This window comes from Cyprinodon tularosa, unplaced genomic scaffold (assembly GCF_016077235.1).
Source record: "Cyprinodon tularosa strain WSP-4 unplaced genomic scaffold, ASM1607723v1 ctg433, whole genome shotgun sequence".
In the NCBI taxonomy this organism is placed as follows: domain Eukaryota; kingdom Metazoa; phylum Chordata; class Actinopteri; order Cyprinodontiformes; family Cyprinodontidae; genus Cyprinodon; species Cyprinodon tularosa.
The window spans coordinates 1-288,358 of NW_024039156.1; the positions used below are offsets into that span (position 1 = coordinate 1).

The window sequence follows — 288,358 nt, forward strand, 5'->3', positions numbered from 1 at the left end:
TAAAATGTCCTCCGAAGAAACGACTGCTGAGCAAAAACCGTATGAGTTATTCAAAAAATTCTTTCACCGTGAGCGTCAGCCATCCTTCAACTCCAACTATGCCAACTTTGGTGTATGTGTGTCTTTCAGAAAAATATTTATGACGAGTTGAAAACACATAATGTCATTCGTTTTTCTCCCCACTGCTGCTCCAAAACCAATGAAAAACGGCTCTGATTTTGATCGACTTTAGGTCGGTCTGGAGGCTTTTTAAGGAAAAGTATTAATCCTACCGTAATTCCGAAGACATTGTGTGGGTCCAGAGATTTCAGTCTACAAACTGACCAAAAATGGTGACTCTAGCTATAAATATGTGGCCGTGAGGGCGAGTTTAAAATGTTTTTTGGTCTTAAAAAAACGGCTGCCTCACACTCTAGCTTTTCAGTCTCTCCACTCTAGAAGGGTGGATTTTGCTAAAACTTTGTGGCGCTTGAGGTCTGATTATACAAAAACCGTAGCAGTTATCAACATGCCGTCTTCAGTTTTAAATAGACGAAGGATTTATCTACAAACTGAGCTTTAAACTGTTTTTCTAGGTGAATGTATGCCGACACAGTGAAGTGCTGTTTTTTATGCTTTCTTTTCCCTCTCCCCATTCATTTCCTATGGGACGTTTTTGCGACGTTTTCGCTAATAATTCGCAAACCCTCGGACTAATGAGAAAGTTATATACAAGCACGCATCGCCCCATTGGTCCCGACGCGTGTGCCAACTTTGGGCCCGATCCGCCAAACCGTGCGGGACTAGTTACGCGCCGAAGTTTTGGGTATACGGGAGAATTATAATAAGTAGGTGGGCCATGCCTTCGGCATGTGGCCCCCCTAATAATACGCGGAATAAATATGTGCAATAGTAGTAGGTGGGCCATGCCTTCGGCATGTGGCCCCCCTAATAATACGCGGAATAAATATGTGCAATAGTAGTAGGTGGGCCATGCCTTCGGCATGTGGCCCCCCTAATAAATATGTGCAATAGTAGTAGGTGGGCCATGCCTTCGGCATGTGGCCCCCCAATAATTACTGGCATTTTGTTGTTAACTAGACAGAAATCTCTCACACCAAGTATGCATGCAGCGACAGAAGAGAGAAAAAACCTCCCTTTTAACAGAAGGCCTTCTGCCAAGGCTGTCTTGGGGTTCTAAGAAACATAGTAGACAAACAAAACAAAGTAGAAGCACTGATCTATAAATGCTTTCTGTTTTAGAGAAGATGATGATAAACATCTTCAAATGTGGCTCTTTCTAGGAAAGAAACAGTGAAGCCTGTAAGCTCTGGGCTGGTTTTAATGTCAAAGGGATGAAAGAGAGCACATACAGTTTGAGGTTGAACTAACCAATACTGCAGAATAAGAAAATATAGATAGAATGAAACAGACTGATGAAAAGTGGTCCCTATGTCCTCCAGCAGACTAAGCCCATAGCAGCAGCTATATAGAGATAGCTGACACTAACCTGAGCCACTGTAAGCTTTATAAAAAGGAACATCTAAAGTTTTATATGTGAAAAGGAGGATTTTAAATTTGAGTTTAGGTTGAACAGGAAGTCAATAAAGAGAAGCTAAAATACAAGAAATATGATCTCTTTTACATTTTGAGAATAGGAGTAACAAATGTATGGACTAGTTTCTCAACATCTCCCTTGGACACAATATTGTATTTCAATGCCTAAGCCTTTCTCCATATCTGAAAAGTGTGGCAGTAATTTACTTAAACACAGTCATGGCCGATAGAAATAAAAAAACACTTCATTCTTTAATCTCTTTATTACCTTTCTCTCTTGCAGATCGATGTCGTACACTAATGAAGTTACTTATTGTCGTATGTAGTATGCGTTCTAGGACTGCTAAAATCAGATTGTGTAGGAAGATCTTTGGCGAGAGACGTATATTTATATAGCACAAGTGTTTTACATCATGGAAATCAAACAGGCAGAAGTACATTGCAAGAGGAAAAGAACAAGAAAAAAAATAAAATTATTGATAACAAAATGAAATAATCAAATTTAAAATGTAATCTAAATCAGTTCTACTTGTATAAAACATTTGGACTGGAACTGATATTGATGTACTGACTTAGTGTGGCCAGCCAGACTCACCAATCGGGGCATGAAATGCCATTTATACAGCTAAAATCAGTCTGGCTGGCCAGGTCAGCACTGACTGCCCCTCTAGTCGTTTGATTTTTTTTTCCAGTAAAGAGCGTCTTGCTTATTTGTGTCAGAACTGGTAGAGTGGAGTTCAGATACTGCGGTCAGTGAAGGGTTTTTAACCTGTTGATGGTGGCAAATAAGGCACAAGCATTATCTAAATTAATTCCTCTTTCAAATAGGCTGATACCTCTAAAAAGATCTAGTGCAACCAGCTGTGTTCAGGAGTTACCTTTATAGTTAATATTTTGCACCTGTGTCCAGTTTGTAGTCAGTATGAATATAGCAGTTATTCAAGCCTCATATCATCATTATTCATTAAACGGACAGATCTAGAAGAGGTGCATCTCTAGAAGAGGTACAAAGAAAAAGATAACCATTAGCCCTATACTCCACAGATATGTCCTTTATAAAAGAATGGCAGATGAAATGTGTCACCATAAAGCTAGAAGAAGCATAGACCTGTAACTGCACTGAACAGATTCTACAACATGCTGCTGACTCATAAAGCCAAATACACATACATAACTCGCTTTTCATAATAAATTTCTGAAGATCTTAAGAGCCATGCAGGATTTTGTTCCACTATACAATTATTTGTTGGTCTGTTGCATAAAACCCAACAAAGTATGTTGAAAGTTAAAGGAGCATGTAGCTATACAATAAGGATGTTTTTTTTTTTTAAGAGGAACTTTAAGGATAATCTGTACCAGTCTGCTGTGCATTTAGGCTTCTTCCATGTGGGAGAACCAGAGAGAGAAGAAGGTCGAAACCCGTAGAATATTTCTATAGGTTTACTGTTAGTGTAAAGCTGCTGCAGCGGCCACTTTGCCCAAAACAGTTTTTCCACACTGTTGGAATCACAAGGAATGATTTCTATGTGAAAGGACCCTGGCGCATTTTATCAATAAAATAATTTATTTGGAATTGCAGCAAACAACCACTAGATGGTGCTAAAGAATATAGTGTCTAACCTTATTGTTATTTTGATCAGGTTATACTGAGAACACTAAACTCTAGAATTAGCCCATACTCCACTGCCCACCCAGGATGGAGATAGTTAAAGTAGGTTTTAAGTTCAAATTGAAGTTAAAAAGTCAATATGTGATGTAAAAGTAGGTAATCGACTAATCATTTTTTCTTGCATTTTATTAGTGCCCATCACAGCAAGTATTCCAACCCTGGGAAGTTATTCAGCTTGTGTTACAGTGACTACCAGGGCCGTGCAGAGACCACTAAAGGGGCAGGTGCTCAAAAAAAAAAAAGGGCACATCTTATCGCATTTTAGGACAGAATATTAACAAAGTCACATAGCTTTCAGAGTTTAATGAACAATGATAAATTACAAAATTGTGAGACATACAATCAAAGCTAAGGGAAATCTCTACATAGAACATAGAACTATGCATATGTAAAATATTTTATTAGTAATTTCTTTCTGCAGGTCTATTTTGTTATAGGAAAGTATTACAATATTCAAACCTGCAATTTAGCCAAAGATGTAAATCAGAGCTGGACCACCAGACATATTTTGTCTTTACAGAATTAAACTGTTAAAAATGCATACAAGGGCACAATGCAACCTTTTAGTGTACTGTAATCTATAAAAAAGAATGTCTGCCTGGTTTGCTGTACTGACAGTGGAGATGGAGACGGTCCATTCAGAAAAGCAGAGCTGCTGCATCAAACTTTAACGTGGAACTGCAGAAAAAAAAGAACAAAACAAACATTTCATTAATGCATGTCACCATGAGAAAAGCCTACTCTGTTTGTGTCTTAGTGTATTTTGTAAGTACCTATATACATTTTCTTCAGTCTTTCCTCTTCGTTTTTTCTTGTCAGTTTCTCTTTTCTTTTTTTCCCTCATTGTCTCATCTTTTCTGTGTTGAGTGAAGGTCAATGTCTTATTTATTTCAGTCTCTTGCCTTTCTTTTTCCCCCAAACTAAATCCAAGATTATGATCCAAAAACTTATTTTCCGTCATGGTGATTTAACTGTTTAAAAACAAATTTCCAACTTTTAAGCATTTTTGCTATTTTTGTTCTCTTTTGTTCACTGCAGCAGTTTTCTGTTAGCCATGTCTTTAAAAATGTTAATGACCTCACTGTGAATGATTGGCACATCCTTCTCGATTGCCAACAAAAGAAGGTCTAACAACCGATCCTCCTTGCATAAGCTGCGCAGTTTTGTTTTCACCAGCTTCATACATTATATCTATCATATATCTATCATGGTAGTTCTGGATGAGTTCTCCTTCAAGATACATTTACCTAACGCTAGAATAAATGCAATGTACATCATGCAGCAAAGGAAATTAGAAAATCAGACATATGTTCATTATGGAGATGATAGGTTTTTGACGGGCGATGTGCCCCTATTGCATAAGTAATACTGAAGAATGTCCTACTATCATTAACGACACAGGGAAGCTTTTTAGTTATCTTGCTTTGCTAGCAAAGTCATTAGCTAGCAGCTAGCTCATAGCACAAGAACAACAGCCAGTCTGTATGATAAAAATACTGAATCGATAGATAAAAACAGCTTTTCCTCACCTGGCTGTCTCCTCCCGCTCAGTAGTTCTTCAGAGAAAGGCGCGCCGCGTCCTATACTTTCCTCCGTTTAAACCGCTACTCTTTGCTAAAGTAGAGAAATTATACAACGTTCAAAGTTTTCCGTTGTCTGACAAGTAGCAAGCCTACTCCAGTATTTTCACCAAAAATTATGTTTTTTAATTCACAAAAAAACATAATTTTCAATGTAAAAGACTAAAAGCACAGAGTAAACAGTGTTTTAGGTCAAACAATACTGCATCATCCATGGGGCTCATTTGGTTTCACTTACATCTCTATTCAGGTTGACATTGGAGAGGCGGTGCAGACTGAAGACATAGCCATCCGTCAGATCATGGTTGATCTTGCTTAGGGCCAAATGAGCAGCGGCCACAGTGTAATGTGGAATGTTCGCTACCTTTAGCTCCTCAGTTAGCCGCCTTATCTGACTGTGCGAGAGGCAAGTGCGTCGTCACCGGCAAAAGGTCAAAGGTAACAATGTGACCTGAGGGCTTATTGTATTGTTTTTCTTGCCAAAAAAAGATAATAATAATAATTTCAGTACATGTGTCAAAAAAAAAAGGGGCCAAAAGGGCACATTGGGATCATGGAGCAAAAGGGGCAGGTGCTCAAGCCCCCTTAGCCCCCCCCCTCTGCACGTGCCTGGTGACTACAACCTTTTATATAGGCAGATCCTGCATTTATTGCTTTGTACTCTTTGCTTAATGAGTTTATAGTCTTGCCATATTTTCAATTTATGCCTGGGTTATTATATCCATGAGTATAACCCGTTGAATTTCAACTAGGTGGACTCTTGTTCTTGGTTGTATGACTTCTAATTGCAAGTTTGGCTGTGACTCCATCCTGGAGAGAAATATCAGCTGTGCTGCTGCCATCAACACCTTTGTTTATAGACATTAGAGATTGGCCTGTTTTTCCAGTGTAGTCCTGTTTCTCTGACTGTGACTGGCTGGATGTGCTCTCTTCATCTTCTGACATGGGAGCTCGCCCCAGAGCTCGTCTGCCTAGCTGTGTGTTTCCTGGATGAGGCCGCCTTTTACAGTTGCTTTCTGTGTCTCTGCTTCTGTCTTCTTGAACCCCAGTGGGCCTCAGCAGATGGCGGTGCACACTGAGCCTGGTTCTGCTGGAGGTTTCTTCCTGTTCAAAGGGAATTTTCCCTCTCCACTGTCACTACAAGCATGCTTAGTGTGAGGGATTGCTGAAGAGTCAATGAGTCGATGCAATCAGCTGGTTTTCCTTAGATAGAAAACTTTGAATCAATCTGACTGGATGATCTGGTTGAACTGTAAAGTGCCTTGAGATGACATTTGTTGTGAGTTGGTGCTATAGAAATAAACTGAATTGAATTGAAGTAAATACCTTAGGCATCCATCTGTGACTCAACAAGGGGCCCCGCCATTAAGGTGGCCCTGCAGGTTGCCACCCCCTCTAACATCTACCTTGGGATACTTGAGCAAGTTTGGAAGAAGATATTTACAATTTCCGGTCAAAACATTCACAAACGATTGTGACTCAATATGTCACCATTCTGCAGAAATAAAATAAAGAACAAATAAAAAAAGAAAAATAAGAAAAAAATGCATTGAATGATACCAAACTTGGTTAAAACCATGCAAGTTTTCTGAATACAGCCCCAGTTTTATGAAAGAATAGCAGATGTCTGTTAAAAACGGGGTTCCAGTGGAGTGCATGACTCATTTCAGAGCAGCCGCAGTGCAAAGAGTTGGAGTCTGGTGTGTCTTTGCATCCAGGAACAGGAAGTGGTGGGTTAAATAGGATGATTGTGTCAAACTGAACAGGCTAAGTCGGAATGGAAAAATAGTAAATTAGAACTAACCATCTTTCCACCAAACATGTTAAACAAAACAAATTTGAGAAAGATCATATTCACATACCGTAACCAATGTTGATCAACTGTTTAGAAAGTTCTAATCATAGATAAAATAATTGTGTTCTGTTTGACTAAGATAAAACAAATTTACTTCATATCTTTGTGATTATCTGAGTTATAAAAAAAACTGTTGCTCATTAGAATGAGCAAAAATTCATATTAAGGGTTTTTCTTAATATCTCCTTTGGCAAAATGCGTTTCTGATCATCAGTTCAAAAATTCCATTGTCATTTGAACGAGTCTCATGCAGGCTAGAAAGGAGATATGCTGGCAGACAGAGGCAGGTATAAATAGGCACAATAACAGCTGTGAGGATGGAGGATAAGTGAGTAATGACGGGTGCATCTGCTCGCTCTAAAGCCTCTTTCCCACTAAAATTAGCAGGTTAACATGGATTTTTCAAAACTGGGTCAAACCTTTAACAATCTGCATTTTGCTCCTTTCCCATTGGCAAAGAAAGATGGATCTGACCCCCACTGACAAGCTGTGAAACCTCTGTCCTCCTACCGCAGTTTTTTATAGTCATGTCATCACACTATATTAGCTTTGATGATGTCACCATTGTGACAGAGATCAGGAAGGTAAGTAAACAATGGAGGCTGTGTCTGAATATACAGCCCTATATAAAGCGCCATATAGGGCTTACACCATTTTATATGAGTGTCCGAATGTCTAGTGGATAAAAAGTTGGTGGACTCAAAATTTTCTACTATGCACCTTGAAAAATGACTTACTATTCCAAGCTCTATGCCCTAACCACTAGGCCACCAATCCCGCTAAAAGTTCCCATACCGGGAGTCAAACCAGAGCCGCCTAGGTGAAAACCAGGAATCCTAACCACTAGACCATATGGGATCCTATGAGTCAGTGAGCTGCTCCCAGTGCCTTTAGTGATAAACCAAACTGCAAATCTTGGCAATCCCAACATTGCAGCAATTTTCTGTGCTTGTTCCCCTGCTTAAGAATGGCTGGTTTCACTCGTGTGAAAAGCTACTTTGAATGCATGCTGTCTGTTCTCAGCAAAGTGTTCTGAATGGCTGGCTGTGTGCTTTGTGGACGGGGCCGCCTTTTGCAGTTGCTTTTTGTATCTTTGCTTCGGTCTCCTTGAACCCCAGTCGGCCTCAGCAGATGGCTGCTAACACTGAGCCTGGTTCTGCTGGAGGTTTCTTCCTGTTAAAAGGGAATTTTCCCTCTCCACTGACACTAAAAGCATGCTTAGTGTGAGGGATTGCTGAAGAGTCAATGAGTCAATGCAATCAACTGGTTTTCCTTAGATAGAAAACTTTGTATCAATCTGACTGGATGATCTGGTTAAACTGTAAAGTGCCTTGAGATGACATGATGTGAATTGGCACTATAGAAATAAAACTGAATTGAATTGAATGCAAACACTATCCTTCTTATCAATTCAGCTTTCTTACCCCCCTAACTGATAAAGACATAACAAAGGAACATCCAGCATGAAATATGACTTCCGGTTGTCATGGTTGGGTGGAGATTTCTGAGGACCCAAATCCAGAGACCAGGAGGCAGAGGTGAATCTTGAAGATTCAATGAAGAACAAAGGCAGACAGTCAAAAATCCAAAATACTAATAACCAAAAAACCAGGAAGCTTTAGGGAAAATTCACAAGGGAAGCCAGAGAGGAGGGAACAACAAAACAACAAGGAACCAGCACTGAATGGCTCCAGAGGTGGTGTATATAAGGGGAACAGAACAAAGGATGGGCTAATGAGCTGAATATGGAGCAGGTGTGAGGGGAACTAACTAGAATAAAGCCAAGGGGAAAGGAAACCAGCACAAGGGGAAAACAGAGAGTAACTGAAGATTGCTTAAATATAATAGAAAATAAACCGAAGATCAATAAAACAGAACAACTGAAAACTAAAAAGCATGAGTCCCAAAAGGGGACCATAACACTGGTCCCGTTACAAAGAGGGTGGCTCACAGTACTGAGCTGAAACTCCTAAACCAGCATCAGGATTTAGTGTGGATTAAGGAATAAACACTGAGTCTCTATATCCTGCCTGTTATATAAACACAACTGCTATGTGTTTCAGTTAAAGGTAAGATAACAAAATTCTGTGTCCAAATCTTTTAACATTATTTTTGTTTTAGACCAGAATACCTTTGAAATCAGCCATATGTTTGATAATAATAATAACCTTATTGATCTCATATTGGAGAAATTAAACTCTGCATTTAACCCATTCCCTTGGGAAGTAGGGGCTGCCACCATGCGGTGCCCGGGCAGCAGTGTGAGGTTAAGGGTCTTGCTCAGAGACCCTCAGTGGCAGTCTGTGGCAGTGGGGCTAAAACTCAGAACCTCAGGATTCCAAGCTCTATGACCCAACCACTAGGCCGCAATTCCCAAAACCAAACGATCAAAGCATTGCCAGTGGATGCAGAAGGAGGGTTTGTAGATCCATGGATCTGCCTGCTCTTCTTTCAAACACCTGTTTTTTTATTTGGATATAAACTACAGACAGGTTACAGGCTAAAATGCATTTTTCCTATTTTTTAAATGAGTTAATTAGCTCTCTCAGGCTGTGAGATAAAGTTCTCACTGTGCACAAACAGATTAAACTCCTGCTGTAATGATGATTAGTGCCAGTGACTAGACACTTTTAAGAGTCATAGGTCAAAAACTCTTTTGGAGTGTCATCTCTATACTGGACTGGGTCGGTTTTCTGCTCCTTGACATGCCTGAGTTCACATGGCAGACTGAATTTTCTGCTGAGCTGGTAGGTACTAGAAAATTTTTCTCAACATTTGCTGGATTTTTCTTTACCAAACCCAATAATGTTTATTTCAATTTAGCAGGTACATTTTTATTGTTTCTTCACTTTAGTTTTTGCTTTTTTTTATCTAAACACTTTTGTGTCAAGAATGTGATCAACAATTTGTTGTTCATTTGTTGGTTATTTTTTCTCTAGTCATTCATTAAAACTTTAACCAAAAACTCCATTAGCAGCTACAGAACAGTTTTGTTGGATATGACATGTTTCTTTAAACTCTATTGTGTTTAACTCAATCTGTTTCCCTATGCGAATGTTCAGGATGATGTGCCTCTTCCTCTACGTTTCCTGTGGCTCCTTCAATACTTTTGGAAAACTGAAAATAAGCAATTTTATGCTCTGATATTGCTTGGATTAAAATACAGTATTATTAGGCCTAATTTGCTCTGGTTAAATTGCAACCAGAAAACAACTGATCCATAACTTATTTCCATAAACCAATGTGTTGTCAGCCTTTTGGACCTCACTGACAAAATGCTTACAGCTCTTTTTTTCTTCCTTTGGTCAACGACAGCAGATCAACCTAAATCATTTTTTATATTGTTTCTTTCTTAAGCTTATTCCAAACATTTTCCTTAGCTGTTATAAGGTTCTACATTTTGTACTGTTTTACATTTCCAAAACTGAAAACCAAGTTCTCAATATGTCTGTCCCTGATAAACAAATAAAAAAATCATGTAAATGAAACTCAAAAATGTTTGAATATTGAATTTAGTTTATATCTGTTCTGCCAATTCACAACACATGTCATCTGAAGGCACTTTACAAAGACTATTCAACCAGATCATCCAGCCGGATAGGTTCAAAGTTTATATCTTAGGAAAACCAGCTGATTGCATTGATTCATTTACTTGAAAGCAATCCCTCACACCAAACATGCTTGTAGCGACAGTGGAGAGGAAAACTACCTTTTCACAGGAAGAAACCTCCAGCAGAACCAGGCTCAGTGTGAGCGGCCATCTGCCGAGGCCGACTGGAGTTTCCCAAAGCTTGAAAGAACACTGGACAAGAATGACTGAGAAGGTGGAAATAAGTTACTGATAAAGCTATAGAGTATTCTGCATAATACTATTTAACATTTGGTCCTTTATTGATTTATTGTTTTATTTATTAGGCTTACTAAGCTGGATACGACTGCGTGTTGGCTCTCAAAACCAGGGAAAGAATTTGGTCATAAGGCTGCTCTACCTTTTTAAAAAATAACTGCTGAAGACGTTCATAAACCAGGGTTGTGGCTTTGCAAGTGTTTGAACACACTGAACAAAAAAGTTACATTGAATTACTGTTCCTAGAAACAAACAACATGATGCTCATATTCAGAGCACCTGTCCAGATTTATTTTTTTTATCAGTGAAAAATCCAGAAAGGGAAAACGAGAAGCAGAAGAATTATGTTTGGAAGACCAAACTCTGCCGTTAATTATATTTCAACGGTCAAATGAAAATTTATCTGAAAACATCAGCGAGATAAATGTATAAATTGGCACCATATAGAGGGATTTATAGGCTTAGTTATAACCTGTACTTAGCTGCATATGATTTCAAATAACAGTGTTACAAAACCACTCAGATACATTTTACTATTACTCCAGTTCGGACCAGAATTATTGTTCTGTTGCTCCAGTAACCCCATCACTTTATCACTGACACAGGAAAAGCCTACAGTATCATATAAGATCATGCAACTGATTCTGCCAATCTCCTCATTTCAAGCCCACATTATACTCAGGAAGTTTTAACTACACCACAGTGATTTTTTTGTGCTTTGTCTCTTCAAACAAATCCGAATCCTTATTTGAAAGGAAGGCAAAGTGTATAGCTACAAGTTGAAGTCCTCCCAGCCAATAAGGGGCGCACTCGCCCACTATCGTTCTCTACTTTTTGGAAGCCAGTTGCGAGGTTCACTGTTGCTCAAGCTAAGCAAGCCAAACATTTCACATGCCAGTTCAGAACTAGAGTGGCATCCTCGTGCGTTCTGAGGCCTTTGTTTCCTAAATAAACACCAACTCAGAAAAGATTGACCAATTATCTCACAGTTTTGCCTCTTTTTCGTTTTTGGCTTAAATCTGAGAAATTGTTTTCATTTCAACATGAAGCTACTAGGATCTGGCATCCTACTCTTCCTACTGGTGCAGAATTATTTAATGGCATCGCAACCAGAAGTAAATAATTATACATTTAATGTCCATTAAAAATGCATACTCTGTTTTATCTGTAAAATAAGGCACTTTTATTTTGAACCACTCTACATGTTATGTATTATTTTTGAAACATGTATAGTTTGATTAAAATGTTGTAACTATGATCTTTTAAAATGCGTAAACCAACATATGCAGTGGAATCTTGTTGTTCTTCATTTGGAGCAGACACTATGAAAAAAAAAACAAGTCAGAAATGCTGCTTGTTATAAGAAATTATTCAGTAAATTATCATTTTTTTCTTGTATTGCAAATGATGGACTTTAGTCTATGAGTTCTAGTAACAGCAGATGCATTAAATAAAAGTAAAAAAGCCTGTGGACAGCATTGATTTAAAAAACAAACAGACAACTGATAAGCGAGGAAGTGAGGAACCCAATAAATAAAGGGAAACTGGAGCAAAAACAAAAAGTACCTCAAGAAAACTTTGGTAAAATCTTGAATTCTACAGAAATTACAGAAGATGAAAAATAATTCACTAGATATTCACTAAAGGTTCACCAGTTATTGATGCCTTTATCCTGTTAAAGATTTTTTAATGCAATGTAATATATATCAATTCCTTTCAAAACCTGAAAGCCTATATTTCATTTCAATTGTAGACTGAAATATTAATATTAATCTGATGTGTTTTTTTTCTTGGTCTAACATTAACAGGTCATCTGACATGGATGGGTGGGTTTCCATGACAACGCAGACTCTTCCGTAGATGATGTAATAAATGTGTGAGCCACTGCTTCATAAAACCAAAACACACATAATTAAGAACTAATCAAGGATCATTTCACAGCTTTATTATGTAGAAACTTATTTCTGTTACAAATCACAGTCATTTACTAACTTCTGATTAAACACCATTGTTTGACTTTTTGGTTGAAAATGGCTTTTTTTTTACACATTCTCCTGAGGTTTTCATTTATTTTCTCTATTAAGTGAAACAAAATTTGTGCAGCAGGTTTTGTTTGCAGCATTTGCAGTATTTTCCAGCGTTAATAAGACTGATCAACAGGTGATGTAAACGGCCTCAGTGTTAGACCTCTTATTGTTATCAGACACTACAGCAACTTCTCCGGCAACCCTGGCTTTTTTACTACACGACCTTGCATGAAATCTCATGTAACTGTTCATTCACTCTACCACACAACTTAGATAAAAAAACAAAAACATTAATTTTCCTATTTGGCATAAGAACTTGTAAAAAATACTGGTCGGTTCATTAAATTTAAGGCACAACTCCATCCATTGATAATAATAGTTTAGTGAGAGCCCGTCACATAAGTAACTGCATCCACGACCTTTGACTCTATAGCTCTATTTATTGATCTGTTCTCTGATTTGTGTGTTTTTTAGCTCAATAACAAGCTGTAACCTCATCCCCTTCTCTAGTGTCTTCTCCCTGACTCATCTGCTTTTTGTCCTCTGTGCAGCCGAATGCACTGTGACTTATTTTGTTTGCTTTCTGCTCTCCACGCTCTTCCTTGTAGCCAGGGTTTATTTCATGTTCAATTGCAGAGTGTTTTAGGCCTGTCTTTCTGCAGGGTAATCCTCTTTTAGCAGGTCCAACCAATCCCAGGAACACAGCACCCAGTCCCATGCCCACTGCGCAGGAGTAGAAGGCCGCTCCATAGTTCTGGGTGACGTCCACCAGCCCACCTGTAGTGAAATAAAACAGACCAAATGGAACAATTTTAGTGACCTATAAATCTAGCGAGTGATGGAATCAAAGGCTGTGTCATGCTTGACAAAATGCTTTTGTTCATGCTTAGAGGAAATTAAGAAAAGACCACCCGGATATGTCCACACAATTTCTAAACTTGTGCTTTTTCTAAGTATCCGAGTGTTGTTGGAGCAGCAAAAATGAAATTCATGAGCCTGAAGTATTTTTGAAGTTTTTGAGAAACTTGTTAATCCAGTTTTTTAGCACTTCCATGATTCCTTTCCCTTTCCAAACTTTCACCTCTATTAGTACTTATTCTGTCCCACTTGCTCCAAACTCTGCTGTCTTTGATCTGTTTGTTCCACTACCATACTCTTCATATAGTGAAAAAGCTAGAGCCTACAAACTATCTAAATAATTACACCCCGCCAATTCTGCAGAAGACATCACCGCCACTGCCTCTACGTCAGGTTGGGGTCTTACTCAAGTCTCCTCTACATTTAGGCATGCTTCAGTGCAAAAAGTATTTGCATTTGAAGACTGATTTCTTATTGTTGTTTTTCAAGTAGGTGCAGTCTCATCTGCTAACCTAAGATATGTGTGAAATGTGCTGAAATGACTATTCCGCGTAAAAAAACAAAGCCAAACAAATATGGGGTTCATTGTGAAGAACTTAAAATTTAGTTGAGCAGAAGAGGACAGGAATCTTTGTGTTTCACCTTTCCTTTGGGAAACGATGTGCTTCTCTTGGTATCTTTAACCTCTTTACACCTACTGTAGCCAAAATACAAACCATTTGTATCACTGAAACAGCCTAGCTGGTGTGTGCATTCTCCCAATGCCATATTTTACACATTCACTGCTTACCTAGAAACGAGTTTTCTCGTAGGATTGGTCCCTGCAGGCACATTTGCTGATGGCATGAGAACAAAAATCCAAAACTTTTAGACCTAATGTTGCAAATTTGCTACATTCCTCGTACCTAAATACTATATATATTTTGGTGCAATAGTAAAAGTAAAAATGTGAACTTATTTTGACATCTACCTAAAGCCAAATGCACACTATTTGATATTTTTTCTACATGTAGTTATACAGGTGCTGGTCATAAAATTAGAATATCATGAAAAAGTAGATTGATTTCAGTAATTCCATTTAAAAAGTGAAACTTGTATATTATATTCATACATTACATACAAACTCATATATTTCAGATGTTTATTTTGTTTAATTTTGATGATTACAAATGACAACAAATGAAAATCTCAAATTCATCATATCAGAAAATTAGAATATTACTGAAGACCAATAAAAACAAAGGATTTATAGAAATGTTGGCCAACTGAAAAGTATGAACATGAAAAGTATAAGCATGTACAGCACTCAGTATTTAGTTGGGCCTCCTTTGGCCTGTATTACTGCAGCAATGCGGCGTGGCATGGAGTCGATCAGTCTGTGGCACTGCTCAGGTGTTATGATAGCCCAGGTTGCTCTAATAGTGGCTTTTAGCTCTTCTGAATTGTTGGGTCTGGTGTATTGCATCTTCTTCTTCACAATACCCCATAGATTTTCTATGGGGTTAAGGTCAGGAGAGTTTGCTGGCCAATTAAGAACAGGGATACCATGGTCCTTCAACCAGGTACTGGTAGCTTTGGCACTGTGTGCAGGTGCCAAGTCCTGTTGGAAAATGAAATCTGCATCTCCAAAAAGTTGGTCAGCTGCAGGAAGCATGAAGTGCTCTACAACTTCCTGGTATGTGGCTGCGTTGACCCTGGACCTCAGAAAACACAATGGACAAACACCAGCAGATGACATGGCACCCCAAACCATCACTGACTGTGGAAACTTTACACTGGACTTCAAGCAACGTGGATGAAGTGCCTCTCTTCTTTTCCTCCAGACTCTGGGACCTTGATTTCCAAAGGAAATGCAAAATTTACTTTCATCAGAGAACATGACTTTGGACCACTCACCAGCAGTCCAGTCCTGTTTCTCTTTAGCCCAGGCAAGACGCTTCTGACGCTGTCTGTGGTTCAAGAGTGGCTTGACACAAGGAATGCGACAGCAGAAACCCATGTCTTTCATACGTCTGTGTGTGGTGGTTCTTGAAGCACTCACTCCAGCTGCAGTCCACTCTTTGTGAATATCCCCCACATTTTTGAATGGGTTTTGTTTCACAATCCTCTCCAGGGTGCGGTTATCTCTCTTGCTTGTACACTTTTTTCGACCACATCTTTTCCTTCCCTTCGCCTCTCTATTAATGTGCTTGGACACTGAGCTCTGTGAACAGCCAGCCTCTTTAGCGATGACCTTTTGTGTCTTGCCCTCCTTGTGCAAGGTGTCGATGGTCGTCTTTTGGACAACTGTCAAGTCAGCAGTCTTCCCCATGATTGTGTAGCCTATAGAACTAGACTGAAAGACCATTTAAAGGCTTTTGCAGGTGGTTTGAGTTAATTAGCTGATTAGAGTGTGGCACCAGGGGCCATCAATTTTGAACCTTTTCACAATATTCTAATTTTCTGATATGATGAATTTGAGATTTTCATTTGTTGTCATTTGTAATCATCAAAATTAAACAAAATAAACATCTGAAATATATGAGTTTGTATGTAATGTATGAATATAATATACAAGTTTCACTTTTTAAATGGAATTACTGAAATCAATCTACTTTTTCATGATATTCTAATTTTATGACCAGCACCTGTAGTTTGCTGTGAGCTCAGGTGTAGCTCTGAATGACTTTTGTCTGCAAAGCAAAAGCTCTGCCATGCATAGAAAGGCTTGGAATAGAAGTTGAACCAGTAAAGGTGGTTGATCTCCTCTCCTTGAATGTTTAGAGCCCATCCCACCAGGAGGACAACCCACAGCAGAGGCTGTGATGTTGCTGAAATGGTGTAACATCCCTTCTAGCCCTAGAACACCTGTGTAGATTCTTTAGAAGAAATTGGAGAGTATCTCTAGAAATAGGAATGTTTTAAACTCCTGGAATGCATAACTCGGGTTTTAGATAAGTACAGTAGGATGAACAGATGGAAGGAGTGTGAAAGCAGAGCTTTAACTCTTGTGAATTCAATACCTAACTTTAGAGATTTTGATAGACAAAAGACAAGAAATATGGTTGCTGTTACAAAAGCACTTGAAAAGTTTAGTCTAAACAAAACATTATATTAATTTGGGAAAACTGGAAACTCTCTTAACCATTAGAAACTCATTAGGCTGGGCTTTGTTTTAGTAAAGTTAACCACAATTTGATAATAGAAACGTTGCAGTAGTTAGTTTGTAGATTTCTACCAATGCATAATCTGTTTCTCTAAGCCTGAATAAACAGCATCAATGATATAAAAACTATAGCACTTTCCTATAAAATAGATATTTCCTACCTCCAAGTGGTGGTCCACCTAGTCCAGCAAAGCTCTGGATAAACACATAGACGCCAGCAGCAGAAGACATCCTCTCCGCACCCACTACCTCATCCTCTGCCAGCATGGGGATGTGGGTACATGCCAGGGTTCCCATGAAAAATCCATACACACCAGAACACACAGCCAGACCATAAAACTCTGTCACCAAAGTAAATCCCACCAAATCCACAGTCATCATGATCACGCAAACCAGGAGCACCAGGAGCTTCCTTGTCCTGAACACCACCAAAGACAGGACCCATCCGATGGAGAATCGGCCCAGGATCTCAGCCACAGCCATGGTGGAGAGCATGTAGGCAGCTTTCTCCCGCTCCATGCCGCGGCTCACACTCAGCTCAATGACGTACAGTGAGGGGGCGAAAAAGCCCAGAGTGGCAAACAGTCCAAACAGTGAATAGAGGATAAAGCTGCGCTCTCTGAGGATGGAAAAGTCTAAGAGCTTAGAAGTAGCTGCAGAAAGTTTCATATCTCCTGGTTTAGTTTCTTCTTCTTTGTTCGCTGATTTCTCTGCATCTTTGTCTTGTTTTTCTGAATCTTTACTTTTTTCTAAAGAGTTCAGACCTGTCTCAAACTTTGCGTCTTTGTGCAGTAAGATGTTCTCCTCTGGTGAGGAGTATTTAAGTGACTGGACCCCTGAGTCACTGCCGGTGCTCACAGATCCTCCAGTTAACTCATTATTCTCTACCTCAGAATTCTGCAGAACCAAGTTGTCTATATTCTCTTGAGTCTTGAGTGCTTCCAGCTCCTTTGGAGAAAAATGTTCATTTTCCGTATTTTGGGTGGCTCTGGGTGTAATAATGATTGGCCGAAGCAGAGCACCACAGATGATGATGATGCTTTGCAGAGCTCCAATCACTGCCATGGTGTGTCGCCAGCCAATTTTGTCTCTTAATGCAGAAAAAGCTAAAAAGCAAAGAAAATGCAGTTAAGGGAAGTGAAAAGGATGATTTGTCAGTTTACAAAAAAAAACACACAGGGGGTAAATAGATTTTCCACATTAAGTGGAAAAACACCCAAAAACTTCAGTATATTTTATTAGAGCACCATATTACAGACCAACATCCAGGGCTCATAATTGGAAAGTGGAACGAAAAGGATGTTTTTTACGATACTTTAGGCAATCGATGCATTTATAATCAGCTCATTTACGTAATGTTAAAATATAGGAAAACCAAATGCTTCCAGAAGGCATCTATTTGGTTGTTCTCCATCTGAGTGTAAATTAAATCAACCCCAGCCTTAAAGAGTTTAGTAGAGAGCATAAATGATCAACATCATGAAAACAAAGAAAAACATCAGAGAAAAAATACTACTGTCCAACTGGACTGATGGTTCAGGCAGGAGCGAATTCATCAGAGAAGCAGTCAAAACTATTACTTTGGAGGAGCTGCAGAGATTGGCAGCCTGGGTAACTAGTGGATATACTCTTAAAAAATCTGGTCTTTATGGATAAGTAGCAGGCAGAAAGTTAGTGGAAAAACAAAATAAGTAAAAAAAAAAAACTAAACATTTTAGTCTACATGCTAAATACTGTGTTTGGTGCAAAACCAACAGTAAAAAAAACCCTGAACATAGTGGTGGTAACGTTTGGTTTGGGGTTTTTTCTCGCTTTGAAGCTGGTAAGAGATGATTAAAAAAATGCATGGATCTTAAAAACAAGCTGGAAGAAACTCACTTATAGGATTCAAAAGACAACAGCTTTCAACATAAAGAAACACGCTGGAATGAAATATGGTTAGCTAAAAGCTTGCGTCGGTGTTAGAATGGTCCGTTTGAAATTCAGAACAAAAATGACTATGAACAGACTTAAAGCTGTAATCACGGTCGGCTAAATCCAAATCATACTTTTTGTTTTTAGTTTCAGACAATTAAAGTCACGTCTCATTCTTTCACCCAATGGTTACCTATCATCTGGTTCACTATACAATATAGGTCCTAATGGAATATACCAAAGATCTTAGCAATGGCAAGATGATATGACTTTCAAAGAGCATAAATATTTTGGCATTCCAGGTGTTAATGTATAACAAGTATCCACAGAAGCTCTTGCTCTCTTACCTGGTGCCAGAGCAAACATTGCAAAGGACTCCCCAGTAGAAGCCAAAGCGGTGACCAGAGAGCGCCGGCGGCTGAAGTACTTTGCAAGGATGGTCACAGTGGGCAGGAAAGTCAGACAGTAGCCTAGACCTGCACAGTTGAACACACATATGTATAATTAACCAAAAGATATTCCTACACAACAACTTCAAAAACGACACATTCATCATTTAACATCTAGAAGTGTAAAAGAATTAGGATAAATACCTGTAACTAATCCATAGGTAATGTATATTTGATTGAGGGAACTAGTGAAGCTGGTTGCGATAGTGCCAGTGGATATAAGCAAACCTCCAATCATTACAACAAAGCGGAAGCCAAATCGGTTAGTCATCACCGAGGAAAGAGGACCTGCAGATTGCATAGAAATCATTTAATTAGTTGACTGTGATGAAATTGGACTTCCTGGACTAGGTACTGTTTTTCAGTTTTCCGATGAACCTGCGACCTACCATTGAAGGTCATGGTGAACACACAGATGGAGACGATCCATGACACTCGAATGTTGGTCTCCCCAAACTCTTCCTTCATGTCCTGGAGGAAGATCCCAAAGCTTTTGATGATACCATATGTGAAAGTCTCCACTATAAAGAAGGCAACAGAGATCACCCAACCCCAGCCTCCATCAGGAGCCTCTGAGTACACCAGGGCCCCCAGGAATCGGGTTATCTGAGCTCCACACGGTGCCATGTCCTGGAAGAGCAACGTAAGCTTTAATACACTCAAAATGTTAATAATTAAGAAGAAGAATTAGGAAGTTCTTCACAAATATCTTGGGTTCAGATAGTTTATTATTCATTACAACTTAATGAGCTAAACATTTTATAAAATGTTCTTTTCATTTTGATAATCTAATTTAAAAAGTAGAGTCTATATAGTCAGATTTGACTAACAGGTGTGATATGATCGAATGTTTAAAGAAACAGGATTTCCTTAAACATTAGATTATATCAATACTTTAAATATATCACTGTGTGAATGTCTGACATCTACCCTACTCTTATTAAGAGGCATCTGCAAGCAAAGACATGCATTTACTTTAAATCTATACCAGAATCTATGATATTCATATGAAGAACCGATTCAAACATTTTAAGCTTCAGATAAACAACAATATTTTTCATAAATCTTTCATTAAAAGAACAAAAATCCATTTAGAAGAAATCTCATTAAAATACAAGCCCTTTTAGTGTAACTTATTATATAATTTTTTTTACACAGGGCCCAACAGATTTAGCTTTCCTAAGTGGAGCAGTACGGCTATTGCCATTGTGTTTCACTTGATTTATACATGTACCGTAAATAGCTTTATTATAATAATGCAGGGAGTATTACAGATTATATGGACCCTATAATGTAAGAACAGGAAAGTAAAAACAGGAATATTTATTTATATATAATATTTTATTAATGTCTAAAAGCAAAGCATAAAATTATCAGTAATAGGCACTTTTCTCATATTTTGAATGCTTTAAAAAAATGTTCTAATAATTTTTTTTTCTCATTCTTAAACAATAAAATCTTCGTAACTATTTGATTACGGTATTTAAAAACTGTAATTTATTGATAAGTCCATCTGTGGACTATTCTTGTGACTAAAAACACAAAACTTGGGACACATTTGAACTGTAGGCCTACGGAGGAAACAGCGCCTCCTACAGTCACAGTATGGACTGGTCACAAAATCAGGAACCAAACTACAAATTTATAAAGAATTTTATCCATTAAAGTATATCAAATTATAGTTTGTTTGTCGGTCTTTATATATTTTTAAATAAGAGGATAAAACTAACTGAACTCTTGTCCAGTCTTTTTGATATCATATAACGTTTATGCTTTTATGTCTGTTTTAAAATATATATTTTTTTATGTATTATTGAGAAAATCTTCCAAGCAAACATGCCCGGACCTTTGACCGCGCTCCGTCCGCAGTGTGGAGCCGCTCCTTGGCCACCTGCCCCGGTCCAGACTAGAGTCCAAATCCCTGCTGGCGCTCGGCTGGGACGGCTTGGATTCTGCAGAGGGGTCGAAATCTGACAAGCGGAACCAGCCCTCAGTGGATGAACAGCTGCCAAGAAGAGTCAGAGAACCTCTGAAACCTTCTGATCTTCTCTTCTCATGACGAACAGGTTAGATTAAAGCTGCGCTTTACCTGTTTTACAGTTTTAGTGCTGCAGATGTTCCTCCGTCTGTTTGCTGCGCATCCTTTCCAGATATGTTTAAGGTACAAACAGTGCCAGAGCGGAGCCCAGAGATATCAAGAGAAAAAAAACAGTAGCTGAAGTTCAGCCTCTTTTTGCAAAGTTGGAACTAATTAATTATTAATGCATTTAAAGGTGAGGGGAGGGGGAGCTGGTGAAATCCAGATGTTAGCACCATTGCTTTACTTCCACATGTTGACTGACTCTAATGCTTTGCAATATAAATTACTTATGAATGAACTTTGCATTAAACTGCCATAATCCTATGAGTTTACTGAAAACTTGTTTACTATTAAAAAAATGCACTAAAGGGATTATAATCGCTATAAATCTCCTATGATGAAGGTATCAAGATGATGGAAAGAAATAGAAATAAAAGCATCTTTATATCAGAAACTTCCCAGCATTGTTTATTAAACTCCTCCCCTTAAGAGAAACACTGCAAAAAATTTAAACATCTCATTAAGGCAATTTTTTTTTAATTGAGATAAGTGATAAACATTCCCAATGGAACAAGACAATTTACATTTAAAATATGAAATAAAACAATTACATTGTCTTATTTCAAGTTCATATTAATTAATGATCGAATTTTAAGAGTAAAAATATTAATTTAATTTCCAAATCGTCTTATTTACTTGCTCAAATTAAGGGTAAATACACTTAATTTAAGACATTTTTAATTATTTCTAGATTGTTTTTATAGTGAATGTATAGTTCAAATATTCTATATGAAGCTTATGTAATTTTCCTCCTTAGGTTTTATTCAGTTTCGCAACAAGACAGCTTTCATAACAACTGCTGGAATGTTAATGGTGCATGGCAGTAGATCCATCATTATCAGTATTCAGACTTGCAGATCTTTCTAAATCGGATGAAAAGTTTAATTGAAGAGAGTTACTTCGTGTTGTGGGATGTCATTGCATAACACTTTATTGACAAACCAAATAAACATGAATGGTAACCCTTAGTTGCTGTTACTACATGCACATACAGCACATACAGAGACAGTGCTGACAAAGCTGGAATGCAGAAATGTTGAAACGACTCAGATAAAAGCTCCAAAATTAAACACTGTAAAACCAAATCACAATAAAGCAAATGTTGCAGATTCAAATCAAAAGGCGTGCAGTTAACAGGCAACATTTGATAAATAAATAAGTATATCTAAAAGGAATGTTTTATGGTTTTCCACATTTTGTCACTTTACATCACAAACTTCAAGGCATTTTATTGGAATTTAATGTGATGTACCGACACAAAGTCTCACATGTTTGTGAAGTTGAAGGAAAATAATCTAAATTTCGTTAAAAATAAAAATCTGGAACTGTGGTAGGAATATGTATTTGCTCTAGGCCTATTCTCCAGACCAGGCTGAAGTTCAACTTCCAACAGAAAAACAACTCTGAGCACACAGCCAGAAATGTAACAGTCTAAGAATTAAAACTGGAAATCTTCCTCCAATTTGAACAGTTGAACCTAAACTTGCTACGCAAAATAAACCCTCCTGCAAATACTTACACCATAATAACTGTAAACAGGGTTACTGCAAAGTTTTGATTCAGGATTAACCAAAAACAAATTCACACCTCACTTTCCAGATTTGTACTTATTTAAAAGAAAAACTTGAAATCAGACCATCATGCAGGAAAAAGAGAAATCACTTTCCAGTTCAAAACAGAGAGAGAGAGTTTGTCAGTCACATACAAACTCAATGAATCAGTGTAGCATGCAAAGGATGTCTGAACTCTACATGTTTACCAGAAAAGGTTTGGGAGGGGATCATCAGAGCAGATGTTAGAGGCTGAACGAGTTAAAAGGATGGAAAAACACAGGAGATGTGTTAACACTTTTTTTCCAGTGCAATTTCTTTAAACCTCTTTCCCCTTTTTTTGTTTGGATCAGATATGTTTGTATTATTTTCTGTTGTTAGATTTTAACTCAAACTCTAAATTCTTCGTTTTTCTGTCTTTAATAATTTTAAAAGTAAAGATTTTGATTTGTCCTTCTGATTAATTTTGACCAGTGGGTGGGGGTGGAGGGGGGCGCAGACTTCGGGCTGGAGGTACGGTCCGTCCTCGTGCGAATGACGCAATGTCCTGGTTCCAGCGGCAGCTTGTTGTCGTGTGGCTGTTTGCTGTTTAATGACAGCTCGCTCACTCTAAGTAGCCTGGCTCTATGTCGCCTTTTTAAGTTAGCTCAGCTGTTTCCACTCATGTAATAAAAAGAAATCCAACACAATCAAAGCAGTTATGGCAGTTTGTTAAATTTTTTTTTTTTAAGAATTATTTTCTGACCTTTGGGTTGCTCATTTCAGCCGAAATCAATCCCTTCTTCGTCAGGAGTAAGTTTCTTCCGCAGGGTAGACTATAGATCTACTGTAAACGCGCCACATGTTCTCTCTGGTTAGTCTGCAGACACGCATGAACCCCAAAGTACAGGCATGCAGTGTGTGTCACAAGCTCACAGTCATTCAGAGGAGGGTGACGGTTTAGAGAGATCTGGTTGCAGCCTGTTTAGTAGTAACCGTCCACAGACGCACATTTCCAACATGGAGCGCTCTACTGATTACATTTTTCAGGTCTTTCAGGTTTTCAAAAAATGTTGGAACAGTTGGACATCTGCCAAATGTACATTACGTTCTTTTAGATTATCAGCTTAAAATAACAAACTGAGTGAAGAAATTCCGATTTCAAATTTACCAAAAGAGGTAATTTATACAAATCAAGTATTTTCTCTTAAAGCTTCATAATCTTATAGCTGAACAACATCTTTTGGTTTTGGGATCACATTGACCCTCTCTGCAGAATTCTTTATCTGAAGCCACATTGGAGTGTTTTAGGGTATTAAGATTTTGATCAAAGTCCAATCACAGGATCTCGTTAGATTTAAAAAAATAATAATGCTTAAAGTATCTCCCATTTTAGATGTAAATTTGTTTGGCTGCACACTACAGATGAAAAAAAAGTTGATCTGGAATACCAGTTTATCAGGATATACCTATAATGGCAAGGAAAGACAGTGTGTCCTGATAAATGGGTCCTGATAAATGGGACAAAAAGTGACCTTTAACTTTTCCTCCAGTTCAAACAAATATGGCTGCACTGTTGTTAACCTAATAATTCAATTACTGTGTCCCTCATTACAAGATGTTAAACATTGTTGCCATATGTATTTTCAAGGACTCAATTTGCATGTTTAAAGCTACAGTGTGTAATTTTCAGCGACATCTAGCGGTCAGACTACAGACCGCAGCAACATGAACATCTCCCCCCCACCGCTTCTCCCCCCCAACAGTACGGCGAGCGTTACGGGACAAAATTTCTTCTACGACGTCCACATCACCTACCCTCTCAAGTGATGAGGTTTGTTTACATAGATAATTTTACAGATAGTATTTCATTAGTCTGTGTAGGGTATAGATTTCATGTAGACTTAAGATAATAAATATACCCGTTATTTTTTCTACATCGTTGTGACGTCTTGGTGAGCTGCTTTGCATGGTGATATAAACAGACGAAGTAATTGTAGTCATTAGTTTAACAGCGAGATTGTGTTCGCTGGAAGAATATATATCCCCCGTTTACAGAGTCCAAGTCATTTTGGTGGCACGGGGGTTACAACGCGAGGGAGAGGGAGAGGACGAGGGCGAAGGCAGGGAGGCCGTGCAGCTAGGGCCAGGCGAGAGAGGGGAGCCAGCGGGGTGAGAGCAGAGGAGGAAAGGCTTGAAGATCTCCAAAGGAGCCGGAGAGAAGTAACCGAGGTATATATCCAGAAAATTATTTTACAGAAAATTACTGAATCATTACCTGTGAAACGTCAGGGACGTTGCTGAATAAGTATACTGGAGAGGAACAGCATCATCACGCAGCATGTTATTGTTTTAGACAGTACATTATATTATGAATTAAGCGGTCGGTTGGTCTTTTTCTCAAGCGCGACATAATTGTTCATTTTTAAGGTTTCCACTCACTCAGCTATTCTGCAAGCTTTATTTAATCATTTTGGCGAGTACAATAAAATAAAATGAAATAAATTAATAATAAAAACATAACTGTGCAATAGGAATAATTGTAGAAACAAACTCTGGTAAAAATCAGTGCACACCGTCGTTAAACCTCTGTGGTCCTCATCATGAGTACGACAGACGTCCAGTTAATCCTTGGTGAGACGGAGAACCTGTGTGAATGAAAGGAAAACAATATTCAATGTAAATAGTTTTGAGCTTTATGGTAAAGAAAGTTTCAACAATAATAGAAAACTTTAAAGGAAGAGGCCCAACTAAACTCAAAATTCCAGGTAGTTTCAAACCATTGAAAATTAAAAACAGGGCTTTTAATGTGCGCCTATTTTTATTACCATTAATGTTGTTGTGTATTAGCCAAGCACAGAGTCAAACCTGTGTTCCGTTTTACAGTTTTAACCCATGATGGCCGAGCCAACATATCAGCTGCTCCTCTCTGGGACTTTGCTGTTTGGGTTGGTGATCTTCACAGCTTCCCAAAGACGAGCTGAAGAACAGTTCAGAACGAAGCCCAACTTCATCATCATATTGGCAGATGATATAGGATGGGGCGACCTGGATGCTAACCAACCAGAGAAACACACAAATAATACGCCAAACCTTAACCAGATGGCCCAGCAAGGGCTCAGGTAAATCACTTATTGATGATATATTGGATGCCTCTGAAAATCAGCGCATCAAATTAATATGGGGTTATTCTCTTGGGAGCGCCCCTCAGATAGTAAACTGTTTAAAAAATGTTGTTTTTCAGATTAACAGACTTCCATTCCCCTGCTTCTACCTGCTCTCCATCACGTGCTGCTATCCTTACAGGCCGTTATGGCCTCAGAAATGGAGTCACTCATAACTTCGGTGTAAATTCTGTGGCTGGACTCCCTCTTTCTGAAGTCACGTTGCCCCAGCTCCTGCAGCAGGCTGGTTATTACACCGCTCTCATTGGGAAATGGCACCTGGGACACAACGGACCCTACAGTCCAAACAGCAGAGGTAGGTCTAGGCTGTTGGCTGCTGCTCTCTTTATCTTTATTCTGCCCGACTAACTGACAGTTTTTGCTTGCGTTCAGGTAGATTGGACCTGTACACTTATATTTCATTCTAAACCCTTCTTCTTCAAACTGTCACCCTTTTTATGTGAGCAGCTAACCTTATCTTCTGAGGTTTATGTGCCACTTGCAGCACTACTTCCTAAATAGTTCTTTGTTCCTTCCTTATTAGCTCTCTATAGTGTTGTCTTCAGGCAACACATCCCTACTTTAGCCCACATAGCATCATTTTGAAACTTTTTAAATGAGAAATCATTGTAAAGGTCTGAGGAAAAGTCTTAGACCAATAAATTAGTGTTTAAAGAACATGTGACTTTTTTCTGGGGATAAAACCGGTTGTGAAATGTGAGATAATTTACTCTTTTCTGGATGTTTAAATATAAACGACTTTGTGAAAATGGGCATAAATATCTGCAGATGCAAAGTTTATTAAGTAAATGCACTTTTACTATTCATTCCATACAGAAATTGTGTGTTTTTTATTCATTTACTCATGGCAACACTGTGCACAGGTAAATAGAGATGCAAGTTATGCAAAACCTAGAAAGGATATCAGCTCCAAATCATACAGCTAATTAGCTGGATTAGATCTTAGATCCATGATGCTGATGCAGCCATCGGAAGCACTTTTTTTTTCAGTTACTTCCATTCACAGCAATTCAGATATATATAAATCTAAAGTGAGTGTTAGCTATCTGTCATATTTTATACTACATTTCAAAATATCTGTTTGCAGTTCATTTTAAATTGAAGCGTTTTTTATTTACTCTTTTTTTTACTGTTAATGTAGACTTTTTTGTTAATGTAAGATATGATGTATGTTTATATCTGTGTAAATTTGTTGCCTTTTTTTACATTGTTCATTTTAAGCCTAAAGCCTTTACACACATGTCGAGCTATGCGGTTTATTCTTTTAAAAGTAGCATCAGATCGGCATCAAAAAATGTCTGCCCGGGTATTTTTATCGGACTAGATTGGAAAACTGGAATGATGCATCTCTATCAGTAGTATAAATATGAATGCAGTTTAGCAGGAATGCATAACTTTCAACTTGAAATATATTTTAGTTTTATTATCTATTATTAACAGTGGAAAATAAATGCAAAAATATTCTACACTGTAAAGAACTGTTAGTGTCTTTATTAGAGGGTTAAAAGGAGGTATATTACCTACTGTAACTGTATGCTTCTGATCATAATGAATGATGTGGAAAAAAAGGAGGGGGGGTTTCAAAAAGTTTCCTAAATTTTCGGTATTTGAGTTTTAGTGTCTTTCATGTTTTACATGTGTCTCTACTCCAACACACGAGTCAATTAATCAGGACCATTAATGAGGACTCGACTGCACATTGAAGGGGGTAATTCAGTCATTTGAAGTGTAGAATCAGAGACACATCTGGTGCAGCATAATGCATTTCAAGGACTGTAATTGATGAACACTGCCTCAGAGGGTTAGCATTATTTGTATTGTATCAGCTATATGTTAAAGAACAGCTAAACTCCATGTAGTGGAGGAAGGGCTGGTTTTGACTGTTGTAGATTTATGTTTGTTGTTGCAGCTAGCCTAACTGTTAGATGCTGTAACACAAGGTAATGACATCATGAGTGTATATAGACCCAAAGCTAGTTCATGATTTTCCCCTCTTGCCTTGTGGCGTGGAATAAAATAGCGCAGATTACGCTTCAATATTGAGTATAAATAAATAAAAATTCTGCGTCATACCTGCAACAAGCTCACTGCGACACACTGTTGCAGGAGTATAACCAGCCCTTGAGACTGCCTGTTCCCATCTGAACAGTTTGCCTGAACTGTTTTTTAGACTCTTGAACATCTGAAGCTTCCCATTCATGTTCTGATCTGTTTACCTGCAGTTCAGGTTTTACATCCATGTGAATCACCTTCATAGACTCAAATATTACTGAGCTGGTGTCAGTTTCTCTAGAATGAATAAATTGCCAATTGAGGTGAAATGTCTAGAACAGGGGTCTCAAACTGGTCCCAGAAAGGGCCGTGTGGCTGCAGGTTTTCCTTCCAACCAAGCAATCGCAGACCAGACTTCAGTCACCTCATCAACTGAGTGCAATCTGAACATGATGACTTGATGAGATGAATGGAGTCTGGTGAGCGATTGCTTGATGGGAAAGAAACCCTGCAGCCACACGGCCCTTTCTGGAACCGGTTTGAGACTCTTGGTCTAGAAGAAACATCATAGGCGTGCAAATGTTTTATTCAGAAAATTGAAGATTGAAATTATTCTAGAGTATTAAAAAATGAGTGAAAGGGTAACACGAGACTATTTGCACTTGTTGCACAATTCTGTATCTTTCCATTTCTATGATATGATAAGTCGGTCTGGCTTTCTAAGCACCTCCAACCTTGCAGGGCTATGTCTTCACTGCAGGAAACATACAAAACAAGGTCATTGTCCACAAAACACACTCCAGCTGTGTTCTTTTAGTCAACACTTATTGCTGATTCTTCTTCATCAGCTGATTCATCCCCCTCCCCCCACTTACTTCTTATCGAGGAACTCTTTCAAATTAGCTTATGTGTATTTAACTGATTCACAAAAGGTTTTTCACTCAGTGCATTTTACACATAATATCAAAAACTAACTTTTATTTTAAATGCAAAAAAATATTATATATGAATTTAGATCCAAACATGCAAATAGATTTTTAATCAGTTAAATTGCAGAGGCTCTTGTCAAAAACACAAATTTTCTTCTTGTCTGAATTCAAAAGCAATTAGTTGCGGAAGATTTTATGTCCCCAAAACACTCTTGCAGTTTATCAATATATTGGAAGGATTCATCAGGAATTATAGAAAAAATATACCAGACCACTACCAGCATAACTGTGTAAATGTATCTCATGCTGTCTGTTAATTTTACTAAGTTCAGAATTGATATAATAAAGGCAGTTGAACTAATTCAAATCTGTCGGGCATGATCTACAAAGCATATAGCCTTTCCAGGTGAATATTGAGATTGACTGTGTCCAACACATGTAACTGAGATCTAACAGGACAAAGAACAATGTCTAGTAATTATTTTACAAATGGTCAAAAAAGAAAAATGACCTCGATATTTGAAATTAAAAACAGTTTTTGCCTCATTTGATGGCCTTACTCAGTTTAAAGCTAACTTGACACTTTTCTGTTTTTGGGGGCTGCTTGAGAGGCTGAACGCCATGTGGTGTGTAAGATAGCTTAGACTGACAGGAGAGAAAAGAGTGAGCGGAGCAAGAGACAGCAGATACAGAAGGAAAGAAAATAGTTGTCTTCTTCCTCTTATAAGGGACCGGTTCACAGGGGCAGCAGTCTCAGTAGAGACTCCCAGACTTTCCTCTCCCCAGACACCTCTGCCAGGCCTAAAGATTCAAGGGCCACCCTGAAGACATAGTCCCTCCAACATGTCCTGGGTCATGCTCTAGGCCTCCCCCGGGTGAGACATGCCTGGAAGGCCTCCTGAGGGAGCGTTCAGGGGGCATGTGGAACAGATGTCTGTACCACTTCAGCTGACTCTTCTCCATGTGGAGAAGAAAACAGCTCTACTAACAGCCTCTTCTGGATGGCTCACCCCATATCTCTAGGGAAGTGTCCCGGCCAGCATCCATCCAGATTTCATGACCGTAGGTGAGGGAAGGAACGTGGAGCCAGAGGTAAATTGAAAGCTTTGCCTTCTGGCTCAGCTCCCTCTTTACCAAAACAGGATGGTAAAGCATCTGCATGCACTGATCCGTCTATCAACCTCCCGTTACATTCTACCATCATTAGTGAACAGGACTATATTAGCCTTATCCCTGCCTTGAAGCACCATCTTAACGTAGTGGAAGGGTTTAAGTGCTCAAATGATGCCAGAGACTAGGTTATTGGGCTTGAATTCCCCTGGTAGGGTTTCCTAAGGTAAATAAGCTCTTGGTGACAGGTCAGAAAAAGGGCAGTTTAAGAAGCTCTTATGACAACAATGCAAAGGAGGCATGTGACCTCGCCCAGTACAGCTGAACCCATGAGCTAGGCCTGGGGTTGGGATTTGTCTTTATTTCTGCTCTTGTTGTGTTTAAAGTGTGAGTTTGCTTTTCCAGGGAAAGAGAGAGAGACCATTTGATGAAGTTAGATCATTAATTCACTTAAAGAATATGAATGTTTAATCTCCAGCCCTTTGAGAAACACTTTTAAGAAGATAAAATACATGTTCATTTAGATCTTTATGAGTAGAAAATCCTTTTATTGCATTTTCCCTTCATCTTTTCATTCATGTAGTCATTCAGATTAAAATCTAAATTTTAAGATTGATCCTTTGAATAAATATTATTATATGTTTTGATAACATATATACATCATCCCTTCAAAAGAGTTTAGAATATGCTTTCTGAAAAAGAGAGTTTATTCTTTAGACAGACAGATTTAAAGGACTTGAAACTAATACTTTTTTGTTTATAGGGACTGATACTGCCCACGCCTTGGTTGGACCTTGGTTAGAGAGACATTAAAGTATTAATTTAAATTTGTAACAGGTAAAAAAGCCAAGCAAAGGAATACCAAGTTATTCAGTATTCACATTTGAGCACAGCTTTTGTTGTTCAGTTATGTCAGCTGAATAAATTCAATTCAGCTTATTTATATACATGTAGCTCCAATTACAACACATATCATCTCAAGGCACTTTACAGAAACAGTTCATCTAGATCATACAGTCAGCCTGGTCCAAAGTTTTTGAATTTGGAAACCTTTTCTGTCATAGAATGTATCAATAAACTCACCTGTGCTGATTGTATGGTATTTACCGGCTTTTCCAACACACTCAGCTTTCTTTGAGAAATTTAAGCCAGTTTCTCTGACGTTACCAATGGAGGTTGTACAACACATGAAACCTATCAACTTTCCCTTAAACATTGTCCCTGCCAGAATAGCATGGAGGTTTTGAATACCATTGGGGCGAGTCTTCTTACTATTTTTGGTTCCTGTCTCTCTTTAGGATTTGTCCCAGCTGCCTTTAAACATGATGTGGTCAGGCCCCTACTTAAGAAGCCTAATGTTTACCCCACAGTGCTGTCCAATTATAGTCTCTTGTCTGTCTTTTCTTTCAAAGGTTTTGTTTTTGTACAGTTATAAGTTTTTAACTCAACTACATTTGAAGAATGTGCACAGCTGAGGGTGCATAATAATAGTGCCTTGTCTGTAGATGCTGGGAATCATACTGTTCTAGTCCTTTTTGACTTCAAAGCGGCATTTGACACAGTGGACCATGCTGTCCTCCTCTCACCCCTTGAGAATTGGGGAGGCATCAGAGGCTTGGCACTCAAATGACCCTGCTCCTATCTGTCAAAAAGGGGCTTTTCTGTTATGATTGGTGACCTCTCATCATCAATTGCTCCTCTCAGTTGTGGGGTACCACAGGGATCCATTGTTGGCCATATTCTGTTTTCTTTATTTATGATGCCTTACGGACGATCATAGGGAAGCACAACCTGTCATCTATATATATATCTATATATACATAAAAAAAACAAAAAACTTTTACCTGGAATCTGCTGTAGCCATTCTCCCAGTTTGGGGGTCACAGCCCCCAGTGCTCCAATTACCACTGGCACCACTGCTGCTCTTACTTTCCACATCTTTTCTAGATCCTCTTTTAGCCCTTGGTATTTCTCAAGCTTCTCGTGTTCTTTCTTCTTGATGTTGCTGTCGCTTGGGATTGCCACATCTATCACTACTGCCTTCTTCTGCTGTTTGTCGATCAACGCGATGTCTGGTTGGTTAGCCATCACCTGTTTGTCAGTCTGGATCTTGAAGTCCCATAGGATCTTAGCTCGGTCATTCTCAACTACCTTAGGAGGTGTCTTCCATTTTGACCTTGGGACTTCCAGCCCATACTCATGGCAGATGTTCCTGTACACTATGACAGCTACCTGGTTGTGGCGTTCCATGTATGCACTTCCTGCCTGCATTTTACACCCTGCTGTTATGTGCTGTATTGTTTCAGAGGCATCTTTGCACAGTCTGCACCGGAGGTCCTGCCTGGTTTGGTAGACCCCAGCCTCTATTGATCTTGTACTGAGTGCCTGTTCTTGTGCTGCCATGATTAGTGCCTCTGTGCTGTCCTTCAGTCCAGCCTTTTCCAGCCACTGGTAGGATTTTTTAATATCAGCCACTTCTTCTATTTGTCTGTGGTACATGCCATGTAGCGGCTTGTCCCTCCATGATGGTTCTCCTTCATCTTTCTTGTCCTCACTTTCAGTTTTCTCCTACCTGAGTTATTCGCCAAGCCATTTGTCTTTGGGGGCCATCTTCCTGATGTACTCCTGGATCTTAGTTGTTTCATCCTGGACAGTGGTCTTGACACTCACTAGCCCTCCGCCTCCCACGCTACTCTTGGTATACAGTCTCAAGGTGCTGGATTTGGGGTGAAATCCTCCATGCATTGTGGGGAGATATATATATATATATATATATATATATATATATATATATATATATATATATATATATATATATATACACTATATTGCCAAAAGTATTTGCTCACCCATCCAAATTATTGGAATCAGGTGTTCCAATCACTTCCATGGCCACAGGTGTATAAATTCAAGCACCTAGGCATGCAGACTGTTTTTACAAACATTTGTGAAAGAATGGGTCGCTCTCAGGAGCTCAGTGAATTCCAGCGTGGAACTGTGATAGGATGCCACCTGTGCAACAAATCCAGTCGTGAAATTTCCTCGCTCCTAAATATTCCACAGTCAACTGTCAGCTGTATTATAAGAAAATGGAAGTGTTTGGGAACGACAGCAACTCAGCCACGAAGAGGTAGGCCACGTAAACTGACGGAGCGGGGTCAGCGGATGCTGACGCGCATAGTGCGAAGAGGTCGCCAACTTTCTGCAGAGTCAATCACTACAGACCTCCAAACTTCATGTGGCCTTCAGATTAGCTCAAGAACAGTGCGCAGAGAGCTTCATGGAATGGGTTTCCATGGTCGAGCAGCTGCATCCAAGCCATACATCACCAAGTGCAATGCAAAGCGTCGGATGCGGTGGTGTAAAGCACGCCGCCACTGGACTCTAGAGCAGTGGAGACGCGTTCTCTGGAGTGACGAATCGCGCTTCTCCATCTGGCAATCTGATGGACGGGTCTGGGTTTGGCGGTTGCCAGGAGAACGGTACTTGTCTGACTGCATTGTGCCAAGTGTAAAGTTTGGTGGAGGGGGGATTATGGTGTGAGGTTGTTTTTCAGGAGCTGGGCTTGGCCCCTTAGTTCCAGTGAAAGGAACTCTGAATGCTTCAGCATACCAAGACATTTTGGACAATTCCATGCTCCCAACTTTGTGGGAACAGTTTGGAGCTGGCCCCTTCCTCTTCCAACATGACTGTGCACCAGTGCACAAAGCAAGGTCCATAAAGACATGGATGACAGAGTCTGGTGTGGATGAACTTGACTGGCCTGCACAGAGTCCTGACCTCAACCCGATAGAACACCTTTGGGATGAATTAGAGCGGAGACTGAGAGCCAGGCCTTCTCGTCCAACATCAGTGTGCGACCTCACAAATGCGCTTCTGGAAGAATGGTCAAAAATTCCCATAAACACACTCCTAAACCTTGTGGACAGCCTTCCCAGAAGAGTTGAAGCTGTTCTAGCTGCAAAGGGTGGACCGACGTCATATTGAACCCTATGGATTAGGAACGGGATGTCACTTAAGCTCATATGTGAGTCAAGGCAGGTGAGCAAATACTTTTGGCAATATAGTGTATATGTATACATTATACATATATACATTAGCAATGTATAGAGTGTATATCGTTAAAGTTAAGACTAGTTTAAAGTTATCTTCATTAAAAAATAAAGACATTACAATGTGACCCCAAACCTTTGAACGGTAGTGTCTATATACACACTACCGTAGATAACTTTAAACTAGTCTTAACTTTAAAGAAATACACTCTATCCATTGCTAATGTGGTAAATGACTATTCTAGCTGCAAATGTCTGGTTTTTGGTGCAATATCTACACTAAAGGTGTATAGAGGCCCATTTCCAGCAACTATCACTCCAGTGTTCTAATGGAACAATGTGTTTGCTCATTGGCTCAGAAGGCTAATTGATGATTAGAAAACCCTTGTGCATCCTGTTCACACATCTGAAAACAGTTTAGCTCGTTACAGAAGCTACAAAACTGACCTTCCTTTGAGCAGATTGATTTTCTGGATCATCACATTTGTGGGGTCAATTAAACACTCAAAATGGCCAAAAGAGAACTTTCATCTGAAACTCGACAGTCTATTCTTGTTCTTAGAAATGAAGGCTATTCCATGTGAGAAATTGCTAAGAAATTGAAGATATCCTACAACGGTGTGTACTACTCCCTTCAGAGGACAGCACAAACAGGCTCTAACCAGAGTAGAAAAAGAAGTGGGAGGCCGCGTTGCACAACTGAGCAAGAAGATAAGTACATTAGAATCTCTAGTTTCAGAAACAGACGCCTCACAGGTCCCCAGCTGGCATCTTCATTAAATAGTACCCGCAAAACACCAGTGTCAACATCTAAAGTGAAGAGGCAGCTGCTGGATTCTGCGCTTTAGGGCAGAGTGGCAAAGAAAACGCCATATCTGAGACTGGCTAATAAAAGAAAAAGATTAAGATGGGCAAAAGAACACAGACATTGGACAGAGGAAGACTGGAAAAAAGTGTTGTGAATAGATGAATCCAAGTTTGAAGTGTTTGGATCACAAAGAAGCACGTTTGTGAGACACAGAACAAATGAAAAGATGCTGGAAGAATGCCTGACGCCATCTGTTAAGCATGGTGGAGGTAATGTGATGGTCTGGGGTTGCTTTGGTGCTGGCAAGGTGGGAGATTTGTACAGGGTAAAAGGGATTCTGAATAAGGAAGGCTATCACTTCATTTTTCAACGCCATGCCATACCCAGTGGACAGTGCTTGATTGGAACCAATTTCATCCAACAACAGGACTATGACTCTAAACACACCTCCAAATTGTGCAAGAACTATTTAGAGCAGAAGCAGGCAGCTGGTATTCTATGGGTAATGGAGTGGCCAGCGCAGTCACCAGATCTGAACCCCATTGATCTGTTGTGGGAGCAATTTGACCGTATGGTACGCAAGAAGTGCCAATCCAACCAATCCAACTTGTGGGAGCTGCTTCTGGAAGCGTGGGGTGCAATTTCTCCAGATTACCTCAACAAATTAACAGCTAGAATGCCAAAGGTCTGCATTGCTGGAATTGCTGCAAATGGAGGATTCTTTGACGAAAGCAAAGTTTGATGTAAAAAAAAAAAAATCTTATTCAAATACAAATCATTATTTCTAACCTTATCAGTGTCTTGACTCTATTTTCTATTCATTTCACAATTAGCACCTAAATACATCACAGACTTGCTATCAGTGTATCAACCCTCCAGACCACTCAGGTCTTCTGGCTCCAGCCTGCTCTGCATACCTAGAACCAGAACTAAACATGGAGAAGCAGCATTTAGTTCCTATGCTCCACTTATCTGGAACAAACTTCCAGAAAACTGTAAAAGTGCGGAAAACCTGAGTTCCTTTAAATCAAGACTAAAAACACATTTGTTTAGGATTGCCTTCCACTGTTCTAGTTAAACAGTTCAACTGAAACATATTTTCTTTAATCGAACTGTTTTTAATATTCTTTTTTTGTTTCTGCGTTTTTTATTTTATTTTATTTTTATTTATTTATTAATTTATTTTTTTTCCTACTTGCTTTGATTCCGTTTTATCTTCCCGTATTTTAATCATGTAAAGCACTTTGCATTGTCTTATAGTCATATATATATATACACTATATTGCCAAAAGTATTTGCTCACCTGCCTTGACTCACATATGAGCTTAAGTGACATCCCGTTCCTAATCCATAGGGTTCAATATGACGTCGGTCCACCCTTTGCAGCTAGAACAGCTTCAACTCTTCTGGGAAGGCTGTCCACAAGGTTTAGGAGTGTGTTTATGGGAATTTTTGACCATTCTTCCAGAAGCGCATTTGTGAGGTCGCACACTGATGTTGGACGAGAAGGCCTGGCTCTCAGTCTCCGCTCTAATTCATCCCAAAGGTGTTCTATCGGGTTGAGGTCAGGACTCTGTGCAGGCCAGTCAAGTTCATCCACACCAGACTCTGTCATCCATGTCTTTATGGACCTTGCTTTGTGCACTGGTGCACAGTCATGTTGGAAGAGGAAGGGGCCAGCTCCAAACTGTTCCCACAAAGTTGGGAGCATGGAATTGTCCAAAATGTCTTGGTATGCTGAAGCATTCAGAGTTCCTTTCACTGGAACTAAGGGGCCAAGCCCAGCTCCTGAAAAACAACCTCACACCATAATCCCCCCTCCACCAAACTTTACACTTGGCACAATGCAGTCAGACAAGTACCGTTCTCCTGGCAACCGCCAAACCCAGACCCGTCCATCAGATTGCCAGATGGAGAAGCGCGATTCGTCACTCCAGAGAACGCGTCTCCACTGCTCTAGAGTCCAGTGGCGGCGTGCTTTACACCACCGCATCCGACGCTTTGCATTGCACTTGGTGATGTATGGCTTGGATGCAGCTGCTCGACCATGGAAACCCATTCCATGAAGCTCTCTGCGCACTGTTCTTGAGCTAATCTGAAGGCCACATGAAGTTTGGAGGTCTGTAGTGATTGACTCTGCAGAAAGTTGGCGACCTCTTCGCACTATGCGCGTCAGCATCCGCTGACCCCGCTCCGTCAGTTTACGTGGCCTACCACTTCGTGGCTGAGTTGCTGTCGTTCCCAAACACTTCCATTTTCTTATAATACAGCTGACAGTTGACTGTGGAATATTTAGGAGCGAGGAAATTTCACGACTGGATTTGTTGCACAGGTGGCATCCTATCACAGTTCCACGCTGGAATTCACTGAGCTCCTGAGAGCGACCCATTCTTTCACAAATGTTTGTAAAAACAGTCTGCATGCCTAGGTGCTTGAATTTATACACCTGTGGCCATGGAAGTGATTGGAACACCTGATTCCAATAATTTGGATGGGTGAGCAAATACTTTTGGCAATATAGTGTATATATATATGTGTGTGTGTGGGTGTGTGTATGTATGTATAGGGTGTTATTAAAAGTGTTATTTAAGGAGTAGACATCATGCGTAAATGTTTGACCAGAATCTAAAATATTGTGAGAATTTCATACAAAGCATTGTACTGCAAAATTGTTTGATGTACTAAATAAGTGCCGCATGTTTCCTGTTTTTTATGAAAAGGGTTCGATTACTACTTAGGTATTCCTTACAGTAATGACATGGGCTGCACTGACAAACCAGGATACGATCGACCCCCGTGTTTACCTTGTGTTTCATCAGAACCTCAAGTAATCAGGTATGGTCCTTTTTTCTACTTAGCGTCAATATGTGTATTTCATTCTTATGTTAAGTAGAAGCATTAGTCATTTTACAGCGTATTGGTTTAAATGCACACTAATATTAAAAGGTTTTTGTGTTTTGTTTAGTTTTTGTGAAGAAAAAAAACATTGTAACCATAGAGATTTGGGACACGTCATCTTTAATCTGTTAACTTCAATTTCCTATCATGTCACAGTGCTGAATTTGCAAACCCTCACAGTTCGCTGTGTTTTCATGTCCTAGACAGAGAAGGAGTGGGCATGGTGGCTGTTATTCCAAGGTGGCCCTTCCTCTGGTTGAAAACGGCTCTATTTTGGAGCAGCCGCTTGACCTTTGGGCGCTCACAGAGAAGTACAAATCTGCTGCACTCAGGATAATACGCAGTGCAAGGTACAACACAGCTGTGAACGGTTAACTCATAGATCAAGCTGTTAATCTCAGTTAGGCAAAATTTTGAATAATGGATCACATCCATTTTCTCTTTTTGTGTGGGACATTGTTATTGACCAAAACAGATAAACTCTAAACAAAACTGATTAAAATTGTTTTGCTTTATAGTTTATATATCCTCGAGGGAGGCCATATTTCCCCTTTGTTTTTTATTAGAGCACATCAATCATGTTTTTTCCCACAGTGGGCCAAGGTAGGTTCTGTAACTTTGAAAGAGAACTTAGGTTGTACTTTTCCAAAGGTGAAACATAATTCTTCTTGCAAGCTGTAAAGTAAGAACCCAAAGGAGCTGTATTTTTCCTAGATTTATTACATTAATCAGAGCATGAGCCTTTAGGGAAAACCAAGGCTTATGTTCTAACTGTATCCCGGATATAATTTTGTAAATCTTGTATAATCCCAGCCAAGCCAGATTAACTTTTTTACATTCAAATAATAAGAATAAGAAAAATGGGTTATATTCACTTCAATTCTCCTATGCAAAAATTATTTCTCATCAAATTATTTAACCTCAGTATAATGTAAAATGTTTTTCTATTTGTTGGTGTGAAAATGTTTTTACCAACCATTTTGTGGAAATACAGTTAGTTCACATGATCCAATAGCATGTCTTGTATGTGTTTCTCTTATTCATAAAGCATGCATCTGCTGAGACCAGGGCTGTTTTATGTATACTTTGAGTGAAGAAAGTTTCTTCATGAGACCAAAGGAACTTCAGACAGTTTTTGACAAACAACAATTTAAGACAATAAATGAATCAACAAAATTCACACAAAAAGACCAGTTAACACCAAACCAAACAACAAATTTCAAACTAATTAAATTCAACTGAATATAAATAAAAAACTAAACCCTCCACCAATTAAACCTGTTGGTATATACATACAGAGAAGGGACATTCATCAATAGATATTGTCTGCAAAGGGGTATGAGGAAGTAAAACTTATTTTTCATACCGCCCCTCCCTCTAATTGAATTTAAATTAGCTTAAAGTCAAGTAACCTTGTTAAACTTGCTTTTTTTCTAATATTTTTTTTACATATATATGTATATTTATACATCTGCATACATACATGTAAACAAACATTTACATACCTACACAAACACATCAGGCCAAAATCCACATTTAAACCCTTGTACATCGGCACTCTAGTACATCAGTACTGCAATCCCCCGCCCCCCCAAAACCTCCAGTCACCAGTTCCACAGCCCAACACAACAGTCCCTCCACCCGCTCCCCCCACCGGTCCCAACTTGCAACCCATATCGACATTCACCTCCCCTAAAAAGATATCAGATGTTAACGGACTGCAGATGTATGAATATGGAGTGAATATTTAGGTCCTCTGACTTCAGGACAACAGCGCAATATATTCTGAGCCAGATTGCTGAGGCCAGATGTTTAACTTTAGGCCATATAACTTAGATTTAAGCTCAAATTGAAAATCTTTTCAGAATTATTAAATTTCAAGGCTCGATTTTATACAGCAGATTGTAACCCCCAGCTCCTGTTTCTTCACCTTTCATGGGGTCAACAATAAGAGCTCTTGGTATGAAAGGAAGTTTGGACTGCGGTGTTGAGTGTGGACAGCTTTTAGCCTTCTTGACGTCATTACATGGTAGAAAAGCTCATGGATGAGGCTAGTCAAAATAAAACAAAGTTGCATCCCTTTGCAAATGTCACAGTAACACACTGTACCTGTGAAGCAATAAAGCATTTTTGTTCATTTCTGTATGCTGGGCTTTTCTCATACTTCATGTCGTGCAAAAGATTGTGGGATCACTAAAAGCTCCATAGGGCCAGATGGGAACATTGTGAGGGACCCATGCTGAAGGAACTATGATAGGAAGCATTTAGGCTTCTTTTCCTACCGCTTTTCTTACTGGTGGCACTTTTCATGGCCACCACTGACTCATATAGACTTTTGCTAAAGAAAACTCTTTATAATATTAACTTTTTCTGAAAAAGTTTGAGAAATGAAAACAACAAATTTGCTGGACATCACTTAATTGTTTCTTAAACAGTTTAAATGTAAAGAAGACATGGGCAGGATTCTCATATGTTGATAAAAATTGAGTACAACTAACACAGCTGTCTTGTATGCATACACAATTTAAAAATAATTAACATGATCCAGATTAACTTATTTAAAGTGCCAACTGTGTCATATAAAACATGTATAATATTTTCAGTTTGGTGTACTGTTATGAAAAGCTTCTGAGAACCTGATAATTAGACAGAAGAGGTATTAGGCTTAAAATGTTTATTTTGAGGTTTGTGATAGTGAAACAATAGGTGAGCAGAATGATAGAAGGTTGGAAAAGGCAGATCATGATTGAACCAGTTACAGGCTGAACAGGCTGATAGTAGGTTTAATAAGGTGGATGATAGCTGAACAGACGGATGGCCAGCTTTTAGCAAAAGGATGATTAAATTTTGTTTATATATTTTTAAAGTTATTTATTTAATGCCAATCCACATCGAATACAATCTCAAGGCACTTGCCAGAAACTATTCAGATCATACATTTAAATTGAAAATAAGTTTCTATCTACGGAAAACCAACAGATAGCAACAAGTCATTGACTTCCAGGACACGGATGAGTAGTGGCAACAGAAGATTTTCCCGTTCATTTTATTGTTGACTCTACAGCAATCCCTCACACCAAGCATGCATGTGTTACAGGTCCAAGGATTGGTACCATAGCAAAAAGAAAAAAGATTACTCTGTAAAACAGAGGTAAGTGTTAGCAGCAAGCAAGACACTGTCTGCTTCGTTTGTCTTCCAGATTGCGTCTGAAAAGGGCCCCTGACAAAACAACCTGGAACTCAGCCGCGTCTGTTTTAAAAAATGATTAAACAACATCTCTTAAGTTGTTGGACCATTCAAATTACCATTAAGTAAAAAAAAAAAGAAAATGCATATAAAAAAGCACAATTATGTAGATGACGACAAAAAAAATGGCTCCCGACACTTGCTATTTGTAACTTTATCATCCATTAGGAGTAGGCAGGAAAATGGGTGCTGTTTAGAAAGAACAGAAGTATGGCAGTGGGTACTGGCAGTGATAAACCATGGGTTGGGTCTCTACTGCGTTCACATTGATAATAAGTTGGTTGGCCAGGTGAGGTGTACTGTAAGTAAGCATCTGATCGGGGCCTCTGTCTCTTTTAGATCTCCTCAGTACAGGTCAGGTGTTGAGTTCCTCTACTTTCCTGTCTGTATTGTCCGCCTGAAACACCACTGCCTCATAAGTCTGAGCTTCTTCATATTCTGTTACATTTTCATTTTATTCTTCCCCTCTCAGTTGAAAGTTTTATTGGAGTTTTGTCTCTACAGGATATCCCCATTGGTTCAAAATGGGTTTCTGTTTCACAGGCAATTCATTGCTGAAGTGGTGCCAAATAAGTTCATGGGGTTTCTCTTGGGATAATCAGATAATCTATTCTCCCACTCTGCAGAAGTTGTTAATTCAATCTCTAACGTTATGCTCACTCTGCTTTTTCTCAGATGAAGGGGCTCTCCCTGCCCCTGTTTGGCTGTGTGAGAATTATCAGCTGTGCTGCTGCCATCAACACCTTTGTTTATAGATGTTTGAGCTCAGCCTAATTTTCAGTGTAGTCCTGTTTCTCTGACTGTGACTAACTAGATGTGGTCTTTTCGTCCACTGATGTGGGTGCCGGCTGGGAGCTCGTGTGACTGGCTTTGTCTTTCCTGAACGGAGCCGCCTGTGGAGCTGGTTGACAAGAACCTTTAGTATCTCTGCTTATATCTGTATCTCTGCTTCTGTCTCCTTGAACCCCAGTCGGCCTCAGCAGATGGCCGCTCACGCTGAGCCTGGTTCTGCTGGAGGTTTCTTCCTGTTAAAAGGGTGTTTTTCCTCTCTACTATCGCTACAAGCATGGTTGGTGTCAGAGATTGCCTTGGAGTCAATGATTTGATGCAATCAACTGGTTTTCCTTAAATAGAAAACTTTGAATAAATTTGACTTTATGATCCCGTTGAATTGTATCTGTAAAAGGCCTTCAGATGACGTGTTGTGAATTTGCGCTATATACAGTAAGTAATCTGAATTTAACTGATTTGAATTGAATACGAAGCCAATACAGCAGTTTTCTATCCTGCTCCACCGAGTCACTTTCAGAATAATCTTGTGTCTGTTCAGTTGTATTTGATGACTTTGTTGTTATCCAGTTTCCCCTTTGTGACTAGGCAGGGGAAATTTATTGTGACTCAACAGGTGAAGCAACAGTTTTCTAGTCCTTGGCTTAACCATGCGGTGCTGTAGGGCTTGTAGGATTCATCGGATCACATCAACATGCTCTTAAAACAATCTGGAGAAACAGATGACATCATCTAGATAAGAAATACAACACTCACCCCTAAGTGTGTCAAGCATTTCAGCCCAAAGGGTATTCGGCAGTCAATGCAAAGACCCATCCTTCTTTCTCACACAGATAATGGATGCAGCATATGGAGACTGGCATTTTGCTAAACACCCCTTCAGTAATGACTCTTGGATATACTTCTTTACTTCCTTGTACAGCGGACTGGGGATGGAAGCATAAGCCTTCTGAACAGGGAAATCATTGCTGACTCTGACTGACATCTGCAGAGATAGAATACACTCAATGTCACTGTTATTTGCTTGTCATAACAGTGACATTGGGTCACAGGTCAATGAATATTACAAAGAAATAAGATTAGATAAAGAATGCATTAGGATTCGGATTTGGCACTTGACTTTGTTCTTCGGTTATGAAAAAAAAAACCTCTTAGCACCTCTGGTTTGAGAAAAGACATTTTCAATTGCAATTGACCAAAATTTGTTAATGTAGGTCATCAGTTTTGAAAAAACCTTTTGAAATCTTTTCACAACAAATAAGATTGAAGTTTGAATATGATCCATTATGGTAGTAATAACCTGTAGTAGTAGTAGTGTAACCTGAGATGTCTATTCTTTATTAAGTATATTTTCTTAGATTTGATAATCAAACAGCTACATTTACCAACACATTACACAGTAGTTGAACGGAGTACATACTCTTGGTGTGTGTGTGCATGTTTGAAGTCTAGGAAGAAAAGGTCAATGAACCCTGCTGCTTACAGCTGTTAGTTAAAAGGCAACATGCCCCCACGCTATACCTGGAGGTCATGTGAACGAGTGCTGTAGTTTTAAGTTTTTGCTTTTTAGCACTCAACAGCATCTAAGATTACATTAGATTCCAGTTTGAGTAGTTGGGAGGGCTGCATTCTATCAAAGAAAAGAAAAAAACTTTGCAACATTTTGGAAGGAAACAAACCCCCTCACATATGGAGGACCAATCCTGCCAATCCTAAAATTACATATAGAAATAAATGAAGGACTTAATAATATAAAATTGCTTGAAAATGTAGCTAATAGTATGAATTTGTGTGCCATTAAATGTGACAAAAATAATAAGAATTGTCATGATTTTATTCAAAGATCTGACCCACATGCAGAAAACCAAACAGAGAGACCAGGGGAAGGTTTAACAGGTTTATTGAGAACTGGTAGAGATGGGACCAATGTGGCTCTGAACAGTGGTGAACCAGGACTGAAAAATGAAGGGGAAGTTCCATTGTGGTTAGTTCAGGCTCAGTGGGAAATTTGAGCTTCGATTTGCAAGGGGAATAAAGTCAACAGGACTCACTTTTCCAAAAAAGGTGTCTTTCTCCGAATCCAGTCGGTGTGGGTTGTTCCAGTAATTGAGTTGCTGGTTGGAGGGCGGACAGGGTTTAACCAGGTTGAAGTGTTTCCTTGAGGAACGGCGGAGCTGACTGTCACTTAGATTTCCAAGGGTACTTGAACGGTTTCTTGTGAAGATGAATCCCCAGCTCAGTTGGAAGCTCAAACGAACCTTCCAGGGAGAGAAAGTCCAAAAGAACCAGTTTGCAGAATGACCTTCTGAGAGGCAAAGACAAAAAACAACAAGTTTAAATTCAGGTGACAAAAACTCAGTTTGACTCAGCAAAACTCAGCTTGGCTAGAGTACCCAAACCTGGCAAACACTCTGGCGTCGAGGTAGTGGCAGTCAGCAGCTTAAGAGTCCTCCGGTAATGAGGCAACCATCCGCAGGTGTGTGAGGAGGCCAACGAGAACCAGGCGCCACCTGGTGGTTGAGGGAAAACTAACAAAAACACAACCCACTCAAACTGGATTCCTAACAAGAATAAAATATCACTTCAACAATTGATTAATTATTCATCTAAAACATCTTTTTTAACTTCCACTTTTATTTTTACTTTTCTTATTGCATTTACACTGATTTATTTTTAACCCACTTATTTTCCGTTATACATTTTCTTTGTGTTTGTGTATCTATTGCAAGTGGGTTTTTTTGTTCTTTATTTCCACTGCAACCTTTTTTATTGTTTCATATTTATTCCTGCCGACATTTTTAAAAGATTATTTTATTTTTGTTTCATACTGATTTACACCACAACATTTTTAAAGCATGTTTTTACTCCACCATATTTATTTTCATTTTATTTTAACATCCTTCTATTGCTCAAACAATGATTTATTTCTGCCTCTAACTTGCTCTTTTTAAGGAAAAAACAGGGCAGCCGAAAAATTCTTTGGATAACAAAGGATTTTTTGGCTGCCCTGTTTTTCTCCTTAACCCCTTTTTCTACTTCGTCTATTTCCACTTTGTCATTCCAAAGGCATCGCACAATCAACTGGTTCACTTTTTAATTTTTTTATATTTGGAAGCTGGAATTGTCTAATTTAAAAAAAAAATTCTGGACATTAACGAATGGAGAGCATTTATGAACATCAGTTTTAAGCTTTGTTATTGTGTGTGTGTGTATGTATGTGTGTAAAAGAGCTTTTTACCCTTATTTGGATCTTTCTTGTAAAATAAAGGTTAAATAAAAAATAGTACTAAAATAAAACTGTAACCTTGCCTACATACTAATTGTCATTTGTTTCCAGAGAGCGAGTACAGCCATATCTTCTTCTACTGGCATCAGCTCACATGCATGTCCCACTCGCGCCCACGGTGCCTGACTCTTCAGGTGACTTGGTGTATGCTGCCAGCCTGCAAGAACTCGACAGTCTGGTTGGGGCATTGAAGGCTGCTGCTGCTGAAAAGGATAAAGAAAATACTTTAATCTGGTTCACTGGTAAGACATTTGGATTCATATCTACCCTCAAGTGATTCATTTGTTGATAGACACATACCTGTGTCTGTGCTACAGGTGACAATGGCCCATGGGAACAAAAATGCCAGTTTGCAGGAAGCGCCGGGCCTTTCATTGGAAAGTGGCAGACAAATAGAGGTAATAAAACTTAAAGAAAGATTAATGGTCAGCTGTATCCATAAAGTTGGAGCTGATATATATGTAATTGCTTGACTCCTTATGTGGTCTTCTATTTGCATGTTAGGTGGGGGTTCAGCTAAGACGACCACCTGGGAGGGCGGTCACAGGGTGCCCGCTGTGGTATATTGGCCAGGCAGGATCCCTGCAAACACCAGCAGCTCAGCTCTACTCAGGCAAGCTCAGTTCTACTCAGGCAAGCACACTTTCACAAAACTCACCAAGTCTTCAACAGTCACATTAATTTTTCACCTTTAGGATAACACACCATAACCAGGCATGCCCTACAAAATCTAAAAGAATGCTACATAACAAATGTATAAAAAACTACTCTCTCAACCACTGCTCGTACTACTTCTTCATCTCAAGCTCGCTCCTCTACCAGAGATCTCGGAGATTAAGGATTCCTCGCAGTATCTTAGCTGTCCCTAGAACTACGTATTTCTCGACTCGGATGTCTGATGGTTCTCAAGGTATCTGCTGGAGCCACATCTCCAGAGTGGGAGTTAATGCCCCCAGTGCTACGATGATCACAGGCACTACAGTTGGCTTTACCTTCCAGGCTCTTTCCAGTACTTCCCTTGATACCTGGAGGAATATAAGACATCTCATATGTCCTATAAAGTAGACAGTCAGTGTTTGGTTGGGCCTCCTTTTACATTAATTATCACTTACTGTAATGTAACATGGAGGTGATTAGCTTATGGCTAATCATCTCTTTGCAACATGTCATATCAATTCATCTGTGCATCATTGCACATCTGTCAAAGTGCAATGAAGGCACAGCTCACAGCTTTCAGGTCATTCGCATTGTTGCCTCAGGTATCTTGTCTTTCTTCTGAATCTAAGGAGTTTAGGGCAGGCCAATATTGGTACTGATGACATCGTGTGCAGGCATCAGGCCCTGCTAGAAACAAAACCAGCATCTCCATAATACACCAAGCTTGGCTAGGTTGTTGCAAATGTTCTGAGTATACAGTGCCCCACACAAACACATGTTATATCCCGGTATACTTACAGGGACTTTGCATTGACTTTCATTCATTTTGCATTCATTTGTATGACATTAGCCAGACCCTTACTCTAACCCAGTGCTTCTCAATTATTTTCTGTTACGCCCCCCCCCCCAAGAAGAAACACAAGAAGAAGAAACTATTCAGTGACTATCCATCTCTTCATAACATTTTATGCTTATTAACATTAAAGAAAAGAAAAAAAAAGAAATATGGTCAAACTAACAAACTTTATCAAATCGTGTTTTAAGTCTGCAACAGAAAAGATTTTAAGAGCATCATTGCCTGAAATTAAAAATAAATAAATCCTTGTTGACTGTTGGCGATATTGAGCACATTTTCGCTGAAAAAACTCTAGCGGCTTATCGGCGTTGTTGGGAATGTAACGTATTTAAGTGATGCGCTAATTTATTTGGCTTCATGCTGTCCGCTGTGAGCATTTTTAGCCTCGCCAAACACACCAGTCTTTCCTCTTCTCCAACTGTAGTCACAGTGAAGCCAAGCGGTAAATACGCTTCGTCGTATTTCCTTGTCTTAGCTTTCGGGTGACTTTCTTTTGTCTTATTATCTTTGTCTCTCTCAGCTTTTCTTATCAGCCCTGTTAAAAACGTTTTCATGTTGGGGGTTGTTATGTTGAATAACGGAGGCTATAGACAGAATGCAGTCGCAGCTTTCTGTTGACTCAACACTGCTAACCAAGGCAAACCTGTTGTCTTGTAAGTCGTAAAATGTTGCACTGTCGCAAACGTGACAGAAGTAACAATGAGAGCGCCACTGTAGTGGATGCGCAACACTTTATACTAGTACAGCCAAAAAAAAAGCCTGTTCCCCAGGGTCACACGCACCCCCCCCCCCAGGTAAAGGGAGTGCGCCCCACTATTTGAGAAGCACTGCTCTAACCTAACTTTAACTCAATTCACACCTTATTACTAAACTTAACCGCCAACTCAAAAAGATTTTTTTTTCTGATAGGACCAGTTAACTAGGTCTTCACAAAGTAGAATATTCTTGGATAATTGAATTTAAGAAATACAGGACTGCACATCAAACACACACACGCATTCTCAACCTGCAACACGAAATGAGAACCCTTTGTTGATTCCCATTGACTTTTGCTAACCTTTGATCATTTTCAAAGTGTTATATGACCTAACAATAACCAAGACCAAACCATTATCAGCACACACCTAACCCTAACCTAAACTAATTTTAAAACTTAATTTTATCAAAATAGGAACTGAGGACCAACAAAATATTCTTGTTTGCTACAAATGGTCCTTAAACTGATCATTAAAGTATGGTTCTGTCTGTGTTTAAGAATAAATAAACTGAATTTTGTTCTTATTCTTTAATACATGTTTCTTGCACTTTTCCCATAATGCAGTGGTATGGACATCTTTCCAACTGTTCTGTCCATGGCAGGGGTAGTGCCCCCTTCAGACAGGCATTATGATGGCATTGATGCAACAAATATCTTCCTTCACAAGGAAAACTCTGGTCATGAGGTACAAACAAAACCCTAATGACTGTTTTTTTCCCCCTACATTTAAATGTGTTGTGAAATGGGACTGTACTTTCTTCTCGTGTTGTAGTTTCTCTTCCACCCTAGTAGTGGTGCTGCTGGAAAGTTTGGAGACTTGCAAACAGTTCGAGTTGGAAAACATAAAGCCTTCTACATCACAGGTACTTGTCAATTTCAGATCGAGTCAAGTGTGCCATGATGCTTGTTTTGCCACTATGGCAAAGTGTATACATAATGTCATCATTGTGACATTAAACTGCTGCAGCTCTGTACTAAGTTGTGTTTTAGAATAACAAGACATGCATGCCTTTCTGGTTAAGACGATTTATTTTATAGCCACCATTTAGCTTCAGTACTCACATGGACATTTAGCACATTTCCCTCTATTTTTACAGCCCCACAGAAAGCTGAAATATGGTCTTTATCAGTATGAATGTCAATAATGAAGCTGTTTTATTGGTGCATCTGAGCTGTCCTTTGTTTCAGAGCAGAAGTTTCATGTATTTATATTTGAGGACTGATGTCATCTTGAGGACTGATTTCATCTTCTCCATGTCAGTAGTATATTTTGGCAGTTCTTGGTCCTAAACCTTATATCTACCTTTCCCCACCAAGAGGAGAACCTTTCCTCATCAGGACCAATCCTTGGTCCCCACAATTACCTATAAGTCCCCAAAATATGGCATGTTCCTTGAAAATATCCCCACAAGGTAATGAAAACATGGCCATACACACACAATTGGGGGAGGGGTGGGCGTGGAAATTGTATTGTAATCCAAAGGGGGGCCCAGAAAATCTTTGGGAACCACTGGGTTAGACTAAGTTAATACCCAGTAGTACTACAATTTGTTCTTTTTTTAATGAGCTTTTATATCCAGCAAAACCAGGATCTAGTCAAACATTAGCCTACAAAATAGGGCTTTACAAATGTCAGCATAGAGCACACCTGCTTACCGGTGTGCAGCTGAAAGATGTGCAGGTTACAGTTACAGTTTTATTGTCATCACCATCCGATCCTCCCTCATTGAATGTCCTGTATTCTATGATTTTCCTTTTTTTAATTTCTAACTGGCACATTTAAATTTTTGCTTGTGTGTCTCTAACCCTGTACTGTCAATGTAATTCTTAATGTGGCATAGCAGAGCCACAAACTGGGTCACAGATAGACAGAAGTACAGCTAAAAGCTACTGTCATCCAGACATACCCTCTGGGGGAGTCGGGGGTATTCCCCATATTGGTTCCATCTCTTGGTATCTGGTTAAACAGAAACGCCAAAAGCTTTGTTCAGCTTTCAAAAGTAAAAAACATTGCCAGTCACTTTTTAAATTCATGTCCACCATGATGAGGTGAAACGAAAGACAAGCAGAATCCATGATTTGCTCAGCTTTTCGCCCACTGAGCAAATTCGCCTGCCGTGTAAAATTTCAAGGCGATCCATAGCAGATGAAACTGGCGGAAGTTTTGCAGGTTTCATGTACTATAAATTAGTGCAGAGTAATTAGGAAACTCAAGGAGAAATTGTGAATTAACAGTGAACATAATTGGATAATACCTACAAGCAAGTCCAGTGGGTTTTAAAGTCGGTGCATAGCAATTGCATTGCCTTGTTGATTCTCAGCTATTTTAAGCATCCTTAAGAGTTTTTCTTTATCTGAGGGCAACATTTCGGGTTTGAAATGTCTATTTCTAAAATAAACCTGATCAGAACCAGGATATAAGAAACCAATTTCAATCCCAAACACACACTAACAGACACATTTCAAGTCAAGAATCAACACAGGTTGCATGTTCATGCTCTTTTTGTTGTGAGCTAAGTGCTAACTGCACTACAGCCATCTGTCTCTACAACACACCAATGGATATCTGACTATATATACATGGTGAGGTATTGCATATTTAACATTTTCTGTATAGAATGTTGTTTATGTGTGAATTCATGAAAATCAACAAATGTTGCCCCCCAACTTTGGGGTTTTGAAACTCCAGTCCAGTAGTTTTAGATTGGAAAGGTTATAAAAACAGGAAAGTTCAAAATTATACAACTTTCATGCCTGTGATTCAAGTATTTAAAGGTATTGCTGGAATAACATAATACTAGGATTTGAAAATTAAAATGTTTTCTTTTCTTCCAACAGGGGGAGCAGAAGCTTGCACCGGTGGAACCGGACCGGAGCAGCTCCATGACCCGCCTCTGATATTTGACTTGGAGCATGATGAGACAGAGGAAACACCCTTGCAGTTTGATACACCTGAGTACAAAGCTATTGCACAGAGGGTTGCACTCAAGAGAGAGGAACTCTTATGGGATATTGCCACCGACAGTTCAGTTTCCACCGCAGACTACGATCAAGATGAGTTAGCAGCACCATGCTGTGATCACAGACAGGCTGTCTGTCGATGTCCCACTTTGTGCTGAGGCTAGAAGGAAACATGAAAAAATAGCAAAGCGATGCCATGAAGTACGCAAACCTAAATGGGGATGGCTATCTTATCTGCACATATACAGTAGCTGGTGCTTTGAAAGTGTTGATTAAACGGTTTAATGTTTAGATTCAGCGGATGTGCAAACGGATGAACTTTGCTCGTTTAATCAAATAGTCGCTGTCTAATTTTCTTTCAGATTGAGTACTTTGACAGATGATTACTATTTCAGATGTCATCAGACATGGTAGTCTTTAATCATTTTTACTGAACTGTCAACAAAGTGTAGTTGATGCAAGGTGGAGAGGTTTTTTTCAGGCCTGTTGCAGGACTTACTTTGTAAAACCATTCTGCTGAAGCGTGGTTGAAGAGCCATGATTGACTTTCATTTGTTAATTTTCTTAGAATTTAAATTTGTCTTTATTTTTGTAAGAGTCACGTTTTTTTCAGTTACCGATGTGTTTCTTTCTTTTATCTAATTAGGGGTAACAACTGTTTTGTCTACATGTGTAACTGTTACATAAAATAAATAGATGTAACAGTTTTAATTTCTTTGTTTAATATTTGCTATAGATGTGAAATATACCATTAAATTGTAAAATGTGCAATTATATGTTTTGTAATGTCTAATAATTGTTTAATAATAAAAAAAAAAAAAAGGTTAATGAATAGTTAAATGTAGTTTTCAATGCAATTCATTTATATTGTGCCAATTTTAAGCACATTTCCTCTAAAGGCACTTTACAGAGACAACTATATCTGCTCATACAGTCAGATTGGTAAAAACATTGTCAACCAGAGGAAAACCAGCGGATTGCATCGAGTCACTGACTTGCAGGACACGGTCCTACAGATGAGAAAGTAGTCACAGTAGATATTTTGCTTGTTGCTGACCCTCTCACATCGAGCATGCATGCAGCAACAGTAACAGTAGGGAAAATCTCCCTTTAACATGGAAAAACCTCCAGCAGAACATCTCTGTGTGAGTGGCCTTCTGCCAAGGTGGACCCGGAGTTCAAGGAGAAACATAGAAGACATAGATCCATAAACACTTTCTGTTAGATAAGGTAACTGTAAACTAGGTCTATATAGCCCTCTGTCTAGGAAATAAACATTTAAACAGATTAGCATGGAGCCAGCTTTCATGTTAAAAGGATGAAAAAAGCATATGGAGTTAATCACACTAAAAGCAGAGCCCGTAGACAGGTCTAGGAGAAAGAGAACTGAACACTAAAAGGCCAACTTTATCATCTACAATCGAAGGTGTTGATGACAGCAGCCCAACTGATGAAGCAGGAACAGATCAGATGTAGCTACTATAATGAGAAAAGCAGAGAGACAAAGTTAGGGGTTGAAGTAACAAATACTGCAGAATAGGTGAATAGAGATAAAATGAGGCTGCAAAGTGGCACAGCTTATAGCACGGTTGCCTCGAGGAAGAAGGTCCCGGGTTCCATTCATGTCCCACAGTCTTCTTGCATGGAGTTTGTATGTTCTCCCAGTGCCTTTGTGGTTTCTCTCTGGGTTCTCCGGCTTCCTCCCATAGTCCACAAAATGACTGTTAGACTCTTAGTTGACCTGCAATTGACTGGTGACCTGCCCAGGGTACACCCCCACCTTTTGCCCATAAACTGCTGCAGATAGTCACCAGCCCCCCTGCAACCCTGATGGTTTAAATGGGAGAAGATGGGCGGATAGAGGAGGAAGCAGAATGTTGTAAAGTGGTCCTTAGGTCCTCTAGCAGTCTAAGCCTATAGCAGCGGGACTCTAGAGATAGCTCAGCAAAACCTGAGCAATTCGAAACTATAATCTTTGTGAAAAGTAAAGTTTTAAGCCTAGTCTTAAAAATAGAGTGTCTTCACAGGACTAAAACTAGAAAAAAAAGGTTCTGAATTGTCTGTATTAAAAAGCATAAAGTCTAAATTCATCCACTTTATTTAAGTCTTCAGCCATGCCTGTAGTCTATGTAATGAGTTAGCTTAATCAGGATTTAGGAATAAATATAGCTGATTATCAGAAAATGAATCCTATGCTGTCTAATAATTCTAATTGGGAGCAAATTTATATGGAAGAGAATTGGCCCTAGCACTGATCTTTCCGCGGCTGTGGATAAATCGTCCTCAAAGAGGTTTTATCACTGAAATGGAGAAACTGAAATCAGTCAGATAAATAAGATGAAACCAGCCATGTGCTGTTCTCTTTATTCTAACAGAATGTTCAAATGCCACCAGTTTTATATTAGTGCTTTGATGAGCTTTAAAACATGATTGTAATTCTTCAGAAATGGTGTAAATGCTCACTCACTTGTTGCACAACTCTCAAAGAATTTTAGGTAAGAAAGTAAGATTAAATTTAGAATCAAGAGAAGGTTTGCATGTGACTGCAGTGCATACAGTCGCAGCTATTCAAAATGGCCCTTCCCAGTCAAACACCAGCCGAATGGCAGCCCACTTCCCTGCGACTCCCAGCAGAATCTTCCAGCCACTGGAGAGACGCCCTCCTTCTCCTGGGTGTGCATAGTTTTTTACTTTGACTCCAACCTTTCACAAAATTACAGGGTCTAACTTCAAAGTGCTTCCTGTAGGCATGTAGAGCATTTTTTTCTTTTCTGTTTCCTAGAATTATGCTACAAAGTATGCAGCTCTTATTTAAACCAGGCTCATAATAGGAGTCAGGCTCCTATTACTTAATTCCTTCATTTTTTTTCTTTTTCTTTTTTTTTAACAGTGTCCTGTCTAGCAATGTGGCAATAGGAATAATTGTCTTGATGCCAAAAAGAGCCCAACAGATTTTACTGTCACGAGAGGAGCAGTACGGCTATCGGCATGGTGTTTCGCCTGATTTATGCATATAAATAGCTTTATTATAATTCATTAAGGGACTATTACAGATTATATGGACACTGCAATTTAAGTAGAACAGGAAAGGAAAAACTGAAAAAGGGTAGAAAAGATGAAAGAAAGAGGAGATAAAAGGGAATTTTTTTTAATTTATTATGCTTTACATTTTTCTTGTTTTGAGGGACTTTATTTTGAAACTACGTGTTAGTTAGTGGCTACCGCGACATACAGAGAAGAAGAGACCGAAATACAGAAGAAGCAACTAAGATTGACATGTAGTAAAAGAAAGATAGTTAAAAAAATAATAAGCTTTATTTGAATGACCTGCACCCTCCGAAGTGGCACAATGTTAGTGCTTATGTGATAAAACATATTTAATGTGTGTTAATGTGTTTTAAGGTGATTTTCAGCGGGTGAGGAACTTTTTTCTGTATGTGTTAAGTCTCCATAGCTTATGTATAAGGTGCTAATATTACGTAGTATTGGCTAGTAACATAATACCTTTTTTTCTCCTGTGCTCTGCCTAGCCGTTATGGTGGTGGATTTAAAGCTACAGTGTGTAATAATTACAGGGATATACAGTCAGAAATGTAATATATTATACATAACTATGTTATTTATCATCATCTAAGAGCTCAGCCTCTTAACCTTAATATGTGCGTTGCCTTAGAATTCGTTATTTATAATTACATAGGAGCGGGTCTCGCAGTCATGGAGGCAGACATCTTTGCGCTACGGCAGCGCAGAGCCAACAAACTAGCGATTGCGAGATCGCCCATTACGCTCGAAAGTAACTACGGCAAGTTGAGAGAGATGAACTGAGACGGTACTGAACAATAGATGGCAGTATACCATACACAGACTAATGAAATACTATCTGTAAAATTATCTATGTAAACAAACCTCATCACTTGAGAAGGTAGGTGATGCGGACGTCGTGGAAGACATTTTGTGAGAAGCGGTGGGGGGGAGATGTTCATATTGCTGCGGTCTGCAGTCTGACCGCTAGATGTCGCTGAAAATTACACACTGTAAAGGATTGTTGTTGGCAACGCTAAGATTCCAATAAACAAGAAAACCATCAGTCAAGTGTTGACCATCTTTCAGGGGAGATGCTACATATGCTAACATAATCCTCTTGTTGCAGCCAAGTTTCTGTGAGACAATATAAATCAATCTGATTATCACGAATCAAGTCATTGACAAAAAACAAAAACATTTGAAGAGAGATCTTATGTGAAATACACCACACTTGATTAACTTTTCTCTCAATTGCAGGCATTTTGGATTTAATTACATTGTAGGGATTTCCCCCTTTAGGTTTTTTTTTTTTTCTTATTTATTCTATTTTGGCCATAACCAATACACTGTCTGGATGGGGTAATGGAAGGGCAAAGCTGCAGAGAGGTGTGTTAAACTAAGACTCTGCATCCTGGGCTGTCAGTTTTTTTTGAAGGACTAATACATTTGGTCAGATTCCTAGAAAGAAGAGCTGCACCATCCAAATTGGGATGGATGCCATCTCTGAATCAGACCAAACTTTCCCCAAAAGGTTTTCCAAATATATCATCACTGGTCAGATAAGGTAGGTGGCCATATAAAATTAAGGAGAACCATGTTATTTTAGCAAACTTGTATACCAAAGCAAGAGTAGTTTTAGTGACCTCTGATCAGTATTTAGCTTTATCCCATCCACAGGTAGGATTTGGTGTCACCCTTTTTTGGCCCTTGGCAAACATTTGATTACAGTCCCTGTTGTCTCTAATGTCACATTTCTGACTGTGGAGCAGCCAATTACCACAGTCGGCTTCTCAGCAGATGCCTTACTGAGTGGGAAAAGTTTCAGTTACAAATGGGTTGGTGGTGACTGGTTGGCAAGGATCTAGGATACGTTTATAGGTACCATCACCCAACCAGTTTCCTGTTGTTCAAGAACAAACTTGATTATCTTTTTGTATAAAAATAAATGCTTTTTATGAATAAATAAATAAATATAGAGTGAAGTCAAATATGTGTCTTTATGGTGTGCCGTGCGGTTACATTGTTATTTTTTAAATCTTTTTTAAATCTTTCTGGAACCACTGCTCTATAGATGACATACATATCAGAGGTCAAATGTTCAGCATAAACAGACAAAGCCAGGTTCACAGGTTCAGTCACTTTCAGCTTTAATGGGTCACTGGGTAAAATGTCCAGAACTGAACAGCTCAGAGAGTCTCCTAACAACGCCATCTTTTGGCAAGTCACGTTATTACCTGGTTACCTAGTACACTTGTACTATATAGAAATTTAATATATACATGCTATACAGTAAAAAGTCTTAACACACATTAGGTATGGTAAGTCTACGTGGTGATGTGTAACAAAGCTTTTCCAAAAGAATATATTTAACACATCAATGTAAAAATAACTAAGAGTAACAGTTCAAACATCACGTTTTTATTAAAAAAGGTTTTAATTATATAATTAAAAGTCAAAGACCTGCAGCTTTACCAAGTGCAGCCTGTCAACAACTTCTCAACATTTCTGCTGACTGCATCCTCTCTAAAAGTCATCTCCAAAAATATCAGGAAGTTACACACCTGCCAAATTCTGTTGCTACCATGATTAGCAACATTTGCAAGTACAAATACATGATTCTTACAGAGACAAATAATACTCTAAGATTTAGGAGCTTTTGATCGTTTATCCTTATTTTAGGTGTAAATTCAAGAAATCCTAAATAAAATTACCTTGTTGCATGAATTGATCATTTCACCTGTGTTCACTTTTTTTCTTGATGAGATGAGAGAAATTATTAGCATTTAGCAGTTCAAATGCTACCAGTGGCGAGATTATCCAGGCCAATACTTAGAGAAAATAACCAAAAACATATGGATTCAAGTGAAACTAATGCTTTTATGACTTCAGTTTTTTAAAGCTGTAAAGTTCCTAGATATTTTTTGTTATGCTGGGGCTGCATAAAAGGCATTAATATCAAATGTAAACTTCTAGGTTCTATTCAGTCGAACACATGAAATATGGACCATATATAACAGAGTCATGAAGAAAGTGCAACACGTTTGTAGAACACATTGAAATGATGTAGGAAAAACTCAAAGGGGTTAATTAACCTCATGAAACACTGTCTGCTTTGTTCGACAGCATTTATCTACAACAATGTCCATTTTCTGCCAGGGTTTCTTACTGTGTCATATTACTACACATTTCTAACTATTGGTGTGGCATTATATTAGGTATTCTTTTCTTTTTAAATTGGTAGATGTATTCCTAATGAGAGATGTACCAACTATATTTTTTCCATATATCCTACAGAATGGGAGGAACACAGAACACAAGAACAAGCAGAGAGTAACACCCTTTAACACCGTATCCAAGGTAAACATTAATTTCTGTTGAAGGTCCAGGGATTCAACGTTTATCGTCATCAGTACTAGTTTTTATAATTCTTCCTGTTTGAAATCAGTACTGTCGATCTGATTATTATTATAAAGGGGGGGGGGTCTTGCAGAACTGCTGATTAATTACTCAGGTTGCCAACTGGAGGGAACTCGTTCTCATCATCCAGACAAACGGGGCCCTCTGCAAATTCATGCTCTGGGATGACTTCACCCCTCTGCGCTCCACCATCTTCAGAGTAGCCTGGGAGGGAATGAGGGGAGATGGACACGTTTTAATACTTTTGAATTTGAAGTCTTACTTATATATATATATATATATATATATATATATATATATATATATATATATATATATATATATATATATATATATATATATATATATATATATATATATATATATATATTAGTGCTGTCAATCGATTACATTTTTTTAATCGCGATTAATCGCATCAATGCCTGAGTTAACTCGCGATTAATCGCATTTTAATCGCAAATTTTTTTTCTGATTGAAAATCATTTAAATACTCTCGATGACATACAAAAAATACATACAGGCTAGGTTTGTGCCAATGTTCTTTTTTTTAATGAAAACAGGTCACAGACACTGATTTATGCCATAGAAACATATGGCAAGAAGATGGGGAGGCATGTAGCAAAAAATAACAAATATGTAGCCAAAAAAAAGGCCCTGAAAACAGGCTGATGTAAAAGACAGTCTTTACAGTTAATACAGTCTTTTGAACAAAGACAAGCATTTTACCCTACTGCTATAAAATTTAGTAGAGTTAACATTAGATGTTAATTAACCAAGATAATAATTAACAATTTTCAATCAATACATCAAAATCAATAGACCGACATCACTAGATGGAGGTAGTCTATGCTCTAGAAAGTTACTTTTCAGCCTCTTAACAAAAATGAGAACACACACCCACCCACCCACACACAGACACACACAGACACACCCACCCACACACACAAACACCCACCCACACACAGACACACACACCCACACACACACACACAGGATACCGACCTGTGGCGAACACAGACAGCAAGAGTGCCGTAGAAGATTCCATTTCACCTCAGTAATCTGTTTTCTCAGCGTATTTCAGGTTGCTACTAGTTACCAGACACTCAACTTGTTTGTTGGTGGTGGGGCTTAAAGAAAAGGCACTAGCGTCACCCAGTGTATGAGCGTCTGTTTCCCTTGAGGAGCTCCGCTCTCGAAGCCTATGGAAAATGCATAGACTGGGGGAAAATAGCCCCGCCTTCCCGCAGGCTGCAGCGGGATGTACTTGGAAAATTTTACCATAAAACCACATAGCGTTAATCTCACGTTAAAAAAATTATCGCCGTTAAAATGGCCTCGCGTTAACGCGATAATAACGCGATAATTTTGACAGCACTAATATATATATATATATATATATATATATATATATATATATATATATATATATATATAAAATGTAAAATCAAAGGACTGCATAAAAATATGTTTTAAAGGTTTAAGGTAAGACAATTAGAATTAGCCTCTTGCAAAAACATTGATTTGCCTTCCATTTTCTACCCATCACAATCTCATTATTTTTTTATGGATTCACACCATGATACAAGAGACTTCTGCTTCGACCACTTTGACTTTTTAGGGAGCTTTAACAAAACATTAGAATATATATATATATAAAACAGTGTTATATAATGAGTAGGTAAAACAATGTATCTATAATATTTAACACCCTGGGTATTTTAGTGTTTAACAAGCTTTTTCATTGATGATAAAGATAAAGATTATTAGTCCCAGTCTTTCTTTACCCATGAGTGTTGTGGATGAGGGTGGCATTGAAGGTAGAGCCACAGTGGCAGCATAGGATTGGCCCGCTGGTTGCTGCTGGGGGCCATCTTCCTGGTTCTCCTCTTCCTTCTCCTCCTCCTGCTCCTCACCTGAGTCAAAGAGCCTGAAGGAGTGGAGCAGAAAGGACGACACAAAAAAATGAAGGCCAGCATTGTATCAGAGACACTTAAAATATGTTATATTTTCTTTGTTAAACAAAGTTGCACTCTGATAGTAATAAAGGAAAATGCTGCTTTAAAAAAAATGATGTTCATGTAAAAATTATGTTAGATTTTAATATTAGACGGTAGCATATTTCATGTTTTTCATGATTTCAATTCATTTTACACTGCAGATATTTCTGCAAACATGCCCACACCTGTGCTTTTGAACAAGGACGCATTCGCCTCCATCCTGCGGATCTACATTGTAGATATAGAGGAATCCCTCTGAGGATGCAACTAGCAGACGTGGAAGTTTCTGAATCCTAAAAACAGACCAGATATAAGTAGACTGATAGCTTAATGAGCTGTATGCCAAAATCATCCATATTAAGACAATAAAAGATCTGAAATATTTCAGTTAGTGTGCAGTATATCTAAAAGATATGAATGTTCAAGTTTTATCATTACATTATGGAAAATAATGAACTTTATCACAAGGCGCTAATGTTTTGAGAAGGACCTGTAGTGCTGCACTTACGTAGTTAGGGCACAGATGTTCTTCAAGCCAAACATGTTTAGCCGTACAGTGGCGAAGGCCCGATCCTGATGCATCATGTCAGAAACATGGGTGGGCAAGTAGGTACTGGCAGCTGTGAACATTTTTCCTACATATGCTGACCAGGTTGGAGATTCTTCATCTTGACTGGAAAGAAAAAACATGCATTACAGGTACACGTTTAGCCAGTTCATTCCACTGTAACACCAGCAGGGGGCGATAACATCAGCAATTCACCTGAAAGTGGATCTCAATGCTGCAAAACAGGGTTCTACATTTGCTGTTGTCTGGACATCATAGCTTCTTGTAACCTCTGATTATGGGGTCTTATTGCTGGCTGTCTTTAATAGGAACTAGATGTTTAAAATGTTTAAAAGGTTTTCACCGTTTCAGCCAATACATGTTTTTAATTTACAGAATAAAAGGTATAAGGATGAGGGATTTAGAATCTGTTTTTCTAAATTTAAAACTCAGCTATAATAGAAAATTGAATTAATAAAATATGTTTAAAAAAAGTGAAAAAGTGATAAAATAAAATATAAGAGGAGATCAAGAGGAAACACTTCCTTGTTTGTCCATGGTCTAGTTTTCCAATTATTTTTTTCTGCCTCTCCAGTGGGATTTTAAACAATCAACCATGAGCTCAGCCTGCATCTTCCCAGGAAGGTTCTGAGTCAACATGTTGGGATTTGTTTCCTATGAAATCTCAGGGTAAATAAACAGGAAAAATGATCTCCTCGGACGGACAGAACTCATGCATCCATTCAGTTTCAGACTGCAGTTTGGTTTAAGATCGATCTCCAGGGCTTAAAGATAAAGATATAACATCATGGAACTTCCAGTTCTATTTTTGAATCAAGCTGTTTGTTTTAAGTTTTCATGTGTCCAATGTGTCTAATAATAAATTATTCAGTTTCCAGAGATGGAGGTTGAAGCAGCTGCAGTCGCTCTTTAGCAATGGTTTAAAAATATATATTTTATCTTAAACTAAATCTTTAACTTATGGAAAGACTTTCTGAATCTCACTTAGAAGTTATGAACATATGAATATTTGGCACTTGCAGTACATCAAATATGTGAAATATATAAAATTGTTAGTTGGGACTTGATAAGTTTTGTTTTTTATTGCTCAAAGAGCCAGTTTCTGCTCCCTGTCTCTAAACCTCCCATTCTTTAAGAACTTCCTGTCAGTCAGACTGTGATGTTAGAAACGTCTGTCTCTTTAAGGCCTGTTCACTGAAAAGGCCTGTTTGGGCTGATTATCAACATGATTAAACCACAGACATCTTTATAGGATGTGCTAAATGACTTACAGGAGGAAGTTGTTAGACAATGGAGAGACAGCTTGGAGGGCAAGTACTCCAGCATTGTGTGGGACATTTATAATGGTGAAAACTGCAGCATATCATATGGTGGTCTGCAAAAGTATTCAATCTTATATTCATGTTGTGTTGCCTCACAAACTGGAGTTGAAATAAATCATTTGGGGGTCTGAACAATCCATCCATTCATCCATCCATCCATCCATCCATCCATCCATCCATCCATCCATCCATCCATCCATCCATCCATCCATCCATCCATCCATCCATCCATCCATCCATCCATCCATCCATCCATCCATCCATCCATTTTCTGACACGCTTTATCCCTGCTTGGGTCAAGAAGGGAGCTGGTGTCTATCTCCAGCTGTCTACAGGTGAGAGGCGTGGTCCACCCTGGACAGGTCACCAGTCTGTCACAGGGCAACACAGAGACAAACAGGACAAACAATAATTCACACACACTCACACCTAAGGAGAACTAAGAGAAGCCAATTAACCTAACAGTCATGTTTTTGCACTGTGGAGTACCCGGAGAGAACCCACGCATGCTCAGGGAGAACATGCAAACTCCATGCAGAACCTTCTTGCTGCAATGCAGCAGTGCTACCCACTGAGCAGCCCGGGTCTGGACCATTTCATTGTAACAGGCTTCTCCAGACCTTTTCACCTTTTTCACATCAGCAGCTCCTATCTGTGAAAAGAACAGAGCCCCAGTGCTGAACCTGGCAATTCTTTTTCTCTGGCAACTGCCAATTGAGCTCCATGCTGCAGGTGTTCTGTCAGACCAGCATACCGATAGTCAATATGCATGAGCAAGATGTCAGATTTTCCCTTTAGTTTTGTATGAAAAATAGACTTTAAACTACCTTGATGGGTGTTTATCCCTTTAGTCATGTACAAAAAAAGTAAGTAATTAAATTATTTTTTGTACATGACTTAAGGTATATACTCAGAAGAGAGAAACAAGACCAGAGTGTTTATGGGAGATTCTTTCACTCGATGGCGTAGACTGAAAGAACAGGTCAGGCTTCCCCCTGATGCTTGGTTGCAAAGGGAAAGTTTGGCATGCTATTTGGAGAAATCCATTTCACATCACTGCTGGTAAAAGTTATCTACCTCTAAATTGTAGCTTTTCAGGGAAGGTAAGTTTATCTAGTCTGTAATTTACACCGTTAGTAGTTATATGGTGGCCACAGATCCTTATTTATCTCCCAAACATCCAAATTTCCACTGAAGCACACACACACATTCAAGCATGTCATGATTTTTTTAAGGAAACTCGCAAATAAAACAGAAAATATGGGTGAGATGAGATCCATCCGAGCGACCGTCTTTTCATTACGTCCCTGCACTTTTTTGAGGAAAAAATGACTCATGCATGCTCTTGCATGTTTTTAATAGGCGTTCCCTCTCTGGAGTGACCACAGGGTTGTGTGTGTGTATTTTTTTTAAAAGTGGAAATGGTGGGTCTTTTCAAAAATTCACAAAAATCCTCCACAATACCTGTGTACATAGTAGATACTAGCACTAAACTGGCTGCTTGTCTTACTTGCATTAACCATCCTGTGATTTGAAGGTAAAGGGAAACAATGAACAACAATGTTCACCTTGGGCTGTGCTGTTCCAGTTTGAAGATATGAACAGTTTCCGTGTTACTGGAGGCACACAGGAACTGAGCGTCTGCACTGAAGGCCAAGGAGCTGATGCTGACGTATCTGAAGGACCAAACATTAATGAGAGCGAATTAAGCTTAATTTTTTTTTTAACAAAAAGGATATGCATGACTAAGATGACATATGGTAAAGTCTAGTAGGAAAACATGCAAAAAAAGAAAACAATTGGTTTGACAGTATATCTCTAAGGATAACCTCTAGAGCTGCAGTGACGTTAATTTCCTGACACTAGCTTAAAAATTCAAAATGGCCTCTATGCTTAGTTCTGACCATTTATAAATCTTTGGTACAAACACTTTATGGAGCTGTAATAAGATGCAGAATCACAGCTTCTCCTGTTCTTTAACCAGACCACATTGATTTTAAGTATGAAACACTTGATTGCTGGGAGTTGTTTTACATGGCCTTTCAGCATCCTCAATGAGACAGCTTGACACAATATCAGTGAAATGAGTAGTGATTTCTTTACTTCCTTCTTTTTTAAGCATTGTCTTATTTATTTTTCACTACAAAGAGGAGTCTAATGATGGCAGTCTTCATGCACAGTTATAGAAAAGATTCAAAACACCTGTAAGAACAAACCTTTTCATCCCTCGCCGAAACTCAAACAACTTTTGACCCTCTGGAACGCTGAAAACTCTGATTACAGTACCCTACACAAAAGAAGAGAAAGTTCACACCTGATGTAATGGAAACCAACATAAAGGCAAAAAAATACGCCCATACCTTCTCAGATGCACTGGCCAGCTTTGTGCCAGAGGCGTTGAACGTCAGGGCCGCCAGTGGACTGTCGTGGGCTTGGATCAGAGTCCCTGTGCTCTAAAAGCAAAATAAAACAATTATTTTCTAAATTCATTCATGTTGGTTCTATGGAGTCTTACAATCCTGCTCCTCACCAGGTTGTTTGCATCATAGAGTGTGATCTCTCCAATGGTGGCACTGCCAGGATAAGCCAGGAAGGAGTTACCGTGGTTGACAGACAGCGCACACAGACCTAAGGTGTGGCAGAAGAAATTATCAAGAACACTTTATTGTTTTTTTTACACCAAATTAGTCAAAATTCCACTAAAACTAAAATAAGGATGAAAAAAAAGCATTTTAATGTCTGAACCACATAGAAACTGAAGCTTTTAACTGACAATTGAAAGTTAAGTACTTGATATTTAATAGAAAGAAAATAGAGGCAGGAATAAATATCTTCCAACAAAGAGTACTACAAATGACTATTTCTACCTTTCTACCGTAGTTACAAAGTCATTTGTATTTACACATGTATAGAGTCTGGAGAAAACACATTTTACTGGATTAGAGAAAGACAATGAGGATAATACTTTTTTTTTCCTGGCTAAACCCATGACTTTTTGTAAAAAATAAAAACTTATTCCTATTTATTTAACCGAGAGAACCCGAATTGTACACATTTAATTTGGGAAAAATAAGTTAAATTAGGGGTTAAATAAACAAGCCATTTCCCTATCATAACTTTAAAAAAATGTTTGCAATAACAAAATGAGACATCTGGACGATAGAGGCCTGAATGTTGAAGAGAATTACAGTGAAAATGGGCCCAATCCACAGGGGCAGATTTACTCAGTCTATTTCTATAGTAAATTTAAATCAAGCTAAAATGTTTTGATCAGCAGAAAAGTTTACCTCTTACTGGGCATCAGTCTTTGATTCAATAAATACAGTCAATCTCAATCCTTACTTGTTTTTTTTTCCCAGGATGAAATTTGTCCTGTTAACATGATTTACTGCATATTTCTTCCTTTTCTGACCTTTAGTTATATCAAGTTGCATTGAGGGATATCCATTTGTATATTGATACATATGCTGGCTTGTAGCGAGGACTTTATGGCAGTATATACAAAAATATGAATATTGATGATAAGATAAAAACAAACAGGCTCTGTTATAAGAAAAGCGTTATGATCTGCAAATTACCAAATTCAAGTATTGCAATAGGATTGTAAGTGAAATATTGTGGATTGTTTACCCCTAATTAAGTATAGACCTCTCTCTTACAGGAGAACTACAAGCTAAGAAATGATGCAAACTGAATTATACATAAGGTGGTTTCTAAAGGAACGCTTTTGACTCATCTCAGCAAGTATCAGGAATCCAGTTTGTGTGGTGGTTTTGTGTATTTCTCTCCCTCCACCACCAGGTGGTGCCTTGTCATTTTTGGTTCTTGGGATCTTGGGATCATTATCTGGAGGAGTACTTAAGCACTGGACTGTCACTACCTCAACGCCAGAGTGTTTGCCAGTTTCAGGAACTCTAGCCAAGCTGAGTTTAGCGTCTAACTTAGAGTCCAACTGAGTCTTTTTTTCTCTGAGTCTAACCTTGTTTTTGTCTTTGCCTTTTGGCAGGAAGTCCTCCTGCGTACTGGATGTTTGGCCTTCTTCCCCTGGAAGCATTATTATCTGAGTTCACACTGAGCAGGGGACAAACCTCCACATGAAATCCAAGTGACAGTTCGCTCCATTGCTCCTCCGGGTCCAAAGAATGTCTACTAGTCCACTCTTTAACATGTCCCCTCTTCTCTGGATCAAACCACACAGACTGGATTCAAATTGAGAGAAGAACCCCCTCAAATGTGAGTCCCTCACTAGCATTATCCTTACGGCATTCCAGATTCCCACGGCCCCTGAACTAATTGTTGTGAAATCCTTGCCAGACTTTCTAGTTCCTGTTCAGCAGCTCTCTGAGTTCCAGATCAAACCCCCTTCGACCCTAACCTCAATAAACCTGCTAAACCTTTGCCTTGCTCTCTGAGTGGTTCTCTGCATTTTGGCGTCAGACCTTTTAATAAATGCTGTTGATGAATTCCAAAACACAAAAGTTTTGAAGTTATATGACTGTGTATGCTGACAGACCTAGGCTTGGGTTATTCTGCTGCTGGGTTTGATTTAAAACTGTATGTTATATAAGTCCAAACGCAATTGTTTTTCTTAGCTTTGGTCTTAAGAAAGAACATAACATTTCAAGTATAGAAAAAGGAGTTTTGAATGACTGATTTAAAAACTCCACTCAAAGATGCTTCTTTATCCCACACAGCTGGAGTTTACCTGTTGGGTTGACTGGTGTGTTAAGCAGGGTCTTGAGTAATTTCATGTCTCTGATATTGTGGATGTAGATGGACTCTTCCAGGCACACGACGAGTCGCTGATGTCAACATGTGGCAGAACAGATGATCAGCAAAACAATGCAACTAAACAGAAGCAGAAAGATCAGCCAGGTGTTCTTACCTGTCTGTTCAGCTTGACCGAGAGGATGTTGTTGGAGTAGCTGTAGTTACATATTTCTGTACCCTTCTTGAAGTGGTAGACGTTCATTCGACGGGGCAAGGAAAGACTGACCACAACAACCAGACTGCTGGAGAACAGTCGCTCCACTATATAGACATCTGGGCATTCCACTGAGGGACAGAAATAAGAGGAACATTTAATTTTAAATGGATTGATTTATCTTTAAGGAAGACGCTATGGGTACTTTGGAAATAGACTAAAGACTTTCTTTTGAAGAAGCTAATTGTTAAAGGCTTTCAGGTTATCTTGAGCATCTCTGTATTCATGCTGCTAGATGCTGGGGGTGCTGGAGGACAACCCAACCACTTGTATTTATGTAAGCATTATTTTCCATCTATAGGGGAATGTTGGCCTAGTGGTTAAAGCAATGTGCTTGTGCTCTGAGAAGGTTGCATTACTCGGTTTGAGCCCTACAGCCTGCAGTCTGTGTCCCTGAGCAGGAAACGTACCCCCTGATTCCTCCCCAGGCGCCGCACAAACGAAGCTCAATGCTCCCCAAGGGGATGGGTTAAGATGCAGAACAAAATGGTTTTTATTGTGAGATCAATGATGTTCCATTATTTATAATAACCTTTATTTTTTCTTTCTGTTATCTCTATCCACAAAAGGTGGTCGTGACCTGTGTTTGTTCTTTGTTCTCCTGGATGAAGCATTTATTACTGTCTTATAGAGTGTAAACTGATGAAAAGAAATTCAGTTATTGAATCAACTCATGTTTTCACTTACATCATACCAAGGGTGCATTTATACATTATATGCAAGCATAAATGTTAGCAATATAATATTTGACCATTTACTCAACTATATAAATGGAGACTTTCATGCAGGAACAAACTAATTTGGCATTTATCATTTATACATTGAGCAGTCATGATGTAATGTGTTGGACTCACTGTATGAACAATGTGAACCTGATAAAGTCTGTGATAACTGCTTAGATAGTAACTCTTCGAACAGACAAATAGTGCAGTGGGATAGAGAGATAGATAAATAGAAAGAATATACCGGTAAGTACAAAATGCATGCTAGACACAGAGTAGAAGTTATGTGTCATGGTGACATAAGCACAAAAACAGCCCAGTCCATACCTCCCTCATGGATACAGTCCAGTTTGTCCACAGTTGTGACAGAGAAGAGTCGGTATCCCGTTTTTGTGCCCACAGACAGAGAACTACGATCAAAACATACATACAATGAGAACGATGATCTAAACATACTTCACAGACTTGGAAGTCTTAATCTGAGCAGGAACAAAGCCCTAAACATTTAGCTAGAGTCAGGACAGATTGGTTTATGTCAAAGTATATTCATGCATTGGTATAGCATAGTCAACCTAGTTATTAATCAGTAGCAAAACAGGAAAATGTTGGTTTATAAAAGCTCTCTGCAGAATGGATTTCAAGCCAGTTTGCAAAAGAAAGCAAAGAAAGCATTACTAGAGGCAATACCTCATTGGACCTGCAGCTATGGTTGCAGCAAAGTTAAAAGACCAAGAATCGGTTTTAGCCTTTACAATTATCCCCTAACTTTTTAAAATTACCAGTAAAAACTGAGGGTTAATTTGAGATATTATCAGGGCATATTAAAGTTTATGGGGTATTGCATTTATTCTATAAGCGAGGTTGTAGGCCTAGTGGTTAGAGCAGTGCGCTTGTGCTCTGAGAAGCTTGGAAGTACCCGGTTCGATCCCTGCAGTCTCCACTCTGGGTTCCTGAGCATAACCCTTAACCCCACAGTGCTCCCTGGGGGCCACACTATCGCAGCCCACTGCTCCCCATGGGGATGGGGTAAATATAGAGAGTGAATTCCCCCATTGTGGGACAATAAAGGGATTTTTACATTACATTTGTAATGTATAAAAGAAGTTCTAGTTCAACTATTGCCTGAATAAAAACGGCCAGTGGTGCTTAATTTATTTGTGGCTTGTCTTATGACATCACACAAACCTTTGCCACCTAATTAGTAACATTTTAAAAGTCCTGCTGAAAATAATAGTTTAATAAAGACAATCACCCCAGAGTTGGATAGATAGAAGGTAGCATTGTTTGCCACCTAGATTATTATTCTACTGAATGCTGATTATACATTAATGTTAAAGCAGTGAATTAGGTTAGATTACAAACTGGCCACTTTGATGAGCAACAGGCCCTGAAGATTAACACAGTGGCCTAATTTACATCAAGCTTATCTTCAAGTTGCGATGTTCCGATTAAAAAGCCTTCAGTTTTGTTCTTTTTGCTTTCTGCTTCAGTGTTGTGTCAGAAAATGTAACTATTGCTTTGCAGCAATGGCTGGAAGTCGTTATGCAACTGCTTGAACAGCTCGAAGGGGCTTTGAGTTTTCACAGGGCCCGGACCGGACCGGCCCGGCCCGGCCCGGCCCGCAGCTTGCTTACGTGGTGTCCTGGTTGAAGGAGGCGCAGATAAACTGGGGATGCGCTCCGGGCCCCTCCGGTAACGTCTCCTGGTTCTCCATCCGAGCCAGTTGGTCCTCTATAGTCTCTCTGTCAGAGGTTGAAGGCCTCTGGCTCGGGCTGATCCCCGCCGGAGCCCTCCGCTCCTCCTCGGCGTCCAGATTCCAAGCGCCACGCGCCACAGTCTACAGGGAAAGGATCGTCCGCAGGGCGCTCATTACCCGGATGGTGGGCTGTACTGAACCTAGACCAGAACAAAAATCAACCGCAACATCCCCCGTATAGAATCACTGGCATCAATCAGAAATCCCGTTATTATGTGTTAATAACTTCCACTGCCATCACAGAAAAACAAAAACAGCTGATGGGAGGATGCGTCACTCTCAGCCGAGGAACGATTGGCTCATTCTAACATATCGGCCCCTCTTTCTCTGATTTCTATTGGTCAATCTTTTTTGCGCTGACAGATGATTTGATAAAACGTCTAAACATCGTTTAGGTACTGCCTATCGAAAGGAATCAGGACATCTGATTGGTCCTTTGGCCCTTCTGTCTTATCACGAGGAATTGTTTTGGTTATTCAATTGGATAAACCCTGGGGACAAAAACAACCGGGAGGAGGGCAAAAGGCGTGCAGTATATAGTTTGAATAGCTGTGGAGCAGAGATAGCTAATGCAGACTGCTGATCCTGTTGTATAAAGTTTATACATATATTATTTATAATGTGTTTGAAAGTGTCTCTCTTATTGTGTGTTTTAAGAATTCATAATATTTCACTTTTAAACATGGGTTGGAAACTAAAATTGTATGACAGCCTTTTTTTATTCAATGTAAATGATAATCTGAATAATGGCAGGGGCGGATTTAGGAAGTTTGGGGCCCTAGGCAAAAACAGACAGGGGGCCCTCTGAATTGAGAAGACAACACATAAAAAAGACCCATTATACAGATCCAGAAATTTTTATAGAATAGACATCCATTATCTGTTCTAGGTTGTGTCCCTCTCTTCTTGTCCCTTTTCTTGTTGTTTTCCTCTCTATGTTTTGTACTCAGCTGACTTTTCATGCTGTCTCAAATGGAGTGAAAGATTTTTTCCAAGCACTAAGCTCACTTAGCTGATTGCTCCTTCCTTTGTTTCCAAACAGGCAACGGCAAAAGTAAATAACCCAGTCCTTCTTTTCACTGTAGACAAGCCATGATCTGCTTATCTGTTCTCCATTTTTCATTTGGATTAAATAATAGCTGCATGAATCATGACAGCAGACAAGATAGAGGAGAGCAGGAGGCGGGGTTACCAATCTACTTGCTTTGGAGAGCAGAGTTCGGTGCTTTTAGATGTTGTCGCCAAAGTTTCAGTAAGAGAAAAAAGTCGCTAGACTTGGTACTAGGTGCTTTTTTTTAAAATAAAAGTGCTACAGGGGTCTGAAAAGACGCTAAATATAGTGAGAAAACGTGAAGTTGGCAACAATTCTCTTCACGTTTGTTTTCAAATGGTTTACTGCTGTCTGTTTGGACCTTTCTGTGTTAGGAATCCAGTTTGTGTGGGTTGTGTTTTTGAGTGTTTTCCCTCCACCACCAGGTGGCGCCTGGTTCTCGTTGGCCCTCCCACACACCTGCAGATGGTTGCCTCATTACCTGAAGACTCTTAAGCTGCTGACTGCCACTACATTGATGCCAGAGTGTTTGCCAGTTTTGGGAAGGCATCCTGCAAACTGGATGTTTTGGACCTTCTCCCCCTGGAAGGATCGTCTGAGCTTCAAACTGAGCTGGGGATTCAAACTGGTGGTTTGGATCAACTTTTCCCCAAATTATTGCTTGAGCTTCGCACTGAGCAGGGGATTCATCTCCACAAGAAACCGTTCAAGTACCATAGGAAATCTAAGTGGCAGTCAGCTCCTCCGTTCCTCAAGGAAACACCTCAACTTGGGTAAACCCTGTCCGCCCTCCAACGAGCAAGTCTATTACTGGAACAACCCACACCAACTGGATTCACAGAAAGACACCTTTACTGGAAACTCCCGGTTCGCCATTGTTCAGAGCAGCACTGGACCCATCTCTACCAGTTCTCAGTAAACCAGTTAAACCTTCCCCTGTTCTCTCTGTTTGGTTTTCTGCATGTGGGTCAAATCTTTTAATAAAATAATGACATTCTGAACATGCAAATGGACTGATCAAATGTGGTGGACACTGAAGGGGGAGGGCTGAGACAGTTCATTTTATAAGCATTCTGATGGCATGTTAGCAAAAGGATTTTTATCAAAAACATAATCAATGTGCACAAATAACAAATAGTTGTATTAATCATACATGTAAACAGAGTTTTATGGGGCCCCTAGGAACTTGGGGCAATATTAGAGACAATCCCCTTAGATTTAATTTTTGCATCATGGTCATTAAACAGTGGGCTTCTCTGTGGATTACATGGCTGTCATTAGAATCTGAGATGTTTGAGTTACTGTACAGTATTTTAAAATTCACTAGATTTATATTTAGTGTCCTCTATGAAGTTATAATGCCCTAAACTTAAATGTTTGTCTCTACTTATGCACACCATTACCTCTGATAGTGTTTCTTTAGCATTTGAATAAATGAAAATGAAAAAAGCTCATAGGTGCTGGTTTAGATAATTGTAAGTCAGAAATAGCTGCACCAAAAAAAGGCAGCAGTAAAATAACTAGTGGAACTGAACACTATTGATACTATATTTCAAGTATGTTTTTATTGTTTAAATGGACACGATGGAGAGAACTACATGGTAATGTCAGCATGAACATTGTGGGGTTTTTTTTAGCTCGCAATGTGGCCAAGGTAATCTGCACCACTAATTCACACTAAGTTTGACACAAACCATAACTGCTGTAATTGCTGTACCTCACTGAGTCGGTTGCAAAATGGTGCCTTTGCAATATTTATTTGCAAAGTTTTTCTTGGGTTTTAATGCATAGAATGGAAAGCATGCAAGCATTATATTGGCTTGTTTTGATATAGATGATAACATGATCGCTAAAATGTTTGTCATGGATTTCAAAACTGTTAAGCAATTGAATCATTTTTCTTATTTTGGTCTCCTTATTAGTCTTCCACACTGGCAGACCTCGACAATAAAAGTTTTGCTTATTTCTCTGTACATCTTAAAAGTAATGGCTGTAGAGCTTCTATTTGAACAGCTTGATCTCAGTAATGCGTTTGACACAGTTGATCTTAAGATAATTATTAATAAAAAAAAATGTTTTGAATCACCTGGTATTGTGCTAAATATGTAGATGAGTAATATGTATTTGTATAGCACTTTTCACAACTCAAATTCCAAAGTGCTTTGCAAATCTAACTATGTATGCTGATGACACACAGCTTTATATCTCACTACGTGACTCTAGTGAGCAAAAATTAGTGAGTGTCTTCCAAATGCAAATCAATGGATAGGTAAAATTATTCAGACAGCTCAATGTAGACAAGCTGTGAACCAGTGTTTTTGTCCCCCAAACTGCTGCAGATAATCAGCACTTAACCCAATGAGGGTAAATTCAGTTAGCCTGAGTGTGTCTTTGGATTTCAGACCTAAAACTTGAAAATCATATATAGTCAATTGAAAAGTAAGCTAACTCTTGTCGTACTCACAAAATAAATGCTGTACTGTAAAACAGGAAACATAGAAGCTGACTGTGCCTTTATTTTCTCAATAATTCATTTCAGTTTATTTATATAGTGCCCATTCACAACACATACCATCTGGAGGCACTTTACAAAGACACTACAGTAAATCTGGTTAAAACATTTTATTTTTTATTAAATTTAATTAAAATTAGTTTATTTATATAGCTCCAATTCACAACATATGTCATCTCAAGGCACTTTACAGTTCAACCAGATCATCCAGTCAAATTGATTCAAAGTTTTCTATCTAAGGAAAACCAGTTGATTGCATTGACTCATTGACTCAAATACAGTCCCTCACACTAAGCATACTTGTAGCGACAGTGGAGAGGAAAAACTCCCTTTTAACAGGAAGAAACCTCCAGCAGAACCAGGCTCAGTGTGAGCGGCCATCTGCTGAGGCCGACTGGGGTTCAAGGAGACAGAAGCAGAGACACAAAAAGCAGCGGTAAAAGGCGGCCCCGTCCTAGAAACACACAGCCAGGCAGACGAGCTCTGAGCCAGCTCCCATGTCAGAGGATGAAGAGAGCACATCCACTCAGTCACGGTCAGAGAAACAGGACCACACTGGAAAACAGGCAAATCTCCAACATCTATAAACAAGGGTGTTGATGGAAGCAGCACAGCTGATGTTTCTCTCCAGGATGGAGTCACAGCCAAACAGGAACAGACCAGATGAAGCTACTATGAGAAAAAGCAGAGAGAGCAGAACGTTAGAGATTGAACTAACAGATTCTTTAGAGTGGGAGAATAGAAGCAGAATGATGAAATGGGGGTCCCTATGTCCTCCAAAAGTCTAAGCCTATAGCAGCATAACTATAGAGATAGATCAGGATAACCTGAGCCACTCTAACTCTAAGCTTTATCAAAAAGGAAAGTTTTAAGCCTAGCCTTAAAAGTAGACAGGGTGTCTGCCTCACGGACTAAAACTGGTAGTTGGTTCCACAGGAGAGGAGCCTGATAACTAAAAGATCTGCCTCCCATTCTACTTTTAGAAATTCTAGGAACCACTAGTAAAACTGCAGATTGAGAGCGAAGTGCTCTGTTAGGAACATAAGGAACAATCAGATCTCTGATATCAGATGGAGCTTCAGTTCAGTTCAGTTCAGTAGCTTTTATTTGTCCCAGTATGAGCAATTTTGTGCAGTAGTAGTACACCTTTCACACACATGTTCACATTTCACAAATCACAGATAAAAAATAAAAGAAGCACAAGAGACACATAAATATTTAAAAGATAAAAGTAAGGTGGATAAAAGAGACAGAAATGTAAAAAAATAAAATAAATAATAAAAAGTAAATAAATATGTGCAAATGAGAGCATAGACCTGAATGCATGCAACATATGGCTATCTGCTTTTCCTGGTAGAGTTTAGCAGCTGAACAGCAGAGGGAATAAAGGAGTGTTTGTATCTGTTGGTCCGAACTGGTGGGTATTTAAAACGGGAACCAGAGGGTAGGAACTGAAATTCGTTATGGGTATATTTATCCAAAATGGACTCAGCCTTCCTGATTACCTGATCTTCATACATTTCAGTCATGTTTTTCTGTTGAACACCCGTGATCTTACTACACACCTTAATAATCTTAGATATGGCATTTTTGTTCTTTACATTAAGAAGAGCGTACCAGCAGATGGCAGAGAAGGTAAGTATGGACTCTATAAAAGATCTGTAGAACATGGTCATTAGAGTTTTGTCAACCTGAAACCTGGCTAACTTTCTCAGGCAGTATAAACTTTCTCAGGCATGTCTGTGTTGCTGTTGAAAGTTAATTTGTTATCTATGATAGAACCAAGATATTTATACTGATGAACAATTGCAAAGCTTGGCCACTTAAGGCTTTATATGTGAGAAGGAGGATTTTAAATTCTATTCTGGATTTAACAGGAAGCCAATGAAGAGAAGCCAGGATAGGAGAGATATGATCTCTCTTTTTCATTTTCATCAGAACTCTGGCTGCAGCATTTTGGATCAGCTGAAGGCTTTTAACTACAGTTTGTGGACTTCCTGATAGTAAAGAATTACAATAGTCCAGCCTTGAAGTAACAAATGCATGGACTAGTTTCTCAGCATCACCCCTGCACAGGATATTTCTCATTTTTGCAATATTCTGCAGATGAAAGAAGGAAATCCTAAAAACCTCTTTGATATGGGATTTAAATGACAGGTCCTGATCAAAAATAACACCAAGATTTTTTTTACATTACTATCAATAGCTATACAATACACAATAGGTTATTACTTCAACAGTGTAATAGAGTTTATTAGAACAATCCAACCAACAGTAGGAAAATTAATCATAGACACCAGTTATTAAATTAAAGCCAGGTTCCCAAAGAACAGATTTACATTTTTGCTATTGAACTACATAGCAAGAAATAGTCTCAGGCCAAAATAGATTTCTGAGTACCCTGTGAAGTATGAGAAATGTAGACCTCTTAGGTCTCCAGAGACCCACTTACTCAGCATGATGCAACAGTTTGTTCTTTGGCTGCAGACTGTCATATTTCATGCATATTATTGTAATGTTTGACCATTTTCCCTCTTTTTTTGAGAATTTAGGTCTTAATCATTACTTTCTTATCTTGGTGATTTTAACATGTGTTTGCCTTTAATGAGTATTGCTGATCACTTCATTTTATGTATTTTTACCTGTTTGTGTTTTTTAAATCTGTTTTAAATTTTCCTTTTCTTCAACAATGATACTGTGTTTGATAATTCTCAACTATTCATTTATATTTTTGAAAAATCTTTCCTTCCACCTGCTAATTAGAGATTATTGCGGCATCTCCAAAGATTCGATGGAACCATTAGTTCTTTTACTGCAATGTGATATTTTTATTAAGCTGTGGATCTTAAAAGGTCTTTTTTATGACTATCTGTAAGGCACTAAAGTTTGTGACACAGGTAGGCCCATTGTTAGTTTTTTTCATTGATTTATGATATATATATATGTATCCATGCTTAAAAATATATAATTATTTTCGAAATTATCTTAACAGAGGAGACATCCAATTTATCTCTTCTGAGGTTACTGGTTGTATTTTATTTGAACAACATAGAGCTTACTTGTCTAACTTTTATTCCAAATCTATTTTTTAAAAACTATTTCCTTGACGTCACCGTTTCCGCGCAGTCTTCTTTAAGGTTGCCATGGGTTACAGGCTCACATGTCAGATCGGGGAGAATTGACGTCAGAGACGACTGCCGATTGGTTCTCAACCGTATCCGGTGGGGCAGCGGTCCAAGGCTCGGAAAAAAAATCGTAGCGAGCAGGAAGGTCTGGTAACGGTGTGCTTTGAGAAATACAACGCAAGTCCCGACTCTTTATCGAAAAGCTCGTTGGGATTTTACGGTTTTTGTGAGTATTCGTGTCCTTTCACCGCTGACTACCAAGGTGGAATTTTGTTTCCTGCGTTTCTCGTTTGTTTATGATAGAACTCAAGATGGCGTCATTGGAGGAGAGCTTTGCCTTTGCACAGAGCTAGCAAGCCAGTCGTTGACGCACAGCGAAGAGCAGACATAGTTTTAGGCAGTTGTAAACAACCTTTCCTTTGCATTTGAGTGCGTTTAGCGCTACATTTTTTAATCCCATTTTTAGTTAAATTATTCGCTCGTAGTAGCTTGAATTCAGCCAACGGCCTACTTGTCCTACAGTGTTACTCCTACAGACAGGAAATTCGGTTGAAACTCTAATAAGCGGTTATATGACCTACATTTGCAGTTATTATCTTTCATGTAAAAATAAAAAAGGAAAAAACTGTTTCATTTTTCTCATAAGCTCCGTTATTTTTGCATGGCAGAAATGTATTTACTTAAAATTACGTTTATTTACGATGCGATGGACGACAGGTGAAATTCTGCACCTGAACCAAAGGTTGTGTTTGTTTTTGGTGGATTCAAGACGCCATAATGGGTGTTTAGATTAGTCTATTACATAAGTGGTAAACTCGCTACTGATGGGTGTTACATGTGGGTCCAAAAACAGAATCATCTTGAGCTTACCAAGTCGGTTTTAGGTTGGATTAAACCAAGCCTGCCAACTTTCAGGTGCAAAGGTATATTATTTTACAGAATCACTTCCAGGACTGTTTGATAACCAATCGGTGATTTTCCTTGTGACATTGGAATCGACATGGATCCCGTTCGGTCTCCTTTTCACACACGCATTTCACTTTCAGGCCTGGATTGGATTGTTCTGTTAGTGGCACAGGTCCTCATTTATTCCTCTATAATGCACACATTGATTAGTGCAAGAGCTCAGAGGCTGTGCTGCTGTAGTCAACATAGATGGGTTGAAATCAGAAGTTAAATTCAGAGCTTTAGTTTCCAGGATCATTGTATTTTCTCTCATTTTTTTCGTTGTAAATTCTGTGTACTATCACTGTCATTTGGCCTGTTTAACAGCCTATTAATATCTCAATCTTTCTAGCTTTAGGCCTGTGCATGATAAGGCCCCAGGCAAGACTTGGGTTTTTAAGACTGGAGGAAATAAGTGAAGTTTAAAAACAATTTGGGCTACAAAATGTCTGCCCTTTTTTTTGTTACTTATCCACATAAGTGTGATCACATCATATGACCAAGCTCCATGGCAAACTAAACAAACCCAATCTCCCTGCATCTTCTCACTCTGGTTTTACTTTTCTCACGTTCTCGTCAGTTCTGTCAGTCTATGACTAAACCTTACAGACACTTGATTTAGATATGTTTTCCTAATAATTACAATCAAAGTTCTACAGTTATTTTCTGACACCATCCTCTTTGTCTTATTTCCAGCTCTGAGGTTAGAGGTCATAGAACAGGGTTGCCGCTGTCGTCATGGCATCTGGAAGTACGAGCAGTGAGGAGGAACGGAGCCTCAGGGAGTGTGAGCAGTACGTGCAGAAACACAACATCCAGCAGCTGCTGAAGGACTGCATTGTCCAGCTGTGCACCTCCAGGCCGGACCGGCCCATGGCCTTTCTAAGGGAGTACTTCGAAAGGCTGGAAAAGGTTTGCTTTCAATGTAGTTTGGAATATTAGTTACTGGGTAGTAAACAAACGAAAAGCAGAGCATCACACGGCCATAATATAATTCAATTCAATTCAGTTTATTTATATAGCGCCAAATTCACAACACATGTCATCTCAAGGCACTTTACAGTTCAACCAGATCATACAGTCAAATTGATACAAAGTTTTCTATCTAAGGAAAACCAGTTGATTGCATTGACTCATTGACTCAAATACAATCCCCCACACTAAGCATGCTTGTAGCGACAGTGGAGAGGAAAAACTCCCTTTTAACAGGAAGAAACCTCCAGCAGAACCAGGCTCAGTGTGAGCGGCCATCTGCTGAGGCCGACTGGGGTTCAAGGAGACAGAAGCAGAGATACAAAAAGCAGCTGTAAAAGGCGGCCCCGTCCAGGAAACACACAGCCAGGCAGACGAGCTCCAAGGCAGCTCCCATGCCAGAGGACGAAGAGAGCACATCCACTCAGTCACGGTCAGAGAAACAGGACCACACTGGAAAACAGGCCGATCTCCAACATCTATTAACAAGGGTGTTGATAGAAGCAGCACAGCTGATGTTTTTTTCCAGGATGACGTCACAGCCAAACAGGAACAGACGAGGCAAAGCTACTCTGAGGAAAAGCAGAGAGAGCAGAAGGTTAGAGATTGAACTAACAGATTCTGCAGAATAGGAGAACAGAGAGAGAATGAAGCAGAATGATGAAATGGGGGTCCCTATGTCCTCCAAAAGTCTAAGCCTATAGCAGCATAACTATAGAGATAGATCAGGATAACCTGAGCCACCCTAACTATAAGCTTTATCAAAAATGAAAGTTTTAAGCCTAGCCTTAAAAGTAGACAGGGTGTCTGCCTCACGGACTAAAACTGGTAGTTGGTTCCACAGGAGAGGAGCCTGATAACTAAAAGATCTGCCTCCCATTCTACTTTTAGAAATTCTAGGAACCACTAGTAAACCTGCAGATTGAGAGCGAAGTGCTCTGTTAGGAACATAAGGAACAATCAGATCTCTGATATAAGATGGAGCTTGGCCATTTAAGGCTTTATATGTGAGAAGAAGGATTTTAAATTCTATTCTTGATTTAACAGGAAGCCAATGAAGAGAAGCCAGGATAGGAGAGATATGATCTCTCTTTTTTATTTTCATTAGAACTCTGGCTGCAGCATTTTGGATCAGCTGAAGGCTTTTAACTACAGTTTGTGGACTTCCTGATAGTAAAGAATTACAATAGTCCAGCCTTGAAGTAACAAATGCATGGACTAGTTTCTCAGCATCACCCCTGGACAGGATATTTCTAATTTTTGCAATGTTCCTCAGATGAAAGAAGGAAATTCTAGAAACCTCTTTGATATGGGATTTAAATGACAGGTCCTGATCAAAAATAACACCAAGATTTTTTACTTTATTATCTGAAATCAGTTTAATCCCATCCAAATGAAGTGACTGGCTAATCAGTTTCTTTTTCAGAGACTCTGGTCCAAAGACTATAACTTCTGTTTTGTCTGCATTCAGAAGCAGAAAGTTAAGAGTCATCCAGGTTTTTATGTCTTCAAGACATGCCTGTAATCTATGTAATGGGTTAGCTTCATCTGGATTTATAGACAGATATAGCTGGGTATCATCAGCATAACAGTGGAAATTAATCCCATGCTGTCTAATAATTCTACCAATTGGGAGCATGTATAAAGTAAAGAGAATTGGTCCTAGCACTGATCCCTGTGGTACTCCACAGGTAACCTTTGAGCGTGTTGAAGATCTATCATTAACATGAACAAACTGAATTCGATCAGATAGATAAGATTTAAACCAGTCTAGTGCTGTTCCTTTAATTCCAACAAAATATTCAAGTCTTTCTAAAAGAATATTATGGTCAACTGTATCAAATGCAGCACTAAGATCCAACAGGACGAGCACAGATACAAGTCCATTATCTGAGGCCATGAGAATATCATTAGTGACTTTCACCAGAGCTGTTTCAGTGCTATGATGAGCTCTAAAGCCAGACTGAAACTCTTCAAAAAGTTCATTATGGTGGAAGTGATCGCAAACTTGTTTGGCAACTACTTTCTCAAGAATTTTGGATAAGAAAGGAAGATTGGATATAGGTCTATAATTGACCAAGTCATCTGGGTCAAGAGACGGTTTCTTAAGCAGAGGTTTAATTACAGCAATCTTAAAAGCTTTAGGTACATATCCCTGTAACAGAGATAGATTAATCACATCTAAAATGGAGGAGGAGATCAAAGGGAATACCTCCTTAAATAACCTGGTTGGAACTGGATCTAACATACAAGTTGAAGGCTTAGATGAAGACAATAATTTTGCTAATTCAGAGAGTTCAACTGGATCAAAGCAGTCTAAACCCGGTTCAGATTCCATGACTACCTCAGGTACAATCGCGGATAGAGGAGTGCTTATGATCTTATTTTTAATAAGATCAATCTTATTTATAATAATATACCATACAAATAATTAATATTTACACTCTCTTCTAAACTTTGGTGTCATTATCTAGTTAGCTAAGACACTTGCCATTTATGCATCCTGGGAGCAAGATTTCGGATTTTGTCCTCTAGTATGTTTTAAAAATGCTTTTTTTTGTCAGAAATCTCCATCACAGTGAACATTTCTTAACACTAAAAGCCAAATTATGACCGGCCAAATCAGTCTGCTAACGGGCCTTACGTGGTGTTGCTGTGGATCCATCCGCCTCTCTATGTTCCCTGTTGTGCCCGGTGATTTCTCTTTTTTGGTATTCTCACTTTAATGCAGTAAACTGAAACATCAGTTAATGCACAGGGCTTTCTAAAAAAAAAAAATAATAATAATCCAGTTCTTTTAACTTTTTTCAGAAAGCTATTTTAAAGTTCTGTTTAGAACCAGAAGACAAAAAGACAAAAAAAGCTCTTATTAAGGCATGAATCAAGTTAACCCATTCCTGTCTAGATCAATTAATTACAGATTTTGTTTCAGTTGTTTTATAGTGTTTGGATCCTCTGTGTTAAATGTTTCTTGGGTTTAGGTTTTGCGTTTTAACTCAAACAAGGCATGTATTGATTCAAAATAATACAACAGAAAAATAACATATGCAATTTAAAAAAAACTGTGTTTAAAGGAGAAGTCTGGTCGGCAAGGAATAATCAATAGATCAGTATTTATACCTAACACTAATACGTTGATGGTGATTTAGTTAATTTAGCCCTAATCAGTAAAAAATAAAATAAAAAAGATATTTTTCGTTTTGATCACCGAGTCTGGGAGCGGCCATTTTTGCCCAAATATAGTAACACCTGACTCCTGACATCATCCGGCAGTGTCGCCGTAGTGCAGTTAGCCAAATGTCATTCTTCCCGCTTTACAAGCAAAATCAATGGGAACTACTAGACACATCTGCAATCAAATAAAAGTAAAAAAAAATAAAATAAATTAGTAATTTCACCGTTCCGATTCATGATACTCCACGGACAGGTTCGTCGTTGGGAGGATTTGCGATCAAACTTCTGGCCAGAGAAAAAACCCATAATAGGTAGCCAACATTTGGAAGAAGAATGTTTTCAAGATGACTTGGATAATAGCGCGTTGTGACAAACACCAGATACAGCACTGGGACTTGATCAACAGCCGATACCGCACCGTGACGTCACAAACCAGTAGGTGGCAGTAGTGTTCTTTGACAAACATGGATGCCTCCAGCAAAGCACATTCAAATACAGTTACTCTTAATTAAAAGCATCATTTATTGAACAGTATATAATAATTTCATATTTAAAGGACATTCATAAGTTTGAATTCTGAATATGAGCGAACTTCTCCTTTAATGCAAATGTAAGTTTTGGTAAAGAGTATACGAGATAAAAATATGTTCCCAGTGGAAACAAAAAACAAAGATTCTTTTCATAAATCAGAGATGAGATAAACGATAAAGCTCCCAACGGTTCCTCTCGCTCCAAACTGGAATTAAAGGGTTTTGGAAAAATCTGGGAGCTTTGTCTTTTTTCTAAAAGAACATTCAATCAGCGTATACTGCTAGAAAAGTCTTCAATAAATGAGCCTCTTGCTCTCTGACGATTTCTACAGAGTTAAAGTGTTCCTGATAATTTAGGCTAACATGCCTATTATCATAATTATTGTTATTTTCTTTTTATTACTATTTATTTATTATTTTTTATTATTGTTTAAGCACAGAAGTTATCCATTGACAGGAATCATTTGTTTTCAAGCTTGATCAGCCATGACTTGGATTGCTGGCTTGGAAATTATCCAAATAGTTTCTTGTTATCACTAAAAGCACCACGACACATTGAGGATGACACTCTAAAGGAGCGTTCACAGTGAACAGGAACACAGCAACAGGTGTTACACAATATTTTGTGACCCATCATGAATTTTGACCCATGGGGCACACAGTATGTTGTAACACCTGTAAATAGATTGATGCTCCTCCTATTGGAGGACGTGGTGAAGAGAGCTGAGAGGAATTTCATAGGAGTGTGACACGGAGCTAAAATATCACCCACCCACACAGAAATTTGTATTTGATGTGAACACACCTTTACTATAAAAAGAGAACATTATACATTTTCACTAAGGTTGTAAAAAAAAATGAAGGGAAAACAAAGATTTAGGATATTTTAGAAATAACAGTCCTGAAATAGACAAAACTGCCTGAAAAGGTACAGACAATCAAACTGTTGTAACACATTGGTGGAAAAAAATTCCCACTGCAAGTAAAGTCAGTATTTCCATAGATGGAAAGTCTTCATGTAAAGTCCTGGAATATTAAGCCCAACACGTGTAAACAGCTGATTGAACTTTAAAATGTCAGGATGTTAGCAATAAACAATGCAAGTCACTGAGTAAAGCAGAGTTATCCCGGAGTCATATGATTTAAAAAAGCCATCCTATAATATACCATGACCTGATCTCAGTTCTGCACGGTGCGTCCCAAACCTGAGCAACAAGAGCAGAAAGTATCTTCAAATCTAATCTGTTAACTAAACCTGTCAGGCAGGCGACTGGCAGAATGGTGAACCCTGTAAACACTTTTCCTCTTTCACTTCACCCTGCAGGAGGAGGCCAAGCAGATTCAAAACCAGCAGAAGGCCAGCAGCTCCCGCTCAGACTCTCGTGATGAGGAAGTGTCTCCGCCCATGAACCCTGTGGTGAAGGGTCGCCGGCGCAGAGGAGCCTTCAGTGCTGAGGTTTACACAGAGGAGGATGCAGCCTCATATGTCAGAAAGGTAGGCAGCGATCACAAATATGATCCAAGGGGTGCAGGTGTGGATTTGCTTCAAATGTTTTCTTGCTGTTATTAAAGGTTATTCCAAAGGACTACAAAACCATGGCTGCTTTGGCTAAAGCCATTGAAAAAAATGTGCTCTTCTCACACCTCGATGACAACGAAAGAAGGTACCTGCTGTCCAATGTTTCTAAAAGCTTTTCATAATAAAGTAAAACGGTTTTATTTATCCAGCTCACCATCTCTTAAATCTGTTCTTTTTCAGTGACATATTTGATGCCATGTTTCCAGTCACCTATATCGCCGGGGAAACGGTTATTCAGCAGGGTAAAAACATCGATAAAAAAGTTTTGATTGAGTCAAATAAAAAGAATAATTAAACTAAGGCTAAACATTTTATTTGGTGCCTTCAGGTGATGAAGGGGACAACTTTTATGTCATCGATCAAGGAGAGATGGATGTGAGTATCTGACGTCACAGAAACCTTCTGCTCTCCTTTGGATTAAAGGAACGATCTTTATCTGCTGGATCATTCAGGTGTACGTGAACAACGAATGGGTGACCAGCATCGGAGAGGGAGGAAGCTTCGGAGAGCTGGCACTGATCTACGGCACCCCGAGAGCAGCTACAGTCAGAGCCAAGACCAACGTCAAGCTGTGGGGCATAGACAGAGATAGCTACAGGAGAATACTGATGGTATTTAGCTTAATTTTTAAAGATTCTCAGCTTGATACGGTTTGTTTGGGGCCACAGTAACACAAAATGCCCTGCTCTATAGGGGAGCACTTTGAGGAAGAGGAAGATGTACGAAGAATTCCTCAGGAAAGTCTCCATTTTAGGTGAGTTTCTTCTGAGCGTTTATAAATAGAAATGGAACATCATGTTTTCTCTGTGAAGATAAAAATAAAATGAAAAGGATCTATAAATATCTTATTATCAGTCCTTGTTGCTCAGATCTTTTCTGTCATCTCAATTCCCAGAGTCTCTAGACAAATGGGAGCGTTTGACGGTGGCCGACGCCTTGGAGCCCGTTCAGTTTGAGGACGGACAGAAGATCGTTGTTCAGGGCGAGCCTGGAGATGAGTTCTTCATAATTTTAGAGGTATGGATTGGTTTGATCACTCTTCCAAACAGGTTTGATGATTTATACATAACAAACTCCTAGAGTATAGATTATCAGGCTGGTTAACTTCTGTAGCTCACTCCTAGTAAAACTTTGAACAAAACTTTGTTTTTTTCTGGTTGAACAAATTAGTGCAAATATGCAACAATTGCAAATATCAAAGAAGAATTTATAGTCAAGTCCAATGTAAAATAACAGCCCAATTCTGTCTCCTACTTTACAATCCACTGGTGCATGTAGTTGGTTTTGTTTTTTTGAACAAAGCTTTATTTGATGCTTTGTGATTTCTACCTTCTGTGCCTGTGGGTCGCCTTGGTGTTGTTAGGGTTGGGTAGATATCTGATGGCAGTCACATTTAGTTAGTATATGTTAAAAAATGTTAGACAAAGTGTTGAGCATAAAAACCTGTGGTGTGAAGGAAGCCTAAGTTAACATTTTAAAATGTATTTAGTCTCTAAATTTTAGCAGTGAATGTGTAATAATCATTAATGGCTGAAAGTCTTCTCTGACTACAAAGCAGCCAAATGATTATCAGGACTTCTTCTTATGACATAACATGTTCCATGTCAGACATCTGGACTGCGCAAAGGGATGAAACAGCAATATTTTTGGATAAGTATAAGATGGATAAGATGAGGGATTGTCTTCAAGTCAGTGAGTCGATGCAATCAACTGGTTTTCCTTAGGTAGAAAACATTGAATCAATTTGACTGGATGATCTGGTTGAATTGTATCTGTGAATTGCATGTGTTGTGAATTAGCGCTATATAAATAAACTGAATTTAATTCAATTGAATTAAATTCAACTTCCTACTAACCTGTGCATTGCTTCCACAACAGAACTGCTTTGTTTACTGTCACCTGCTTGTTACTAGTCAGACCTATCAGTGATTCTGATCACCAGCTGATGCTCTTAGTGAATCTGAAGATCTTTAGATTGTTGACAAATGAAAAGGATATAAAAATCTTAAATAAACTAACTTTAAAATTATTATTAATTAATCTCTACTTATAAAATATCAATAACATTTTTCTTTTTGTGGAAACATATTTTCTTTCAAAGAAAATTCCTTAAAACCCACAGAAATAATTATGTTATTATGAATGTTAAAAAATGTCTCAGAAGAAGTGCAGATATTATTTCCTTTGACATCCTTTAGTGGTTTCTTTAGTCGCCTGCTCGCTTTGCACACAGGAAGAAACGGTGAACATATGTGAAGTTTAAGGATGGTGTAAATACTGTTTAAAGGCACTGCTACTACAGTTTAGCAGAGTTATTATATCAAGATCTGTTTTAATATATAGGGCTGCTGTGGTCTATTTATTTCTAGTAAAATGCAACTATATTTAGCATCCGCACAATATATTGCTGTTCAGAATCTTATAGAATCGACTTCTTCTTCTAAGAAGACTAATGTTGCCACAACATTTATCATTGGTCTAAAAATACACTATTGTTGTTTAAACATATTTTGCAGCTGTTGTGAAATACATTCCTTTGTTAAACGTAAGTTGTTGCAGTAGAAAACATGTTTGTTGCTCGCCAGATTTTCTTGAAACCTTAGACTCTGTTGAACTGGCATCGGACTATTTTCCAGTTGTTCTGTTCCCCTCAGGAACTGGAACCTTCAGCTGGAGCGCAATAAGTTCTTCCTTCTGTATGCGCTGTTTAATCATTAGACACCAGAACGTTTACTGCTTTGATTGTTTATCCATTGACAGAAATGGTCAAAATGAGCACATTTGCACTATATGTGTGTATATATTCAGGCTTTTTTAATTCTTTTTATTCTTATTTATTCTATTCTTTCAGCCATACAGCTGAGATGTTTTTACTTGTAAAGGATGCTATTTGAGATGTTTAAATAATTCTACTTCCTCCAGGCAAAAGGTAATAGCAATTTAGTGTTACTTTTGACCCAATTATTAGATTAACGTAGCAGATCTGATCCTTAACTGATCAGATATATTTCTGGTTCTGTGATGTGGGATTTCATCTAAAGAGGAGAATGTAAACTTTTCTTCACAAGGAATCTGTAGCTTTTCATTCTGCTTGTCCAAAGTGTGCTGCTATCAGGTTTAGCGCAGTGTTGTCAGTTGCATTCAAGAGCACTAATCCTGGAAGTTGCTGGTCTAGCGCCCCTAGTGGCTAAAAGTAACACTGTGTGAATTGGTGGCAGTGAGTTCATATATTTATTGAAATATTATAATGGTAATGCTTATTTAATAATTATTAGCTCTTAATAAATTGCTTCTAATGACAGTAATGTTAACTGGTTCATTTGATAAGGATGATCTGTTTGTGTTCTTCCCAGGGTTCAGCAGCTGTTCTGCAGCGTCGCTCTGAGAATGAAGAATTTGTTGAAGTGGGAAGATTAGGACCATCTGACTACTTTGGTAAGAATTAAAAGAACTTTTCCTAAGTATTTCCATTTCTAGAGTGATATTTGTTGACATAGAACCCCAGCCTTGTACTTGATTGAATATCAGTGCTTTGCATTCACTGTAGAATAATATCCAACATGGTCTGCACCAGTACATGGTTGTCTGCCCTGTAATGCACTCACTAATGAAACCATGTTGTCCAAATTTCCTGAAGTTTATTAGATATGAGTTCAGACCCAGGCTTTAATAAGATGATGTTTGGTCCCTCTGATGTTGTAATATGGAGCGGTTTGGAGTGCTAGGCTAATGCTAGCCACTATCCTCTCTATTTATGCACCTCTAGTTTATATTCTGCTCATAAAAATATTTTCCATTGTGATGTTGCTGAACATGCTTATTAATTAGTAGAGGTGTGAATCATTAAGGATTTATCAATGCTATTCCTCTGAACGATAATCAGTCAATCCTGTATTTTATAAGGATTGATATTGATAAATGTTTGTTTTGAATAAAAATAAATGAGTGTTTTCTTTAAAAAAAAATTTGAAAAAAAGTACATGAAATAAATAAGGAATGCATAAAATTACATACACTAAAATTCTATATCTGAAAAAGAATGTTATATAATTGTAGGAGTGAGTAATATAGAAATTAGCAAAAAATAAGGATTAAAAAATGCTCTAAATATGTTTAAAACCAGAAAACACAGTCTAAGTGTGACAGTGTCTAGTTGCTGACTGACTGACTGACTGACTGACTGACTGACTGACTGACTGACCAACCACCTCTGTGCTTTGGAAGCTGGAGGGATTCAGACCGACTGGTGCTCTTCAAACTTTTCAGTAAAGTCTCAAGCAACACAAAAAGCAGCTAAAGTCATTGCCAGATACTTTTTGAAAAATAAAAAGCAAAAAAGTGTCTGAAAAGTTGCTATATTTAGTGACAAAGTAAATTTACATCATTGATGAGCAGACCAACATGGGAGCAGAACGTTAGCCCCTCCCATCAGTTCTCTGTTTCTTAGGAAGGAGACTAGCAGTATGTGTTTTATGAGCTGGAGTGTCTTTCAAAAGGAAAAGGCCACCTTAATAATAACGTTAAGAGGAACAATAAGGCTGAAGCTCGTCATTTTGTTAGGACCGTCCAGCGCCATTTAGGTCCCTGTCCCCATTAATTACTATATAAATAGTTTCCCTGTTGCATAAAGCCCTTTCTTTGTGTTGAACGTCGGAATGTTTTATGGAAAGTGTTCAGCTGCTCTCTGCAGCGCTGCTTGCTGCAGCCTGGATAAAGAGGAGCAGATGTTAGATTGACAGGATAACGACAAAGGGAGAATGATGACATGAAACAAATGTAACATTTAATGTATTTATTTAGTGCTTGATTCTCTTTCTGCCCAGGTGAGATCGCTCTGCTGATGAACCGCCCTCGTGCTGCCACGGTGGTCGCTCGCGGCCCGCTGAAGTGCGTCAAGCTGGACCGGCCCCGTTTCGAGCGCGTCCTGGGCCCATGCTCGGACATTCTCAAGCGCAACATCCAGCAGTACAACAGCTTTGTGTCGCTGTCTGTCTGAAGGGAGGAGAAATACTCCCCCCTTCTTTTCTGCCAGACCCCCCCCCCCCCACACTTTCTCTTCTTTCAGACCCAGGGTCCACAAATGCAATTCGCTTTGTTTTGTTTTTTTTTCTTCACTCTGCTCTCCTTTCTTTTTGGCTTTTGATATCTCTCTTCGTTTTACTCGAATCGTTTTGCCGTTACCACGTGCCACCCTGTGGTGACTTTCAGCCATTCACCAGCGCTTGTACCAGCTGCTGTACGCTACCTTTTAGACACAGTTACACCACATGTTACTTTTCTTTCATATATTGATATATATATATAAATATAATGTTATATATATCTTTGCTGGTTACATTTTTCTCTTTTTAGATTTAAATTTAAAGCAGGAAATCTGAAAGACTTAAGGGTCTCCGACTGATGAGACAATCAGACCTTACAAGGCGCTTTTAGTGTTCCGGTTATTTTTCTTTTTCCAGTTGAGGCGAAGGCTGATTCTTCCCTCTTTATGTCAGTTTGAAGGTACACAGGAAAAAGCAGAAACATGACCGCATTTAACTGTCCTGCAGCGTTTTTAATCACTTCTTTTTGGAATCCGCTGTAATCTTAGGCTCCATTTGTTTCAGGGTGTTTCTTTGTTACTGTTTGATGGGGATGATGTAGACAGTGACGTGTCTGTTTCGCTTAGTTTGGATAAGTTTGTACAACTTTTTTTTTGTTATTTTTTTTTTTTTATTGTGCAGCTACCAGGCTAGTGCCAAATGTTGATTATTGTCCCAGCGCAGAGAAGCATAGCTGCGGAAATGTTCCCTAAGGCTCCAGCAGAAAATGGCTACTACCCTTAGAGTTCTCCTGATCGACTGAACAACTACACAAGAACTGCCTTGAATACTCGAAGGAGAAAAAAAAATAAAAAATAAAGGAGTGTTATGTAAGATTCAGTATTCAGTTTGTTTAGAAAATACCAAATAACTTGGTCACTCTTCTGCTATTGTTTATAATCAAAATGTCATTATGGTATAGTTAAAATAGTTATATTATTATCATTAACAAAATGATAAATCTTATGGTTTGGAGTGAAATATGTTTAACTGTCTTTTGTAAACACTTATTTTTCCATAAAATCTATTTTAGGTGTTTGGTGCCACAAAGTAATACATAAATAAATGATTCTTCTTGACTGATATCAACAGTATGTACTGCTATTGTGTAAAACATCATGGAAAAACTTTTTAAACGGAAAGACGAGTTACGGATTAGTTAAAGGAAGTATTTAGCTGTGAAAGCTGACGGGCAGAAGGAGCAGATGTTGACCGGAACGCTGGAGTCGGAGCTTCTCGTTGCCCGTTAGGGGAAAAGGTCTGTTACCATCAGAGTGGCTGCTGACCTGTTCTCTACGCTTTACCCGGCATGATGTTTTAAGGCATCCGTGTGAATGAAAGGTTGTATTTAAAGAAGCAGGAACTATGTTGAATGTTTTGTTTGTTATCCCCTTGCTTAACTGCTTCACCTCTATTTAGATAGCATCCAATGTTTTTGTAACATCTCTACCAAAATGAGACAATGTTGACCTAACGTCTCATTCCTGCTTCACTCTTTAGTCAGAACTGAATCTGCTGTCTGTTTTTTTTTTTTTTTTTGCTTGCAGTTGTATGCGCTTCAGTTTGAGATGTATGTTGGATTTGTTTTCTTCTTTTGGTACTGATTGCAGAGTGTTGAGCTCGATGAGATGAAGGTTTGAACCGATCATCTTTTCTCCCCAGCCCTTATCCTGGATGTGGTTATCGGTCGGTTGTGTCCACTGATAACACATCCTGTTTATCCCCCGTCAAGGTTGAGGGATTCACCTTCTTTCAGAGCATTATTTTCATGTAAATAGCTGCATTATAGTTTTAGTTGGAAACGTTTCTAGCCACACTGCAATGGTCCCGGTTTGCCTTAGCTTACCTGACCTGGGCTTACAGTAGTCGTCCGTCACTCCTGCTAGCCTGACCTTCAGAGAGCTTGACTGGTGTGCAGCGCGAGGGGCTGCAGGCCATCAGAGGACCATTCTTTTTCTATTCTAACCTGTATTTAGTTTGACCTCCTGTATGTGCAAAGATGTTTATCCTTTTGGTATAGATTGTTCCAGATGGCAGTTTAAGCAATAAAAAGTAAAAACTAATTCACCTTTGTTCCAGAATTATTTTCTTTTTATTTTCACTTTCAGTGATATGGTGTTTTCTTATTTTTGCAGTTAGCTCTTCACTGCGGGACTTTGCTTTTGTTTTTCTATATTAAACACAGTAGCTTCTATATCCTAGATGGAGCATAATTCAGTGTAACGACTGTCCAATCAGCTTCCTGCAATTACTGTTGAAAACCTTGATAGACATTGTTAAAAATTAATCAGGTCATCAAAACATTTTTGTCATGGTAATATTGTCCTCTTGTAATTAAAACACATTTTGAAAAGTTGAATTTAAAGATTGAAGTGTAGAACAAGCAAACAGGTGGAATGTCAACAGGAATAAGGCAAAAAAAGGAGCATATAAATGTTATCTAGTAAGCTGTTAGCTAGTCCATAAGGTTAAATGTTTTAAAGCTACAGTGTTCATTTTCAGCAACATTTAATGGTCAGATTGAAGCTATATGCACTGCTCCCCCCACCACTTCTCCCCCTCCAACAATACGGAGGCGGACATGGTAGAAAAAATGGCTTCTGCATCAACTAATGAGGAGTAATGATTAACATAAAGATTGAGACTTTCGGTTCTTAGATCAATAACATACTTGTGTTTAATATACTATATTTCTGTGAGTGAATCCCTGAATTATTACACACTCTAGCCTTAACCCTTTAAAGCCTGATCCAAGAATAAAACAAAACAGAAAATTACTTTATTTTGGTTTGAAGTCCTTATTTGGCCTTTTAACAAAATATGTAAAAAGAAAAAAAAGAAATACATTTTTGATATTAATAATGTATTACTATGCGATAAGTCAAGATTATTTTTTGTGTAGTCTTCTGCCCTCTGTTATCAGGTATATCTGATTGTGTACAATAGGATTTTTAGCAAAGTTTTTACCATTAAATTATGCAAAAGGTGTCAGACGCAAAACATTTTAGAGACCGTATGTATCAAATATGATACATTTGGCATTATAGCCTTAAAATGTATTTCTTTTTTTGGTTCTGTGTCATGTAAAAGGAAGTAACTTTGGGTTGTTTTTTTGTTTTCCTCTTGGCAAATCAGAACACATTATTCAGTATAGTGTTTCTCTGGAACACTTCACCCTATTCAGCGTCATTTACTATGTCAGACACTCCAGACGACAGGTGGAGGCATCAGCAATCGCCTTGATAGAAGACCACCTGATATACAGAACACAGTTTGTGAAATTAAAGGGTCAGCTGTCTATTCAAGTAGTCGGCAGCACAGGAGCACCACAGGGAATGGTACTCTGCCCGTTCCTTTTTACTCTAAACCTCTAACTTCCAGTATTGGGCAATAGACAGAGACCTGTCTTCTGTCTAGGTTCACCAGAGATGGGCAATAAGCTGAGTACAGGGAGCTGGGGGGGCGCTTTGTTGCATGCTTTGGAAACAACCCTTGGATCTTAAGTGTGTATAAAACAAGGAAGATGATGCAATGGGTCAAACCTTATTACCCCATAGCAGCATCGGAGCAAATAACTTAAAGAAACTTAGCAAGCTGACAAAGAAGGCCGACTGTTCTGGGAACTCCTTTAGAAGATGATATTGCAAAGAAGAATTCTTTTTAAAAGGAAGAACATTATGGAGAATCAAGAGCATCCTCTTCATCAGACTGTCAGACAACAACAAGGTGTCTTCAGTCAGTGGCTCCAGATCAGCTGTAAGACAGACCTCTACAGTGGATCCCTCCTGCCCACACAGCTATTATCTCAATTAAAAAACTACTTAAAGAAACATATTACAGTTACATTGATATTCAGAATTGACAAAACAATTTTTGATTGAATTGGATTATTTCGTAAACTCAGTCACTGACAAGTAGATGTTCGAATTTTGTCACTTGTTTGTGTTATGAATTGTAAAATATGAAATACAAACGTTTGAGGTGAGTTATTAAATACATTAAATATTGCAATTTTCTGGCTACACCCCATTATAGAAGAAGGCTGATATACAGGTGCTGGTCATAAAATTAGAATATCATGAAAAAGTAGATTGATTTCAGTAATTCCATTTAAAAAGTGAAACTTGTATATTATATTCATACATTACATACAAACTCATATTTTTCAGAGGTTTATTTTGTTTAATTTTGATGATTACAAATGACAACAAATGAAAATCTCAAATTCATCATATCAGAAAATTAGAATATTACTGAAGACCAATAAAAACATAGGATTTATAGAAATGTTGGCCAACTGAAAAGTATGAACATGAAAAGTATGAGCATGTACAGCACTCAGTATTTAGTTGGGCCTCCTTTGGCCTGTATTACTGCAGCAATGCGGCGTGGCATGGAGTCGATCAGTCTGTGGCACTGCTCAGGTGTTATGATAGCCCAGGTTGCTCTAATAGTGGCTTTTAGCTCTTCTGAATTGTTGGGTCTGGTGTATTGCATCTTCTTCTTCACAATACCCCATAGATTTTCTATGGGGTTAAGGTCAGGAGAGTTTGCTGGCCAATTAAGAACAGGGATACCATGGTCCTTCAACCAGGTACTGGTAGCTTTGGCACTGTGTGCAGGTGCCAAGTCCTGTTGGAAAATGAAATCTGCATCTCCAAAAAGTTGGTCAGCTGCAGGAAGCATGAAGTGCTCTAAAACTTCCTGGTATGTGGCTGCGTTGACCCTGGACCTCAGAAAACACAATGGACCAACACCAGCAGATGACATGGCACCCCAAACCATCACTGACTGTGGAAACTTTACACTGGACTTCAAGCAACGTGGATGAAGTGCCTCTCTTCTTTTCCTCCAGACTCTGGGACCTTGATTTCCAAAGGAAATGCAAAATTTACTTTCATCAGAGAACATGACTTTGGACCACTCACCAGCAGTCCAGTCCTGTTTCTCTTTAGCCCAGGCAAGACGCTTCTGACGCTGTCTGTGGTTCAAGAGTGGCTTGACACAAGGAATGCGACAGCAGAAACCCATGTCTTTCATACGTCTGTGTGTGGTGGTTCTTGAAGCACTCACTCCAGCTGCAGTCCACTCTTTGTGAATCTCCCCCACATTTTTGAATGGGTTTTGTTTCACAATCCTCTCCAGGGTGCGGTTATCTCTCTTGCTTGTACACTTTTTTCGACCACATCTTTTCCTTCCCTTCGCCTCTCTATTAATGTGCTTGGACACTGAGCTCTGTGAACAGCCAGCCTCTTTAGCGATGACCTTTTGTGTCTTGTCCTCCTTGTGCAAGGTGTCGATGGTCGTCTTTTGGACAACTGTCAAGTCAACAGTCTTCCCCATGATTGTGTAGCCTATAGAACTAGACTGAAAGACCATTTAAAGGCTTTTGCAGGTGGTTTGAGTTAATTAGCTGATTAGAGTGTGGCACCAGGGGCCATCAATTTCGAACCTTTTCACAATATTCTAATTTTCTGATATGATGAATTTGAGATTTTCATTTGTTGTCATTTGTAATCATCAAAATTAAACAAAATAAACATCTGAAATATATGAGTTTGTATGTAATGTATGAATATAATATACAAGTTTCACTTTTTAAATGGAATTACTGAAATCAATCTACTTTTTCATGATATTCTAATTTTATGACCAGCACCTGTATTTACATGTTATTGAATCGTTTGCCTCTTTAGTCAGAAAGGATGCTGGATCACATCTGAACAGCAGAGGGCATCATTTCACTTCTCATGTCCTCTAAATCCTCCCATTGTTAAATCAGAACCAAAAAGAGAAATCAAACTATTTAAGAGATTTAAAATATACTTGAAAATATAGCTTTGTAAACTGAAAACCGAACTAAACTTTCTCTAAAGGGCAAAGGTTTGAGTTGGCCCTTCTAGGCACCGTTAGTCTTTATTTTTATTTTATTATCTTTTCAATTAATTGAACTTTGTTGATCTGACATTAGAGAAATGTACCTCTGCATTTAACCCATCCATTAGGGGAGCAGTGGGCTGCCATTGTGGGGCACCCAGGGAGCAATCGGTGGTTAAAGGTTTTGCTTAGAGACCCAGAGTGGCAGTCTGTGGGAGTGGGTTTCAAACTCACAACCTCAGGATTCCAAGCTGTATGCCCTAACCACTAGGCCACTAATTGTTTACTTTTTTTGGACACATCACGAGAAAAAAAACACTAATTGTTCAAGACATATAAGGTTTAGTGTTTGCTTTAGAGAGAGAAAGGATTTACACCTCCTACTGCTTTTTATTCCACATGCTTCAACAACAATTGCTGCTCATTTCATGAAGAGATGACCGAGGCATCCTTATGAGCTGCAGATACCAGATCCATTTAAGGATGCAGCCACTGAATATGGATTAAGGAATAGAAAGGAAGCCAAAAAATTAACAAACTAGGATAAAAGCTCTGAAAGTTGACAATTCACTCGATCTAATTTTCATTGGGTTATCTGCCTGTTTGCCATTGTTACAGATCTTTTTTTTATTTCTTTGCCCCAGCCTGCCTTAAATGTTTTAAAGGCATTTAGCTGCTGATGAAACAGGATTATAAGTCTGGAAAACAGGGTGGAGGAAATTTAAACGTCTGCTAAACTGCCCTTTCTCCCACTCATAGGTCCCCTCCCTTAATAATACTTGTTTTCTTTTTTATATAAAGTGAGAAACAGTTTCCAAAATGTGTCATTAGTTAAATTAAATTTATTTTATAAGTAAAAACAAGCTGTATTTCCATGGTCCCACTGCACATCATACAAAACTTTACCAAAACACATCCACTGCAGGTCAGTGTAAGTCTTTTACTTCCATATATAAGAATGAAGAGCCCTGGCAAAGATGAGAAACTCTTAAAAAACGAACACTGAATTGCAGAAACAAAGATTTGCATCAAGAACTGGCTAAAAGAAATAAGAATATTTTTTTATATATTCATCAATCTGGAGTGTTAATTGCAGAGAGGTCTGCCATAAACAATAAATCTATTCATCACATTTATATTTGAAGGCTTCTTTGTTTTCTTTATGTTTCCCTCAATAAAAGAAAATCTGGATTACAAAAAGCTCTACTTTGGTTCATTGGTTTCCCATCTCATATCGATGTGGTAACTTTTGGTTGTCGAAACATCTGGTTGTATAGACTTGTTTCAAATGTTTAAGGGATACCCAAAGACTAGCAATGGCCAATTAAGCCAAACCTGTGTTTAGCAGTGCTTTCCACCAAACCTGTGGAGAGTTGGGATACGTGGGTTATTGGATTCACACTGGAGGGAACCGATTCATGACCCTGAAACCGAACTGGGAACCATAACTGATGCACAGTTACAACTGCTGGTCTCAGTTCACTTGCAGTGTGATTGCACCAAAAACAGGAAGAGAGAATGAGATGTAAGATCAGCAGATGTAGTTAAAGGTATACTGTAGTGGAGGATGTTCTTTTTCCAGGTGGATCATCTAAATAGGTAGTCCTCCTCATTGTTAATCATTCTGGTGATGTGTTTACGTACGGCCGTCCTACGTGCTCTTCCCCATTTCCACTTACCAGTCTGACAGTGGAAATATAAAAAAAATCTTCTTTTGGAGAGTAAGCTTGAATGGGCGATGCAAATGGCAACTTTGAAACAGAGCGTGCACGAGGGGAAATGGGCTCGTGCACGCTCTTGCAAGGGTTTAATAGGTGTTCTCTCTTGGGAGCGGGTACAGGGTTGTCCATGTGCATTCGCATTCTTTTTTAAGCTTTTTGCTTAAAAAAGTTTTGCTGCATTGTAGGTTTTTGAAAGCTGAAACCTCAGTCCACAGTCCATCTCCGTTTTTTCTTTCTTAACATAGATGGCTTCCTTCACGGCCCTCTCAAACCACCTATTTTCTTTGTCCAAAATGTGAACATTCTGGTGCTCAAAAGAATGTCCTCTGTCCATAAGATGTACCACAGCGTCTTGTCCCAAGGGGGTCCCTCCTCTGTGTTGGGCCACGCATCTGTGGAGAGGTTGTTTGGTTTCTCCAACATAAAGATACATACACCACTCCTCTCATATTTGGTGTGGGGGTTTATCCTAGGATGCTCTAGTCTCTGTTTAAGGGTCTTGCTTGGTTTGGCTTGTCTGTGTAAAATCAAAACATGACAAATGAAGGAATGATGTTTCCTTCTTTAATTGCTCCCTGGACCAAACCAGCAGTATGAATATAGCCTTATTCTTCCTTACAATGGGAATGATGTGTTCTCACATATTTGGATTTAGATTTGAATTGTAGGAAAACTAACCGTTTTCACAACATGTAAACCCAAGGGAAACAGAAAGTGTTGATTTACTAATAAAACATTTTTTGATCAAATTATGGGAGCCAATAAAGGAAAAGCTCTGATTTTGTTGTCTTACAGGTTACAAGATTTTTTTTTTCAACATAGGGAACATTGTATTGATGAATGCACTCAAATAAAGCTGGATTTTTTTTTTTTAGCATTTGTCTATGTGAACTACTGCTGGTCCAAAAACAATAATAAATGTATTCTTTTAAGTCTTTACACATATTTTTTAATATGGTGAGGTGTACAGTATATTACTTATGATGATTTACATCATCACAGTGGTTTTAGTTTGTTATTTTGCAGACCTTAAATTAAATAATAAAGAGGAAAAACGTTGGTAAAAAGTGATTATATCCCTAAGATTCTGTCCTGCAGTGGTTTATCCTTCCTCCATGTTGTGAACAAGTTTTTAATGAAGATCTCTGACCATCTTGTCCCTTTTGCTTAAATCTGATTGTCATCATTAAGCAGCTTGTGTTAAACAAACACAGCTTAATCCCAACTACCTACTCTTTTTCCCCTCTGTGGCAGTCTGAGGAGTCACTGTGGGTTTAATAAAGTCTTTAGTGATGACCTCATTCTGACCTAGCCTCCTGATGCAGCGCTGGACCACTCTTAGGACCTTCTGTAACCTACGGTCCAGCGCTAAGAAGTGGGGCTCGGTCAGGACCGGCCTCAAAACGTCCAACTCTAGGGACTCTCTCATCACATCGCTTAGCCTGAACTCCGATCGGGCCAAGAGCTGGAGTCTCAGCAATGTAGATTGCTTTATCCTGGAAATAAAAACAAAAACATGTCTGGAAAATCAAAGCCAACAAGAATGTGTTCATTATATGCTAAATCTACAAACTTACATGCAGCACTGAGACAATGGAGCCAGGATGGACATCTCATCATGGGAATGCTTCCCAAACCTGGACACAAAACATGGTACCAAATGAAAGATGTGGAACCGCGCAGCATCATTCAACATGAATATCAGAGCCAGCAGGCAGGAGGGAGATGCTTAGTGGAGCCCCAATAAGTTCTTAACTTTATATTTACAATATGGAGCTTAAAAAATACATTTATCAAGAATGTGTCTCCTTCCAGATTATTATCTACATGCTAAGAGCTTTAAGGTAGAAAAAATCTGTATAGGAATCTAAAAAAACTGACAAATATACAAGGCAGTTGTGGTTTGTGTATGAATAGTGCAATTGGAGAACCCTTACTTTCCCACCCTTTATGTACATGTAGGAATCTATCTTTATTTGCAATTTAGTCTCAGTTTGAACTGTCTAAACATTCTGCTTTCGGGTTTATCAATCTTAAAAGGGTCCTAGCGAAAAAAACAAAACAATCTTTTTTTTGTGTTCACAGTTTCTGTGTCAGTGTGTACATGCCAGTCACATCTTTCTTTTTTTTTTACCATGATGTAGAAGCTCAGCACACTTCTCTAATCTCTAGTTACGAGCATGTTGCGAGTGCTGACTGTAAGGACATGATGCGGTCTGCTCATGTGCTCTTTGTTATCTGAGAAACATGCCTGAGCTGAACTGCGCTGAGCCCTACTGACGAACTACCAGTTTAATTTAACTTTAACTTCCACCTCCTGGCTGTTGAAGAAAAATCCAGAGAAAAGTATTAACTTTGCATGTTTCAAAGCATGGGAAAAAGTTGTGGCTTATACTGTAATTTAGGCAGTTGCATTAGGATACATCAAGCTTAGACTGTACACATCAATTAAGAGACACCAGATGGCAGAAGTTTACTGGGCTCAGACTTTTTGGGGATGATTGTGTCTCTCTAATATAGGGACACCCTGGCTGTGGAGACATATATCCTGCTCATGGGAATGTTTTAAATACACATTACATTAATTAACAACACAAATTTAATAATCAGTCCATGATGAGACTTTGGATTCAGACCCAAGTTGGGCTGGCTCTGAAATTGATCATCAGGAAGTCACCTCACCCTCTTGCGTTGTCCAAGTGAAGAAGTAATCCTTCATCTCCAAATTTGGTAAAAATTTCATAATGGTGTCTGTCCATGTTACCTGATATAAAAAAAAAACATTTAATTACAAAAAAAAGAGAGAAACCTAAAGATAAGATAGCTTACCTATTAGAAAGTCAAAGATGGACATATCTATAATGTTTAGGAGCCGGTTTCCAGAGTTATAAGGATATGCTTGTTTAACCGAATCACAGTAGAAAGGATTTAATTCCCACCTGAAAAGAAAAACAATGCATAAGCAGAATCTTTATGGTAATGAATTCCGGAAAAAAAATACAAAGTTTGGTGAGAGGTATTATTACTATTTCATTTTCCAGTAAATAAAAACTTCACATTCTAATTAGTTTTGATTTTCACAAATGATAAAAAAAAATCTATATATTTTCATGTGCAACTAATAAACCTAAAAATGAACCCAAAAATGAAAATTCATTCATATTTTTCTGTAATTACATTTAAAATGCAAACTCATACTTAGTTTAACTGCACTCAGATGGATGTTTTAAGTGTTCTGGTCATTCCGATGAATCTCCCGCTAATGTAACCCAAGGTTTCTCAGATTCTGATATTGCATAATGATGAAAAAATGTACTTCGATTATAGAAATTTTATTTTTCTGGCCTACGCAATAAAGAATAAACTGCTGACTTAAAAGTTGTCCAGCGGATGGTCACTGACACCGTTTACATGGAGGGTAAGCCAGAATTGTTATGCGTGGAGTGGTAAACATATCAGCTGTTCATAGAGAGCTGTATCCAAGCATTTAAATGTAAAGCTTAGTGGAAGAAAAAGGCGCATAAGCAACCAATATGCCTCTAAGACTTGAGAGGGTGTAAACCAAAGTGTATCAAAGAGGTTAAGGAAGTTATTGCTTTAAGAGCCACCACACAAAGACATATCCAGGCACATTTATTGTTGTACCCACTTGGAATGAAAGACTCAAGGCTTCTGCCATGTGCAAAGGAGAATGGTGTCAGAGTCTCAAGATTTAGCGGTGTGGTGCAGAATCCAAGGTCATTCAGGTCTGATGTAAAGCTTTTAGAGTCGTTGATGAATTGGAAAGCCATGCTATCTGTGTTTTATCAAGTCTAAAGTCAGAACAGAAGATTTAAAGCTCTGCTTCTCCGAATACAAGCTTTTTAAAAATGATTAGGAGTCCTATAAACTCCAGTCCACAGTGCATTAATACAGCAATTCATGCAGACGAAGCCATGACCAAGTATACAGTGAATCCTCCACTGGGTGGTCCTCCAAAACCCTGACCACCCAGGGTGCAGACCAGGAAGCAGAGTTGTAGTTTAACACACATCTCTGCAGCTTCTCTACTGTTACCCACTCTTTACTCCATCCAGACAGTGTCTTGCCCACGACCAAAATCTAATAAATTAGCAAAGATTCCCAAAGGAGTAAATCATGATAATCTAATTAAAATCAAAATAACTCCAATTGGGGAAAAAGTTAAAACAATTAAATGCGGTCTGTTTAACATAAGATCGCTTTCCTCTAAAAGTCTACTAGTTAATGACTTGATTTGTGATAATCACATTGACTTGTTTTGCCTTACAGAAACCTGGCTGCAGCAAGAGGATTATGTGAGCATAAATGAGGCAACTCCTTCAAGCTATTTAAATTTTCACATACCCAGAAGTTCTGGGCGAGGAGGAGGAGTAGCAACAATCTTCCAGTCTGACTTACTGATTACTCCCAAAACAATTAATTCCTACAACTCTTTTGAACATTTAACCCTTAATTTCCCTGATCCAAATTTCAAGGCAAGAAAACCTCTTCTTTTTGTAACTTTGTATCGTCCACCAGGTCCTTACTCTGAATTTTTAGATGAGTTTTCAGAGTTCCTTTCTGATTTGGTATTAAATACTGACAGGGTCATCATAGTGGGAGATTTTAACATCCATGCTGACATTGAAGGCGATAGCTTAAGAGCAGCCTTTAATGCTATCTTAGACACTATTGGCTTTGTTCAAAATGTGAATAGTCGCACACATTCTCATCTTCATACTTTGGATCTTGTGCTGACATACGGCATAGAATGTGAAGAAATAACAGTATTTCCTCACAACCCTGTCCTCTCTGACCACTTTCTAATAACCTTCAGGATTACTTTAACAGAGTTCTCCTCCCCCAAAAGAAGGTTCAATTTTAGTAGATCTTTATCAGATAGTGCAGTTATAAATTTTAAAGAATCTGCTTCACTTTCTCTCTCCTCTGTGTCGCTGAGCAGTGCTGCAGAGTGCAAAAGCTTAGCTTATTCCCCTTCACAGGTTGATGATTTTGTTGATGGGGTTGCTAGTTCTCTGCGTATTGCCTTAGACAACGCAGCTCCTTTGAAAATGAAAACCGTTAAAAATAGACTTTGAAGCAAAATGCTAGGAAACTGGAGAGAAAATATCGCTCCACAGGCCTGCGAGAGTCCTTCCTAGTCTCGAAAAATGGTTTACTGCTGTATAAGAGGACCCTTTGTAAAGCAAGAGCAGCATACTTCTCCTCATTAATAGAGGAGAATAAGAATAATCCTAGATTTCTTTTTAATACAGTTGCCAAACTCACCCAGAGCCATAGCTCTGTTGAACCGTCCATTCCACCTGCAATTAGCAGCAATGATTTTATGGGATTCTTTATAAATAAGATTGATCTTATTAAAAATAAGATCATAAGCACTCCTCTATCCGCGATTGTACCTGAGGTAGTCATGGAATCTGAACCGGGTTTAGACTGCTTTGATCCAGTTGAACTTTCTGAATTAGCAAAATTATTGTCTTCATCTAAGCCTTCAACTTGTATGTTAGATCCAGTTCCAACCAGGTTATTTAAGGAGGTATTCCCTTTGATCTCCTCTTCCATTTTAGATGTGATTAATCTATCTCTGTTACAGGGATATGTACCTAAAGCTTTTAAGGTTGCTGTAGTTAAACCTCTGCTTAAGAAACCGTCTCTTGACCCAGATGACTTGGTTAATTATAGACCTATATCCAATCTTCCTTTCTTATCCAAAATTCTTGAGAAAGTAGTTGCCAAACAAGTGTGCGGTCACTTACACCATAATGAACTTTTTGAAGAGTTTCAGTCTGGCTTTAGAGCTCATCATAGCCCTGAAACAGCTCTGGTGAAAGTCACTAATGATATTCTCATGGCCTCAGATAATGGACTTGTATCTGTGCTCGTCCTGTTGGATCTTAGTGCTGCATTTGATACAGTTGACCATAATATTCTTTTAGAAAGACTTGAATATTTTGTTGGAATTAAAGGAACAGCACTAGACTGGTTTAAATCTTATCTATCTGATCGAATTCAGTTTGTTCATGTTAATGATAGATCTTCAACACGCTCAAAGGTTACCTGTGGAGTACCACAGGGATCAGTGCTAGGACCAATTCTCTTTACTTTATACATGCTCCCAATTGGTAGAATTATTAGACAGCATGGGATTAATTTCCACTGTTATGCTGATGATACCCAGCTATATCTGTCTATAAATCCAGATGAAGCTAACCCATTACATAGATTACAGGCATGTCTTGAAGACATAAAAACCTGGATGACTCTTAACTTTCTGCTTCTGAATGCAGACAAAACAGAAGTTATAGTCTTTGGACCAGAGTCTCTGAAAAAGAAACTGATTAGCCAGTCACTTCATTTGGATGGGATTAAACTGATTTCAGATAATAAAGTAAAAAATCTTGGTGTTATTTTTGATCAGGACCTGTCATTTAAATCCCATATCAAAGAGGTTTCTAGAATTTCCTTCTTTCATCTGAGGAACATTGCAAAAATTAGAAATATCCTGTCCAGGGGTGATGCTGAGAAACTAGTCCATGCATTTGTTACTTCAAGGCTGGACTATTGTAATTCTTTACTATCAGGAAGTCCACAAACTGTAGTTAAAAGCCTTCAGCTGATCCAAAATGCTGCAGCAAGAGTTCTAATGAAAATTAAAAAGAGAGATCATATCTCGCCTATCCTGGCTTCTCTTCATTGGCTTCCTGTTAAATCAAGAATAGAATTTAAAATCCTCCTTCTCACATATAAAGCCTTAAATGGCCAAGCTCCATCTGATATCAGAGATCTGATTGTTCCTTATGTTCCTAACAGAGCACTTCGCTCTCAATCTGCAGGTTTACTAGTGGTTCCTAGAATTTCTAAAGTAGAATGGGAGGCAGATCTTTTAGTTATCAGGCTCCTCTCCTGTGGAACCAACTACCAGTTTTAGTCCGTGAGGCAGACACCCTGTCTACTTTTAAGGCTAGGCTTAAAACCTTTTTGATAAAGCTTATAGTTAGGGTGGCTCAGGTTATCCTGAGCTATCTCTATAGTTATGCTGCTATAGGCTTAGACTTTTGGAGGACATAGGGACCCCCATTTCATCATTCTGCTTCATTCTCTCTCTGTTCTCCTATTCTGCAGAATCTGTTAGTTCAATCTCTGACCTTCTGCTCTCTCTGCTTTTCCTCAGAGTAGCTTTGCCTCGTCTGTTCCTGTTTGGCTGTGACGTCATCCTGGAAAGAAACATCAGCTGTGCTGCTTCTATCAACACCTTTGTTTATAGATGTTGGAGATCGGCCTGTTTTCCAGTGTGGTCCTGTTTCTCTGACCGTGACTGAGTGGATGTGCTCTCTTCGTCCTCTGGCATGGGAGCTGCCTTGGAGCTCGTCTGCCTGGCTGTGTGTTTCCTGGACGGGGCCGCCTTTTACAGCTGCTTTTTGTATCTCTGCTTCTGTCTCCTTGAACCCCAGTCGGCCTCGGCAGATGGCCGCTCACACTGAGCCTGGTTCTGCTGGAGGTTTCTTCCTGTTAAAAGGGAGTTTTTCCTCTCCACTGTCGCTACAAGCATGCTTAGTGTGGGGGATTGTATTTGAGTCAATGAGTCAATGCAATCAACTGGTTTTCCTTAGATAGAAAACTTTGTATCGATTTGACTGTATGATCTGGTTGAACTGTAAAGTGCCTTGAGATGACATGTGTTGTGAATTTGGCGCTATATAAATAAACTGAATTGAATTGAATTGAATTGAATACAGCTCAAAATATGGACATCTTTCTGTGGGCCAGTAGGACTGTTAAAAAATAGTCTAATGTAGGTCCTAATTTTTTGAAAGTCAAATAATTCTTTTTATTTGCCATAAACCATGGTCATAAAATCAATCTATAATTTGCTGTTAAAAACTCTCCCTCTAAATATTTGTTCAACTGTATGAATCTAATGACCTCAAATAAATAAAAGAAGGAACATTTGTTCTCCTAGCATCCCGAGTTTCAACCTATACTGTTTTAACATACAATTCAAATTTAGCTAAACATAAAATCCTTCTAAGTGCAGTTGCTGGATCCTTACTGCTCCCTTCCGGAGAAGGTGTAGGAGCGTTTCCAGGGGTTCGGGATGGAGATGCGTGGCGCGACGGTGAGGCCAGGCAGGTAGGCAGAAAGCGAGCCCTCCAGCAGGTCCGGGCTCCCGCACACGGCATATTCAGTCTTACATACGTACAGGCACTTGGAGAAGAAACATGTGTTGTTTGCTGTTGTAAAAGCAAAGAAGGAGTTCATTATGTCAGCTTTGTTGATCAGCCCTCCTATTTTCTTTTTGGTGCTAAAAATAATCAGTCAGAAAAATTGATGGTCAAGAAAGATCCTATTTATTGCAAAGTATTTTGCTATTTGTTTATTATTGAAAATATTTTACAACTGTATTGTTTCATTGATGACAGAAACCTCACTCCAGTCAAAAAGCTGCACTCCAATTCGGTTTCTTTTTTTTCCCGTAGCACCAATTTACAACTAGTCAATTCAATCAAACCCTACAGACATATTGATTTAAAAGTTTTACATCAAAGGAAATCCAGCAGATTGCATCGCGTTACTGACATGCAGCTATTCCAGTACTGGAACATTTAAACAAAATAGTTTCATATTTGGGATTTTATACAGTGTTTAAAAAAAAAACATCATCTTCATTTGACTTATATATATAAACAAAGAAAATGTTTAATTGCTTTTTTGATTGTGTTTGACTGCAGGACAGAGTACATTTATGTAAAATATGGAGAAGTTTTTTTTTTATATGATTCTTACAAATAAAAACCTTGAAATAGTTGCATGAATTTGTTCCTTTGAACAGATGGGTTCTTTTCACCCATCTGTTCTATCATCTTGACTTTCTAATAAATGAGCTATGCCCATTGGAGGAGGAGGAAAACCACAGCCAGTGCCTGCATACAGTCTGCTGGGTTTCCTCAGATATGCATTTTTTCAGCAACTTGAATTAAAAACTTGAAAATGTAAAAAAAAAGCAAGTTTTGTAATTTTATGTCACCGTCATGCTCTGCTTTATTTATATATGTTTGTCACACAAAATCCTAATAAAATATGTTAACTGAAGTGTGTTGTAACAAAAATATCTTGTACCTGTTTGAATGATATGGTTGTAATTTTTTACTTTCTTTTCTTTCTAAAAAAAAAAAGTTAAATCCATCTACAGCTGCTTTAGATATCAGCTGCCAGAACTCTGAAAAGGTCCAGAATGTGAGCTCACTCCACACTGATTTCAATCTCTCTGCTTTGCCTTCCTGTTCATTTCAGAGCAGATTTCAGGATGTTATTGCTGGTTCTTAATATTTATGCCCTTTATTCTCATCCTTCAGTCGCTAAAGACCCATGGGCTTTTGGAAGGGCTCTACACAAAGAAAAAATGTTTTTCTCCTGTCATGATCTTGGTGCTGATGTATGGTCTGATTACTCATTTCAACCACCTGCTTATCTCCACCCAGCTCTCATTACCGCTCATCTGATCCACCTGCTTCAGTATCAATTTAACCAGCCTTCAGACCAGTCATCAGTGCTAGATTATTATGAGCCTGTGGTGAGAGTTCTCTAGCGTACGTGTTTCTGATTGCCTGATCCTGACCCGTTCTGCCTCTGCACCTTTGACCTGCCTCTTCCCATTCTAATCTATGTCTAACCTCTTCACACCCTGACTCCTGCTGGATCTCTGCCTGTCTGTGAACCGAACATGGAACTGCTTCCCAACTCTGTTTTGGATTTCCCATCGGCACCTCTTTGGACCTCTTATCACCTGGCTCTGACTGCTGAGCTCCTCATCGACACTAGCTTTGGCTTCACCCTCTGTAATCTCCTACCTTCTATCGTCTGCTCGGTTCTGATCACTTGCTTGTCCTCTGACCTTCAAGACATCAGCTTCTGGGACTCTCTGTGTGGCATCCACCGCATGGTATGACAGCCGACCTGCTGGAATCAACCTCACCCTCTGGGTTCAAACTGCTGCAGTTCACTGCAGTTTCATTTTTCATAAACGCTTTGAGAAATCTAATCTTTGTCCACCTGGAATACTGGGTCCTTCCGTTCCGAGCCTTTCATGCTCTTAATATTGCAGAACTTTTTAAGGGATTTTAAAAGTAAACCAAACAAATATGTGCTCAATCTTGTATTTAGTTGACTGCAAAGTACAAGTTCTAATTATTTAATATTATATTTCTCTTTCAGTTAGTCTTTTATTATCAAATTATTTTTTATAATCTTATTAATATTCATTTATCAAAATCTTGGAACAGTTAGCCAATCCAGCTGATTTTCTGAAATGGAAATGGAACGAAGCTGATCGTGTTTTTTTACCCACAAAAATTCCCACTTTTAAGATAAAGGAAATTGATCAATTTCTACTTGGAAAAATGGACAGAGTTTCTTTTAAAGTCACCCTATGCTCAGTTTCTCTACGGATAGTCATATTTTAAGTGTAGTCTAGGATTTAGTACCAATAAAACAATGTTTTTGACAAACACCAGCTGACGCTTTTGGACAGCAAGGACTTACTCAGTTAAAACATTAACAATGAGACCACTTAAATCACATATTGTTTTTTCTTCAGATTATAAATTTGTAGATCTGTGGCATGAGTGCTCTGTAAATGCTGAAATCCAGATGCCTATTGGTACCTGGTGAGGTGAAGAACACGGCTCGTAGGTCTTCGCTGTGGGCTACTTGCAGAACTTCTCCAGTTACATTCACTCGTCTGCCAGCCACTGGCGGAACCCTCCGGAAATCCAGGATCCTGTAAATAGGAGGTAGTTTTACCAAAAAAAATACGATTTACATAAAATGCCTTGCAAAAGTATTCTTTTTCCAAATTTGTTAACTTGCAACAAAAAACTGATGTATGATACTGACAGATTTTATGCAACCTGAACAGGGTTTAGATTTAGTTGTTTTAGACATTCTTTAGACATTACTAGTCACCTACCTGTGTGTTCTATATTCTCATTAAGAAACATTTATAAACATTAATCAACATATGCGATAGTTTCTGATTTTTATTATTACATCATAACAATATTTTAACACCTCACAGAACAACTTATGGTCCGTCATCCTGCATTGGGGGGTAAGACAGAACTACAAACTACCATTGCTTTTATAGTCTCCTTGTCCCTCCTTATGGGTGGATAGACAAGGAGACTATAAAATCGATGGTAGCTCAAAAAGTTCTGCAGAGATCTACAGCTCATGTGAGGAAATCTGTTGACAGGTCAGCTATTGGTCTTACACTCCAAGGGCCTGTTCAATAATAATAATATAATTAAATAACTTGCAATTGCAAGGTGTTCTGTTCCCCTGTAAATGGGAGGGGGTTGCGATGATAGCGGGAGGATACCAACTCAATCGCTGAATTGTACATAAAATATGTAACTATTATCCTTATCCGTAAATATTTCAAACATACTCTTTCGATTCTGGCTTTTTTAACTTCAAAGATACTCAAAGTAAAGTAAAAAGCAGAGCAGTTTTACTAGCCCACAATCACATTTATATGGTAGTGAAATGCCAGCCCTCCCACTGCACTTAGACTTCAGAGGTTTGATCTATTTTGTTCTGTTTTTATCAACATGGTGTAGATATTATATAATGTTGAAAAATGTTAGTTAATATTCTTATGCTAAACAAAGGTAATAATAAATGAATATGAATAAGGACTTTTACATATTTATTAACATTGTCTGTTTGTTTACCAGATGGGGGAAGAGTTGGGGATGGGGTCCCTAACCAAACATTAATGCTGCATAGGGAGTGCCAGCAAACCATTGGTATGGGTCACAACGTATCAATGTGATAAAATGGCCTAATCACTGTTTTTTAAATCAGGAGGACATGTGGGGATACTTGAATTTGGACATTTATAAATCCTCTCTATCTAATGTGAGCTTGCAATATTTTACTAAGTGTAAAATTAAAACTCTGTTGAGCTAGTAATAAATAATAAAGATCATCCAAGCATTTCTTTAAAGTTGCAGCAGTTCCTGCAGACACCTGTGTTTGTTAACCTGAAGATAACGGTGGCTTTACTTCTGGATTGGTTCTGATCAGTTTTTTAGTCTTTTTGTTTTTATCAAAAATGCAGCACTGCAGCGCGGTATGGCTGGCTCTGCCCACATGAAATATCAACAACATAGAAACTCTGTAGGGGCCATATTTCACTCAAGCCTCACAAACAGTAATCAAACAATCAAGGGTGTGAAGCTGAATAGCTGTTTCTAAAATTGCTGGCATTCCCCAACCCCTCATTGCAAGTGATAATGATGAGAGCGGACAGCCAAGTCAGACACAACAAAGCGATTCGGCACACCACCTCTGATTCAGAAAGTAGGCATGCTGAATAAAGCTATTAAGCAAGCAAAAAGGAGAAAACTACTCTTTATGAAACTTTGATATTTTTAAACTCCAACATATTTGTGGCTGTTAGAGTAATTGTTTCTGTAGGTGACGTGCCGCTCATGTTGTTTTCTGTCTCGTGTGGAGAAGCCATGACCTATCACTGCCTGTGGCTTCTTAATTACACCGTCTCCATCAGATGACTGTATTTCAGAATGAATCATCCCACTTCAGCTTAGAGTGTAGCCATTTAAGGATGTGTGTGTGTCTGCATCAAAACTCTGAGGTTTATACTGATCAGCAAGTTGGGAAACCCTGGGCTGTGAAGAAATGTAGCAATCTTTTTTGGAAGCTAAATAAACAGTTGCAGGGAGGAGGATTATTTCTTTTAAACGTGTTTGCGTCTGATTTGCTGTGGTATCAGCTTGGTTTTAAGTTAAATACAGGTATCAGCAAACCAACAGGCTCAAAATAATGATCCTTCTGCTGAGGACTTCAGCTATTTTGTTATTTTGCAAGAAGCTAGCTTCTTATTTAGCAAGAAGCTAGCTTTAACAGAAGCTAGATTGCTGTTTAAAAGGTGAAAAATAAAGGTCTATATACATAATAAGTTTAACAATCTCAAAAGTCCAGACAGCACCTCGGTGTGGTGTTAAAAATATTTAGCTATATATCAATATATGTGTTTAAATATTGTATGACAAACAATTGCTGTTATTGATATAGGGAATCTAGCTCATCATCCAGGACATCATAGCCTGAGATCTTTAAAAACTCCAAATAGCACCTCTGAAATGGCCCCAACACATTTATTGATGCTTAATTGTGTGTCCAGTGGGAGGTTTGTGCCCCACTACGTTGTTTAAAGGTTCCCCCATCCTTGTGGGGACTGTGCACCTACTGTGAGCCATGCAGAGTCTGATATTTCAGCCTTTGTATTCAAGCTTATGTTGTCACTGGTTGTCTTAGTCATTGTGCTTAAAAAACAAAATAAACAATGCTAGTTGGGTGTCTTACCATCACACACCTGTCAGTAAGATGGACCTCCTTTTAAAAATAAAAACTGTTCGATAAGGCTTTTTCAATATATTATTTCTTTTTCAATAACAGAATCCTGATAATCCTCACACGACCAAAACTGGACAATTTAACACTTTTCTTAATCGCAGTAGGAAGTTTAGAATGTATTTCACTAGTCAAAGTACACAAAACATATTTTATGTTTGAGTTTAGTGCAACTTAATTCAATACGTCAGACCATATATGGATCCCATTTGCCATAATGTTTTAACCACAAAGAGGTGTAGTGAGTAACACGATTGTGACTTTATGGCCGCACCTATCATTAGGTGGGCTGTACTGGACAGTAATGATTAATTTTTGTTCAAACCAAATGAGTTATAAGCAGGAAAAAATGTTGTGTCTCACTATCCTTGTGGGGACTTTTCATTGACTACCATTCATTTTGCATTCATTTCTATGGCCTAACCCTAAGTATTAGTAACCCATTCCAAATCCTAAGCCTAACCTATACTCAATTCACACCTTCGTACTGAACCTTACCCCCACTCCAAGAAGAGAACTTGTCATGGGGAACAGTTGATCGTCCCAACAAGAACCAGAAAGGTAGTCCCCAAAAATTAGCATATTTCTGGGAAAAATGTCCCCACAGGGTAACAAAAACACAGCCATATATACAGATACACACACAGTGGGATAGAAAGGTTTCTAGTCAGACACTGATTGTGCAGATTATGCTTCTTTGATGAGAGATAGATCCACTTTAGAGGTATAGTGGAGAATGTTCACAAATTTTTGTAAAGACCCACCCTCTCAACTGTAAAACAGAAAAATGCACATGCACAACCCTGTACCCTAATAAACATGTGCAAGAGCATGTAGGAGCCCATTGAGCATGCTAAGCTTACTTTCCAAAAGAAGATTTGCATTTTTTCCATGATGTCAGACTCACCACTGGTAAGTGAAAATGGGGACGAGCATCTAGGACGGCCTTACGTAAACATATCACCAGGAATGATTGACAATGAGGAGGACCACTTATGTAGATGATCCATCCTGAAAAATAATATCCTCCACTATACCTATAACTTTAACAGAAAAAAAAATAAACCTGGTAGTCACACTGCAGGATTTTTCAAGTATTTTTTTTGTAAATTCTGGTGGAAAACAAGTATTTTGTCAAAAACAAAAGTTAAACTCAAATCACAAATGAAGTATTCCTGTGATTAAGCAAAATACAGAGCTCTCTCATTCTAAATCTTTCTATATATGTGATAGAAGCATGGTTTGTCTTCACCTGTCTAGGTGAAACGCAGCGATCTCTGCATTGTGTCTCTGGAAGTCAACAAAGTAGAAGAAGTCCTCTGGAGTTTCCTCGTCTCTCTGCTGCCTGAATGTAGACATATACAGACATAGACATGTGCTAAGCAAAAATGTCACTTATATTACTCTAAAGTGTGTAATCAACAAGATAAATACTGACATTTCCTCAGGCTACTGGATAATTCTGCCAAATCTAAATGAAGTAAGAGCATAGCTTCACAGTCTTTGCTGTGATTTATAGAGAGACCAGCCACACCTGAAAAAACCCTTAAATGCAGACTTTACATGCAGGGCTATTTCATCATGTAAGTACCTCACCATTCCTCTGGTGGGGAAAAGTTTCTCACCTCATTGGTTTAAACATTGCTTTGCCAAAGTTGAGCATCTTCAAAGCCAGCTTCAGGTGATGTCCACTTGGTTTAACCACTGCCAGAAAGACAGAAAGGAGATGTGTTCGTTATGGAATATAATGTGCTTCCTTACAGATATCCTGAGTTTATGCTTTTTTCATAATCCATGTTATGATAAATGTTAATAGCAGTCAAAATACCCTGAATAAGCACATTTAAAAAAATAAAATGGTTTGATTTAAGTGCAAAAGACATTGATACCAATGGGGGGAAAAAGAGTCAAATCAGTTGGTTTAATGATCTCAGTTCTTTGATTGGAGCAAAAATTATAAAACAAAACAGGAAACCACTGATGGGACAATTCCTTTCTCTCAGACTATTCAACAAGAACTGACACGGAGAAACGGTAAGTAAGACAGGAATGGGCGTTGTTTGATTTTTGAGGTTTTAATCTAAACCAGGAAAAACCCCTTGAGTTTCTTAACTCCAAACACAACTTTACTCTGTATAAAAGCTTCAAGCAAGTTGTTTGGTAGATATTTTTGCCTTTGCATGTTTCCTGGCTTAATCTCCCTAAAACTAATGCAAAGTCTGGAAATAATTGTTCTGCCCCTCCTGTGTGATGAAGTCAGTTGGGGTTGGTTCATCCAGCTCCTTCTCAGCAGCTCTGTCTGCCCGTCTATTACAGTCTCAGCAGTAAGACCCGACAAACCACATGCTGTGCTCCATGAAACTCCAGGATATTATTAATTAACAATCCTCCAGAGTTTACAATCAAAACATTTCTGGAAAAGAGTCAATGGGGAGTCATACTCTATGGGCAGCTGCAGTTGATGAACTGTGTCCAAGTTTAGGCCTAAAATAACAAGAATTTAAATTGTAGCTCAAACACTTGATGAAAAACTTGGCCTCTGAGCACAAACTACGGTAATGTCTGCTGTTTTCAAATCTGAATTGTTTTGACATATAAAAATCCATACAGTGATATTACAAAGGAAGCCGTGTGTTTGTGCCAGATGCAGAAGAGGCATTGCAGGAGACACCATTTAAAACATTAAATAAGCAAATATCATTAGAAGCAGTGAGAGGCTGAACGTACCTTGAGTACAATCACATGCACCTTTTAGAGCTTTCTCATCTTGGGTGTAATCTGTAAGAGTAAAAACAGTGGAGCTCAACTTTCAGCAAAAATTTTTAGGAATTATATGATGCAATCTAATGTAAAAACACACTGTATAATGTAAAAAAAGAAAATACATATTTAGTTTTTATACTAAAACAGAAATAATGTTAATAGTTGATTTGGTTTAGAGTAAGTTAATGCCTCAAACATTTTAATACATGGTTGATATCACCTTATCTCATCTCTGCTCTTCCTCTGTTCAACCCTGCTTCATGTTCTTCATGTTCTCTTTTTATAATCACTTCACCGCCGACTTATCCTCCTCATCCATCTTTACATTGTTTATTACATCCATCCATCCTCTTCATCCCTTTTTATATCCAGTTTTCATCCCATTCCTCCTTATCATCCCACTCTACCAACATTTTAATCTCTCTCACCGTAATTGTCCTTCTTTACAACCTGTTTTTGTTATCCCAGTTATTCTGCTCTTCCTCTCTACAACCTTTCACCCCACTTTTTCTTCACATGTTTGCCACCCCTTCTCATTCAGCCCCCTAAGAACACATTTATCTCCAAAACCAATGTTTATTCATCATTCTCATCTGACTTGATAAGCCCTATTTTAACCACTTGTTAAAGTAAAATTAAATTAAATCTGAAATTTTTTAATAATTTTTCATTTAAAGGAAATTTGTGAAAATCTTGATAAGAGGCACATTAATTTATTAATTAATACTTTGAGGAATGAGGACAGTCAGAGATACAGTCAAATCCATTTCCTGGTCTGCATGCTCTGCTCTCCACTTAAATAGCTTTTTTTACAACAGAAGATGTCATAAAAAAACAGTAGGCAAGAAGATAAAGCAGTCCTTGAGCATCTGATATCTAAAGGAGTCAGTATGATATGGAGCTCTGGAGAGAAGAAAACAAAACCTCTGTATCAGAGAAAGGCCCTGCATTTCAGGCATCTCTAAGTGTGGCACGCTGACCTGCAGAAGCATTTCTGGTCCAAACTGGATATTTTTATTGACAACAAACTGATTTAAGATACGCAAAGAAAAAACAAGTAGCTCAGGCCTGAAAGTGCTGGTCTGACTCTCAGTTAAACTAAACACAATGGCCTAGGCCTAGTCCATATAAAGAAAAATAGGATATATTTTCTGTGCACACCAGTGATGAAGAAGCTGTAATACGCATGCCAGGCCCTTTGGTGGCGCTGTGACAGAGCCACACCCTGACACAAACACTGAGCATCCGCACATGATTAATGCGATGTAAACCCAGCAGCGTAGCAATGATGTGGGTAAAGCTACAGCATCATATTTGAAAAAAGAGGGCTCGCATGAACGTACTAAAACATGACTCCATTTTGATACACAGCTTGACCTACAAAATCTCCTTGCAGTTACCCCTTATCTCATCTTCATGGAGATAGGGCTCCTCTGCTCATCTTAGCTCTTCCTTGAAGTGACCATACTCTATTCGGTTTAATTTCAGCAATTTACACAAAACTATTTCTCAATTAAAGTTCAATGAAAGAAGCAAATCTGTCAAACCTAAACCATGGACTTTATTAAGTTGCAGTTACACTTTAACTTTCACTAAAATTAGATTAACAAGCCTGCTCATATATTTATTAGATACTTTACCTTAGATGAATGTCAACTTTTTGATTCACCTTCTTCCTTCGGGGTCTCTCATCTTTTGCAGTTCATACAAGCTTATGTTTTGGGCATATTCCCTGCCTGAAAGTATGTTTTAATATCCCTTTACCTGCACTGACGATCGTCATATTCTTCATATCACTGAGAAGCTGGAGGATGGCAGGGTCATCCCGGGAATACAGAGCATAGCGGTTTATTCCCAGGTGGAACTTCAGCCAGCTGGCATCAGGGTCATAAGTCATCTTTTGCTCCATGAAAGAGATGTTTGCCAGAGAAGCTGCCTCTTCGTGGAGTTTCTTACGTCTGTGCAGAGCCAAACAGACAACAAAGGTTAAATAGGACCTGGAGGACACATTATTTGCCATTTCTGATACCTACAAAAGGTGGAATTAACTGACAATTATTAGATGCAATATTTTCAAGTGTGAAATGTGCTCTATCGTTTTTATTACCTTAAGCTCTAGGAAAAGGTAATCTGAACCATGCAGTGACAATATCGATGGTCAAAGGGGTAAAACATGGTTCAGGTGATCGCGACAAGTTAAACAGACGAGCAAACTCCATTTTAAAACAAACTGATATAGTGGGGCAAAGGGCTAAAATGTGAGCTTGTTTGCAGGTCAACCTACCCAGCTCAGTCAGCAAGCAAGCTGATGGGTAAACAAGATAACTGACAAGTGATGAACACATAGAGTGGAGGGTTGCTTCTCCTGTTAAATACATGCTTGAAAAAGGCTCCATACTGGTTTCTATACTATATGGACATTTTTACCTGAAGAAGGTGATTTGGATAGACAAAGGTCCAGTTTAAACTTTGTGGCCTGAAAGCAAAATGTTGGACATAAACCTGAACATAGAGTGTGGACCAACAGACGTGGCGGCATCAGGCTACATGATTGCTTTTCTTCAGCAGAGACAGAAAGGCAGGTTAGAGTTAATGTGGTGCTGGGTTGAGCTGAATGCAAGGGAATCCTTGAAGAATTTAATTTAGGAACTGGAGCATCTGGCTTTGGAATGCTGTGCTGCTGGAAGTATTTTCCTGTTACTTTTTAATGTTTGAACAGTTGTTCAACCATAGGAAAAGAGTGTTAACAACCTGGCATGCCTTCAAAACTCATCAAAAGCTTAAATAAATCTCAGATGAGTTGAAAAGGTAACAGTGTAGGATCAAAGAAGAGAGAAGAAGGAAGGTCAATAGATCTCCACTGATCAAAATGTGCAATGTCTGCCATTTGGCCAATAAAATAGACTAACCTCAAACACTAACAAGCATCCAGCCTATGTACCAAATGTGCCTCCATGATCATTCCCACAATACACAATATCTTTCTATGAGGCCTTCTATCTGCACAGGTAATTAGAGATTTAGAAGAGTAGCAAAAGCAAAGGAGGTGGATGATACTGCATATCAACAACATTTAATGCACTAATATTATTATAGCAATTGCTTAAAATTTCTACAGACACTGCATGTGATGCCATCAGCTCAGTTGTTGCTTGACTTCAAATTTCTATTTATGTGCAATAATATTACTCAGCTTCCTCTCTGCTACATATCCAAACTTTCAAGTATGCCAGCTGCTGCACGCATCTGCACCAGGACAATGTATTGCAAATTCATATAAGGGCTCTGGTTATGATAAAAAATGCTTGTTCTGGGGCAATTATTGGGTAGAAACACAAAAGCATGATTAGAAGTCAAGATCAGATAGCAAGGAGAAGCTCCAGCATAACATAGTCAGAGGTTCGTTGTCAGGAATAATCAAGATTGCAGGCTTCAGCAGAAGAATGATCAGAAATGTTTGGGCTGAGAAAATAACCTAAACATAAAAAACCGTCAGTGGCTTAGTTTCTGTCCTAAACGGCCCCCCATAAAAAGCTCATCATGCACCTCTCCTGCCAAACAAACTCCCCCTTCACTCTGAGCCACAACATCCCTGACAGGTTTGAGGTGTTTATATCCAAACTCAGGTGTAGACCATTCCTCTTTTCATCTTTGTCTTCAACCTTATCAGGTGTTTCCGGGGCTTTCTTTAGTTTCCCCTCTAAGCTGTCCGTCTCTAAAGGTCAGATGAAGCGGCCGCTGGAGAGGCTGAACTGGCACAAGGGTGCAGGTTGAGATGGCTTATCCAGAGGAGCGCTATGGGATTTTAATGCATCAAACTCTTCAACCTTAGCCTGATTTAAAAGAAGGTCCTAATCTTGCTTTTCTCCAGTGCAGAATAAAGCTCATCTATCCTTCCCTGCCATAGAGTTGTTGCCCTGACATCACAAAGGTCCTGAACAGGTTCTTATGTTGGCTCATCTAAATAAGGGAATTGTCTCAGATTTAATGTGAAAAACAGACAGGAAACAAGTACTCCATCTCAGTTCTATACTGGTTTATAACCATAACTTCCTTGAGGTCTGTGGCTGTAACATGAGTTTTTTCATATAGGAGCTGAAAATCTGCATCGTAGAGGTAGCATATGAATAAACAAACACGCTAAGCAAGTTTCCAGAATAGTAGAATGACTTCAACTGTGATAAATGAATTGTTGACTAAAACACTCTTGCGATCAGGAGTTTGGAGTCTGCACTTCTCAGGGATGTGTGTCTTTAAACTTCTGTTTATGTGTTGCAAAGTGCTGTGGATGTGCTTGACTGCTCTGCCACTGACCTTGACTTTCAACCACAGAATGCACCAACACATACTACTGAGCTGGAAGATTTCTGCCCTTCCTTCAAAGGCTGTCATTGTCAAAATATTTTCATCATTTTCTTTTTTTAGAATTTGATGCCTCTTATTTAAAAAAGGTACTTTAGAACCTGACCTTTCCCAGTGAGACACTTTCCTCTTGTAGTACTCGATCAGCTGTTCCACCTGCAGGAGCCTCTCCTCAGGGTTCAGCTCTGGAGTCTGGATGTTGTACAGAGGGTGAGAGAACAGCCTCTGCATCTTGGAGCCTCTTTCATCAAGTTCAGGGGTAGATGGATAAACTAGAAGAGGTGCATGACTCCAGTTGGACAGTTGTGGGGTGGCAAGAGTCTCCAATGTGGGGAGGCTGAGGTTGCTGTTGGGACTACATGAGCAAATATCTCTCTCTGGGTGCCCCCTTCTCTGCAGCTTCGGCAGAAGGATGAAGTAGAAATCTGCAGAAAAGAGCGCTGCAAGGGCTGCAGCCAAGAGAAAACGGTCTCTTCTCATTGCTGTGATAAAAAAGAGACAGGAATTTGAAAAGTTTTAAAATAAAAGAAAAGGTCCAGTTTGATCCAAAATATTTGAGGGATCAAATTGTTGGTATCATCCAGTCACACAGATTGACAAAGCCTGGTTTTAACGCTCAGATTATCCAAGTCTCCCAGTTTCTCTGCTTTCTGTCTCTTCTCTTTTGCCACACTTTCCATCCTCCTCCTTCCTTGGCAATAACTTTAAAAAGAGCTCCGAGCTCCTAGCAGGCATGTGTTTGCAGCAGTTCTGACAGTCTGGCTGCTCCAAGGACCTGCTGCTATGAGGAGGAGCTGGTTAGTGACTGTTTAGTGTTGCAACATTGTGGGTGTGCTCATGCAAACATCAAGCAGAATGAGACAGTGCTTTAGAGAAGGTGCAGATTCCAGTCAGAGTGAAGTGAGAGCTGCAGAAGTTGTTCTCAGAAGTTGTTTTAGAGAAAACAGATTTATATCCACTCTGAAGCCCAGTTTCAACAGGTGTGATCAGGTTTCGTCTGACTCAAATATTACGTTTGCATATGCAAATTAGCTGCTGTGTGTAGAAACTTGTTAAACTCCCAGGAGGCAACTCTTCATCAGTGATATTTTTGCTTCCTTCCTTTTCAGTAAACTTTCATTTCTCACACCTCCTTCAGTGTCATTATTTGAACCATCACAGCTCCAAACTCCTTGCTCTCTGCTCATCTCTCCCTCATGCTTGTTTTACTTTTCACCACGGATCTCTGGCTTGCTTCGCTCCAGGCAAAATTCCCAGCTGCACTCTCCTCCCTGCTGCAGTTCTCTGACATCAGATCCCTCACCCCCCCTCTCATGTGAAGCTGCAGAGAAGAACACTTTTAAGGCTGAAACTAAACAATTGTGCTGGCACTTCTTCAAAATGAGGGAAACATGGTTTAAAACAAAGCCCTCTGTTCAAACCGTTTTGTCTGCGTCTGCCTGATGTTTGTAATCACATACAGCTCCTAATAGCTCTGTGTTTTCTGTGTCTCCTCTGAAAGCTTATATGGTGAAGCCATTCAGCTATCAAAGGGAATTTCACAGCCTGCCTCTGTTGTTTTGTGGTATTTTCAAACATCTGCTGTGTAAATGTATTTATGTGCGTATAGAGGTGGGTGTGTTTTTGTGCGTAACTGTGGCAGAATTGCATGTAAGTGTGTGAAAGTAGCTCCTCAGGATGTTTTAACTTCTCTCAAGATAAAACAGTCTGACAGTGTAAATGGGGAAAATTAGTGAAATGAAGCTTTAACCTGTTATTTAGTCAACTTTCGCAGAATCTGTGATTAGCCTTTGTGCCCCAAGGCAGTTGGGTTATTGCCATTTTAGTTATTTCAAAGACTACAACTAAATCAAGACCAAGGAAAGAAGAAAGAGGGAGACTGTTGCCTGAAAGTAATTATATTTACTACAGGCTCTCATTATAAAAGTATAAATTGATGCTTTTAGCAGGGAACAGCCTGTTTTTGCCAATACCAATTGCTGCAGCTGACTGAAAAAAGAGGAAGATAGGTGGGCTTTGCAAGAATGTCTAGAGAAGGCTTACTTAAAGTTAAGCTTCATGTGTGTTCTAAGAAAACAAGCTCCACATATAATCAACAAACTGTCAATTTTCTATCAGCTAAATGATTTACCTAAGTGTCAAAATGCAGAGTAGAGATGGAAAGATATTCATTCAAGTGATTTTAAAAGACTCCAAATGCCCTTAAAGGCATAGAGGACGATCTTTTATTTCCGGGTAGATCATCTAAATAAGTGGTCCTCTAAATTCTCTATCCTGGCGATATGCTTACGTAAGGCCGTCCTACGTGCTCATCCACATAACTATAATTTTCAGGGCTATATCTGTGGTGAGCTACGGTTACATACAGTCATTGAAGCACACCTTTCTCACTGCGGTTCTTTGAAAATAGCAGAGGGTCATAAGAGAAAAAAGGTCTAAGGAGAGTATGAGAAGAAAAGAAAGGCATCAGAAGAGGCAGGTTTATCCCAGAATGCTTTGCGCTGAGAGCTGTCACTGTCGCCACTGTCGCCATAGTAACTAATAATGAGGATCAAGCAAGCACTGTGCAGTGGAGGAGGATTTAGATGACCAAAGGGGAGCAAAACACAGTGGTCATCTGTCCAAACTGTAACTTCACTAAGTTCACTATATAGTCCACGCTCTATATAGTGATTGGAGGATTTAGGGGTTAGAGTGGACGTTCGGTTGTGCATGTCCTCCACTATACCTTAAAGCATTTGCCTGAAGTTTTTTTTATATTTTTTCTCTTTATACCTCAATTCTGCTTCAATTTCTTTAAGCTGTAAAAATTGAAAATTCAGAGGAAACTAAATAGAAGAAAATAGGTCCTATCATTAGCCAAGTATTTGGCTGCAAGCATAGTGAAATCCCAGAGTCCATCCTCTTGTATGGACAGGGGAGTCAGCGAATGAATGAAATATTAGGTAGAGGATTCATATATGAAATTCTGTTTTGCTTCCAAAGAAGTAAACTGCATCCCAAAATTTCTACTGGTGTCCTTGTAACCTCAAAAACACATCAAGAAGATGGCATTTCCTTTTTTTTTATGTCTCACAGTCATCGGAGAAATCCCATATGACACAACATCGAGATGCTTCTTACACACACATTTTCAGAAAAAGACTGGGTTAAAATGCATATTTATATATATATGTATATATATATATATATATATATATATATATATATATATATATATATATATATATATATATATATTAGTGCTGTCAATCGATTACATTTTTTTAATCGCGATTAATCGCATCAATGCCTGAGTTAACTCGCGATTAATCGCATTTTAATCGCAAATTTTTTTTCTGATTGAAAATCATTTAAATACTCTCGATGACATACAAAAAATACATACAGGCTAGGTTTGTGCCAATGTTCTTTTTTTAAAATGAAAACAGGTCACAGACACTGATTTATGCCATAGAAACATATGGCAAGAAGATGGCATGTAGCAAAAAATAACAAATATGTAGGCAAAAAAAAGGCCCTGAAAACAGGCTGATGTAAAAGACAGTCTTTACAGTTAATACAGTCTTTTGAACAAAGACAAGCATTTTACCCTACTGCTATAAAATGTAGTACAGTTAACATTAGATGTTAATTAACAAAGATAATAATGAACAATTTTCAATCAATACATCAAAATCAATAGACCGACATCACTAGATGGAGGTAGTCTATGCTCTAGAAAGTTACTTTTCAGCCTCTTAACAAAAATGAGAACACACCCACCCACACACACACACACCCACCCACACACCCACCCACACACAGACACACCCACCCACACACACAAACACCCACCCACACACACACACACCCACCCACACACACACACACACACACGATACCGACCTGTGGCGTACACAGACAGCAAGAGTGCCGTAGCAGATTCCATTTCACCTCAGTAATCTGTTTTCTCAGCGTATTTCAGGTTGCTACTAGTTACCAGACACTCAACTTGTTTGTTGGTGGTGGGGCTTAAAGAAAAGGCACTAGCGTCACCCAGTGTATGAGCGTCTGTTTCCCTTGAGGAGCTCCGCTCTCGAAGCCTATGAGAAATGCATAGACTGGGGGAAAATAGCCCCGCCTTCTCGCAGGCTGCAGCGGGATGTACTTGGAAAATTGTACCATAAAACCACATAGCGTTAATCTCACGGTAAAAAAATTATCGCCGTTAAAATGGCCTCGCGTTAACGCGATAATAACGCGATAATTTTGACAGCACTAATATATATATATATATATTAGTGTTCCACCGATACCGATTCCAGTATCGGACGGGGCCCCGATACTGCCCTAAAATGGTGGTATCGGTATCAGCGAGTACCAACAAATAGGGCACCCATACCATTTTGAGAGCCATAAGTTTATTCAACTATTGTCACCCACTCCTGGTAGGCAATAAAAGTTCTACTGGATTCACTTTGTATTAGATTTTGTCCTGCTTCACAAAGGTAGGCAGCAGCTTGATGGCAATTATTTTACATTATTATGGTATCGGTATCGGCCGATACTGCACAGCCAGGTATCGGGTATCGGTATCGGGGCCAAAAAATGCCATCGGCGCAACACTAATATATATATATATATATATATATATATATATATATATATATATATATATATATATTTATTTATTTATTCATTTTTTCTTTTTTTTTCTTTTTCAGATGTGAAGACATACAAGGAAAAAATATTTGTTGACAAAATAGTTTTTCTCACCAAATGAAATTCAAATTGAGAAGCAGCATCTTATTATTCATTGTTTTCTCCTAATCCTTTCCCATTAATCTTGCATTTAAACAACTTTAGTCTGACTGTGGGGCAAGGCAGCCAAAGCTCTGGGTCCAAAGCAAGGATTTTACTCCAGTTAGTTCTTCTACAATCCATCAAACCTCTTAAAGCAGGCTCTCATCATAGCCAGTACTCCTCTGCAGCCAGTAATGGAAATTCATAAGTGGAATAAAAGAAATACATTGCAAAATAAGACAGAATAGTTCTCTGAAGTCCAGATAACTTTTAAAATATTTGCATGATGATTGAACACTGATTAACAAAAAGAAAATTAGAAGTCATCTTTAAATAAGGCAGATGAATGATGGCTGCAAATTCAAAATAGGCATATACAAAAACCAATGAAGATTATACTAAGTTACAACACCAGTATATTTATATTAATGCTAACAACCAAAAACATTATAAAAAAAACTTAATAAAAACAAAAATATAATTTTATGTACAGATTTACTTTTTGTACATATATCTTGCCCTTCTGAAGGCAAATCTGTGTTTTGCATGGTCCAATATGGTGTCAAAACCTTAACAAATAATCTACCATCAAAGCCATAGAATGGGAACCAAAGAGAGCCAAGGAGAGCCAGACCCCAGCAAAGCCATAACTATGACTCACTCTGAGCCTGGTTCTGATGGAGGTTTCTTCCTGTTAAAAGGGAGTTTTCCTCTCTACTGTCGCTACAAGCATGCTTGGTGTGAGGGATTGTTTTTGAGTCAATGAGTTAATGCAATCAGCTGGTTTTCCTTAGAAAACCAATATGACTGCATGTTCTGATTGATTTGTCTCTGCAAACTGCCATGAGATGACCTGGTTAGAATTGGAGCTATATAAATAAACTGAATTGAATGAAGGCATCATGAATTAATTTGACTATCACAAATCAAGTCATTAACTAACAGACTTTTTGAAGAAAGATATGTTATGTTAAATAAAGCATCATTTAATATTTTTTAACGTTTTCACTAATTTGAACTATTTAGATTAGAATATCATGATTTACTCCTTTAGGATTGTTTTCTAATTTATTTGATCTATTTGCTTTTGGCTGATGACTCCGCTTCCTGGTCTGAACCTTTGGTTGTCAGGGTTTTGGAGGAATAACACATTTGACCAGATTCCCAGAAAGAAGAGCTGCTCCATCCAAAGTGTGATCTATGCCGTCTCTCCCAATCAGTTTTTTATTTAAGTTTTAGGGTTTTGGAGTTGAGAGAGTTTAAACTTTGAACTGGAGAATAATCTATTGCTCAAATAGGACAAAACACTCCAACTTATCGAAGGGGATTTTGAAATAGAACCATGGAGATAATATATAAGAAAACCATCAGTATATTTAATTTGTTCCCTAGTTTTGGTTTCTATTCTTAACCGGAAATTAATATATGATAATTTCATCCCAGATAAAAAAATTGGTCCAAACACATTACTAAATTACAAGTCTTAATATGACTTTCATGGCCACAAGAATTCTCTGATTCTAAACAGTTTTCTGCTATAGATAACAGCAACCTTTTAGTTTATGAAAAAGAAAACAAATTATGCAGACATACAATGTTGCCCTGGTACACCGACACATGCACAAACCCTCCCATGCAAACTCTTACACACATGCAGCGGTTACAGCATTTGAATTCCTCACCGCTAAACACAGATGTACTCTGGAAAGAGACATAGTTGTGGGCAGGCAGGAATCGAACCAGCTGGAGGCCAAGTCAACAGTTCAGTCTAACTGCCAGCTGAGCTGCTGCTCTATGTCAAACCGTCTGACAGCAGGAGGGCCGTATCAGCTGGAAGACACTTTGTTTATCTGCTGCTTGTCAGCTGCAGTCTTCTTATTTCATATATATTTTAGTAAACATTTATTTCTTTATCAAACATCCTTGTCTCAGGTTTCCTCCCAGAGTTTTCTGCTGATCACATCAGAGATTATCTGCATTGTTGATTGGAAGGATTGGGACACAGATCGGCTCTTAGTCGATTAATGCAGCTCCGTACAAAAGGAAGATGAATCTGTGGGTAGATTTTTATTCACCCTTTCTGAACCAATCTTTTGGTGCATGCAGTAAAGTATAAAGTGTACACAAATATGTTGAGAGAGTAAAAAAAGATCTTGGCATTGATCCCTGTCTTAATCACTCATTTCATTCACCTGTCTAGCTTTATCCTGTTTCTCTTCACTGCTCATCTGATCCTCCTACTCCTGCTTTATTTAAACACCTTAGTCCCAGCCATCAGAGCCAGATTATTCTCGAGCCTTGTGTGAGAGTTCTCTAGCATACCCAGTTCTGTTTCTGATTACCTGATCCTTACTAGTTTCTGCCTCCTGAGTTTTGCCTGTCCCTATCTGGTCTGTTTCCCTGACCTGTCTTTGGATTCCTCTTGGATTCTTCTGTGGACTGAACCTGGATCTGTGTTTTGACTTCGCACTGTGGATGATCCTGTCTTCCTGCGTCTGCTTGGATCTGACCGCCTGCCTGTTTTGAATCCTACAGGCTTCAGTATCTGGATTTCTCTGGGAGCTTCAGGTGTGTCTTGTCAGCCGACCATCCGGAATCCTCCTCCTTCTCTGGGCACAGACTGAACTGTCAAACCAGGTTAGTGACTCACATATTTATAATCATCCACTGTTGGAATATCGTGGTCACTAACCTGTGTTTCTATCCAATAGACGTTCCTGCTTCAGATGGCCTAGCCGCTGATACCACAGATCTCAGTCCGTCGTTTGAATAAACGCTTTTTAAGTCATTCCACTCTCTGTCTTGCCTGAATTCTGGGTCCCCTTATTCTGAGTCATTACCTAAAGCAGAGCTTATTTGCAACGTTTTATAATTAACAACACTAAAAAACTTTCCCTGACCTCTTTATTATCTCAGCCTCAGCTAGGTATGTTAATCTGTGACACTCTGGGTCTTTTTCCACACCAATCAATTTTCATTCCTCTCCTATGATCTTCCTTTCTTATAGGAAACATTACAGACATTGTTCAAAGGATAATTAAACAGTGAAAGTTTTATTTATTTTAATGTTCAAAAGCTTATTTTAATACTAAGTTTTAAAAACTATTGGAATTACCACAATCAAATCACACTTCTCAGCCTCCCCGGAAAGGCCTATGCCAGGGTGCTGGAGAGGAGAGTCCGGCTGATTGTCGAACCTCGGCTGCAGGAGGAGCAGTCTGGTTTTCGTCCTGGCCGTGGAACGGTGGACCAGCTCTACACCCTCTGCAGGGTGCTTGAGGGTTCATGGGAGTTTGCCCAACCAGTCCACATGTGTTTTGTGGACTCGGAGAAAGCATTCGACCGTGTCCCTCGTGCCGCCCTGTGGGGGGTGCTCCAGGAGTATGGAGTCGGGGGCCCTTTATTAGGGGCCATCCGTTCTCTGTACAACCGGAGCAGGAGTCTGGTTCGCATTGCTGGCACTAAGTCGGACCTGTTCCCAGTGCATGTTGGACTCCGACAGGGCTGCCCTCTGTCCCCGGTCCTGTTCATAACTTTTATGGACAGGATTTCTAGGCGCAGCCAAGGACCGGAGGGGGTCTGGTTTGGGGACCAGCGGATCTTGTCCCTGCTTTTTGCGGATGACGTAGTTCTGCTGGCTCCCTCCTGCCAAGACCTACAGCGTGCGCTGGGGCGTTTCGCAGCCGAGTGTGAAGCGGCCGGGATGAGAATCAGCTCCTCCAAGTCCGAGGCCATGGTTCTCGACCGGAAAAAGGTGGCTTGTCCCCTTCAGGTTGGAGGAGAGTCCCTGCCTCAAGTGGAGGAGTTCAAGTATCTTGGGGTCCTGTTAACGAGTGAGGGAAGAATGGAGCGGGAGATCAATAGACGGATCGGTGCGGCTGCTGCAATAATGCGGACGCTGCACCGGTCTGTCGTGGTGAAGAGAGAGCTGAGCGAAAAGACAAAGCTCTCAATTTACCGGTCGGTCTACGTTCCTACCCTCACTTATGGTCATGAAATCTGGATCATGACCGAAAGAACGAGATCCCGGATACAAGCGGCTGAAATGAGCTTTCTCCGCAGGGTGGCTGGGCTCTCCCTTAGAGATAGGGTGAGGAGCTCGGTCATTCGGGAGAGGCTCAGTGTAGAGCCGGTTCTCCTCCACATCGAGAGGAGTCAGTTGAGGTGGCTCGGACATCTTTTTCGGATGCCCCCTGGACGCCTCCCTCGGGAGGTGTTCCAGGCACGTCCCAGCGGGAGGAGGTCCAGGGGACGACCCAGGACACGCTGGAGAGACCATGTCTCTCGGCTGGCCTGGGAGCGCCTAGGGCTACCCCCAACAGAGCTGGAGGAGGTGTCAGCGGAGAGGGAAGTCTGGGAGTCTCTGCTTAGTCTGCTGCCCCCGCGACCCGGTTCCCGATAAAGCGGGAGACGACGAGTACGAGTACAATCAAAACATTCTTATTAGCTGTTTTGATGATTGGAAATGTTTGCAAAGTCATTGAGGCCAAATCTTTACTCCCTCCACAGATTCTCCATTAGCTGTGAGTTGGGAACCCTTGTTGTGCCAACAGAAAATTATAGTTAAATAGTAGTAAAATGTCCCCCTTCCAGTCCTCATGAAATGCCCCCCTGCTGCAGATTAAAAGAAAACAAAAAATCTAAGAAAAGGAGGAGAAAAAAATAAGAAAAAAACTAAAAGCTGATCAGTTTTTTTTTGTGTTATCACCACTTATTTGGAAACTTGTTTTTCCAAGGTTTGATTTTATCCCAACCCACCTACTAAAGGAAAATAGCAAATCAAATGGGAATGAATATCCAAAATAAATTTGACTCATTTTTGCAAAAACTTTGTCTTGCTGCTCTATGTCCTTCTTCAAAGGTTCATGCAGAGTATGGATGGAAAAAAATCAACTGTTAAGTTGATCTGGTGAGAAAAGTCATGAAAGTACAAGGAAATCAGTTGTAGCAGTGGTTTGCCAAGATGCAGATGAAGTCTGGGGTTATATTGTGCTTTCTGATTTTCAATAGCAGTTTAAAAATATTCTGTTTTTATAGCTTTTGAACAGAACCTCCACTTCCTCCCTGGGGCTCCCATGCTCGTGATTTACAGCCATCTGGAGGCTCAGCAGGTGAACTGTCAGAAACACAGCCACAGATGTTTTTAATTTCAGCAGCTGCATGACCAAATGCCTTTGTAATTTTAACAATTTGCTGACACCATGACATGTCTCCAGTTTTCTGGACCTAAACCAGAAACTGTCTTGTGTGTTTTATATACAAATATGTGACGGAGGAGCCGTCATCAGCTGGGACTTAGGAATAAGTCAGTGTCAGCATGCGCACAAACATACACACACACACACGCATACATACACGTACGCAATCACTTACTTTTGTTGCAGGTTGGGCTGGCGCCGTTCATCGTGGGTGCACACGCGATGGTCCGGTTTTCATTTAACATTTATTCTAACCTGCTTATTTTCAGCCAAGTATATTTTCTGCATCTATTTTCAAACAGGTTTATTTCCGGATTGTAGCGCGCCGGGAGGGAGTCACGTGATGACGTAGTGATGTCATCAGAACGTACAGAGTGTGTTGTATTAAATTGAGTATTGTATTTTTGATTACAAGTTTATTTTTATTTTTTCTCTCTCTTTAGCATGGTGTTATTATTATTGTCATCATTATCAAAATCATTATTTTTGTTTACTTAGTGAATTAGAAGTAATTGTTTAGTTTTTATTTTATTTTTATTTATTTTTTTTTTTTTTTCTGTGGGTGGAGCCTATAGCTTTAAAAGCAGGCCTCTTTTCCACAGGGAGTCAGTCGGGTAGAGGGTCAGTCACAGCAAACGCTGCACTAAAATTTCCCACGAAGAAGAAACGTCGGAGGTGGAAGGCCGGAAAGATTGCATGTGGATGGTCGTTTGGTGCATGGCGCGTGTTTTGAAGCTGCTTATGGAGAAATGTCTTGGGCCGTGAGTAGTGAGGAAACAGGAAGCGATTCTTGTGGGATGGAAGAGGGAAATAGTGACAATGAAGGTTGGAAGATAGCAACATCAAAAAATGAGAAAAAGCGGAAAAAACAGAGATCAGTTCAAGGGGAATCTAGTTCAGAACAATCCAGTGATGATCATTCCATACATTCCACAGCACAACAAAATGAATTCAAAGTCATATTCAAAGTCGTTAATCAGGCAGACTCTTTTACAAATTGGAATCCGGTTCACTTAACAAAAACCATCAATAAACTTGTCGGAGAAGTCAGAGGTGCCAGAATTCTGTACAGTGGAGACCTGCTAATTATCTGCAGAGACAGCGCCCAGCAAGGCAAAGCAATACGGATCAACAAAATTGACGGGATAAGAGTTCAGTGCAGCTTAATGGAGAACAAAAAGTTCAGCAGGGGAGTCATTGGAGGAGTTCCTCTAAAAATTTCTGAAAAAGAGATTCTGGAAAACATAAGAGGTGCAAAAGTAAAAGAAGTAAAACGGTTAAAAACAACAAGAAACGGAGAAAGATCTGACAGTTTATCTGTGCTAATTAAATTCGAAGAAGAGCAATTACCAAGCAAAGTATTCATCGGTTACATAAGCTATAATGTCAAAATCTACAATCCTCCACCATTGAGATGTTTCAAATGCCAAAAATTCGGTCACATTGCAGCAGTTTGTAAAGGGAAACAGAGGTGTGGAAGGTGTGCAGGAGAACATGAGTACGGAAAATGTGGAAAAGAAGCTAAAATAAAATGCTGTAATTGTGGTGGAGAACATACTGCTGCCTATCGCGGCTGTGAAGCAAGCAAAAGGTCTGAGGAAATTAAAAAAATGAAATTTGAGCTCGGAATAACCTACGCTGAAGCTGCAAAAAGGATCCCATCTCAGTCAGAAAAACCCAAACCTACAGTTCAACACACAGCAAATTCCAAACCTCTAGAGAAATCTCTAAAAATTGATGAAGACTCACTTATTGTTAAAAAGACAAATTTTGTTCTTTTCATGGTAGAAGTTATTAATTGTACTGCACAGACAACAAAAAAAACGGAAAAAATCAAAATAATAGTGAAGGCTGCAGAAAAATATCTGGACATTAAAGATTTGAACTGGGAGATGGTTGGAAGTATGATGGGAGGACCGATGGGACCATCAGAAACTGGCAGAGTTAAGATGACCTAGAGTAAATTAAAATTATATGGGCAAATGTGATTTAGTATTATGTTGGTTTAAGTTACACAGGTTTTTTTTTTTTTTTTTTTTTTTTTTTTTTTTTTTTTTTTTTTTTTTTTTTTTTTTTTTTTTTTGGGGGGGTGAATCGTTTCCTGTTTTCTTGCTTTACTCCATATCAGTTGGTGGCGGTAATGCACAATTCACAAGTCTGCCAACCGCCATAAAATCCCATAAGAAGAAGAAGAACAGGGAGTCAGTCTGTGGCTGGACTCCTGAGATGTCACACTGAAGGTGATGGATTCTGATTTTTTGAAGGTACTGCTCTTTTTCTGATTTTAACCTGCCTTGGATGTCCATGTAAATATTTTTGCACCAACCGTCTTTGTTCACCAGAAGAAAAGATCACTGAATAAAAAACAATCACTAAACTTATCTCCGGCATTGGCCAGTCATTTATGTGTTTGACCAAGTCATAATAGAACCCCGTCACAAAATAATTTAAACAAGAATGTAGCTGAGAATCATAAAATAATGAATGTTGCTACTGTTTGGAAGAGCAATAAAAAATAAAGCCAAACTGAAGCAAAATGTTTTAAAATAAAACAGGAATGAAAATTACAGACTGAACTCCCAGATTTCTACATATTTTCAAAATGAGGACCTGTGAGTCTGAACATGCAAAATGTGTGTTTATTCCTGGGAGCTTAAAATAGATTTAAAAAAAATGAAGAGAGTTTGAAGAGAAGCTGTAAATTTGGTGCACTTTGGAATGTAAAAGCTCTCAACACAGGGGGATCTGAGCTTAACATTTGGTTTAGATCAGCTTTTCTTGGAACCGTTTTTTTTTTTTTTTCAGAGATCACTAGATGGTTTGGTTATTCTTGAGGTAAGGACAGTGGAAAGAAATTCTTAAAATGTTTTTTTTTTTTTTTGATGACCTGTTCCATAAAACCCACTACTGATAAAATATGCATTCAAATTTCTTTCTGTAAACAATTAATGAAAATAAGAATATGGAAAATGTAGAAAAACGTAACAGATTATTTACCTTTCTTCAAAACTTACATGGATTTCAAGTTTATTTTGTAATCATGACAATTACAACAGTAATTATCAAGACTGGCAAGATTTTGAGTTACAATAAACATAAAAATTGTATGCTGTCATTCAGGGTTGTTTTTTTTCTTCTTTAGATTCAGAATCCCTTTAGTACCTGCAGATCTCTTCTACCCAACAGGAAATGATTATTCTCTTTCACTGTAAGGTCAAAACCTCATTAAACCAGAAACTGGATAGATAAATTGCCTTTAAAACATGTAACTGTCATGAATATGTCATAAAAATGAACTACTTTCTTTTGAATTTAGCTATTTGTGTCTTTACTCATTGTCTGCCAGGAGGTTTTAATCGGTCCATTTACCCAAATGTAACAGATATGGTCTAGGTTAAATGAAAAAAATCAGGCAGGTTTTTCAGTTAATATTTTGCAATAAATATTACCAAACAAAATACAAACAAATGGAAATTATGACTTACAAATCATATTAGTCTAATAAATTATATCTTATAAGTCCATGAATCAAGTCCTTGGGTTAGCTCGCCATCAGAGGTGGCATTTTCTTTTACAAAAGGAATCTAAACTAACAAACAAAACAAAAAAGACCTTTAAAAAATTATATAATAGGCAGTCTGATATCTTTTTAGGGTACTTTTGCAACAGCAAGTTGCCAATAGTGACACTTATAATTTGAGTTTCCAACATTCAACAATGGGTTGAAGCAGTAAAATCTTTTTCCCTAGTGAAAGTGTTGTCACAGACCACAGCCTCTGTAGAGAAAGAGGAGGAAATTAACTTTCACTTGAAAAAGTTGGGAATTTTTGAGCAGAGCAGGAAGTGGACTCGCAACGCCAAAAGTACTTTAGTGTCAGGTCAGTGTCACACTGACCTCCAACATGCAGTCAATGGAGTCCTGATGTTCACCACTAACTGTTCTGATGCATTGGTTACTGATTGATGCGCAGATTTAATAAAGAGTCCAAAAACCCCCAAAATGCTTGAAGAGTGACTAGACTTTTTTTTTATTTTTAACATATCAAATGAGACCGGGCCAGATCTGTATTTCAATAGTATGGAGAGGTGGATTCCTTTGGAGAACCAGCCAACGAGGGACATTCTTAAAGGTGATTACCTTTGTCATTGGCTGGCACCGCTGCCAGGAGTAATAAGAAAGAGAGAATTTATTTTTAGGTTATTCATTAGTATAATCAAACTAAATCAATATAAAGTTGTAGTAGTTGTAATAGTTGTAATAGTTGTTGAGCGAGCTGTAATATTTAGATGGACTTAAACTAAAGTGAAAAAGGGTAAATAAACTGCTTTCAAAACTAAACTACATTTTAGTCCAAACTCTAAAGCAAAATTAAAATACGGTTTCAAAATGGAGCTAAAAGAAAATCTAAGATTTCTCACCAACCATTTACCTTAAAATCCAGCATGGCTGAGAGCCATTTAACTCATAGTTAGCCGCAGCATAAAAACTGTTTCTGTGTTCCTGTGGTTAATGTGTTTCTTTGTTGTTCATTAAATATTGCACACACGGTACTGTACAGCCTCCTTTAGTGAATATATAGCCACACTATTTATCCGTCTGCTTCTCCTAACGTGTAAAATAGTCTGTGTGTATCAACATTAACGACTTGCTTAACTTTAGAGGAAATTAAATAAAGAATAAAGCAGAATGTGTATGTGTGATGACCAGCTCAGGCTTTTAAAGCAGCAGCAGCAGAAATAACACAAGAGGAGCAGCAGCAGCTGCCAGAGGCCTCTGTGTTTTAGAGGGGAAGCAGTGAACATTAGAGAGAGTCTTAGACTGTGATGCCAACCATTCCACGGCTACTTTTAGGCTGTTAAATTAAACCTTTGGACCATGTGGAGATGACCTCTAAGTCTTAAAGGTATTTTAAACCTTGATTTGGTTTTATTCATGTAAATCTTCTAGTGGTCTTTTATCTCTTGGTTTAGTCGATTTTCTTATCATACTTATCCAATAAACCTTTTGACACCATCTTGATCCTCATTGGCTGCCAGTTTGGACTGCTTCATCTGAATGTCTGCAACTTTAATGACTCACACCGTTATTAGCTGGTACTGCTAATGGTTTTCATTTATCCACCAGTTAAACTCAAACTGTTTAAGTTGTTTCTGTGACATTCACAGATGTGACTTCTTATTTCAGAAGTAAGTCATCAAAGGCAGCAACCAGAACCCCTTTCTGGATATCAGTTTTAATTCTTACAGAGAGTTTGAAACATAATCTCCTTTATATTAAAGCAAAGATCAGTGGCTGAAAAAACATTTGATAGCAGGTGCTTTGCTCCAGTTGGAGCAGATATGTATTTTGAAGAGAAAGCATTGTTGTGTTTTACGCCTGATGCCCTCTAAAACAGTGTTTATCTTACCTTAGTGAAGAATCTTTCTGCTCATCTATCTTCAATACTGAATTTCAGTGCAATATCAGATCTCTATAGCATCTGAAAATCTGTCTTACTTCTAGATCTATATGTATGCACACACACACACCCCAACACACACTGCTTTTATTTTCATAAAATATGTGGGCATTTCATTGACTTGCACACATAGATACTACATAGATACGCACTACAACATACTACTTGTTCAGTTCAGCTTTTGAACAGGTGTTGATTCTTTGGTTCTATTCCTCTGAAGGATGTTAATCAAACTGCACTAAATGAAGGGGAGAATTTAAAGAAAATATAATAAGCAGAATGTGATCTTGTAATAAATATCAGCAGAATGAACAAGTTAAACGTTTGGCTTTGCAGCATTGAGGTTTTTGTTTATCTAATCATCAAAGCATCATTCTCTGGATGCGTTTTAGGAAGGGAGAAGATCGCACCCCCATGTGGCAGCAGTGCAACAGTACACAAAAATGAAGGATAAAGATGATTTTGGGGATGTATAAAAAATATCCATTACTCCTCTGCTAGAGAAAAATGAACACATAGATATAACTGAATTTGAATATTAGCTCATTTAAAGTAACTTCATCCATTTAATTCATAAAGCACAAATTAATTTATATAGATTATGTTCACAAAGCAAAGTATTTGAAATCTTTATTCCTCCTTATTTTGGTTTTAGCATTCTTGATTTTCATCACTATGATTTATAGCTCTTAAAACCAAAAGTTCAGTTTTCTAACGCTTGTACACAAGAGTAAAGCGTAACTAACTGTGTTTTCTCCAGCGCGTAAACGCTGGCAGGGTGCTGAATCCAAGCATATTCTGTAAAGCTAATTACGGAAGATAAACTGTAGTCTGTCTGTAATGGTTATATACAAAATTTCTATCGTATACATCTCTTTGCCTACATTTCATTTGTCAGGGAAATATTTGACAAATTGTTAATTATTTAATATATTTCACAGTATGTGAAAATATGGAAATGTATTTACATATATCCTAATCTTTAATAAAGGTTGAGATTGAATGTATATCACAGGTGAGAGGAATAGATTATAATGTAGGCAGGGAGGGAAAACGACAAGTGAAAGGAATGACTAATTAAGGGAGAGCAAACAGGCCAGATCATGACAATATTTAAGTCCTACAGGAAAAAGTAGTGGCTGTTGTCAAAATCAAAACATTTCATTTCCTAATGAGGGGAGTCATGTGACATCCCAGATTTTGATTAGCACTTGGTATGTCTGTAACATGTGGTGGAGCGCTGTCACCAATGGTTCCATTCAAGGTGTGCAGTCACTATTTTTCCATGTGTGATGTGTGATCATATACTACTGAGAATTGCATAATTAAATCTTCTTGGTCGATTTATGGACCTGTGGCCGTATCCTGAACCTTTGCCAGGTGTTGTACTTCATATGGGGCCCACCCAGATAATGTTGCTTACGGGCCTATTGTGGTGTCGTTACGCCATTGGCAGGGTATATGATTATTTCACAAAGAAGAATTCTTCATAATGTGAAAAACATTATGGACAACATTGAGCATCCTCTTCAGGAGATTTTTAAACAATAGCATGGTGTGTAATGTAAGCTGCTTCTCCAGACAGACCACTAGAGAAAATCCTTCCTGCCTACAGCTATCAACAAACACAGCACCTGGATAAAAAATAACATATGAGTTCCTGCAACATTAAATTTATCTTTGGGATTAATTAGTATTTTTTAATTGAATTGAACTGAATGATTGGTGTAGTATCGCTGAAATCAGCTATTACAAATATGACAAAAAAATACATGTGACAACATAAATATTTGTAACTTCAGTGTGGAATCATGTGGCATCACAGATATTTATTTCCCAAAGTAAGTACTGCTGGTGGGACTTCATAGATTTTAGATGCTGCAGAAGGTACCACTGTTATGGTCGGTATTATGGCATGTGTACAGATCCTGCCAAAGGGACGTGTGACATCATAGATTTCAGTTCCTAAAGAAGGGACCACTCAGACATCACAGAATTTTGTTCCTGCTGCACATTTATCCATTAAAGTAAAGGTATATTTTGTTTGAAAGTGTACAAAGTGGTTAAAAAATAAAATACATGAGAACAGATTTATACTACAGCAGTGTGGTGTTGTAAATAAAATGATGAAATCAAAAGGTTCATATATGCTGCTGAAACTGTCTTTTTTCAAAGGCTTGATGACGCTGAAGTGGCAAAATATAATATTAAAGTTTGACATCTCTGATCTAAAGGATACAAAATTAAAAGATAAACAGTAAAACAATTTCAAAATTTTAATTTCTCCCTTTAAATTATTATTTTGACATTTAAATGAAATCTGTTTTTCTTATCTCCAGTCAGAATTTTATAACGGCATTTCTAAATGTTCTGCTCTCTCTGCTTTTTCTCATAGTAGCTTCATCTGGTCTGTTCCTGTTTGGCTGTGACTCCATCCTGGAGAGAAATATCAGCTGTGCTGCTGCCATCAACACCTTTGTTTCTAGATGCTGGAGCTTGGCCTGTTTTTCAGTGTAGTCCTGTTTCTCTGACTGTGACTAACTGGATGTGTTCTCTTTCATCCCCTAACATGGGATCTGGCTTGGAGTTAGTCTGTTTGCTGGAGGGGGCCGCCTGTGGAAGTAATTAACATTTATCTTTTTCTTTATCTGCTGCTTTGTGTATCTCTGCTTCTGTGTCCTTGAACCCCAGTCGGCCTCAGCAGATGGCCGCTCACACTGAGCCTGGTTCTGCTGGAGGTTTCTTCCTGTTAAAAGGGCATTTTCTCTCCGCTGTCGCTACAAGTATGCTTAGTGTGAAAGATTGCCTTTGAATCAATTATACTGCAAAAAATGTAAATCTAAATAAGTCATTTTTTCTTAAAATAAGTGCATTTTATCCTGAATTGAGGAGATAAATGAGACAGTTTGCCAATAGAACAAGAAATTTTACATTTGAAATAAGAAAAATCAATTGCATTGTCTTATTTCAAGTGCATGTTATCTAATTAACTTATTTTAAGTGTAAAAATACTCATTCCCTTGGCAAACTATCTTATTTACCTTCTCAAATTAAGGGTAAATACACTTGATTTAAGAGAGATTGGGAGATTGCCCTACACCATGAGCAATCAAGCACACAAGATCCACCAGCTCAGGAAGGAACTGAGGGTCCTGAGGCGGCAGTTTAAGCAGGCAAGAGAGGAGGAGAGGGGACCGCTCTCAGAGCTGCGCAACATACTTCGAAAGAAGCTCCTGACTTTGAGGAGGGCTGAGTGGCATAGGAGAAGAAGGAAGGAAAGAGCCAGGAAGCGCACTGCCTTTCTACCAAACCCGTTTGGGTTTACGAAGCAGCTGCTGGGGCAGAAACGCAGTGGTCAACTTACCTGTTCCAAAGCAGAGGTCGACCATCACTTGGCTGCAACCTATGGAGATGCATCCAGGGAGCAAGACCTGGGAGACTGCCAGTCCCTGATTGACCCACCAGCACCAACAGTGGACTTCGATGGGAGGGAGCCCAGCTGGAAGGAAATCCAGGAGGTAGTCCTAGTGGGGTACCTTACAAGGTGTACAAGAACTGCCCAAAGTTACTCCACAGGCTCTGGAGGATTTTGAAGGTAATCTGGAGGAGGGGAAAGGTTGCAGAGCAGTGGCGATTTGCAGAAGGTGTATGGATTCCGAAGGAGGAAGGGTCTACAAACATCGATCAGTTTAGAACCATCTTCCTGCTCAGTGTTGAAGGGAAATTATTCTTCAGCATTGTGGCAAGGCGTCTAACTGACTACCTCCTCAGGAACTCCTACATCGACACCTCGGTCCAGAAGGGAGGGATCCCAAAGATACCAGGGTGTCTGGAGCACAATGGCGTGGTCACTCAGCTGATCAGGGAAGCCCGAGAGAGCAAGGGAGACTTAGTCGTGCTGTGGCTGGACCTTGCGAACGCATATGGATCCATACCTCATAAGCTCGTCGAGCGGACACTGTGCCGCCACCATGTCCCAGCTAAGTTCAGAGACCTCATTCTGGACTATTATAACAGGTTCAGTCCGAGGGTTGCAGCAGGATCCATAACATCGGACTGGCACAAGCTGGAGAAGGGAATCATCACCGGATGTACCATTTCAGTGATCCTCTTCGCACTTGCTATGAACATGCTGGCGAAGTCCACCGAGGTTCAGTGCAGAGGGCCCCTAACCAAGTCTGGTGTCAGGCAGCCGCCCATCAGGGCCTTCATGGACGACCTGACCGTGACAATGTCAAATGTCCCAGGGAGCAGGTGGATCTTGAAGGGGCTGGAAGAACTGACCACCTGGGCCTGCACGACCTTTAAGCCCGCTAAATCAAGATCCCTTGTGCTAAAGAGAGGAAAAGTCACCAACAAGTTCATCTTTACACTTGCTGGCACCCAGATACCATCCATCACCGAGAAGCCGGTGAAGAGCCTGGGGAAAGTTTTCAACTGCAGCCTGAGAGACACAGCAGCCATCAACGCGACCAATCAAGATCTGGAGGCTTGGCTAGGTACGGTGGACAAATCAGGTCTACCTGGCAAGTTCAAGGCCTGGGTGTACCAACATGGCATCCTTCCAAGGATTCTCTGGCCCCTCCTTGTGTATGAGGTCCCAATCTCCACAGTTGAGGGCTTTGAAAGGAGAGTCAGCAGGTTCCTGCGGAAGTGGCTGGGTGTACCGCGGAGCCTGAGCAGCATCGCCCTATACGGAAAGAACAACATGCTGAAGCTCCCCTTCAGCAGCCTGAATGAGGAATTCAAGGTGAGCCGAACTAGGGAGGTGCTGCAATACAGAGAGTCATGTGACCCAAAAGTCTCTCAGGCTGGTATCGAGGTCCGGACGGGGCGGAAGTGGAGGGCGGCAGAGGCTGTGGAAGTGGCAGAGTCACGGCTGCGGCACAGGACTCTGGTGGGGACAGTGGCTCCGGGAAGAGCAGGCCTTGGTAGCAGCACAACACCTTGCTACGGGAAGTCAAAGGAGAAGAAGAGGAGGAGGCTGCTCCAGGAAGAAGTGCGGGCAGCAGTGGAAGAAGAGCGGTCCGGCAGGGTGCTTGGAATGCGGCAGCAGGGAGCCTGGACGCGATGGGAGCAAGCAGCAGAGCGCAAAGTCACGTGGACTGAGCTGTGGAAAGCCGAGCCCCAGCGCATAAAATTCCTGATCCATGCTGTATATGACGTATTGCCAAGCCCGTCTAACCTGTTCTGTTGGGGGAAGGTGGAGTCACCAGCATGTGCCCTGTGCCAGAAGAGAGGGACCCTGGAGCACATCATGAGCTGCTGTCAGAGGAGCCTGAGTGAGGGGCGCTATCGCTGGCGTCATGACCAGGTCTTTAAGGCCATAGCAAACTCCATCTGCAGTGGAATAGCCCACTGCAAGCGCCTCCGCCCAGCGAAGAAGGCTATCTCCTTCATCAGAGCTGGAGAAGGACCACCAGCTGTTGCCAGGGTCTCTTCCTCTGGCCTGCTCACAATGGCACAGGATTGGGAGCTGATGGCAGACTTGGGGAAACAACTGAAGTTCCCAGAAAATGTGGCCATAACATCACTAAGGCCAGACGTGGTGCTGACCTCAGCAACATCGAAGCAGGTTGTGCTTCTGGAGCTCACGGTCCCTTGGGAAGACCGCATCGAGGAGGCCAACGAGAGAAAGAGGGCTAAGTACAGCGATCTGGTGGAGCAGTGTCGGCTCAATGGGTGGCGAGCAAGGTGCGAGCCTATTGAGGTGGGATGCAGAGGGTTTGCTGGCCAGTCCCTCTGCAGGGTGTACAGCATGCTGGGCATCACAGGGGCCAGCAAGCGAAGGGCCATCAAGGAGGCCACAGAGGCAGCAGAGGTTGCCTCGCGGTGGTTGTGGATCAGGAGAGGAGATCCGTGGGTAGGGTAGCGCTACCTGGACACAAGCTGGGGTCTGATCAACCCTGGCTGGGTCGCCTGGAGGAGAGTGTATGATGTTTGAAAGACCCGAAACACTCTATGATACCAGGTAATATCACTGATGATGTGTCCAGGTTGCATCACTTGTTGATGTATGTACAAAGCAAAGTAATTGCCATAACAATGTCATCAATACATGTATATTACATGAACATCATCAATTTAGCAATGTAAGCACATCTGTATTATTATGCTCCATTAATACATAAATTTTGTTAAGCTGAATTTTTATGTCATATTATATGATTTATAGACTTCATAATGACTAATGTGATGTGCCTATTTTTTTTTCTTAAATTACAGTGATCTACTGATGCAATAAAGCAGCAGGTGTGTGTCCAAGTAATATATTTATATTCATCTTTATGTTAAAAGTTTTAAGCGCCCCTCAAAATGAGTAAATCATTGTTGATTGATGCTGTAGCGCACGTATTGTTTACATTGTGACAGGGCAAATAGCTTCCAGATGCTACTCCCTAGTTAGCATCTGGAACTTTTATTCAAAGAGAATAAATCAAATAAGATGATATCTTAGTTTAGATTAGATTAGATGAGCTTTATTGATCTCACAGCGGAGAAATTAACTGGTCACATATTGGCATAATAATTAAAGAAGGTGCAAACAAGGAGGAAAAAGGTGCATTAAGAATAAGCAATATATATATACAGTATATCCAGGTATATACAGTATATCAAGATAATAAGGATTAAGGTGCAAGTGTACATGTATCACACACAATGAAAAACAAAATAAAAATAAGAAATAAAAAATAAATAAATAAAAAATACAAGGGAGTAGCACAGAGATTTGAGGTGACATATGTACAATCAGGATGGCTTATATACATGAGTTTAGTTGAAACTTAAAGGTAAATCAAATACAAAAATGTTCTGTAAATGCATGAATTTGAGACCAATATTGCTGGATGGTTTGACGGCTCCAGAAAATATGGAAGTGATTGGCACCATCCCTGCCACATCTCCAGCAGGTGTCTCCATTTCCCTCATATCTTTTTTGCTTTGGAGATTTTTGATGAGTTAACAAAATGTTTGCTGACTTAATAAGGGACCAAAAGTACCAAGAGTTCTGTTTTTAATACATTTAGATGATCAGCTTTTTAATTAAATCTTTTTAATCTCATTATCCCAATAAAATACAGATCTTTACAGGAAGGTGAAAATATCGTCTTATTAATAAAGGTTAAAATAAGGGTTGTCAGTTAAAAGGCCTCTCTGCTGCACTCTGCTGGTCAAAGAGCAAAAGTGCAGGTTAGGAAGCAGCATTATTCACAACAGATATTGATGAAAATTGAGAACTTGCCCCCCCACACACACACCCTACCAGGTGGCTTTCTCTCGTGTAAAGCCAAAATGTTTCATAGTCTTTAATTGAAGAAAAAGCTTTAACTATAATGGAGCAACCAATATTAGACTTCTTGGTTTGTTATGGCAGGGTTTCACAAGCTTTTTTGGGCATTTTGTCGTACCATGAGTAGCCTACCCCTCTCAGTCCAAAGTATTGATGATTGTCTAAAGTGGAAGGTACAATAACTGATTATAAAACAAAAACTAGTTTACTTCATATTTCAACCTGAAAATTGAATTATAAGAAATTGCATTCGTTTCACCTAAAATAACAAAACAGCATAAATATGTTGCCTAAAAGTTAGACGCAGGCAATCCGAAAAGTATGAATTAAAATCATATTAAAAATCTGTATTTTAAAACTGGAGCTCCTCTGAGTAACTATCCTATAATCACATTTAAACTCGATGAATTTGGAAGAAAATTCAGAACAATAATCATAGTCAGAATGACTTCATTAGTTGTTTTCATTAAGACACCTGAGCTGCTTTGATGAGCTCCAATAGCTCAGTGTGAAAAACAGCCGATCCCAGGCTGTTCTCCACATCCGGTCTATTTTTCTGCCTCATTTTGGTTAGTTCAAACAGAAAAGAAAAAAATTTTGTTGATAAAAAAAGTGTTTAATTTTTCTATTGGGTCCTGAATGAATGAAAACAGATTCCAATTTTATTTTATGACCTAAGAAATAAAATATTTTCATGAACCCTTTCCAATGCACTGGCGGAGCACTAGGGGTACACGTTCCCCCAGTTGGGAATCTCTGTGCTATGGTGCAAACAGTCAGTCATTGTTTGATGTGGGATCCCTTTATGCATCAAAAAAATAAAATAAAATACAGAAAGAATCCCCTGAAGAAGATTTCCAGAAACACTTCAGAAGAAGCTGCCAGTTTTGTAAACAAACAATTAGGCCATGTCATCCCCAACTTTTAGCTACTTTTTGTTGGTTAAACCTAACCTTAACCTAGCTTTAAACATTGATAAACAGCCTGTGTAGTGCTGATAAGATTTGTATCAATGTAGCAAGAAATGCTGCTGTTCTCTTTAAACAAAATTTGCCCTGATGCTCACATTAAGCATAAAAAAGAGCATGCATATTTTTGCATAGGACAAATGACATCAGACCAATGAAACTGAAGACCAATGGTGTCCCTACCAAAGTTGAAATCAAACCTATGCCCTTGGTATTGAATGCCATTCTCAAGTTTCAAAAGATGCACCCAGAAACTTGTTTCCTTTATCTTTGCTTCTTACTGCGCCTTTCACAGTCTGCAAAACTGGCATCTCCTTAGCAGCCAACCAAAAAGGCCAGAAGCTGTTGGGAATCATCTAATCAGCCACCATGATAGGACAAACCCCGCTCTCCAAACTGGGGATTTGTTCTTGAATGTGGTGAAATTAGAAAATCTTTCAGGGCCACCTGTATCTACATTACCAGCACAGCCTGCTGCTGGAAAAGATCTAGATTAAAAGTTTAAACAATTCACCAGTTAAGATGTTTCCCACATCTGGTGCTGCATCCGGTGAGTTTTTACTGGGTTAATCAAAAAAATCCTACTTTAACGACAAAAACGTAAATTTAATTTGATGACTCTAAACAGAATATTTTATAATTATAATCTGAAAAAACGACAGTCTAGCAATCCTGTTTTAGTTTGTTTAAATGTAGATTTGAGTTAAACATAGGCTAGTACAATTCTGCATGGTTTGTAAGATTAAGGCTGAAGCTCCACTTTTGTTTTTGATCGGGTGTAATGTTAAAAGTTTATTGTTTATTTTACAAAACAATCATATTGAAAAATGTTTGAAGTATTGTAATTCCCAGTTTGGTCAATAGATGGCAGCAGATCACATATTATAATCGAATATGAAAATTGATTTTTTTTTCCCCCCTTTTTGTTAAAAAGGATAACATTTAGTCTCGAGACGTAATTCAAAGACCTTTTAGTGGGTCGATCATCTCAAGAAGGCTGTTCTTCTATATCCTCTGCCCCCCCACCCAGCTGTAATCAGAATAATTAGACTCCCATGATCCGCCCTCTGACTGTCCACCGCTGTTCCAACCAGACAAAGCTTTCATTCGCGTTTTCCCAGTGATGGAGCAATGAGAATACCGACACTGGATTATTCCCTGGTGGAACTGTTTCCTTGAATCATTTTTTTTCTTTTCTTTTTTTACCTCCAAAATCTTTTTTCTTTTTATTTTCTTTTCTCCCACCTGTTTGCTGCAATGCTGCGGGTCATAGTAGAGTCAGCCAAGGGTCTCCCCAAAAAGACTCTGGGTACTCCTGACCCAATTGTTTCTGTGATTTTCAAAGGTATGTTACGTTTCAAAGCTAACCTTCATTTCTTAGACTGAAGTTAAGCCCTATATTTGGTTTGAAGAAAGTTCTTTGGAATCTGTTGTTTTTTTTTTTCATTTCATCCTGGAGTGCTGAGCATGACGTGTTTTTTCACTAAAAAGTTGGAAACGATCATGTGGTTTAAAGCAATTGTTTAAAGCAAAATAAGAAGGAAAAAAAAGTTTTTCTTTAGTTTGAATTGTAGTTGTAGGATTTTAATTTAATGGGCATAGATAGTTGGGGAGAGCCTGATTTCATCCACAGGAACAGAGAAACAAAACCTGCAAAACCTGAGAAATATCAGTTTTTAATTAGATATATTTTAGTCTACAGCTACCTAACTAGACTAACTGTAATGAGTAAATCCAGACTAGGTTCTAGTAAAGTTGACAATTCCTGTGTTAACTTCATCAGTTCTTTTAATGATGTTGGACTTCATGTATTCATAAGGAAATCCTTTTCTTCCAGATGAGAAGAAGAAAACCAAATCCATTGACAGCGAGGTGAACCCTGTCTGGAATGAGGTAATCAATGCAACTTGTTATTCCTTCAAGTCAACATGGTTACTGCGATGATGTCAAACCCCCAAAAGATTTCAGATAGCAGGAGCAGTGTTTACAGTTCATTTATCAGCTGAACCTCTTGTGTATGTCTCTCCCTTCAGGTTCTTGAGTTTGATCTAAAAGGTGTTCCACTGGACCCTGGCTCCCAGCTAGACATTGTTGTGAAAGACCGGGAGACGATTGGGAAAGATAAGTAAGTTAAATACAGCCTGAAGGCTGTTTGGTTTACACAATAAAGGGATTTCAGTAATAAGGTAGTTGGGAGGAACCCTACCTTCATAATTCCTATCCTGAACCGTCCTGAGTGAGAACTGAGTTTGTAGAAAACCCTTTGTTTTTTAGTTGCAGAATGGATCAGTTTTTGAATCACAAATTAACATATGTACTAGAGTACATAAAATCCTTGAAATGACTGAGATATAATTCTGGTTGTCTCCACTCACGCCCTTCTCACCATGCTGAGACTTGCTGGACTGTGTGGGATGAGAGAATCTGATTGGCTAACAATGACTCCCTCTTAGTCCCTGTCTCTGTGTTGGATTTATGTACAGAACATTGGAAATTCCTTATGCAAATGAGGCCAAACTTCTCTACTATGAGCCTCTACTATTAAACAGCCACCTAAAACTCAGCTTTAATTAAAGCCACATGTGGTACCAATCTGTGCCAACCAGAAAAGAATGTTTCCATCCTCCCTAAATGCCTCTAATTTTAGAGATCAAAGCCATCTTGTATTAAAAAAAAAAAAACTTGCAGCGTAAGATAATCTTTTTGTAGATATAGAATATGTAAATGTATATCCAAATTTTTTCTGTGCTGTGTAAAAGTTTCCCTTGTGTTTGGGCAGTCATGTTGAGGGAGGTGCATATCCAGAGCATGAGACCATATTAGGTTGAGCAACGTTTTCCACTGGGCTGTCCTTCTCTCTGCCACACTGCCAGATGATTAAACATTACTGGTAGAAAGCTGGAATAGTTCTCCAGCGGTTGTAATTAGTTATTTCCTGTTATCATAGCAACAGCTAAGTCTTGATAACTATTTTTATAAAGTCCTGTAGTTTGGAACTTAAATTCCTTCTTTGTTTTAAAAGTAACTTTTATTTTTATTACCTCTCCACTGGGACTCTGTGGTGTTGGGAATTGACATACCAGCTGCCTTTTTGGGGCTTAGGAATCTAGCAACTTCACAAGCAGCATGTCAGAGCAGGAATATTTAGAAAAATTAAGTTGCCAAAAATTGTGGGATAAAAAATCACTTTAATCCTATCCGTTTTTTTTAAATACTTAAAAAAAAAATTGGTTTAAAAATGGAAAAAATGGTGTGTGGTGTCTATGTTTATGCATTTAGCAGACGCCTTTATCCAAAGCAACTTACAAAGTAGACACAATTTTACAGTTATCACCAAAATTGACAGTAATTTCTCTAGAGGAATATCTAGAGAGCTAAAGCAGAAGCCAGGAACGATTTACAGTTAGTGACCAGGAGTCCTTTGTGCGGGATAGTCTGTATGCCCCCCCCCCCCCCCCCCCCCCCCCCACTGTCCCAATCAAACTCCTGCATTTGACTGGGTCATTTGGAAGGAAGCAGAACCACATTCCTTGTCACGGAGCTGCACGTCATTGCTAACCCCAAGCATGATGCTCTTAACAAAAAAAGGGCAAAGCATTTTATTACAAAAAAGGATGGAAACTACATTTAGAGAAAAGGAAACGCAGAATCAACAAAGACTGTGAAACATTTATAACTTGGTAAAGCCAGTGACAGGTGATTCTCAGAGGGGAACGCAATAAAAAGCAACACAATGAGTGGGAAGAGAAAAGCACCCAGACATCCTTTTTATCACACATCTAGTCAGCCTAGCTAGTCAGTTCTGGAATTATTTATTGGTGAAAAAGATTCAAAATGCACTTTTTGCAGTTCTGCTTTGTAAATAAAAACACTTTAAACTCCTGAAGTTCAATGTAATTTATTTATATAGCACCATTTCCCAACTCTTGTCATCTCCAGGCACTTTAGAGAGACAGTTCAACCAGATCATGCAGTCAGATTGATTCAAAGTTTCTATCAGGAAAAAAAAACAGCTGATTGCATTGACTTATTGAGTTGCTGGTCACGTTCCTCCTGGATGCGGAGATTATATTCACTTGCATTTTGTTGTTGACTCTTCAGTAATGCCTCACACTGAGCATGCATGTAATAATAATGGACTTTATTTGTCTTGTATTAGAGAACTTTACCTCTGCATTTAACCCATCCCCTTGGTGAGCAGTGGGCTGCTATGGTGGGGTTTCCGGGGAGCAGTGTGAGGTTAAGGGTGTTGCTCATAGAACCAGAGTGGGGGAGTCAGGTTTGAACTCAGAACCTCAGGATTCAAAGTTCTATGCCATAACCACTTAAACCCCCCCCCCCCCCCCCCCCACCTTCCCAGGTGACTCTGTCTAGGAAAAAAGCAGATGATCTTGGAGCCAGTTCCCATTTCAAAGGATGAAAGAGATGCAGTTAATCACTGTAAAAGAAACAAGAGTCTACTAAAAAACTGGCCACGCTCCAACATTTATAAACAAAGGTGTTGATGGCAGCAGCACAGCTGATATTTCTCTCCAGGATGGAGTCACAGCCAAACAGGAACAGACCAGATGAAGCTACTATGAGAAAAAGCAGAGAGAGCAGAACGTTAGAGATTGAACTAAGAAATATTGCAGAGATAGAATGATGTGGTCCCGAAACTTACTGCAGCATAAATGTAAAAATTGCTTAGAATAACCTCATCATTTGGATAAGGTATGAGTAAGGTAGAGCCAAGGAGAAACGTCCGTCTGGACTGAATTTTCCAATGCTGGTTGGGCTGGTCATCGTTTTTTCTCCCACTTCTCTACTGACCCAGCAACTCAGCAAACATCACTGTGTTTCTAACTATCAGCTTCCACAAAAAAAGGAACGTTTAAGCCTACCCTTAAAAGTAGATGGGGTGTCTGCCTTAGCCTGATAACTAAAAGATCTGCCTCCCATTCTACTTTTAGAAATTCTAGGAAGCACTAGTAAACCTGCAGATTGAGAGCGAAGTGCTCTGTTAGGAACATAAGGAACAATCAGATCTCTGATATCAGATGGAGCTTGGCCATTTAAGGCTTTATATGTGAGAAGGAGGATTTTAAATTCTATTCTGGATTTAACAGGAAGCCAATGAAGAGAAGCCAGGATAGGAGAGATATGATCTCTCTTTTTCATTTTCATCAGAACTCTGGCTGCAGCATTTTGGATCAGCTGAAGGCTTTTAACTACAGCTTGTGGACTTCCTGATAGTAAAGAATTACAATAGTCCAGCCTTGAAGTAACAAATGCATGGACTAGCTTCTCAGAATCAACCCTTGAACAGAATATATCAAATTTTTATATCATTGAGACGAAAGTGGGAAATTCTAGAAACTTCTTTGATTAGATCAGAATAATACTGAGAGGTTTTGATTTATTATCTGAGACGGAAAGCACCGATGCTGGACCAGGGTCTGTCACTGCCCAGCACTGGTGCTTTCTGCAGGGGGTAGATTTACAAGCCGCCAAATCCGAACATCATCCAGACGCAGTTCTGGATGAACCAAAGTGGACTCTTTTTTTGTTCAGTCCTTTTTGGCTTTTCCAAAAAATGATAATCTCCCCAAAGCAATTCAAAAGTTGTTCATAAACCGCAGTGTGATTGGCTGACATGTTTTAAATTAGTCAGCTGGAGCAGTGAACAAACAAATCCTGCAAACTCAGCCTGCAGACAATATGAGCAATGTCATGAGGTCATTTTTTTAATCCATAAAACCATTATTATTAAATATGAATTATAACCTTTTTTTATATGATGTAGGAAGGTGGAGTACCTGGTGAGAAACCATAAATGCATAGAGAAAATATATAAATGGATTGACTATATGTTCCAGAAAAGTTAAAAAACAAACCGCTGCACTTTATTTTCCAAGTTTGAAGACATTTCACTTCCCATCCAGGAAGCTTTTTCAATTCAGAATGTCTAAATTAGCGTCGAGTTCCAAGTAGCACAAATATGCCTTGTTTTTGCTTAGAAACATGCAAATTGAACCGGAAGAACAGGTCCGCCCCTTAGTAAAGGGGAGTCATTAGGGACATTGTTGGTCTGGCTGACCATGTTTAGATGTCTTCTCCCCTGCATGGCAATGAGAATTATGATCGCAAAGGGATCAACTCTATTGCTCAATTGTTGCTTTTGAGAGTTGAAATCTGAATCCACCCCTGTTTACTGTTGGTTTTTCTCTCTTAACATAAACATCTCTCTTCAAACCCTTTTCAAACCACCTGTCTTCTTTATCCAAAATGTTAATGTTCTAGTTCTTTGTCCAAAAGGTGTAGATGTACCGCCGAGTCTTGTCCAGAGGAGGTAGCTCTCCTGTGTTGAGCGATGCGTTTGTGGAGAGGTTGTTTGGTTTCTCCAGTATAAAGATCAGAGCATTCCTCACTACATTGAACTGCATATAGCACTCTGCTCATCTAAGGTCTGGGGTTTTATCTTTAGGATGCACTAGTCCCTGACTTAGGGTCTTATTTGGTTTGAAATTTACTGGGATTTTGTGTTTTGAGAAAATCCTCTTGAATTTTTCAGAGACTCCAGCAACATATGGGATGGCGATGTATTTTAATCTTCTCACTGTTATGTTCTGCTGTGGATTTCCTTGCTGATTTGACAAATGCCCAGTTTGGGTATCAACAGGTTTTAAGAGCATCTTTGATGTGTTTTTCTTTGTGCCTCCCCATAAAGCTTGGAACTCAAAGCTAGTTCTGACATTTTGAATTGAAAAAGCTTCCTGGACTAGAGGCGAAAAGTGTTCAAACTTGGAAAACAAAGTCCAGTGGTTTGTTTTTCAACATTTTTGGAATGACTATGACCAAGATGGCTGAGAATCTTCACCAGCGATTGACTATATGGTTCCCCTGGTGATTAGATACAATTTATTTCTATGGAAGATGGTGGAAAGAGAGAAGGCAACAAGTGGAGGCAGTTTTTAACAATAAATTAAATGGAGACACTGAGTATCGAGCAGCATGTAGCAGAACAGAGAAGATACTCATTTTTTTTATTATGCCATTAAAAGTCCAGCAGCGAGGAAAATTTGGTCTTTAGGCCATAAATGGAATGTGTGTGTGTGTGTGTCTGAGGGGGGGGGTCATATACGGAAAGATACAATGACTGTATTTTATTTTGGACTTTTCAAATCACACTAGCCTCTCTACTTTGCACTACAGCCATGAAGGTCATACAGATTAGAGTTGCACAACATGACCTACCTGCTTTGATTCTGGGTGTTTCTTGAATCTCTTTCGTTGCTGCTTGCTAACTTCTATGTGCCCATGTAAAATTCCTCTGTTGTGAGCTTGGAGTATTCAAAAGTTTTAAGTCTTCCGACTAAACTGTGGTGGCTTTTATTATAATGGAAGCGTCTTGCAATTTACTATCAAATGAGCATTAGTTGCTCATGCTATCCATACTCTAATAAAAGGAGGCCAAAAGTTGGTCTTTTTTATTTATAATGAGTGTGATTTTAAAAATGACCTGCTTTTGGCTTCTATTGCCAGTATAAATGAGAAACACTTTAATAAATGCAAGACCAAAAGCCTTCAGGTTCAGACAACGGAACAGCCTCATATAAACAAGTATTCATTCATAGCCTAAAATCTGTAAGTTCTAATTCTTCTAAAGTATGACACATTGAACAGCTGTATGCCAGTAGAACAGATACAGATACTGTAAGTCAACGTTTTGACAAAGGAAGAAGAGGAACCAGAGTTTGGTGATTAAACCTGGGTACGTTTGCGTGGTGGTCAGTCAGAAGAGAGTCAGATCTAAAAGAACAAGGAAAGAAAACTTAGATTAACATAAGCATTCAATTAAATCAAAGACGTACCTTAATTAGTGTAGCGACAAACTCAAGGCACACAGAATGGGAGCAGGCACCAGATAACATTACTGCGATCGATTGGTGAAATTTAAGGTGTTCCTGTTAATGTTCTTAGATATACACTACCGTTTAAAAGTTTGGGGTCACATTAAAATGTCCTTATTTTTTAAGGAAAAGCACTGTACTTTTCAATTAAGATGACTTTAAACTGGTATTAAGTTTAAAGAAATGCACTCTATACATTGCTAATGTGGTAAATGACTATTCTAGCTGCAAATGTCCGGTTTTTGGTGCAACATCTACATAGGTGTATAGAGGCCCATTTCCAGCAACTATCACTCCAGTGTTCTAATGGAACAATGGGTTTGCTCATTGGCTCAGAAGACTAATTGATGATTAGAAAACCCTTGTGCAATCATGTTCATCTGAAAACAGTTTAGCTCTTTACAGAAGCTACAAAACTGAACTTCCTTTGAGCAGATTGAGTTTCTGGAGCATCACATTTGTGGGGTCAATTAAACGCTCAAAATGACCAGAAAAAGAGAACTTTCATCTGAAACTCGACAGTCTATTGTTGTTCTTAGAAATGAAAGCTATTCCATGTGAGAAATTGCCAAGAAATTGAAGATTTCCTACAACGGTGTGTACTACTCCCTTCAGAGGACAGCACAGACAGGCTCTAACCAGAGTAGAAAAAGAAGTAGGAGGCCGCATTGATCTAACCTGAAAACAGCCAGATGCATGTCTCGCTCCGCCTAGCTCCACTCACATACATCTGGGACACCGCCATAGGAATTGCCTTTTCTGAAGGCTGGGCCTTATCAAAATTCTTTGCATATGATTGGATAAGCCACTTGTCTGTCATCTTTATCGACGTGCTATTTCAATCACTCACACCGAAGCTAACCCGTGACGCTGTGAGAGGAGGAGCCATTTGGTAGATCAAGCTCTTGCCAAATCCGGTCGGGAGAAGGGCGAAAACATCGTTTCCACCAACAAAAGCCTTCAAAGCCGTTCTCTGATGTTCTTTTAATGAAACAATATCAGATAGATTGGACAACACAGAAGAAATAGCAGCATCAATGCTAACGCTTGCTTCCTCAATGCGAGCCGCCATTGTTGTTGGAATCTCACGGTCGCTTCTCCACTCCAGGACACACCCACCCTGCGTCCTGATTGGACAGACCATAAATTTGGTTGGGGAAATCACTTTCAATGAGCGGGTTCCCAGATGTATGTGAGTGGAGCTAGGCGGAGTGAGACATACATCTGGCTGTTGTCAGGTTAGCGTTGATCAACTGAGCAAGAAGATAAGTACATTAGAGTCTCTAGTTTGAGAAACAGACGCCTCACAGGTCCCCAACTGGCATCTTCATTAAATAGTACCCGCAAAACACCAGTGTCAACATCTAAAGTGAAGAGGCGGCTGCAGGATTCTGGGCTTCAGGGCAGAGTGGCAAAGAAAACGCCTTATCTAAGACTGGCAAATAAAAGAAAAAGATTAAGATGGGCAAAAGAACACAGACATTGGACAGAGGAAGACTGGAAAAAAGTGCTGTGGACGGATGAATCCAAGTTTTAGGTGTTTAGGTCATAAAGAAGGTTTGTGAGACGCAGAACAAATGAAAAGATGCTGGAAGAATGCCTGACGCCATCTGTTAAGGAGGTAATGTGATGGTCAGGGGTTGCTTTGGTGCTGTAAGGTGGGAGATTTGTACCGGGTAAAGGGATTCTGAATAAGGAAGGCTATCACTCCATTTTGCAACGCCATGCCATACCCAGTGGACAGTGCTTGATTGGAGCCAATTTCATCCTACAACAGGACAATGATCCTAAACACACCTCCAAATTGTGCAAGAACTATTTAGAGCAGAAGCAGACAGCTGGTATTCTATCGGTAATGGAGTGGCCAGCACAGTCACCAGATCTGAACCCCATTGAGCTGTTGTGAGAGCAGCTTGACCGTATGGTACGCAAGAAGTGCCAATCCAACCAATCCAACTTGTGGGAGCTGCTTCTGGAAGCGTGGGGGGCAATTTCTCCAGATTACCTCAACAAATTAACAGCTAGAATGCCAAAGGTCTGCATTGCTGGAATTGCTGCAAATGGAGGATTCTTTGACAAAAGAAAAGTTTGATGTAAAAAAAAAAATTCTTATTTCAAATACAAATCATTATTTCTAACCTTATCAGTGTCTTGACTCTATTTTCTATTCATTTCACAACGTATGGTGGTGAATAAGTGTGACTTTTCAGGAAAACACAAAATTGTTTGGGTGACCCTAACCTTTTGAACGGTAGTGTACATCCAACTGTTTCTGGAATAAAAGCTGTTGCTGGAATGTGTGGTGCATGAAATTGCTCTCTGGTCTGTGGTGTCTCCAAATATGCTACTGTTCAATCTTTTGACAGAAGTGTTTACTTTAGGCGATAAAGTCACTGAAAGGAATGATATTGTGCTCATGTTTCTGTGTGACTAACCACTCCTGTACTTAAAGGCTAATTTAGCCACTGAATATTTACAAATGAAGTCCATACAGTACCCCCAGTATGTGCTCCTAAAGCTTTTTACAATCTATGCGGAAGGAAATTGAAATATTTTCCTTTTATCTTTATGTTGGTGTTGGTTAGTCATGGCTGGATACCAGCTAAATCTACAACTTGGTCTCTATTAATGAGTGAAAACTTTATCTGAATACAGTGCAGCAGAAAGACAGCAAATATCTTAACCTCTGGAACCAGCTCTCTGTCCAAGAAAGAATCACAAAGCAATGTAAGGACATCCTCCCCCTGAATCTCCTTTTTCTTTTTATAAAATTCTGTTATCACTCAGATTCCATCCAGTCTATAAAGGAGTCAGGGAGCATTTTTCTTTCTAGTCTGAAGGACTGTTGCGTACCCTTTGTAAAAACTTTCCTTTCAATAAGGTACAGAAACGGCGCATTTGGATGATTTAGGTGGCCTCACAACTCAACTCGCATCCTTGATCTGTTCCGTGGTTGACCACTTCCAAAAATAGCTTTAATTGGTCTAGATCTGGTGATCATATCATCATGTTTAAGAAGCCATATTTAGAGGATAAGGGTTGTGATTTGATGCCTTATCCTGGTAAAAGTAGCTGTTAGAATATGCAAACTCTGGTTTAAAGGGATGGACATAGTCTATCAACACTTCGCATTTAAACAATATTCAAATGGAACTAGGGGCTTCACGGTGTGCACAGGAAATGCCCCCAGACACTAACCATGAGTTAGAAACTTTACTGAAAGACTGATGCATGCTTTCATGTCACTGAGGCCCAGGGCAGCTGTGGTTACAAATAAGCTCACCACCATCAGTGTGTGAATGGCTGCTTGTGGTGTAAAGTTCTTTGGAGCCCTCTGACTTGAAAAGACGCTTCATAAGCAGAGGCCATTTAACATTTACCATTTGACTTATGACAAATTGAACTCTCCTAGTTTAAAGAATCATTGGACCAGGACACATTTTTTTATTCTGGTATTTTTCCCTTTCTCAGTTTGTGTAAATTGTGGTCTCCTCTGCCTGGCTGTCAGGGTTGTTGTTCTCTTGTTGCTCATTTGTTCTTCAAGGCCTATCTGGTTGTGTGATGGAGGGCGGTGTTTTTTATATCTTGGTAACAAAAAGTCATTGCCTGTCTATCCTCTCAAACCAAAATTACTGCACATGTGATCTGAAGACAAATCCTCTCCAAAAGTTTTAGAGGAATCCCCAGAACAAAGCCAAACATTTATTATCTTATTAAGCTTCTTTAATTCATGGGGGAATACCAGTATTCTATAATCATGAAAATGGCAAACAATAAAGGCAAATCGGTAATATTTTACAATTTTTTTAGTTAATGTCTTTACACTTTCTACAAATAGTGCTAAATATTTAACTTTATTTACCAGATTACAAGTCTTCTTAGGTGCACATTAAGATTTTTACAGCTTAAACTGAGCAGGTCTTTTTACCTGCAGGATCTTTTTCACAGCATCATTCACAGCTGATATTTAGAGAACAAATGAACAGATTTGGGGATCTTTAAATTGCCTTTATGTTAGAAAGCAGCAGTAGGCTAACCAGAGGAATGAGAGGATGTTCCTCTTCGAATGCGTTTTGTTTGTCTGTGCAGGCAGGGCTTGTTAGCTCTGGGTGGTTACCTTCTCTGTGCTCTTTTTGTGAAAATAACCTCAGCTGAGAACACTCCTGTGGTATTTACCTGTCATCTGTTGTCTGGGTACAGAGGTTCTGACTGACTAAAGCCGAGTGAGTCGGTGGTTTGTTACTAAAAAGAATCCATGAAATCGGTGCATGCGATTGTCCGAATATGTGAAAAAATTTCTTTCTGTTTGCATTCTTTAGATTTCTTGGGTCCACTAAAATTCCTCTAAGAGACCTTGCCTCTGGAAAAGCAAGATCTCTGCCGTCCAAAAATGTTCCTCTCGTCGATGAAAGTGGACAGCGTATTGGGGTTAGTGTCTTGTGGGGAAAAAATATGAAAAATAAAACCCTGGCTCTTGTTGAACGGAAGAGAAATTAACCAGAGTTTATTTTCCTTCCAGGCTACAATAGATCTGGTGGTTGCTTATGACCCTCCAGCCAATGCTATTCCAAACCCCAACGACCCTCAAGATGGAAATGCAATGGCAGCTGGTATGGTGGTTAATGTTGCTGCGCAAAATTGTTCTACTAGATTTGATTCTCCAGTCTTTATCTCTCGTATGTTTTTCTTTGATGTTTAGAAGGTGGAGATGGTGGTGGGGATGAAGAGGCGGGGGAGACTGTCGCAGACGGGGGCCAGAGTGGCCCAGCAGGAGTCCCCTCATCCTCTGGGCAGGCTGCTGGTTTTCGCCAGAGGCTGACCCGGGCACAGAGTCAACGCAGACTAGTGAACAAACCTCAGGACTTCCAGGTCTGTTTGATCCTTTCATTTACAGTGGGGAGAACAAGTATTTGATACACTGTTGATTTTTCAGGTTTTCCCACTTGCAAAGCTTGTAGAAGACTGTCATTTTTATCATAGGTGCTCTTCAACTGTGAGTGATGGAATCTAAAACAAAAATCCAGAAAAATACAATGTACGATTTTTAAATAATTCATTTCCATTTTATTGTGTGAAATAAGTATTTGATCATCTATCAACCAGTAAGAATTTTAGCTCTTACAGACATGTTAGTTCTTCTTTAAGAAGCCCTCCTGTTCTCCACTCATTACCTGTATTAACTGCAACTGTTTGAACTCATTACCTGTATAAAAGACACCTGTCCACACACTCAATCAATCAATCACACTCCAGCATCTCCACAATGCCCAAGACCAGAGAGCTGTGTAAGGACATCAGAGATAAAATTGTAGACCTGCACAAGGCTAGGATGGGCTACAGGACAATAGGCAAGCAGCTTGGTGAGAAGGCAACAACAGTTGGTGCAATTATTAGAAAATGGAAGAAATACAAAATAACGGAAAATTTCCCTCGGTCTGGGGCGCCATGCAAGATCTCACCTCGTGGAGCATCATTGATCTTGAGGAAGGTGAGGAATGAGCCCAGAACTACACGGCAGGACCTGGTCAATGACCTGAATAGAGCTGGGACCACAGTCTCAAAGAAAACAATCAGTAACACTCTACGCCCTCAATGATTAAAATCCTGCAGTGCACGCAATGTGCCCTTCCTCAAGCCAACGCATGTCAAAGCCTGTCTGATGTTTGCAAATGACCATCTGAATGATCCAGAGGAGGAATGGGAGAAGGTCATGTGGTCTGATGAGACAAAAAACTCCACTCGTCATGTTTGGAGGAAGAAGAATGATGAGTACAACCCCAAGAACACCATCCCCACCGTGAAGCATGGCGGTGGAAACATAATTCTTTGGGGATGCTTTTCTGCAAAGGGGACAGGATGACTGCACCATATTGTGGGAAGGATGGATGGGGCCATGTGTCGTGAGATTTTGGCCTTCCCTCAGTAAGAGCAATTAAGATGGGTCGTGACTGGGTTTTCCAGCATGATAACGACCCAAAACACACAGCCAGGGCAACTAAAGAGTGGCTCCGTAGGAAACATCTTAAGGTCCTGGAGTGGCCTAGCCAGTCTCTAGACCTGAATCCAATAGAAAATCTTTGGAGGGAGCTTAAAGTCCGTGTGGCCCAGCAACAGCCCCGAAACCTGAAGGCTCTGGAGGAGATCTGTATGGAGGAGTGGGCCAAAATCCCTGCTGCAGTGTGTGCAAACCTGGTCAAGAACTACAGGAAATGTCTGATCTCTGTAATTGCAAACAAAGGTTTCTGTACCAAATATTAAGTTTCATTGTTCTGGTGTATCAAATACTTATTTCACACAATTAAATGGAAATGAATTATTTAAAAATCATACATTGTATTTTTCTGGATTTTTGTTTTAGATTCCATCACTCACAGTTGAAGAGCACCTATGATAAAAATTACAGTCTTCTACAAGCTTTGCAAGTGGGAAAACCTGAAAAATCAACAGTGTATCAAATACTTGTTCTCCCCACTGTATGCTATTTTTTCTGGCACTTTTCGATAACTTTAATGCTTAACTCCTTCCAACTTTAGATTTTGTTGAAATAGCATAATCCCATACTGAAACATTTAAACTAACTGAACCCTTTAACCCTTTAACTTGCAATAGCTTATTTGTCTGTTGTAGCATTTCATTTAATTACTCGGCTATGACTGTGATTGACAATGGCACACTGGCACTTACAGCAACACAAACAGGGTGACCTCTCTCCCCCCTCTGTGGAGGAGAACCGCTGCCTTAAGCAGTAATGGTCTGAGATGTTGGCTCAGAGGTTCTGTCTGCTTCTGTCCTCCCACACATGGTGGTTCTCATGGGGACAGTGAAGAAATATTTAAAACAAACATGCTTGCTAAACACAAATTACTAATTTCCATGATTTGTGACTCACTGAAATAAAATGAGCATCAAATCATCATTTTAGACTAAAATGCAGATTTATAATTTATGGGTTTGCTTTTAAAGCCCACATTCACTTCTAGATAAAACCATACATTAGAAGCAAACATGTGACTGATCCAAACATTTCAAGTTGATTAGCTGTAGGAAGGTAGCCAGCAAGGCTCATTGATATGAAGCTAGTGCTGTATATTGACCTAAAAAACATTTATTATATCTCAAATTATCCTAATTTCTGGATTTAACAAAATACTAAATGTTGCTTTTGAGTTTTTTGTTTTTTTTCCCTCCTCTTTCAAACCGATGGTAAACTAATAGCAACTAATGGTGACTAAAAACCAGTAGTCATTCATGTAGTCATTCAGTAATTCTATAACTGAGCTATGAAGATTTGACCCTGTTTCCTTTCTAATGAGGAACCCTTGAGGAACCCTAAAGATCTGGATAATGAATTAGAAGTTCTTAGAAACTCTGGTCAACTAGAAAAGTGAATCATACAATGATTGAAAAAGACTTCAGTCACATTTTATGTGTTTTAATTTTTATGAAGGATTTGGGTCCTGCTTTTGGGCCATCAGTGATTTTGGTAAAACGCTTTTATTAACATATAAGTCACCTGTACTTTAAAGGTATAGTGTAGGATTTTCGCAAATTTTTGAAATGACCCACCCTCTCCACTAAAAAAAAAAACAAAAAACAAAAACATGCACATGCGCAACCCTGTACCCACTCCCGAGAGGAAAAACCTATTAAATGCACAAGCCCATTTCCCCCTCGTAGACGCTCTGTTTAAAAGTTGCTGTTTTCATCACTCATACAAGCTCACTTTCCAAAAGAAGATTTGTAATTTTTCCACTATGTCAGACTCACCACTGGTAAGGGAAAATGGGGACGAGCACATAGGACGGCCTTACAAAAACGTATCGCAAGAATGATTGACAATTAGAAGGACCACTTATTTGGATGATCCACGCGGAAAATGAACATCCTCCAGTATACCTTTAAACAATGATAAAGGGCCTGTACTTATAGAACTTTATCGAGTCCAGGGTTACTAAGGTATTTTCACACTACAATCAATGCAGGTAAAGAATCTAGTCAAAGAATTTGATTACAGATGGGTGCACTGGGGGTTCGGACTGTCAACTCCCTAGTTACAGACAAACCTTCAGAATATTAAGTGTGGCATTAAAATTCTCCTTGTATGTCACATTTTTGAACTTAAGTTATTTCTGTACGTTTTTCTGGTCACACTGGGTCAGTCATTGGGTTAGTCATCTTCCCCTTTAAATTTTTCAGTCTGGAAAAAGTCTCTGAATCCTCGCTCCTTTATAAGGAAAGACATTTAAGGAATTCTGCACAAGGACGCAGATGCAAATGCTTTGTGAAGTTTTAATCTACTTAAAAACATCAGCAGCTGTAATGGTGAATGCTTATATGTACACATGACTGTGTCTTATGCAGCCTAGAATGAGCTGCTCTCCCTCATTAATCCCGTAGTTATCTTGGGATTAGAAGAAGTTGAGATTCAGTACAGGCATAACCGTATGGAACTAAGTTGTTTTTAACTCCAGTGTGTCTTTCAGATCCGTGTTCGGGTCATCGAAGCCCGCCAGTTGTCTGGAAACAACATCAAACCTGTGGTGAAGGTTCATGTGTGTGGACAGACCCACAGGACCAGGATCAAGAAGGGAAACAATCCATTCTTTGATGAGGTTTGGTCTTTTTATCTTCTAGTGTAAACAGTTTGTGTTCTGATGATTTGTTTTGCTGAGGTTCCTTAGTTTCCATCTTATTGTTCTCTGGCTTCACGCAGATGATGTTCTACAACGTTCACATGCTGCCATCAGATTTGTTTGAGCAGAACATCAGTTTCCGGGTTAGTGCAGCACATGGAAATGTTGTTGTTATCTCTGTGTGCTACAGTATAAATCCCTATTTTTACCCTTCCATTTATAGGTCTATAATTCCTATTCACTGAGGGCAGACAGCCTTATGGGAGAATTCCTGGTAAATATGGGCCTCCACTCATAATTGTTAATGCTTCTCATTGTTTCTATGCTCTTCTGAGTTAACCTGACTTCTCCTTGTTTCGTCAAACAGCTCGATGTTGGTTATGTTTATGATGAACCAGGTAAGTTCAAACAAGCCTCTGTGAAAGCTTCATTAATCATTGTTTTATTGGGGGGGGGGGTCTGTGCTGTTTGGAGAGGAACATTTAAAACTTTGGGAAAATTTGTGGGATTTGGTACAATTTCTGTAGATAATTTCTTAATATGTTTAATTTTCTCCTCATAATTGATCTTTTTTATTGCTTTAAAAGTAAAAAAAAATATATATATATATAAAATCAAACCATAGTTTAGAAATTCATCAATCAAATATTATAATTTTTACAACCTTTACATGATGTGTATTTATTTATTTTTTGGTGGTCTTCGTTAATCCATTATTAATTATTCATGCTTAAAGCTAAACATTTTTGTGCCACCTGCATCGGATTATTAAAAACTTTATAATCTGATGCAGAAGTTATAATCTAACTTCATCTTTAAAATGAAAAATATCACTGGTCTTTCTGCAGCTGCTGTCTGTATCAGAGCACTAAGGATTCTGCAAACCCCAAAACCTTTACATCACATATGTATTAAACAGGGGTCTGCAGGTTTAGACATGCAGGTTTAAAATTCTTCTTTTTTAATAACATTTAAACAAAAAGATTCAAATTACTAATGGGCTTAAAATGGTGTCGAAAATATTAATTCATACTTCCAGAGTAAATATAGTCATCAAACTGTCTGATTTATATTGAATGGTGGTTGTTTCTTAAACAGCTTCCTGGTGAACTGCTCTTTCTGTCTGTGCCCTTCCCTCATGTTCTTAAACTATGCAAAGGACAGAGTAATATAAAAACATGTAAGGGAATTTATTTATTATTATTATTTATTATTCTGCCAGTGACTAGATGTCCTGATTTGTGTGGCACAGTGCTGCATTTATCCTTCATGTCTCTCTTTCCTACAAATCGAATCAATGTCCCATATTTGACTGTGTCAAATTAGAAGAAAGAAAAAACACCTAAAGGCGATTTTCATAAATATAAAGAAGGCAGAGCTGCAGTCATTGTCACTGAGCTGTACCAGATCCCCCATTCTGTCATCACAAACCTCCTAATGGTGAAGGGGAAGGACTTTAACACAAAATCAGATGGAAACGAAGTTTAGAGCAAAAAAACAAACAAAAAACACATCCACAACAAATTAAAATGGTTTATAACTGGTCGGGTGATTCTTAGAGCTTTTACAGTTTTGCTTGTTAAAAACAACTTCTGCAAACTTCCCAAAAAGTCATAAAAGATACTCACAGCTGAAAACTTCTGTCCCACATTCTCCCATAAAAGCATCCTAGTTTTCCTAGTAGTAGTACTCTATAAAAACTGGCCTTAGTTTTGGATTAGTGACGTAGGTCATAAACCTAAATCAGCTGATGACACAAGAACATTGAAGAATCATAATAAAAAAAATATTTTGTTGGCTTCTACCAACTTTTTCTTATTCTACCTCCTCCTTTCCTGTTTTTGACCGCTGTGAATGAGTGAGGTTTGCCATAACTAGAGGAGGGGTGACATTAGCTTAAGCTATAAGCTAATGCAGATGGCTGGTAGTTGTTTTCTTTGAGAATTTATTATGAAAATTTCTAAAAAGATCAAAAATGTTTGCATTGAAGAAACAAGCAGTCATTGTTTTAATTATTTCCTCTTGAATTAATGTCCTGATGTTGCTAATGAGGTTTATTGAAATGATTTTAGACCAAAGTACTGAAAAATAATTCCAAAAAAGTCTGAAGGCGTTTTGCTTCCATCCAGAACGCTTTTTTAGTTCAAAATGTTAGAAATGGCATTGGGTTCGAGGCTTTACCCCCCGATTCCACATACTCAGTCAGCGCTCCGCCCCGCTGACGTACGTTGTGCGGAGCGCTTGTCTTTCATGTAAATCAATGGGAGCTGTTCCACATCCTCCGCTACTCCTCCGCACGTCTCCGTCCACGTAGACATGCGGATTCAAAAGAAACTTCTTACAGGACTTATTACAGGAATGAATGAAGAGATGCTGAGTTTGGGAGTAGAGAACAAACAAAGTTCATTCAAAACAATCTGTTTTGAATTAGGCTCTCCTAGTTATCCCCGTTACAAAAATCTACAACAACAAAAAAATATTTGGGCAGAAACTGAACATATGCTGGATGATGGTGGAATTTTTTTAATGAGTCATATTAAATTAAGCGTTCACATGGTTCACACAGGAATGAGTGACTCTAATTTAATGCTTTTTTAAAGCTATTAGAAATGATTTTAATGCCATCATCAAGACCCATGTACACAAGTTATTAGTGTACATGAAATATGAAGGAGCTGTAAGCAGAGTTCCATGACTCCTGTATGTATGTAAACACACACACACACATATATACGTATATATATATCCTCTAGCTTTTTCTCCGCCTCGAGCTTCCTTTCCGAACATACGGCTTTATAATCAGTTCCACGCAAATTAATCGTGATATAATATATCTGACGAAATTGTTTTTATAAACATTTTTTATTAAATAATTATAAATGCCACGATAAACATATTTAATTAATTTTAGTGCCAAGTAAGGCCTTGAGAAAAAAAAAAAAAAAAAAAAAAATGAATTGTAATTATTTTTAATGATCCGCGGAAACCCTAGTTCATCTCCCGCATGCTCTCTACGATCTCCAAGGAACTCAGAACGGAGCGGACGGGAGCCACAGCGCAGGCTGTAGGCTTTGCTTTGCGCAGGCGGTCTGGAGCGCAGCGGGGCGGAGCGCTGACAGAGTATGTGGGATTTCGGGGTTACAGTGGACCAAAACGAAGCCTTGTTTTGGCTTAGAAAACATGCAAATTGAACCTGATGAATGGGTCCCCCCCTTAGGAATTGGGGTCGTTTGGTTTCTTTGTTAGCCTGTAATACCCGATACCTTTTATAAACTCATAACATGACTCTATAAATAATAACACAATATGCCAGCTTTTTATTAGGTGCATCCGTTCATTCAAGATGAACTTTGAAACAAATTTCCATAAACAGAGGATAATAACCGCGTGTTTTTCACTCGTCAGCTGAATGCAGGAAGCTAAAGCAGTAAATCCCTCAGATTGACCAAAACTGAACAACAACTTTACACACAAAACGCTGCCTGATGTGACAAGTCTCAATTTCATGTTCCACATTCCAGTGTTATGCTAAAGATAAAGTCATGGCTCCAACTGGTTTCCAAAGAAGACAATGAATTAATTATACATCGTCGGCCTCCAGGGTCACCAGATTTTAATCGAGTTGAGCACATTTGTCATGGAATGGAAGCGTTGCAGCAAGAATTAGCAGGAACTGAGATGTGGACTGAAACCACTGAGAATTGTTTCAGATGGGTTCCTGATCTGAATCTTGCTTATATGCTTTTACCACAGAGAATTGAGGTAGTTCTCAAATTGAAAGTAAATAATGTACTGAACCAAGTGGCAGGTGAATGTTTGGGAGTTTTGTGTCCTGATTATATCTGTGGTCACTATTCAGGCCACTGTGTGATGAGAAAATGGCTCCTGTTGAATGACCCAGATGACTGCAGCTCTGGGGCTAAAGGCTACATCAAAGTCAGCATCTTTGTTGTAGGAACAGGAGACGAGCCTCCAGTAAGTTCCTCCAGACTATAACTTCCTTCATTTAAATATCGACTCTTCTCTCTGGTTTTCCATTTATGAGTCTGTATATGCTGACATCTGTAGGTGGAGAAAAGAGACTCTAATGATGACCAGGATGACATAGAGAGCAATCTGCTGCTGCCAGCAGGAGTAACTCTGCGATGGGCCACCCTGTCATTAAAGGTGTTCAGGGCTGAAGACATTCCCCAGAGTGAGATGAGTTTCCGATATGATTATGATTTTCCACAATAAAACATGACAAAATAATACATTTTCTCTTTTCAGTGGATGATGCATTTGTCCAGACATTGAAAGGGATCTTTGGAGGAGAGGAAAACAAGAAGAACCTGGTTGATCCTTTTCTAGAGGCTCGGTTTGCTGGAAAAAAGGTTTAAACTGAATTCTTTCTTCTTATTTATATCCCCCCCCCCCCCCCCCCCCCCCCCCCCCCCCCATAAAGGTGCATGTTTAAAATGGGAGCTGCAGAGGAAAAGCTAATGATGTATTTCTCTGTGTTTCTAGTTGTGCACTCAGATCATTGAGAAGAATGCAAACCCAGAGTGGAACCAGGTTTTGAATCTTCAATTCAAAGTAAGTCCTGAGGCCGTAAAGATGCAGAGAAAAGTTGAATAGAAATGATTGTTTTCTCTTCTTCACTATAGTTCCCTTCCATGTGTGAGCGTATCAAGCTGACCGTGTTTGACTGGTAAGTGGACGTTTTCTTAAAACGGGAATTAGGAATTTTGGCCTGCAGCTGTTTGTTGTTCTAAATCAAGTCAGGAAAATGTGCCTCCATGTTTCAGTGCTGTGGTCAGCTACGTTCTCGCTCTGTGTGTGTGTGCATGGCCGACATCTCCTTTATAATAGTGCAGGGCAGTGACTCAGACTGTGGTGGCCCTTCCCTTTCCCTCAACAACATGTTCTGTTGGCTGCGCTGACCTCATTTTCAAGTTTCTGAGAGAACCTGCACTCATTTCAACTTCAGGAAGGCCAGAGGGAAATGAGCGTATGAGGGAAATGGCAAAAAAAAAAAAAAAACATGCCAAAAGTGTTAATAGATCTACATACCTGTGCAATTTTTATATCATGCATAAATCTTTCAGTTTCAATGCAACAAAAAATACTTTTTATTTTTATGCAACAATTTCAGTTAGCTAATTTTTCTACACAGTATCCCTGCATGTGTGTCAATAAAATAATTTGTTTGGCTACAGGGATCGTATGACGGGAAATGATGCTGTTGGCACCACATACCTGAACCTGACCCAGATAGCTTCCTCTGGTGGAGAAGTAGAAGGTATGAGTTTTATATTTTAATTAAATGTAATTAAAGTACAAAACAGTTAATCAGATGTTTATAAAATATGCAGTATTACTTTAAAATGTCCTTTTTTCCCTTTTGGAATAGAAGAACATGCAGAAAATGGGGAAATGCCATCCTCTAAAGGTTCACCTGTGCTTTTTTTCTGTTGCATGCAATGATATGCAATGAGCATGCTAACAATCATAATTAGCCATGGGCTTGTTTGAAATACTCTCTAAATTAACCTTTTACTGTAGAAAAAAAGTTTAGCATTATTTAATTGCTTTTATTTAAAATCAGTAAACAACATTGGACACTTCTTTTTATAATATACATGTTAATTATCATATAATGGATAAAAAGATAGATTGAATATAAAAACATTTGCGTTCTCTTTAGAATAACATTCAGCATCTGAATAACATTCAGGCATACTCAGTTAGCTGGTCCTAAGGCAGACAGCCATGGAGCTGTTGGATTGCACCTGTGCCTTCAAAATGACTTTAATATTAATTGAACTTTATTAATCTCCCATTGGAGATGTGTACCTCTGCATTTAACCCATCCCCTTGGGGAGCAGTGGGCTGCCATCATGGAGCCAATGAGGAGCAGTGTAGGGTTAACGGTCTTTGCTCAGGGAGCCAGAGTGGCAGTCTGTGGGAGTGGGGTTCGAACACTGAACCTCAGGATTCCCAGCTCTATGCCCTAACCACTAGGCCGCCACTCCACCCCCTACTAGCTCAACAGTGATGCATGATTCCCGTCGTTTCTCAGCTTGACTGTTTGTGGGTTTTTTTCTTTTTTTTTCTAACACTTTTTTTCAACATTCACAGAAATATACCTTTGAGTGATTGTTTTAAACATAGGAAAAGCATGTTTAAAAAACTTAAGACTTGCAAAACTCACATTTTTCAAACTTTGGTACATCTCCATACCAGCCCATGTCTAATTGTGATTAAGTCCAGTTTGTGCAAAGTGCTAATACGCCCGTGCTCTGCTCTGTTTTGACCTCATCAATAAGATTTAAGTGTTGACCTCACACCACGCTGTCCTTTTTAGTTAGTGCTGCCTGCTTTTCCAGTGCCACATTGTGACCTACTAACATTTAGAGCTTTGGTCAAGGTAGTTCAAACAGAGATGAACTCTACTCTCATCTTTCCAGCTGACTCTGGAGAATCAGAGGTGGGCTTCCTTCCTGTATTTGGGCCCTGCTATGTCAACCTCTACGGCAGTCCCAGGGAATTCACGGGCCTCCCAGACCCCTATGAGGCTCTTAATTTTGGCGAGGTAGTGGAGCACTTTTATTTGACCTTTTCCTCTATCTGGATGTAATCTGGTTGCATTCTGCCTAATGATTTCTGTTTACCACAGGGTGAAGGAGTGGCTTACAGGGGCAGAGTACTAGTGGAGCTCTCCACTAAGCTGGAGGGGAAAGCGGATAAAACTGTTGATGGTATCCACAGCGATGACATCCTTGTGTTGCAGGTACTGTGCCTGTTTACCAGCTCAGTATTTCGAATTCTAAATTGCTGATTGCTAATTGATGGGTTAATTGATGGGAAATATTTCTGTCCGTCCTTTCGACTGTGACTGCTTACCAATTGGTTAGGAGCAAAGGGGCATGCCTAATGTCTGCAATAAACGCAACTACTAAATAAGTCCCAACTGTGCCAACAGAGCTGTAATGTGTTGTTCAAAACAGACAGCTTGAAGGATAGAGGAAAAAGAATTGCTAACCCTGTTAGCACTATTAGCAAGGAAATGCGCTCATGTGTCTGTAAACTTTATAGTAATATCAGAATTCTTAAGTTTTTGCTCCGGCTTTAGTTTAATCCATCGCCTCCATCTGCTTGTTGACTACGCCTCGTGATGTAATTACGGTCACATGAAGTTGTTATGGTTAAAATGTTTACACAGAAATTCTATATTAACTAACAAATTAAGAAAAGACAAAAAATAACAAATACTTCGCCAACAACATTACTTGTTGTAAGAATGTTGTATGCAACCAGGAATATAAAAAAAAAAAAAGGAAAATAACTGATAAACGTTTTAAGCAGAACTGCGCTTTCTCCAGTAACCTAAAGCTGTGCATAAATCATGTGGAGCAGTGGTGGCTGCTGGAGTTTTCTGTATACCCAAATCAAATCAAAAACTCAGTTATCACACCAGTATATTCACTTGAATGCCAACAACAAAAAAAACATTATAAAAGTGCTTTAAGTCACTCATAACTGTCTTAATCCATGCTGGGTCGGATCCTGACATTTGAAAAGGATCCTGACATTTCTCCAGAGTGTGATTAATTAAGTGCTTTTTTGTTCTAGTAAGACAGATGGTAATGGTGCATTTATTGACTAAAGAAAATCATTGGATTCATGAGTTTCAAACTAGCAAATGAACAGGATATTTGTCCTACTCTCGTTACCATCCAAATGTTTCCCATGGTTAGAACAAACTTTTATCTTACAACTCATACTTGATGTAAAAAAGTGAATATTATGTTTCTTTTTTCACCATTTAGAAGTACCAGAGGAGAAGAAAATACTGTCTGTGCGCCGTCTTCCACAGCGCCACTATGATTCAGGAGCCTGGTGAACCCATCCAGTTTGAGGTCAGCATTGGTAACTATGGCAACAAACTGGACACCACTTGTAAACCCCTGGCCTCCACCACTCAGTACAGCTGTGCTGTGTTTGATGGCAAGTGATCAATTCTTTCTTGAATACGAGCTTCTAGTGCTAGTGGAAATGTAAAGCTCTTCAAACAACATGCTTCAAGGCTTCATTTGACCTAATATTTGTTGGTTTATTTAGGTAACCATTACTACTACCTGCCCTGGGTAAATACTAAACCGGTGGTTGTGCTCACGTCCTTCTGGGAGGACATAAGTCACCGCCTCGATTCTGTCAACATTATCCTCTACATTACGCAACACTTGGTAATATGACATTGTCTGTTAGATAAAAACCTGGAGGAATACATTTCTATTATAAAGAGTTTAAGATGTGCTAGCGTTAACCTGACAGTTTGTGCTGGAGGGAACTGATTGATGTGTTTACTCTGCTTTTGCTGTTTTAGCAATCCAACCTGGATGCATTTAAGACGGCCATACTGGCTAAGGTCTCCGACAATCAGCTGGCAGAAGTGTGGATGAAGTTACTGAATCAGTTGATTGAAGACCTGGACAGGTACACAGTGGAGCTGTATTTCGTGTCCTTCCTTTGTAAAGCACTCACAAATTTATTCAAATTTTCAGAACTGTAATTGAATAGCAGTATTCAAAATATTTGCTTGTACCTTTCCTGCCTTTATAAATATTACTAGGAGAGACTTGTTCTCTGTCATCTTATGTTAGCAATAACAGAGTTTAAACTAAAATATGTTCTGGTGTTTTGTGGAGAATTGAGTCAGTTTAAATTGGAGATTGCTGAAAGGCTTCGAACATTTACAAATCGAACACATTATACGAAATGTGAACAAAAAAAGGATGAATTCAATTTAAAAGTACTTTATTTGTCTCAAAGGGAAATGAAATGTTTCAGTAAGTCATGTTTTTTTTGTGTTATTGGTTAATGAAAAACATCCGTTGTTATTGATAGCTGTAGGCAGGTAGGATCTTCTTGCACTCGGTTTGGAGAAACATCTGACTGAAGACTCTGTTTATCTTCAGAGGAGGATGCTCATTGTTGTCCATAATGTTCTTCACCTTATGAAAAATTCCTCTTTGTGAAATCATCTCCAGAGGTTCTAGAGCACTTCCTAGAATAAAAACAAAATGGAGCCACTAACCTTTCCCCTTTGAAGCCTTCCTGTTATCTTCTAATCTTTGATCTCTTTAAGGTTAAAGGGACTGTAGATTTATTACTGTAATGTTAAACAAACACTTTTTGTTTTAGAAAAGTTATTGCATCTTTGTACTTCTTCTGACTTTGTGTATGGATGCAATTCTAAATGCTAAACTGCTGGACGAAAGCACCAAATCTGAGGGGGAAATTGACTTGAAATGAGTGAAATTATCAGTCAAGATAATTTCACTTTACAAGGTTCCTTGATCTTTTGATTATAATGTAAAGAGGGAAACTTAAGTTTTTAACTCAGAAACAAGATGAAAAATGTTGTTTCATCAGGATAAGACATAAGTAATTGGGGTCGTGGGCAAAATCGATTTGCTGATATATCATGATTTTCGGCTGTCCAATTTAATATTGATCTTTTAATTCCTCGTATCAACTTGGAAAAAAAAAACAATTTCACCTAAAACAATAAAGGGGAAAGGGGTTACCTCTGCACCGCCACTCTGGCAGATATTGCCATGAAGCCCTTTTGCTGTGCAGCGCTGCACCATAGCTGTAGTTGAGGCAGCCACAGTGGAAGACACGGACTGACTCAAACCCAAAACAGTATGGATACCAGAATAACTAAATGATCAATTTCTTCTGCTGAATGTATACCGCACTAGGTTTTTTTTAGCATTTTGACAGGAAAATATAACAAAATATAGTGATATTGCAATGTCATGATTAAATATTGTGATGCTCACACCTACATGAAATGGTTAGCATCGAGATCCAAATGCGAGTTCAGTTTGGAAACAAAGCAACCTAATATTAACAAATTTTACTTATATACAGTTGGGCTTAAATGACTAATCTGATTAATCCTTTGTTGAAATAATTGTCAACTAATTTAGTAATCAATTAATTGTTGACTGGAGTGTAGAGACTGTAAAACCTGCCTTTAGCTGACAGAGGGAAACACTTAAAGCAGTAATTATATAAAAATTCTAATAAAAGTATATAAAGATTTTGCATTTAAGATGAAGAAATGTGGAAAAGTTTTCGTTTTACTTGGTTAATTTAGTTACAAACCTTCTTTAAGGAACATTTAGGTATCTGATTATTTACCGTTTAATCGAAAAAATAATCGACAGATTAATCAATTTGAGAAATAATAGTTAGTTGAAGCCCTAATTTGCAGTTTTGGAGGATCTTTTTTGTTTTCTAACTATCCTTTAATGTTCTCCTGGAGATTCCCTACACCTGAGCTGGAGGGCCGCTCCAACCTAACAACTCTGGACATCCAAATCAAGAAACTGCGAGACAGCGCTCTAAGCTCCATCTTAAACGCTGCGAGACGAATGAGAGAGGAGGCCAGAGAAATCGCAGACACTCTGCCAGAAATAGAGGCCTGGCTGGACAAACTCAATCAGCTGGCAAAGGAGGTACAAACACAGGAAGCCGCTTCCTGGCTTATGATTGTTTCAAAAGTGTTTTTGAAACACATAGCCAAGTGTTTTGGCTATCTGGGAGCAAACAGCAGACTTTGTGTAAGTAAACAGTAATAACCTTACAAGGCAATACTCTCCCTGTTTTCAGCCCCAGAACAGCATGCCTGACGTGATCATCTGGATGCTGCGGGGGCAGAAGAGGGTCGCCTACAGTCGTATTCCTGCTCACCAGATCCTGTATTCGACTTACAGCACAGAAGCCTGCGGGCAGCACTGTGGCAAGACTCAGACCATTTTTCTAAAGGTACTTGGAGAAGAAATATCCTAATGCTGCTTTTCACTCTTATGGAACGGATTCTCCCACAAGATTTGCTGAACTTTTACCGATTTTATCATTTTAGTGGCATTTTTTTGTGTGTGTTTTTCCTCTCAGTACCCCATGGACAAGACCAAAGGCTCGAAGGTGCCAGTTCAAATCAGGGTCAACATGTGGCTCGGCCTCTCTACACATGAGAAAAAGTTCAACGGGTTCTCAGAGGGAACCTTTAGTGTGTTTGCTGAACTGGTATGGATATTTTTTTCTTTTGATAAAGATTTTAACTTAAAGGTATAGTGGAGGATTTTCACAAATTTTTGAAAAGAACCGCCCTATCCACTTTAAAAAAAATGCACCTGCACAACCATGTACCTGCTTCCAAGAGGGAAAGACTATTAAACACATGCCAGAGCATTCACAAGCCCATTTCTCCCCGTGCACGCTCTGTTTAAAAGTTGCTGTTGGCATTGCTCAAAGAAGCTTATTTTCCAAAAGAATATTTGCAATTTTTCCACTATATCAGACTCACCACCGCTTAAGCCGGGCATGCTCTATACAATATTTTTCAGTCGTTGCACTCAGCTGCAAGTCACACTGTACGATGAAACCCAATGGTATCGTCGTACAGTGTCCGTTTCTAGCCCAGGATACATGTGCGGTCCGATGCTCTGATCCGATCTACCTGCTCACACTGCACGTCTAAATAAAACACATTGGACTCAGCCCCGGAGAGACATGGCACTACTGGGACTCATCTATCAGGAAGCCAAACCAGTAGAAGAGGAATATTAAGCAGACTAGAGTGAATCGCACTGCCTTGGCAATTTTGCAATTGAGCCCTAAAAAGAAAAGGCGGCGATGTATTTGGACAAAGACATGACTGAGCAAAGGTGTCTACTATGGTCTGTCAATTTTACAGAAAGAATGAGAGGAAGAAGAAGAAGAGTCCTTGTTTGCACATGTGCACTGAGCGATTTGCCCACGGTGGTTGACTGAAAATCAAACATGTTCCATTTTCAAATCAAATCAAATTTATTTATATAGCCCTTTACAATAGCCAAATGGTACCCGAAGTGCTTTACAACAAAGCCATAAAACAATACATAGCAAATATAAAACATACAAGATACAATTAAAAGTGCTGTAGTGGTGCAGCACTGCAGGACATTAAAAGCCTTCCAGAGGTGCATAGAAAGGAGCACAGAGAAAGATGACATCTAAGAGGCAGTATTATAATCAGAATTAAAAGCTACTTTAAAAAAGTGGGTTTTAAGCTTTTTTTAAAAAAAGGCTGAGGTCAGTAGTGGTGCGGATGTCGGGGTAGTTTGTTCCACAGTCTGGGAGCAGCGACGGCAACAGAACGATCGCCCCACTGTTTGAGTCTTGACCTAGGGACCTCTACCAGAAGCTGACCCGAGGAGCGTAAAGCTCTGCCACAATTGCGGAAAGTTAAAATCTCAGACAAGTAAGAGGGGGCAAAGCCATGAATGGCGTTAAAAACAAACAGCAGAAGTTTAAAATCGATTCTAAAACGGACTCCAGACCTCACGATTCCTGATAGGGAGGTGGTCAAGAGAGGCTAATCGCTCCTCGTTACCCCCTGTACACGGCACGATCAGGCTGAAAGTCGGGCCGATCGGAAAATTCACGCACGACTGGAAAGTTATTATTTTTTTGCCCTTGAAGAACCACTTATTTTGATGATCCACCCAGAAAAAGAACATCCTCCACTATACCTTCAAGGTTTCGTCCAGCTGAGAAGTTAATACTTTAAGTAGATCACTTTGTCTGTTTATATACTTATTTTGCCTTTAAAACTTTTGAGGATTATTGTTCAGCCACATTTATCATGGTGCCAAAGAACTGATCACACAGGAAATGATTACAGAATAGCCGTATTCAGGAAAATTGTTTTGAAAAGTTCAAAGCAGAGGTGGTTCACTGAACCCCAACTTCCTGAAGAGTGACGAGAACTAAGCTACTACTATCCGATAAGACCAAATGGGATGTTGGATACAATGTTTGCGTCCTTGTTTTTTAGTTTGTTTGGCATCAATGGCCAACATTAAATCAGTTTATTTATATAGCATTTATTCAAAAATGGTGTAATCTCAAGTCACTTTACAGAAACGATTCAATCAGATTATCCAGTCAGATTTCCTTTACCCTAACAAAGTTTTCATTGTTGGTTCTATCTCACAAAAATGGGTATGTCTGCTTCAATCTCCTTGAATCCCCAGTTGCCCTTGGCAGAAGGCCGCTCACACTAAGCCTGCAGGAACAGGCTCCGCTTATGTCAGGGTCAGTCTATGGAGGAAATGTGAGGTACACCCTGGACAGGTCAGCAGTCCATTTCAGGGCAACACAGAGACGCACAATAAAGCACATACACTTGCACCTAATGACAACTTAGAGATGGCAATTAAGCTAATACTGATGTTTAGGGACTGTGGGAGGAAGCCGGTGTACCCGAAGAAAACCCCCGCATGCAGGGGGAGATCATGCAAGCTCCATGCAGAAAGACCCAGGGCCAGGAATTGAACCCAGAACCTTCTTGTGTCAAGGCAACTGCTACAAACTATAGACCACTGTGCAGCCTTCTTCCTACTGAAAGATTTTCCTCTCCTCTATTGTTGCATACATATTAGGTGTGAGGGATTACTGTACAGTTAATGATACAGTGAAAGCAAATGTCTACACTCACAATTGCTCATTCAGCAGGAGTTCATTCTGCAAAGTTAATGAGCCAATGCCATCAGCTGGTTTTCCTTAGATGGAAAATTTTGACCCAATCTGACTGTATGATTTGGTTGAATTGTCTTTAAATAAAGTATGTTATTATAATCTAAAAAACAGAAGTTCAAGTGCGTGCAAACTTTGTTCCTCCTGCAGTATGAGAACCAGGCTCAAGTCTTTGGAAACTGGGGGACCACAGGACTGGTGGGCCGCTATAAATTCTCAGACGTGACGGGGAAACTGAAGCTGAAGAAGGAGTACTTCCTTCCACCACGAGGATGGGAGTGGGAGTCGGACTGGTTTATCGATCCAGAAAAGGCGTAAGTAAACCTGCCAGCAAACGCAGTCTGAACTGCACTTATACATGCCCCTCCTCACATGCCGACCAAAACAAAATCCCATCGAGTCATCAGGGCCAAAGTTAGTGGGCTACAGCTCGTCTGATTTGTTTACATGTCTTTTATCACATAAATTCATTCCAGGTTGTACCAGTAAGCTACTCTTCTTTCAGCTTGAGAAAACGACTTGCTTTTAGACTCACTCCTTCATCACTTGAATGTTTTAGTGAGCATATTTGCAGCTGTAGATGATTCTTTTTCAGACGGTATGTAATCTGTAAGGGTGGTTGTTATTAGAAAAACAGGGCAGGGATTACCAACCTCAATCTAGATACTTATGGAGAAATACTACGCTATGGGGAAGTTATAGGGAGTCTTGATATTTAAACTTTAAAACCTCAATTCTGAATGGAATTTAAAAATTTTAATGTGCAACCATCTACATCTCTAATGGAGGATGGACATTTCCTTCTACATGTTCAGTGTTTTTGAATCGGCCACCAGGGGATCATTTAGTGAAATTTAAAGTGTACAAAATCCTCTTAGAATTTTCCAAAAGATGCATCATCCATTTTCCAAAAGATGCATCATCCATTTGGCTTTGTTTCAGCCTGCTAACTGAAGCAGATGCGGGACACACAGAGTTTATGGATGAGGTCTTCCAGAACGAAACCCGTTTTCCTGGTGGAGAGTGGAAGCCTGCCTCGGAGCCGTACACAGATGTGGTGAGAGCAGCGAGCTAGAATGCAAATGCTGCTACTGGCAATCATGCATAACATTGGATGACTTTATCCTTCCGACTAACAGAAATTCACACAAAAATTTGAATGTTTTAATGTTAATCTGAGCCACACAGCGTGTTCCTGGTACCCAGCTGCTAAACAAGTGATGAAAATGTTTAAATATGGAAATGCAGCTAACATTGTTTCTGTTTGGCAGAATGGAGAGAAAAGCCGTAACCCTACAGAGTTTGACTGTCCTCCTGGGTGGACGTGGGAGGACAGCTGGACTGTGGACATTAACAGAGCTGTGGATGATCAAGGTGAAGAAATCTTTAAATAGCTTGAAGCACTGAATGAAGTAAAGGGTATAAATAGAGGCTGACATGCTGTCAAGGTTCCTTGCACCCATTACTATCTCTACTACAATGTCATTTTATACCCATAGACTTGGAATAACTGAATAATAATATTAGATCAGGCATGCCCAAAGTCAGTCCTCTAGAGCTGCTGTCCTGCAGGTTTTATACAGTAGGTTTCACTGCTTGAGCACAGCTCATTCTGATGAATGGCGTTCAGGATAAGCCTGCTAATCAGCAATCAAGGAAAATGAGCTGTGCTGGAAAAGGGAAACCTCTAAAACCTGCAGGATAGCTTTTCGTAACGCCTGTTCTAGACCTTCCATTCATCAATTCTTATTTGACACATTTAAAGAATCTTCCTGACCCCATTAAGCAGGACATACACTAAGTTTTGTTTTTTTGCCCTCTTCGGGCCGATTCCCCAGTCGTGCAAGAATTTTTCGATCTGGCAGATTTTCACCCAGATCCTACATTGTGTAATACCTGTATAAGGTGAGTAAAGTATACTTAAAAGTAAGCAGGGGCCGTCAGCCTCGCACGACCCCCTCCGGATCAGGAATTATAAGGTCGGGAGAAAATCAAACATGTTTAAATTCAGTCGGCTGTCGTTACGTGGTCGTGGGCAAATCGTTAGTTGGCATGTGCAAACAAGGATTCTTCTTTTTCTTCTTCCTCTGAGATGAAAACACAGAAGCACGGCGGGGGTGTGAGTGAAATGGGGTTGTTTCTATTAAAATTGACAGACCGTCGTAGCCACTTTAGCCATGTCTTTGTCCAAATGACGTTTTTTTTAGGGTTTTCAGCACACAAAATTGCACAAATTGCCAAGGCAGCAGTTTTCACTCGATGGCATCAGAGCGTTGGGTCGCACAGTGTGAGATCATACTTTGTGAGCTGTGAACTGAAAGCTCACAATGTATGAAACTGGGTTTCTTCTTACAGTGTGAGCTGTAGCTGCGTGCAACAGTTGAAAAAATTTGTACAGTGTTTATTTGATTCAGGTGTGTTTGAGCAGATGGCTGCATGTCTGGCTGTATGCTCTGCATCATGTTTTAGCCCAGTCTGTGTTGCAGCATCCACCAAGAGAGCAGGTTCATGTTGGTCATGTCCCGTTGGCAGATCCTCCTTCCTGAGCAGTGGGTTTCTGCAGCTCATCCAGTTACTCTGTGCCTTTAGGCCTGTCCCAGTGCTCTACGCTGCCATATGAATTGGACAAAGAACAGTGGGATTTAATTTAATTTATCCATCAGATTTTATTCCTTTAACCAAATGTCCTCCAACGGACCTCACGCCTTTAACAGCTGTAAATATAGATGCAGCTCAGGTTGTTTATTAATTAGTAGACCTTTGAAAACTGTTGATTGGACTAGATTTTGTTATGGTTTCTATAAATAGTGTTTCAGTGAAAGCTGTAAAATACTTTCAGACCACTAGTAAGAATAAAAAAACATTGTTTTTCCTTCATTCACAATTATGCATCACGTTGTTCTGGTTTAACCTGGTGAGCATTATTAATAGAAGAAGTTGGAGTTTATGAATACATTTGCAAGCCAATTAGTTTTTCTTTCATTAACTGCACTATCAGAAGAATTTGCCATCCCTCAAAATTTCCAATCCAAAAGGCTACTTTGAGCAATGCACAATATTCAGGGTGGGACTCTGAAGAGATACCCTCTGTGCTTTTAAATCTGTTCAGAAAGGTTCCTTCATAGTGGTGATCTGGGGCTGCGTGTTCAGATGATAAACCATGTAATGTCCAAAGTCTGATCCAAGGATGCTGAGATACAAACTGTACAGAGGTCTCTGACTGTGTGCAGTTTATAAGTGCTTCATGCTCGAATCAAAAGAATTCCTGATGCTGGAGCAGACAAAGAAGTTAGTAGGCCTCTTCCTGTTCCAGCATGACTGCAGCGGTACACAAAACTAAGCCTACAAAACATGAATGTGCAAGTTTGGTGTAAAAGAATTTAACTGGCCTGTCAGTCTTGGCCTCAAGCACATAGTAAAGAGGAGAATATGAACCTCCCCTTCTTAACCAGCACCAGAAGAAATGTTTAAAAAAATCCTATAAACACAATCTTTAAAATAATGGAAACTCTTCTCCAAACAGTTGAGACTCTTTCAGCTGAACTGTTAAGCAAAAGCAAATTGACTAAAACTGTGGCCGTTTCTCCGTATCCACTGTACAGGCTGGGAGTATGGGGTGACCATTCCTCCAGATGACAAGCCTCGATCCTGGGTCCCTGCTGAGAAGACGTACCACGTCCATCGCAGGAGGAGGCTGGTTCGACCTCGAAAGAGGGCTGCACGACCTGCAGGAGCAGCCGTGGAGGTTTGCTGCAAAACGCTTTTTTAATTTATAAAGTAGAAGAAATGCATTCTCTACTGTAACCCTAATCCAACTCCTTTAAGTAGTGTTTCATCATCAGATGTTTATTTTCAAACCCCTAGAAAAGAGATCATGGTGACCCAGAGGGATGGGAATTCTCCTCTCTGATTGGATGGAAGTTCCACCGAATTGAGCGCTCCTCGGACACGTTCCGTCGAAGACGCTGGAGGAGGAAGATGGCGCCGGAAGATCGCCTTGGAGCATGTGCCATCTTTCAACTTGAGGGTGCACTAGTGAGTAAAAGTGACTTTCACAGCAAGAATAACATCTCTGTCAGAATTGAGACCAGAAACTCAGACTCCTGTTAGTAATCCAAAGGAAGCAGGAACCGACTGTGAGCTTAATGAGTCACCAAATATTTACCCATGATTAAAGAAACCCGGCTCCTTGGCTGCGGTTTTTGTTTTTTTTGCAGTGTGACACCTGAACGTGTTGCTTTAAGACGTCTTTCTGGTTTGGTTTCCAGGGTATCGATACAGAGGATAAAGAGAAAGGCTCCAAAGCTGATGCCACCAAGATGTTTGGTGCCAACACTCCCACTGTGTCCTGCTCCTTTGATAGTGAGTGTATGAAGTCAAAACATGAGATGTAAAGGTCAAAATGAACAAATGTGATATTTTTTTCACCCCAATGCAATGTTCCCTAGAGTCCTACATGTATCACCTCCGCGTCTATCTCTATCAGGCAAGGAACCTGAGTTCTATGGACAAGGACAGTTTCTCTGGTAAGCGGAAAAATATAGATCAATGGCACTGAGCCAGAATATCAACAAAATGTTGATTCTTATTTTTAGTTATGTAATTTAAAAAGTGAAAAATATATTAAAATGTTATAAATCTGTCATTGTTCCTATATCATCACCAGAATTGGTGACCTTTGAACTTTGAGTTTATTCAAATATTCATATTTCAAAGAATAATTTGCCATCTGAACTGGGTAGGAGGTTGGTGAGACTATAACTAAAAGACCTTTAATGACATTTGAAAATAATTTAAAGAAAAGCATTTAAAAGGCAGACATTTAAATCTAATGTGTTCATGTTCATTACTGAGTCTGAACTGAACAGGCGACGTTGTGCGTTAATGTTATCCTTAACCGATAAAGAAGAACTAAAACTCTTATTTTCTCTCATTACAGATCCATATGCACATGTCTCCTTCCTTTATGTTAGCAAGACGACTGAAAAGCTTAAAGCAACTCTGAACCCAACCTGGGACCAAACCTTGATTTTTAACGATGTGGAGATTTATGGAGACCCCAAGAACATGGTCCACAGTCCTCCTGAGGTGGTGCTGGAGTTCTACGACAGCGACCAAGTGGTAGGAAGTGAAGGCTGCACATTGAATGGATTAAAGAGAACACATACTTGGTCATTGTGAAAGTCAACCATGGCTATGTCTAGTTTTAGTAGGGGGGAGTATTGGCATGGGTGTTGTAATACGATTCGTCTCACAATATTTGGATCACAATCCGATTTAATCATGATATTGCAATATCACCATATATCGCAATATTTTTCCAAGCTATCTAAATGTATGAATTAAAAAAAAGCAAGTGCTGAATGTTTTCATCAGAAGATATTAAATAGAGGTAGCCCATTTCCCCTCATTGTTTTAGGTAACAGTTTTTTTTATTGATACTAGGAACTGAGAAGTCAACATTAAATCGGGCAGCCAAATATCGAGATATATCGTAAAAGCGATAAGTTATTGGGTGAAGCAGTTACCCCTGTGGTCCAGAAGTAATATCAGACTGGATCTGGGCTGGAATCTATCAGATCAATAAGATTAAACCAACCCCATGCCGTTCCCTTGATCCCCCACAGAACATTCCAGTCTTTAAAAGAGAATGTTGTGGCTGATGATGAAATCTAAGGTCTACAGGACGGGAACAGACATGTCCGTTATCTGAGGCCATGAGAATATTATGCTTATTATGAGTACTTTGCATCATGTACTTTTTAAGTACTTTTAAGTAAGAACCATGGACAAACTCAAACACTTGATTGGCAAATATTTAATCTATAATTTTAGAATAAAAGAAAGATTAGATATAGGTTATTAATATAATATTAGGGCCGGATATTATTGCTATATATTGTGATGTAATTAAAAAAACTTAAAACTAAACTAAAACACTTTTACAATTTTTTGTTTACATTAGTCTTTTATTACAGAATTTTTCATTGACCGACTTTAGTGTAGTTTCCTGTAGTTTAGTTTTTTTTAAAGAAGATATTTCTAAAATGTTATTCTGCAGGAAATTTAAAAACATGATAAAATAATTCTCATGGGTTTGCTTTTATTGTGTTTATATAGATGGTGAAATTGTATCATTTAGACCCAAATTGAGAAACACATCATGAAATAAGCTTTTGTCATATCTTAGTTCTATAAAGTTATATTTATGAAGGGAAGGTTTAAAGGTTTGATTACAGCTACCCTAAAACTCTGTTGTATTTGTTTAAATAACTGGGGTGAAATTGACACCCAATCCTAAGAGATGTAAAGAGATAAAAAGTAAAGTTAGATGAAGATAATACTCTGGAAAGCTAAGCCTATCCAAAACATCTGGATAGAGTTCAGTTTCCTCGGTTGCTTTAATCTCTGCCTTCCTTACTGAGTATGAAATGGAGGATGAAGATTGAGAGGATGGTGATGTGAATATTTTCATTGAATCAACTGTAATAAAAAAAAAAAAAACTCAACATAATTCCTGCCAAGCATAATGGACCACCAAAGAGATGAGTGTAAGTTTGGTAACAGAAAAGCAACATATAATTATTTAAGGGATGCAACTAATGATTCTTTGATTAATATGTTGAATAATTTTTTTTTTATTGATCAATTAATAATCTGATAGCTAAATGTTATCTATTTTTTACAGAATTTAAATCAGTTGAAGCTTCCACTTGAGTTCTGGATAGAGCATATTGATGGACAGAAAAAGGGTTTTTCTGTCCAAAATGTTTTTAATTACAATTTTGGTATAAGTACTGCTCTGAGTGGGTAGCAGTTAAAGGCATGTTTTAGAGTCTCTATACTCTAGGTATTATTAATCAGTTACTAAATTAGTTGATTATTTACGATTCTTGTGATTAACTATTAGCTTTTAGATCTTTTTCAAAAGTGAAGTCTATATTGTTTATTATCAGAAAGTCTACCTTTTAAAATATTTATAATTTAAAAAATGCAGGTAGGTTAGTTTTTAGCCATTTCATACCTGATCTGATGTTTATCTATAGCAGATTGTTAGAAAATGTGCCGTGTGACATTTAGTACAAAGCTGTGTAGTGTGGCCACCCAGGCTTATTCATGCAGCGCTCACAGCAGATTTCAAAGGTGGGACTAATGAGGCAGCAGAAACTGTTTTAGACTAATCTGATAACTACAGGTATGAAGCAAAACATCTGTTTAAAAAAACAAAAGCTATTTACAGCAGCCAGTTGTTGAAATGTCCATGACATGAACTACGCTTTTAGGACGTAATAAATCGATATAACCTCGCTTCATTGCAGCTGCAATCTTTGCTGTTATGTTAGATAAAAGTGCTGTTAATTCAGAGGCGCCTTTTATAAACCGGAATGAAAAGAAACGCATTTAAAGATAAATATGGTTACAAATATTGAGGTTAAAAATAAATAAATGTTAAAAATATCGAGATATTATGGTATATATCGCCATGCCTTAATTCATCCTTGGTTGTGTTTGATCAAAAGCAAACGGCTTGTCAAAATTCACTCTTCTGCAGATGGTTGAGAATCTTATCCTTACGTTCCTTTTCTGACATATGGCTATTTAAGCTAAAGGTCTGCATTTCCATAAAGCTGTTTGTTTTACTGAGAATGAGAACAGAGCTGCCAGGCTCTGCTATCAGTGGCACTAAAATCACAGGCACTTGGAAGAGGATTTATTAAGGTAAAAATGTTACTTGTTGAGGTTTAACTCCACAGCTCTGAATTAAACCAGGGCCTCGGCCTCTTTATGATCTACTGGAGGGAATTACGTCATCTAATGCAGAAAAACACCATGGACAAAACCTATGAGTTTGTGGGGTAGACAGTGGCGGCTGGTGCTAAAAAAACTGAGGGGGGCGCACACAAAACAAACAACTGAAAAACAAACAAAACAAATCTTAAAAAATAGCACTATTTGAACATGAATTTTGCCCTCCTTTCCTTCTGCCCTGCAAATTTCTCAATTACATTCTTGTTAAAGTCAGTCATCTCTGTGACTAGTCTTTTCTCCATGTACAACATGGCCAATGCATTCAGCCTGTCCTGAGTCATTGAGTTTCTCAGAAAAGTCTTGATTCTTTTCAGAGTTGAAAAGCACCTTTCAGCTTCTGCTGTGGTCATGGGTGTGGTGATGAGGATCTTCAAGAGCGTGACAGTTTCTGAAAAGACTTCTTCTAGATTGTTTTCCATAAACAGCTGGAATAGGCCCACAGCACCACAACAGGCTTTGAACTCTTCCTTGCTGTAGATGAGAGTAAGGTCTGTCTTCAGCTTACCTCGATTGAGCACTGGATAGGCTTTTAAGGTGTTGCTCAGTGCATACATAGACACTAGGTGGTGCTAAAGCACTAAGAAGTTTGCCCTTTATCAAAGAAAATGCCCTTTTGAAACTCGTTTTTTTTTTTTTATTGACTGAATTCTGACAATAAAAAAGTCAGAATTCTGTCAGAATTCTGAGATTAAAGTCAGAAACGTTTTCTGTTGTATAGGTTTTGTTAGGCAACATAAATTAACACATTTTGGTCTCTTTATTGTCTTAATTGTATATTGATTTAATAATTGCAGCACAATGCCAAGAAAGGAGGGTTAATCGTATTGAAAAATCTTAAAAGCTGTTCACATTTTATTTTTAAGTGGTTTGTGCAGCAGGTATTAAAATAGCTATGATTTTGTAGGCTACCATAAGTCATATCCACGTGACATGACTTCCAGTCATGTTGCCCTAGTAGCCCATTATTTAAACTAATGTGGCATATTTGTTAAAGCTATTATTATTATTATTATCATTATTATTGTCATGATGGTTATTATTATTATATTGTAGCCAGTCACAGCAGGGAAGCTCTATACCATCAACATCTACCAGGACAGGAGATGAGGAAGAGTTCAGGGAAGACACAGAGACAGAAAAAGACCAGGATGAGGGAGAACAGCAGGATGAGGGAGAACAGCAGGATGAGGGAGAACAGATGGATGAGGGAAAACAGGGAGATGAGCCAGATGAAAGAAGTACGCTTTAGTCTGTTCTGTTGGTGATGTGACTTTTTTCCATTGAAAACTCATGTTTAGAGAATGTTACAAATAAAAGTCAAATTTCATTCAACATGCATGTATTTTTTTTTATAATTAAGTGTTACACGTGCGCTAAAAAGTGCCCCGCCCCCCCTCCTGAGCACCTGCCCCCCAAAATGTCTGTGCACGCCTCTGTAAATAACAGTACTATAAACCATTGTAACAGTGATTTTCCACAACAACTCACCTCTGCAGCAATCCTTTCATGGTCTTCTACACTGAGTATCCTGTTTTTTTCTTCAAGTGAACGCTTTGTAAAAGCATTTTTTTGTAAAGACAAAACAGAATTTTCTCTCATTTTGAAACCACTCCACTTTGCAAACGTAAACGTGAATCGACCTAACGAACTGCAGCTGCTGCTGCGCTAATGAGTCAAATCAGGGATTGTCCAATCCCACAATGTTTAAAAAAAAAATTAGCCAGTACTGACACTCTACTAGTAATGACACAACAGAATGGGTGTGTCCGGGACGCAGAGCGCTGCGCCCTGCTGAAAACCTTAAATAACCAATTAAAAGTCAGCCTCAGATCACCTGCTTGCCACAAGTTGATGCGCCTACATACACTCTCATTAGAACGGCGCCCTGCAGGATAGGAAGTGTGTACAATGTGAGCAATTAAATAGAATTATGTATTTACTATTTTAATACATTTAACATTTCTATTCGACACACAGTAGGAATAAATATATTTCTAAGTATTTTGCAGTTCAGAAATCATTTATTATCCAAACAATTTAAAGGGGGCGGCGCCCAAGCGCCCCCTACTGGCCAGCCGCCACTGGGGGTAGAAATTAAATGGCTGCTCTTTAGTTAAGTTTTTACTGAGTAGCTTAAAAAGGTATCAGATCCATTCTGTAGAAGTTGTTGCAGCATTATTCCAAAATAGTTAAAAAAAACAAAAACAAGAAAGAAAACTTTAATCATAGCGCTTTATCAGATAATGCTGCAATATCCTGTTGAAGATTCTCAGTCATCCAGGTCATTCCAAATATGTAAAAAAAATCCACTGGACTTTGTTTCCAAGTTTTTCAATTTAGATGTCAGAAATAGCATCAAGTTTGAGGCTTTATAGACTGGACCAGCAAAGCCTTGTTTTTGTTTAGAAAACATGCAAAATGAAACAGACAGACAGATCCACCCCTTTGGAATGGGGGTCGTTTGGCTTCTTTTGTTAGTTTGCAATGCCCCATACCTGGCTATGTCTCTGAAAGGGGGACGTTAAAGGAAATTATTGGCCTGGCCAAATAGGCTGTTCCCCTGTAAAGGGGTGGGTGTTGTGATGATGGCGGGAAAGGATCAACTCAATTGCTGCATTTTAGGTTTTTGAAGCTGAAATCTGAGTTCCCCCCCTCTGTTTAAGGTTCTTCTTAACATAACAAAGAAAAAAACAAGGCTTTGTTGGGCTATTGTTTAAAGCCTTGAACTCAACGCTATTTCTGACATTTGAATTGAAAAAGCTTCCTGGATGGGAAGCGAAACATCTTCAAACTTGGAAACAAAATCCAGTGGAATTTTTACATTTTTTGGAATGACCTGGATGAATCTTCACTAGCATATTGCAGCATTATTTGATAAAGCTCTATCATTAATGTTTTCTTTCTGTGGTGGAGTGCTCTGTTAGATCAAAAGTTCCTATGAAGAAATGCTGTAATTTAATACTCAGCACCATATCAGCACATGGTCAAGAGATTGAAGAAAAAGGGGAAAAATAATTTCTCTGCAGTGTTGTAACTATGTGTTGATAATGTATTGCATCCCTTACCCACCAACACTACCCTCTTTTAATCAAATTTCATCCTTATTAGTTACGCACTCTTGGAAATCCCAGCTTAACTTCTGTATAACTGCAACATGTGATCCTCTGTGCAGGGGAAGGATGAGCTGCTCGGCCGCAGTGTTTGCGTCCCGTTGGTGAAGCTGAACTCCAGCATGGATCAGAAGCCCAAACTACTGTGGCATCCCGTCATCCAGAAGGGGAAGAAATCCGGGGAGGCACTCGTGGCTGCGGAGCTCATTCTTAAAGACAAGGTTTGATCTAAAAACTCTGGAAAATGAGTCATTTTACAGTCATAATGGTCCACAGACTTCAAATTCCTCAACATTCAGAATCAGAGAATCAGAATCAGAATTCTTTATTGTCATTGCTCCACAGGGGTGCAACGAAATTGCTCGAAAAAGAAAAAACACAGTACAAGCAATCAGTGCAAATTTAAAAATATAAAATAAAATAAATTTAAATAAATAAATACGAAAAAGGTTTAAAAAGGGATACTGCGGGCTCTCCTGAGGTAGCGGGTACAGGTTATTGCACGTGAGGTAGCATTATTGATAGTTACCGTTGTTACATTGTACGTGAGGCGTTCAGGGCAACAACAGCTCTAGGAAAGAAACTGTTCCTCCCACAAATATAATCTGCTCTACTTCAAAAACATTTAGATCGATTACCTACCAGGCCAAAATATCTCAGATGTTTTTTGTTTTTTTAAACACTAAATATCCATCTATTTGTTAACATCTAGATAATTAATGGTAATCTGTTATCAAAGTTAATGTTCTGAGCCAGGGAATTAATCCATTAAAAGATGGAAAGTACAGAGTAAAAATGTTCTTTACATGCCATGAGTGGATCAGCTCATGATGTTGAGTATAATCTGTAGCAGCAATGCATAAGTCCGAGGTTTTAATCTATAAACCATCTTTCCATGTTGATTTTAAGACGTAGAAAATATGAGGACCTTGAATGCAGCACATAAGTAAAAAGGACTTTGATTATTGTTAAAAAAAAGTGAGCGTGTATCTCTTTGCAGTCAGGTGAGTCGGAACTCCCCCTGGTTCCCCCAAAGAGAGCTGAGAACCTCTACATGGTTCCTCAGGGTATCCGACCCGTGGTTCAGCTCACCGCTGTGGAGGTAATGAACAATCTCTCACACTGATGCACTAGTAGAGACCTTTATCTCTCTATACCACCCCTGCTTTTGTGTGCCTCTTTGTGTTTAAGATTCTGGCATGGGGTCTAAGGAACATGAAGACGTACCAGCTTGCTGCAGTGTCTTCCCCCAGTTTGGTGGTAGAGTGTGGGGGCCAAAGGGTGGAGTCTGCTGTGATCAAGAACATGAAAAAGAGTCCCAACTTCCCCGGCTCTGTCCTCTTCATTAAAGTGGTAATGATGCTGTCAGCAGATTTCTAAAAACGAGTAAAATATCAGTTTCATTTTGTCCCTGTAAAACTGTAGACTTCAATCTACGTTAATTGGTTCTTATGTGATGCAATAATACAACATGCCTCATATAGGGGAATGAAAATGAAGAAGTTAAAGGTGTTCTGATGAAAACCGAATTGAAGTAGATGCCAAACAGCATAGTGTGCAGCGTTAGTTTTCCTGCAAGCAGTAAAACATGGTGACTTTCAGCTGCGATGGAAGCAAAGATATTTTAAAATATTGACTCATTTTTTCTTTTGCAAAAAAATTTAAATTTCACACTTTTTTCTCCTTAAAATGTTTAATAAAAACTGAAGAAAACTGAAGATCTTAGGGTTCATCTAAACACTTTTATCTTCATTATCTCATAATGTCCCTTTCCTCAATTGTTTTTGTGTCCAGTGTTTTATGAATGAAACCTATTTAAAAAGCTGACCACTAGCTGGATGTCTAAATGAAACTGCATTCACAATTATTATTTTTTTTTTAACCATTTAGTATTTTATTGTATTTCTGTCTATCATTTAATACCCCACGAGGAAGTTCCTTCTTTCCCCCCCCAGCTTTTATGTCATTACACTGTCACAGGTACAGTGCAACGAAATGAACTATCTGCATTTAACCCATCCCCTTGTGGAGCAGTGGGCTGCAATTCGTCCGGGAAGCAGTGTGGGGTTAAGGGTCTTGCTCAGGGACCCAGAGTGGCAGTCTGTGGGAGTGGGGCTTGGACTCAGAACCTCTGGATTCCAAGTGCAATGCCCTAACCACTAGGCCTTCACTCCCCTGTTGTAATTTAGAAGGACCCAGTCTCACATACTGTCTATTGAAAAATAAAACCCACCAAAAACCTTATCATGTTAAAATAAAGTAATGTACACCAAACTGTCGTCCTGACAGTGGTTAATTATTTCTTTTTAAGTACAGAGAGAATTTTTACTCTGAGCACAATCAGAAAACATGAATGTTGTTTTTCGCCGTCGCCATCTGCTGGCAATACTTCCTCACAAATCAACTGGCTGCCTGCTACAGCTTTAGCTCCTGCCTCAATTAACTCCAACATTCATATTGTAATCTGAGTTCTGCTGTTGTCTTAGTTCCCTTGACATCCAATAATTCCACTATATTGGACTTTTTTAACCTTCACACCTCTGGTGCTGACTGGCTTGGCTCCATTACTTCTATGTTTACCAAGTTCACGCATCTTGTAATGCTAAATGCAGAAGCTCTGAAGCTTAATAACAAACCGACCCAAAACAATGTGTAACTCAAAATAAAATATGCTAAGCCAAACGAGATTTTTTTATGGAATTTGTTTTTTTTTATGCAACCAGAGTGAGCTATCGCCTAGAATGTGTAAAGTCATAGTACTTGTGTTATTTGTGGTAACTTTGCTTTGAATGACAGTGTTAAATATGGAAGTTCTGTCCCCCTGAAGGTGGCTGCGCCTCAGAACTTCCCTACCGGTTCTTTATCTGGGAGCAAGTTATTTACTACTCTTAACTCAAACTGGGTAAAACCATTTAAAAAATGACTATAAAACAGGAGTAAGAAAGTAACAGAGTTTATTCCAGGCCAGGTCGTTACAGGACAGAGAAATTGCTTGGAGTTAGCACAGTTGTGGGCTCAAAAAACGTCAGCGAGCGTCCGGTAAAGATTGAGCCCCGAATAGTCCTCTCCTGCTTCTTATACCTCATGAGCCTATGTGTTGCATCAGGTGGATGCTTAGCTGCCCGTATCAGAAACTGACACGCCATCAATGCCTTGAAATTCATGCGTCTTGCCTCTTTACCCCAGGATTACACATAGCTCTCCTTTATCAGTCCGGCTCCAAGATGTGCCCATATCCTGTGTATTTGTAGAGACACGAAGGCTGTCCTGATTAGATGACCTCCGTACACACAGTGACATCCACCAAGTGAAGGAAGGCCTTCTACTCTGTCTAATCTGGCTAAAAAACTAACAATGCACATGATGTATAAAGAATAAACCTAACAACGGTTTAGTCAGGAAAGGCTTCATCTCATAACCCCTAAATAAAGAAGTAGCCAAAAGGACTCACACTTAATACCACACAAAGATGCATTCATTTTCAGATGGAAGATGAAAACATTCTTAAAAAACTGTAGAGAGACTTAAAGCTGTTAAACTAAAGCCTTGAAATGTGTTGTAAGAATTGGTAATCAGTAAATTCAATATCTCAGCATTTTATAATCTTAGATATCAAATAAGCTTCTTTCTAATCCTGTATTGCAATATGTTCCCTACTCTTCATTCAGCTTCTTCCAAAGGATGAGATGTACACTCCTCCTATTGTGCTGAAGGTGATCGACCACCGTCCGTTTGGCAGGAAGCCTGTGGTTGGTCAGTGCACCATCACGTCACTGGAGCAGTTCAGATGTGACCCATATGTCATAGTTTCAGAGGGAGCCAGGGCCTCCAAGAGTAAGTTCATTACTCTGAAATTACATATTATTGCAGATAAAGAGATCATTTTTTATCAACTCTGTTTTAACAGTGGCTCTGATGATGACGGCGCCACGTAAAGATGTTTCTATCACCATGGAAGAGGCCCGGCCGCTGTTAGAGGCTCAGGTAAATGTCAGCTCCCCTTGTCTTCCCCACACCTCCGTCCCAGTGGGTTTGCTTGGAAACAAAATTTGGCTCCTAAATGTCAAATTTTGACTGTGCAATGCTTTGGCTTGCAGTTTTTGTACAGTATGTCTGCAGCTTTCAACAAAATGGCTTCCCCAGCTTTCCAGTTTGTATGTATGATTATTTGTTGTAGCTTTGTAATTCACTAAACCAATGACACAAATCCCTCCTGATGGCACATTGGCTTTACTCTACACTCTGGCTGTCATAATGATTTAACCACATTTATTTAGAGCTACTTTAATGAGAACACTGGTTAACTTTGGTCACAGCAAGGGCATAACATGGAAATAAGCAAAGGTATCCAGATGCTTTACCTTGTATCAAAGGCTACTTTGCCACCGATTACCATCAATTTAAGATTAGCACATTAACAAAAATGTTATCCGTCAATAAAGAATTTTATTCCTTAATCTTTTTTTAATTTGTTGTCTTACAACCAAAACTTTTCATATATTTTTTTTAGGATTTTTTGCAATAAACCAACAAATCCTTTCATAATTGTGAAGGGGAGGTGGAATGATCAGTGTTCTTGTTTTCAGTAGTATCTCTAGATATCTACTGGCTGTAATTAACCCCTTTTTTTGTTCTTTTTTTTTTTTAGCTGAAACTCAGATGGAGGTTGTCTGTGAATATCAGTTTTTAGAAGAAGCTGGAATGGTTTAAGGCCTGTAGCTTTCAGTATGTGGAGTTCCTCTCCCACTGGAAGGCAGACCTCCATCTCATTCTCAAGTCTTTCCCAGCCCATCAGGCTTTCTTTTAGCTTTATCCCAGATGTAGCGCCAACCTTGTATGCACGGTGCGTTCAGGGTGATGTGCAGTGTTACTTCTTTCTTCTTCTGTTCTTCTTTATTAACAGTATTTTGCAGACAAGCTTAAAAGTTTCTATTTTTGTCTTGTGTAATGAAAAGCAAATGTTCCTGTGTTTAATATATGTACTGGATCAAAGTTTTGAATAGATACCGGTGCTTCCCAAAGATGTTGAAAAAAACTGCCTTGAGTAGACCTCCCACTATGTGTAATAAAGTCGGCTCCATCTGCCACCTCTCTGTGAGTTGAGATATTGAGCTCTGTGGTCAGAGGCCCTAAGAGGCTAGCTTGTTTTACTTTGATTTAAATAAATCAAATGGATTCTATTTACTAAGCACACTGCAAAAACATTCTGAAAATGAGTACAAATTTCTTTAAGTGAATTTACCCTTAATTTGAGTTGAAAAATTAGAAGATCTGCCAATTTATTTTAAGATTTAAAATAAGTTAATAAATTCAATTCAGTTTATTTATATGGCGCCAATTCACGACACATGTCATCTCAAGGCACTTTACAGTTCACTAGATCACACAGTCAAATTGATTAAATTAGATATTAATTTAGAATAAGTGACTGTAGTTGTTTTTTTTCTTATTTTAAATGTAAATTGTCTTGTTCCATTAGCAAAGTGTCTAACTTACCTGCTCAATTAAAAAAAGGTACTTATTAGATGGTGTCATAAAGAAAAATTGACTTAGATTCAAATTTTTTGCAGTGTAGGTTTATTAGTTTCACTGAATCTTGTTTAAGTCTCAAAGCAAATCTGTTCTTATACAAGCTTTTTTTATTGCTTATCAAAATGTTCATCAGTATGTTCTGTATGCTTGTAGAAATTATTAAAATATAAATTAACTCATAAAAATTTTTTGTAAGAACATTTGAGACCCAGGTAATTCAATACAAATGATAGATTCTTTAATTTTATGGAGGTTTAAAAATTGGTAGGTTCAGTAGGTTTGACTTAATAATAAGAAAAGGTCCCACAGTTGGAACATTTGCTTTTAGTTAGGAATCTGGGATTAATTGTTGAGCTGAGGGACTCAGAGAGGCAGCCTCTGAGTTTAGGAAGCAAACATCTAGTCTAGCTCCAACCACTAAGCCACCGCTGCCATTTAATTAACTGTATGCATTTAAAACCATAGCATATGATTTTTTTGTCCTTCATTAACAAACACAGTGTGGAGGTGTTTGTTCCTAGTGTAGATTTAATCTTTGATTGAGCAAAGCTGTTACACTTTCAGTAATCTGCTCTCAAGGTTGCATCTGCATTCCTCTTTGTTATGCAATCATAAACACTGAAATGATCACTAATAATCTTTCATCACTCCACCTTCAATGTGTTTTCTGATGATAATGATTATGACTGACTGTTTTTTTTTCTTCTAATCCTGTCTTCCTCCAAAGCAGGCAGAAAAGGTGAGAGCAAAACAGCTTTAGCTTTCAAGTTCTTGTTTAGTATTTAATTCCAAGGTAATCATGCAATGCCACTTCATTTTTAGGAAAAGGAAACGGTTGATTGGTGGAGTAAATTCTACGCTTCAGTTGGAGACCAGCAGAAATGTGGTCCTTACATAAGAAAAGGCTACGATACCCTTAAAGTATGAAAACCTTTACTTCTTCCAGAGTGTAATGACTCAATGTGTGACAAACAGAAAGATGTTTCTGATCGCTGTCGTCTTAAATGTTGGTGCTAATTTCCAGGTGTATGACTGTGAGTTGGAGACTGTCCCAGAATTCAAGGGGCTGACTGACTTTTGCAACACATTCAAGCTGCAGAGAGGCAAGAATGAAAATGGGGACGAAGACCCCACCGTGGTCGGAGAGTTCAAGGTAGCCTGGCACCATTCAGAAGCTTTTAACCTGAGTGGTGATGACGACCTTCTGTGGAAATTACCATAATTTCACCCGTTCTACATGTGTTGCCTTGTACCTGCAGGGTGCATTCAAGGTGTACCCCCTATCAGATGACCCAGGTGTTGCTCCTCCACCCCGACAGTTCAGAGAGCTGCCGGAAAGCGGACCTCAGGAGTGTCTGGTCAGGATTTATGTGGTTCGGGCGATTGACCTTCAGCCTAAAGACAACAATGGCAGGGTGAGAATGAAGCAGCCATAAAACTCACTCATTTTCACACTCATGGTTAGCCAGTTTCCTCAGATTAAACCTGTTTTGTATTTTCTTAGTGCGATCCATACATAAAAATATCAGTGGGCAGGAACACACTTGATGACAGAGATAATTATTTGCCCAACAACATAAACCCTGTGTTTGGAAGGTGAGTCTTAGAATATATTCGAGCGTCTCTTCATCTGTTGTCCGCCTAATGTCACGTTGACGGTTTTTAAACCTTTCTCCTGTTCAGGATGTTTGAGATGACCTGCTTCTTGCCTCAAGATAAGGACCTGAGAATCGGGGTTTATGACTATGATCTCTTGACTCGAGATGAGAAGGTTGGCGAGACAGTGATCGACCTAGAGAACCGCTTCCTGTCTCGATATAACTCCTACTGCGGCCTTCCTCAGACCTACTGCGTGTAAGTAAACCATCTGCCCAATGGCTTTTACCTTTGTAGAGTGGAGTTAAGGGGGCGGTGAGGTATAACATTTGAACTACTAGTTTTAAGAAAAGAAATTACACATAATAAATTAGCTCTGTCTCTTAAGGTCTGGCATCAATCAGTGGCGGGATCAGCTGAAGCCGTCGCAAATCCTGGAGAACCTGGCCCGTCTAAAAGGCCTGTCCAAACCCAAGACGGAAGATAATGGCACATCACTTACTTTCAACGGAAAAGAGTACACATTGGCCCAGTTTGGTAAGACATTATCATCACATGAATTTAGTGGGACAGTTTATTTCAATTATGGCACATTAAGTCAACTCTGTTTTGTCATAAAGAGGGTAACACGGAGGTTCACCAGCACTTGGGTCCACCCCGAGAACGACTCTGTCTGCATGTCCTTCGAACGCAGGGACTGGTTCCTGAACATGTGGAGACCAGAACCCTTTACAGCTCCTTCCAGCCTAATCTGTCTCAGGTAAGTCATTATTCATCAATCAGTCCAATGGGATCAAGATTTCAAAGCTATTTATGACTTAAAATCTGTGCCCAGTAACAGTGCAACAATTCACTGAGCCAAATACACCTGTGTGTCAGAATATCTCAATATAAATCCAGCTGTTCCATGAGGGCCTTAAAGGACGGTTACCATTTATCAATGAAGAGATGACCGGACAAAAGGATCAGGACAGAAAGAATCTTGGAAAAAGATTGTTTTATAGGGCAATATACCGAGCTCTGTTTGATCCACCATCCACTAAAGCAGCTAAGAGCCATGTGGCAAATGTGGGTGAGGTATAGATATGCACAGCTCAGATGGGACAATGTCTTGATTAGCCTGACAAGAGGTCAGATTTGTATTTTAAAATAAGCCATGTGGAAAAGGCAGCAAACATGGAAATGGGTGTTTTGTTCAGACGACACAAATATTAAGAACAGGGCTTGATGTTAACCATCGCCCGGGGCAAGTAGTTTTTATTGTCGGGAGAGTACAAATTTCATTGCATTTGCCCGCCGGGCAAGTGCAATGATCGCAAAATTTTTTTATTTATCACTCAAAATTAATTTAAAATCACTGACATTCGATGAAAACGCCCCACAAGCGTTGCCGGCGCCATTTTTGTTGTTTTGTACACATTTTCGCATGATTTTCCGCTAGATGGCTTGATTTTTCTCTCCTTGGGGAGAGAATTCTGCAAAGCAGCAGCTGGATGAATTTTTTAGATTTTTAACATTACAATTTATATTTTTCCATGCACACAACAGTTTAAAGCAAAGAATGTGCAGGAAGGATTGAAAAGCATGTTAACACGGTTGTGTAGGCTTGAGTTTATTATCTGACGCATGCAGATACACACCAGGAACCTGGAAACTTACTGAATTATAAAAAAAAAACATTTAAAAAACAAACATGTTTCATTGATATATATATAAAAATGAATATTAGGAACTACATTTATCAAACATTATACTGGGCAAGTAAAAATAGTTTCTGGGCAAATGAAATGTGAAAGTCACTTGCCCGAAGGGCAACCCCTGAAGAACCCTTTGATCTGCGAGCAGAACGTATGAAGAAAAACTTACTGTTCACACTTAACCTTGACTGGAACATGGTGGTAGCAGCATTATGCTAGGGGGTGTATAAAGCTGGGGGCGATAAATACAAATGTCTATCACGTTGCCTTTTAAAAAAAATAAACATTCTCCTTTCACTTTGAATCCACTTCCTTCTGAGTGGTTCACTGTATTTCATATAACATGACAAATTTAAAAGATTTAATGGGTATGGATATTTGGTCAAATAACTGAACATACCCCCAGCTGCCCATTGCCCTGAAGTTATACGTTTTAACCCATTACTTAATTTGTTGATTTAAAGGGTCGGCTACAGATGTGGGTGGATGTCTTCCCAAAAAGCATGGGACAGCCTGGTCCTCCCTTCGACATCACGCCCCGCAAACCTAAGAGGTATGTAAAAAGGATTTTTCCAGGGGATGCAGATGGATAAAACTGACCTGTCTGCTTGTTTAGGCATTTCCTGCGAGTCGTCATCTGGAACACCACGGATGTAACTCTGGATGAAACCAGCATCACAGGAGAGAACATGAGTGACATCTATGTGAAAGGGTATAGCAACTTTACAATTCAAACCTTATTGTGAATTTAATCTAATCCAAAAACGGTCAATGTTATATATCTATGCACCAAAATCTTCTAATAGTAGATGTTGAAGGTTCTAGAAAGCATTTGATCTTTCCAAGATCAAAAGTTATTTTTAAGACCATAATCTACTATAGCTAGTAACAATTAGGATCCTCTTTTCATTGGAATTAACTTTAACTCTTAAACCTAAAAAAAGGTAAAATAACATGAACTGTAAATGAAAAAATATTGGTAAGTCTTTTGGATTAATTTCTAAACAATTCTAGATTTTAAGATCTTTGTCAAGATTTTAACTACCTATAATGTCAGCCTCAGAGAGAAAACAGGTTTACCTGTACAAGTCAAAACAAATCAACTGGAAGTTATGAAATACCAGCTTCATCATCATAGCATCATTGTCTGTTTTTACATCTACTTAAAATTTTATTCAAATTAGCAGCTTTTCTAAGCTAAAGCTAATCTTATGACCAGATAATGAGAATGTTGACCTATTATGAAAATAAATGTGTCTGAGGAGTCAAAGGGGAACTTTTCAGACATTAGAAACGAGTACCGGCCTTCCACCATGGTCATGACAGAATCATGCAAATGATCTGAATAGTTGCAGGTTCTACAACCTTAAAGGTACAGTGTGTAATAATTACAGGGATATACAGTCAGAAATGTAATATATTATACATAACTATGTTATTTATCATCATCTATGAGCTCAGCCTCTTAACCTTAATATTTGCGTTGCCTTAGAATTCGTTATTTATAATTACATAGGAGCGGGTCTCGCAGCCATGGAGGCAGACATCTTTGCTCTACGGCAGCGCAGAGCCAACAAACTAGCGATTGCGAAATCGCCCATTAGGCTCGAAAGTAACTACGGCAAGTTGTTCAAGTCTACATGAAATCTATACCCTACACAGACTAATGAAATACTATCTGTAAAATTATCTATGTAAACAAACCTCATCACTTGAGAAGGTAGGTGATGCGGACGTCGTGGAAGACATTTTGTCCCGTAACGCTCGCCGTACTGTTGGGGGGGAGAAGCGGTGGGGGGGAGATGTTCACGTTGCTGCGGTCTGCACTCTGGACGTTAGATGTCGCTAAAAATTACACACTGTAGCTTTAAGTCAGAAGCCATAACAAAGTATAATTTTCCAACAAGACAAAGCAAAGCCTGGAACAGCACATTTGATAAAATGTTTGAGCCTGAATGTAGTCATAAATTCAGACCTGTTCAGCAAATTATTGTAAAATCCTTTTTTTTTTTATTTTTTTTTTTTTTTTATTTAAGATCATTTTTAAGGCTTTAGTGGCCTTTATTTTTCAAAAGTATGAAGGCAGGAAAGAGAAGAGAGGGGAGACATTCATCAAAGGTCAGCAGGGCCGGTACTCGACAGCTGGTATATGTGTCGTGCACTCCACCTTTGTGGTTGTTTGTTTTAAATCCATCAAAGCCTCAAATAAAGGACAGTCATGAATATAATTGCATGTTCTCTGCATCAGCTGGATGCCCGGCATGGAGGAGGACAAACAGAAAACCGACGTGCACTACAGGTCTCTGGATGGAGACGGCAACTTTAACTGGCGGTTTGTCTTTGGCTTTGACTACCTGCCAGCTGAACAGCTCTGCCTTGTGTCCAAGAAGGTAAGGCAGCCCCATCATGCTGCTATGTTAGTTCATGTTTTTATAAAGAGACCAGTTTTGTTGGATACAACCAAAATGTTTTTGTTTTTATTTGTTATGCATCAGGAAAACTTTTGGAGTCTTGACAACACAGAGTTCAGGATTCCCCCAAAGCTGATTGTCCAGATATGGGACAACGACAAATTCTCATTGGATGATTACTTGGGTAAAAAAACACCAAACTGTTTCATAAGACTAAACTTTTTAAATACATAAGCAGGAGATTATAAAAAAAAGGTTTACCTTGTTTTTCCAGGTGTACTGGAACTAGATTTGAGAAAACTCGTCCCTCCTTCCAAGACTCCAGAGAAATGCTCCCTGGACATGATGGACAATCTGGAAACCGGAGAAGCAGGCAAACTACAGACCGCTAATTCCCTGTTTGCTCAGAAGTCGGTCAGAGGATGGTGGCCCTGTTCCATCGAACAAGATGGGAAGAGAGTTTTGGGTGTAAGTATAGGGGTTGAAACTAACTCCACAATAATGATACGTTCAGACCACAAGCGCTGGTAGCAGCAAAAAAGTTCTGCTGCTTCATTTTTGATGCTCGTAGACATTAAGGTCCGACGCTCAAGTGCATCTTTGACACTCCTGAACCTCATCCATTAAAGTTTCTCCAGATGCATCCTGCGTTCAATGGCAGAGTGCGGCTTTGCTATATTTGCTGTGATCAGTGGTTAAAAAGTAGTTTTAATATGTCTTTAAGTGAGAAAGTTTACCTGAATACCTCATCTGTGCAGTCCATGCGGACTAAACATTAGCCTGGGTGCCATTCCGAACTTAGTCCCGCCGACAAGGTTTGAGGTCGGGAAGTTCGGTCTGGCTCTCCTCCATAGTAGCGCGAGTATTATCGCCCACTGTCAGGCGATCCAATCAAATTGTCAGGGCGGGCTTTATCGGATGATGGACAGATGATCAACAGTAACGTAATCAACCACGTGACCAAAGCGCGCTTGGGTGACAACAACAATGGCTGCCGCCGGAGAGTTGAGGTGTGTAGATTCTGCTATTAGGTCTGTTCTAGAAGATATCGACAGAAAATTAATTTTAAAAGAGGAACAGAGAAACGCGATCAAGGCTCATCTTCTTATTCTAGGCGTGAAACTGCACGCTTTGATTTTTGTTGACAACAACTATGCGTCGCTTAACATACGTCACGCACTCCGTTGCTCTTATTGGTTGTACGTTTGTCCAATTGAGTGCAGAGGCATTTTTTTCCTGGTTCGTTCGAAACACGCCCCATAATCACAGCTCTATGGAGCAGCATCAGACTCATATTCTGACTAGAATTGAGTAGGACTGCGTCAGGCTAACTAAACATAGCATAAAGCTGGAAAATTCAGATTGCATTAAGGGCTTTGGTTCCAGGAGAAACATTACTCATTTAAATATGGTTCCAACTCTAAAGATATAACTAGAACCAATAAGGAGTTTTGAAAAGTTTCAATAAAAAGTTCCTAGTTTTGTTTTTACTTGCATTAAAATGGTTCTGTATGAATTAGAGGGAGACCTTAACTTTCCAAAATTATGCATGCATCCAAGTATTAGTAGATCCAGAAAAGATGAGCACTTGTGATCCCTAAAATTTCCATTGTTGCTGAGTCCATTTTGATGAGGCTTGTTTTTGTATTAAAAGGGCAAAGTGGAGATGACGCTGGAGATTGTGAGTGAAGCAGAAGCAGATGAGATACCTGCAGGAAAAGGACGAGACGAACCCAACATGAACCCAAAACTGGACCCTCCCAAGTAAGTCCATTGTACCAAACTATACTAGGAGATTTGGGATGGTGTTATGAAGAAATTTCAATGTACAGTAAATCCTGCTGTACTGTATATCATCTAACAAACTGTTTTTGCTTTATTCTTTCAAACCAACAGCCGTCCAGAAACGTCTTTCTTCTGGTTTACTAACCCATGCAAGACCATGAAGTTCATTGTGTGGAGGAGGTTCAAATGGGTGTTCATAGGACTTATCTTTCTCATAATCGTGGTGCTCTTCATTGCCATCCTGTTGTACTCATTACCGGTAAGTATCGATGCGTGAAACACTAAATATTCTTCTTACAAATGTTCTATACCTGTCTCTCCGCCGTCCTTCTAAACCTGCATCGCATTAAAAAGTTGCTTTAGTTGAATAATTCACCCAAATTGAGCCCTGAAAAAAACATTAAGCAGATATACTAAGAATTACATTGATATAATTTTCTATATACAACAGCATTGATCTGCATTTGTCCTGTAAAATATTATTTTTGGAGTGACAAGGTTTTGGATTTTCTTTTGCCTCAAGTCAAACTCAACCAGATATAGACACTTGATACATAACAGACAACACTGCATTATAATCTGAGTGGTTGACTTATATAAGGATAATAAAGTATTTCCTATTCTTTAAGATCCACCTATATAGATATATCCCTCTAGATTTGCTTGCATTGCACGCAAAGATGTTTTTCTTTGCCCCTTCTCAACATACTCGTACTCGTCGTCTCCCGCTTTATCCGGAACCGGGTCGCGGGGGCAGCAGACTAAGCAGAGACTCCCAGACTTCCCTCTCCGCAGACACCTCCTCCAGCTCTGTTGGGGGAAGCCCTAGGTGCTCCCAGGCCAGCTGAGAGACATAGTCTCTCCAGCGTGTCCTGGGTCGTCCCCTGGGCCTCCTCCCGGTGGGACGTGCCTGGAACACCTCCCGAGGGAGGCGTCCAGGGGGCATCCGAAAAAGATGTCCGAGCCACCTCAACTGACTCCACTCGATGTGGAGAAGAACCGGCTCTACACTGAGCCTCTCCCGAATGACCGAGCTCCTCACCCTATCTCTAAGGGAGAGCCCAGCCACCCTGCGGAGAAAGCTCATTTCAGCCGCTTGTATCCGGGATCTCGTTCTTTCGGTCATGATCCAAATTTCATGACCATAGGTGAGGGTAGGAACGTAGACCGAATGGTAAATTGAGAGCTTTTCCTTTTCGCTCAGCTCTCTCTTCACCACGACAGACCGGTGCAGCGTCCGCATTATTGCAGCAGCCGCACCGATCCGTCTATCGATCTCCTGCTCCATTCTTCCCTCACTCGTGAACAGGACCCCAAGATACTTGAACTCCTCCACTTGAGGCAGGGACTCTCCTCCAACCTGAAGGGGACAAGCCACCTTTTTCCGGTCGAGAACCATGGCCTCGGACTTGGAGGAGCTGATTCTCATCCCGGCCGCTTCACACTCGGCTGCGAACCGCCCCAGCGCACGCTGTAGGTCTTGGCAGGAGGGAGCCAGCAGAACTACGTCATCCGCAAAAAGCAGGGACGAGATCCGCTGTTCCCCAAACCAGACCCCCTCCGGTCCTTGGCTGCGCCTAGAAATCCTGTCCATAAAAGTTATGAACAGGACCGGTGACAGAGGGCAGCCCTGTCGGAGTCCAACATGCACCGGGAACAGGTACGACTTAGTGCCGGCAATGCGAACCGGCACTAAGTCGGACCTCTTCCCAGTACATGAGATAGACAAAAGAAAAGAACATACTATAAAGACAGAGGTATTCAACATCTGTGAACCAATATTTCATTCGGTTTATTTTTTATAGCACTAATTCAAATGTAGTCTCAAAGTACTTTACAAAGACAGATGAAAGAAATGTTAAAGACAAAGAAGATTCACTCCTCCTCAATTAGCATGTGAAAACAGATTGTTGCTTGTAAGGATTGCTTGACATTGCAGTAATCCTTCAAACCTAGCATCTTACAGCTACTTTGGAGAGGCAGCATTCCCTGTAAACAGGAAGCAACCTCCAGCAGAACCAAACTCTGCGAGTAATTTTCTGCAAAGGCTGAATAGGGGTTCAAGAAGACATGCAACAGGAATATAGAAGTAATCATCCATAAATACTTTCTACATTAGGAATTAAGGCCTGATAGCAGCAGCCCAGCTAATAACTCTCCAGGATGATGTCACAGCCAAACAGCATCAGATCAGATGAGGCTAGTGACAATAAAAGGCAGAGAGAACATAAAGTTGGTGGTTGACCTAACAAACGATGCAGAATTGGAGAATAGAGATAGAATGATGAAAAGTGGTCTTCATGTCCTCCAGCAGTCTATGCCTATAGCAGAGTAACTATAGAGATAGCTCAGATAACCTGAGCTCTAACTATACGCTTTGATTGAAAAGGAAGGTTTTAACCTTCTCTTAGAAGTATTCAGGGTGTTTGCCTCACAGGGGAGCAACCTGATAATTCTGCTTCCAGTTCTACTTTAAGGAACCACAGGTAAACCTGCAGATTGAGAGTGAAGTGCTCTGTTGGGAACAATCACATCTTTGATAAAAGATGCAGATTGGCTACTAAGGAACGTCTACTTGTCTAGAGTTGTCAGCGTCAACAGAAAAATAGTTAAAAGTATCAGAAAGGGAACACAGGATTATAATCAATCCAGGTAACGGTGCATTAACTTGTTTTAACTGATCTCTTTCAGAACTACATCTCAATGAAGATTGTGAAGCCACTTCAATAACTCTACAGTGGAAGTCGTTCCAACTCCTATTCAGAGAGCTTTGGTTCTTTTTCTTTTCTACAGTATTTTATTGTTGGGATAATAGCACCTGCATATTTACACTATTAAAAACAATTAAATGTTTTTTGTATCTAGAAAACTTCAATGTGAAACAGATGGGACTCCTGTTGTAAACATTTCACACTAAAATGATCTAAAACCACAGAATGGTGATAAACTGTTTTTTAGGGTCACAGGTTCTGCACTGGATCACTCCTGTCAACAGGTCTCTGTTCACTATCACTATTTAGACTTTTAAGGTCATTTCATTTGTACTGGGTTCTTTACCAGGTGGCTTTATGATTATTTTTTTCTTTCTATGTTGTGCCAATCCATATTATTCATGTATTTGCCGTTCTTTTTTGTACAAGGAATATTACAAACTCATTAAAAAATGTTTTTTTTAAAGAAATATTTATAGAGGATCCATTTGTCATCAGTGCCAATAGGCTCTGTAGCACATCATTTGCACATGAATGTAAAACAGTCTTGGAGGAAAATTACAATAAAGATCCTGCAAGTTTCTAATGAAATCTGTATTTATTTTCCATACATTTACAGCAGAGGAGAAAATCACAGCCAATACATAATTTGCTCAGAATATATTTAATTGTACCAAACATGTAAAGATGCTAGAGGATAGACTGGAGATGATTTCAATCACAGCAGCTAGTTTTACTTGCTGATTAAAAAAAATATTTTTGATGCCGTCAGGCTTTTCTAAAAGCTTTAAATCTTGTGAGCAAAACTGAGTTATTTGGTGATTCTGATGAGCATCAGAAATAAATGGAACAATGAGAAAATAGATTAGGGATGGTTTTAAATGTTTGTTCCATGTGCTTAAATATTGAATACACATCTTTAAGGAAACCCAAACTAAAATAGAGAACAGAGGTCGAATCCTATGGGTCTTCTGTACCAGATGCAATATTCTTTTTGTCACAGTCGCTGACAGAAAAACTGATTAGTACATGGGTTTTACGATTTGTTAAATGGCAAAAGCAAATGTGTGCAACACTCACCAGTTAATTTTTAAATGTATCTAGTGTCAGCAGGGGATACACCATGTGTCTGAACTGCACCTTGATTTTACTAAGAACTAATTACCGATGTATCGGCGCAATTTCTGAGCTCACCGAGCTGCTAGGTCTCCGACATAAATGCAGCAAACCAATACATTTTTAATCCATGAAAAATGGCTCCTACATCCTTACTATTGTTTAGAAACAGCTGGCTGTCTTTGACATGCATTGAGGAACCATAAGAATCTGAGTCTATTCAAAATAGAAACATAATACAAATATTTACTTCTTAAAATTGACATTTAGCAGTTCATTGTTTTAAACAATATTTGCATAAATGGACAATAGGGCATTTATGATAAATTAAAACATCTTTAATAAACATTTGTATTGCAGGAATAATTTCATGCAAAACATTTTAGAAGCAATCCATCATTGGAACTCTAAGGGGGGAAAAATACAGAAATGACAGCATTCTCAATCCCCTTAATAATAATGCAATTTAGAACCGATCAAGGTTTCAAGAAATGTCTTAGTGAATCAGTGCTACACTCCATCAAGTTTGCATGTGTTTTTAGACACAAACTTTTACAAAAGCAGTACCTTTAGAAATATATCTTTTTTTCCATTCTAATGAAATCAAATATGGTCAACTCTAGGTGACACTGACAAAAAAAAAATCAAGGGGGTTTTAAACAACGGAATTGTTCACTAGACACACACACCTTCTCCAACAGTCGTGTCGAGTCCCAATGCAAATCATAGAAATCCGGTGAAGTGAAGACTCAGGACTATCTAAGAACGCTGCAAAAATAATCTGTGCGCCAAACTTGTGAAATATTTTGGTTTGGAGCACACCTTTGTGAGCAGCAGGTTCATTAGAGTTTTAACGACAGCGGTATTAACAATAGTGCTATTACATTTTTTAAAGACATTTAATTAAAACAAGATTTGTTTTTGTAAATGCTCTGTGAGATGACAAGATAAAGATGATTTTATTTTAAGGATTTTTAAACAACATTGTCAGAGATGCTAACATTTGTCAAGGTCTGCATGTCACCTTTAAGGTGCGTCACCATCCTTTATGGTCGCTGTTTCTGTTCTTCCAGGGATTGGAAGCTGAGTTTACTCTTCTTCTGCTCTGTGATGCTCGCAATGCTGCCTTAGTAAAGCCTCCACCTCCTCTCTCCTTGCCAGGCTGTTTGCTTTGCCTTGGAAACGCCCGTTCTTCCCTGCACCTTTTCCTTGAAGCAACTCTAAAACCCTGAAGAGCACAGAGACATCCTGTGTTCAACAGCTCATTTCCACCAGATAAAAATAAAAAAGATGGAAGATGTGTCTGAATCTCTTACTGTGGTCCTAATTCAGCCACCTGTCCACTGGGTCCAGCGAGGAGAAACAACCCAGGTCCCTTTTCATCTCCAACAGTGAGGAAAACGAGAGTTTCCTTGAAGCAAGTAAAACAATTATTCCAGAACTCATCATGAGCCAAACGTAGAGCAGTCAGACAGTGATCTTACCTCTGTGTTCATTTCATTGGCAATGATGTTCATGAACTCATTGTCACCCTCTTTTCTGCAATTAGATGATGTTAAACTATTGTCAGTGACAAAGATGCATGGTAAAATTAGTCATAACTAAAAACTTCCTTTTTGTCAAAGATTTTCCTGCAGTTAAAGCCACCTTGTTATCTGAACACCTTCCCTGATCCCATGGAAATGTCTCAATAAGATGTCAACGCTAACATGTTTAGTGGGCATGGGAAGGTGCTAACAAGACGACCTTCGTCCATCTCTGCCGTCTCTCCCTCATGGCTTGTTGAAAGCTTTCAATACAGTAGTAGCCATTCAAAATTTCCCCACTTTCCTTGATGGGCCCTTGGTTGTTCCCCTACAATTCCTTTTTCAACATCAATGGTTGTACTAAAATATTCTTCTTGTCATGATTTGTGGACATTGTGATCTAAGGAGAAGCGCCATCTCCTGGTCAGATCCTGTAATTCACTGAAAGGGTGGAGTCAGAGCAGGGTCGGACTGGGAAAGATTTTCAACCCTATTTTTTCATCTACACGGGCCCAAAATCCCGCCCCGGAAAAAAAAATAGAAGCACAGTCCAGCGCGAGCATCTCAAATGTGAAACACATTGTGGATTAACCGATGTATCTTGAAGTATCACACGACAACCATCACCAAGACTTCTATAACGCGGTTTCACTGGCTTTGGTTATTAACACGGACGCAACAGTTACTGCTGCTCCATAACCTCCAAACTTGCACGAAGTGTGAAAAGCCCTTTGGGCAAGTGACCTTCACATTTCATTTGCTCAGAAACAATTTTTACTTGCCCAGTATAATGTCTCATAAATATAGTTCCTAATATTTATTTTTGTATAGATATCAATGAAACATGTTTGTTTTTTAAATGTTTTTTGTAATTCAGTAGTTTCCAGGTTCCTGGTGTGTATCTGCATGCGTCAGATAATGAACTCAACCCTACATTACCGTGTTAACATGCTTTTCAATCCTTCCTGCACATTCTTTTCAAACTAAAATTTGCTTTAAACTGTCGTGTGCTTGGAAAAATATAAATTGTAATGTTAAAAATCACAAAAAAAAAAACTTGACAGCTTAAAAACTTACAATACTACTACTTACCAATTGAACATGTTTAGCTCTATAACATTTAATGCACCACTCCAATGTCTAAGAGAAAAAATTTAATGAACATTTTTTATTATATGACCACTGTACAGAAGACTGCCATATGATAGAAATATTTACACTGTGAGCATACCATTATTATTATTATTTTCCTAATCCCTGACTGATCATTTTTAATCTAGCGTGTATTATAGTATAGATTAAATTCATCATCCAGCTGCTGCTCTGCACAATTCTCTCCCCAAGAGCTGAATCACGCCATCTAGCGGAAAATCACACGGCTTTTTCAAATCACGCGAGAATGTGTACAAAACGACAAAAATGGTGCCCACAGCGCTTGTGGGTCATTTTCAGCGAATGTCTGATTTTAAAGTAATTTTGAGTGATAAATAATTTTTTTTGCGACCATTGCTCTTGCCCGGCTCTTGCCCGGCGGGCAAATGCAATGAAATTTGTACTCTCCCGACAACAAAACTACTTGGCCTGGGCGATCGGGCGAAGGTTAACATTGAGCCCTGCAGAGGCAGACAGGCAGTTCTTTAAGAATGAATCCATGAAATCTCAGTGGTGTGTCAGCGTTCACTGCCAGTCTAGGTGGCATGTGGGCAATGAAATGGAATAATGTAAACAGATGCAAAACCCCATCATGCACCGCAACATATTTTTGCAATATATTCTAGCATAAATTCGCCAAATATAAGAGGAACATGGTAGTTTGGCTTAAAGAAAGCATTTTAGTTCATTATAATTTAGTTTGTTGCAAGGATTTTACAGTTTGAAGAAAGAAAATACACCATGTGCCAACTGTCACAAGGATGTACATGACAAGGAAGGACTATACATACTGCATGCATCAATTATAGTTAACATTGTATTACTTCTTGAACTCCTTGAGTTACTTATTGTCACAGGAAGGAGCTTCGGCCGGAGAAGGAGAGGAAACGTTGGGGCCTGTATAGTTCAAGGAGGGCCGGCCAACCAGGCAAATGCCCGGTATCACAGATTACCAGTCCAAGCCTGAGTCAAAATAAAAAAATATGCACACCCAGGAGAAGGAGAGGCGTCACTCCAATGGCTGGAAGTTGGAGGGGATTTTGCTGGGAGTTGCAGGGAAGTGGGCAGCTGTTCAGCTGCTGTTTTACTGGGAAGGACCATTTTGAATGGCTGCTACTGTCCGTTTTCTAACAGCAATGCTAAAAACTATTTCTACTTTATCCAATGATGCACACCTTTAATTGGGTCTGTCACCTGACAGAACCTGTAATTTCTAAGCGTACAAAATAGCTTTGCAAGGCCCTATATCAGGCCTGCCCATAGTCGGACATAGAGGGCCTCTATCCTGCAGGTTTTAGAGGTTTCTCTGCAGATTCTGATTACTGCATTTCAGTGAAAGCCTGGGAATCAGCAATCAATGAAAATCAGCTCCGCTGAAGTTGGGAAACCTCTGTTCCTGTTTGGCTGTGACGCCATCCTGGAAAGAAACATCAGCTGTGCTGCTTCTATCAACACCCTTGTTTATAGATGTTGGAGATCGGCCTGTTTTCCAGTGTGGTCCTGTTTCTCTGACCGTGACTGAGTGGATGTGCTCTCTTCGTCCTCTGGCATGGGAGCTGCCTTGGAGCTCGTCTGCCTGGCTGTGTGTTTCCTGGACGGGGCCGCCTTTTACAGCTGCTTTTTGTATCTCTGCTTCTGTCTCCTTGAACCCCAGTCGGCCTCGGCAGATGGCCGCTCACACTGAGCCTGGTTCTGCTGGAGGTTTCTTCCTGTTAAAAGGGAGTTTTTCCTCTCCACTGTCGCTACAAGCATGCTTAGTGTGGGGGATTGTATTTGAGTCAATGAGTCGATGCAATCAACTGGTTTTCCTTAGATAGAAAACTTTGTATCAATTTGACTGTATGATCTGGTTGAACTGTAAAGTGCCTTGAGATGACATGTGTTGTGAATTTGGCGCTATATAAATAAACTGAATTGAATTGAATTGAATTAATACTTACAGGACACTGGCCCTCAAGGGCCGACTTTGGGCAGGCCTGCTCTAAAAACTGACTATTGTACACATTTCTTGCAATCTTACTTGTGTAAACTGAAGAAATGTCCTCTGTCTGGGTTATTCTTAAAGTTCTGAGCGATGAGGACCGCCATATCACGAAGCAGAGTCAGATTGGTCTGCAAACAATTTTCACTGGTGAGGAAATTCAGAGCTGCAGCTTCAGCTTACTCCTGATAAATAAATGAGATGAAATACTCTTACCTTCTGTAGCAGCTTGACAGACTTCTGCAACTTGTCCACTGCCTCCACATGCTCATCAGGACCTGTCCTGTAGAATGAGGATCAGATTGAATATTTTCCACTCTAGCTTCATTTGACAACCGATTATAACCTACTTCAGAAGAGACACCAGAGAACGCTCTGTGCTGTAGCTCTTCTCTGCATATTTTAGAACTCTGTTTCCTGCGAGGAAGATCAGGTTGGTTTTGTTTTTCTTTCCCTTCTCTGTTCCCAGCAGCTTTATAACCTAGGATCAAAGAGGAGCAAAAGTGAATAATTTAGCACAACCAGCTCCAGTTAGCTGAAGTGATTTTACCCGAGTATTTACCTGTAAGTGGCTGAGGTTGGTCACATGGGTTCCACAACACATGTTGGCATCAATGCCCTCTATATCAATAATGCGAATAGGTCCTGCATGGTCATCTGGCAGCCCCCGACTTCTCACCTGAACCACATCAACACAATTTACTTGACGTTTGTTAAAGACTTCATATTTCAATCACTGTTTATCACCAAAATCCTCAGTTATAGAAAGTCCAACCTCTGTGTATACGCACTTTCTCCACTGCAGGGTCGTTTAAAGAAAGGAGTTGAACACTGACAGGAATGTGAGCTCGGATCTTCTCATTTACGGCTTCTTCCAGTTCCTGGAGCTGCGCTGCTTTCATAGATGGAGTGTCCAGTTCAATCGTGCTTCTCTGACGGCCCAAATCCCTACAGAAATGGAAAGGTGAACAAAAGGACTAGATAAATGCTCAGTTCTCTTTGTTGACTGTTAAACTAGAGTCTAATGATTTACCATGATGTGGTCTTGTACCCAAACATCTTGTCTGCCAAAGCTGTGATCAAATGTTGACCTAAAAAACAAGGACACCAAATATAATCTTACAATTACTAAAACATTGCTCTTCTTTTGCATTTTAATAACACTGCAATCGCAAAGTTTTAAATATTTTTGAGAGAACAGATCATCACTAATCTAAATGACATCCCTAGACACCTCTGTTTATAAGTTGTCTAACTCTGTCTAAAGTCTTTTGCAGGCTGTAGGCAGTTAAACAGCAACATTTTTCCATTAGTCTTGACCAGCTTCCCTGTTCCTATTAAAGAGAAGCCATCTCACAGAATTTTAAATCCTCTCCTGTGGAACCAACTACCAGTTTTGTTCTGTGAGGCAGACACCCTGCCTGAATCCTAAACCGGGCCCTAAACTCTAACCCTAAGCACTAACCGTCTGTTTGCGCGTTCCTGCGAATGGCCACATTAAAGGAATAGTACATCCAAAACAGGATTAGCCTTCATTTTCTACTCACCCCCATGCTGAACAACACTCTGGAGTACTTTTTTGATATCTCAAATGCATCTGGAGATCTGGGAGGCTTCTTGCTGTCTGCTGACATTCAAATAATGGAGGTCTATGGCGCCCGAGACAGAAAGGTCCATAAAAGTCCACAAAAAACGTGTCAATATTCCTCCATACTGCTCGTCCAATGTATTCCAAATGTCCTGAGTGGGTAGCGTCCATAATTTACTCGAAACGAAGTCATTTAGAATGTTTTCAGAGCATAAACAGTAGTGTATAGGATTTCCTGAAAGCGCGCACATGCGCGTTCATGAAGCTATGGAAACCGCGGCAGACCAAACCGGATGAAAGTGCGCATTCAGCTCGGCAAAGAACTCATGCTCTTCCTCAACACTGAAGTCCTCAGACATTTTTCTTTCGTTGTTTCTTTCTTTGCACAGGTAAACAGCACATTTCTTCTTCTACGCTTGCATTATCGACAGAGCAGACGCTGAATGCGCACTTTCATCTGGTTTGGTCTGCCGCGGTTTCCGTAGCGTCGTGAACGCGCCGGCGCGCGCTTTCAGGAAATCCTTTACACTACTGTTTATGCTCTAAAAACATTCTAAATGACTTCGTTTCGAGTAAATTCTGGATGCTACCCACTCAGGACACTTGGAATACATTGGACGAGCAGTATGGAGGAATATTGACACGTTTTTTGTGGACTTTTATGGACCTTTCTGCCTCGGGCGCCATAGACCTCCATTATTTGAATGTCAGCAGACAGCAAGAAGCCTCCCAGATCTCCAGATGCATTTGAGATAAAAAAGTACCTCAGAGTGCTGATCAGCATGGGGGTGAGTAGAAAATGAAGGCTAATCATGTTTTGGGTGTACTATTCCTTTAAGGGCCATCCCAAACCACGTAGTGGGTAGGGCGAGTGGACTTTCACCCCTTAAATAGCGAATGTGCATCAGTGCAGGCTGGAATTTGGCTGTGGGTATAACAGTGTACTAGTGGTGAAGAAAACATGTGCATTCACATGTAAGTTCTGCTGGTTTGCTGCATCTTCATCACACTGACCAAAAATCAAAATTTAGAAAAAGACATTAATCCTAAATGGAAGGTCCTCTTTGAAATAATTTCACTAGATATTTTTAGATTTAAAAAAAGAAAGAAAATGGCACTGTTTGCTGTTATGATAACCTGGGCCACAGCGCTACAGCCACACATGCGGTGTCACTGTGTCTTCCCTTTTCTGTGAAGGGAAGTGGGTCTACCATTCGCGTTTTTAATCCTCACGTACAAAACAGGCGCCTTCCACATCTGTGAGTTTGACTTTACTGCAAGTGAGGCATAATAGTTAGTGGTTAGGGGGTGCTTTGAGATTCAGCCCCTTTCTACTTTATGCAAGGCTTAAAAATTAGCTTTTTTTCAGCGCAGCGGACTGGAGTTGTGACAGGCAGCCCGGGCCACAGGCGGCTACGCTCTACTCCTTCTATTCATTCTAGCTAATCTGAATCAATCAATTCCATTTGGAGAGCGAGATCATCTGTGGCAGCAGCACTAGACATCTTCCAGGCATGTGAGGAAAACTAGCAGCAGTTCAGCGGACAGGAAGAATGAATGGTAGCCAGCGCACGCGGATGATGTCATACATGCGCTGCTTTGTTTTTAAAAGATAGAAATATAAAAAATATAACCGTGGATGTCTGGGGGACAGTGATTGGCCTACATGTTCTGAATGCTGGTGTACCATAAAGAATAAATGATGAACAGTTTAGTTTGTGCCTTCAAGTCGTTGCTCATAGGAAGACGTTACTGGATATAACCTAACGGAATATCTTCAGAACGGCTCCAAATGACACAAAACTCATATGGGTGAGTAGAACATGATGGAATAATGTAAAATCAAGAGCCCAGTGTAAAAAAACAAACACACAGCGTTCCCCTTTAAGCACTTTTAGAGGGCCAGTATTTTAGGGGTCCAATTCATTTTACATCAGGCACATTTGAAACTGTACCTTTTTTTCCTCCTATCTCATATTTATACTATTTTGTATTCTCTTTTATGTAAAATACTAATTAAGGTAATGTACCTTTAAAAAAAACAATGAACAACATGCCTTTATAGCCCCTTTATTGACCTCAGAGACTCACCTGAGTGCTGCTGCATGTGATCAAACCTCCTTTCCCAGTTGACCTCAACACACACCTCCTGACCCACCTCCACAGGTGAGGTCACAAAGTGAACTGCATCTGGTCCTTGTCTAGTCACCCTTAAAACAGGAACATCTCCAATCAGGCCATGGTCATCTGGCTGTGGGAGCATTAAGGAAAGGATTACACTCTGCCTTTCAACAGTGGAACATGTTTAATGCTGAGGTTTACTGCATACTTGGCCTCCTCCTTCAGGGAATAAGACTGTATCTTGGAGCATGACATTAAAGCCTTTTATGGTTTCCTTCTTCCCATTCACCTCCTGTTTTAGCTCAGCTGGAGAGCAGGATACTACAGAGGTAACAAACTGAAAGCAAATGAATGGAATATGTCAGCTAACAATGCTTTTCAAACTACAAGTTTAGTTCATTTATCCGATGATAAATATGGTAAATAAATGCAACCCTTAATGAATGTTAACACAAATAAACCTGGAGTATATATACAAAAAAAACACATTTATTTCCGATTTTCCGGCGTGAAAAACTAAAATTGTAGGAAGCTTTAGCCACATTAGTTTAGCAGCCATGCTAACAGCTCCAGCTAGAATACAAAGATGGCGTCTCAGGGATTTATTTTATTGTCCGATTTAGAGATTCATACCTTCTTCATATAAGAATCTCGCTGACACTGGAATGCCATTTTGACTAAGAAAGAGGCAAACTGTGAGCCCAGAAACGGTGCAGACAGGCAGCTGTTAGTGTAGTACGGGAAGTAATGCAGACCAAATTTAGCAGCTTCGAGTTTTCCGTTTCATGGGATATCCCTTAAAGGGACAGTGTCATACGAAGTACTGCTCTACTATGGACAAAAATCTAAATCATACTAGACATCAATCTCAGCAAAGGTTATGTGCAGTTTTTACATCTGAATATATATATTAGGTTACTTTACAGAACATGCTTTCAACTTTGAATGCAATATTAATTATTATTATATAATTATTATTTTTATTGTGAGTTAAACAATGGCAAAATAATGGAACATATAATAGAAATCTTGAACATGCAAACACACAACAACGCTTCCTGAAATTGTTTTAAAAAATTCTATAAATTCACATTTTGCATCTATTAAATTATTAATTCCCTTTTGATAACTCTCTATGAGTTGAATGGTTCTTCAATATCTTCAAATCTAAGCACAGATTCTCAAATAGTATTTGAATTGGTTTTGTAACCACTTCATATTCATAGTTCACATTTTCAAACAATTAACTATTTCCACAAACTAATATATGAACTACTTCAAATTAATTTGGTAAATTAAGTCATAATTCTACACAATAGATCCTCATATTTCACCCTTTAAATGTTTGATCATAATATATAGAAAGAAATGGAAAATAATGCAGTTAAAATATACTTTATTTGCAGTGAAGCCTTTATTTAGCCAAATTACAGAGAACTTCAGAGACATAAAGGAACATCCAGGTTCTGCTGAGAAGATCTGGATCCAAAATTATTTCTAACATTCCTCATTCAGCAGCAGATTTTCCCAAGATTGCTCGGTGGCTTTAACTCGATGTGGTGCTTTACATTTTAAGTGGATGTGGCTGACGTGCTGACTTGTTTTTAAGTCCTGGTGGGCACAGCTTGCATACAAACGTCAGTTTTTTCTTTCAGAGTCTTCCTTTTTTAGATCAAGCGCTCTGCTAAAATGGCATCAGAAATACCAGTAGATGAGTCTGAATTGTGCAGACTAGTACTAGCAGTAGACATGCTGGCCTGTCATGCTGTTTGTCATAATAAGTGCTGTAAAACTTGACGTTATCCAATGAAAAGTGTCATTATTAATTGTGTGCAAATGTGAGCTGTATGTGTTGCTCATTGTTCTTTGTGATGTCGCTCTCGCTCACGTTCATTACTTCAAAACTGATCCATTCAGTTCACTGTATGACTGTATTGACTGAATGCCGTTTGTTGAAAGCATTGATGCACAACACTGCACAGCCCAATGTCTTCATGGCAGATGATGCGTTCCCACTGAGAAGGAACATGATGCGACCTTTGACGTGGTTGTCTGGCACTTAGGAGCAAGTATTCAGTTACCGACTGTCACAGGCCCACTTAGTGGTGGAGGATGCCATCGGCATCCTGACCTCACAGTGAAGATGGTGTTGCAGTGTTGTGGAAGTACGCAGTGAGGTGTTTGAAGGCCATGTGTGCTTTCTAACTTCATGCTTACTTCAGCAACTGGTAAGTGACCCACTGTGAGGGTTCCAGAGCCTGGGGAGGGGCCTCTGCCAGGTGTTGGTCGGGTCGCTACTAACAACTCCTCGGGTGGGCAAGACGTGTCAGGGATGCATTCAAGTAGATCTCCATTATTACCATGCAGCCAACAGCATGATTCCACAATCCTTTTCCAGAATGACATTAGCTTTTTTTTTTAAAGCTACAAAGTAATCTATTAAGTGCAAATATGCCATGGTCCTACGTATACATGCATTGTTCTTTTTCTTAAGTGAGGTTTGTGTATTGTAGTAATTAGTAGGCATGCAGGAAAAAATACATTTGGCAATATATCAGGGTTTTTGGCTGCCGATATAATATCGATCTTTCAGTATTTCAGTATTGTTTTTAAAAAAAGCTTTTCCCTTGTTTTATTATCTAAAACATTGAGGGAAAATGGTCAACCTCTGCACCGCCACTCTGGCAGATAGGGCTGTGGAACCCTTTTGCTGTCCAGCATAACACCATATCTGTAGTTGAGTCCGTCACAGTGGAAGACATGAACTGACTGAAACCCCAAACAACATTGATACCAAAATAACTAAATGATCAATATTTTCTGAGGAACAGCGCTTGCTTTTTATCTATATATTAAATTTGTTAGCTGGGAAAAATATTGCAATATATAGTGATATTGCAATATCGTTATAGAGTATTGCTACCCAAGCATCATGACATATCGAATCCCAACACACATGCCAATACTCACCGCTACCTTACCTTGTGAAGGTCCTACGCTGTGAGCTCAGGACCACACATGATAGATGCTCCCTCCAGAAATGTGATCTTCAAATGCAGTTTCACTAACTGCAATCAATTCACACTGTCATAAAGGGAAAAATATATACCTATGTCTTGTATTTTTGACAATGAAACATACTAGGATTAAATGAATCTATGAAAGCTGTGTTTATGTGTTTCTTTATGGTTTTTGAGGAGCCATTTGAATTGGGTTTTCATATCTCTGAGCTGACTACATCAAAATGAATCACAGGTTATCTTGTATTTTAAAGTATGCATATGGAAAATCTTCTCTTTTATGACTTTATTCTAGTAATGTTATGACTTTATTACAATAATGTTGCAACTTTATTCTCGCATTAAGAAAAAGAATAAAAAAAACAATTCTCTACCCGCTCCTTTGTAGTTGTAAGACAGATCACAGCCTCTTTATTTAGACTTGACAATTTGAAGTAGGCTAAGTGATGTAGTTCGATGTCCTAAGGAAAAATTATAACAAAAAGGATAAGTGATTTTATTTTCATATGAGTTATTTTTTTATATAAATTGTTTTTGATTTAAATGTAAATTGAATGTGTGAAATATAGAATCAGGTTCTTGTTTTACCAGCATACCACTTCTGTTCGGCGAACTTTTACATTTAATCCCAAATAGTATAATGGAATATGTCTGACCTCTAAATTCCGGCCTTGGATTTTCTGGGCTGCATGGAATCTTCTACGGTTCGACATTGGCTAAGGGGGTTATCTTGAGGCTCTTTTGATGTCTGCATTGTAATGAATTTATCAATTTTTATTCACATTGTGCATGTTTTAGAAGTTAAAACATGAACAGTATATTTCTCTTTACTTGTGTTATTAAGTCGTATTCCCTTAGAAGAATTCCCACATTCAACATGTTTGCCAACCTGAGCTTTACAGAAAAAAAAACAGAATCTAGGAGAGAACAATAAGGAAAACAGACATGAGGAGCCAGGAAAACACACTGATGTGTTTAAAGTCATTATTGTTCTAGTAGAATACTGTGGTTACCTGAGATCTGTAAGCCCTGTTGCCTAAATACAGAAGAAGCTTTTTTGTTCATATCACAAGGTAACAACTGGAAAATGCTTGAAATAACAAAATAAATATTTTTTCAACATTACATGAAATGTTAACATTTAAGAGCAAACAATTTTTGACTTGAGTAGTTTATTTTTAATTTTATGCTTTTTTCCAAATCTAAAGTGATGCATGTTGCTTCTTTTTATCAATGTTAAACTTGATAAAACCAGTGCTATTATTTTTTTTTATTGATTTCTTATATAGTTTAAAAACTAATTTTTTTATTTTGTCTTCAAATAATGCTGCTACCAGCTGGACTTAACAAAGGGGCTAACTTGTTTCTCCATTTCATCTCCTCCCTGTTTTTATCATACAAATAAATTTTACTAATCTTTGAAAAGTTAATATTTTCTAAACAACGCTGACAATTCCAACAGTAAATCATAATTCAACATAATTTAAAACAAAAGACATAGAAAATGTATTTGTTAAAAAATCAATAATTTTCACAAGAATTAGCATAGTGTATAAAAATCCAGGACTGTACAAAAAAATGTCTCCAACAAATGTAGAGCCATCCGTTTTAGTCTGACTGTAAGAGAAGACAATAAATACATGTCAGTGTAAACGTTCAAAACATATATATAAAGAATTTGTCATTCAAACTATTCATTTGTTATATAACAATGTGAAAAACTACCAGATTACAGAACTTACATCACTGAGGTCTCCCATATCTGGTGCTGCTCCTTTGTTTCCGCTGGCCATTTCTTGAATCATCTGGAAAAAAAACAGATATTTAAAAGTTTAAACATGAATAGGTTGCATAAATATTATATACAATTCAATTTTTAAAGATTTGTTTCTACTACATTCACACACAAAAAAAGAAAATACAAATTTGAATGGCCTTGACTGCATGGGACAGAGTAAAATACACAAAAAAAATATATAATCTTACATTGTTTTCAAAGTTGTTTCAATGTTTTTAATGTATAAAAATTTGTATGTACACCACATTTTTCCATTTTTTTCTTCCAGCTTTTTTTATATTACACTGTCACAAGTAGATAGCAACGAAATGAACTCTGCATTTAACCCATCCCTTTGGGGAGCAGTGGGCACCCAGGGAGCAATCGGGGGTGAAGGGTTTTAGTGGCAGTCGGTAGGAGCCTCAGAACCTCAGGATTCCAATCTCTAGGACCTAACGACTAGGCCGCCACTCCCTGAAATATATTAAGCGACAATTACCATGTTCAGTAAAAGATATTCTGTCAAAATGTGCTGCAGCCAGCAGCCTTTTGAAGTCACCCTGTTAGGAAATAGATTTTACCTGAGTGTATCTTAATCTGTCTTTTTCTCTAAAGACAGGTTTTACAGAACTAATGGAACCATCCACATCATGATCAAGGAACACAGCTTACAGGTCAGATTGAAATTCATGACCAAGTTCAAATCAGAGTTAGATCATAAAATGAACAAACTTTGAACACTGGTACTTTTAAAGAAAAAGGACAAAATAAGCCGAGTAGTGATAACAGAATTAGCAAAGAAACCCATGGTGTTTCTGGATCAGCTGTAGAGATCGACTTAGAGAGGGGAACCTATGGACATTATTAGCTAATTATGTATTCCCATCCTGGAAGCTTTTTCAATTAAAAACATCAGAACTAGTGTTGAGTTCGCAGCTTTATATAGTAGCCCAAAAACGTGTTTTTGGATAGAAGACATGCAAATTGAACCAGAAGAACGGTTTGCACCTTAGAAATGGGGAGTCGTTTTGGTTTATTTGTTAGCCTTTCAAAGAAACCCATAAAAGCCATCCTGTTCATTGTTGATCACAAGCATGTGGAAGAACTTAACATTTTGGCCTACATACAGAAGACTATTTGGAGGAAAATTTGGCCAGAAACACAAACAAAAGATAATTTTTAAGTGGAACATGGTGTTAGTAGCATCCTACAGGTATAAGGACATCGGTAAATCAACACAAAGCATTGGATTGCGGCCCGATAGTTCCGGGTAGACTCAATGTTGGATGATTCTTTTATCATTCTAACTGAGCTTCAGCTGCAACAAATTCACACAATTTAAAATCTACAGATGTAAAAACCTGATACAGGTTTACGCTAAAGAGGTTGCAGATCTAAGATCAGATCTAAGATTTTTATTTGTAAAAGAAAGAGAAAATTTTGTTTAATTTTCATTCCATTAATTAAATCTGTACATCTTTGTGTTAGTTGCATAAGCCCGATAAATTAGCATGATGTTTATGGTAAAATGACAATGTGAACAGTTGAGGGGTATGTATTGTTTTCCAAGGCATCATATTATGGCTGTATCACCAGAGCTGAGTGTAAGAGCGACTCACATCTATATACTGGTCATACTCTGCCTTTCCCTCATCTTCCTCATGCTCCCAGTCTCTCCAATTGTCAAAGTCTACATTAATCCAGCTGGCCTGCAGGAAAAGCAGCGACACATTGTCAAACATACAAGTTACTCAATGCTAACATGTCACCAGGGTTGTGTGTAACTGTGGAGTTTATCACTTTTCATACCTTTGCTGGGTCCTTCTGGAGACGAGGCCATGCAACATCAGGTTTCATCTTTCTTAGCAAGACATTTATGGTCCGTTCACGCACTGTCTCTCTGGAGTCCTTGAAATTGGTTAAAAATATTTAGATTTATGTTTTAAATCACTCAATACATTCATGCGTTACTTTAAAGATTGAGTAACTAAACAATCCAAGGTTAAGAGAAGTGAATTCTTACATTGATTTGGACTTTGTCGTAAAAGTGCAGCTCATTGTAGATTACATCATCTGTGTCATTTTTGCAGCTGTATCACAGAAAGAAGATTTGTTTGAAAAAGTCTATAAGGATAGTAGCATATATCTAAAATATTCTATACCCACCATAAAATCATTTTCTCTGGCTGGATGTCTACTTGGACATCTTTAGGTTTTTGAACAACAAAGTTGATTGTAACATATTTCTTTCTGTCGAACCACAGTGCATGGGCTGGCTGGCTGTTACGATATAGAGCCAAACGTGATATGTGTTATATTATACAAGCAATTTAAAAAACTATAAGTGTGAGTAGCTTCTTTCTGGTGTTTACTTGAAGAAAGCTATCCCTTACCTTTCTTCTGGTCTTACAATCCTTTGTTTGTTCATTTTGAAAATAGTAGGAAAATCTTAAAAAGCAGCTTCAACCTCTCCAGTTCCTTTAAATCACAAGGTGAAAAGCGTGTGTCTCCTCTGAACCAATACAATGGCCAGGCCCAAGAAGTTATATATAGAGCACATCAGCTGCTGGGAGTGACCTCCCTCAGCCCCCTCTGTGCCTTTTATAGGCTGTCAGTGGAACAGTCGGGAAGGCAGACGCAGTTTCTGGTTCAACATTTGAGCTCCCTGCTGGCTAAAAAATGTGGGGGAAGGGAGATTTAGAGAATAAACAAAAATGATCTGCCCAAAGTCATAACAGTTAAATTGTAAAATTTTTCTTCTTTTAAATGAACTGTAATAAAAAAAAAGAAGTTTAGATAGTAAAGTATTTTTATTGTATATAATTAAATATAATTATAACAGTTAAAAGCGGGAAAAGAGTGCCAGTTTATTCAGTGTGAGTCCAGAATACTTGGTTTCAAAATAATTAGATGATGGTTTTACAGAGAACAGACTAGATTAAGTCTTCAGCTAACTTCCACATTGAATGCATTATAACAATGTCCAAGATTTGAAAGCTGTTTCCCAAACCTTTATGCCAATGTAGCCCAAACCTTTTGCTCCGCCCACCTAAATTAACAAATTAGTTAGTCAGAGGCTGCATGTTTTTTTTTTTTATCACAATTAAAATGCAAAACAATTTTATTCTTGTTTTCCTTTTTACCTGCTTATTCTAAAGTTCAACTTCCATTTTTTTTCATAAAAATGAAAGTAGAAAAGTACATCACAGTTCCAAAGAAAGAGTCATAGATGTTTCCCCTAAGAAATAAAGTTGTATAATTTCCTACGGTTTTGGGTTTAATGTCTTGATCTAGAAAGTGTTTTATTCTATTCCCAGCAAAACTGAGCATTCATCAAATACACTATATTGCCAAAAGTATTTGCTCACCCATCCAAATTATTGGAATCAGGTGTTCCAATCACTTCCATGGCCACAGGTGTATAAATTCAAGCACCTAGGCATGCAGACTGTTTTTACAAACATTTGTGAAAGAATGGGTCGCTCTCAGGAGCTCAGTGAATTCCAGCGTGGAACTGTGATAGGATGCCACCTGTGCAACAAATCCAGTCGTGAAATTTCCTCGCTCCTAAATATTCCACAGTCAACTGTCAGCTGTATTATAAGAAAATGGAAGTGTTTGGGAACGACAGCAACTCAGCCACGAAGTGGTAGGCCACGTAAACTGACGGAGCGGGGTCAGCGGATGCTGACGCGCATAGTGCGAAGAGGTCGCCAACTTTCTGCAGAGTCAATCACTACAGACCTCCAAACTTCATGTGGCCTTCAGATTAGCTCAAGAACAGTGCGCAGAGAGCTTCATGGAATGGGTTTCCATGGTCGAGCAGCTGCATCCAAGCCATACATCACCAAGTGCAATGCAAAGCGTCGGATGCGGTGGTGTAAAGCACGCCGCCACTGGACTCTAGAGCAGTGGAGACGCGTTCTCTGGAGTGACGAATCGCGCTTCTCCATCTGGCAATCTGATGGACGGGTCTGGGTTTGGCGGTTGCCAGGAGAACGGTACTTGTCTGACTGCATTGTGCCAAGTGTAAAGTTTGGTGGAGGGGGGATTATGGTGTGGGGTTGTTTTTCAGGAGCTGGGCTTGGCCCCTTAGTTCCAGTGAAAGGAACTCTGAATGCTTCAGCATACCAAGACATTTTGGACAATTCCATGCTCCCAACTTTGTGGGAACAGTTTGGAGCTGGCCCCTTCCTCTTCCAACATGACTGTGCACCAGTGCACAAAGCAAGGTCCATAAAGACATGGATGACAGAGTCTGGTGTGGATGAACTTGACTGGCCTGCACAGAGTCCTGACCTCAACCCGATAGAACACCTTTGGGATGAATTAGAGCGGAGACTGAGAGCCAGGCCTTCTCGTCCAACATCAGTGTGCGACCTCACAAATGCGCTTCTGGAAGAATGGTCAAAAATTCCCATAAACACACTCCTAAACCTTGTGGACAGCCTTCCCAGAAGAGTTGAAGCTGTTCTAGCTGCAAAGGGTGGACCGACGTCATATTGAACCCTATGGATTAGGAACGGGATGTCACTTAAGCTCATATGTGAGTCAAGGCAGGTGAGCAAATACTTTTGGCAATATAGTGTATGTATGCTGTGTTTAAGCAAATTCAATAACAGGTGGTTCCTACTGTCAGTCCTGTTCCATAGGAAAGAGCCTGAAAATCAAAAAGCTCTGCATCACATTCTACTTTAGAATTTCTAGGAACCACTGATAAACCTGAGGATTGAGAGCAAACCGCTCTGTTAGGATCATACGTCACAATCAGATCTCTGAATATGGAGCTTGGTTATTTAGGGCTTTATATTTATCAACAGAAGACTTAATGTTTGACAGAAACCAATTTTTAATCAGTGTGTCATTGTTTCAAAATATACTTTTGAAAAGTCTTCTATTGTGGTGGAACCAAAGTTTTTTTGTTTTTTTTGGCAGTCCAACGTTTCCAGTTATGCACAACCCACTTCAGGGGATGGAGTGGTTTATTATGTTATAAATGTGCCATTGTAAGAGATTTTCAATGTTTGTTAAAGCCAAACTATTGATTTGTGTAAGTTCAATGTTTATTCTCATTGATAAGCGTTAGTAAAAAAAAATATGGCGGGCACCTTTTATTTAAATTGTAGGGTATAATGGTAGTATTGCTGTTTATTTATTTTCAACTTCTTTTCCACCTGTTTTATGGCCAGCCATGGCCATAAAAATCAATATTGTTTTGATTGATGAGAGTTGTTTGAATTTATGTCAGAAAGGGATGTATAGAATAGGTAAATATTCTATAAACATAAACACTTGTCTATGAATTCACAAAGATTAAATTCTCAGGCATTTTATTTTACTAGGGGAAAACGTACGTACCTACGTACACTGATTTACAGTCACGTAATGAATTGTATTTGTGACAATAAGAATAAAAGGGGAGCCTGATAGAGGTAAAGACAGCAAAATTCTGGAAGAGAGTCTGTTTATGGTTCTAAGAGATCTGACACTGGGTAAAGCTTCACAGTCTTCATACTAACCCTTGCTATTTACAAATAAACCCCACATCTACCAGCAGGTTGCCTAATAAAGTGTTGACTAAGAGAAGTCTAAATGTCTACAATGGTTTTCTTTTTTTTTACTGATATGTTCTTTCACTTAAAAATTATTTTTCTTTTTTAAGCTCTTTGGTAGGAAAGAGACAAACAAGAGAAAGTTCAAGGGGAATGAGCCCCTTCACTGTAACTCTGTTAGGAAATCAAAAGCTTTGAGCAAACTTTGACATAAAAGCTGTAACTACTTTCTAAAGCAAAAAACAATGAATTTGTTATTTCATAATCCTGCAAAAATATGTTTTACTCTTCTGTGTACATGTAAATTCAATTAAAAACTATTATTGATTGATTGATTTTATTATTACAGACTCAAGGTCAAATATACATTAAAAGAAACAGATACACTAAGAATAAAAAAAAGAATAAAAGTACAACAGAGAAGGTGCCTACCCCTTCAGGAGGCAATTATACCAATGTCTCCAAAGCACAGATGAATATTTAACTGCACTATATTTGACATTGGTCATCAGTAAAATAATTCTATTATCAGACTCATTTAGACGACAAATAAATTTATACATAAGCTTTCCCAAAACAGCCATATAAGTCCAGACACTAGCAGATACAAACAATTCACTGGCACTGGTCCATCTGGGCTTATTTAACAAAAGTCTTAGTGCATCATTATAAGCCACCTTCAACTTAAAATATTAATAAAGCTTATCATTACAATGGATTTCTGAGGTCCAGATCTGAATTTGCCATCGACATTTTAATGTCGATGGCAAATTCAAGCTTTAATGTTGGTTCATTTTAAATCCATAAACGCTGATCTCCCTTATGTCATTTGTTAGATTTAGAATGTGTTTCAAAATAAAAAAGATTTTACAGATCATTTTAACATATGACCCCCCCCCCCCCCCCGTGTACCAAAACTTTATTGAAAAGTTGCAAATTACAAAACATTGACAAAAAATATCACAAGATATTGAACAGTATCTCCAAAAGAAGTGTTAAATGATGGAGTACAATTACTATTAAGATATAACATACTTAAATACATAACAGAAGAGATATAAACACAACAACAACAAACAAAATAAAACAAACAAAAAAGGCAAGATATATTAAATTCCTACAAATATTTCGTGAATTACGTTACAAGTGTGTATACATTTTTTATTGTTGATTCTTTGGATACAATTGAAGTAATTTTTTTAAATCATTTTTAAACATTTGGTAAATTTGGTTTTGTGTATGTTGTGTACTTGTAGAAAAGCAGGAAACGTGCTTACGTCACCGGAAATGCAATTCCCCCTTCTGTCTGAGTAGGAATGTGGCGCCAGACTACCCGGGCAAACACAAATTCATTACAATTATCATAGAATAGAGTCTCCTGTCCCGTGTTTTGTCGTTAAAAAATAAGGGAACTGTGCTTGTTACACCAACCCCCGTCAAAACAGCGCTAATCAAAGAAGACATGCCGCGCACACGACAGGTAAGAAAACGAGTAAAGCCGTATGCTAAGCACGGTTAGCTTTAGCTGGGTTAGCATCGCAGTGCTCTATTCTCTTAGGGAGGAGCTAGAAGCTTCCACGATATTTTCTCTAGTGAGATTGGGTTTTACTGTGCACAAGCAAGAATTTGCTACTTATTTTACCACACGGCGTTTAAGTATTCATTTAATTCGCATTACCATGGTCATGTTTGGCTTTCGACAAGGTTTTCAACCAGAGCCGACAGGTTACCCTCTGGACGTAAAAAGCAGATAAACATGTAACATGTAGAGCTTGCTATTTTCCTACCCCAGCCAAATATCTGGATCAGATGTATCCCGATTATCTTTCGGGACTATAAACCGCATGATAATTACCATCCTGTTTAATTGATCACTAGTAATTTTGTGTTTGCGAAGGGTAAAATTAAAAGTACAAGATTTGTTAGTGCAATCCGTCACAACATAGCTAACTGCTAACTGAAAATAATGAAAGATTGTGCCGCAAAACTTTAAAACTGCTTCCACTGTTAAATTAGTAGGGCTTACTGCATTAAAATTTAATTGATTTTAACATTTTTTTAGTTATGGGTAAAATAGTTTGTTTAAAAAGCATTATTTTATCCCATTGCTACTAAACGGGGTTTAGTGGTTAATCTCTGAGACATAACATAGTGACTAAGTGTCCGTTTCACAAAGCATGTTTAGTTTTCTAAACCTGAAATCAGTTTATCTCTGACTCTCTGTTTCATAAAGATGTTTTACGCATCCTCTGTTTCTGTTACCATAGTAACAGTCTCCCCAGAGCCAGCTTAGAGGTTGGGAGCAGGTTTTATTCACTGAACTGTCTCCACTCTCCTTAACACTAATACTGTTGTTTTATTTCCTGATTTAGTCCAGATTTTTTTCTCAATGTTGTGCAAAAAACAAATAAATGATTCACTATGTACATTCTGCAGTACATAGAATATATGTTTGATGAAGATATTAAAGAATGATTGGCATTTATTCACTTAATTCACAATCTGCTTATTTGCTGATATTGTTAAATTACCTGCTTCATGATCATACTGCATGTAGACTTTAAACCTTTTTTTAGCTAAGTTATTTTGATTTTTTTTAAAGAAAATTTAAGATGCACTTCTTCATAAAGTTCACTTCTTCATCTGTACTCCTGCTCTTTCTTCACCATCAGCCGCTTCATCTCTGACACACCTGAGTTGTTGATTTCCTTCTTAGTAGAATACTTGCTGTATTGGTTTGCCCTTATTTGAAAGTCGCTTTGGACAAAAGCTTCTGCCAGATACATACAAATATGCTATTTTGTACCCAAAATCGCTCTATAATTGCAATCCCATTTTTAAGAGAATTTCTTTAAAATATGAACAAGGAATACGATAAATAATATAATAAAACAAATAATAATTCAATCTTTTTCTAAGAGGAGGGAAAGCCAGTAACACATTCATTAAATCAGCTGACAGTCTAGTGGCAGCTTCAGATATACTGAGTGTTTTCATAAATAATATATCATAGCTGAAGGAGCAGAGACATGGCATTGATTTTTTTATTTTTTAGACCAAACATTATATTGAGTCCTGTGGTTTCCATTGGGCCTGATTTAAGTTTTTTTCTCTTCACAGAGGCCTTTACCTGGGAGTGTCTCTGATGGAACTGAAGACTCTGATTCTTCGGCTGAAAGAGAACAGACCAACAGTTCGGAGAGCGATGGAAACATGCCTAAGAGACAACGCCTCACCAGAGCTTCTACTCGCCTCAGCCAGAGCTCTCAGGGTTGGTTATTATTTATCAAGAAGAAATATGTTGTCTTTCTAAGTCTTTGCTGCATCACTGAAGCAAGGGTTGGTCTTTTTTGCCCCTCTTTCTTCAGATACTCCGGATTTGAAGCGTGCTGCGGACCAGGATGAATCTCCACCACTCACACCCACTGGGAATGCTCCCTCCTCAGAGTCAGAGCTGGATATTTCCAGCCCCAATGCCTCCCATGATGAGAGCCAGTCCAAAGATCAGCCTAGCAGAGACTCTGATAAGGATCTCTCCCATCGTCCCAAGCGCCGGCGCTGTCATGAAACGTACAACTTCAACATGAAATGCCCAACCCCCGGGTGTAATTCCCTCGGTACGATTTCAGCCCTGATGCATCGTTTTCTATTAAGCTTGTCAAGCCAAACTATATAACACTCTGCATGTTTATTGCCATCCCTAGTAAGCATATGAAAGAATGCCAGAGATCTCTTTAACTTTCCTCCATCTGCTTTCTGTAGGATTTGGGGTCTAAGGCTGGGCGTACAGTGTATGCCCAGCCTTAGATGATCATGGAAGAGGGCTGATTTTGTGGCTGTGAACAGATTCTCTGGTGATTTGGTCATATGGTTATTGACTCATGAGGTTAAAGGAATAGTACACCCAAAACATGATTAGCCTTCATTTTCTACTCACCCCCATGCTGAACAACACTCTGGAGTACTTTTTTGATATCTCAAACGCTCTGTTTGATTAAAGTTCAGTTGATTGCAAGGCAGAGAGAACATGAGTAGATGCCAGACTAAAAAAAGATCACATCACCTCTTTACATTTTTGTTAAGGTGAAATATTTGGATGGACTGAAAGGGGCAAATAAAAAGGGTCTGAGGGTCACTTCTCCATCAGCTGGATTTTCTTGGATAACAGGTTTTTTTTATCCAGGATGAATAATTTGAATCAGACTGAATAATTTGATGACTAGATTATTTGGGATGTAAGGATTTGAATTGAATCTCTTCATGATTGAATAACATTTAATTTAATTTTTTTATTTTAGAACTATGTTTGTGCTCCATAATATATATATATATATATATATATATATATATATATAGCACAGAAAAACAGGAAGTTATGGTTTATTAATTAAATGTTTAGATATATTAACTAACTTATAAAGCAGGAATATTAACTGTTATGCTTTTGGGTGGGGGGTTGTCGGAGATTTTTGTACATTTATTTCTGAATAGTTGAGTTTTATTAAGACTGGATCAACTTATCCAAATGAAAAGTTATGTCAGATTTTTGCTGTCTTATCGCTATTGCAGTAACATTATCTCCAGCTTTTTAATGCATCTTCCAGAGTGATTACAAAAGTTGGACAGTTGTGCATTTTTTGTAAAACACTTATTAGAAATAATTACTGTATTAGTAATTCTAACTTTGAATCTAATAATGACCTTTTATCTTAAACTGTGCAGGCCACCTCACTGGGAAACATGAGCGCCATTTCGCTATATCAGGGTGTCCTCTTTACCACAATCTCTCTGCTGATGAGTGCAAGGTAAGGTTAACCACCAACATGCTGATTTAAGAGCAGTTAAATAGGATTGCTGGTTTAACTGAACACAGTAGAGCGTTATTCAGCCCTGAAAAGGTCTTAATTCAGAAACAATTTGTGAGTAAAATATTTATTTCTTCCTTCGTCAGGTGAAAGCTGTTAGCCGTGAGAAACAAGATGAGGAATTGAAGACGCAGGATGAAGGCAATTCACGCCATGCAACTCGCCACCAGGTAGTTTAAATGATTTAACCTCAGCACTTGTGTCATATTTTAAGTTTTTTTTTTTTTTCATTGATTGCAGTTCTTGTCACAAGATGGTTCTCATTGCTGCGGGAAAGTGATTTGTTTGTGTTTGTCTTTGTCTCTAGACGCCAACTCCAAAACAGAGTAGATACAAGGAGCAGGTTGCTGAGATGAGGAAGGGAAGAAACTCTGGCCTACAGAAGGAGCAGAAGGAAAAGCACATGGTAGATGATCAACAGCACAACGCATCATTGGCGTGGCATCTAGCTGTCTGTTTAACTTCCTGTTGCGTCCACAGGAGCATCGGCAGACCTACGCCAACACCAGAGAGCCTCTGCTAGAGAACATCACCAGCGATTACGACCTGGAGCTCTTCAGAAAAGCTCAGGCTCGCGCATCTGAGGACCTGGTGATGTCACTACTTTAATTCAGTCCTGATTGCTACATTCCAAGAACAAACTTTTCAGTCCAAGACTAGATTGTTGTGCCTTTAACAGATCTGTCTTCTCTGGTGTTTGCCATTTCAGGAAAAGCTGCGTATCCAGGGTCAGATCACCGAGGGCAGCAACATGATCAAAACCATCGTGTTTGGCCGCTACGAGCTGGACACCTGGTACCACTCGCCCTATCCTGAGGAGTACGCTCGGCTTGGTCGCTTGTACGTCTGTGAATTCTGCCTGAAGTACATGAAGAGTCAGACCATCCTCAGACGACACATGGTGAGACTTAAGACCACAGATACTCCAATGTCAGGCTGCACAGTTCCAAGACATTTGCTGCTAAAGCTCAACTAAAATTTTTAAATGCATTCTATGTACTGACTCTTGAGAATTTTTTTTTTAATAATGGTGCTGATGGATTTCATCTTCCATATATCTTCAGGCCAAATGTGTGTGGAAACATCCACCAGGAGATGAAGTCTACAGGAAGGGATCTATATCCGTGTTTGAAGTAGACGGCAAAAAAAATAAGGTAGAGAAACTCGAACTGCAATTTATTTCTGTCCGTCCCTCTATTTATCCTTCTATCGTTTCCTATATTATCACAGACACCAGAACACTCAGATTAAAGTAGCACTGTTAAAATTTATTACATATTTAAAAAGTTACCCAATAAATGCTATAGAGGTTAGGATAGTCAGCTGGGACTGTGAGGAGAGCCTCCTTCATTAACCCTCAGCCCAGTTTGCGTATTGTTCACTGCACAAAACAAATAGGCAGGAATTCTACTTATTAATAGCATTTATGGTGTCTCAGAACACTGGCACTGGGTGGCGGTAAACAAACGTCATTCTGCACGACCTCTGCTCACTGATTGTAGAATATAACTCTTGAAAATATCTGCATGCCCAAAGATGAATAATGGGGAAGTTTTTAAAATCTGAGGGAGAAGATCCGCTAACGAGCTTCGCCATCACTATTAGTAAGATCACCCCCCCCCCTTTGCTCTATAAAGATCAGGTTTTTATGCATAAAAATTGTCATTCATTTTTATGAATATATGAACCAAAACAAAGGAAAAGCTTTGAGCAGTAGCAGGTCCTTTAACATCATTTCCCCCACTGCCATCAGACTGTTCAACTGTTAAAAAGCTCTGAATTGAGTCACAAATCCAGACTCTGCATCACACTGATAACGTCATACTTGCACCAAATGGGAAGTCTTCAAAACGGAACTCAACTCCAATCTTTTTTTTACAACATTTTGCACCATATCTATTTATGCATTTTGTACTTCTCTGAACTCACTGCTGCTCTTTATTTTTCCTTTTCCCTGCTAAGCTGCGGCTTCTGTCATTCTGTCAAAAAAAAAAAAAAAGGACCCTGCCTTTCGCACGTAGACAGACAGCTGTAGAAAGTCACCAGCATCCCTCGCGACGCCGCTTGTGATAAGCGTGATGGAAAAAAGGATGGATGGAAGTTAATTAAATAGAAATACTTTGGTACCTCTGGGAGTAGCAGCCTAGTGGTTAGGGGATAGAGCTTGGAATCCTGAGGTTATGAGTTCGAAACCCACTCCCAGAAACTGCCACTCTGAGTCTGTGAGCAAGAACCTTAACCCTCGATAGCTCCCCGGGCGCCCCACGGTGGCAGCCCACTACTCCCTAAGGGGGATGGGTTAAATGCAGATAGTTAATATTGTGAGGTCAATATAGTTTTATTTATTTCATTATATGCAGTGAAACTGCTAACATCTAAAGTCATAGCACTCAGCACTAGTAAGAACCCTGTAAGAAGATTATAAATTAAACTGTTCTTGTCTTTTCAGATTTACTGCCAGAACTTGTGTTTACTTGCCAAGCTGTTTTTGGACCATAAGACCCTTTATTATGACGTGGAGCCATTTCTCTTCTACGTGATGACCGAGGCAGACAACACGGGCTGCCATCTAGTTGGTTATTTTTCTAAGGCAAGACACAATCAATCAATTCTTAAATAAAAGATTTTATGGTAAACTAACGTTAACCTTGATCTGTAACTTATTCAGCTTAGTCTAGACATGTTTTCAAAAGTATTTTCTTTTTTTCCATAGGAAAAGAATTCCTTCCTGAACTACAATGTGTCTTGTATCCTGACAATGCCGCAGTACATGAGGCAGGGGTTTGGCAAGATGCTCATTGATTTTAGTACGTACATCAACCTTTAAAGTTTGTATTTGATAGAGTGATGGAGTTCTATTGATCAGTTAGGTGATTGTCTTTATTGGTGAAATAGAGCATCTGAACCATGATAAAGTTTTATACATTTATTTTGTTTTGGTTCTGACTGTTTTTGCTGTTAAGGTTACCTGCTGTCCAAAGTTGAGGAGAAGGTGGGCTCACCAGAGAGGCCTTTGTCTGACCTGGGGCTCATCAGTTATCGCAGCTACTGGAAGGAGGTTTTACTGAGATACATGCACAACTTTCAGGGCAAGGAGATCTCCATTAAAGGTAAGGGGGTGACTAAGGAATTTATTTTTTCTTTTTCTGTTTGAAGGATGGAGATATTTGATCATTTTAGATTTTTCCATAAAGTTCTTGCAGTTTCTACAGGTACATAAAATAAAATAGAACATCATGAAAAACTAATTTCCTTCAGTTATTCAGTGTGTAGGGCTCAAACAATTAATCATATTACCAGTAATTATTAAAATAATGGTCAACTAATTTAGTAATCAATTGTTAACTGGAGTATAGAGACTGAAAAACATGCCTTTAGCTGACAGAGTGACCCACTCACAGCAGTAAATATATCAAAATTGTAAAAACATTTTGCATTTAGGATAGAAAAAAATGTTATTTATCCAGAACTCCTCAATGGAAAAGTTTGAGATTTACCCGGTTTTAATTTCATAAAGTCTTTTTTAAAGAATCTTTGGCTATCCTATTATTAATCGATTTAATCCAAAAAAACGTATCAACAGATGAATCAATTTGCAAAGTAATTGTTAGTTCAAGCTCTAGAAATGTCAAACTCATAGAGATGCATTTAGCATTTTGACTGATTCTTTATTACAGCTCATAAAAACTCAAAAATTGGTAACTCAAAACTACTGAATTAAGATGTTTAATTATACAGAAGTGCCTGGCGATCATTTTCTTTATGCACTGTAAGGCTTTGTACACTTAGTATTTAGTTGGGCCCCTTTATTACTGGAGTCACTGGATCAGCTGATGACACATATGCAGAGATGTTTAGGAAACTTTGGTTGCTTTGCCAGAGAGCGTTAGTCATGGTCAGCTTTGAAGCCTGCTAACATTTCTCCATAGATTCTGTGTGAGGTTTAGTTTTATGTCGGGGTGGGAGCTGATCAGCACAATGAGCAACGCTCCCAAGTCCTGCTTTTAAAATAAATTCAGTTTTTCCATAAAGCTTCACACTAGAAAGAAGCTAAGAGCTCTTTGGACTTGATAAATATCCAGTTATGAGCTGTAAGCCACAATCATAATTGGAAGTAAAAAGCTTGAAAGGTTTTTAAGTTTATGAACAAATATGAGTTTCCATTCTAAACTGAATTTTTAAAATAGACCAACTTTTCAGTTAACTTCCAATTTATTTAGATGTATCAGTAAATTCAACCAAATGTTTTCTATTTCTGTTTTTTTGGTGGATTCAGAGATCAGTCAGGAAACTGCAGTGAACCCAGTGGACATTGTGAGCACCCTGCAGTCACTTCAGATGCTGAAGTATTGGAAGGGGAAGCACTTAGTTCTTAAACGACAGGTAAGATCAACTTGTTTCTTTTCATTTTCCATTTAACCATAAATAATAAGATGACTTGCTAGGTTTGTATTCCAACAGTTTAAGCACCGCCTGCTGCTTTTGTCTTTTTTAGGACCTGATTGATGAGTGGAAAGCCAAGGAGATCAAACGAGGTAACAGCAACAAAACTATCGACCCAAGTTCTCTAAAATGGACCCCTCCCAAAGGGACATGAGCACAAGATCCTCAGGCTACTAAAAAAACTAAACTTCACTACCAGCCTCGAAAACCACAAGTAGCCTAAGACCTTCGACTCGTCTACGAAGATCAGTGTTACATTTCTTTTACATTTGTATCCAGATAATTTCTTTTATTTTCATTTATATTTTAGCTTAATGAGTTTAAGCATTTAAAGCTAGAGAAAGCTGTCTTTGTTTTTTTTAACAGGCCTTTGTCTTTGTTGTGAATGTTAGATGAAATGAACTAGTGCGGCGCAGAAACACAAATGTTCTGCTTTGCTCACAAAGCGATGGAATACATAAAGACATTTGGAAGCATTTCCAGGTTTCTTTTTTTTATTTCTTTCAAATGTTGTGCATCATGAAGATGGTTATTCCTGTTTTGGCATGATCAAAAAAAAAAAAAAAGAAAAAAAGAAGCAGGGTTAAATTTTTTACTAAAAATATTTTTTATAGTCTTTGGCTGGTGTAAACGTATAGATGTTTTGTTTTTCCCTTTAAGCCTAATTAGTATGAGATGTGTATCCATTCCTTTAGGGGACCTGCCAAATAAATAACATAAAAAAAATGAGATTTTTGAATTTGCTAAAGTCAAAGTAACACAACCTCAGGTTTTTGTACAGCTGCAATCATACCTTGCTTGGACGGTTTCTCTGGATCGTGGATCTCCTCGGTTGTTACATAAGGAATCACTGCATTAAGCGGCTCTGAAATAAACAAAGCATTTAAATGGGACCACATTTTCTTTGTGATTTTCATTGCTTCTCTCTACTCTTCCTTTTTTTAATTATGGATAAAGCTGCCTTGATATTTTGAACTATTGTTTGCTCACCTTCACTGGAAACACTTCTTCCCATCAGGCCCACAAATGCCTCCCCTTTATTTCCTAGAAGGATGAAATAGGATCTTTCTAAGTACTCACTTTTTGTAATTATTTGAAGAAAAAAAAGGGGTTATAAGGAGAGTTTTAATCACTCACTCTTTTTTGCTTGAAATTGTATCTTTGGCTCTGAAGGAGAAAAAAAACATGTATTACACTGCAAAAATGATTTAGAAATAAGTAAACATTTAAAATAATTAAGATAATTAGATACTATCCACTTGAGGAAAGAGACTGCAGTTTTTTTTCTTAATTTGAATGTAAATTGTCTCGTTCCGTTGTAAAGTCTCACCTCAATTCAAGAAAAAGTTCATTATTTTGATAAAAAGTAGATAATTGAGATTTCCATATTTTTGTCTATAAACACAGAATTAAACAGATTATGCAGGATGTTAGTTGAGGCAGGGATGCTACCTGCTCTTCTTCCCATCAGCCCATAGAAGCGAAGAGCTTTCGATCTTTTCATCAGAGTTTCTAGAGGGCTGATCAGACGTTTGTTGACAGACTCGTCCTGTCAGGAAAATTAATACTGGTTCAAGGATTGCCCCATTATTACTGCAAGAGTCTCCAAATAATGTGCCAGGTAAAGCTCTTACCTGCCAGTGTGTGGACAGCTGCCGCTCCTCTTCGTTAGCACTAGTCCATCCTTTAGAAGTTTGCACGAGCACACAGAAAGTCATCACGACCAGCTGAATCTTCCACTTTTTCATCTTAAGGTCAGAAAAAAAGGGATTCAGCTCTGGTTCCCTTCAGTCAAAGCAGCGTCTTTAATATTTGTAGCTGAGCATGCAACAACTTCTGATGATCCTATTCAGTCGTCTGTTCTGGACCAACAGGCAGTATTTATATCCTTAAACCCTCTTGGTCTACCAGAGCCCTCCCCTCCAATAATTATCCACACATCGCGTTTAGGTCTCTAATGTTTCCAATCTCATATTGACTCAGTTGTGCACTAATGTTGTCTCCATATAGTCCTTGTTATTCATATAAATGAAAGCCTTAATTTGAGTAAAATGTAACAGATGTAGTTTATGTAAATCTGCTCTAAAGCAGGCCCAAAATGTCATTTCAAGCTTTACAAGCAACAGAGAAACTTAATCTTCAAACTCAAATATTGACATCTTTAAACCGCCGCCTTTCATTTCCAGTTTTATTGTTGCCGGTCCTAAAAACATCCACTCTTTTCTCATTTGTCTCCTTGCGATGTGTACAGACTCCATTGATATGACAGAGACAGGCAGACGCCAGGGCTCTGGGCAAGGCTTTGCAAATGTATCTGACTATTTTATTGAAGATTCTATTCTTCTATTGACTGGATTGATGTGCTTTAATGCTTTGTTGCAAACCCTGATCATCTAATATCTGTTTTAAACTATCAGTGCTTTATGTACTTTCTTTTTCCTTAGATTTGTTCTGTTATATCCTTTATCTCTACATGCTTAGCCACTAAATTTTTCTGTTTTTAAGGAAATGTGAACTCTACCTCTACGGCCATAGAAATTTTCTAGAGAGGCAATTATGTGACAATCCGTGTTCTGTGAGGACACCCACTTAAAACAAAGCTGACAACAAACATCAAATGCTTTGATCCCCACACAGGTGCTTCCACAAACAAGAAAAGCCTGTCACAATTAAGCCTGAAAGGCAATTACACCTGAATAGCCCTTACATGTGTGTGTGTGTGTGTGTAGTCTTAACTCAGTGCCTGACGTGGAGAGGCGAATCAAAAGAAATTGCAGGCACAGGATCTGCATATGAAATGGCTGAGTCACAAAAGAGCCCCTGTAATGGCAGGAGGCTGCATTTCAATGTGACGCAGGGTGGATCATGCTGCCTGATTCTGATTCACTCTGACGATCTGAGCCTGAACGTTCAATCGGATTTCATTTCCTTGCAGATTTATATTTATAGATCTATATATATACAGAGCACGAACATAATGAGTGAGGAATGGTCCAGTTATCATTCACACCTGAACCTTCACACCTTTAGCATCAGAAATAGACAATACGTAGAAAAAGCTGGTGAAAAAATAAAACAAAGGAGATGATTAGAGATTTCAGGAGAAACAGGAACAATTCAGGTACCTTTACCATCATAGAAGAAGAAAAGGTGGTGGAGGAGTAAACTTAGACTTACTTAGACAACTTTTATTGTCATTTTTTTGTACACACAGTGTATTCAAAACAAAATTTCATTTTGTACACCTTTCATAACATTTCCATTCCTTAAAGTAATGCAATGCAAACGGCAAAGGAGAAATTAACATGCAAAAACACGTTGATATGGAAGTTCAGAGCCTTAAATATGTATGGTGCAAATATGTAGAGTTTTGGATTGGTGATATCAGTGTGATGCAGAGTCAGAGACATGTTTTCACAACATTCAGCAGTCTGATGGCGGTGGGGAAGAAGCTGTTTTCGGAATCTGCTTGACCTGCATCGGATGCTGCAAAGCCTCTTCCCAGAGAACAACAGGGAGAACAGTCCATGGTGGTAATGATGTTCTCGGGCTCGGTAAATGCAGCTCTGGGAAGAAATGTCTTTTATGGAGGGAAGAGGAGCCCCGATTGTCCTCACTGCTGTTCTCACCAGTTTTCTCTATTTCTTCCAGTCTGAGATGCTGCAGTTTCCACACCACACAGTAAAGGTACCTTGCAATTCAAACTGAACTGGAAAGGCAACTATAAAAGCGTCTGCAAAAAGTTCACACTGCACTTCTTGAAGAAGCTTAGGTTGTTCAGCGTTTGCAACAAGATGACTGTGTTCTATAAGTGCATTGTTCATCTATTGGGGTAACAGCATCAGAGCAAATGTCGTAAAGAGGTCCAATAATCTAAAAAAGAAGGCCGGCTCTGTTCTGAGAGGATTTTGGGAGAACTCTTCATAAAATGAGGAACATTGTGGGCAAACCCAAGCATCCTCTTCAACAGAGCCTCATCAGTTAGAAGCTTCTCCACATGTCCTCTGAGATAGAAGACTACAGGAAATCCTTCCTGTCAACAGCCACCAGCCTCTACAACTCACTTAGGATACAATTTCCCCCTAGGATTAATAAAGTATTTTTATTTTATATTTTTATTTATTTTTATTTAGTTAGAAAAGCAGAGGAATGATGTGTAGCAGGAAGTCAAAGATAAAAACCAAAGGTCTATTTGTTACACAATAAGTTGCAGTGAAATCCATTTCAAACACCAGCCCATCTTAGCAACTGGCTAGCTAAAGCGGTAAGTCACTCGTCCTGCAAACAGGAAGCCAACAGGTTCGTATCCCAGCTGGGGGGATGAGCTGCCAGTGTGGGTCCGTAGCAAAGGTGTAGGTTTGATTTTAACTTTGGTAGGGACACTATTTGTTTTCAGTTTCATTGGTCTGATGTCATTGGTCCTATGCAAACATATGCATGCCCTGTTTTTATGCTTAACATGAGCATCAGGGTGCATTTTGTTTAAAGAGAACAGCAGCCTTTCTTCTACATTAATACAAATCTTACAAGCATTACACGCACTAGATTATCAATGTTTAAAGCATTGCTGGCTGTGACGAATGTGGAATTAGGACTTTTTTCCACTTTGAAAAGTGAAAAAATTTAAACTTACCAGTGACTAAGACAGTAGCTAAATACGTACCTATTTAACCAAATATAATATGTTCTTTTGAAGATATAGAACTGTGCAGAGGTAAAACCCAGTCTTATTTTTTTTATCTAATATCATGCAAAATAATACATTCAAGGAAAGGTAAATAAATGTATTTACATCTCCACTGAAACTGTAAGAGGAACTAACACTGAGAGTTTAAAATATTAACTTCACTATACAAGTTGTACATCTAGGCTGTATATATATATATATATATATATATATATATATATATATATATATATATATATATATATATATATATATATATATATAAACAGTGATATAAACATATCACTCTAAATTCACAGTTCTAATGTTTGTTTTTTTCATCTCTACTGGACTGTGTGTGTATCAATTGGTTTATTTAAATTTTTTGACTGCACAGCCTTTGTCTGGAGATCTTGACTGCTCTTTTCTATGGTTTTGGTGAGTTGATGAGTGAGTGAGTGAGTGAGTGAGTGATATGGTGTGAAGTTCTTATGAGATTGTTAAGTTCTGTTTTTGCCTATTTTTTGACACAATTGATCATTTCCCCGTTTGTTGGACTTACTGTTTATTCTCCACCTGTGCAAATAAAAAACAAATACTGCCCATCCCTTGTGTTTGGCTGGATAGATCTCGGAATGCCATCAACTTCAAAAGTAGAACTTGGTTTAAAAAAGGTTTGGGCACCCCTGCTCTAGCAGAACCAGGGTCAGAGTGAGAGGCGTGTTGGAGGCTCATGGAGAGAAAAGCAGACACACAAAGGACCATAAACGCATTGATCCATAAGGGCTTTCTATGTTAGTAGAGGTAATGGTAACTTAGCTCCACAGGTGGCTTGGAGCTTAGAGCCAGCCAAAGGGTATGAAAGACAGCACATCCAGTTAGTTAGGCTGCTCTGAACTGTTGCCTTGCAGCAAGGAGGTCTCTGGGATCTGCATGGAGTTTGTATGTTCTCCCCTTGTATGCATGGGTTCCCTCCAGGTACACTGCTTCCTCCTACAGTCAAAAAACATGTATGTTAGGTTAACTGGCTTCTCCAAATTGTCCTTAAGCGTGAGCGTTTGCGTGAATGGTTGTGTTGCCCTGCCACAGACTAGTGACCTGTCCAGACCATGGTTAAAACCTACAGAGTTATCTGCAGGAGATAGGGACCAGACCCACCGTGACCCTGAAAAGGACTAAGCTGGAGAAAATGGATAGATGGACATCAGTTGGTCACAGTAAAGCCCATAGCTATCACTAGGAGAGAAACAGGACCAAGCACTGAAAAACAGGCACAGCTCAATCATCTGTTATCATTTTACTAATTACAAACCATCACATTAGTTTTTTGTTGTGTTATCCTTTTAACCAACATAACCACCAGATGAATATATTGAATCAGTGTAAACACGTCTGTGTTTACTTAAATGGCATTTTGAAGCATCCCTGCTTTGCTGCACACATGAACTACAATGATAAACAACAACCCTTACTTTGTAGGAATGTTCTTTGGCACGCTGATTATAGCATGTAAACCCAAAAAGGGTATTGCTGTCAAAAAGGCTACAATTTCCCCGTGCTAAAGCAAATGAGTATAACACTGAGTAGAGGTAATAATGTTAGAAATGGGTGTTTATTTAGAAAGCATTAACTACAATCCTGTGAGGTTTACGAAGCAAAGCCAAATGATGAGTTTGTTGGAGATTCACAAGGCTGTGGTAACAAATCTATCATGGCAGAATGTGTCCATCTTCAAATGCACTTCTTAAGTCTGCAATATGTTAATGCTGATAAATCTTTCATCAAAAACTGCATTTGCCAATACTGTAACAATAAAAAACAAGAAATGGGGGAAAGTATCCATTACATTGCAGACAGGGTTTGATCCTGAACAATTAATGATTTTGGGAACTCTGACTTCTTTGCTTCAAGCTTTAGCAAAAATCAAAGCCCTTTGATTCTTTTCAAGTCATCATTGCATTTGATGATGGCAGAAAGAGAACATTGCAGTCTTCGTAAAGATTGGTCGGCTCCCTCTAAAGTCAACGAAGCTTTCTTTGTGTTTAAATTAAACCATGTTGATTTTATTTGCAGCTTCAAGTCCTTAAGTCATCTGTTTCTCCTTTAAATTACAACGTTATTTGTCTTCTATATATCATTTCTCCAATTGCTCCACTGACATGCGGACTCTGAGTCAGCTCTGTAGGTTTTTATCATATTACAGCTACGACACGGCACTCAGTCTACTGTATTTAGCTGATCATCCCTAGAGAGGGAAACTGAATATGGCAGATACAATCTAAGACATCTGTAAATAATGTTTTCCTAAGCTAGAACTAATGAGAACCAGTGTCTTTTCTGTCATTGACTGCTTTAGTTAAATGTTCTTCTGACATCAAAAAGGCCACCATGCTCTCTTTAATAATACTCTGCTCAGTTGTAGGGAAGGAGATTCTTAAAGAAGCCATAAGGGGGCAGAAGAAGCCAAGTATGTTGAAGCTTAGGTAGTATAGTCACCTGTTTACAGATCATTGCAGTCAGAGCTGGGTAGGTAGTAACCACTCATTTTTGCTTAGTTTAAGTTACCTAAGTTACTTTTTGAAGTGTATTTTAAACAGAGGTGGAAAGAGTACTAAAAAAATTGTAATTGAGTAAAAGTATCTTTACTTTGCCTAAAATCTACTCATAGTAAAAGTAAAATTACCTATCTCAAAAGTTACTCAAGTAAAAGTACAAAATTACTTCATTTAAATTGTAATTTGAGTAAAAGTTACTTAGTTACTTTGAGTTATTTAATGCAAAAAAGGACGAGTCATGAATGGAACTGACCACAAGGTGTTTTAATCGATTTCAAGGCGTACAGGTGCTGGTCATAAAATTAGAATATCATGAAAAAGTAGATTGATTTCAGTAATTCCATTTAAAAAGTGAAACTTGTATATTATATTCATACATTACATACAAACTCATATATTTCAGATGTTTATTTTGTTTAATTTTGATGATTACAAATGACAACAAATGAAAATCTCAAATTCATCATATCAGAAAATTTGAATATTACTGAAGACCAATAAAAACAAAGGATTTATAGAAATGTTGGCCAACTGAAAAGTATGAACATGAAAAGTATGAGCATGTACAGCACTCAGTATTTAGTTGGGCCTCCTTTGGCCTGTATTACTGCAGCAATGCGGCGTGGCATGGAGTCGATCAGTCTGTGGCACTGCTCAGGTGTTATGATAGCCCAGGTTGCTCTAATAGTGGCTTTTAGCTCTTCTGAATTGTTGGGTCTGGTGTATTGCATCTTCTTCTTCACAATACCCCATAGATTTTCTATGGGGTTAAGGTCAGGAGAGTTTGCTGGCCAATTAAGTACAGGGATACCATGGTCCTTCAACCAGGTACTGGTAGCTTTGGCACTGTGTGCAGGTGCCAAGTCCTGTTGGAAAATGAAATCTGCATCTCCAAAAAGTTGGTCAGCTGCAGGAAGCATGAAGTGCTCTAAAACTTCCTGGTATGTGGCTGCGTTGACCCTGGACCTCAGAAAACACAATGGACCAACACCAGCAGATGACATGGCACCCCAAACCATCACTGACTGTGGAAACTTTACACTGGACTTCAAGCAACGTGGATGAAGTGCCTCTCTTCTTTTCCTCCAGACTCTGGGACCTTGATTTCCAAAGGAAATGCAAAATTTACTTTCATCAGAGAACATGACTTTGGACCACTCACCAGCAGTCCAGTCCTGTTTCTCTTTAGCCCAGGGAAGACGCTTCTGACGCTGTCTGTGGTTCAAGAGTGGCTTGACACAAGGAATGCGACAGCAGAAACCCATGTCTTTCATACGTCTGTGTGTGGTGGTTCTTGAAGCACTCACTCCAGCTGCAGTCCACTCTTTGTGAATCTCCCCCACATTTTTGAATGGGTTTTGTTTCACAATCCTCTCCAGGGTGCGGTTATCTCTCTTGCTTGTACACTTTTTTCGACCACATCTTTTCCTTCCCTTCGCCTCTCTATTAATGTGCTTGGACACTGAGCTCTGTGAACAGCCAGCCTCTTTAGCGATGACCTTTTGTGTCTTGCCCTCCTTGTGCAAGGTGTCGATGGTCGTCTTTTGGACAACTGTCAAGTCAGCAGTCTTCCCCATGATTGTGTAGCCTATAGAACTAGACTGAAAGACCATTTAAAGGCTTTTGCAGGTGGTTTGAGTTAATTAGCTGATTAGAGTGTGGCACCAGGGGCCATCAATTTTGAACCTTTTCACAATATTCTAATTTTCTGATATGATGAATTTGAGATTTTCATTTGTTGTCATTTGTAATCATCAAAATTAAACAAAAATAAACATCTGAAATATATGAGTTTGTATGTAATGTATGAATATAATATACAAGTTTCACTTTTTAAATGGAATTACTGAAATCAATCTACTTTTTCATGATATTCTAATTTTATGACCAGCACCTGTAGTTCAGTGGAAATCCACACCTGCATAAGATCAGCTGGGTTAAAGAACATACTTCCTCACAGCACAAGGACAGTCACAGCCTGAACCATAAAGTGCAAACTATTTTCAATCCTACTGTCCAACAGACAACACCATGATAGGAATAAAGAAATTTAAACTGCATTTTAAAGTTTTAAAAATGCACACAAAATTAAATGCCCCAAAAAAAACAGAAATCAAACTAAAACACAACAGGATGCCACTGTTATTAACAAGCTCCTCTTTTAATGATTTTAACTGACACTTGTTTTACTTTAATAGTGTTTTTTAACTGACACTTGTTTTTACATCGATTGTTTATATGTTTGAATTGTGTAAATAAAGTGCTGTTAAAAGTCAAAAGTCTTCTTCTATTTTTTAATGGCGATTAAGGGGGTTTAAATTTCCGGCCGCATTAAATTTTTTCACCGTTAGTATTTATTTTTTTTTTTTTTTACTCAGTAACGTGAGGGGGTTTTAAATGTAGCGAAGTAAAACTACTTAGGTTAAAATTTACTCGAGTAAAAGTAAAAATTACATATTTCAAAAACTACTCTGAAAATTACAAATTACTCATAAAAAGTACTCAACTACAGTAACGTGAGTAAATGTAATTCGTTACTTTCCACCCCTGATTTTAAAGAGTATTTTACAGCACAATAATATATAGCCTTTAATTGGGTATTATCTAAATAAAGTATTGATATCCTTACTAAAGTAAAATGTTTGGTTACTCCATCAATGGTGAATATTTTCACTGAAAAACTAAGAAGTTTATGTGTGTGTGTGTGTGTATGTGTGTGTGTTTTAAGGGCTCAAGTCAAATACAAACACTTAATGACAAAACAGGCTTAAACTGGACTTTTGTGCAGTTTTCCTGAAAATGTTTTGACATCTATCCAGGAGAACAACGAGGACTGATTCCAAAACAGATTCTTCCCCTCTGCCATTAGACTGCTGAATGCTGAATAAAACCGAAAAACACAATAACAGAGAATAAGCTGAATGTTGGAAAAACTTTAAAGCATATATCGGTCTTATGTTTACATTTGATCACCATATTTACATTTTATCACTGCTGCACTTCAAGAAATAGAAATGTCGTGAGAGCTGAAATGAACGAAATGTTGTTTTGTATACACTCTGTGTATGAAAAATCACAATAAAGTTTGCCTAAGTCTAAGTCTGTTCAGACTTTTCTATTGGCAAAATCAAACAACTACACCAAAACCTGGTGCAGCACATGAGAGCCAGCTGCTCTGGACACTTAGTTGCACCTAAACAGCAACCGTTTCAAATTCTGGACTGAAAAGACAGATGGTTTGAAAGAAGAGTAAAGGAAAGGATTCTTGTTTAAATGATAAAAACCATCACAGAACAGAAACTCATTCCAAAGAAATCACACAAGCAGTCTCATTGGAATGGCCAAACAGATAACTCACACACAGAAAGACTTCATAAACCTGGGAAAGTGATGGGTGGTTCTTTCATTTGTATCTGACTTGCAGTGAGCTTAGGAGGATGACCTCCATGCTGCTGAAAGTAGAAGTGGTCCAACTACTGACTGCTCCAGTGAGAGCAGACGGATTTAACAAACACTCCTGGATAGGTGTCAAGTTTTGTTTGTGGTTTCCTTTAAGGATGTTTAAGTCAAATTCAGTTTTTTTTTTTGGTGTACACAAGATTACTTGAACCTACCATGACATCTAGAGGACAAGTTAATTTACATAACAGATTTCCTATTTTCATAGGATCTACTGGTTTTGAAAGTGTTATGTTGAAAAGAAAATTGATCTGCAAAATGTTCTAATGCATGGAATTGTTATTTTTCAATTCCTTTTTTTTTCTGAGTTATTTTCTCAATTTTTAAGATTCCGGAATCTGGAAATTACTTTATGTTTTGATCTTTCTTTATTACATTATTTAAAATAACTGCTATTATGATGAATTACTTAGTACTTGGGTAGCCTTTAAAAATAATGCTATTTTACTTGTGTAATTTCTTGGATGGCTCCCTTTTACTCTTATTTATATACACTCACCGGCCACTTTATTAGGTACCCCATGCTAGTAACGGGTTGGACCCCCTTTTGCCTTCAGAACTGCCTCAATTCTTGGTGGCATAGATTCAACAAGGTGCTGGAAGCATTCCTCAGGGAGTTTGGTCCATATGGACATGATGGCATCACACAGTTGCCGCAGATTTGTCGGCTGCACATCCATGATGCGAATCTCCCGTTCCACCACATCCCAAAGATGCTCTATTGGATTGAGATCTGGTGACTGTGGAGGCCATTTGAGTACAGTGAACTCATTGTCATGTTCAAGAAACCAGTCTGAGATGATTCCAGCTTTGTGACATGGCGCATTATCCTGCTGAAAGTAGCCATCAGAAGTTGGGTACATTGTGGTCATAAAGGGATGGACATGGTCAGCAACAATACTCAGGTAGGCTGTGGCGTTGCAACGAAGCTCAATTGGTACCAAGGGGCCCAAAGAGTGGCAAGAAAATATTCCCCACACCATGACACCACCACCACCAGCCTGAACCGTTGATACAAGGCAGGATGGATCCATGCTTTCATGTTGTAGACGCCAAATTCTGACCCTACCATCCGAATGTCGCAGCAGAAATCGAGACTCATCAGACCAGCCAACGTTTTTCCAATCTTCTATTGTCCAATTTCGATGAGCTTGTGCAAATTGTAGCCTCAGTTTCATGTTCTTAGCTGAAAGGAGTGGCACCCGGTGTGGTCTTCTGCTGCTGTAGCCCATCTGCCTCAAAGTTCGACGTACTGTGCGTTCAGAGATGCTCTTCTGCCCACCCTGGTTGTAACGGGTGGTTATTTGAGTCACTGTTGCCCTTCTATCAGCTCCAACCAGTCTGGCCATTCTCCTCTGACCTCTGGCATCAACAAGGCATTTCCGCCCACACAACTGCCGCTCACTGGATGTTTTTTCTTTTTCGGACCATTCTCTGTAAACCCTAGAGATGGTTGTGCGTGAAAATCCCAGTAGATCAGCAGTTTCTGAAATACTCAGACCAGCCCTTCTGGCACCAACAATCATGCCACGTTCAAAGTCACTCAAATCACCTTTCTTCCCCATACTGATGCTCGGTTTGAACTGCAGGAGATTGTCTTGACCATGTCTACATGCCTAAATGCACTGAGTTGCCGCCATGTGATTGGCTGCTTAGAAATTAAGTGTTAACGAGCAGTTGGACAGGTGTACCTAATAAAGTGGCCGGTGAGTGTAAAGATATGATGAAGTAGCTCTACTCTTACTTAAGTACAATTTCTGGGTACTCTACGCCCTCCAGTTGCACTTTAATGCTATTAGCTCCAGTATATCTTGAAAGCTCTGATCTCTTTTAGGAGGATAAGCTAGAGAGTGCAGATCTAAAAATAATGTGTATTTGAAATGTTTGTTTTATCCACACTCATCTTTCACACGATGTTACTAAACTTATATATTTATATATATTTTATATATTTATGTCCCTTGAACTTTTTAAAAGGTATCTAAGTGCAAGTTCACACAGTGAAGTAATTTGATTTAAGGAGGGAGGATTTTTTGCAGAAAAAATAATGTGATTTACTGTATGTTTTAAAATAAGTTAAGAAAATCTGGATTGTGTTCTTTCTAGTGCATAATATCTTATATTTTTTTACAGAAGAAATACTAATTTATTTGGGAGATAATCTTATTTACCTGCTCAGATAAAAGGCAAACGTGCCTTTTTAGATTAGCTTTTGCATGGCAATACTAGATCAATTTCATATGATTAAATACATTGGCAGAAGAGACTGTAAAATGTTCATCCCTTGAACCAACCTTATCCCTTGAACCATCCCTTATTATATTTGCCATTACAAATTCCTTCAATAATTATTTATTACAGGCAGCTTTAAACTTCAATCTTACAGTGAATGGATTCCAGTCTTTGTCTGTTAGATTAGGAGTCTGCAACCTTTCATTTCAGGCTCACATTAAAAGAAAGTGCTCTTCTTCTGGTTTTATTTTTTGTGTCACTCTTTTATTTTTTAACCCCATTAACAAACAGGGGCTCTACTCTAACATCTGTGGTAAGTTTTGTCTGGAAACTCCACTGATTGGAAGAAGAGTTTATATGAACATGGGTTTTCAATTGTTAATTTGGCCTTTGACTAGGCCATTCCAAATGGTTATTATGATTAATTTTAACAGCTCCTTAGTAGCTGACAGTATGTTAAGCTTCCTTATCATTCCAAAAGTGGAGCCTCTACCCAAGAGGGAAGACTAGTGTAGCTCCTACAAAGTGCTGCTTCTGAATTTAAGAATAATGTGCACTCTTAGTTTCCCACCAAATAAATCATTTTCAATGTTTTAATCATATTTGTGTGACCACTGCTGTACTGTATTGCTTCTTTTGACTTTCTACCAACAACTATTTTCCTCCTGCTAATATTTCATTTTAGGTGGGAATATATATTATTAAGGAATGTTGTTAAGATTCTCTATTTCATAATTATGTGCTGCTGTGTGTCGGTTAATCTTCTCAAATCTGTATCAAATGCATTGTAATATTGTGTTTATAATAGGATATAAAGCTGAAAGATTTAAGGTGGAGTTATTTTGTATTAAAAAACAAGGCAAATAATACAACAAGATTAATAAAGGAGCATTAACACAAATATTCCTTTGGGAAAAATCTGATTTATATTTGGATTTATAGATTTATAGTAAATAGAACAGAGTTGACAGAGATGGAGCTAACTGCACTTCGTACCTCACTCAGGTGGTGGCAGCATTGCCCAACACATGAATTGCTCCTCCTCAGTGTTTCTTGCTTTTGCAGCTGCTAATGTCTCAGCACCTTACTGAGAACTGAAGCTCTGAAAACACCAAGTGCTTTTTTTTTTTTTAATGGTCCTTTTGTTTAGGCTTGTTTTGTCTCCATGACTGACACTCAGAAAAATGAAGGAATTTGCATGTTTAATGTTGTTTTGATCGATGTCACACATGTTGTGAATTGTGGCTAATTTTTGTGGCCTGCTTTGTTCATTTTTTATTTTTTTTTGCCAACATGCGAAATTTTGCCACCTCAAACAAATATGTTTATTTGTTGTTGGGGCATCAAGTAATCCTTATTAGAAGTTGAAAACATGATTGTGGTAGAATGTAAAATTAGCTAAAACCACATGACAGATAAATTCTGAACACATATTGAGAACTTTTAGTGGGAGTTTGAAACATTTGCAACATTTTTTTAAATAAACGTGGAATAATAAAACAGAACGTTTTAGAGGCTGTTTTAACTCTTTGCAAAGTAAATGAACATATTTTTCCTTGGCAGCATTAGCCTTAAACTGTACGACTGTCTGTTCTTCCTGAACCAGTGTAACCGATTCAGGTTTGTGGAATACCTTGAGCCTGAACCTTTTTTCAGATTTTACTGACCTTTATGTTGGTCAATCTGATTCAGACCTTTCTGTCCTTTAGTCATTTTGGAATTGATTTGGTACGCTGAGTTTCTTCTTCCATTTATTCCCAAGCCTTAACTTCCTTGCTGATGTCTTTAAAATTCAGCTTTAATGATTCCACATAAAATGAATTTGTTATTTATTTTAGGAAGTACACCAATCCTTCCTACAGCAAAACAATTCTCCCATAGCATAATGCTGCCACCCCTGTGCCTTGCACTTTGGCTAATGTGCTACAGCATGAAAGTTTAACCCTTTTTTTTTAATTCAAATGTCATTATGGCCATTTATGGAGACAGGACATGTCTCCAAGATACATTAAGTTTTAAGACCTTTTCCCCTCAGGGCATTTGTAAACTATAATCCTTTTTAATGCTATATTTGTGGTAATGACTTCTTGGTGGCTGGGTGGCCTTTCTCGCCCAATATTTTCTTTAAGTTGTTTGCTTGTGTTCGCAGGTAGATTATCACCTTTTCACAAATGATGAACCAGACTTGCTGGTTTGAGTTACGGTAAAATCCAACTGGAGGCCTGCCTCTGTTTTTCTCAGATGTTGTAAATGAATCCTTCAGAAGCTTACAGAGCCATTATACTCTCATCTGGGCTTTTTCCTAAAAAATGTTAACACTATACAGATCTTAGTCTATATAAACAACTGAATATAAAGAGTTCATTTAGAAAAAGAGTCTTTATCTCATTATTTTGGCATTTAGTGAATAAAAATAACTGTAGCTGACCAAAGATTTAAAGTCTTTTCAAATCAATCCAGTGTAGGTTCCTCAAACTTTATACATTTGGATTAATATTTAAGAACAACATTGACTTTTCTCCTGTCAAACAAGGACTCATAACAAGGACCAAGAACAACCTCTGTGACTTGTTTCTAATGTGAACATAAATTATGTTAGACATTTTTACTTTTGCACTTCTTCGGAAATTCTCCTCGCTAGCTAGTTCCCCAAGTTGTTTTTCCTGTTTTCTGCCCTGTGGCACTTTAGTGTGGTTTTTCCACAGAGAAGCATAAATGTGGCTCCCCAAGGCTCTCGGAGGATGAAATACCACTGTCTGCCCTTGCATGCTCAGACTGGGGGGCTTCAGGCTGGTACTGTGGCCTGATGTGTCTCTACGGATCCATGAGACTGGCTGATGTCATGGGATCTGCTCAGCCACAGGGAGCATGGGATGTTTCTAGTTTTGCATTTGTTCTGGCAGTGCCAATAAGCGCCAGATTTCATCTGTCCATATGTTCTCTTGAGAAAATTGCGAAAGCTTAAATATACTTGAAGGCTGTACGATGAGAGGATATCTGATTAGTGGGAAGAACAGAACAGTTTTACCTCCTCCACCCACTCATTGTGAAAGGTTGTTTGTCTTTCTTAAAGGGGTTTTAGAGGTAGCTCTCTCAAATCACTGCATATTGGGTTTTTTTTTAACTCTGAGTTATAAGCTGTTAAGGCTTCTCTTTGAAATTCAAGTCATGACTTGTAACTAGAATGACTTCCTATTAGCTCTGACACTAAGATATGCTGCAGGTTATCCTAGCTGCTGCAGTTTTAAATGTCATTGTTGCTTTCATGTTTTCATCTGCTAATAGTATTTTAACTGGCAGAAAAACAGACTTTAAACATTGATATAATTAACATATAACACACAGTATATGTGTAGGTTGTCAAAACGAAAATAAATTGACACATCACTGAATGTCGATGCAGCATCACACCATCATTGATAATATTAATTAAGTAATTAAGTAAGTAATTATTTCTCCAAAGAACTTGAACACATAATAATTTCTTGGTACTTTCGTGTTGTACAATATTTAAAGTGTATATCATAGATGTAGTGCCTTGCAAAAGGCTAAAGGACCAATAAAACAGCAGACAGGTCATGGATAAAGTCCTGTAGAGTTTAAAGCAGGGTTAGATTGAACAATCCTATCCCACAGATCACCGTTCAACCCATCCCTCCATCCATCCGTCCGTCTGTCCATTTGTCCATCCATCCATTGCAGTGGGTCCAGTGCGTGTCTCCGTCAAAGGTGGGGTACACCCTGGACAGGTTATCATAATGTTGCAGATTAACACAGAGACACACAACCATGCACTTACACCTAAGGACAATTTAGAGATGGCAACCAACCTAACAGTCATGCTTTTGGGCTGTGGGAGGAAGCCAGAGTACCCGGAGAGAACCCACACATGAACAGGGAGAACATGCAAACTCCACCCAGAAAGACCCTGAGCCGGGAATCATACCCAGGACTTCTTGTTGCAAAGCAGCACTACCCACTGCTCCAACATGCAGCTGCTACCGTTTAACGCAACATCTGAAAGCAGAAAGTTTATAGCACAACTTTAAACCTACCCAGACATGCAGTCCTCCTAAATCAACCACCAAGGCAAAGACAGGTTTATATAGCAAATCAGCCAAGACCCAAAACGGCCACGTTAACTTAGAGATTATGATCTTTAAAATGCAATTTGAAAAGATACAATTCATAAAACTCTGAAATCTGAAAAACAGAAATAGGAAATTTCTATTAAAAATAGAAAATTTGAGAAAACTATTAAAGGATTAATTTGGAAACGTTTAATTTGAAAATTAGAATAAAAAAAAATAAAATTTGTCTTTGTAAAAGTGAAATTCAAAATAAAAAGATTAAGTATAATAAATACATAAGAAATGTTTTTTCTTGAAAAAACAATCTTTAAATCTGACATAAACAGCAAAGATACTTGCCTTTTTTTGCATAACACTTTCTCCAAAGTATTATTTCTGGTTTGCATATTTTAAATTTCTATTTAAAAAACATGTTGTTGTTTTTTTTACTTTAATTCACTAATTGAGTTCATTTTTTTCCAGTAATAAAGGATAAAAATTTACTGCATACTATTTGTTTTGCTCTTCACAAATCAGGCCTGGAGAGGCTTGAAGGAAGCCATACGTTTTATGTCCAGTCTTCTACTAGCCATATAGGAAACACAACATGTGGAAGGAGGTTGTGTGGTCAGAAGAGTCTAAAATGGGAACAGTTTTGCATTCATGGTAAATATGACGGTGGCAGGAGGCTGTGGAGATGTGTTTCTTCAACAGATACACTAAAGTAGACAGAGTTAATGAGAAAAGGGGTGAATGAATTGTTACAGGTTTCTTTAGTCTAAGGGTGAGACCAAGGTTCAACTTTCATCAGAGCAGAAATCCAGCACTACAAGGACAATGTATTGGAATACTCCATTCAAAGTCAAGTCCAGCGATCTGCACTCTTTACAAGCCGAAGATCCAGTTTTGTATTCAGTCCAGCTAAGCAAGCTCATTTTAAGCTGCCAACGTTACATGACTTCTTAAGAAAAACAGCCTACTTTTGAGAATATCTCATATAATGAATGTCTGGCAATTTTTAAAGAGACAATCTTTTATTTGTGTTTATGTTTTAGAATAAAAAGAAAACGTTTGAAAAAATATGCATAATACAAATTGTATGCCACACCCTTCAGATTTATTTGTAAAAACATTTAAAAACCACTTTTCTTGCTTTCACAGTTATGTCCTACTTTGTTTTGGTCTCATATATAAAATCCTAATAAACTTTGAGAAAGTTTTTGGTTTGACATACATTTGGCCAAAATGCAGTCATGCTTATTGGACACATTCTACACAGTTTCTGTGTGCTGACACCTGAACAGCTAAAGGCTGAATAAGGCATCAAGGACGCTTGGTTAGACCAGACTCGATGGATGACGTTTATGTGTTGCATAGATGCCACAGACCAACATGATTAGAGAATGATCAGTTTAGTACAAATGATCATTGAAGGGGCAGTGACATTAAACACACCATAATATTTCCACTGAGTACAGTATCATGTCAGATGTGGGATAAGAAGACACCATGCTAACAGCAAGACATGAAAATATTAATTAAGCAGGATTAAAACTGTGAATTGCTGCTCTGTCTGCTATATTATAAAGATGACGAAAAGATAAAGAACAAAATTGTCTATTTTCACCTCACTTTGCATTTTACTTCATTATTTATGTTAAATGAGGAAGTTATGTCCCTATGAAGGCAGTTGCACCTTGGGACTTCCCCACCGGTTCTTTTCCTGGGAGCAAGTTCTTTGCTACGTTCTGCTCTCTCTGTTTTTCCTCATAGTAGCTTCATCTGGTCTGTTCCTGTTTGGCTGTGACGCCGTCCTGGAGAGAAACATCAGCTGTGCTGCTTCCATCAACACCCTTGTTTATAGATGTTGGAGATCGGCCTGTTTTCCAGTGTGGTCCTGTTTCTCTGACAGTGACTGAGTGGATGTGCGCTCTTCATCCTCTGACATGGGAGCTGGCTCAGAGCTCGTCTGCCTGGCTGTGTGTTTCCTGGACGGGGCCGCCTTTTACAGCTGCTTTTTGTATCTCTGCTTCTGTCTCCTTGAACGCCAGTCGGCCTCAGCAGATGGCCGCTCACACTGAGCCTGGTTCTGCTGGAGGTTTCTTCCTGTTAAAAGGCAGTTTTTCCTCTCCACTGTCGCTACAAGCATGCTTAGTGTGAGGGATTGTATTTGAGTCAATGAATCAATGCAATCAACTGGTTTTCCTTAGATAGTAAACTCTGAATTAATCTGACTGGATGATCTGGCTGAACTGTAAAGTGCCTTGAGATGACATGTGTTGTGAATTGGCGCTATATAAATAAACTGAATAGAATTGAATTACTCTTAACTCAAACTGGGTTAAATCATATAAAAAAGGACTATAAATACAGGAGTATTCCAGATCAAGTCGTTACAGGACAGAGAAAATGCTTGGAGCTTGCACAGCTGTGGGCTCAAAAAACGTCAGTGAGCGTCCGGCAAAGATTGAGCTCCGAACAAGGTCATCTCCTGCTTCTTATACCTCATGAGTCTATGAGTTGGGTCAGGTGGATGCTTTGCTGTCCGTATCAGAAACTGACACGCCATCCATGCCCAAGGATTACAGAAAGCTCTGCTCTATCAGTCTGGCTCCGAGATGTGCCCATATCCTGTGTATCTTTAAAAGACAAGAAGGCTGTCCTATTTAGATGACCTCCGTACACACAGCGACATCCACAATGTGAAGGAAGACCTTCTACTCTCTCTAATCTGGCTAACAAAGTAACAATGCACATGATGTATAAAATAATAAATCTAACATTAATAAAGTTTAAGTCATCTGTCAGTAATAAGTAGTTTCTGAATGTGCTACTAGCTGACTACTGTCAAAGAGCCAACGATTTCCCTTTTTTACTTAAAAGAGATACATATTTGCACTCAAAAATAGAAAAGCAGACTGCACTCAAAGTAAAAGCTAAATTCTCTAACTGATTATCCTGCTATGCAGCAAAGCAGGTTTGATCACACAGCAGGACTGGATGTGCCAGAGAATGAAAGATATTTGCATGTTAGTAGGTTTGGGGTTTTTAATGTGTAAATGCAATATTAATTCTAACTTTTACTAATAAAAAGATGATATAGTTAATTATAACAGTACCGGTATGCGTATTTTCTATTCTGATAAGATAACTGTAATGTGGTTGAACCACAACCATAAGAAGTTTTGTCAAGAAGGTATTTAATGACTCACTTTCCTGCATTTCTGTAATGTCATATTTCTACTGCAAGGGAACAGGCAGGACGCCGCTCACACTGACCTGTTGAAGGTTTCTTGATGTTAGGAGGGACTTTTTTCTCTCGACTGTCGCTGCATGCATGCTTAGTTTGAGGGATTGTTTTAAAGGCATGGCACAATGTGGACGAATATCCATCGTCTGCAAATGCTATACCAGGAGGAGTCAATTCTGCAAAGGCAGAGACTTGATTGAATCAGCTGGTTTTCTTCAGGGCGTTTTCACACCTACAGCTTTAGCTGAATTTGTTCCAGTTTGGGTCAGTGTGAAAGCAGAATGGGAGTCTAATGCACAACAAAGCGAAACTCTGCTGTGCAATAGCTGATGTCTGAACACAGCCTTACTGTGGTGTGACCCAACTGCCAGCAGAACTTAACAAGTTTGAGCTAAATGGGCTCATGTATTTTTCTCTGTGGTGCATTTTAGGTAGGCCAGGACATTTTCACAGCAAACTAGCAAACCTTTTTTGGTAGAGTGCCTTTTGATGACATTTGTGTTGAACTGTAGTCATAACTGAACTGAACTGAAAACATTTTTAAAATCAAATATTCAATAAAATGACCTAAGAATACATAAAGTTGGTTACATTGATTCCGTTCTGTCTCAGGTGCCACTTACGTATGTAAATCCCTTTATCGTCCCACAATGGGGAAATTCACGCTCTGCATTTTAACCCATCCACTTGGGGAGCAGTGGGCTGCCATTGTGTGGCATCGGGGAGCAGTGTGGGGTTAAGGGTCTTACTTAGGAACCCAGAGTGGAGACTGTGGGGATTGAACCGGGTACTTGCAACCTTCTCAGAGCACAAGAGCAATGCTCTAACCACTAGGCCAACACTCCCCACCCCTACTTTAACTGTAACTTGATGGAAACATTATTTCTAAAGGTAGGTGTTATATTAAGCCACTGAATTAATATTTTTTAGTTTTACTAGCTAACTTTTCAGCATCTTAAAACTGGTAATTGGTTCCATAGGAGAGGAGCCTGATAACTGAAAGATCTTCCTCCTACTCTACTTTTACTTTCAAATAGCTGTTCTATTATGAGTTCGTCAAACTACAAGGAAATACAAAGGAAAACGTGTTAAATGCAGCAACAGGCATAATACCTGTTCCACTTTACTTTACTGATGGAAAGTTTATAGTCACGATAAAATGGGTTTGAATCAAACTATATCGAAGTGTTAAAATGGACCAGTCAAAGCTCAAAACCGAATCCATCTTAGATGTTAAACATGTGTTGAGCACATTCTATCTCCTCTAATCTGGCCAAACTGCTGGAATAGTGGGAAAACATGGGGACTGAATCCAACAGCACATCATGAGGTTACCAGATTTCTGTAGTGTACTTTTGTCTCCCTCTCCAAATTAGACACAAATTTTACATAACACATATTTAACTCCCATTAAAATATGCAAACATATGTGGTTGTAATCTGTCAATAAGAAAAAAGGTAGGAATACTTTTTCCATTAGATTAGAAAACAGAACATTTCTCTGTCTTAACTACAAGATGAGTCAAAACACAAATTCTATCTCCATATAGAAAACTTGCAATTATGGTAACTGTGGCATGTGAACGCATCTTTATGTACATAATTAGCCTCTGGGGATAAGCGTGGCATAAATCTTCTATATCAATCCAGTCATTCTCAAAATGTTCTGATTTGGTTCACTTGTTGACCTTATAAGTAATTCTGTATTTTAGACACCACTCGGCTGTACCAATTCTCAGTCATTTCGGTCACAGCAACCACAAGACAGGGATTAAATCAGACAGCACTGCCTGTATAATTGCGTTTAGTGTTAACCAGAGCCTCTACAGTGCTCACCTGTTGGTTCTTAGGTTAGAACCCATCGGGTTCCCTGAAGGCCATACTTATCCTCTTTACCCATGTTCTTGTTTGCTGGGTTCTTGTGGCTTCTCAAGCACTCTCCCTTCATGGTAAGGCCTCCTTCTGGTCAGATATGCTTACTTTGTCCAGGAGCCAATCACTATTTCATTCCCAAAGCCTCAGAGGTTCAAAAGCCAAGTGCATAATTGCTCTTTAAATCAATCTGCAAATTTTGTGGTATCCAAGCTGCAAACAGTTGACCCAGGAAGAGTTCACTAGTCCATCCGCAAATGGATACTTAGTTGGAGAAAATATGACAAGATCCTGAAGAAAATTACATATGAATTAGGAAAGATATATTCAATAACATGCCTGAGGTTTCTATACATTTCACATTAGCCTGTTTGGATTGGTGCCTGGGTTTATGAGTATCATTGAGTTGTTGTAGTTGTGATTGAAGGGGCCTGACGGTGAGGAAAACAGCTCCGTTCTGCATCTAGAAGGCTTTCCCAAATCAGTTTCAGTTTGCAACTAACTGCCCCAAGTCTGTTTGTGCGTGAACTTGATGGACAGAGCTGGGACATAATGCGGCTGCAGCAGTGTCACCTTAAAAAGACAAAACAGACAGGACTCATCCTGTCTCTCTACCTTAATAACTGCTTCTTTGCACTGACACACACACACATGCATACACCCACTGACGCCCAGGGCTTTATGAGTTTTCTTTAATGCATGCCGTCCTGCTCGCTACACCAGTATGTGTCTTTCTTCTGAGTCTTCTGTCTCCGATCTTCTTTTTCCTCCTTCATGTCTCTCTCTCTCTCTGTCTCTTCACTCCTGCTACTCCTCCTCCTCTCCATGCTGTATTTGCAGTCAGCTTTAGTGCCAGACACCCTGAGGCAGCGGTAGCGCCAGCAAGTCTTCCCACCTCTGTTTTTGTGGTGGAAGATGACATGTCGAAGCTTTGAAGGGCAGGGGAAGGGAGGGAGAGGGGGTGGGAACAGGAAGGGGAGGAGGGAGGGTGCACATCACTCAGTGCCGAGGAAAAGCGAGGGACCCAGAGAGGGAATGTCATGTGGCCTGCAGTCCGCCCAGATCCTCTGGTTCTACCGCTCTTTTCTTCGCCTGTCTATGTGGGCAGGCAGGAATGGCGACAGGAAGCAACTCCCCTCCTCCGTCCTTCTTCCATTCATCCTCTCTTCACTCACTTGCCCCTGATGTCTTATCCCCTCCTTTTTCCTCTTCCATATGCTTTATTCCACTCCTCTCCCCTCCTAGTTTCTATCATGTGAATTTCCAAAACTGAGTTTTCTTTTTCTTTATGCTCTTCTTTCAGGACTTGTCAGTCTCCCGCGCCCACAGGCGTGCCCATGCATCATAACTCACTCTGCGTTGAAGTGTGCTGAGGTGTGCTGAGGTGTAAACTGTGAGTGAGTTGCAGACCAAACATGTTTGATTTCGTTATCCCCGGGCATTACTCATCCTTTTCGTGAGAGAGCGGAGAGGAGCAACATTTTTTTCTTTCTCATAAATGATGCCGTATCAGGTCACAATGTATCACTAAAACTATTTCAGGGAACAGTTTCTCTGGAAGGAGAAAAAAAAAGTCCCAGTATTTAGGTCAGTATTTTTGTAATATTAAAAAGGTCAAAGCAATTACATATAGATCTATTTAAGATAGAATATCATTGGAAAGGTTCTGTTATTTCTTTTAAGTATAAATTCACACATGTTGCTGTAAAAATGTTCTACATTTCTTCATACCACTTTGTGACGCTCAGATGTTTTAGTTCGCCAAACAACTTTAGCACCAGTCACACAGGCAGTCCTGGGCCGTGCGCCTGGGCTGAACCGCCTTAACAAACAGAAACTACCAAATATTACAGTGATCTCACATGAGATAGAAAACAATTCCTCTCAAGAGAAAAAGGGAATCCTTTAAGGCTTTACCACCAACTGAGAATGAAGGATGTGGAATAATGGACGTTTCTGGCAAACATCTTCTGCGTTTAGTCCCTTGGCATCATAGCTCAGTCATTTGGAAAAGATTCTGAAAAACAAGAGTTCACCTTCATTTTGGTACTTTCTAAAAAAACAAAACATCTCTTAACAAATTGCTGTCCTCCGTTTCAACATACTACATTTTGTTTAAATCAGCGAAAGGCAAGAAAAACACATTGAACTCGTAGGAGATTCACGACCAGAGAGAGATCACAAAACCTGTGCGTGTGCTAGCTCCAGTAACATTTCACGAGGCTAATTTGGCTCACAACTTATTAGCAGCTCAAAGCTTTCACATTAGATACACATTAGATACTGATTTTATAATTGATAAGGTACCCCTGTCTGTAACAATTTCACGGAAAAAGAAAATGAGCACAACTGATCAATTCACACAACTACACCGTCACAACACAGAACACACAGCACAGATATTCAGGCAAGACAGACAGTGGGACTACTCAACAAGCATTTATTTGAGACCAGATGATCAGAGTAGCAGCGGCTAGGGCATCTAGAGCTGAAACCTCTGCAGGTGAGAAACATAGGTTAGTGACCATGATAATCTGACAGAGGATCCATGTGAGTCACTAACCTGGTTTACAAGTTCAGCCAATGTCCAGAGAACGAGGTAGGATCCAGCCAGTTGGCTGTAACTAACAAGATGCGGTGGTTGCCGCCCAGAGTGTCCTAGATGCTGCAGCCTCAGAGAACATGCAGGAGTCCACAGACAGGTCAGGCAAACCGATCAGAACAGGAACAGGCAGGCTCAGAGATCCAGGAGTCTGAAGCCAGGTCAGGCAAACAGATCACAAGAGGAACAGGCAGGCTCAAAGATTGAGAGGCAGAACACATGCGGATCAGGTACTCAGAGACAATAAGGTAATGCTAAAAACACTCTTGCCACTGAGATCAGACAGGAACAGGCAGGCTCAGTTGTTGAGAGGCAGACAAGGTCAAAATCAGGAAATCAGAAACATCAAGGAACACTAAAAACACTCTCACCACTGGCCGGAGAGAACAAGATAATCTGGGGCTGATAACTGGATGCAAGCACCTTAAATAGAAGCAGAAGCGGGTGGATCAGATGTGCAGTGATTAGAAACCAGGCAGTAAGACAGGTGAATAAAATTAATAATTAAGCCAGCTCAAATATGATGACATACACTGACTGACCAGGATATTCTTCTTTAAATTACCGATGACTAGACTTAAACAGGTCCCTTTTTTGCCTATAAACAACTACTACCTTTCATAAAGCTTTGCTGTGTCTCTATTGTACCTCTCTATATGGGAGGTGTTATGTGCAGCCTTGTGTTTTATCAGTGAATCAGAAACACCAATACTAAGATACATTGAAATGGATAGAAAACAATGCATTGAGTATTGCTGGCTATATTGAATAAAAATAACGTTGATTACAAACAGTTAGCATCTTACTGAATATATCTTAAAAAGCTATACCCTACATAACAATTTTAGGCTCTAACAGATAACACAGCCTCATATCTTTATCTTTTGCAGATTTTTTCAGTGATACAACCCAAATAAGCCATGAGCTGTTATCTAGATTCACAGTATCATAAATGTGGTAAGAAAATAATTAAATTTTGCAGATAACCGAGGCGTACATGTCATGCGGCACCATCCCGACCACCCAGAGTTCCTCAGGGACCACCAACTCTGGCAACAATAGATCAAAACCACCTTGAGCTACACCCACATAAAAACCAAAACGATAGAGGTGAGTGTGTACTTCGATAGAAACCGCCCTTTGGTTTGGCCCATCTACCAAACAAGACAGGACATCACCTGTATGTCTGCCGTCAATAAAAAACAACGTACATCTCTGCCAACTCCACCCAACCTGGAGAGAGGCTGTTCAAAATAGAAATGGAGGTGGTTCAAAAAGGAATCAAGACGGAGCCCGTCTCTCTGTTGATCACAATGACCACCTCCCAGTCTGGGCAGACACTGATAGAAAAGTACCGTAGTCTTTTGCTCCATCACCACCCACTTACACCTTCCATTGAACTCAACAACCCCAACAAAACGTATACATACCATAATCATTTGTTTTATCCATCCTATTCATGCTTTTTTTCATGTGTTTTTCACATTCTGGTTTTTGTTTGTTTTACCACTGATTATGACGAAATATAAAGGAAAATAAAATAAAATAAAATTATTTGTTTGTAAGAACCAACATGCCAATTAAAGTTGATTCTAAAATGCAGTTTGTTTAGGAGCTACCAATGATCTGATTTACTTGGCAAACTAACTGTGTTGGGTTGATATTGATCCCTTTCCCAGTAAAGGGACATTAAATGATCCCCCTGCCAATTTCTTTCACAAACTGTGTGTCAAAACTCAGCAGAAACTTACAAATTCCGCACCAAGAAAAGAGCCCCAACAAAGAGGGCAATGGCATATTGATATGTAGGCTAGACAGCCTATGTGAAATGTTGATGCAACTGGTGACTAGCTGATGAAATTGTCGACATCTGAGTAAATATAAAAAGGTGTCTTTTCAAATAGTTTTCATTTGAAAAGAAAAATCCAGCTTTCTAATCTAACCCTTAGTGGAAACAAAACAACTATGGCAAACGCTATCACAAAATGTATGCTATAAATAACAAAGGTTTTTGACTATGTAACCCAAGAACCTTCCTATTCTTTTCTTTCTTTCTTTTTTTTTCTCCTTTCTTTTTTAAAAATTTGTCTTTGTTTTCTGGCCAACCGACACTCTTTTTTTTTTTTAGAAAAAGTGAAAGATCTTTGGTGGAGAAAGAAAAGGACCTGGCATTGAAACAGCCCTGTTGGGGGCATTTTTTCCCATGGTCTTTGCAATTATTGAACAATGAACACCAAGTAACTGAGGTAAGGTATATTCAGACAGGTCCTAGATGTGTTCTTGGAGTCATTTTGTTGGGCCAGGCTCTTCAGGAAAGCTTTGCCTCTGTTCTATGTTTTTAAGATAGCAGCTCTCACTGTGGTTCATTGGAGACACAAAGCTTTATATTTCATGTAACCTTTTATCAGACTGACAGATACCACAGACTTTGTGATTTCCTAATTATAACAATGAAGGCCCACGCTTGGTTTGGGAAATCCAACCAATTTCCTCAATGTTGATTTAGGATTCAACAAGATTAGAATTGACATTTCTACATACGGCCCTGTTGGTTTGAATAGTTTTTAAAAAAATATTTTAAATCATTGGTTATTTCATGCTTGATCCAGAAAGGCATACAACCCATTAAAACCAATCCCTTCAGATGCTTTCATGGTTTTTATTCCCACTGGAGGAATGCTGAGTTTGTGTACTATAATTCAAGTATCAAAGTAGTGGGATTAGCACTGAGGTAGACAGGATGGGGCCACAGGGAAAAGATCAAACATCCGACCAGATATGCTCTGTTGGATGAGCTAAATTGGTCTGTGTCTTTAATTCTTTGACACATTAAAACACAAGGTGCTCTATGTGATGCTCACAGCCAACAATTAGAACTGTAAAAAAGAAAACTGAACCTTTGCTCTTCCAAATATACATATCTCGGCCAGTCTGTAATGAAAATTACTCTCTACCAGCTAGCTTTCATAGATGTGACTTAGGAGCATTGCCCAAGTTTGCAGCTGATTTTTTGCAGTGCATGTTTTTATAATTACCTGAAATGAATTTGAGTTTTCTTGTGTTTACTGCAGATGCCTCTCTAGGCACCATCAATCAGTCCATGAAAGTGATTTGGGTCATATTTCCTGATCATGTGGGTTGGTGTGAGGCGCTGACTCCCCTTCCTTTGATGCATTAGCATAGATCACAAAAGAAAAAAGCCCCAAGAAACCTTTAAACACTTTACAGATTCCACAGCTGTAATGAAATTATATATATAATGTATTTTCCAATTTAGTTGACCAAGAACTGCTGCTTTCATTTAATTTCTGCAAAAAAGTAATGTAGATAATTCCTGTTTTTCTTTCCCATCATCAGCTCTCTTTAAGATATTTATTGTCCTTCTTGTTCCCTGGTTCAAAATAAAAATAAGTGGATTTTAACAAACTAAACAAACTGTGTTTTTCTTCTTACTTATCTAAATACTTAGTAAATAAACATTTAATCCTATAGAAATCTTTCAGGTATTTATATTTTAGATATATGATAAATAAACCTTAATATGAGAAAATGTTTGAATCAGGTGGGAAACTAAAGATTAGGGTTATGGTAAGGAGGCCTTGAATGATCAAACTGGCAATGTAAAAATCAAAAAAAGGGAAATCAATTTAGTTTAAAAAATGTTTTACTAATTTAATTGACAAAAAGAATTTTCCAAAAATAGATGAGTAAAGGTGTATTTTTAAAGTGCTATTTTCCCAAACACGTAAATAAAAACAGATTTTTTCTTAAATGATACGACCTTTATGTTTTTATTATCCTCTGAAACACGCCCGTCTTATTTCCTAATAAATAAAAAGAGTCTTTAATGAATGTTACATTTTTTTAATCTAAATGTAAGGTGTGTGAATAGTTTTTGGCTTAGCTGTAGTGTTTAAACACCCTGACTGAAAATAACACTGCAGCATCAATACCTCCTGCCAGAAGAGTCAACAAAACAAAAAAGCTGTCACTTGTTGACTGAAGAAAGTGGTCTGCTCCTGCTCAGGTAAACTCACCTGATGTGTGTTGGTGTGTGTCTCTCTGGCAGCAAATGACACAATATTTGTACCTGTGTGGATCACATCACCTGTAGGTCAGTTTCATATTTGAAGTCATAACCAGCGTCAGAAAGGGAAGAGATTACAGGGTGCAGCGGCAGTAACACACACTATTAGCCAGATAAGGTGTTATTATGCTGCTGGTGTCAGGTGAGATGTCAGAGCAACTAATCTGTGTCATGCTCCTAATTGCTGGATCAGCAGCTTTACTCTGCAACAAGTCAGGAACACAAACACATTCACAAAGCAGCCAATATGAATCTTTTCTCAACAGATAATTTCTTTGTTTTTACTAGTTTATTTTAAATTGGAATAGTTATAACTCTAATATTGAGATTTTTAAATGCTATTAGTTCTGAATTGTTTGCAGGATCACAAACTGCGATTCATTAGCATGTTTTATTCTTTCACTTTCGGATTTGGAATTTTCTGTTCGACCCCTCAGAAACAGAAAGTGTGTTAAAAGCATTAGGAAAATGCTCACTGCCGCAAAACTGAATGAGCACATAAATTTCACATGCACCCCCACCCCTCTGTTCCCCCCTTTTTTTTGTTGTGTTTAAATTTTCCATGCCTGGCCTCCCCACTGCTGAGAGTGCTGTTCCTTGAAGCCGCAGTGTATTTTGAAGCAGAGTCGGGAGAGAGCCAGCGACTCCAAAATCAGGCACAAGACTCCCAGTGTTCCACTGTTGGGCTTGCTCTTGGCTTCCTCTCCTGACCAGAGAGGCTGAGTTAGCCACAGCAAACGTATATGTGTGTGGATTTGTGTGAACATATATAACCCCCACCTCCACCGCTCAACTCCCCTTACAGCTTCCAAGACCTTATAGAAGAATCTATGGCTGACTCATTTATGGGCTCTCCCACATAGACGCGGCTCTTGGGTGTGAGTAAGACGGATGTAAAAGAGTAATTTCCGTTGGAGGAATTTTCACCTTTTGTCATAACCTCCATTCTCCTCATTGCTACAGTATGTGTTCAGCTGGAGTAGAAGCTGGCCCAGACGTAGTTGAGTTTGACACACAGGCAATCCTGGGGAGCTCCTCTAAATTGTTTCCATGCCTTCGCTGACAGGGGTGAGGTCATCTCCATGGAGAAAGATCTGATTGAGTTTCATCAGATTTTTAATGCTGCCACTATAGATCATAACAGAGGATATCTTTCCTTTATAAGACGATGCTGCTTTTTTACCATGAAGCCTTTCTGAAAGACAGGCCTACAGTTCTGAGGAAAAAAAGGAAGAGAGGCATGTTGGTGTATGGAGGCAGACCACACATCAAATACTCACACATCATTAACACATATGGATCTGACATTAATCCCAAAGGTTCCTTCACGTTAGTGGATGGAAAGCCATCCATCTGTCTTTGTCCTCAGACGGAGAATTCACTCAGGGTCTGGAAGTCTAGGATCCAACACGCAAAACCACAGAAAATATAAATAAATGGCTTTATTCCTCTCTCTGCTTTTGTCTGGTCAGGACACCCCGAGCAGAGCCTGCCAAGTTGAGCATCTACATTTGGGTTTGGCTGTTCTCTTCTCCCAACAGTACAGCCTTGGCAAAACCACAGGAAAAGGAAGCTAAAGGTTCTCTCTGAAGGGCTTATAAAATATTGTCTCGGGTTAAAATGTCGGACGTGAATGGCAACATTCAGCTCCTCCACTGCAAACAAAAGGCCTTTGAAGGACAGACATGAGGTAGTCACTGATGTGTTTATTTTTGCTGCTTCCATGCCCTGGCTCTTGTGTTTTATGGTTTCTCGTAATTCATCTGTGTTTTTAGCCAGAGCTGTTTTCTGGAAGAGATTCTAATCATGGTGAGCTATGCTGTACCAGACCTTTAAAGTCTCATTTCTCTTTATTGGCAGTTGACTGTTCACCAAATTAAAGGGTTTAAATCAATTTAAAACATCTAATAATAAATGTTTTATAATTTCAAAGAAGCAAGTGCTCAAAAGCTTTAAAATCAAATTTGTTCGATAAGTAATTTTTAAATTCTGAACTTGCCGCACTTACAACCACAGGAAATCCTTTCCGTCAACAGCCATGAAAACCTAGAACAAGTCGTTTAACAAACTCCTATAAAGGAAGTTACTACTCATTTAATTAAGAGTGCAATAAAATACATAAATTCACTCAAGTGACTTTTATTAAAAAAAATGTAGTCAAATAGAAGTTAACAGTGCAAAATGTAACTTGAATAAATGTTACAATAATTCAAGTTAATTTTAACTCTGAAAAAATCCTTCTGGTCTATTTCTCAAAGGAAAAGATGAGATATTGGTTTTAAACTGTTAATCAATAATTAAAAAAGCACTTTTATGGAAAAATACAGCACAAAAATACTATTTATATATGTCACATACGACATTTATACATTTTGGGAGGTATAATAGCTGCAGTATTTAGTTTTTTTTAGCATCCATCCATCCATCCATCCATCCATCCATCCATCCATCCACCCATCCATCCATCCATCCATCCATCCATCCATCCATCCATCCATCCATCCATCCATCCATCCATCCATCCATCCATCCATCCATCCATCCATCCATCCATCCATCCATCCATCCAGGTCGCCAGTCTGCCGCAGTGCAACAGCATCCATTATTTATAATGCGCCAGTTCACAACACATTTCTTCTCAAGGCACTTTACAGAGACAATTCAACCAGATAATACAGTCAGATTTGTTAAAAGTTTTCTATCTAAGGAAAACCTCTTGATTGCATCGACTCATTGACTCCTCAGCAATCCCTCACACTAAGCATGCATGCAGCGACAGTGGAAAGAGAAAACCTCCCTTGAACAGGAAAAATCTCCAGAAATCAACTGTTTTCCACTTCATCTAATTGGCATTCTAATCAAAAGCAGTAGATATTTATTGTTTGATTAATTGATTGGTTGGTTGACTTTATTGATCTCACAGTTGACAAATTTACTTGTTACATGAGCTCAAATAGTCAAAAAGAGAAGAAGAAGGTGCCAAAGGAAGAAAAAAGTGCATGGGATATATACAGTATATACAGTGCGTCCACATATGACAGCTTTTTCTTTCTTTTTTTTACATAGCTGTAAACTTTCCACCTTCTATGCAATGAAAAGGCTTGGAGTAAATTGACTCAACTAGAGGACTTTATAGTGCTTAGTAGTAAAGAGGGAACAATAATTATTGATCAAAAAACTAAACAAAGAATATCAGAAAAGGTGGGATGGGGGAAAGTAAAGGAGATGGTTTTAATAACTGGAAAAGGAGCAGAGAGAAGAAAATAAACAACTCAGATTCAGATATAAAGGGCTTCATTCTAGATTTTTTTTTTAACACAAACATAATATAGGAAGTTGTTACCACTGTGGGGAGAATAAAACAAACAGACATTTGATAAAGATGTAAAACGCCTGTACTTGCATAGCTCTGTTTGTTTGCTTCTCTGTTTTCCAGATATTCAATCACTCATTCATAAACACACTCACTGGTGTATTGGAAAAGCCATTCACAAATCTTATCCCATTTGTTTCTAATATATACTTAAATATTCCTTCTTCTCTGTGGCGCATCCTTAATACCGGACCTAAACACAGGATTTAGACTGGAGAAATAAAAGAAGGTAGTGGTGTAGAAGTTTACCTGCTAAAGAAATGTTTTGCTCATGACATTTTCAGCTTAAATTCAAATATGTCACACAAACAAATACCTTATATTAAAAAGAATATTTCTACACAACTGTTGAAAACCAAACAAGCTACAAACTTTTAAAAAATCTGAGAATTGGACATTTTGGTTTTTGCAACTTTAAAAATTTTTATTCAACTTGCGATCCATGCAACAAATTATTAAAACTACATTTATCCTTTATAGAATTTTGTGTTACATTTATTTTTCTCTTCCTCTTACATTTTAAAGTCCTTCTTGCTTGAGGAAAGTCAGTAATACCACCATGTCAACTCATACAGGAATGTCATGTGATGTCATCAGCAGAGCAGAGAACCAATCACACGCAGCCTGGTTCTGCAGGAGCTTCCTTCCTATGTGCATGTTTGGTATGAGGGATTAGGAAGTCAGCGGCAAAATGTAAGCGACAGTCTGCTTGATGTTCATCAAGGAGCAGTGATTTCTGCAGCAATGACACAATGCAATCAGCTGTGTTACCTTAGATGGAAAAGTTCTGAACCAATCTGTCTACTCTGATTGAACTGGTTCTCGATAGTTTAGTTTAGTTAATGTGTTTGTTTAAATGTTTGTTTTTCTGCATGTAGTGTCTGAGCCTCAGCAGTTAGAGAGAGTTTCTCCTCTCCACTGTTGCTGCATGCATGCTCAGTGTGAGGAATTGTTGGAGAGTCATCAACACAAAGAAAGAAAATGTCTCATCTAGGAGGAGTGAATCATCTGCAAAGTCAATGAATTGATGCAATCAGCTGCTTTCATTTAACAGAAAACTTTAAATCAACCTACATGATTTAATTAATTTGTCATTGTAAAGTGCGTAGCCGCTTGCAGGCCAGTCTGCCTGTCACAACTCCAGTCCGGCACGCGGATGACACATACACACTCCGCTATGTTTAAAAAAATAAATAACTATAAAAATATAACCGTGGATGTCTGTGGGACAGTGAATGGCCTACATGTTATGAATGCTGGCGTAGCATAAAGAATAAATTATGAACAGTTTAGTTTGTACCTTCACTCGTTGCCCATAGGAAGACGGTACTTGGACATAACCTAACTGAATATCTTCAGAACGGCTCCAAATGACACAAAACTTATATGGGTGAGTAGAACAGGATGGAATAACGTAAAATCAAGGGCCCAATTTAAAGAAATCAGTGTTCCCCTTTAAGATGACATGTGTTGTGAATTATCGCTATATAGATAAACAGAATTGAATAATTACTGAATATAGCCTATTATAAATGAAACCCTATATTTCTTGTTTTAACATTAATCATAATATGTATATTTGTATTCCAAAGCTTCATTTGTAATGTCCCTGTTGTGTTTGTTGTATGTTAAACCTTTTATTAATGTCTTCATATTCTCTTCTTTTTAGCTATATGTAAATATAAAGGGATATAGGATCATATACATATACTTGTTTTGTTCTTGGCCTCTTGGTCTTGGTTGGTGTGGTCTTGACTACAACACCAACGGGACTTGTTATTTTGAGGCATAGTGAGGCATAAACATTTTAAAATTATGTTAGGGAAGTCAAACATCAAGATGATGAGAAGAAAGGACAAATAGAGTAGAAAACTGAAACCTTATGGAACTGAAGCAGCATAGAGAGCGTTCTGACCAGCTGTCTCACTGTGTGGTGTGGAGGCTGCAGCGCCTCAGACTGGAAGAAGGTGAGGAGAGTGGTGAGAACAGCAGAGAGAATCATCAGGGCTCCTGTTCCCTCCATTAAGGACAGATCTCATCCCAGTGCTGCGTGTCCCGAGCCTGTAACGTCATCAATGAGCTCTCACACCCCCACCATGGACTGTTCTCCCTACTGCCCTCAGACTGCTGAACTGTTGATAAAACTAAATCAAGTCTCTGAATCACACTGATAATACCAAACCAAAATACGGCATATTTGCACCATATATATTTGTCTTGAAATGCTCTGAACTTCCATATCAATGCGCTTTTGCACAATGTATTTTTTTCTCCCACACTGTTTACATTTGATCACTGCTGCACTGTATGAAATGGAAATGTTCATTTTACTGCTACGCTGCTGCTCATTCACTGTCTAAAAGCTGTACCAAAGGAAACTTCATTTTGTTGAACTGACTTAGACTTAGACGACTTTTATTGTCATTCTGCATACAGAGTATATCTCTGTGTATGCAAAATGACAATAAAAGTTGTCTAAGTCTAAGTCAGTACAACAGCTTTAGAAGAGCAAACCTACAGGAAAACAGGAAGGAGCATCAACAGCAAATAATACATGAGAAGCAAGCTATTGTTGGGAGCTGGAGAAGTTCCACCTTTCTCCAGCAGAGTCCGCCGTGGATCCTTCTGAGGGAGCCTCCTGCACAGCTGCAGCCCATCTAGATCATCAGAGGATCCACTACTTAAGCTGTCTTCAGACCTTGCCTCAACGCCGCAGTGTTGATCCAGTTGGTCAGCGCCTAAGCCTTGAACCTCAGTGTAACTTTGTGACTTTGAATCCAGCCTGGATTCTAACCTCTGTCTCTGTCTTCCAGGAAACCAGTGTCTCCTCTGTGAAGCTCAGGAAGAGCTAACCTGCCGAGCCGACCCTCTGAGCCAAACCTGAGGAATCTTTGAGAACCTCCATGCAGCTCTGGGCTAAGAGCTGGAAAATCCTAACCCAAGGTCTGTTCATTAAAAGACGTGAGACACTGAAACAGCAAGCGGACTCTGCTGATGAACTCCTCTCCAGATCCAACAGTGACTCTCCCAAAGTAATCCTCAAGAACCCTCAAGGTACTATCAGTAATCTTCAGGAAATCAAGCTTCAGCTTGCAACGCTAACTGAACTGTCTCTCACACAGACTCCGGTGAACCAGTGTCCAGGCCCGAACCAGAACCAGTACATTCTGTGTGCTTGTGCAAAAATAAACTTGTTGAACTTTTATCCCTGTGTCCGTCAGTGGTGTTCTGCATACTTGGGTCGCTATTAGTGAACCCATCATGACAGAACACTGCGGCCAAACTCAAGGCCCAGCAGATCACTTCACCCGTCGATTGGATGGCCTTAAATGAGCACATTAAAGATGAGCTTGTAACCCTCGACGAACCAGCTACCCTCGAAGATCTAATTCGTCTCTCCATTAGATTGGACAATAGAATTCGTGCCAGAAACAGTTCTAAAAAGCAGGGGACACTTTCTTCTGCCTCACATAACGTGACTGTTTGTTCTTCCTCTACAGAGCAGCAGCCCATTCAGAGACCCAAGTCCCAGTCCCTACCGTTGCCCATTCAGGCCTCTCATTCGGGCGAAAGAGATGTCGAACCCATGCAGGTGGGACACACAAGGCTCACTCCAGAGGAGAGACAAAGACGTTTTCTAAGCAAATTATGCATTTACTGTGGTGAGAGTGGACACTTCATCGCTTCCTGCCCGGCTAAATCAAAAGCCTGGGCCCGCCAGAGGATCTGAGGAGTCTGGCGGGCCAAATTAACACTAAGAAATCTCCTCGACTGTTACTTCCAGCCACGTTGTTTTGTGCTAACCAAAGCCTCTCCTTTTCTGCATTCATCGACTCAGGCTGTGAACGGAACTTAATCGATTCAAACCTCGTCCAACAACTCCAAAGAGAAACCATTCCTCTGACTCAGCCTCTTAGTGTTTCTGCGATTGACGGAAAGAGACTCCATCAAGTTACCCATCAAACTCAGCCCCTCGAGCTACTTCTGTCAGGTAACCACCGAGAGACAATAACATTTTTCGTTTTTCCCTCTGCATGTTCCCCTCTGGTGCTTGGCTTCGAATGGTTGGAGAAGCATAATCCTCACATTAATTGGACAGAGCGTCACCTGGAATCATGGTCCATCTCATGCCATGAAACATGCCTTGGTTCAGCTGCCCCCTTGGTGGGGTCTCCTAGAGGTGGGGGGGAGATGGACTCTCCTGACCTTTCTTCAGTTCCTTCCGAGTACCATGACCTAGCTCCTGTCTTCAGTAAGGTCAGTGCGACGTCCCTACCTCCACACAGACCTTATGACTGCGCCATTGAACTTTTACCTGGTGCACCACTACCTAGCAGCAGGTTGTATAATATTTCCAAGCCTGAAAGAGAAACCATGGAGAAATACATCAAGGAATCATTAGCTGCAGGAATAATCCGCCCTTCTTCCTCTCCTTTGGGCGCCGGGTTCTTCTTCGTTGGAAAGAAAGATGGCTCCCTGAGACCATGTATTGATTACCGAGGTTTGAACCAGATCACAATAAAGAACAAGTACCCACTTCCTCTCCTCGCCTCTGCATTCGAACCCGTACAGGGAGCCACAGTTTTCTCGAAACTGGATTTAAGGAACGCTTATCATCTCCTTAGGATCCGAGAAAGAGATGAATGGAAAACAGCCTTCAAGACTCCTTTGGGCCAATTCGAGTATTTGGTAATGCCTTTTGGTCTAACTAACGCTCCAGCTTGCTTCCAGGCCCTCGTGAATGATGTTCTCAGAGACTTTCTAAATGTATTTGTTTTCGTTTACATTGACGACATACTCATTTACTCCAAGAACCTCGATGAACATAAGAAACATGTCCGCCTTGTTTTACAGAGACTGCTGGAGAACAAGCTGTTCGTAAAGGCCGAGAAGTGCGAATTTCACCAGTCTTCAGTCACCTTTTTGGGGTTTGTGCTCGAGGGCGGCCAGGTAAAACCATCTGAGGACAAAATAAAGGCAGTTTTAGACTGGCCAGTTCCAGAGAACCGCAAACAGCTACAGAGATTTCTAGGTTTTGCAAACTTTTATCGTCGGTTCATCAGAAACTATAGCCAGACCGCCCTTCCTTTAACTTCTCTGACCTCTGTCAAATGCACCTTTCAGTGGACACCTGAGGCTCAGGCTGCCTTTGATAAATTAAAATCTTTATTTTCCAGAGCACCAGTGCTAATGCAACCAGACCCAGCTAAACAGTTTATTCTCGAGGTGGATGCTTCAGATTCAGGAGTTGGAGCTGTCCTATCCCAGAGACTGGACACGGATCAAAAGATCCACCCTTGTGCATTCTTCTCCCATAGACTTTCCACCGCTGAGCAGAATTACGATGTGGGAGACCGAGAGCTGTTGGCCATCAAACTAGCGTTGGAGGAATGGAGACATTGGCTGGAGGGAGCTGAGCATCCGGTTCTTGTATGGACCGACCACAAGAACTTGGCTTACATCCAGTCAACCAAGCAAGCCAATCCACGCCAATCCAGGTGGTTCATTTTCTTCTCCCGGTTTAATCTCATCATCTCCTACAGACCCGGATCCAAGAATGTCAAACCCGATTCTCTCTCTCGTCTTTACTCCGTCGATCATCCCGAGACGCCTGAACCTGTCCTTCCGGCTTCCTGCACAGTGGGAGTGGTCAACTGGGAAATCACTGACCTCATCAACTCTGCCCTGGCCACTGAACCCGATCCAGGTAACGGTCCCAATAACCGAACCTATGTACCCTCTTCCGTCAGGTCCCGTCTCATCCAATGGATGCATGCCGGCAAATTCTCTGCTCATCCAGGAGTCAGCAGAACTATAGCTCTGATCTCTAGACGCTTCTGGTGGCCCACCCTCCATAGAGACATCAAGGAGTATGTGTTGGCTTGCTCCACATGTGACCGTAATAAAGCCTCACACCAACCTCCTTCTGGTCTGCTTCAAACACTTCCTGTTCCCTCGCGTCCTTGGTCCCATATCGCCATTGACTTTGTCACTGGCCTCCCCGTTTCTCGAGGTATGTCCACCATTTTCACCATTGTAGACCGTTTTTCGAAGGCCTGCCATCTCATTCCCCTTAGGAAACTCCCCACGGCCTTCCAGACAGCCCAGCTCCTCGTCAAACACGTCTTCCGTTTACACGGTATTCCTCAAGAGATCCTCTCGGACCGGGGCCCTCAGTTCATTTCCCAGGTTTGGAAGGCATTCTGTTCAGCTCTCGGCTGTAAACCCTCTCTGACCTCTGGTTACCATCCTCAATCAAACGGACAAACAGAGAGGATGAACCAGCAGCTGGAATCAACGCTTCGTGGCCTCACCTTTAACAATCCTGTCGACTGGAGCCAATTTCTCCCTTGGATCGAATACGCACACAACTCCCTCAGATCTGCCTCCACTGGTCAATCTCCCTTCCAGGTTAGTCTCGGTTATCAACCTCCACTTTTCCCCGCAGACGAGAGAGAGATTTCGGTCCAGTCCGTAAACCAACACATCCGCCGCTGTCAGAAAATATGGAGAGAGACCATCGCCACCCTCAACCGTTCTTCAGAGTCCAACAAACGTTTCGCAGACGCCAGGAGACGTCCCGCCCCCGAGTACTCTGAGGGCCAGGAGGTATGGTTGTCCACTCGAGAAATTCCCCTCAAGGGGATGTCTCGAAAGCTCTCTCCAAGGTTTATTGGTCCCTACAAGATCACCCGAGTCATCAATCCTTCAGCCGTCCGTCTTCAACTACCTCAGTCCCTCCAAATCCACCCTACCTTCCACGTGTCCCAAGTCAAGCCTGTCACCTCGAGCCCTCTGTGCCCACCGTCCGACTCCCCTCCACCCGCCCTGGAGGTCGATGGTCACCCAGCCTTCACTGTTCGTCGCATCGTGGACTCCCGTCGACGAGGTCGCGGATGGCAGTACCTCGTCGACTGGGAGGGCTACGGACCGGAGGATCGCCAGTGGGTTCCGGGCTCGTACATCCTCGATCCTGCCCTTATCGAGGAGTACGAGCGTTCCTGCCCTTCGACCTCTTCCGGACCGCCAAGGGGCGGTCGTTGAGGGGGGGGTACTGTTGGGAGCTGGAGAAGTTCCACATTTCTCCAGCAGAGTCTGCCGTGGATCCTTCTGAGGGAGCCTCCTGCACAGCTGCAGCCCATCTAGATCATCAGAGGATCCACTACTTAAGCTGTTTTCAGACCTTGCCTCAACGCCGCAGTGTTGATCCAGTTGGTCAGCGCCTAAGCCTTGAACCTCAGTGTAACTTTGTGACTTTGAATCCAGCCTGGATTCTAGCCTCTGTCTCTGTCTTCCAGGAAACCAGTGTCTCCTCTGTGAAGCTCAGGAAGAGCTAACCTGCCGAGCCAACCCTCTGAGCCAAACCTGAGGAATCTTTGAGAACCTCCATGCAGCCCTGGGCTAAGAGCTGGAAAATCCTAACCCAAGGTCTGTTCATTAAAAGACGTGAGACGCTGAAGCAGCAAGCGGACTCTGCTGATGAACTCCTCTCCAGATCCAACAGTGACTCTCCCAAAGTAATCCTCAAGAACCCTCAAGGTACAATCAGTAATCTTCAGGAAATCAAGCTTCAGCTTGCAACGCTAACTGAACTTTCTCTCACGCAGACTCCGGTGAACCAGTGTCCAGGCCCGAACCAGAACCAGTACATTCTGTGTGCTTATGCAAAAATAAACTTGTTGAACTTTTATCCCTGTGTCCGTCAGTGGTGTTCTGCATACTTGGGTCGCTATTAGTGAACCCATCATGACAGGTATAAGCTGTATTTTTTCTATATCCACAAATGGTAATTGGTATATTTCTACTTGCGACCACATGCTAACAATGTGAGAGCTAGTGCAAGAGAAACATTTATATTTTGTGCAAAAATGGTTCCTAAATCTGCGAAAACCGAGAATGGACTGTGTATCCATTGGTAGTTTTGTAAAAGAATTTTGAAGTATCACATTAGAAAGGTTTCTTGGAGATGGCTAAATCTCTAATATATCTTCCCCTATTTGACATTAAAATTACATTTCTTTCTCCCTTTCTCCATTGCATGTAACATCACTAATGCTAGTTGACTTAATAGAAATACCACACCTTTCTCCATCTTATTCGGATTGTGTGGTCCATGCTAGTTTAAGACCTCTGTGTCTTATATAGGGTGACCAAACGTCCGTATTTCCCGGGACATATCCGTATTTCACGTCCTGTCCCGGGCGTCCCGGGTTTTTTTTTTAGAAAGTGAGGAAATGTCCTGATTTCACTGCGCACGACGCTCCGTGTGACGTAATCCCTGAGCCGCGTCAGTGCGGGCAGCCCTGTTCTTAATCAGAGGCTCTATTCGAAAACCTGGGCTGCATCCTCCAAGGACGCGGTCTACCTAGACTGGATCCTTCGAAGTCCTTGAAAATAAGGAGGCCGGAAGAGTTTTGTCTGTAAATTCGAACAGGTCCACCCTTCGGCGGGTTCTACCGCCGTATGCTCTGTTGCTTAGCAACCGTGAAAGTTGACACACAAAGCAGGAAAAGAATGAATACTGAGGTTTTCAAAACTGTTTGTTTATTTATTTTTTTAAAGTTAAAATGAACAAAGACTACACTCACAAGAATCCAGAGTGGAATAAAGATTCCAACAGCCGGTAGCAGGAACAGATCAAATCAAATGTAATGATAGAAACCTTAGTCAGTTAAATAACCTGCTGCTGTCATTCTGCACATCTCCGATGTTGCTGCTATTTTCAAATATCCATTACTGTAAAAATGTCCATAGCTGCATATTGGTTATTTATTATCCAGTTTTATATTGTTAAAGCACTTTACAGAATGTTATTGTTTATATTTTAACTCTTCCCTATTATGTTATTCTTATACATTTTTCTAAGGTCCACATTTGTGTGACCATTTTCAATAATCTATCTGCTGCTGTAAATTTGCCCATTGTGGGACAATAAAGGGATTTTCTATTATATTCCATAAAAGGGTTAGAAATATATAAGTAAATCTAAACAATGTATCTACAAAATATATCTGCAAAATCTCTAATATTCAACAACAAAAAATACTTAGTTAAGCATATTGTGCAAAACAACAATAAAAAAATTAAACTCCTATCAGATTTATAGTCCCCACTCTGCAAATCTATTAGAATCTGTCCTTAAATTACAGCCAAACCCATTTACACAGTAACAGATAAAAACCTTTAGATAAATCAAACATTACCGCCACATATCTGACTCATATATCATAACTCATATCTGAGTAACCATTAAAACAACTATTTTCATTAATCTCAGATGGAACTATTCACAGACTGGATTATATTAAACTGAACTTCCAATTTTCACCACTGTTCTGCGTCACGGAGCAAATCCCGATGATGAGACATTTGTTCTTTCAGTCAACCACCCCCCCGCGCTCCAAGGTGTCCTGGTCACCCTAGTTTTATAGGCAGAGATGGCAAAAGTACTAACTTTCCGTGCTTGAGTAAAAGTACAGATACTTGCGTTAAAAAACACTCTGGTAAAAGTGGAAGTACTGATTAAACTTCTTTACTCAAGTAAAACTTTTTTCACTTTTTTCATGTCGTTGCCTACATTTTAAATGGATGTCTGCCAATAGGACTAGATCTCCGTTGTGTTCATTTTCAATCATCTCGTCGTCCATGCTACTATGCTAACCCCACCGCCACCAAGCTACAATGATTTGCCGCCAATGAATACCGCCGAATCTGTCGATTCATCTTGTAGTGGTGCGTCAAATGCAACGTAGATTCCCATCCAATTAGATTGAATTTGGTATTGATGACGTGAAAAATAATAACGGTAACTCCATTGAAATGATTCAAAACTAAAGTAACGAGCCAATTTTTAAAATGTAAGGAGTAGAAAGTACAGATATTTGTGTAAAAATCTAAGGAGTAGAAGTAAAAAGTCGCCATAAAAATAAGTAGTAAAATAAAGTAAAAATATCAGAAAAATCTACTTGAGTACAGTACTTCCCATCTCTGCTTATAGCTAATTGCTTTTTCATTCTTGACACATTTTAAAAGTTTTCTTAACATTTTATGGAAACATAGAGTGTGGAGATGGGCAGGTATTTTCCTTTATGTGCCGCTCTCTGTTTGTACCAAGAAAAAAGATCACACTGGTCTGAAAGCATTCTTTCCAGTCGCACTGACTTGGTGTTTGGTTTTGATTTTTAAGAATCATTCACTGCTCCATGGCTGTGAATTTGCAGGAATGCAGTCATTCAGATCACACTATCTCTTTCAAGAGGAACAGATGCCTTGATATTTTACCCTGATCAAAGTTTTTTTTTTTTTTTTTTTGCTAAGACAAATATTTTTTTGTAATAACAGAATAAAACAGAATATCTTCATAGTCAAAGATATCAGATGCTAAAAATATAAATCAACATGGCGGAGGCTCATCTAAAAAGAATCATCAGATGCTTGGACCCACTGTTGTAGCTGAGTAAAACAAAAACATGGTTGAGTTCTGTTTGTACGGGTCAACCAAAATGGATGTCTTTCCTTTTGTGTCACATACACTTTTGACGTTTCTCCTACAAACAGATTAATTCAGGCCAACAAAACCAGAAAAGGCAATATTACAGATATTTTGACTTCATGTAACTGTACGAACTACATTAAGGAGAGATTTCTTGGGCACACGGTAGTCCACATCAGAAGTTTGACTGCCATTAATCTACCTTCTATATTCTATATAACTATAAAAGTAAAGAAACAAATTAACACTTATTTAGAAAATTAAGAACTTAAACCTTTTTTTTGCTTACATGTAATTCAATAAGGTGTATCAGCAAGTAGGTTCTTTGCAAGAGACATGAAATAACATTTTAATAAATCATATTTAATGAAAAAAGAAAGATTCATTCTGCTTCTTCAGACTCGGAGATTAAACTACCAAAAAAAAAAAAAGATCAAAACACCTATTCTGTTTTTCTTCTGGGTCTCAGGGGATAACTAAAGATATGTTTATTAGCGAGCTGAAAGTCTGGCTCAAAATGCGCCTAAAATGTAAACTTTTTCTCACATCAATTTCGTCTCCACATCTGTGGTAAGAGTAAGACTTACTGAAGACAAAAACATAAATCTAACAAGTTGTGATACATTCCTGTTGTGAAACTGTGTTTAATGGTCATTAATGAATACAATGACTCTGCTGGAGTTGTTAAAAATGTGACATTTTTAGGGATTACCAAGTTTTCCTGGCCTCTAATTGTGACTGCATTTTGAGCAGATTAAACTTTTTAGAGTATTGATTTTGAATATAGTATGTTGGATCCAATATTAGGGAGATCGACTTACCAGACACACCATCCATGTTTAACACAGCTGATTAACAGAAGGAGGTCAGTGCACTGGACATGGCTGACATGAGGAAAAAAGGTGAAGAGTAGCTGGGTTCACAGTTCTAAAGAAACACAAATAAATATAAATAACCAACTTAGTTAGATATATAGTTAAAACAATATATGTTGATCTAATACCTCAGTCATCTTATTAAATATCAAAGATAATATATGTATTCAGAGAGATTAGGAAAAATCCAGGCAAAATAAACTGATGTAGCCAAACATTTGTTGCCCATTTATACACAGAGGAAAGCGGCTTACTCAGATTTCCTGTTTTTTTTTCTTCATCAAATGCAGGTATTGATCATTTCACACCATGGTCTTTCGCTTGATCCTGCAGCTTTATCAGGCAGACTAAAAATATGCATGTTGGTGAATTACTGGGCACTTTAAAAAAAAATAGAATGGTCCATTCTCTGGTTGCTCTAAATCACCCTTAGGTGTGGATGATTGGTGGAGCTGTGTGTCTCTCTGATGGTCTGAAAAACTTGGCGATAATGTATTCTGCTTCCAATAAAATAACTGATGGTGGTAGGAAACAAGCCCTTAGAAAGCAGTTATGGATGCATGGACGGACAGACCGGTTATCTTTATTTGTTGTCTGTAAAGTTTTCAGCTTCCTGAATAAACTAAATTATCCATATATATCATGCAAAACAATCTTGTAATAAAAGGATTTGCCTCTTTCATAGTCCGATGCAAACAAAACAAACATGCACCGCTTCCTCCCACTTCCCACACGCTGTCTCAGTTCCTGACATGTCTGAGACAGAATGCTGCTGAATGGTTTGTGTTCATGGCTTAAGAGATTTCTCTGTACTCATATAAGTAAAATGCAGCCTAGTATGCAGAGTATCCATGCATGAAGGAGGTGTATGTTGTGACTGAGTTGATTCATGTTATTGGATGCATAGGGAGGGCCATCTGGTCACCCCTACCATGCTATGGTCCCTGTGAAGTGCTGTCAGCGTGGCCGTTGTGGTCTGCCGTGGCGACTGGATGCTTGCTGCACAGCACTTCCAACCCAGGCTGCAGACCTCAGAAAAGGAAATTTGGGTCGCTGAAATGGAGGGCTTGCTCCCTAGCTATTTACAGAGCCCTCTACCGGTCCAGCACCACCCACGATATTCCATATGAGAACCAGTGTGCGTGTGGTGCTTGCGGTGCATGTGAGTATTGGGGGTTGTAGAAAGGGGAAATAGGGAGGGAGGTAAGTCAGTGTGTGGATGTGTAGGAGAAGGAGGAGTCACTTTATGAGGGATTTCTGGTTTAAAATTTTGTCAGCAGGCATTCTTTGTATATACTGGCACACAAATGTGTGAATATATAAAGCTTGTTCATGCATCTGTAAATGTTCAACTATTCATTTCGCTAACAGAAACTAAGTCTTTTAAAGTTTGCAAATCTTAAAAGCAATGATCAACAGACTTTGTAATAAACTCCAATGATTTCCATTGGAACAAAAGTCTACATCACATCCGTTTCGTTGATGTTGGTATTTTCTTAAAATTGAGCTCGCCATTTTTATTTATCTAACCCTTAAAGAACATGTTGCTCCAGTTACCACTTTGGTCATTGCTGCTGATTAAAATTCATTGAGAATCTGGAGAGTAGAAGAGAGTGAGTTAGATGAGAAACCCTTCCTGTTGGAAACTTTGGTTGAAGTGAGATCATGGGCCTGTCTCTTGGATTAAGTGGTTTTCTAGTTCAGACATTAAAAATATACCACAGTGGTTCTGTGGATTCACTCACAATCAATCATGTTTTTTTTCTGTTAACTTTATCATGCTTAATGCATACAGTCACAGTGAAAGGTTTTTGATAAACCAGAATCCTAATTTTTATGATCTTTCTTCAGTTTGTGTCATGACAATTTGTGTTAAGTCTAGGATACAGATAAAATTTCAAAGTAAATTACAACGAATTAAAAAGAACTGTTTCATGTTTCCAAATTTGTTCTGCACTGACAGAACAGCTAATATTAAGAATTTTCATTTAAATCCCAAATCAAAGAGGTTTTTAGAAATATCTTCTTTCATATTTGGAATATAGCATAAATTAGAAATATCTTGTCCAGGGCAGATGCTGAGAAACTAGTCCATGCATTTCTTATTTCAAGGCTATACTCATACTAGTACTTGTCGTCTGCCACTTTATCCAGGACCAGGTACTCTCAGCAGAGACTCCCAGCCTTCCCTCTTCCCAGACATCTTTACCAGCTCTGCTGGGGGATGCCAGAGATACTCCCAGGTCAGTCAAGAGACATAGTCCCCCCAAAATGTCATGGGTCATCTCCTGGGCCTCCTCCTGGTGGGACATGCCAGGGGACATCCAAAAAAGATTTTGGCCGCTTGTATCCGGAATCTCCTTCTTCTTGGTCACCTGTAAATCAAGAGTTTAACTTATAGCAGCAGCTTCTCTGATCCATCCATCTATCTATCTCCCATTTTTTTCTCTGCTCACTCTTCAATAGGACCAAAAGAACCTTTAACTCGTCAAATTGAAGCATGGACTTTACTCCAGCCTGAAGGGTACAAGCCACCTTTTTTCAATTGAGAACCATTTCCTCAGACTTGAAGAGGTGATTCTCATCCTGGCCGCTTCACACTCTGCTGCGAACCTCTCCAATGTGTGCTGTAGGTCTTGTCAGGAGGGAGCCAACAGAATATGTAATTCACAGGGATGAGATCTGCTTGCCACCAAAGCAGACCCTCTCCAGACCCTGGCTGTGCCTACAAATCCTGTAAATAAAGGTTAAGAACAGAGCCGTTACAGAGTGCAGCCCTGTTAAGTCCAACATTCCCCGGGAACATGTCTGACTTAATGCCAACAATGCGGTGACCAAACTCTTGCTCCGCTTGTGCAGAGAAAGCATACCCCCTAGTAAATGGCACCTGACTCTGTACTTCTGAAGAGCCACTCACCGGGAACCACGAGGGACAAGGTCAAATTTCTTCTCCAGGTCCACAAAACATATGTTGGGCAAACTCCCAAGAACTTTCGAGAACCCTGGAGAGAGTGTAGAGCTGATCCACTGTTCCAAAGGTAGGATGAGAATCACTCTGCTCCTTCTGAAGCCGAGGTTTGAACCTCAGCCAGACTGTCCTATGCAGGACCCTGACATAGAGGCTGAGAAGTGTGATCCTACTTAAGTTGAAACAAACCTGAGCAATCTCTATTGTTATGCTGCCATAGGCTTAGGCTGCTGGAAGACATAGAGACTAATTTCATTATTCTGCTTCTTTCTATCTCTATTTTTCCATTCTGCAGTATTTGTTGGCTCAAACCCTTAATGTTCTCTCTGCTTTATCTTGTCATATTAGCTTAATCTGGTCAATTCCTGTTTGGCTGTGAGACCATCCTGGAGAATAATATCAGCGAGGTTGTTGCCATGCACTGTACCTTTGATTATACAGAGTTCGGTATATTCTTTGTGTAAGTGTTTAGTCCTGTTTCTCTCCTAGTCATTGCTCAGTTCAGCTTTTACTGTGACTAACTGTATTTTCTTCCCCCCCTTTGACGTAAAAACTGTCTCAAAGCTTATTTGCTTTGTTTATTTCCTAGATAGGGCCACCCGTGGAGCTAGTTTACCATTACCTTTTTTAACATACAATATATTTATGGTTCAGTGCTTCTATGTTACATTTTTAAGTCTGCTTCTCTCTCTTTGAACCCCCAGATGACTTTGGCAGAAGGCCGCTACCACTGACCCTGATTCCGCTGGAGTTTATTTGTTGTTAGAAAGGCATTGTTTTTCTCTCCACTATTAGTGTATGAATGTTTGGTGTGAGAGACCCCAGCAGAGTCAACAACAAAACACTAGCAAATATTATCACCATGTTTGTCCTGCAAGTCGATGATTCGATGCAATCAGCTTGTCTCTTTTTAGATATAACCTTTTTTACCTATCTGACTATGATCTGATTGAATTGTCCCTGTAAAAAGCTCCTGTAAATAGATGACATATGTTGTGAATTCTAGATATGTAGATAAACAGAATTAAACAGAATTAATACCACTTACCTACTAGCTGTTTTTAGTATTCTGACCTTTACAGATACTTGTCCTGAGGCCTCAAACACCTTCACACTTATGCAACACTTGGTGGGTCCAGGAAACTTAACAACATAATGTCAATAAATAATGCCAAAACCTTCAAGGCATTTTTTGGCCTCTTAATTTAACAAGCAGAGGGATTTCTTTCAAAGGAAGTGGTGCTTGAACTCCTTTAGCTTTGTCCTCAATGTTCACCTGCAAGGAAATACATGATATCATAATTTGTATGCATCTACAGTGTCACTCAAAGAAAGATTGTATCCACATTACCCATTCATTACATCATTAGAAATCTTATGAAGAGTGAACTGAAAGGATCGTCAGAGGACGTCATACAATTTCCTCAAGAAAACTTAACAAAGGGATTGGTTTTCCACCAGCGAGAGCTGCCTTAGGAATGCCATAAGAAAAATTGAGTGTTTTTGCACTGAAAATAAGGCTGAGGGTTTGGAACACTGATCTTTTGTCAAGCAGGGCAGCAAAGTAGAAAATCTCACAGCAAGAAAAACACAAAGGACAGACACTCAGAAGGAATGACTTAGGCTATTGGCATTATACGACCACTGTAATCCCTTTGGACTCCAGTTCATTGACAGTTCATTGGTAACCTATTATTGGTTTGCCTAAACTAGATGTTTTTCTCAATAAATGCATTTGAAATAAGTTTATTATTTAAATGTGTACTTCATTATACCAGCACCTCATTACAAATGTCCTGCAAAATGAACCAATGGCAATAAAGCAGCAGAGTTTGTGAAAAAAAATGCTGAGCAGTTTAAAACCCTTCTTCAACAGTTATACAAATATGACCACCTTTTACTGGAAGAGGTTTGCTTTATCTACTGCAGCCCAAATAGTTACCTTTCATGGTTGCTGTCTGATGTATCTTTATAGAGGTAAGCAAGTAAACAATCTGTTAATGCCCACAGGATAAAGAGAGTCCAGCGCCACCCAAGGGGAGACCTCCGGCATCACTCAGTCATCCTATGTTGTGAATATTGGGTTAAGGTTATTTTAGGCCAACTTGCTGCAGAACCAAATTACAGTGCAGGAGAGGGGTGAAAAAACTGAGTGGGTTGGCTAGCATGCAATTTTCCTGTTTCTCTTTCAAAGGATGAGGTATTCCTCATGGAAGCCCTGTAAAATTTACAAGCCATGACCCCACCTCAGCGGGAAGGATACTCTTCTGACAGAAGAGAGGATGCTTAGCTTAAAGATTTTCCGTTTGTGTCCAGTGCCTAGTTGAGTTAGCTCATTCAGATGTTTCATTCATCTGAGGGACTGCATGCAAAAAAAAAATGGTGCTTTGTGATTTTGCATTTTATCACACTTTTTATGTTAATCCTCATGCATACCAGACTTTGTTGGTCTAAGATTCCCCTGACTGATCTAAGGAAACTACACCTTGAATGAAGGCCCTTCTTGCCTGAACAGGAGAGAAAAGCCGTTAGAAGAATGAAGATGATCACTGCCTGCTCTTCAAGTGCACCCTCCATGTCTCTGCTGTAATTATACCAGTCTGGGAGAATTACAGGTACCCTGGCATTACTTTCAGTATACAGTGAGACTCAAACACAATTACTTAAAAAAACAACTATGGTCCTGTTATCTCAAGTTTTGAGAAAAAAAAACCTTTAACTCTATAACTTTGATCAGAATCACCAGCTGTAATTAAAATGAAACCAAGGAATTTGCATTGCTGGATAGCAAAACTTTAAGTTGTGGCAAATTAAGTTGCACAAATTCTTCACAGGTGTTCAAGCATCCATATCTACAAGTTGCAAGGAGGGCAACATGCGCTTCCTGTAAGTTTTAGAGGGGCCCCGCTGTATAAGTATGAAGAGTGGTGGTGGGGGGTGCTCTACTGTGCGGCTTGCTGGTTAATTATGGGTCGCGAGCTGCTGCTCGGCTGGCCTGGGCGGGTGTTGGAGCCAGTGGGTCTGGCACAGGGAGGTCTGGCCACAGACCCCGGCGGTGACGGCATGAAGTCTGGGACGAGTCAGAACACCAGCCCAGGGTTTGAAGCATTCTTTGCATTCCCTCCTCCCATAGCTTCCCTGCTTGTGTGTGTATGAGGGAGGGAAATGAAGGAGGGAAATGTGTTAAGATGTGAAGTTCGTTAATGTTTATAGGGATATGCAAGCAAAATGTGTTCATGTTCTACATGTTGTCTAGATGATGTTCTTCCTTCCTTCCTTCCTTCCTTCCTTCCTTCCTTCCTTCCTTCCTTCCTTCCTTCCTTCCTTCCTTCCTTCCTTCCTTCCTTCCTTCCTTCCTTCCTTCCTTCCTTCCTTCCTTCCTTCCTTCCTTCCTTCCTTCTACTTTCATACTGTGTGAGAGTTTGAGGGTTCATGGAGGTCCCTTACTGGCACCCAGAGCAGCATCCTAGTTTGCTTTTTTATTCTTCTGGCCAAAAGGTCATTATTAGGTATACTGAAAATCTGACTCTCACATATTTCATATAGCACATAATTTTATAATTGAGAAAGCTTCCTGGAGAGGTGGTGAAACGTCTTCAAATCTTGAAAACCAAGTCCAGTGGATATTTTTTGAATTTTTACGGAATAATTTTATACATTTTCTAAGTTTTTTCAAACAAAGCAAAGTAAATTAAAAGTAGTTTTCGAGGTTTTTCTTTATTCCTTTCAAAATATCTGGCAACACTGAAAGGCTTATTCAATAGTGGAGAGAATGGAGAATTATTAAAAACGAGACTACACCTATGGTAAAACTTTATTTAGCTTTACTGTTATATTTTAATTATTGATATTTTATTTAATTTACAGAATAAAAAATGGTTTTTAAATGTGGTTAATAAAAATAAGGGTTTGGGTTGTAATTTATCTCCCTAAATGACTCAATGTTGTTTTTTTTATTGTTGTTTTGGTTGTGGAATATCATCATTCTTCAGCTTCTTTCATTGTCTTCCTCAGCAGCTTTTTGTGATTCCTCAAAACTAAGATTACTTTCTGTTACATCTGGGGGGAATTTTTATGTGTGTTTTTTGAGCCACATCAGATGTTTTTATGAGTCAGTTGTTTTCATGTGTCACACCTACAGGCAAAGATCACCACAGTCACGGGTTCTTTGTTTTCTTGAACTCTTCGTAAATCTATTGACACTTTGCTCTTCAGGTATGGTGCTATCAAAATTGGTTTGCTCCTCACACACTTTTTAATGTTTTTTTTATTTGCTTTTTTCACCTTCAAACAATTTAAATTCATCAGACGATAAATAACATAAAAAACAAAATTTAGAAAAAAGACACGATTTCATAAAACGGAGAAAAAAAGAGCAATTAATCTCCCTGGGCGATAAGGTAATTCCTCCTAATACTGATCACTCGGTGTGACACCCGTGGCTGTAAACTGCAAACAAATGTCTTTTACCTAACTGTGGGTAAATCTGCCCCACAATTATTTTCTGTTTCTTTTTTTATTCACCAAAGATGGCAAATATTTTAACATTTCTGAGCTTTTTAAGGCAACCTTCTTAAACTTTATCTGATTTAAATCCAGCCTTTGACCAGACCACTCCAATACCATAGATGGACTTGAAGCTGGTTTGTCCTCACATTGACACAGGCCAGTAGTTTGAAATAAAACTAACAGCCTTTGATTCTTTTACATGAGTTTTGATAGAGCGCTCCATAGCTGTATTAACTATGTCGGGTTGTCTTGACTCTGAAGAAATATAGCAGCAACAAATCTTCAAAAAAACAACAACAATGAAATGCTTAACTTCTTTCTGCTTAGTGCACTGAAATGTTCCTAAACTACAAGCTCAAATTAGATCAGTGTTTAAAGCTAACTAATTCTGGTTTCAAAAGCTGAATTTCTGAAGATGTAGAAGTTTTATTTGTATAGAAAAGTAGGTTGTGTTGACTTTGTCTTTGATTCATCAAAGACAAATCAAGCATATTTTTTATTGATTGTGAAAGATTAAATCTTTATACTTTGGATTTGATTTTGAAGTTTTATAACAGACAATGTTTACTATACAACATCAAAGCATGAAGAGGTTGAATACATAACATCTAAATCCATTAAAAGCTAACTATATCTCATATAATTTAGCAGGCTAAAGAATGAGTATACAGCACATTCAAACTGGAAGTTTACCAGATAATGAAAATACAAAAGTTTGAGGATGCTGAATCTAGACTATATCACTGTCCCATCCTGGTGTGTGAGAAATAAAAAAAATAAATAAATAAACACACCACAGTAAAGGAACTAAAATTAAACTCACATCTCTTCAATACCATGAAAACTAGCATCCTTACTGACCCACTGTTGGCGTAAATGTGTGACACTGAGGAGTTTGTGTTTAGCTGTTGACAAAGAGTCCTTATTGTATTTTGTTCCTTTAAGGGACACATCCTGCTGTGGACACAGACAGGTGAATGGGTTGCAAAGTCAACACGGAAGTCTCCTCTTCCTGGATGTGCAGATCAAAGCTACCCGCTCATCAACAGGCTTGTCGAGTGCATACAAATCTGTTTCTTTGCAGATCTGTATGTCTGTCTTTGCCTCTACTTAAAACCTTCATGCCTTTTTGACTCTGTCACATCAGTAGCCATGTTGCAACAAAGGCGCCATGTCAGTAATTCTATAGTATGTGTCAACATAAATGCTTTTTTGTCACTTTACTGAGCACATTTCAAAACTCTTAGTTAGGGTGGCAGTATTATTTTTAGATATTTGATGCTGAGCTGTGCTCAAACATACTAAAAGGAGAAAAGGAACCTCCTTAAACACGACTTTTTGTGTCTTACTAGTTCTCTGGAGCTTTGCCCATAGAAACGGAGTTATTTGGCCTCAAAATAGTTCCATAGTGGGGGTGAGGGCCACCTAAAAAGCCCTCTTTCTTCCCCCTACACAACCTTTATTTTGACAAGGCTAGGAGAATAGAGTATTTATATATGGGGCTGTGTGCTGTGGTTTCCCCACAATTACAGAGCTGCAGTGCTTAGACTGGGAGGCGTGCTGGAGGTTTTTGGAGGGGGGACATAAGGGAGTGGGGACATGGAGGTACCAGCCCTCCTGAGCCCAGTACAGTTTGATGTATAGCCTTAAATACCAAGATTTCCTGCTGAAATAGGACTCAGACTCAGGTTCTACTGTAGCTTCAAACTTAAGTTCACCTACAAAATTCATAGAAAGTACCCTGGTTAACGCATTTATGAATTTAAAAGTCATTTAAAGTGCAACAAGGCAGTGTTTAGAAGTTGGTCAGTAATGTTTTGAGCAGTTCTAGCGTGGGCTTGAGTTTCTCTTTGTAGTTGTGCCGTATTATGGTTGCGATATAAACAAGGATTTTCTACCAAACGTCTTGCACAACCACAGTGAGCCACGTAGAGGAGAGCAGTGGGAGTTTCTGTTTGTTTCATGGATGCTGTGTTGAATCTGGCGTTGGCCGCTGCAGGAAAGAACCGAAAGGCGGTAGGGGTTGCGGGTGTGGGGTGGGAGGGAAGAGCGGAGGGTTTGCGGTTCTGTTGGAGGAGCTTGGAAGTCAGTCAGAGTGGAAGCTGAACCACCTTCCCTCTACTGTTCCACCAGCCTGAACTCCCCAAACACACATACAGCTGAGTGGAGGAGTTTTACAGAGACGCACAGGCATAAACTACCACATCTTCTCATCGTTTTTTTGGCTTATGTGCAAGGACGGTTCAGATAGATGGCGTGCCAGGCCTGCGGCAAGAGAAAATATACTTCTGGCTCCTTTACGAGGACTGCGTGTAATTCAGGAACTGCACAAGCCAGAGAAAAAAAAATGGTGCCACAAGAGAGTAAATTTAATTAAACACATCTTTTCCAGTCTGCAGCAAGCACAATAGGTAGTTCTTTTGATGCGGATGTAAGACTTTTATTGCCATTTTTTCTCTCACCACTGAACTTTATATTGCTTTAGACTTGCTCTTGCCTGTCTATATGTCATGCCTAGCTTTGAAATGTAATACATCTGCAGGCTGTCAGTGAACCTGTTGTGTCTCTGCGAATGAGAATGACAGATACCTGCGAGGGGAAAACAAACAGCTTTAGAGCCACTGCTGATAGATTCACATACAGTCGGTGCCACGTTCTGACATTTATTCCTCAGTGCTTATAATTCCAAGCTGATCATCTGAATCTCTTTGTTCCTGTTTCTCTGTTCAGTCTTGTTCCCACCTACACTTGGGTTTAGTCACTATGACGGCAAAACAAATACCTGCATTAGCAGTAGCATTTCAGTCACAAAAACCTACGTTTTCTACAGACATTAAAGGATATCATGGTTGATGAGCAGAGACAATGAAGCATTAAGGTTCAAAAAAGGCTCCACGGCATTGCTCGTGTTTGTGGTTGGCAGACTTAGGGACTATGTTGATGTATACACTGTGGTTTCATGCATAACTGAGGATAAATGGGAGAACTCTGTGATGTAACATGTGAACTGTTATAATGGTACCAGTAATATGAGCAGACTGTAACCATAACTGCATGCAATGTGATATGCTTTGACAGAAATGGGATTGTTTTACGAGTTTACATTTAGTTCTTACTATAGACAATACTGTCCAATTTCCTCCTTTACAAGTTAAGCTCACCATAAACAGGAAATAAAATATGTTTATTTATTTCTTTGGTAGACAAGGTGGAGGCTGTTAACCAGCCTGATCTGTGAATCTTGATCTCATTATTCTTAGCCTGATCTCAGCCAATTTATCTTTATGCCTTTGATTCTCTCTGCAGAGTATTTTATGTGGGGAAAGTAAATAACACTGATTTTTTTTTTCCATCACCATAAGTGGCTTGAACTAGGAAACATTTTGTCCTCATAAGTTTAAGAAGTAAGAAAAAAGAGCAAGTATAAGTATCTGTGGCATGGTCAAGGTCAGCAAGCAGCAATTCTTTCTAGCTTAAACAAAAAGTAAAAAATTATTATGTCCACAAAAAGATCTGTAAACAATGCATCAGAAGAAGAAGAAGCTTTGCCCAAAGTCAAAGACAGCTTCATTTGCATTTGGCTTAATTAACTTTTATTTTACTTTAATTTTCATATGTAAAAATCATGGTTTATATTATATCAGCATATTTCTGCTGCTGTACTTATGAAGGTATGAAGGTTCTTAATTTCTGGTACTTAGTTGTTAAACTTGAGATGAACAAGCTGTATGCTCTTAGATTTGATATAAAATCCTTCCTCCTAAAAGCCTTCTGAAATTATATTGTCACAGAAACAACCATCTGCAACCAATGCTGACTCATAATTACTAACTTTAAAACTTTCTTCCACTGAGATCAGAAGGAAATGCTTCTTGCAAACATGCAGGTCTTATTGATATCCCTGGACATGTGCTCAGAACTTCTGTCGGGGAGATTATGTTTTTTTTTGACTGGCTAATTCAACCTGTCCTTGGCCCATGCAGTTGTACCTACTTGCTCCAAATCCAATTCCATTTAGGAGGCACTTAAACAATATATCTCAGTCTCAAAAGTCTTCATCCACACAGTAAAATGATTGCAAAGTGCTCAAATCCTGTCTCAATTCTACCATCAACCATCACCAGTTCCCTAAAGTGTTAAAAAAAAAATCCATCTTGGGATTAATTCCTCTGGAAGTTGTGACACTAGACCAGATTTCCACTTAAAGTTTGTTCCATCCAAACACAAGGTCTGATGTTAAGACCTATAGTGCTAATTCTTATTTTAACTATTAAAGTCACTGTAAATGTGATTTGAATTCCCTTCTATTAATCAGAGCTATAACACATTTTATTTTTCTGCACCTTTCTCCTGTGAACTCCTGGGAACTCTGTGGGTCACATGTTCTTTTTTATTTCTGTTGGTAAGTGGCTGCTAGCCTAGCCTTAGGTTTAGCACCTCTATAGCTTATCAACAGCGGTATCAAGTAAATAATTAAAAATACTTCCTTACTGTACTTAAGTACACTTTTTCGGTATCTATACTTTAATCCATTACTTATTTTTCTTTCTACTTCTGGCTTCTACTCATCACATTTTCACACAAGTATCTGTTCTTTCTATTCCTTACATTTTTAAAACAAACGTTACTCGTTACTCTTGGCTTTGGTTTATTGCTTATAAATATTTATTTTACCTTCAATCAAAATGACTTGATCAGTCACAATTCATTTTTTTATCTTAGTCTAAAATATTAAGAAAATGGTTGCTAATCGAATGTGTGAGGACCTACACCAGCACTGGTGATTGTCACCAATGATATTCTCATGGCCTCAGACTTTTATCTCTACTTATCCTGTTCTGGATGGTGCATTTGATATATTCAATCACATTATTTTTACAGAAAAGATAAAAACGTGCGGTACAGTAGGAATGAAGGGAACAGCACTATGCTGGTTTTATATCTTAGCTTCCTCACAGAATGCAGCTTGTTCATGTCAATGATCTTTTTAAGGCTTCAGGGTTAATGGTGGAGTCCCACATTGCGGGGGCCATTACTCTTCACTATGCTTGTTTCCAGTTGGTAGAAATATCAGACAGCATAGGATCTATTCTCAGTTTTACTGATGATACTCAGCAAAACTAGACTTGATAGATAACAGGCTGAGAAGAAAGAAATGACCGGAGAGATTTGAGTAAGGAAGAATAATAGACCAGAAGGGTCACAGATGAAGGAGGCCACTTAAGTAAAACAGTTGAAGAAGAGAGAGGGTGAAGAAAATGCTTTTAGCATAATCAGTGAAGATGAGAAGATTGCAAAGTCAGAGGTAGAGAATGTAGACAGTGCAGAGAAATCAATGGAGAGAAGAAGGTGCAGAGATAGAGGATCAAGCTAACTGGACCACCTGGTCTGTATTTGTTCTCAGTATAAATTCCAGTGGACTGATATTGGATTTGGATCTCTGTGTGAGAAGTTTTACTGCCCAGAACAATAAAAATTTCTCTAAAGTCTTCTAAAGGTGATGGTTTAATCATTCATTGGCTTTTTTGGCTTATTTTTCTGAAATTTTCTTTTATATTTTTCCTGTTGTTGTGAATTTTTCAATGAATATGATTTTTTTATTGAATTATTAAAACCATAATTTTTTCCATAAAATCATTCGGGGAAGGGGGAACTTTATGAACACGTCAGCTGAAGAGTCTCTCTCAGACAAATTCTCTAAAAACCTCATTATAGTTTCACTATAGTTTAAATCCTATCAATGAGAGAGACTTTCCAGCTGACTTGATCATAAAGCATGCTGCATACTGTAAACCAAGGGGTGCCAGTCCTCAAGAGCTCCCATCCTGTAACTTTTAGATGTATCTCTTCTCTAACATACCTGAATCTAAAGGCTCAATCCCCTCATAAAGCTCGGCAGAGGCATGGGAACGAGCTACATTTGATTCAGGTGTTTTAAAAATGGGGTCCATCAAAAAGTTGCAGGATAGTAGTTCTTGATGACTGGACTTTAGCACCCCTGCTCTAAACCGATGAAGAAAAATAATAAATACTGACTAATATACTGAATGGGTTTTTGTTAGCTTTTAAGAAAGATTCTTTTAACTCTTAACTGTAGTAAAAAATGATGTGAAAACTAAAGAACTACTTTTGCTACGCACACAGCTGTAGACTAGCAATGTGAGCAAATTGCCTAATTGATTAGATAAAGATTACATAAGGAAACTAGAATAGGAATTTATTTTTATACTTTTGATAAAGTCACATATTAAATTGCTGAGTTATAACCATCATCCATCCATCCATCCATCCATCCATCCATCCATCCATCCATCCATCCATCCATCCATCCATCCATCCATCCATCCATCCATCCATCCATCCATCCATCCATCCATCCATCCATCCATCCATCCATCCATCCACCTTCTTCTGCTTATCTATCAGGGTAACGGTCTCCGGCAGTCTATGGGATAAAGGCAGAGTGCATCGTGGAAAGGTTGGCATCCATCCATTCATCCATTCATCCACTTTTTTCTCCCATTCAGTCCCTGTCAGAGGTGCCTATCTCCTGCAGTGTACAGGTGGGGTACAGCCTGGACAGGTCGCCGGTCTGTTGCAGGGCAACACAGAGACACACAAAGGCACACACTCACACCTAAAGAGAAGTCATTTACCCTAACAGTAATGTTTTTGGACTGTGGGAGGAAGCCGGAGTACCTGGAGAGAACTCACTCATGCACAGGGAGAACATGCAAACTCCATGTAGAAAGACCCCAGGCCAGTAATCTAAGCCAGAACCTGCTGCCTGCAAGACAACAGAGCTACCCACGGCGCCACTGTGCAGCCCCTGACTACGAACCAATATACTATTTTTCTAGTGGTTATAAAAACAATTGTTGCTGCTCTGTTTTAAATAAAAGCTATTAAAACATGTTATGTTTGCTTCTAGTCTTCATAGAATTTCTTTGCAAATAAGTATTCATGTTTTTCATATTATCAAATTAACCTTATAATGAGCATCAAAGTCCAAATGCATATTTTGAATTTTAAGCTATTTTTAAATTTGCTGTTTTTTTGTTTTTTGTTTTTTTATTCAAAAAAGTTTTCCTTAAAATCAAATAAGAACCAGGAGTAAGACTCTGCATTTCCATACTGCATATTTTCCTAAACAATCATAATCTACACTGTGATTCACATTTATGTTAACAGATAAATATTCATCCAGTCAAAGTTAAATGTACTTGATGCACTTTCTTCTTTTCCACTCCTTAGCTGTAACTTTTGCAAAATCTCACTGCTCTTTTCAGCGGGAACATATTTGGGGCAGTGCTATTTTTCTGTGGTTCTTCCTCTTCTCTCTGCACTTTGAGGCAGATCAAAAAGGCTCTACTCCCATCACCTGTCAGAGGAATGTGCCAGCACTCCCATCCTTCAGCGGCTTGACTTGATCAGGCCTAACTGTGGCCCACTGCAGGGCACAGAAGGCCCCTGAGGGGAGCTCCGCCCGCCTTACCTGGCTGATAGACCAGAGTGTTTTTGTGTATGAATCTGTCTTTTTGCGTCCAGGTAGAGCCTAACTCATTGGGCTTTAAGTCATGCGTGTTTACGAGGCATCGACGCAGGCAGCGGTTTGACCACGTGACCCAACATGTCCTACCCTGCCTTGCATCCTATGTGATGTCTGCGGTTTAGACAGGGCGTTCCAATGTGCTCACCGCCAACCAGGGAGAAAGAGGGGGATTTGGCATGTGTCAACAGGCATACCTGTAACCTGGGAGATGCGCCCCGCAGGCACCTAGTGATTTTCTCATGACTGTGATGGCCAGACGCAGACGACAAGACTTGCAAAAGTAGACTCCTCAGCAGGACTGAGGTGGCTTAGCGTGGCGTCAGACACACACACCGCGACATTCCACTGGGATGCTCTCCATGAAAAGGGAGGGGCGTTATAAACTATTTCGTGTGCGCGTTAGACTGTGTGTGTATTGGCCTGTTTGTGTGGGTGCATCACAATTATTGTTTGTGTTTGTGGCCTTTCAGGGCCAATGTCATAATGGCGTTAAGAGAACTGAGTATAGGTCCAAGCCTGAGAACCTGAGGAACCTGAGTAGACGTCAAGAGACTAACAGAGAGTCTAAGGGGCTTAGCCTGGCCCGACACAAACACTTACCCACTGTGTCTGCTGTCTCCATCTATGTGTACTGCAAAACAAAAGCTTTAGTTTAGACACTGGATCTGAAAAGTACATCTGATCTGAAAGCCAGGCTCTGAGCTTTTCGTTACATATCTCATGTTTGTTTTGGGTTCTGCTCACAATATTCCTGTTTTCTTTTTTCCTCTCTCATGCCATTTTTCTCTGAAGTCAAGCAGAAATAAGAGGTAAAGGTGTGTGAGGAGTATTAATCTGTACTTGTCAGTCTGGAGTCAAAAGAAAAGCCTTATGTGTGAGAATCTGTGAGGTCTTCAACTGACATAGCAAAGAAAAGCAAAGCTTGCCATCATCTGTCATGAGGCGTGAGATGAAACGACTCTTCAGAAAAACTGAACTGCTGCAAAGGTGTCCCAACACCACACCTAAAGATCGTTTTCTGTTTGAAGTCCTTCGGAGGCGTTGTGGCAGCACTGCATTCTCTATCTATGACAAAATTATGTTTTACAGAGCTGTGAAAAAGTGTTTGCACAGATTTCATCTGCATTGGCTTTTTTTTAGCTTTTGTCACACATTAATATATGAAAAAATCAAATAACTATTGGAACAAGACAAAAAAACATGAATGAATACAGTAAATACAATTAAATATATTACAGCAGTGGTTTGCAATGATGATTTCCTACTTAAAAAGAAAAGAAAACCTGCTAGACTGAGCAAAAAAGTGATTGCCCACCTATGAAATCACAAATGACCTATGATGACCCATTTATTTGCAGGACCTGTGGAATCAATAAATCCCACAAATAGAATCTGTGAGGCCGTATGAAATAGGCTACATTTTCTGAAAAGGCAACACCCCTATTCCCCATCTAAAAGGAGGAAAACAGTCAAAGTGAGGAATTACTAAATTAAAGGGAAAGTGGAAAAAAAGCAAACTAAAATCCACAGTAAGGTCCAGAGAACCGCAAATCAGAACAGTTCAGAACTATTGTAGAGGAATCTTAAAATCAAAGAAGTAAATAAAAGAAATTGACAAAACACAAAAAAAGGATCTCACAAGGATTATGACAGAATGTAAAATGTTTATCATCTAACAGTTTACAGATATATTTGGTTTCAGTTCTTAAATATTTTTGATTTTATGTTAAAACAAAACCTTCTTTTGAAAAAAAATCTTTACTTTATCAATTCATATATTTTTGTGAGATATACAGCTGATTGTCATTTTTCTATAACAGATGATTTAGATTTTGATTAATTTTTTTATGTCTCTGAGCTCTTATTTATATAATAATTTTATGTAAATATTTTATCTTGATTGATTTTACTTATTTACTTACTTATTTAGCCTGTAGAGCTCTGCTATCTGAATATCAGGTATCTTTGTGGTTCTTAGATTAAGCTTGTGTCGGGGGAGACGGTTCCTTTTCACTGCAGCGCCTAACTCTCTCTTTCTGTGAGGTTTACCACTACTTTATTATTTTTCATTGTTTTCATTGTGTGCTATTAGTATTTAAATATCATCTTGTTGTTTTTTGGTTCACCTGTGGAGCCCTGCTTTGTCTCGTCTTTTAACTTTGTTTCTTCCACTAATGCAAACTGGTTTTCTACATGGTTGTTGCTTCAGTCAAAAGTATGCAGTCACATGAAAAACCAGCGTTGTCAAATTCATTCTTACCTTTCCCGCCTCTTGACATGAAAACTGTCAAATCACAGTCTTTGTTCACTGGACATTTAAAAAAAAACAGTGATTCCATTGTTGGAACTGAAAAGGGCCTGCAAGCTTTAGGATATTAAACATTAAATGCCTAAAAGAATCTTCTAACGGATGTCTGCAAAATTAATCATTGCTAAATTAATCCTGTCCTTTTGAAAACTCTCGAGTATTAGAGTATTAAGTTAAAGTATCTAAAATTATACTCAAATTAGCAAAGCACTACTTTAGATTTTTTTACTACAGTAAAAGTAAAAAGTAATAATTAAAATAGCTTATTCAAGAATAAAATTATGCTATGAGAAATTGGTCGTCAAGTTGCAAGTAGCTGTTTAAAGCATCTGATTTGATATTTAAAATAATAATAATAATCTTGACAAACCTTTAATTTGCAAATTCTGGTATTTTTAAAGACTAAAAAGAAAATTTTAATACTTATTCATTTGTAGTTATATGATTTAAAACTTCAGGCAGAAGAAACTGTTTTTTCAACCTAATACTTTTGAAGCAAATCCTTCCACTTGGCGATAAGGTGAAGACTCTCCTGTAATGCTGTGTCGTGTTTTCTGTGAAATATCCACTTTGACCTCCAAATAACTCAGCAGATAGAAAAGAACAATATAACAATGAAGCTTATGTACAAACAAGTCTGACTGTTTCTGGTTCATGTTTGCTTAAAATTTATTTTTTACAGTGAAGTAATCCTGTTGAGTAGAATCCATTAATTTAACTAAGTCAGAAGTAAAATGAGTGGTGCAGTAAAAGCAGCGGTGCAGATGCACTACAGAAGTGCTTTTTGGAAAAAAGTGAGTTCATTTAACTGAATTTGCTGTAATGTCTCTATGTATTACACAATGTTTCCTGAACTTTTTAAGGCATCTTTGTTGCTGCAATCTCAGACAAACCTTCCTCTCATAAAACAACTGGTATAAGAAAACAAATGCATGAAAACTGATCTCTGTCAGCAGAATGCATTAGTGCCCTTTGTCATGCATTGGCTCAGGAAAGAGCCAAGTTAAAACATCCTGATATGATAATTAAGTAAAGCTAATAGTTTTCCTCGCAGAGTTGTGTAATAACAATAATAGCAGGGTTCTTTCATTACTAGAGATAGTGCAGCATGGGGAATCTCTAATTGCCGTAATTATCAAGGGAAACCTGTATTATTGTGGGAGGGTAAAGTCAACAAGGTCCTGATGTGTGTTATGTCATTACATGGACCATTAGCTGCTTATTCTTAACACCAAAACGGGCTATTAATAGCTACAGCTTACAATCTTTGAACTTTATGCCCTATATGCTTAAAATAATGTTGCGTAAGAAGGAAAATATGCATAAAGTTTTTAGCCACAAAATATTTCTTAACTAAGTTTTACTAGATAATGGATAACTATATAGTTCTGGCTGTGGTCCTTTGACATGGAGTAAAGGGCCTGCATGGGCTCTCTCTGGGGTGGTGGACTGTCCGGGTTATACCCCGCCTTTCATCCAAAGAGTACTGCTGATCAACACAGGTCCCCCATCACTCACCTGGGTATAAAAAATAGAAGGATGCTAGTTAGTAAATGTTATCAGAGTATTGGGCTTATTTAGTTGCAGAAAAGGGCTTTGGTTAAAAAAAAAGTTTGCGACAGTGGAATCCTCGTCTTCCTAACGTTGTTTTGTTTTGATCAAACATTAATGCAGATAAGGTCATTCCTAAAGCCTCCTTATGGTAGCATCTATTCACAGTTGAATATATTGTAGTTAGAGAATTAAAAAGAAGAGACATTTGTTTACTGTTGACCCAATATCCTAACAATGAGTTTCCCCTCATTCAGTGATCCAAAATGTTATGAAGCTGTCTCTGTGTACGGCTGTTGCCTAGCAGCAAAGGGAATTGTTTTTGAATTCTTTGAGTGAATTTGCATATTGACCTAAACCATGCGTGAGCACCTTGTACTCTGGCTTCCTCCAACATGCATGTTAGGATAATTGTTCGCTGTGATGGATGGCGCCGTTCTCATCAAAGTGAAGTCTGTTTTGCTAAGTTGCAAATTTACTGGCATGTGACTTCATATGGTTAAAGGAATTTTAATTTGATAACTGAATTTAAGTGAAAAAAGAAAACTTTATTTTAGACTCTTATTTCAATGTAAGAAAGGAAATAGTTTTTGATTTTGTTGTTAAGAGAGCTGAGCTGATATATGCTGCATTAGAATGTGGCTAACAATGCTAAAAACACTGAAGAAGAACCCAGTGCTACTCCATTACACATGACTTGCTGTAGAAGCTTTGGGGATGTTTTCTCACTCAATTTTAGCGCATTGGCAGCTTAAATTATTTAAGTTATGAAGTATGTTGGCAGTAAAAAAAATTCCAGTAATTCCAGAGGTTTTGGGCTTTTTTTTTACACTCTTTTGTAAGATGAAGAAAGCGTCCTTTAACCCTGTAATGCATAATGTATCATATTTGATACATACGGTTTCTGAAATGTTTTGCGTCTGACACCTTTTGCATAATTTAATGGTAAAAACTTTGCTCAAAATCCTATTGTACACAATCAGATATACCTGATAACAGAGGGCAGAAGACTACACAAAAAATAATCTTTACTTATCGCATAGTAATAAATTATTAATATCAAAAATTTATTTCTGTTTTTTCTTTTTACTTATTTTGTTAAAAGGTCAAATAAGGACTTTAAACCAAAAAAATAAAAAATAAATTCTGTTTTTTTTTTTTCTTGGATCTGGCTTTAAAGGGTTAAGAAGGACAGAATCACTGGATCATTGTCTGAACTTAACTGGCTGATTTCACATTGTGAACTTCACTCAAATCCTTAAAAGTCTAATTTTCTGTTCTGATCAGTTATTCTGGTGACTCATTAATTCAATTCAAACATATTTACA

At 39.1% G+C, this 288,358-nt stretch overlaps 10 protein-coding genes and 1 pseudogene across 19 annotated transcripts; 5 read left to right on the forward strand and 6 right to left on the reverse strand.

The window, feature by feature from the left end:
- Positions 1–12,539: 12,539 nt before the first annotated feature.
- LOC119792870 (monocarboxylate transporter 7-like) lies at positions 12,540–20,785 on the reverse strand. The gene is made up of 6 exons (XM_038299705.1): positions 20,727–20,785; positions 19,270–19,510; positions 19,025–19,168; positions 18,779–18,907; positions 16,679–17,623; positions 12,540–13,291 (listed from the first exon to the last, which is right to left on the reverse strand). The coding sequence occupies exons 2-6, from the start codon at positions 19,505–19,507 to the stop codon at positions 12,990–12,992; spliced, it is 1,758 nt and encodes a 585-aa protein (XP_038155633.1). The 5' UTR covers positions 19,508–19,510; positions 20,727–20,785; the 3' UTR covers positions 12,540–12,989.
- Positions 20,786–20,797: 12 nt separating this feature from the next.
- Positions 20,798–50,855, forward strand: LOC119792871 (arylsulfatase G-like). Of its 2 annotated transcripts, none has more exons than XM_038299707.1 (11): positions 20,798–20,946; positions 25,436–25,671; positions 25,794–26,029; positions 37,346–37,460; positions 37,727–37,873; positions 44,897–45,087; positions 45,163–45,243; positions 45,350–45,458; positions 47,680–47,800; positions 47,888–47,978; positions 49,954–50,855. In XM_038299707.1, the coding sequence occupies exons 2-11, from the start codon at positions 25,445–25,447 to the stop codon at positions 50,232–50,234; spliced, it is 1,599 nt and encodes a 532-aa protein (XP_038155635.1). In that variant the 5' UTR covers positions 20,798–20,946; positions 25,436–25,444; the 3' UTR covers positions 50,235–50,855. The 2 variants fall into 2 exon arrangements, with proteins under 2 accessions (XP_038155635.1, XP_038155636.1); XM_038299708.1 differs by having other exon boundaries at positions 47,908–47,978; positions 49,954–50,089.
- Positions 50,856–55,957: 5,102 nt separating this feature from the next.
- On the reverse strand, positions 55,958–68,153 carry LOC119792883 (WD repeat domain phosphoinositide-interacting protein 1-like). The gene is made up of 12 exons (XM_038299721.1): positions 67,745–68,153; positions 66,438–66,520; positions 65,290–65,459; positions 65,110–65,206; positions 62,935–63,032; positions 62,765–62,857; positions 62,621–62,691; positions 61,973–62,080; positions 59,023–59,187; positions 58,700–58,807; positions 58,302–58,444; positions 55,958–56,721 (listed from the first exon to the last, which is right to left on the reverse strand). Exons 1-12 carry the CDS (start codon positions 67,822–67,824, stop codon positions 56,600–56,602), a joined length of 1,338 nt encoding a protein of 445 aa, XP_038155649.1. The 5' UTR covers positions 67,825–68,153; the 3' UTR covers positions 55,958–56,599.
- Positions 68,154–74,619: 6,466 nt separating this feature from the next.
- On the forward strand, positions 74,620–88,898 carry LOC119792857 (cAMP-dependent protein kinase type I-alpha regulatory subunit). Its single transcript, XM_038299685.1, has 11 exons — positions 74,620–74,780; positions 76,196–76,411; positions 81,500–81,670; positions 81,748–81,839; positions 81,935–81,996; positions 82,083–82,129; positions 82,207–82,365; positions 82,448–82,508; positions 82,650–82,771; positions 85,108–85,189; positions 86,578–88,898. Exons 2-11 carry the CDS (start codon positions 76,238–76,240, stop codon positions 86,748–86,750), a joined length of 1,143 nt encoding a protein of 380 aa, XP_038155613.1. The 5' UTR covers positions 74,620–74,780; positions 76,196–76,237; the 3' UTR covers positions 86,751–88,898.
- Positions 88,899–94,640: 5,742 nt separating this feature from the next.
- On the reverse strand, positions 94,641–115,813 carry fam20a (FAM20A golgi associated secretory pathway pseudokinase). Of its 2 annotated transcripts, none has more exons than XM_038299726.1 (11): positions 115,123–115,813; positions 112,419–112,612; positions 110,619–110,669; positions 109,517–109,595; positions 109,144–109,236; positions 105,116–105,231; positions 102,505–102,685; positions 97,263–97,372; positions 97,116–97,197; positions 96,011–96,070; positions 94,641–95,929 (listed from the first exon to the last, which is right to left on the reverse strand). In XM_038299726.1, the coding sequence occupies exons 1-11, from the start codon at positions 115,494–115,496 to the stop codon at positions 95,659–95,661; spliced, it is 1,611 nt and encodes a 536-aa protein (XP_038155654.1). In that variant the 5' UTR covers positions 115,497–115,813; the 3' UTR covers positions 94,641–95,658. The 2 variants fall into 2 exon arrangements, with proteins under 2 accessions (XP_038155654.1, XP_038155655.1); XM_038299727.1 differs by lacking the exon at positions 115,123–115,813 and adding an exon at positions 112,762–112,856.
- Positions 115,814–133,027: 17,214 nt separating this feature from the next.
- On the forward strand, positions 133,028–135,812 carry LOC119792859 (annotated as a pseudogene).
- A 4,009-nt stretch (positions 135,813–139,821) lies between these two features.
- On the forward strand, positions 139,822–196,059 carry LOC119792895 (myoferlin-like). Of its 7 annotated transcripts, none has more exons than XM_038299734.1 (55): positions 139,822–140,062; positions 140,555–140,610; positions 140,751–140,842; positions 150,929–151,037; positions 151,129–151,219; positions 151,309–151,478; positions 155,093–155,221; positions 155,323–155,385; positions 155,466–155,516; positions 155,610–155,640; positions 159,102–159,217; positions 159,311–159,437; positions 159,512–159,615; positions 159,749–159,817; positions 159,889–159,932; positions 160,441–160,523; positions 160,635–160,673; positions 161,692–161,816; positions 161,901–162,014; positions 163,054–163,231; positions 163,346–163,470; positions 163,611–163,720; positions 165,561–165,753; positions 165,908–166,063; positions 166,193–166,324; positions 168,968–169,131; positions 169,760–169,874; positions 170,089–170,191; positions 172,420–172,562; positions 172,682–172,852; positions 173,086–173,179; positions 173,266–173,343; positions 173,757–173,938; positions 179,799–179,957; positions 180,737–180,838; positions 180,928–181,089; positions 183,405–183,570; positions 183,644–183,720; positions 183,834–183,890; positions 185,996–186,007; positions 186,091–186,189; positions 186,293–186,421; positions 186,528–186,683; positions 186,773–186,864; positions 186,952–187,122; positions 187,253–187,401; positions 187,485–187,624; positions 189,026–189,114; positions 189,178–189,273; positions 190,810–190,951; positions 191,057–191,156; positions 191,247–191,440; positions 192,627–192,736; positions 192,869–193,016; positions 195,449–196,059. In XM_038299734.1, the coding sequence occupies exons 1-55, from the start codon at positions 139,975–139,977 to the stop codon at positions 195,485–195,487; spliced, it is 6,234 nt and encodes a 2,077-aa protein (XP_038155662.1). In that variant the 5' UTR covers positions 139,822–139,974; the 3' UTR covers positions 195,488–196,059. The 7 variants fall into 7 exon arrangements, with proteins under 7 accessions (XP_038155662.1, XP_038155663.1, XP_038155665.1 ...); XM_038299735.1 differs by having other exon boundaries at positions 185,999–186,007; XM_038299737.1 differs by having other exon boundaries at positions 160,638–160,673.
- Positions 196,060–197,564: 1,505 nt separating this feature from the next.
- aarsd1 (alanyl-tRNA synthetase domain containing 1) lies at positions 197,565–205,730 on the reverse strand. The gene is made up of 12 exons (XM_038299743.1): positions 205,586–205,730; positions 205,161–205,289; positions 204,923–205,082; positions 202,277–202,334; positions 202,035–202,191; positions 201,806–201,922; positions 201,594–201,724; positions 201,460–201,526; positions 201,283–201,374; positions 198,069–198,123; positions 197,901–197,995; positions 197,565–197,812 (listed from the first exon to the last, which is right to left on the reverse strand). Exons 1-12 carry the CDS (start codon positions 205,622–205,624, stop codon positions 197,674–197,676), a joined length of 1,239 nt encoding a protein of 412 aa, XP_038155671.1. The 5' UTR covers positions 205,625–205,730; the 3' UTR covers positions 197,565–197,673.
- A 3,001-nt stretch (positions 205,731–208,731) lies between these two features.
- On the reverse strand, positions 208,732–212,312 carry ptges3l (prostaglandin E synthase 3 like). The gene is made up of 7 exons (XM_038299744.1): positions 212,143–212,312; positions 211,916–212,029; positions 211,773–211,839; positions 211,559–211,657; positions 211,369–211,458; positions 209,715–209,777; positions 208,732–209,589 (listed from the first exon to the last, which is right to left on the reverse strand). Exons 1-7 carry the CDS (start codon positions 212,175–212,177, stop codon positions 209,581–209,583), a joined length of 477 nt encoding a protein of 158 aa, XP_038155672.1. The 5' UTR covers positions 212,178–212,312; the 3' UTR covers positions 208,732–209,580.
- Positions 212,313–216,589: 4,277 nt separating this feature from the next.
- Positions 216,590–225,502, forward strand: kat7b (K(lysine) acetyltransferase 7b). The gene is made up of 14 exons (XM_038299722.1): positions 216,590–216,781; positions 218,422–218,572; positions 218,670–218,918; positions 220,024–220,106; positions 220,253–220,336; positions 220,474–220,572; positions 220,647–220,757; positions 220,876–221,067; positions 221,231–221,320; positions 222,616–222,756; positions 222,880–222,973; positions 223,130–223,276; positions 224,443–224,549; positions 224,662–225,502. Exons 1-14 carry the CDS (start codon positions 216,764–216,766, stop codon positions 224,761–224,763), a joined length of 1,668 nt encoding a protein of 555 aa, XP_038155650.1. The 5' UTR covers positions 216,590–216,763; the 3' UTR covers positions 224,764–225,502.
- LOC119792885 lies at positions 225,090–226,466 on the reverse strand. Of its 2 annotated transcripts, XM_038299724.1 has the most exons (6): positions 226,244–226,466; positions 226,062–226,158; positions 225,747–225,776; positions 225,600–225,653; positions 225,403–225,474; positions 225,090–225,309 (listed from the first exon to the last, which is right to left on the reverse strand). In XM_038299724.1, exons 1-6 carry the CDS (start codon positions 226,355–226,357, stop codon positions 225,275–225,277), a joined length of 402 nt encoding a protein of 133 aa, XP_038155652.1. In that variant the 5' UTR covers positions 226,358–226,466; the 3' UTR covers positions 225,090–225,274. The 2 variants fall into 2 exon arrangements, with proteins under 2 accessions (XP_038155652.1, XP_038155651.1); XM_038299723.1 differs by having other exon boundaries at positions 225,090–225,474.
- Between the last annotated feature and the right edge of the window lie 61,892 nt (positions 226,467–288,358).

Coding starts and splice junctions, on each gene's coding strand:
- LOC119792895 (XM_038299734.1), top strand. CDS start 139,975: ATGCTGCGGGTCATAGTAGAGTCAGCCAAGGGTCTCCCCAAAAAGACT. Junction 140,063..140,554: donor TGTTTCTGTGATTTTCAAAG/GTATGTTACGTT, acceptor CTTTTCTTCCAG/ATGAGAAGAAGAAAACCAAA. Junction 191,441..192,626: donor ATGGGAAGAGAGTTTTGGGT/GTAAGTATAGGG, acceptor TTGTATTAAAAG/GGCAAAGTGGAGATGACGCT.
- fam20a (XM_038299726.1), bottom strand. CDS start 115,496: ATGAGAAGAGACCGTTTTCTCTTGGCTGCAGCCCTTGCAGCGCTCTTT. Junction 109,237..109,516: donor GCAATGTTTAAACCAATGAG/GTGAGAAACTTT, acceptor GTCTACATTCAG/GCAGCAGAGAGACGAGGAAA. Junction 102,686..105,115: donor CGTGTTCTTCACCTCACCAG/GTACCAATAGGC, acceptor CTTTTACAACAG/CAAACAACACATGTTTCTTC.
- LOC119792885 (XM_038299723.1), bottom strand. CDS start 226,357: ATGAAAAAGTGGAAGATTCAGCTGGTCGTGATGACTTTCTGTGTGCTC. Junction 226,159..226,243: donor AGCTGTCCACACACTGGCAG/GTAAGAGCTTTA, acceptor TTTTCCTGACAG/GACGAGTCTGTCAACAAACG. Junction 225,654..225,746: donor ACAATTTCAAGCAAAAAAGA/GTGAGTGATTAA, acceptor TCATCCTTCTAG/GAAATAAAGGGGAGGCATTT.
- LOC119792883 (XM_038299721.1), bottom strand. CDS start 67,824: ATGGAGAACCAGGAGACGTTACCGGAGGGGCCCGGAGCGCATCCCCAG. Junction 62,858..62,934: donor TCTATGATGCAAACAACCTG/GTGAGGAGCAGG, acceptor TTTTGCTTTTAG/AGCACAGGGACTCTGATCCA. Junction 62,081..62,620: donor TTTCGGCGAGGGATGAAAAG/GTTTGTTCTTAC, acceptor TTGGTCCTTCAG/ATACGTCAGCATCAGCTCCT.
- ptges3l (XM_038299744.1), bottom strand. CDS start 212,177: ATGAACAAACAAAGGATTGTAAGACCAGAAGAAAG. Junction 211,840..211,915: donor CCAGAGAAAATGATTTTATG/GTGGGTATAGAA, acceptor TCTGTGATACAG/CTGCAAAAATGACACAGATG. Junction 209,778..211,368: donor AGTATGACCAGTATATAGAT/GTGAGTCGCTCT, acceptor TTTTTTTTCCAG/ATGATTCAAGAAATGGCCAG.
- LOC119792857 (XM_038299685.1), top strand. CDS start 76,238: ATGGCATCTGGAAGTACGAGCAGTGAGGAGGAACGGAGCCTCAGGGAG. Junction 81,671..81,747: donor CAGCCTCATATGTCAGAAAG/GTAGGCAGCGAT, acceptor CTGTTATTAAAG/GTTATTCCAAAGGACTACAA. Junction 82,130..82,206: donor TCGATCAAGGAGAGATGGAT/GTGAGTATCTGA, acceptor TGGATCATTCAG/GTGTACGTGAACAACGAATG.
- LOC119792870 (XM_038299705.1), bottom strand. CDS start 19,507: ATGGCACCGTGTGGAGCTCAGATAACCCGATTCCTGGGGGCCCTGGTG. Junction 17,624..18,778: donor AATGTTTGCTCTGGCACCAG/GTAAGAGAGCAA, acceptor TTTGCTTTTTAG/CTTTTTCTGCATTAAGAGAC. Junction 13,292..16,678: donor AGGTGGACCACCACTTGGAG/GTAGGAAATATC, acceptor ATTTCACTACAG/GTGGGCTGGTGGACGTCACC.
- kat7b (XM_038299722.1), top strand. Junction 221,068..221,230: donor CCATCCTCAGACGACACATG/GTGAGACTTAAG, acceptor ATATATCTTCAG/GCCAAATGTGTGTGGAAACA. Junction 223,277..224,442: donor CAAGGAGATCTCCATTAAAG/GTAAGGGGGTGA, acceptor TGGTGGATTCAG/AGATCAGTCAGGAAACTGCA.
- aarsd1 (XM_038299743.1), bottom strand. CDS start 205,624: ATGGCATTCCAGTGTCAGCGAGATTCTTATATGAAGAAG. Junction 202,192..202,276: donor GGGTACAAGACCACATCATG/GTAAATCATTAG, acceptor CCATTTCTGTAG/GGATTTGGGCCGTCAGAGAA. Junction 201,725..201,805: donor CCAACCTCAGCCACTTACAG/GTAAATACTCGG, acceptor CTTTGATCCTAG/GTTATAAAGCTGCTGGGAAC.
- LOC119792871 (XM_038299707.1), top strand. CDS start 25,445: ATGATGGCCGAGCCAACATATCAGCTGCTCCTCTCTGGGACTTTGCTG. Junction 25,672..25,793: donor ATGGCCCAGCAAGGGCTCAG/GTAAATCACTTA, acceptor GTTGTTTTTCAG/ATTAACAGACTTCCATTCCC. Junction 45,244..45,349: donor AAAGTGGCAGACAAATAGAG/GTAATAAAACTT, acceptor TTTGCATGTTAG/GTGGGGGTTCAGCTAAGACG.